This window comes from Micropterus salmoides, unplaced genomic scaffold (assembly GCF_014851395.1).
Source record: "Micropterus salmoides isolate LMB-PRFRI ecotype aquatic unplaced genomic scaffold, ASM1485139v1 Ms_hic_scaffold_1, whole genome shotgun sequence".
Taxonomy (NCBI): Eukaryota; Metazoa; Chordata; class Actinopteri; order Centrarchiformes; family Centrarchidae; genus Micropterus; species Micropterus salmoides.
Window position 1 is genome coordinate 33098006 of NW_024040040.1, and position 226661 is coordinate 33324666.

At 41.2% G+C, this 226661-nt stretch overlaps 4 protein-coding genes and 2 long non-coding RNA genes across 10 annotated transcripts; 3 read left to right on the forward strand and 3 right to left on the reverse strand.

Moving 5' to 3' along the window:
- The first annotated feature begins 98692 nt into the window (after positions 1-98692).
- On the forward strand, positions 98693-177506 carry adarb2 (adenosine deaminase RNA specific B2 (inactive)). Its single transcript, XM_038724210.1, has 9 exons — positions 98693-98776; positions 99697-100649; positions 134437-134551; positions 147024-147192; positions 151114-151265; positions 152958-153126; positions 162123-162304; positions 171792-171973; positions 174106-177506. Exons 1-9 carry the CDS (start codon positions 98701-98703, stop codon positions 174280-174282), a joined length of 2175 nt encoding a protein of 724 aa, XP_038580138.1. The 5' UTR covers positions 98693-98700; the 3' UTR covers positions 174283-177506.
- On the forward strand, positions 117754-121232 carry LOC119906824. Its single transcript, XR_005445042.1, has 2 exons — positions 117754-117839; positions 119843-121232. It is a non-coding gene; the product is annotated as an uncharacterized LOC119906824 (long non-coding RNA).
- LOC119906826 lies at positions 152882-159505 on the reverse strand. The gene is made up of 2 exons (XR_005445043.1): positions 158206-159505; positions 152882-153105 (listed from the first exon to the last, which is right to left on the reverse strand). It is a non-coding gene; the product is annotated as an uncharacterized LOC119906826 (long non-coding RNA).
- Positions 177507-179574: 2068 nt separating the features above from the next.
- LOC119906840 (WD repeat-containing protein 37-like) lies at positions 179575-201171 on the reverse strand. 4 transcript variants are annotated; one of them, XM_038724271.1, is made up of 15 exons: positions 200772-201171; positions 199166-199431; positions 196876-196972; positions 196649-196744; positions 195114-195178; positions 194700-194783; positions 191925-192063; positions 191544-191615; positions 191222-191266; positions 190981-191057; positions 190499-190733; positions 189551-189692; positions 182812-182946; positions 182121-182235; positions 179575-182028 (listed from the first exon to the last, which is right to left on the reverse strand). In XM_038724271.1, exons 2-15 carry the CDS (start codon positions 199316-199318, stop codon positions 181897-181899), a joined length of 1587 nt encoding a protein of 528 aa, XP_038580199.1. In that variant the 5' UTR covers positions 199319-199431; positions 200772-201171; the 3' UTR covers positions 179575-181896. The 4 variants fall into 4 exon arrangements, with proteins under 4 accessions (XP_038580199.1, XP_038580191.1, XP_038580212.1 ...); XM_038724263.1 differs by lacking the exon at positions 200772-201171 and adding an exon at positions 200172-200438; XM_038724284.1 differs by lacking the exon at positions 200772-201171 and adding an exon at positions 197668-197715 and having other exon boundaries at positions 199166-199300.
- On the forward strand, positions 200581-207678 carry idi1 (isopentenyl-diphosphate delta isomerase 1). Its single transcript, XM_038724291.1, has 7 exons — positions 200581-200709; positions 202859-203025; positions 205124-205296; positions 205393-205485; positions 205659-205789; positions 205897-206001; positions 206830-207678. Exons 2-7 carry the CDS (start codon positions 202862-202864, stop codon positions 207040-207042), a joined length of 879 nt encoding a protein of 292 aa, XP_038580219.1. The 5' UTR covers positions 200581-200709; positions 202859-202861; the 3' UTR covers positions 207043-207678.
- A 652-nt stretch (positions 207679-208330) lies between these two features.
- LOC119906831 (copine-3-like) lies at positions 208331-220803 on the reverse strand. Of its 2 annotated transcripts, XM_038724250.1 has the most exons (17): positions 220646-220803; positions 219963-220111; positions 219353-219532; positions 218782-218856; positions 218617-218688; positions 218428-218508; positions 217510-217599; positions 216529-216627; positions 214871-214957; positions 214712-214771; positions 214479-214612; positions 214227-214281; positions 214031-214082; positions 212952-213085; positions 211826-212062; positions 211391-211503; positions 210361-210498 (listed from the first exon to the last, which is right to left on the reverse strand). In XM_038724250.1, exons 2-16 carry the CDS (start codon positions 220092-220094, stop codon positions 211393-211395), a joined length of 1599 nt encoding a protein of 532 aa, XP_038580178.1. In that variant the 5' UTR covers positions 220095-220111; positions 220646-220803; the 3' UTR covers positions 210361-210498; positions 211391-211392. The 2 variants fall into 2 exon arrangements, with proteins under 2 accessions (XP_038580168.1, XP_038580178.1); XM_038724240.1 differs by lacking the exon at positions 211391-211503 and having other exon boundaries at positions 208331-210498.
- Positions 220804-226661: the final 5858 nt, after the last annotated feature.

The window sequence follows — 226661 nt, forward strand, 5'->3', positions numbered from 1 at the left end:
ACTCTGTAAGAAAACATCCTCACTGAGAGAGATATCTGCTTTAGCTGACCCTGAATTTATACTAGTTCCCCGTGGCACACTTAAGAGTTTGTACAGTCTCAGCCTGGTCTTGAATGGGCAGATAGTATAAACAAGGCTCAGCCTTGGCTCTCTCTGTGTGGGTAGTTTGTCATAGCTGTGACTTCAGGGCTATCTAAATAGCAGCAAGCGGGTGCGTTCATCATCACATTCATCCTTACCAGGGTGAGAGATGGATGCCCTACCAGTCCACCAGGTCATGAGTTATCACCCACCAGGGGCTGCTGGTTCATTCAAAGGTCAAAGGACTATTTGTCTTAAGGCAAGTATGCCTGTCTGTTTGAGCCCTCTGCTGTGCGCACACACACACACACACACACACTCATGCTCCCACTCATAGCCACAGTCATTTACCTGGGGACTCCAATTCCTGCATGTATTTATTATTTTACTTTATTTTTCATATTGCCATGTTATACCAAGTTCACACGCTAATCACACACAAGAGGAGCAGCAGCCTGTTGCACCAACTGTGTGTAAATTCAAACATAGCCCAAGTTGTGATTTATGCATTACTTACATAAAAGCAGTTGCCACACTGAGATAAAATTATGACATAAATAGTTGCACATGCCCCTGGGTAGGAGTAAATCATAAAATGTCACAGAATTATACTATGTACCCTATTAGAGTCCTAATGATATTTCAATATCAATCTAGCTTATTACGATGTACTACGATGCCAAGTGGTTAGTGGCTGCCAGAAAGCTAATGTTCATGGTAACCATGCCGATGGAACTATATTTGATCGTTGCTTGGCCGCTTGTGCTAGTTATGACTTTACGTCAAAACTAGTTAGGTTCTGACCCAAGCAATCGTGGTGCCACCAATTTTAGCAGCTGATTTAGTTACAAGCTAACTATTAATTACTAAGCCTCTAGTGTCGACTTGACACCCTAACTTAGGAGAGAACTTACACGTAGCTGGTTCAACCCAGTTCAAGTGAATAACGCCACAAACCAGCCTCGCTAAATTTTACCAAATTGTATATGAAGTCACTGGCCCACCAAAAAATAGTAACAGCGCCCTGTAAAATGTGCATTTTATATTTCTGTCAGAATTAAACTAGATATAACTTGCTAATTAATACAATTTTGAGTCTTAGATTTTACACTGATCAATACTAGTACTAATACTTCCGTGGACAGTCCCTGGTTTGAGTGGCCTGTCTCCGTCTGGAGCTGTCCCCATTTTGAACTGTGTGTTAATCATAGACTGTATAAGTTGTTTACAGACCTGAAATCAGATTTTACATGGCCAGAAAGACTGGACAGCAGAGCATCGTCCAGTCTCTTTACGACTACAGCTGTTTTTATCTGGATCAAACAGACATAACGTGCAAATAAACATGACTTTATGTCCGTGGTAATAGCAAAGGTAGGTCTTGGTGAATAATCACAATTGTGGCCAGATAATTGTTTGCAGTTTATAGAGTAACCAGGCATGACATTTACATTTGATTATTGGCAATAATTGAAGCCTGTTGTTGCCGATGGACTATGTGTTTGTTAGGCCTATCTCTAATATCCTTGTTTATATTTGGAAAACGGAATGTAGCCTATAATTAACATGATTTACTGCTGAGTTATATGTAAAATAAACATGATCTCTTTTGCAGTTATCGTTATGACTCTACATTATTTAACTTGCTGTGTACCAACCAGTCCAGTCCTTTTTTCCTGTTGAAATACCTTTAAATGGCCAATACAACCCAAGTATTCTACTTGCCAGAAAGTGATTGCAGCCTGTACTTATTGACTAAAAGGTTATTTGTGCCTCAAAATGACTTGATTTCATTCAGAAGAATTATATTTGACAGATTAGAAAACCGAAATTGTCCCCCTTTTTGAAATTTCATATATAATAACACATAATACATTTTTTACTGACATAATTACCACTAAACCAAAAATGTCCCCAGTTTTCACTGCACATATATGGTCACTTTAATTAATACCACTCTCTTATCTGTCCAACTTTGCGGCTACCACCAGCAGCCAGTTAGCTTAGCTTAGCATAAATAGTAAAATTAGGAGGAAACAGCTAGACAAGATTTCAGGAAGTTACTGCTCCTCAGAATATAACCTGGCACTTACTCCCCCATAAACAGATTAAACAGGCGAGATATACAGTAACATGGTAATTAGTGAGCTTTATGGGTGCTGGTGGGTGGATTTTGTAACTGGACATTGGACAGTTTCCGCCAGTTTCACGCCTTCTTGCTAGGCTTAGCCTACTGGCTGGCTTTAACTGTATATTTGCTGCACAGATATGAGAGTAGGGTCAATCTTTTCATCTAACTCTTATTTCCCAAAATGTTAAACTCATTCTAAATCTGCTGGATGTGCCATTAGCAACAATTAATCAAATCAATTCAGTGATTAAGCGCCCTTGTTCTTTGTTGTGCATTATCAATAATATATGCAGGTGTCAAGGTGTCATATGAACAATCCTGTATCAACAAAGAAATTAGTAGTATGTGTCATTTCAAACATATGAGATTACTATAATATTGGAATTTAAGGCAAAAATCCTTCACGTCTAGGGCACACCTAGAGCATAAGGACAGTAGCCTGCAACCTTCTTCATCAAAAGGCTGTTCAGCTCTGTTGTACATTATTGTTGTTGTTGTTGCGGTTGCACACTTACATTACAGAAGAGGAGGAAGCAGAAACAAGCAGATGTACTGTAAATCAGCTGAGGGATACATGACAGTCATCTTTTTCAGTACAAGTTAAATATTATCACACTGTCATCATTCACAGAGAGCTGCATTGATAATCATGGTTTCTGCACCACTTTTTAACTATCAGTAGCAAATTTGTTTTTATTCTTCTGTGAAAACATCAGAGTGCAGAGCTTTAATGTGTAACAAGGAGAACAATAGTGCGATTTTCATTCAAACACCGTTGTTACAAAGGGCTTTACAATTATAAGCTGAACGCAGTAATGAAAATATGAACTCCCAACAATAATGATCAAAACATGTACACATAAACAGATTAGCTTTTACCATCTCCCACAGACCTCCTGGCTGTGAGTTGGAGCAGTGTTATGTAATGAATCGGAGGGTGTATGGATTGGCTTTTTGTTCAAACTAGAGAATGCATTATCATTAGTCTGGGTACAGTAAAGAGCCAGCCAACCCTGAATCGTGAATAGATTCATTGTCTTTCATTTTCACTCATTAGACTCCTATAATGAAGACTGGTTTGCTCCTAGCAAGAATTTACCTTTTTAACAGGAGACACTTTACTCAGCCACTTACATCACCTGTTCAGATAAGATAAAATAACATGAAACTTTAATGATCCCTGGGGGAAATTGGAGTGCTGCAGCTGCAGCTTGTATAAATGGATATAGTGAAGAAAAATAGGATTATCATATGAATATCACAGAGTGTGGAGTATTAAATGAGCCCAGACCAGCAGTTTCAACATGAAAAGTTAAATAGGCATTGATAAATGAAGTTACAAAAAATTGTTAATTATTGCATTATCATGGTAAGACCATAAAACAGCAAGAATTGCAAAAAATTGGGTTTGGTATTAAAATGTCCCTATGTAGCATTCATAACGGGTGTGTAAACATAACAGTATAACATATTAGAGCTATATGAAATCACTTATGTTTGTTTTTAAAACGGTTTTAAACCTGTCTGCGAGTGATGTGTACATTTGTATAGTTCATGACTATACATAAATATCTTACAATGTGCTATTCATAAATTGATTTTGAAAATACACTTTACTTTAGGTCCCTTTTTCGGGATTATTAATGGTTAACAAATACGTTACATTAAAATTAAACATATTTGTAAGTGAGTATGCTTTGATGAATAGTTTTAATTTTTATAGAAGATCTATAAACAGTTTTAAGCAACAAAATTGATACAACAGTATATGACAAACATCAAACATTCTGGGGCACATAGTATGGTGTCATGCATTTGTCAGGATACATGCACTAATTAAGAAATCATCGCAGCTGGATTTTCAGTTTTTGTGCGTGAAAGTAGTCCCAGTAAATGAACTGAAATAATCGGACTTTTCTGTTGTCCGCTCCTCATCAAAACAGCTCCAGCTTCCAGGTTGAAGTCCTCCACACACCTGCTTGTTGTCCGTCGGCTTTCTTGCCAAGATGGTAATCTCATCCTTATTGGCTGCTCACTTGGCCAAACTCCAGCGATGCCCATTATCGTGCTCTAAGCAGGTGCTGAGACGTATCGCTCCTTGATCACAATGCAGATTTGCGCCGAGCACACGTCGAGCAATCCATTTTTCAATTTGGTCTCCTGCCTCAGATAAATTAACAGATGTCGATTGATTTTCCTTCCTGTGCAACTGTGAGCCTTGTTTACACCTGACAGCCAGGGCGTTATACCTGAGTGGCTGTTTGAGACGAACGCACGTTATAATTAGCGTTTTTTTAATAAGACTGACAATTGGCAGGAGACTTAGTAGGCAGTTACTGTGACATGTTTTACTTTTCTTACCTCTTTCTTAAGCTAATCAACAGATTGCTTTGTGAAAGACGAGGTGTTGCAGTTAGAAGGCAGAGCTGTAAGAGCTATCTCATAATTACTTACACAAATATGTATCTGCATACAAACACTCTTCCAAATTATATCCCAGTGATTTGGTATATATTATCAATTATATAACATTAGAATACAGACATTACTTTTCTTCCACTGGATGCCTTAATCACACTAACAACAGCACAGCAAAAACTTCATTGTCACTCATCACACCCTGGAGCCTCACTCTCAACTTGACATGATCACAGGGCCCCCCAGCGTTTTCACAGCCATCTATGTTCACCAGCTGGTTATTATTGCTAAAAATAAGCTTATAAAACTGGTGTAGCCTGGCACCATCACACCCTAATGACGGGAGTCAAGTGGCGCGCGGCAGATATGCCCTCACATGCGCGCTGTCACAAGCCATTTAATTGAACTTGAGAAAATGGGAGCCGGCGTTGTTTTGCTCTAACCCCCCCCACTCACACACACACACACACACACACACACACACTTTCTCACCACACACACACACACAGACCTTCTCTCCCCTTGGAAGTCGTTACACACTAATATGCCGTCTTTATTGCCATCATCTCAGTGATCATGATAGTTTTCACATAGTGATGATCTGATATTATCTCCTCTATGTTCCCTGTTCAGGTTACTCGAGCTATATTCACTGTTATGTGGCGAAGGAAAACACAGGTGTATTAATTGATGCTCATAGAAGGTTAACAAGTGGCACTGTTTTGATGTTAGCAACTGTCAAGCAAACTTTAACCTGAAAATTTGGTTTCAAACGGTAGGTGTTTCTCTATAACATTAAATATTTACTACTAATAAGCAACAAAGTGAGTACGTAAAGGGGCAAAAAGACCTTTAGTTATATAAGAGCTTTACTAACACTCAAAATCTCAGCTGAAGTGCTAAATGCTAAATCAAATTTGACTGACAGTGGCCCGGCAACTTAAGCAAACGACTGTCATCAGATTTTGATTCAAATGACACTTAACTCTGATTAATGCAATATGTGACATCACCTTTTTCCAAGTGAACACCACCCACTTTAAACCAGTGCAGAAATCTCTTATGTGAAATAACCAAAACTGTTCTTTTTTGTTAGGCAGAAAATACTGTGTTCACATAGGACCGCATTGCTCGTAGTAAAAAGTTGATTGAGAAAATAGGTTTTCAGGGCATATAAAGGATTTACACTTTAGTCTCTTGCTGTTTTGCAACAAAATTCATATTTGCCCAAGCCCAACAAGGACGTTGGCTTATGTACACCTTCACTAATAGTTAATAAGTTATGTGTATTTACAGCTTCATCTTACACATAGAAGAATTATCCTAGTCCTTCAGCCAGTGGTCAGTCCACCACAAAGGTGCACATACATTCATCACCCCCTCAGGAAGAACTGGACTGTAAAAACTTTGGTGATCAACTGAAGTCTCATCTAGCGACATCATCAAATTTTTATTTGTCCACAAAAAGTGCTAAACTTAGCTGTCTTTATATTTAGTGCTTATTAGCACAGAGACACTTGGGGAAAATAGTTAACATTAGACCAGTTTAACATCATCACGTTAGCGTGCTTGTGAGCATATGTGCTCGCCAATGTTAGCATTTAGTTTAAAACAACATTGTGCCTAGTTACCACCTGTCACCGAGCAACTAACTCTAACTCGGCTGTGGACTCTTAGTCTTGTTAAATTAGGGGGAATAAATGATTACTGGTATTGGATCATGTCTTCCCTGGGTCTGGGTTTTAGAATCACTCTTAAGGGTGGATAGGTTAGATTGTTGGGCCCCTAATTAGCATTGTAATTTTTGACCTTCCTCTACATGTTATTTTAAGGCATTGTAATAATTGTGCTATCATTTAAATAAGGTGCTCAGTATAGCATCTGTACGGACTTTTAAAGGAAGGTCCATGGAGGGAGAACGAACTTGAGGCTTTGTCAAAGCTGCACCTGCTAAACAACACTGCTTTAAGTTATAATAACACTGCAATCGTATAAGGAAACTCTCCTATTCTTCCTCCTCCAGAGGGATGTCGGAGGTTAGCGGCTGCTACAGAACAACAGCTCCAGACCTGGTAGCAATTCAGTGTCTTGTTCAAGGACACTTGCCAACACAGAGGGGAGCCTGGATTTCTGTACTCTCTACTACACTAGCCAGAAAGCCCACAAATGTCCCATAAAGCCAAGCCGTTGTCTTGATAATCCCTCCTACCTTTCAAGTGGTTAGCCATCCATGTCTGTGAGCATGTACCCTGCACCACCGCTGGGTACCTGGGTGTGCTGCCTCTGTGTCGAAGGCTCCTGCACAAAAAGAGTCCAGAGAGGGTCTACTGGGAAGCAGGAGGAAAGTGGAGTACATGGCAATGGCGAGGGGTGCTGGGGTTTGGATGATAGATAGAAAATGAGGGTGATTCCCCGGGAACCGTAGAAGACAGCAAGACAGAGGAGAGGAAATGAGCAAATAGCAGTTTGTGTGTGTGTCTACGAGTGTCTGACAGCCGGGACAGCTGCCAGGGCTGGTGTCCCCCAACTCCGAGGTCAGCGGCAGGTATCGCACTTGAGCAACCTGAGGGTAAATGTGGCAAACGCATGCAAACGATCTAGGGCAGGTGTGAGGGAAAGAGGGCTGGAGGGTGGATGACTGAGCAGAGGAAGGAAAGAGGGGTTAAGCACCAGGGTGACGAGCTCTCCCAGTTTTGAGAGCGACAGTTTGATGGATGAAGAGGAACTGAAGGGGAGGAAAAAGAGTCGGGCTACATTGCGTTGATTGAGCGCTGAAAGGCCAACGGATAGTTTTTGTTTGTGTGTTTACTTTTTAAGGCAGCCTGTATGTAGCTTGCTTTACTCTTTTCAGTGTCCATGAAGACAGCAGCCAAAAGGGAGAGGAAGAGTGTCTGCAGTCCATGTACTTCTCAAGGTCCATTGAGTGCAATTACACAGAACAATTGAGACAGCATGGTGCTAGCTGACTGTGCTAAACACTGCTCCTCTCTGACATAAGAGAAGGCAGAGTGGCTGAGCCAGATCAAGACACGAGGCCTCTACCAGCCTCTTTATACTTCTGTGTTGTCTCTCCCATACAAGTCGCCGTGGCGGCAAGGAAACGAGGAGGATGGCGGGATTATGTTTGGCTGATTTGAGGCCAATTGCTGGTTTTGCCGGTGCATCAGATGGAAGAGGAGGAGTGGATGTCAAAGAGATGTGAGTGTCAGTGATTATTAGAGGGTTGGGAGGGAGAAGACTGAAGCTTCTCCTTGCTGCGTCTCAGCTTGAACATGACAGACACAATCTCCCCCACAAGCGCGCTGCCTGGCTGGCGGTTGGGCTTCACAGCAGGTGTTCTGGGACTTTTTAGCGATGCCTGTGGTCCGCTTGCGAAAGTCTGCTGTGTTTGCTGTTGTGACAGTGTATCAAAATTAACACTCAGCCACAACTATAACTGCTGAACATGTTGAAAACAAAACGCTTTGCCCGTGTCTTGCTTTGTTACATGTTGTATTTCTGGGTGATATAGTGTGTTAGGGTGTCCAACGTGTGTAGGTTAAACATTTAAAAATAAACAAAATAAAGGAAGACTTTTCAGAAATATACAGTCTCAGAAAACTGTTTTGCTCGTTAAGCGCAGTCTCTTTTACTTTAGAGCAGTGGTTTCCAACATTTGTCACCTTATGACTCCTTAAAACAAGGTATTGTCTACAAGGGATCCCCATCACATGTTGCATAATTTAAATGAGCTGTGAGCTATTCCACCAGTCCTTCTGTCAAATTATTACATTTATTTAAAGTTTAGAGGCTCCAAGAGCTAAAACTATCCAGTATTTCAGAAATCAGAAGTCAGAAAACTTCAGTTGTGTCTTCACCTCGTGACCCCTCAGATTCATTATGTTACCCCTTCATGCGGATGGGACCCAATGGTTTAGAGTACATTCTAATATTGTCAGAAGAACAAAATCAAGATTAAGAACAGTTGCTAGTATTTCCAAGTTATTGTCATGTTGTCAGGTATCCATTCTTCTTAATGATGCTTTTACAACTGGAGTTGGGTTCATATGTTCTGGACCAAGAAAAAAGTGCATGTTCACATTGGGTTTTTACAAATAAACCAAGAGCTGTAAACAAGAAGACATACAGTACGCTGCTTATATAGATCGTCTGCTCGACAGTTTACGATCAGCAGAAGACTTTAACAATAGTTTAGCCTTCGAATTCATACTAAAATCACAAATCTCCTACCATAAAATCCTGTAGTTGGTCAGTTTTGCTTTCACAGCATAAACTGCTTTTTAGGCAGTCTTTGTCCAGGTTGTTTGATTGACAGTTTTCACAGCCTAAACATACCAAATGAGTACATGCACCAGTTTGTTTAAACCCAGCCTAATAGGTTAGATGTGGTATAAGATTAAGTGTCCTTATGCAGAGATTCAGCTATGTCTTTTGCCATGGTCACTATGTCAAATTAGTTGATAATGGTCTTATATTCATTACATTTGTTCTTTAACTGATGCTTCTTTCCAAAGCAACTTACAATTGCTATATATGTCAGAGGTTGCACGCCTCTGGAACTGGGGGTTAAGTGTCTTGCTCAGGGACACATTGGTTTCCTCACAGTGGATTTGAACCCGGGTCTCTCATATCAAAGGCATGTGTCTTATCCACTGCTCTATCACCACCCCTTTTTCCTGGCCAGGAAACATGTGATACCACATGTTGAGCTCTGATGAGTCAAACTTTGCAGTCTTTAACCACCTGCATAGCATGTGTAATCAGGCAGAAGGGGCCAGAGACAGACCTCCTGAATTAGGAATGTCAAATGTTTGTTCGAAGAATCACAGAACATTGTAAACATTATCAAACTAAGCAAGAGAAGAGGAGGTTTGACATGTCTTTCCATCAGGACCTCTGCAGGCATCCGGGACACAGAAGTTCATATTCATTTGTAACTGACTGTTGTATCGAAGCAATTATAGACATGATATTGTGTAGTCTGATCCTGGCTTCATGTAAAATATTATGCTTAATCCCTGCTCCAAGGATGCTGTTCTGTGGTTGATGCCAACCTCCCAAGTGAAACTTCCCCACAGGCCACCAATAAGGAATCACTGTCTTCATTATAAGTTAAAGCATACAGTCATGTCCCCATGTACAGACTTGACACTGCCTTGCCCTTCACCACCTGTCTAAGTGAGCTGTTATATCAGTAAACACCGTGCTGTTCATGTCAGGTATGTGCTCCACTTCCTAAAAAGAGGGTATGTCTGCTCTTTGTAACATCACAAAGCGGCATATGCTGTATTTTTAATTCAACAAGGGGGTTTTGGAAGATTTGTAGCATGCCATACGCTAGCAGCTCGAAGTGGTGTTCCCCTGACACTGACAGAGAAATCAAACGTAAAATGGAGCACCAGAGCAAGCAAGCAAGCGAGCGAGGGAGCGCCGATACAGAACAGATGTTCACAGGAATGTTGACTTTTTGTTTGGCCCTTATCTTTGACGCTGCCATCCTCCGGTAAAGTGAGTGACGGAAGAGGAGAGAATAAAGAGGAGGAGGAGAGTGAAAGGAAACATTGAGGAGGAACAGGAAAAGTGCCGCCGTTGGTAGAACTGTGGAAGAAGTGTTGGCAGGCGGGTTGTTCGATGGCAGGAAAGTGGGACAGCCACACAGCTGTGTTTTGGCGTCGAGGGACCCCCGAGATTGGTGTCACTGTATTTCATTGTCAGGGAGAAGAAAGGGAGAGAAACACTAGAGACGTTGTGATGTACAGAGAGAGAGAGTGGCAGGACTGGGGTGAGGCGGGAAGAAAATTAAGTAAAAAGAGAGACAGACCCTGGAGCAGCTGTTCCCATATTACCTGATGGTGTAGAAGAGAGGGATGAAAAAAGGACCTTGTGTGGGCAATCGGGGGCAGATAAACAAAGGCACCTCACTCTTCACACAGGTGAACCTGTTCCATTGGAGGGTGACATGGTGAGTGTGCCCTGTCATTTAGACTGGTTGGAAAACAGCATTTCCCATGATTCAGCTCCTACTGCGTGTAAAGCACTGCTGAAATCTACAAGATCAGCTTTGCTTGCTGCCTCACAATAAATAGCCCTTTTGAGTTATGTAACATTCGCTGTGGTCCATAAGAATTTACTATCAGCCATTATTTAATCCTTAAGGGTGATAAATAGGGTGATAAATTCCTGTGGCTGAAGTCACTGTGGGGTCAAGTTCTTTTCATGTTACCTATTTTATGTTTACTTTCCACACAGCTATCTGTCAAGGTGAAGTGTCTGAGTAATGCCGCTGGAGTCAGGTGGTAAGGATAGCAAGGGAGAGTGCAACAACTCAGGTCACCGCTTTCAACAAAACCGCCTCTCCTTGCAGCAATAGTAGGAAAATCTCCTCTTTGCTGTCTCTGTGAAATCATGTTCGTCCATTGGAAAGAAGACACCCGCAACAGATCAACGTCTTATCAACCAAACTGCCCACTAAAAGCAGCAGATAGAGCGAGTGAAAGCTGCACCATTGTGGCTGTGATTGCTTGCCGCAGCACTTGTGGCGGTAGCTGCAGAGGCTCTGAGAGACTCGGACAGAGTGAATGATGGCCTGATTCACACCACCAAGCCTCTCTGTGCGTGGATATATGGGACAGTTGAGGTGAAGACGGATAAACTAGACCCAGGAGGAAGAGAGAAAGCCTCTTCAGATCTCATCCTTGGATGTTTCATCTTACATTATCACCCTCGTTTAGGACCCTACAGTAGGATAGCCCGCAGAAAGCTCTCACAGCTGAGCCTGAGTGTGCTGCTTAAGTTCCTCAAAGATAAAAGTCCTTCTGTCATCGAATAAAAAACAAAAAGTAGGCAGAAACAGCTAAACAACAACAGATGAATATGGAACAACAGCCCACCCCTTCTTTTTTCCCTTTGGTTTGTAGCACACTGCTGGTAAACAGTGCGTGAACAAGCGAGCTGCAATTTTGAACGCAGCTTTATTTTCCACCATTTATTTAAGCCCAAAATGGGTCCTGATGGAGTCATCAGCCCCCACTTGCCGGCTAATGGTTTAATTATGTCCATCTGGAGGAGGCTGGGAAGGGGAACTCGCCTTACTCTCCAGTCATTCCTCTGGTAATTTGTCTTCCCCCGCGCCCACTGACTGGCGCGCTGATGCTGCCGAGAAGCGGCGAAGCATTCTGGTGGTGGATCAGCCTCCTGCCTCCCACCCAAAACGCCCACCCTTCCTCACTTCTAATACTTCCGCTACCTCTGTCGTGCAACGTGAAATGACACAAGCTGTTATGCTATGTGATCCCTGACCTTACTGAAGCCAAGCCAGATAGATCCTAAAAGCAAGTTAACACTCTGATCATATCTTATGTGAATGGAGTTAAAATCCTCTTTGACTTAGCCTTGGAGAGTCCACGTAAGGCTTAAATGTAATTATTGCTATCTGTTGCATAATAATCCCCAACAGTTCCATGTAAATGAACAAACATTTTGCTCCTATCTATGGCCAGCTAACGCAACACAACAATGATCCCAACTATTGCAGTTACAGAACACCTTTCAAATTTGCTGTTAGTGACAACACTATCAGATGGGACTCCTACTACCAGGAAAACAAATCCTGATTTCCAGCAATGGCAACGGTGGTTGATTGTGAACAGGGCTGTTCTGATAAAAGTGGGTGGGTAAACCCTACCTTATCTCAGCTACTCTATCATGGGCCCCCAAGGGATGGATGGCAGAAGGACCCATCTCAAAAAACAATCTTGAATTAAACACTATCTGTATAGTATTTGTTGTGGATCAGTGTTTACAGTATAATATCACAGAATAGTAGAACTACCTGATGTTTAATTAGCTTGTTGAAACTGCAACAACAAATGCAACATTTTGGGGAATATGATTAATTGCTTTCTTGTGCGTTAAGAGTTAGATTTGTAGCTACATCCAGGAAATGGTTAACTTAGCTTAGCATAAAGGCTGGAAGCAGGGGGAAACAGCTAGCCTGGCTAAGTAAGCACCGGTATTTGACACATTCTATCTCTTATGTTTAATGTATAAAATATGTAATGTTTCTGCACCATCAAATGGGCCTCCTTGTTTACGCCTGCTTGCCTCTCTGCAGAGGGTTTTCTTATTTTGCGTAGCACAATTGGGTGGTGGTCACTCCCTGTGGTCATACAGTGGTCAAGCAGAGCGCAAAACGAGGTGGTAGAATTTAGGGCTGCATTATTAATCAATCGCAATTGCCATGTCGTCATGTGCGATTACTTAACCACAAAACAGGTGCAATTTAATAAAACAGAAAAGGTGTGTGTGTGCACTGCTGTCCACTCATTATCCACGCTCACACTGGGCTCTCACATGTGCCTCTAAAAACAGATAGGCCTAGAAGCAACTTTTAAGACAACAACCTACCGTAACCCCCCTCCCTGACCCGCCGCTAATCGTTCAAAAGATAGTCGGACTCGCCACCGGTCGCGCTGTCTCTGTCACAGAGCGACCAGAGCACTGGAGAAAACTGGGTGAGGATAAGGAAGGTTTGGGTTTGGCTAGCTAGCCATTTAACTGTATCAGTGCCTTTTTTTGTTCAACTTTTGAGTAAATGGTGTGTATGACCTTTTACACTCCTGATTGTGAAGCATCAGAACAAGAACTGGGTATTTGATATAAGCAGCAATAGCCACATAGCCACATAATGCCAAAGTTGGCACCGTGATGAAAATCTCAAATCTAAATACATAGTATCCCTTTAAAATACTGTGACTATGCTATAGAATTCTGCTATTATGCCTTTTTCGTCTTACTGTGAACTTAATCACTGATCCTGAACTGCATTCCCTCATGTCTTTGTCATGTAGCCGTATGGATCAAGTGCTTTTAGATCACATTTCATGGCTGATTTGTACATAATGATGCTGTCTCGTCTAAGAAGTTTGTTGAGCTGAATGGCTTTGTTAGTTTGCGGGGCGAACATCATTACTTAGTCTGGGTATTGTTACGAGCACACTAAGCTGTATTCCCCTGCCAGGAAGATGACATTGAATTACTTGTTGAAGAATTGGGTCAATAATGAGCGCCAGTGCCAACAGTGCGCTTGTGTGTTGTGAGTCAGTCTGTCTGGATGTGTATTGGTTTAACTTATAAAATGTACAAGACAATTTGTCAGTCTTTGCATGCAGATATGTTATATATAAAAGATGAAAGTCACTGTTGCTGTTGTGCAACGCTGTGATGGTTCTAGTTTTGTCTTTCTTTCTCCGATTTTTTGCTGTCTCTTGGCTGCAGATTCTGGGTCAGAGAGTCTTGTTGAGATGGTTCATTTTAACCGCCAGGTATTATTGCTGCCATCATTTCAGCAATACATGCAGAAATGGCTCATTCCTTTTGCAAGGTGATTTAACATTTGAATAGAGGTCTGTTCTGCACAGATGACCTAGTTACCTTTTTACTCCTGAAAGCACACAGTTTGGAATCTGAAGGTCGCAGTGACGCATGGACATAATATGCAGTTAGGGCATAAAAGTAAAATGCTATGGTTATGGGCTGGTGTGTTTTATCAGCCCATTTGAATGAAAGAACATGAATGCTTTTACTTAACTGTCCTTATCGGTTATATTATAATATTTTTTACCTCACATCTTCTCTTCTGTTTGTTGACTCCAAGCAGGTAGCCAGTGCCACAGCCCAAAGCATTTTCCATCGTGTGTCGCCCATGTTCATAAATGTGAAGGATTTATCGTTAGCAGATAGGTTTTCGCTAATAGACGAGAGCAAGGACGTTGTTCCAGCTCGTCAGCTGTTCTCACCTTCACCGGTACCTCAAAGAGCGAGCCTTCTGTCTGACATCGCCGCCGATCAAAGGGGGAAAAAAACACTGTCAATCTGCAGTCTGAGCCTTTGAAAGTTCAACTCAGTTCCTTCCTTTCTCTGACAGAGGAAGATGACTTTGATTTCTGGTAAAGGGGTGCAAACATTTGGTGCAATGTCTCGACAAAAAAGTCTCACCAATTTAATAACATTGTCAAACACATTAAATGGGTGTGTAAAAGAATTAGGCCAATCATCATCGCTCATCCCTGGCCACAGCTACATGAAAGTCTATGTAAGCTGAAAAGGAATTTTCTTCACACCTTAACATTAATTTCCCTGCAGTTTTGCAGGTATAACAAGCAGTTGCTAACCCATTTAGTTACTTTGTGGTTTCACTGGAAAGCTTTAGGTGGTCTATACATTTTCAAAGGCAAAATATTAGTGACTTAAGTCAAACTATTTTTAACATTGGTATTGACCTTCAAAATCTTCAGTGTTCATTAAACCCATGATAGGGCTGTAGGTCAAAAAAGAAACTACAAAATGTCCACCAAACCCAGGTCTGGTGCTTTTCTCCTAGCCTCGCCCGGGGAGAAGGTTTTTGGGGAGAGATAAGGCACACACAGAGGAAGGCAGAGGCATGGGAGTAGGGAAAGAAGGAGGCGAGGGGGTGGGGGTAGAAGCAATGTGAGATGGCAGCCATGGGGGAACGGTATCGGCCTCAATTATGACGGGCAGTGGAGCGCTGCTCAGGAGCAGATGAGTTGAGAGCCGGCCCCGGCGGAAAAGTCAGACGCTGATAGCTGATAATCCCCGGGATGAACCAGGACAAACCGGTCACAGATGGAGCCGTCCCATGGTCAGGTGTGACGCCAACTGCTGGCAGAGCTGCATAGGAGGTGCAGCATGGAAATGCGGCAAATGAAGTTAAGTAGGGGAAGGTTTTTGTGGGATGAAGTTGAAGGTGAAGGGAAGTGGGTTATTGTGTGATATGGCTGTTGAGTTGAGCAGTGAGTAGGAAATCAGCCAACACCCACCATGCTGAAGTATACTTGACCAAGATAGTTCATCACTGTTAAGGATGAAAAGTAAACTGTTGGGGGATCAATGACATTCTGTTGAATTATTTAACTTTAACAGTTCTATGTTATTTCAAAGAAAATTGCATATTGGTAAAATGATCATGGATTATCAAATGCTCCCAAAAGTTGAAAAAGTACAACTTGCATATTGAGTGGGTAGTTATATTAATGCTAACTCCAAAGGGTACCTTTAAATCCGGCATATTGGATTGATGCATCCCTATTTAAAAGTTTGCTGTTTGTCATAGAATACTGTGACACCGAAAATGATGACTCAACAACCATCCATGTCCTCATTTGCATCATATGCCTCTTTTTATTTGCCAGGTGCAAATCTTTTGAGGTCATAGGATAATTTCTGTGAAATGAATGTCGTTGGAAATTCTCATTTTGTGCCCCAGTCACAACAGAAGGTAAACTGCATAAATCATTGCAGGGGAAAGCAAAACTTATTCAAACTTTGACCCGAGTTTTCATCACTGGTATTGTACTATGCTACCTACCACCTTCTGTCAGTGAAAATGAAGGATATCCAGGTCATCTCTAACCGTCTTCCACCCAGGAAATGCAGGGAGAGCGAAGAGGCAGCTCGTCTTGTTGAGGCCTGCTTGTGTCCATGGGCAGGAGACACTTCGGGATGGACTAACACAAAACTCCATGTTTCCATTAGCGGAAAACACATTTCTTTTTGGCCTTTCTATTACCTTTGAACAGAAATGGGACCCAGCATTATTGCACCAGCAGTGTACAAACATAATTTACGAAAGAAGCAACAAGCTTTAGTCAGAATAAATTCTGTGTCAGACCGCCTGCAGCAACAAAATAAAAGATGTGTTCATTGGTGTTTTTTTGCCAGACATGAATCACAAAGCTGTACTTCAGAGAAAAGTCAAGTACTAAACATCAATAGAAAATGTCGTTTGGGAGAGGTACTTGTGATAAAAACCGTTTCAACACCTCTTCAAACAGCTATATCCTTGATGAAGTGAAAAAGACTTGTTTTGAGTTGCTGAGGGATGTCCCAAACTATGAGGTGAATTTCTGGAGGCGATAAAGGCCAGAATATTCTTATGTCTCTGCCTATCAGTGAATTTATCCTCTCCTTAAAAGGTCTTTTAACTTACATTAGGGACTGTTTGAAAATTATAAGCGGGGAAAGGGGTCAAAAAAGTCAAAGAAGTATGTATTTTCCTTTTTGCTATAGGTAGGGTAGGGTAAGTTATTTGGGAAGGTGTCAGTTACACTGCAGACGGTGAGGCCACTACATTTTGAAATGGCTGATTTTGTCCCCATCACTTTTTGAAAGCATTTGTTAAAAATGTTCTGAAAAATAGCTTGCACCAAGAAATGTTCACTAACAAATGAAAATATTTTATTTGTTTATTTGCGCAATAAGAAAGCATGCAATGCAATTTAAACATAGAATAAACAAATGTGAGTTGTCCAAAAAAAAGTAGCTTAAGCAAAAAAAACAAGCTGCCGATTACTGCATTTTATTCTGTTATATTTTTATATTTTTAGTTATGAATTGTCACCTGCCAGCTGAATTTTTTGTTTCCCTTTATATAAATAAAGACATTTCCACCATAAATTGGAGCAGAAAATGTCTTCAGAATGCAGGAAATTAAGTGTTTAATGTTCAAAATCTTCTGGGGGAGGACCTCACCTCCCATTATATATTTCAGCATTCATATTTCTTCAAAATAGTGTTAAAAATCTTCTCATCTTGCCTTTATGCCCCCATTACCTTTCAACACAAAGTGACACCCTTGTTAAAAACGTGTCTCGTGGACGCCTTGGATCATATAGCTGCATTTTGCTGTGTGCAGAGTATAACAATCATGTAACAGATCTTTCTGGTTGCTAGTGGGACCGATATTACAGGTTTCATGTCATTTTTGTGTGCCTGAGCTCTGTTCACTTGTTCAGCCACAGTGGTAAAAACTGTCCATTTACTGTAGTAGCCCTTGGTTATGAAAGAGACAGCAGCTGGAATGATCAGTAAACAGGGCGCATCATTTTTTATGTTTACCATAATGTTGGCAATTGCCAATTCCACTTCCAATGTGCAGTTTTCACTGTGTAAAAATGATTGTTCCATTGACATTTAAAGCTTGAAATGAGGGTTGAGTTGAGTAAATATTAAAAACTCTTGGGAGGGTCTTGCTTTTTTAAAAGTCAAACATAAGGTTCAGCCTCCCCACCCCAATAATCCATACATTTCATTTCAGACACATTAACAATGACATCTACTGGAAATGTAAGCCATGAAAAATATTTGTCAGCTGAATAGTCAGGCATTTAGACAGACATTGAACATCCTTACTCAAACCTGCAATATTATTATAGTTAATATTTTATTTACCAAAAGACTACTTTTCTACTGAATAACATTTGATTGCAAGACAACTATACTGAGACAAAAGGGAGGCAAAAGTTTAACTGTCTCAATCAATCCTTGCTCTGTACCAGCTGCTGTAGCTCCTGTTTAGGATCTACTGTATTTCTTGTGTATCACTGAATACTACACTCCCTCTGCCTTCTCAGCATTAGAAGTAACAGCGCTGTGCAGCAAAATGTCAGTGGCATCTGAACTCCAGTGCATACGCACAGATCCAGCTGGGATTCTCCATTAGGGGACAAACCTGCATGACAACAAATTAAATCTGTCTGTTGCACTGATCTGCTACCTGGCATGCTTAAAGGCCGCTTATACAGCAGAGTCCAATGCAAACATTAGGTTTCTGGGGACTTCCTCTATGTGTGCTTGTGTGTGTGTGTGTGTGTATTATCATCATAGAGAGCCGAGGCGCCTCATCAGAACACAGATGCGCCCTGATTAAGGGCGAGCGCAGCAATGACAGAACTGCATTAGTGTGATGTATGTGTTGTTAGCCAGCAAGCAGCTAATTCCAAATTTAACACCTGATTCGCACAATGCAGTCACACCTGAGTGCAAGCCAAGATTTACTACCCTTGTCAGACCACTGATGGCTTTTATAAGTAATTTTTTGGAGTCCCCGATTCATTCTCTCTCTGCGTCGCTGAATGAATTATGATTCTGGGTCAGGATTCAGTTTAAAAGCAAAATTATAGTCATTTAGAAACTGGGTTGGCGTCAGATAGTCACTTCGCTGGAGGGGAAGCCCCCACTCATGAGGTTTCTTGAAAGGCAGAAACCACTGTTTTAAAAGACAAATTCATCTTCGTTTTGGCATATGCAGAATGAAGTGGACCTGATATGAAGCAAACTTTTGTACATGGTGCAGTCAGCCCAAAACAAGAATTGCATGTTACATTTGGCAGTAAACTACTTTTCATACAGTTTCATCACACAGCAGGGATAACATCTGATATTGTGCTAGCAGGCATCACAGAGCCTTCCCTGTTTAATGCTCATTTCCAGTGATTCATAATGACAGTGTGTGCAGTCCTCATGATGGAAAACAAGGGTGCTATTCATGTCAGGCACCGCAGGCTTTTGTCTGCCGACAGGTTGTGTGATTTTGAACAGGTGTATGTGCTGCCTTGTCCCATCTGGCCTTGGTATATTTCCCAGCCTGCCGTTTGTCCCATTTTATACCTCTGGGCATCAACAACCATGTGCTGGCATGTTGTTATGTGTGTGTGTGTGTGTGTGTGTGTGTGTGTGTGTGTGTGTGTGTGTGTGTGTCTGGTTGTTAGTGGTGTTGTTCCAGGTCAAGCTGGTCCTGTATAATCATGGTTGTGTCAGCAGCCCGCCCGCTCATCACTGCACAAGGATACCAGCCTCTGACATTGACCCCCTCCCTCCTCCTCAGCACACACACATTGACACTTACGCTTCCAGGGATGTTCCTGTATGTTGTGTGTTCTTTAATGGACCCAACTGCTTTGGAATTATAGCTGTGGCCACAAGTGTCTCTCAGATGAACAAAGGCTTATGGATGATGTTTACTGAAGTGCATATTCTCTCTTCATCCACCTTTGCATGTTGGGGGCCTCAACCAGAAGAATTGATTTCTGTCTCCTAGCATCAGTACCGTAGCCATATTTGTTATATCAGTCATTTATTAGTTTTCAGTTACCTTAGTTACAAATTTGAACAAATACAAATTATTTCCACATTTTTGTGTTTGAGAATTATCTACATCCAGATTGGATTTCAAAATGACATAGATGATGCTAATCTTTATTAAATTGAATGTGACAGTAATCAGTAAGCTACCAGCTATGTTAGGCTAACTGCAGAGTTTCAACACATTAAAGTCACATGTTGCCATTGAAAATGCATGAAACTCATTGGCAAGCTGGAAGTGAAATAATAGTTCAAGTAATTTAAAAAAACTACGGTATATAGATAAAAGTAATTGATAAGTGGTTGAAAAGGACCACATAGGTGGGGTCTATGAAGACGTACTGGAGCTCATCTAACAGGGATGTGGGGGTACATGAGACAAAAATGTTTTGGAACCGTTGGTGTACAGGGCTCCACTAAACCTCTCCTACAGCCACCGCTGCTGTGCATTTGAGCTAATGGGAAATGTTTCTTTGCTGCCATGTATGTGTGCTTGTTGGGGTGTGTCTGCGTGTCTGTGTGTGAGTGAGTCCCAATCGAGTCTGGTCTGATTGAGTATGCAGCTGCATGTCACTTGATTACTGCACACACACATAAATAGAACCCATATACACACTTCCCTAAAAGTTGTCATTTTTGTCTGTGCTTGTTTTTGTGAGTGAATTTGTTTTCCTGCGCTTTATGTGTGTAAAGTGATTGTGCCTGCGTGTGTCTGTGTGTGTGTGTCTGTGTGTGTGTGTGTGTGTGTGTGTCTGTGTGTGAGGATTTGCCTGAGGACAGCAGTCTTGCTCCATTAATTAGCACAGCAACCTGCTGACTTTCAAGTGGCAGTGGCAAAATTAACCCTGCATCTCTGAAAGACCCCAGAAAACGCTCTGTTATTCCAGTCTTGATTACCACTCTTACTATTGTTGTTGCGTGTACGTGGGCTCATATCTGCTTGCATATTATGTGTGTGAATATGTGTGTGTCTGTGGACTTGCACATTTGTGTGTGCGTGGTGTCATCAGATACTGTACCTCAGCTGGAGATCCCCCGCTGAGCGCCTGAAAACATCTGAAAAAAAACAACAAACCCAAATGGCTTTCCTTTCGTTAAGAATCCCATCAGATTGAAAAATGCAATTATAATAAAGTTGCAGCTAAATTGTAATTTTTTCCTCTCTCTTGAGAGAAGCAGTGTGTGTGTGTGTGTGTGGGGGGGGGGGGTATGACTGGGTGAGCAGTGTATATGAAATAAACAGATTTGTGGTGCATGCAGACACAGGAGACTGTTAAATACTTGCTACATTAACATTTCAAATTCTGTGGAGGATTGCCAGGGAGGGGAGTGCCAACAGTTTGCTACAGTATCTCACAGATCCTCCCCAAACTGACGACTGAAGTCGAAACATAAGGGTCAGCTCTCGAATCATAGGTTTTCACATCTGTCAGTGTTTTTTTTGAAGTGTCGCTCTCTGTTCTCTCCCTCTTCTCCCTCCCAGCATTTGGCTGCCTAAAAGTCTTTCGAGATGTCACCCTGCATTATGGCACCCTCCTACACCTCCCTCTGGTACAATTACTGACTGTCAGGATGTGTATTGACCTCGCAGTACACAGCTAGACCCTGCGGCTGGCTCCCGTACAACACACATACACACACACACACGCATACAGTACAGTGTGGGGGTGGGGGCTCCTGGCTCTCCCGCCTCCAGTGAGAGAGAGAGAGAGAGAATGCCGACGGCAGCAAAGGTAGAAATGCAATAGCTTCTGTCAGAAAGCTATGACTGGTTTTATTGTTTGTCCTCTAAGGTGAGTGCGCTCTGTGGGTGAACCAAGTGGTTTAATGCTGATTTTCAGCTGGGTTACTTGTGACTTATTGAAAAGATTTGCAGTTTAGAAAAGAATTCAAAGCCATACTTTTTAGTTTACAGAAAGTGCGAATAACTGTTTCTTCCTCTTACAAATAACTTGGAATTCAAAAGAAATAACTCCCACCTTGCAGGGTTATGCTGCTACAGCCTTACCTGGTCCAGTATGACCATAGCTAATGATGGTTAATGTTAGCAAACTTTCTTAAAATGGACATTGCTTAGTCAGTTGGCTGACTTTGTGACTCTTCTCTACTTGTGCTACTGTTATGCTATGTTAGAGAGTCTCACTTTTGGTAATAAAACCAGAGCTACATGGTAAGCTAATTTTTTCAGGGCTATATTTTATTATTATCTTGTTTTGTATAGCAGTACTGTGTATTTTCTGTTGAGGTTAAATGGCCTGTTGATGTCTCTGTCTGCTCAGCCACAGTGGCTGTCACTTGCTAATGCTATTTGCCCTGTCCTCCATTATTGCTGTAAAACGCACCACTTCCTGTGTGTGAGAAGATGTGTCTCGGGAAGGTACAACCTGAGCGACAGCATATTGAAAAGCTTTAAAACTGGCTTTGGTTTGAAGCACGGAAAGAATTGACATGCAGTAGCAAACGGATGTTTTGTCTTCATAGATAACAGATTATCACTTTAAGTGGGCTGATGGGAGGCTGTAAATACAAAAACACAAGAGTATGCATGTGTGTTTAGTGGTTCCATGAGAGGTGGTGTTTGGCCGCTGTCTGCTGTCATCAGCGTGGCTCCCTAGTGAGTGGCACTGACAGTTGAGCTGGCCTGGATGCTGTCACATGTCCTTGTCAGTCCACTCAGAGTTAGGGGACGCACCTCGCTATTGTCAGCTTCTATTATCTCTTCACACACAATGCGCAAACACACACACTGTCTCCCCTCTCCAGACCATGCACGATACAGCATGCGATTCACTTATGCACACAGAGAAATCTCAGACTCTGTCCTCTGGCTATATGCCAGTGGCGCTAGCTCTTCCTAGCTTTGCTTCACTCACAACAGTCGCATACGCATGCACACATACACACACACTTCCAGGGGGACCCTGTGACCTTCCCTGTCTGCCCCATCCTACCCCTGTCCATGTTAAGTGTCAGCTCTCCAATGCCATCCCGCCTTGAGCTGCCATTCCCTCAGGGCTGGATCAGAACTGCCGTACTGGGCCAGCAAGAAATCCTTGCCAACGCTCCCAGCATCGCCACCGTGCTTTTACCACCTTCCTCAAAAAGCAGTGGCAGTAGCATTCACGTGATATCGTCTTGATTTTCAAACACCAAGGAAGAAGAGGCCCTGGGAGAGAGGAGACTGTGCCTGGAACTGTGATTGAAACAACCAGGGGGTGTGCTCGCTTGTCGCCTGAACTCATTTCAAGACGTTTGGCATCCAGCGTTAGCAACACAGTTCAGACTCGCCTCTGGTGGAATATAAAATGTTGCCTTGTCTCACACAGACAGCAGCGTTGTCACATGCAGACTCAGGAGAAGTCAATAAGGCTGTCAAGTGTTTCACAGGTCCTGCCAGTCATCAGATTTGAGCATTGAGTTTTTGCAGCTTTAAATCCAAATGATTTTGGTGGGTTTGTTGTGGTCTAAGTTAGAGTTCAGTGTTTTCTCATTTTGAACTGTCACAACTTGTGAGCATGTGTTTATGATGTGTGGATGGGGTGTGCATTATCACGGTATGGGGATCTACAAAGCCTGGCATCCAATTTCCACACGCTTATACCTAACACACAAACACACACACAGACACACGTTTCTCTATTTCTGTCCACTTTTTCCAATTCAGTAACTTTTCTGGTATGTCTGTTTATTTGAGCAGTGATCCATAACTTTTGTATGAATGACTCACTCCATTTCAATGCCCAGTGGAAAATGTTTGTAGAGTTGTGATTGATTTGGTGATGGTATCTTCGTATACCACATGCTTAACAAAGTAATTTGTTATATTGTTATGGCTTGAGTGAAGACTTTTTGGGCACATGCTGAAGCGCCGTGCATGGGGCTATAGCAGGAGCACGTCACCATAAATAAAGAGTTTTGAGGGTGGTGTGAAAATCTAAACTCGGTCTTGCTTTCTCAGTATGTAAGCTAAGCAGCCCAACAGGGTTATGTGAGAATGAAATAACTGCCTGATCTTATTCTTTTTCTGATCATACTTGTGATACTAGGACGAACTAGCTCTAGTTTTAAAACACATCATCTTGAAACACAAAAATATCAGTCAGAGACAGCATTTTCAGCTATCTCATGGTGCTAGCTACCTAGCTACAACTGATAAAGACAGAAAAGACACTTGCCTTTTTAGCTTATAAATCGATGGCTACAAATGTGATGCCTGCTTTTGTCTACCACTGGCTGAAACCGTGCACCTGTTGTTAATTTTTTTTTAAGTTACCATTGTAAACTGTACATGTAATGTGGAAGAACAGAAAGCTATGACTCTATTCCTCTACCTGGGAAGTATTTTGAGGTGAAACATAATGGACATCATTCCAAAAAAGTCTAGTTGGAAACATTTCAAGTCAATCTCTCACATTTTCGCTTGAGGTGGACGGATGGAAATGTACGGAAATTAGGACGGAAATATATTTGTTGTGCGTAAATACTGTTGAAGCAATGTTTATCTGTAATACATCTGTCTATTACAACCTTCACAGGCATGTCCTTCCTGCCGTTGCAGCAGGTATAATTGACCTGATACAGCTCTGTTGCCTTTAGTTGGGGCGACAGAATATTGCACATTTCTGTGCGTCAAGAGGCAAAATTAAATATGGACAACATAAGCTGCAACAAAAGAATAATAACAACTTGTCTCTTAGCTATTAGATTCTAAAGTCCTTGTGACAGTGCAGGTTTGTTACACATTGGAAAAATAATCTATATCCTTTTAATTTAAAAAGACTCGCTCAGGCTACCGTGCTTCCCTGCAGATTTGACACTTGTTTGATTAGCTCTCAGTTGGCCATTTAACACATGTAAGTCTAAGCGAGTCCAATTAATCGTTATCATTCTAACGGTAAGATCAAGCAAAAATCACCAGAGATCTGTTTGCAGGAAACATCTAAACAAAGATTTGTGATTCTGGCTAATAATATCTTCATCTAGTAGTATCTTGTCAGTCATCAGCCATTGCTTCACTTAATCATCAGTGATTTAGCTGATAAAAGTGAGTTTGATGATTTGATAACAAATGATATCAGATGCAGGGAGAGAGAAACGCGTGTCGAAGAGAGATGTTAGGGGTGGAAAAAAATAAATACCCCTCAGAGCGACACCACAATAATTAGCATAGCGGGAGTGAGAGGCGCAGTGCGGGAGAGATAATCATAGCGCCTTAATGTCTGCTGAATGCTATTAATCAGCAGCATTACCCATAGTGCCCTGGCTTTTCTTCAGTTATCTCACGGTGCGGGGTGATGATGAGCCTTCCCTCTTGATCCAGAGCCATGTTTGCATGATGTGTGTATGTGTGTGTGTGTGTGTGTGTGTGTGTGTGGCCTTTATGGTTCTTATTTGACATTACGATTAACACATTTTATGTACTTTCTCCTCCATATCTGTAGTCTCTGTGTTCTCTCACACACATAAACACACATGTATGCCCCAGAGGTTCCAAGTATCTTAGAGTAGCAGACAGGCTAGATTACTTCCTACTCTGTGGCCTAGTGCTGCTGCACATGTTGATCTGCTCTCCCACAATGCATGTCTCTGGATGGGTTTAATGGGCCTTTGGTTGCCTGGAGGTTAGAGTAAGATGGGAGGTTTGTGACCTGAAGGGGATCTAAACTGAAACAATGAGAGTGGGGCTTTTATTGCATAACTACCCTCAATGTGCTTTGCTTACTTCATTTAGTGTTTTCCTACATTTAGTGCATTTCAGTGACCTCAGAGGACTCACGTGGACAGTTTCCATTTCATACAAATGTCAGTTTTTGAAAGAAAGAGGGAAAATGTAATAGGATGTGTTTCTTTGCAAAGAAAAAAAAAACTTGTCAACCCTCTTACTCAAAACACAACCTTTCTGCTAGCTGCACTGATTTCTGGTCTAAGGAGGCCACTGTCACAGGAAAATCTGACATCCTTTTCCATAATAGATTTCTCCTGCTGTCATTGTTTGTCTGTGCTAAAGAGTAGAAAGTAGAAAGATGCCCTTGTTCTTTGATTTCAAGTGACTGACACCAAAACTTGGCATCCACTGCTGATGTTTTATGATTACTTAAATATTTTGTGATAACAGACTCCATTGTGGCTATGTTGGAAGTATATTAACACAATGTCATTTTCTCTATGTTTAACTTAATATCCACAAAGGAGTATGCACCAAAAGAAGACTACTGCCACTGTAGAATGCAGGCCTTTGGGAAGGCACTTAATGGGATGAACAGGTTAAAGGATGTCAGGCTCTCCTTATTAAGATGGGATAGAGACTGATGGAAGCTGATTTTATTTAATGCCCATTGACGATACTGAGAGCCTTTCTGCCTCTGCTCCTGTAGATATGGCTTTCACTTCACCAGAAAGCCCCAAAAATAAGAAATAAACACAGCAAGGGTGTTAATGTGTTAATGCTCTTGTTCTATGTGTGTGTCCTCTTTATTACCATAGCGGCTGATAATAAACACCACAGGGTACACACAGACAAACAGTATTACTGCTCGATTTACTATCTAAGTTTGCCACACTCTTGTGATATGAAGGTAGTTCATACATCGCTACAGCACTGGCCATGCTATCGGTTTGGCTCTATTGATGGCGGTGTCAGTCAGACCACTGCTTTGGTCCAGACTGCAATATCTCAACAACTACATGATGGATTGGCACGGTTTCCAGACGATATATCCTAATGACGTTGGTGATCCCCTGTGCCCCCATGAGGTTCCCATTTTCAGGTTTGAATGAAATATTTTCACTATTGGCTGGATTGCTGTGAAGGAGCAGTTATTTAAAGTCCCTAGAGGATAAATTACTTTTATGACCGTCAGAAGGGAATTTTGATTTGCCCAATTCTACTGGTTTATGACTAAATACTTGCAAAACATGTTATTAATGTTGTTAATTTTTGTTTAATGTGAAAGGGCAAATGTTAGCATGCTAACACACTAAACTAAGAAAGTGAACCAGGTTAATGTTACTTTGCAAACTTTAGAAGTCATTATTCAATTTTGCGCATTACAATGCGATTAATTGCGATTTATCGCAAGAAAATCATGCGATTAATCGCGATTAAAATTTTTATCGTTGCCCAGCACTATTAAAAACACAAATGCCATCTTAGGTAGGAAGTAGCAATAAAATGCCATGAGTAACTGGTGCTTTTTTACTTATGTTGTCTTATCTTGTCACACTTAAGTAAATCAAGCTGCAGCCTACGGGGCTGGAAGATGAAGCCAACACAGAAGTGCCAAAAACTGCAGTTCCTCGAATGGCCACTTAAGGCTGGCTCCAAAAGCAAGTAAATTCCCATTGACCATATGTTAGGTCTTCAAGTTATGCATAATTAAGGGCATGACCACTTTGAGTGACAGGTCAGTGCTGTCACAGGTGGCAAGCAACCAAGCTTTATGCAGCCCACAACAGCTCCACCAATGCTCTACCTCTTTGGTCACCCACACTGAGCTTCATATTTGCTCTTCAGAAACCTATGAGTGACGTCATGGAGACTACGTCTATGTTTTACGTATCATTCAATGTTTTGTCCTTTTCATTACCTGCTTTTACCTCTCACTCTCTTCTTTCAAGGCTCTCCCCTTCCCCTCATCTCTCTTTCCTGCAGTTAGAGATTTCTGCAGTGCATCTAGGCCTTTCCACCTCTACACATCATTTATCACTATAAACATTTCTCATTGCTCCCAGCACAAATATGTTTATTATTGTCATTCACTCATAGGCCATTTATTTAATGTGTTTTCTCTCTCTCTCCTCTCACTCTCTGCGCCTCTGTTCATTGTGAGGAGTGAGTGTATTGTGAGGAAATCAAACACGTATTTAATGATAATGGACTGATGTGCGAGTGAATGGAGGAAGATTGGAACAGAACAGCGTGCTGGAAAATCAGATCCCAACATCTCCAAGGTACAAACATAATAGGAAGTCAAAAAGAATGCCTTCGCGCCTCAGCTGTTGTGAATTCTCCTTTTGTCAGTCAGGGCCCGGCCATCTCTGCCATTGTTCCGCTTTTTAGAGAAGGAATTGGATTTTTTTGTGTGTGTGGTTTCTCTCCGCATGTCGGCGGCTGACTTCCCTCACTCACCAATGGGCAGACTTAATTAGGACATTTCTGAGTGATTTATTCACAAAAGGACACTGGCTGTACCTCTGACCAATTCATTCTGAATTGAAGAGGACAATGCCTTCCGGAAATTGCTAATGGCATGTCGGGAAAAATAAGCAATCAAGCTGCTGGGCAGTTATTTATCAAAAAGAATTCAGGCTTTAGATGAACTACAACCTGTTGGTTTGCATCTTACTGGTTTTCCAATATACTTGGATCATTCTAATGAAGTCTAAGGTTTGTGGGAAAAGTACAAGTTACTGAACTGGCAACAGGGACAAAGAAAAGGTTGCTGAGATTTCAGACATGTCCTTTTCCTCTATGTGGTCCATATTACGCTGTATATAAACACTGTAAAAGGATTGCGTCAGTGTAGGTGTGTGCATACACTTGTACTCATTCCCTAAAATGACAAATTGCCCTTTACCTCAACACACTGCAAATACTGCTAACCAAGTTAATGCAAGGTAATATGGCATTTTGCCAACACACACATACACGCACAGCAATCCTCACAAAGGGAAAAGGTCAGCATTTTAATAGCTTTGCTCCCTGTGGTAATCGCCTTTTTGGTTAGCCGTGCAAACCAAATGAAAAGATGTCGGCCCACGTGTGGGGTTAACCTATGCTGCTCCATTTCAATAAGTGACGTGCCATTAGCCTTTTCCTCCACTGTGAGCTCTGTGAAATCGGGTAATCCACTGACTCACTTTGCTGCCCATCAGTGAGCACTGGGGGAGGAGACTTCCCCGTTAAACTCTCATTTCATCACCATTATCTCAACATGACTCTTTTTCACCATATGTCTGAAGAGTTTGCAGAATTTGGGGAGGATCAAGTTCATCTATGTTGTCAGCCCATTAAATTTTGCTTTTATCATTTTTATCACTGCTACAAATGCACCAAAATGATATGGTTAATTGATTGTAAGTCATTGTAAAACAGTTAACTTGTAGAAACAAAGAGTCATGTTCAGTAATCAAGTGCTCGGGTATAAGGGTTTAAAACTAATGAATCTGTAATTTAATGGATTACTTACTCGAAATTTTAGAGAATACACTTTTTGCCGAGAGTTAGATAAGAGAATCAGTGCCACTTGCAAATGTGAAGCCAACACATAGCTTAGCTTAGCTTAGCATAAAGATTGGAAACTGCAAAACTGCTACCCTGGCTCTGTCCATAAGTGAAGAAATCATCCTACCAGGATCTCTAAAGCTCAATATCTATATCTCATTTGTTTAATCCATACAAAATGTGGTGTGCAAAAACACATAGTTTTACTGGGAGTAATGTGTTGGTATATATATCTCTATCTTAATATCTTGGCTGAGAGCAGTGATTTGTCTGGAGACCTCATAATGACAACAAGACTGCAGGGAATCACTTTTCACTATTTCCAGCCAAGAAGGAGTACCAGCACATGACCCCCCTTAAGACCACAACTTGTCATTTTCACAATTTAGTTTTTGTACGGTATAGGCAAACTGTTTGCCGCTGCTTCTAGTATTTAGCTAACCTAAAGCCTAGTTCACTCTACACGATTTCAAGCCCAATTTGCCGGTCAGTGAGCTCGGCTAAATGCCTGAGGAGTTGGTCGACTCGACATCCACATCAAGCCAATGAGAGCAGGCAGAGCAGGTGGCTACCTTTTCACTGCAAAACACTTTTTACTCACCTCCTGCTCTCTCTGTAGCTCAGACAATCCCTGCTACCTGTGTGTGCTAATCCATTCTTTCACCCATTCTTTGTCTTTATAATTGCTATCATTATAAAAACAAACCACAGCTGTTTCTTGTATAGGTTCACGTCACTTCCCGTTTCACAATTATCGTGGGTTTTCTTGACAAAACGTGGTTTGGAGACCAGCCGTTGGGTGACACAGCCGTTGTCAGCTCGTGTAGTGTGTGACCCCCTGTCACCGATCAGTCATGTAGTGTGAACGCCACAACGAATTCAAGACTTCCGTCACAAGACAACAAGTTATGTAGCCTGAACAGCACGGCCATCGGCCGACGCTGAAAGTCGTGTAGTCTGCACGAGCCTTAAGCTAACGGGCTGCTTCTGCTAGCTTCAAATTTGGCGTACAGACACAAGTGTGGTATCAGTTCTGTCATCTAACTCTCAGCAAACGCAAGTAAGTGGATTTCCTAAAATGTAGTAGTATTCTTTTAACACTTCCTATGGTATGTTGGGGTCAATTTGTCACTTTAATCAGTAGGCTTTGTGACCAAAAGACTGACCGAAACCACAGCTCTCGCTGATGTCCTTTAACATTAAACATTAAAGTAATTTTTTGGGAGCTACAATGTAGGTAAAATTTAGACAAAATCTTGAATGAAGGTAAAGCCTGGAGGTGGTGTATTGACATGTCTTAACTTACAAGGCTCAAAAGTTGGCACGTGGACCACAGATACTCAGATGGTAATTGCAGTTTGCATTTCTTCATTCCTTCATTGAAGAGTCTGGGTCTTGCCAGACAAACAAGGCAAGATTAATTCCAGAAATCTGTATTCAAGTCTCAGGAAGTAAAAAAAAGCCTAACTAATAGGAGTAAATAGACTAAAACGAGTCCTCTGAATATAGGAAAGTGCTCTATTGCTCCCCTCCTGCTGCAGCTCAAACCCTCCTGATTGGTTTAAGAATGCACGCTTGCTCCCATAATCAGCATAAATCTATGTGGAGAATTTCAATGTCCACAAGTGTGCCCTTCAGGGAGCAGAGAGAAGTGTCAGAGAGCTCCATAGTCAATGTTGTTTCCACACTAGCCGCCGCGCGTCACGTCCTAATCCTTCCCCCTAGAACCCAGGCAGCGTTAAACTAGCTGGAATGAGTGCCATGCAGGGAGTAAATGGAGGGAGACGACCATCCACAATGGCCCTGGAAAGTGGCTGCTCTTGTAAACGGGAGGATTAGAGGGAAAGAAATCCTCCTCTCCTTGTGTAGGCGTGCCCACAGAGACAAAGCCCAGTGTTTACACTCTTTCTCTGTACTTTTAGTCCTCCAGCCCCGAGTCCACTGTGTGATCATCCGACTGCAATATGAATTAGGACTAGGACATGAACCATTCATTCCATCCCGTTCTATTGACTTTATGCAAGGAAATGATTGGACTGTGTAGATTGATATCTTCTACTTGGGATCACCCTGCACCTACGTTTTTACAAATGTCTGACCAGTTTTATAATATAACGTACAGCATGAAGGCCTGATAGAGCTGGCACCAACAAGATTCGTTCTCACACACCGTGCTGGGATCAGCTGCCCATGTTATGGATATAAAAGGCATGGTGTCTGTTCAAAATGTATTGGTATTTGTGTTTTATTATACCCCTTGTGGGATTAAAAAAGTATATCTATCTATATTATGTGTTTATAACAATATGATATCATAACAGAATTTGTCTGAGTGTGGCCATTCAAAACATGTGCTAGTGCCAATACAACATTTCTTTATCCAAAACAGTCACAGTTCAGACTGGTTAGTTACAGTATTACAAATGATTTTCCATGACATGAGCTTTGATAACAAGTCCAAATTATACTATAAATTAAATATGTAGTTATGTTGATATATCAGATCCCAGAGAAGCTCTTGAAATACGATCATTTGTACCTCGAACCTCCGAGGGGTCCCTCACTGTACAGTGCTGTGCTCAACATTTGTGCCACAGTGTATCTGGTTGGGCTTGGAACTATTTTGATGACATTAGCAGCACTAAGTCTACCCTGTTGTTCAAGTAGGGAGAGGGACCGCAATAACTTTCCATTTTTGGAATGTGTTGGTGGTTGAGAAACAACAGGAGGGTCAACACATTCAGTCACATTCGGTCTCATTCTCATCAGAGGAGGATGAGTCATAATCAGGGTCCTCCTCAACATTATCCTCTGTCTCAGACACATTGTCCTCTACGTCAGATTCACTGTCAAAGAATTGTGACAAAACCTCCTTGACAGAAAACCGTTGATTAGAGGTAATTTTCAATTGAGAGAGAGCATAAAGAGAGAGCACACAGAGCACCAAGACAAATGGTTTAGAAGGGTGTTGTGCAAGCTTTTATATGTTTGTTCCTCCCTTACGTTGTGTGAACTATCAGAGGTTCTCGCACCACTACATGTATGGTTATGGTAGGGTAGGTAAGGGCCCTATATTTTTTTTAAGGTGTTATATTGACCTCAATATGATCCAAAACAACAAAAACAAATGTGATTATAAAATTTCGTTTCTTACACATGAACTAAGCCCTACATACACTGTACCATTTCAGTGTATTAAATCCTCAGTTGGTTAAGACAGCTTTTTTCTTCTGTCCTGCACCCATGCTGACTCTTATTCCGACCTTTTCTTACATTTTTATTTTCATTGTTCCCAGAACAGTGTGCCACAACCTGCTTGATAGCCAGCACACATCAAGCAGGTTGTGGCTAATCACACAACTGGCGTCTTTCACTGCCATGTTAACGCTTTACAGTGAGCTCATGAAGTGGAGGCCCCTGAGGTCTCAAAGCCTTTCAGAGTACATGCAGGCAGCCGCGGACGCCATTAGCATTCCACACCTGACGCCCTGATAAATGGGAAAACGGCTCTCTCAGGTAACATGGACAGGCATGACTGGAGACAACAGAGCAGCCCACCGCTTCCACTACCCTCATTCCCTCCCTCCCTCCCCCTTTCTAGCCACTTCTTTCTGCTCTGCCCTGTTGCACCTTACCTTCCCCTTTCTCACTTCCTTTTCTGCCCCCATCTGTTGAACTCCTTTTCATGTCACTTTCCCCATTTTTGTCGGCTTGATTGTCCTCCTCTCCTCTAATATTTGCAAATGCAAATGATCCTGCACTACGATCCCATGCATGCTTGCTGCAAAAGTCCTTTTTTAAAAGGGTGGCATTTAGGTGAGATGGGGTAGCCATTCTGGGTTGTATGTCCCTATATTGGACACCTGATGATCTATTTAGAGATCCATACAGCTAATAAGGACCTCATTTTCAGGTCCTGTAGAGTCTGATGACACATAAATAACAGTGCATTTCATCATGCTAACATTTTGCATAAAAAGGTGTAGGCTGAGAGCCATGGGTGGCGATTGTGCCCTGGTGAGTGTGTCTGTGTGTGAATGTGTGTCAGACAGCAGACTGTGTTTGGTTGATGGAACCATTCAGTCTCGTAGACATGCCCCCCAGAAATACCGTCTGGTAATGCCTGCTCCGTTCCAAGGTGTCTGCGATGGGATGCCAGGCGCCCTCTCGCCTCCCTCTTTTTCACTTTCCATTTCCTGCACAACAAACAGCCATAAAGCCTCATTCTCAAAATTATACACACGCAGCAAACTGTTTTTCCAATCAAAACAAGCCTTGGTATTTTGAATGTGGCATCTAATCAGTGATGCTCCTCAAACACTGTCAAAGATTGCCTACCAAATGTTAAGAGAGTTACAAAGTATAGTGGAGCGAAACGTTGAACACATGTTCATTAATAACAAGTCTTTGGTGTAAATATGGAAGCTAATCAGACAAACCTCGCCTTATGAGGTAATCAGGAGAGGTGTGTGTGTGTGTGTGTGTGTGTGTGTGTGTGTGTGTGTGTGTGTGTGTGTGTGCGTGGATGGGTGTGCTTGTGTGTGTGATCGGGCTCCCAGGTAATTATAGCAGACAGCTGCCATGGCATCCTGGATCAGTCCCACGTCAACAAGCCACAAACACACACTTTGAGGTGCACACACACAGAATAGGTCCCACATCAACATGGCATCATTATTAGCGGGCTGATGCCCAGATTTGTGTCATTTTATTCAGCGTCTCAGACAAGCCCGGGCAAATTGTGTCTGCAATGCATCCAGAGTGGCTTGTATGTAAGATCAGATGCACCTGCTGTGGAGCAAAGCAGAAGGAGCTGTCGAGATAACAGGGAGACAATGATTTCAAAGCTTGCCGCGAAGGTGTGCAGGATGCAGAAGCTGTTAGACTAAACATCTCCTGCCTTGTGTACAATGAAGAAGATAGGGATGCCTGTTGGTCTCACCTGGCCAACAGAGGCTGGAAATGCGGGACGGGATGTGGTTCTTCATCTTTATCCCCTCTTCTTACCATACCTGATCTTTCCCTTGATGCAAACTGATCTGTCAGAACACTCCCCTGTCTTTCCTCCCTCCTGTCTGTCTGTCTGTCTGTCTGTCTGCCTGCCTCTCTCCTTTTAGTCTGTTCTGTGTTCGCCAGGCTTGGTGTGGTATCATGCCTGCATGCATCATGGACCCGCTAACAAATTACATAGAGTAGCCACTCCGCTTCCCCTCTCACTCAGCTGTCAAGTGGAGCCACTGAAGCATTCTCCCTCCACTCCGATCCATCCATCCCTCCATCTCCCCATCCAGTCTTCCCCTCCTTCGTCTACTCACCCTCATGCTCCCCATCCCCTGTTTCCTCTACCTGTACACGCATCAGGGCTGCAGAAGTGATCTCCCTCCCCTTCGTCATTCCCCTTCATTTATCCATCCGTCTATCCATTCCTCTCCCGTTACTTCATTTCTCCCTCTTCTCAGCTTTCCATCTTCCCACACAGACACACAATACCCAACAAGAAAGGATCTCTACATTTTTATTAAGACCCACTAGTCATTTACAGATGTTGTCCAGCTGAGTTTGCGTTAATTCCAGGTTTAAAAGAATATAGTTTGTCTTATCCTCATCAATTAGAAAATGTTAAGCACTGTTTCAACTGCTTGCTCCCAAAATCTACTAGATGTATGGTGTGATAATAAAGACATAAATTGTGTAAAAGAGTAGAAGCCGTTCGTTACAGTAGACAGAAGGCAAATTCTTATTCTGCCTTTATAATAACCTTTTCCATGCCCTGCTGGCAGCAGGAGATGAGTAAGCACCTTAGTCATCAAGCACTCACTCACTTGTGATATCTCTTTAACAAAACTCATGATTTATTTACACATGATTAGGCCATAAATGTCTTGAGGTCATAAAAGAAATGTAGTAAATGCAGGGGTATGTTTACTCAAAGTTTGCTGTGCCCTTTTGCATGATGTGCTATTTTTGGGAGAAACATGGGTAGTTTTCCTCATTTCAGTCGGTGATCATGTTGGTCAGAGTAATTACAAAGCACCAGGTGCATCCCGTACTACACTACACGCTTCAGACATAACTTAGTCCTTAATTTCAACTTGTCATTTCATTGCAGTGTAATACTGTTTTGCTGCTGTTCTCCACCCAGCTCACACAGCTTTGCACAGGTAAACCAACAACAGGGATGTGGCCTGAGATGTGATGTCATGTCACGCTGCATTGAGATTATACATTTCACTGCAGATTTGAAATGTTCAGTGAATGACCAAAATAGTGCGTGAAGTGGGTGTGAATGTCAGAAATAGTCTGACAGCGCCCCTCCAATTCCGATTCTGAAACGTGTGGAAGGATTTCTGATGAAATTTGCTGGCACCTTAAAGGGGTCAATATGCTTAAGACGAAATGCTTGTTAAGTTGTTATAAAATGTCAAAAACCCGTTTCCCCCTTGCATCTTTTCTGACATTGGAATGCGACAATCATGGCCACTTTACGCAGCGATTGGCCAGGTGTGTGCAGGTGAGAAAGTATTCCAGATTTGAACTTCTCCCTGAAGCTTTCAATTTTCAGTCTTCACACAACTACTTTTGTCATTTTTCGTCATTACAATGCATTATTATTATCATTGTCATTATCTCCATTTGATTGAACGATTATTGCGTCTCGCCCCTCTCTATGATTGTAGCCTTTCACCCTGCCTTTGAGTTTAGATAGCTAGCAAGCTAACAAAAGTGTCCATCAACTACCGCAAACATATTAATGACTTGAATGGACTGACTGAGTGAGACAAAAGTGGCCTGAAAACACTTTCTTCCTTGCTTTAATGTAAAAGGGAGAACAAAGGCTAATTTCAACTTTAGCTGCCATTATGACAGGGACAACACCCTGTGAATGAACACTTCCAAAAATGGCTTAAGGACATAGTTACATGCAACTCAAACCACTTCCAGAGGCAGTTTGGACAACTGGACAGCAATTAAATTCTAATGTTTCCTGGTTGCATTGGCTTTTTTTTATATGGGGTAGCTTTCTTGATGCACCACGTGCCTTGCCACTTTAAGTATATTCACTGATTAGCAATAACTCTAGGCCAATAATGAGCTCAGCAGCTGATGTTACATTTCATTACCTGTTTGGGGATTTGTTCTTCGATGGAGCGGACATGCGGGCAGTGAGGCTGAGGGGTGGATGTCTAACCTGACACTGAGACATCAGCGCAACAAACAGTGAGCTCTGCCAGTCTGTCTTCATGGCAGCAGAGGAGCGAGACACAGCTGTGATTAATAGGCTGACGGTGCAGCCCTAACCTCTGAAGGTCGCCAGGTTGTTTCCTGTTTGACTAGCCACATGAGCACACACACGCAGCACACTTATTCATAACCATATAGAAGAGCGCGCACACACAAGCACTCTTAACGCACCACTGCCTCAGCACCAATTCCACCGAGACAATATTCTGTGTATTTACTGGCCACTAAGGAGCTTTCAATAGCTGTGAGTCTCAGGTTTACTGGTGTGATGAAACGACTTGGCTTTCATTTGCATGTTCACGGCATCATAATACTACCCCTGCCAAATGACACGTGACCAAGTCAGGATTATAAATAACCCCCATGGTGTACTTGAAACTAAAGCTTGGACTGTATTTCATAGACAGGCGTTAATTGGTGCATTTCCACATCCTCCTCTGTTGAGATGAAGATGAGACAAAGGCCAGACTTTTTCCCATAAGTTGTGCCAGTGGATCTATCTGGCCTGAGTCATCATACTAATGCCCTCTTCAACCTTCCCTGGCCTTGGTGGCAGTCAAATAGACCCTATCCTGCCCCCCACACCCACCTTTGATATTGAAGGTGATCCTCACCCTTACCACCTCCTTAACAGAGCTGCCCTATTGATATGCATTGCTTTCCACTGGAGAGCAGGTCTACCTCTAGGTACTGGTGGGTGGAGTGGTGCGGGTCGTGACCCCCAAAGCCAGGAACCGAATGGGAAAGAAGCTTATAGTTTCGCTCTCAGAGATGTGTTTACTACATGAGCTGGAAGCTCAGATAATTGTACATGGTTTTAGTCAAGTCTAGTATTTGTTTTTGAGTATCTGGAGAATCTGTACCTCATTAGTTTTTTTGAAGCGGTATCCTCCATTGCCCCAACTGTCTTGAATTTCCATCCATCCATCCATCGTCAACCGCTTATCCTGTGTACAGGGTCGCGGGGGGCTGGAGCCAATCCCAGCTGGCATCGGGCGAAAGGCGGGGTACACCCTGGACAGGTCGCCAGTCCATCTCAGGGCCACACATAGACGAACAACCACTCACGCTCACACTCACACCTAAGGACAATTTAGGGTCACCAATTAACCTAGTCCGCATGTCTTTCGTCTTGGTGGGAGGAAGCCGGAGCACCCGGAGAGAACCCACACAGACACGGGTAGAACATGCAAACTCCACACAGAAAGGCCGGGGTTTGAACCCACAACCTTCTTGCTGTGCTAACACAGTGCTAACGACAGTGCTAACCACTGCACCACCGTGCTGCCCGTCTTGAATTTCCACAAAGGAAAAATTATTTTGACAGACTTCGGGCTGAACATACGGTTACATTGTAATTTTAAAATGTGACTTCTGAAATTGCACATAACCCTGTAGGTATGAGGAATGAAGAAGTGTGTTAACCAGTGAGTATTTAGAGGCAGGGCTCCCCCAACATAATAGCCTGGAGGGATCATACAGCAGTAGTAGTAGCAGTATCAGTAGCAAAGGAGAGAATCTTGCATATAGAATTGGAGGAACTGTTTCTTGTTTAATTAATTAATTAGTTGCACCATAATATTTGTTTCGTTTATAAAACCATTCAACTAGTCACCTAAGAAATATAACGCTATATTTTGCTTGTGTTTATAAAGTTCTGTATGCTAGGCATAAGCCAAAGTAAGAATTTTCTTTCTTTTTTAAATTTTTTTTGACATTTTGTTGAATTCCCAAGGGATGGGAGTCAATTTCACTATACATCACTGGACAAGGGACGGGACAGAAATCTTAGGTCCATTTTCATATAAATATGCAGTTAATAATAAAATAATATAAAAGCAATTTTCTGATTTATTTTATCTGGAATGGGATGGGACTGTCATTTGTCCGGCATAAGGGTATAGGTTTGGTCTCAACATTGGTATACCCCAACGGTAAGTAACTCACTCTCATTCCTGCGCTGAGGAGGGAGGGAGAGATGCTGACTGAGGCCACATCCACACTTCTGCATTTATGTTTTAAAACGGAGACCTTTTGCTACGTTTGCAAACGCTGCCAACCTCGTTTTTCGTTTTGAAACTCCGGAGGGCGTTTTAGTGAAGACAGGCAAAAATGGAGGACTTTAGAAACGATGACGCAGACGCTCATGCTTGGCTTTCTGATTGGGTCTTATAAGTCATGCAAAGCAGACACATGGTGCTACTGCCAGAGTTTTTGACATGGTATAAAAAAATAAAAGCTGGTCGGATTCTTTGTCTGCATTACTTTATTCTTTTGCCAAATTTTTTTTAACTAAGGAATAGACCATCTGCTTCATGTTTACACCGGCATGCTCATGCCTAGTGTACGTGAACAGCCACTTGCTGTGCATTTTGTCATTTTAATGTAGACGGAGATCAATTCTAAAACGCAGCTATTCGTTTTAATTCTCCATTTGTAGACTAAAACGGAGTAGTGTGGATTTGGCCTGAGATTAGTCTTAGCAGCATGCAAAGGAATACATTAGCTTACAATATTGTACACTATATATATATATATTTCTCACTTTCCCCCAATGGTCTGAATAATTCCTATAATTTCTGTCGCTAGTTGCTTTTTAGAAATAAAGTCTCTGAGGGTCTGATAAAGAAAGGCAGTGGACCAAACCACTATGAAGAGATACAAAAACCTACTGAACCCACAGGAGCAGTGTCAGCATGAGATGACTAACATGTTCAGCAACCAGCTCAATAGTAACCTTAATTTAATAATAACCAGTACAATTATGTCTATGTGTAATTAATATTATCTTATGATAGTAACTTTTAATACTAATAAATAATAATACGAATATTTGCCAACAAGTGACAGTGTGAGCTGTCTTAGCATGGTAGCTGTTTAGCATGGTAGCTAACTGTAAAAACTCTTTTCATTCAGTTCAAACAAGGTAAAACATGACTGAACTGAGGTGGTATTTAATCAAATTAATGCATAGAAAATAACCCTACAATAAATGTCAGTAACTTGTCAAAAATATTTTTATGTGAATAACACATTTTTGTTCTCTTGTTCTCTTGGAGATGGTATCATTTCAAATTTCACAAATCAAGAAATGTAGTGATTAAAATGTTACACAGTTACAAAGCTGGGAGGTGTAAAAATGAGAACTGTTGACAGTTATGTGACTCACGGGCAACTCAGTGAACTCCCAAAAGACCTGACTTCTCCAGCAACACACTCCTGCTGAGCGAACTAAATATGTACGGGTCTGACAGGCCCAGAATCTCTCAAATTGCCCAGTGTTCTCTGTTGTCCCAAGATGGCCGAGCCTATTCTGCACTGAGCTGCAGCTGCAGGTAGTAATTACTGATTAGGCTGTGGAAAGTGGGGACAAATGCACTGTATAATCAGAGAGCCCGTCGACAGTGGGAGCCCTTCACAATGGCTTGTAATTAACAAGATAATTGGTGAGAGATGGCAAAGATTTCTTGAGTTCTTCCTTATTTGCATGTCATTTTGCACAGAGTTCTTTATGACTTCTTTTTTCATCAGTGAAGGTTGAGTCGCTAATGATACTGTGTCCTATGGTGTGACTTGCTTGTGTTGTGGATTCAAACTGAGAGCGTGCAGCCGACGAGAGAAGTGAAGCAGCATGTGTGGCATGCACCTGTACACTCGCAAGATCCAATATTTGTTTCGTGGAGTAATTCAGAGTCATTTACTATACAAGTGGTATTTCCACCACTGCTCATCACATTTGTATGCCACACATGATATATGCAACAAGGCTTTTATCCTGTAAGAAAGCCCTAGAAGGCTGTTTGTACATCAGAGTTCCTTCTTTAGCCCCTGAGGACATCTCTCCTTATGTATTCATTAGTGTTATTCTTACAAAAACTCCAGTAATGAGTGCTCAGGCAGCTTCCTTTCGAATACTGTTCAGTACATCACACACTCAGATAGGAAGATGTTTATCACTCCTTTTCCAATTATATTTCTCCAGATTAAGGTGTCGCCGTGGCACTTGTTTCCTTGACAACGCCGTCATTATTTCACCCTTCTTCCAAGTACCCTTAATCTGAGCGGATATGAAAACTCTTCATGTGTATTTTTTTCCCCAGTTAGCCATAGTGCTGTCTGTCCAACCTCTTAAGCCCACATCATGTTGTTCTTTTTTGAGTGACTTAAATGAGAAGTGTGGCTGCTGCTGGTCTTTTTTTCTCGCTCCCTCTTCCTCTTTTTTCTGATTCTGTCCCCACACCCACTGTGAGTTTGAAGGGGCTCCCTGTTGAATTTCATATGTGGCATTGGCTCTTACTATGTCGGATTAAAAAGCGCAGAGATGACACAAACAAACAACGGGTTTATTAGATTTCGTCTCATCGAAACAGAAGAGAAAGAGAGCGGGGGGAAAAAGAATCTACCTCAGTAAACTGATGAAGCGTGAAGGGTGTTAATAATGTATAAGGTTTTCAAAATTCAATTTCGAAAATGTGCGCCGTTGGAAGAAAAAAAACAGAGCGACATAGAACAGAGTGTATATTTGACAGGTGACATGATTCTTTTTCGTGTAATTGATTTGCTTTGCCATTTGTTTCCCCCTTTTTTCATCTTTTGCGGAGCATATGAGGCAGCTAGTGTGATAGATGAACCTGGTGGAGTTCATTTTTCCCTCCACACTGTTGGGTAGCCTCCAGTGCAATGAACAGTGGTGTTTTCCTGTGCAGGTTATGGCAGAATAATAATGTTCCTCACTTACTGAACGTGTGTCTCCCACTATATGTGGATTTCCAGTCTGCATGGTATATTTAGATTTTTTTTCTAAAGACTGAAGAAGACCGCATGAACAGGAAAAATAGAAAGTCCCTTTTCTCCAGCAGGGATGACCTTTTAAATGACTTAAATGCTTTGTGATGTTTTGTATTATGACATTATGTATAATTACATGGTGTACTTTTTACTAATTAGGTCGATTTCAAAAATAATAATTACTCTCTGTTTTTCCTTTTTCACGTGTTTCTTGATGGTATCTCCATCAGGTAAGAATTATCTTTCCCTCAGTTTGGTGTGGTTGATGTGTGTCTGCTGTACCCGTTTCATTACGTGTTTCATTATGTCTGATACTTGACTCAGTCACTGACCTCTCACTAACAGGCCAAGGGACCTGTGTGCACAGTCTGAACCACAGGTCGGCTAAGTCATGCATCATACGCATCCTGGTGTGTTTGTCAGCTGCTAAGAATTATATTCCCGTAAGTGATACAGTGTGTGGGGGATGCATCACTGTCAGCAAGAAGTGATGCACATATATAATGCACAGTTAGCTTGTGCTTTCTGACTCAAGCATTATCCTCAAGGTTGGTCTTATTTAACGTTGAATCATCCGCTCAGTCACTGGTGCTTGTTATTACATACCTCCCCTCACTTTCTGGGGGGAAAGTTTATGTCTACTGTAGGAGCCACAGCTGCAGCGCACACCGCGAGCTCAGAATAGATCGAGCACTTTGACAATTAAGGCTGAAATAGCACAATGGCAATTGTTCACACCCATTGTAATTCTGTTTTGTCAAACCGCACGCCTGTAGGTGATAGCCCTGCTGTCTTTGAGTTCTCCCTTTCAGTCAGTGTTTTTTTCTTCCCTCTCTTCCTGTCCTCTGCTTTTTCCTCTAGAATACTCATTCAATTTTTACTGCTGTATGAGACTGTGAACAGCTTGCGGGGCGGGAGCACAGTAATTACCACGGTTATGTCAGGCGGAGCTGAGGAACGTAGCCTGGGGAGGAGAAAGGCCACTGTGCGGTGATGGCCCCCCGAAATTAATGGAGAATTGGAAATGAATCAATAGCTAATGAAAATGTGTGTTCACTCTATTACTGCTTTTATGACGGCTGTAGCCTCGGGCGGGGTGCTTTGTCACCCAACTACACAGAGAGTGGTGGCGCACATCTATGTCTCTCTTGCTTTCTCTCATCATATTCATCTCTCTTTCACTCGTTTCTCTGTGATGCTTTCTATTTCTCTGAACCTCTTCCTGCCTCCTCCTGCTTTCATTCTGTCTGTTTCGCTTTGGTCACAAATTAATTGAGCTATGAAAAAACACTTCATTTCATATTTTGAGGGAACAAATTATGTTTGGCTTGTATTGAGAAAAGCCATGTCTGCATCTCTACAGAATTATTTTTGTTCGGTATGGTAATTGGCTCTTTGCTAAGCCCTGCCTCCCTAGTTATTGTTTTTATGCCGTAACGCTGGCAGATAGAGCACTCAATTGTCTTAGTCCCTATTGAGACAATTGGTCCTTGATGTCACACAGGGTTGCCCTAACCCATTAATTTTGCCAGCTGTTGCTAACATATTTTAGTATAGCTAGCTAGCTAATTATCGTTAGCTCCAACTTGTTTTGAAATGAGAAACCATAAAAAAGTCTTAAATATTTGTTAAATACCAGTTGAAAATATAGAACTAACGGAGCAGCATTGTTTTTGTATTGCAGGTTCGTGCTAGTTAGCCATAGTGTACAGTGCAGCAGTGATCATCAACAGGCGGCCCGTGGGCCATATCCAGCCGGCCAAAGATTCCCATTCGGCCTGCAGAATGGCCACTGATGAAACCATTGCAATATTTATATATTTGCGGTATTACAAAATTCATAGGAAAAAAGCTATATTAAGTTACTGCTAATGCAAACTGAACATTGCCTACTGCTGCAGCTTCACATTAAAAGGATTAAACTGGCGGAAGACGAGTTGAAGGAGTCACAGGAAATCCAATGGGCCAGATTTACTAAAGGTTTGCGTGAGTAAAAATGTGTGCAAACTTGATATCACCAGCAAATGAACATGTAAGCTGATCTACTAGCGGTGTGCACGGAGAATGACGTCTTCCAAAAGTGCAAGATAGCACCTGTTGTTCATTTACTACTTTTGCCTTAATGAATATGCAATTTGGGGGGTTTCAGTTTTATTGTGCAAAGTAATGAGAGGGTAACATGCAAATACATTTATTTATTCATTTATTTACATTATTTGCAATGTGATCTAACAAGCCTAAAAGCAATTTCATCTGCATCTGGATTTAATACGTGTGAAAGGAAGGTGCAAACCGCAAAGATGACTGCCGTTATCGTTGCCAGAAGGAGACACAGGCATAATAAAAGGTAAAGGTAGAGAAATTAACAATATTAGATAATATTATTCAATATCCAATATATAAAAATAAAATTATTTTGTTTTATTACTTCGATAAACTATATGAATTGAATTGTTATTTTATATATTCCTTCAAGCTTTGGCAATACTGTTAACATTGATGCCAATAAAGCAAATTTCATTTCGACCTGACTTCTTTTCTCTGTGAGATGGAAGAATTTAGAAAGTTGTGTGGCGCTGCGGAGAGCCCCCAGCTGAAGTAGTGCATGGATCACACGTAAAATTCATCAAGCAAGAGGGAACGATCACCAACTGCCGGTCGTAATAGCGACACAACCCATTGTAGATATCGGAGACGGAATGGGTGTTGGGGTGTACAATGCCAGGGACAGGAGATCGCGGAGCAGCCGGGCATGGTGCGGACGGTCGGTAATCCCTCTGGCTGGATGAAGCACGATCTGCTGGCATTTCCTCGCATCTGGGTCATCTGTTTCTGCTGGGGTTTCCCTAAGCAGTTTTTCAGGTGTGCTAACACTACACTACACTAACATTACTCTGAACTCTGATATAGACCGGCTCCCACACAGTGGATGCCCTTGTCCTGAACGGGGCTTTTGCTAACGTACATAACATGTATCCTCACAAACTAATTAGCTTATGATATGTTTAGTTAACTTTATTAATTCCCAGGTAGGAAACTAGTTAGGTCACCGACATGTTTAATCATCACTTATTCATTTAGCTGACTCTTTTATCCAAAGCGACTTACAATTGCTATACATGTCAGAGGTCGCATACCTCAGAAGCAACTAGGGGTTAAGTGTCTTGCTCAGGTGGATGGGTGGATGAATGGTGGATGGGTCACAGTGGGGGATTGAACCCAGGTCTCTCACCAAAGGCATAGACCTATCTATTGCGCCATTGTCATCCCCACCCCACACTTACACTTTTGGTCTTGTGTTTTTGGTTCAGGAAAATGCTGAAAGTAAGGGAACCACCTTCCAGACTCTTCAGATACCAAGTTCATTTCAATTCAATTTTATTTATATAGCGCCAAATCACAACAACAGTTATCTCACAGCGTTTTTCATAAAAGAGCAGGTCTAGACTGTACTCTGTGATGTTATTTACAGAAGCCCAACAATTCCCACCAAGAGCAAGCAAGTATTGCTCTTATGAGAGCCTCATGACATGTGAAGAAATACAAAGCTTGACAGGTCTGCTGTGACTGGTTATGGTTGCCATCATGATAAATTCAGAATATACATTCATACATGAAACACTCCACCAATTTCTTGAAAAAAACATCAATGCGCCGACTTCATTGCACAATGAGACTGTCTAGTATGAAAAAGAGATACGTGGGCAGAGGAGGAAACCTTTTATGTCACTTATCCAGGTTGTACAGGGACACAGAGCTCAGTGCACATTAGTTGACAGCTCCCCCAGGATTCACAGATCATTTCTCTTCCCTGACATGGTACAAGCAGCACTGCCCCGGGGTGCCTGACAGAGCATGACAACGCCTCTGTTTGTGTACACGTTTGTGTGTGTTGCAAAGGGGCCAAACCTCAACCCATCAGCACCTCCTGCAGACTGCAAACCCTCAGGGCCCCCTGCCATTCAAGTTAGCAGCCTCACTTTGTTAACGCGCGGTATGATCCTGTAGATAAACCCAAACTACATTTTCACAAGGCTGCCGTCGAACACCATTGAATGTATCTCTGCTATCAACTCTGCCCTAAGACTTAATTTTATCTTATTATCCTGCAGCTGTGTAGATTGTAAGGTCAATATAATATCGCGTTGGCTCACTGGTCTTTGTTTAGCCAGGCAACTGAATGTGTTTTATTGTTCCTGGGAGGTGTGAGTTTTTTGAATCACCGGTAATTCATCACGTTGAAAGTCAGACTTGCAGAAAACTGTGTGTTATTCATTTAAATTAATTTAAAAGTAAGCAGTCTATTGACACATTGCTGGAAATCATTTTTTGTTTTCTCTGCAGTTCCATTCAGCTCACTATTGCGGTTGTCTGCTGAAAATCTCAGTTGCCTGCTGAAAAAATTTAGCCTTGTCTTGTAGAGAAACCTTTTGTCCAAATCTGATTTGAAGATCTTATTATGATTATGATGCATATTAGCATTACACATAAGCATTATTCCAGCATAGGAGAACAGGTTACACTGGTCTAAATGAGAATGTTGAGGCAACAGGGTATATACACAATGCACAGAAGGAAGTAGGTGGCGGGTCAGTGCACATTTTTGCCCCCAGGGGCCTCCTATCCAGCCATGCATCTACAATATGGAAACTTATAAAATATCACGGCGGTGGCCAAACTCAATGTGCCTGAATTGATAAAAAAAGTGAAAAGTGACAGTATAATCCAGAATAGAACCAAGGATAATTAGACCGGATACAAAATGCAGACCACCTAAACAGACCAAAATAGAGAGAGAACACGATTACTGGCAAGATGAGACCAGAAATAAACCTACATTTCACAATTCACACTGTTGGTCTTGTGTAAAAAAAGAAATCCCCTGTGATGATTAGGACTAGAGTATACATTGACATACACACCCACCTGCAGCTATTCAACAGGACCCTACATGACCCCAGTTGAATTAATATTTCGTCCAAATCACTGCCTCCGAACCCAAGTCGGATCTTGGTTATAAGGAACCAAGTGGACCTATGAAGACCCCTACTTTGAAGCATTGAAAGTGTACTTCAAAGTAAGCAACCCCCTTTGTACGTATCCATATCTCATTTGGATGTTTAATACTTGATGTGCATAGTTCAGTCTCAGCTGGCACATCTGTTCCATTAGAATGCTGGTTGGCCTGCTAGACCAGAGGAGTCAAGGCACCTCGGGGGTAAAGAGTCCCTCAAGTGATGAAATTAACCATTTCCTGATGTTCCTGAGAGAGGCAAATAAAGAGGGAAGAACTGGGGTTAGCTGTCTTATCATGCCACAGAAACCTGCAATCATCCTTGGAGGCAGATTAGTGAGCGGACCGGTGAGCCTGTGAAAACCCGTCAGTGGCGGAGCAGGTGGCCTCCCATACCAAGTACAGCACATTAATCCAGTCTGTTAACAAATAAGCAGCCTGGCTAATAGAGCACTGCCAGAGGCTTATGTTTCCACCATTACGGGGGAACTTGTTTAATTTGTCTCAGCTTTTGGACAGAGAGAGGGGATGGAAGGAAGGGGGGGGCAGATAAATGTAGGACAACAGGGACTGAGGGGAAAGAGAAGACGGAACAAGGGGAGCAAAGGAGAGTGAAGGAGAGCTGAAAGGACAAGAGTAGCTGAAAAAGTGCCCAGTTTGGTTAGCGAGAGCACGACTTAAACGGCGGGTTTGTGTAGTCAGCAGTATCACACACAGCCTGCTGTTCCCTATGAATGTTTGGCTGGCTTGCTGTCAATCAAAAATGGTGTTAAGTGAACTGCACCAAATGTGTTTCGAAAGAGCCCAAGAGACTTGTACTCCAAATATTACAAATGGTCCCTTGGTGTTTATATTTTGGAAGAAAGATGATCACTACAGACACACATAGATGCACACACAAATATTCTGAGATGATAACTTTATGCTTCTGGTTAGAATTAGGGACTGTATAAAAATGCTTAGGTTTTTTAAAAAAAGGAAAGACCTTCCCCAACATTTTTAATATTTTATGTGTACCATCCCCTTGTAATAGTAATGGAATAATCATTTTCACAATAGCCATCTATCCTATATCTATCCTATATTAGAAATTTGCAGATACATGGCAAACATTCTCTAACAAAATTATGATTATTTCAGTCATTCTCTATTTTAGAGATTTTTTAATAATAGGGTGCCCTTGAATTATAATCATTGACAACTTTATAGATATATATTCACTTTTTTTACTTTCTCCACCGATAAAGACGAAGTGAAGGAGGAAACGACTGAAGATAACATTTATGATCCTTGTGCATTCTGTGATCACTCCTAGTAGCTATTTGACAGTGGTTGGCAAAGTTAAGCCCTGAAAAGGTCAGAAGTTTTGACCTGTGCAAACAAGCCCATCTTTACCAACTGCTTACATTAATGTCATCATTTGCAATTACCCTTTTGTTTTAAGCAAAGGCTGGAAAATTAATTTGGGCTGAGTAAAAATGAAAATACAATCCCCTTCTTTCCGGAAAAAAACTGCTAAAAACTCCCTTCTTTAAAAGTACTAACTACATAACCCTCTCCCTTTTCTTGTCTCCCCTCTCCCTTAAAACTTGTATAAAGTCCCTTAGTGGAATGTACTGTCTCTGATCTATAAAGTTGCTTGGCTAATGTAAGTGGTCAGTGATTTATTTGTGGATGTTTCCTGTTCTGCACTGTTTCCATGAGGACAGCATTTTACCCCTTTGCTTTCCTTTAGTCCAGGGGCAGCCCTGCTCCCTAATGGGCCCACTGACATGAGTTCAACAGTAATGATCACCTTCAGGGATTTCCCCTTAGTTTATCTCAATGACGGATGCCCCCGAGGCCAAATCAATAACCAGCCCACCATTGCCACCCAGGTGACCATTTTCATCTGAAATTTCCTCTTTGATTTGGCTGAACGCCTCCAACCCGCCGCTCAGGGCTACTTTTCCTCTCATCTGGCTTGTCTGTCCTGCTCCAGCCTTTCTCTCCGATATAACGTGTGAGCAAACAGCAGTTTCCTTGAAGTTGTTCAGGCGTTATATTTGAAATATGTGAAGACACTAGCAGCTGTCTGAATGAGCAGCTAAATGTTGGAATGAATAGAAAACACTGCAGCAAATGCTCATATTACCATTCATGCCAAGGGGGTTGTTTTGGCTTTTGAGGGTACAATATTCCTCTCACTAATCAGCTCAGTAGTTATATTGTTTTAATTCATTTTACAGTTTCAGTTGAAACTAATTTGCTTAAACTACTGTTGTATTCTATTACAGTAAACCTCTTTAGCAAAGACTGAAACTGTAAATTAATTAAGGACTGCCTTATTTTACTGAATTGCTGAAAATCTATATCCATGCATTTTAAACTGCCGTGATTTTTCAAGTCTGATGTCAGACATGACAGTGACATGTTTTCAGTCCACAACGTATTTAATCAAACCGCAGTTTCGGGTTAAAAAGGAACAATGTGACAGCAATATTCCCATAATCCTTCCTTTGAATGTCTGTCAAAGCTATTTTAGCAATTAGTTGTGGGTTGGTCGTTAATTAGTGATTTTTTTTTTTCAGGGCTAAAGCAGGGCAGTTAGCAGGCCTCTTGTAAATCCCCTTGTCTCCATCAAGCCTTATTTCCTACTAATGAGGTTTATTAGATTACAACTCTACCACACACGTTTAACAAAAGATTAAATTGGCAGAACTCTGTGGTGAATATACACCCGTAATGAGTGAAAGTTAAGGAAATGTGAAGTGCTAAGCAGGAATAAGTCATTGGACATGCTGAACTAGGCCGGGAGGGCCAGAACGCTCAAAGAGGCGCGTAATGCTGTCGGATAGCTCCTAAATGAAAGTGACGTGACAGCGCTAATGAGACGGCTTCACATTACGTGTGACTCCTGCCTGAGGGACACATTACAGCTGACTTAATGAGAGGAGATATTGTACACATGCACTTTTGTAGTTGAGCGATGAGACCGCCGGCCTTGCTGCTGAGGTACAAGCCACCACAGCAAGGAGGTGGTTTGTTAAAGTGGCTGACAGGGTGAGCAACAGGGAGTGCATAGGCTAAATGCTTATTGCTGTGATTGAAGGTGAGAACAGGTCAGGTTTTTTTTTGTTCTGGTCTTCAAAATAGAAACCTAGTGTGTCAGTCTGGAGAGGAATTAAGGTTAACAATTTCTGTGATATCAGTGGTACCAAGACATTATAACTGCTTTCTTTAAGCACTAAAATAATTCATATGTGGTTGTAAAGGTCATGTACTATGTTTTGTGAATAATTACTCAGCAATGATATAGAACATGTACGCAATATTTCACACCCTCCACTGTGGCTGGGAATTTGTGTCTTTCATGGATCACTGTAGTTAAATTAGACAATAGGCTTGAATGCACAACAAACATCTAACTTTACTCAAACATCTTACAGCAGTACACCCTTAGTCTTTTCAGTCTAAATGGGCAATGACCAATATGAGTTTAAACCAGAGACTATAAAGAAGTGGACGTAGCCACTGTATCGTCGCCATATTGTTTTTTTAGTACCAGGCCGACCATATTTGGACAAGAGGGTGGACCTAGCAAGGATGGTTAGTAAGGTGCATCTGTAATTCACGTTAATTCTGAGATTAACTGAGATGCCAATTTTGGCCAGTGAGTAACAGGCTTAATACAAAATGTACTTAGTGGAAAAAATTAACAGCTAACTCCTTAGAGTGTCTATGAAGATTCTCAGTCATCAGGTCATAGTTATCCAATGAAGGTTAAAATCAAGGGCAACTGGACCGCACACCCAAACACAAGAAAAGCAATCTAGTGTATGCGGTCTAATGCAGTGAGGAATGCACAGATCTGTATATTGGGGAGACTAAACAACCACTACACAAACGCATGGCTCAACACAGAAGGGCCAACTCCTCAGGTCAAGACTCTGCAGTCTACTTACATCTGAAGGACAGAGGACACTCGTTTGAGGACCACCAGGTGCACATTTTAGACAGAGAAGATGGATGGTTTGAAAGAGGTGTCAAGGAAGCCATCTACACCAGGGTTGAGAAGCCGTCATTGAACAGGGGAGGGGGTCTACGCCACCACTTATCCCCCACTTACAATGCTGTCCTTTCATCACTTCCCAGGAAACTCAACAAACGTAACCTATTAGCCTCAGGTGAAGATACCAATGATGGTCGTTCAGTCTTGGCCACAGGTAGTCTTAACGACTGTAACGACTGTCGTCACAGCAACAAGGAACACTAACGAACCAGCGGCATCGATGACCCGGGCCAACGACCCCACTGAGGTTAAATAGCTGAGTTTCCCTGCCAGTCAGTCAGAACTGAAGAAGTCCTTTGGATGAGGGACGAAACGTCTTCCAGTATCTTCAACCAAGTCCAGTTGCCCTTGATTTTAACCTTCGTTGGATAACTCCTTAGAGTGTCTTTCAGTACAACCGAATACCGTACAAGACATTTTTAGGCGACCAAATGTTACCTTTCCTTTCATGAACTGAAAACGCACTGTGATAGCGTCAAGGCTCTTAGACGAAAACACAGACGGCACTCAAAAACAAGTTCACGTCTAGGTAAATGCAGCATCGTTAATATGATTCCCCTCTGTCCTGATTGTTAGGTTGCCATATAGGGACTTCTCAACTTAGCAACTTGAAATGACATAATTTACAAAATAAACATCATGCTGTATTGAAGTAGACTTGAAATTAGCGATTGAGACAAAAAACTCATTAGTATAGTGTTTGCTGAGGTAATAAAACAATTGAGAAGAAGTAGGGTCATTTTGCCAAACTTCTATACAATCTGACTTCTTTTCGCAACCAGTGGAGTCGCCCCCTGATGGCCTTTAGAAAGAATGTACGTTTAAGGCACTTGTACATTGGCTTCACTTTTCAGGCCCGGAGGCTGGAGCTCGGTTCCAACAGAAAAAGCACCCCACAATTGTGACACCATTGACAATAATGTACATGCTCACTACTACAGTACTGTAGATTTGCCCCTTTAATCTTGATGAACTGCATGTTGTCAAGTATGGGCACTTTTCTACCTTGAAAAAGTGACAAAACAGAAGTTAAAGGCATAATCTCTGGTCTACATATAAACAGTGGGTAGCCTTGCTGCAATCTGGTAACAGATTACAATTGATCAACATCACTTTTCATTCACAGACATAATGAGACAACAACTAAAGTCTGTGATGTCAGAACCCCCAGTTTGCTTACACTTTAACTGAAATTCAAACCCACTCACTTCTTACACTTCTCTAGCGATTCACCTCATATTAGAATTGATTGATTGTTTACATTTCCTCTCTTTATCTAACAATGATCTCTTTCCACTTCTGGCTTGGATGTGGACTGATCAGCTTTCAGCTGAGTTCATCTGTTAATTCAACTACTACAACTCAACTCCGAGGCAACTGCTTTCAGCTCTAAAACATCATCTGGCACCTTAACTTCTTTCAGTGTTTCAATTTAAACAATATTTCACAAGAAAACAGGCTAAAATGTAAAAAAAATTAAAATAAAAAAATAAAGTTATAAACTGTTACATTTTAACCAATTCCACTCTTCTACTCTTCCAATAAACCCAGTCTTTACAGAAAGTAATGATACATTTAGGAATGACACTGGGGAGAGAGTGTTAGCTCTAGTTGATGCAGCCATGTGCGATGTGTTGACAACCTGCTTGGTGTTTCTCTGGTCAGGCCTCAGTCATTGTCTGGGTGACTGATGGGTCTCCGGCATCTATTGACTGGAAAAGAAGAGGGGAGAAAAGAAAAGAGAGGGTCACTGGGAGGTGTGTTTGGGGGAGGGAGGGTATGATCGTTTGTCCAACTCTCTACAAGACACAAGTCACACCTCATTAGTAGGTAGTGGAAAAGAGAACGGCAGTTATGTCTCCGTGAAGGCACCGCCTCACACACAAACACACACATACACACACAGACATTGATACACACACTTCTACCCCAATTACCCCTATGCTGTCCCCTGAGCTGACGGTTGAGTTATGCTGACAGGCACCCCTCTAGAAAGTGGAGAAAGTCAAAAGGGAAAGAAGGAGAGCGGAAGGAGAAAAGTGATGGAAGGGTGAAAGCTGGGGGAGTTCAGAGAGGGGAGGAGAACAGAGGAGGGAGAGTAGACAGAGAGGGGAAAGGGGTACCACATCACGCGGCAAGAGGCAGAATGAAACATGTCTCCTTGTCATCTGCCACACACTGTAAATGGATGGCCCCCACAATCTTTCCATCAGCGACTTATCTCTGCTGCCCAAAAGTGGAAAAGAGGGCGAGCAAATAGAAGAGAAAGAATATAGAAAATGGTAGAAGAGTTTCTTCTGCTCCAAACTCACTGTAATTTGTTACGGTTTCTAAAGACAAATATGACAGGATGGAATTACTCTACCACTACTGAGGCAGTCATTTGCAAATGCCATGAAGTGCAGGTATAAATCTCCTACCCACATTCACTTAATCTGAGGCGTCTGGGCTCTTCAGCAGCAGCCGTCTTGTCAAGCATGTGTTTACAGTGAAAGGCCTCTCCAAAAAAAAAAATTGTATTGTACAGTGATGGAAGTGGCTGGTACACAGTGGTGACTGATGCTTTCTGTTGATGCCAAAAAACAGGTAAAAGCTTTGGAGGCCTCAAGATGATTTTGACAGATGTCCTGCAATCATGGCAAAGCCTGTTCACACGACAGTAGGCAGGCTTACAGCTCCAACTACAACTATTACAAGAAAAAAGTATGTTTGACATGCTTTTACTCAGTCCATGGCTGCCATCAGTACATCTGGCAAAATTCTAAAAACTCAGTGATCTCTAATTATATTTTGGAGAAAGTTTTAGAAAAGTTCATTCTTGATCTTGGAAATAAAACTTACTTCAAGGTCCCATTTGCTGCTGTTCCCTGGCTGTTGATCAGTTTACTTTTTTTCAGTTTTAATTTGTCCACTGCTATTTCAAAGGTCAAGAATAAACTGAAAGTTTTAAGCCAACATGGAAAAAAGGTATTAAAATCATAAAACATTTGAACGTCAAGTATTCTATAGAAAACCCCATCTGCTGACGAGGATCATGTGATATGATCAATAGCTGTAGAATAGCTACTAAATGGACCTTTGGGTAAAGAAATTTCTCAACTAATAACACAGCTTTGGAAGACAAACGTAACTTAACAGACTTGCATCTTTACCTGCAATTTGCTTATCAAGACTTGTGACTTGACCTGTACTTTGAAAGACATGAGACTTGACATTGACAAGAGATTGAACTTGAACATGCAAAAAATAGCTTAAAACAGTTTTGTTAAATGGGTAGAGAAATTTTCCCTCAGAAGTGAATACTTTTAGCTTTTGTAGTGTTTATGTATCAGTTAAATTAAGAAGGATGCATTTTTCTTTTTTCTCGCCTGTAGCAATTAGCAGCACTCCTGTTGAAATCATTAGCTGTCTGGGGTCACGTCTTAGTAAACATTTAACGTGCACTGTTGCTAGACAAAACACACTAGCGCAGGTGCTCGTATTTGAGGCATTAACAACAGCGATGAAAGATGATCACACAGCACACAGTATTATCAGCACATCAGACAGTGAGTGATGAGTACAGTCACTGCCTTAATTTATGCATTGCTACTCCGTCTTGTCACCGCTGTTCAGCTCGAAGGATTTTACTTCCACCGTGAGGAAGGCAGGATGGAGAGAGCGAGAGAAAAAAATAACAGAGGCATGTGTGGATTTTCTACTTCCTCTCTGACCAAATCCCACCATTTCAGGAGATTAACCTCGGCATGCGATAAATGTTCGACTTCTTCTTCCCTTCCAATTTCCTTGGAGCTAGAAACTCCAGAAGCCAGCGCGGCATGTAAGATAAAAAATGATCACCTAATTCACTCAAGCACAAAATACATTTCTGGAGAGAGGAGGAAAAGCGGGCAGAAGAGAGAGAAAGTGAGAGAGTGTGTCACCAGTGCACTACCTCACTCCACTGTTCAGAATTCTCCTCAATCAATTATTATTAAATGAAGCACTTATTCAAACGGACCTGTATATAGCAAATAGGTCTTGCCACTGTGATTGTCTGTAGAATTTCTTCTTTTTCTCTTATCCTGTGGGATTAATCGCATTGTTCAGTTTTTTCCGCTACCCATAGTGCAACTCACATGGCAGCTGTGCTCAAACGCTGTTGATTGCTGAAGGTGCCCTCTGCAGATTGCTGCTGCCACTAAGCCATTTAAATGGAGTTGTTAATAAAATGTAGCGATGATTGCCTTCCACTTCCCCCTCATCTCTGGTTTGGCAGATGGTTGTCACAGGACTAATGTAGGATTTGGGCTAACCATCAAACTGCACTTAAATGTTAAAGACAAATTGAAATTAAAATGTATTTTTGCTAAATGAGTATACTGTATACATATATTTTGTAGTTTGCTTTGAATGTAAGTACTTGTTTGGTAAAAATTATAATTACAGAAAAGAAGAAATTTCTTCTTTTTTGCCATAATTATTCATATGTTGCTCATCTACAGGGGTCATTTTTGGTTCAGTCTGACAATGTTGGTACTGGTCATTTGATTGGTAATATCTGTGTGGGCGGGCATCGATGGATTACTAAACAGGCCTAGTTTTTAAACAAACAACGGCACCAGAGAAGTTTGTTTTACTTGTAGATTGTCACTTAAAGAGATGACTACAAAGAGACACAAAACAATTACAAAGAGATGTAAAACTACTACAAAGAGACACATAATGACTACAAAGAGACACAAAACAACAACAAAGAGTTGCAAACCAACTACAAAGAAACACAAAACAGCTACAAAGAGACACAAAATCACTACAAAGACACACAAAAGAACTATAAAGAGACACAAAATGACTTCAAAGAGATGCAAAACAACTACAAAAAAGTCTTGTAAATGTTCATATCAACATTTGAAGGTGATAAGAGACATTCATTTCAAAGCCTCAAATCTCAGCTGACTATGGCCACTAATGTTTTCTAAAACTGTTAGCATTCCTATCTTACTCACTGACTTGTTGAGCATTTGAATCACTGCCACATGCCTTTTTGTGTATTTTGAACTGGTCTTTTAAATATTCTTGCTTAGCCTGAATGTGCCAGCGTTCTATCACTGCTGGCAGTCGGCCTCAGAGCTTCATCTAAAACCACGCTGGGGCAGTTTATTACATCGAGATGTCATCCAAGATGTTTTATCAGCCAAAAGTTGCCTCTAATGAACCATTTAATTCTGGATGTGTTTCTTCACCAGCTCTCGCCTTTCTTTTAGCGTTGATCATCACCTGACTCACTGGCAAAACAACTTGTATCACCTAAATGACCCCATAATAAACAGAAACCAAATTGTACAGTAACTGTAGTCATAACATCAAGTTCATGATTTTCACACAAAAGAAAGGGGCTTTCAGATGTTAATATGTAAATGGTATGGTTACCTGCAAATCACTTTATATGGAGGCGATGAGTGAAGCAATCACATTTTTCTTTCTGGCTTCCCTTGGCCAAAATACCTCCAACACAATTGAATAATGCATATGGACAAGTGTTGGACTAATTAATGTCCACCACCCTACCTCCACGATAAAATAGACTTCCTTTGACACAACGAGTTAATGAGCCCAGCGGTCTGTTATGAAGGAGGCGAGCAGTAGTGAGTGGGTGGATTATGATGGTGATTAGAACCAGTGGGTCAGGAGGACCCATTGCATTGTCATCAATACTGTCAGATAGGATATCATGCAAAAAGCAGTGATTTGTGTACACACAGTGCCAGTGGGCAGAGGTATTTGAATATTAACTGAGAGGTGGGAAATACATAAACACTCCATCTTGTTGGCAGAGCCTGTTTGTCTATCCCCGCAGAGTGTTGAGCGTATGCCATGGCTGTGTCGGTCTGCATCCTTGTGATAAAAGGAGGGAAAAATTACACAGGCTCTCTTTGGCCAGACACTAACATATTCATTAGTGAGGAATGACTGACTGGGCTGGCTGAAATGTCACCGGGCCTCCCTGGACTAATGACCTCCATGTCTATGTTAGATGGAGTCATACTATCCTGGAGATGTTGGCTCCCCCCTGACCAAATGACCAGTAGGTATCAAGTGCTGGTACCGGATTGGCTAATCAGCATGAACTGAAAATTTCAACTATCAGAGAAGTTGCATGTTAGCAGCTCTGTGAGACTATACTCAGCCATGACGGTGCTTTGAGCTAAATGTTAATGTCAGCATGCTCAGTCTATTAGTATGCGGACATTAGATAATTAGTGCTAAACAAAAGTATGCCATTGGTGTATAAACCATAGCAAACCATCCAATCATTGTGTGAAACCTCATGGTGGCGCTAGAGGAAAATTCAGGGGATCACCAGAGTCATTAGGATTCATTGTCCAGCAAAGACTGTTGTTTTTGTGCCAATCAATCATGTAGATGAGAGATTTGAGATTTGGATTAACTGACACCCATGTCCCTAAAGCCTACAGCCTTGCTGCTAGCTTGGATAAAAATGCCAAACATCAGTTGAATAGAAGATACCTTTATTGTCCTATTGTACATGTTGTGAAATTCATTCTCTGCATTTAACCCATCCCTCAAGGGAGCAGTGGGCAGCCACTGTGCAGCACCCGGGGACCAACTCCAGATGTATATATCAGTGTCTAGTCAGTGGCACTGACTGGAGTACCCAACATGTTTTTGATGGTGGGGGAAACCGGAGCACCCGGAGGAAACCCACACAAACACGGGGAGAACATGCAAACTCCACACAGAAAGGCGGGACAACCGGGGTTTGAACCCACGACCTTCTTTGTGTGCTATCCAATGGACCACCGTGCTGTTCGAGCTTCTAAAGCATGAGCATTGAGCATTTGCTGCACTTAATCAAATAATCAAAGAAAAAGATTTCGCTAGATGAATTGATGATGAAAATTATCATTATTTGCAGCCTTATCTAAATAACATTGAGGAATCTGCTGCCTATGTTCTGACAATTTATTGGGTGGGAGATATCAGAGCCCTACAAAAGATTCCCACATGTCCCATTTGTAATTACCTCATGAAAGTTGACTTGAATGTTTTCCCAGGTAGCAGCTGGTATTTATAGGAAATAACAATATTCAACATAAATTACACTCCTGGAATGCATTTGTCTGTTTGTTAACTGCATAAAAATGTATATTATAATATGATATAATTTGAGCTTTGATGTTTAATGCAAAGTAGCGTATTTTGAGTGTGAGTTCTGCTGTCTTAGGTTGTGTTCCAGGAGCCTGACTGTGCCATGGAAACAGCTTTTGCAAATAGTCCAGGTTATTAAGTGTCAGGAGTCGTGATGAATAACTCTAATGATCAAGTGTGTGTTCTGGGTCACAGCAGTTAAAAGCGGTCACGGTGGAACAGAATGCAACATGGCAACAACTTGTCCTTGCCGACATTACTGTAGCGATGTAAAAGCCACACAGGCCTTACGTGTTAATATACCTGACAAAATGCTCCCTCGCTGATGGAACGCTAAAAGCCCTTCTGAGCAAAGCCAGGTTTTTTTCTCCTGCACAGGTGACTGCCGGCTGCCGCTGTCGGCTCCAATCACGTTGCCTTCTGTACCACGCTGTTCCTCAAACGCTCAAACCAGGCGAGGCTTTTCTCTCGCCACCTCCCTCCTCCCCTGTTGTTTTATTCATAGGGCTCAGGGTTCATTTGCCAAGTCCTCTGTTGTAGATTTAAGAAGACAAACAGCGCTGCAAATCCACCAGAACAGTGTTAGACTAAATGACATTTTGCTCTGCCGCCTGGCTAATCGTAAAGAAAACAGTGGCGGATCAGCGCTTAAACCTCGTGTCTTCCGGCAGATATCATGCTCAGTATCACGGAGGGATCCTTTGAAGTGTTTGTTGTGTTCCAGAGGGCCCCCGGAGGAAATTCTTCTCTTTTTCACACAGACATACACACGCATACAAAATCATACACACATGTATGCATGCTTTTACACACAAGCACACAGAGTTGATGATAGAGAAGGCATTAAACAACATGCTCCTGTTTGTATTACGGGTCGCATATTGGTGAGGATCCCACTGCTATGCTCATGTCTCAGCAGCAGGATAACCTGAGAGAGACAATAAAAGCATATTAGGCACGCACTAACATATACTGTTTTATACATGCATGCGCACAGCAGTAAAAGTATATTTGACAGGTTAATGCACACACATGCACACGGATAAACTCATATTCTGTGTAGACTACCGGACACCACACAACACATACACACATATGTTGAGTAGCTTCAGGCAAGAGGCTATAAAAACATATTAGAAAGGAAGAAGCCTGCCAGGAAGAAAGCTAACAATGGGGGAGAAGAGAGAACTGTGGGATGGCCCGCTTATCTTTGGGTGAGACTCAACTCAACAGATTTGGAACAAGGTGTCGCTCCAAGAAGCGATTTTAAAAATTGTTTTTAGTCATGGTCGGCCAATTACTTCTTATTTCTTGAGTCACATCTGAATGACTGCCAAGCGCCTACTCTTAGTTGCATATTTAGCCTTAAAGACTGTCTGAAAATATCCTGTGAAAGCCTACCTGTGCCAACATTGTATGAGTGCTGGCAGGCACTGGCAGCCACACTTTATGCTGCCATACTCTTAAATAAATGGATAATAAGATCGACAATAGGCGCTAAGTTAAATGGTTTTATTACTTTCTCAGCAATGCATTGAATTATTTGTGCGTTTACTGCACAACAATTAACATGTCGTGACACCTAAGTCCCACTAATGACTGGGTATGTGGATTTGGTTGGGTTTATTCACCAAACTGGCAACTATCTCTTCGTAAGAGAGCGCAGTGGCCGTCTCAGCCCTGTCTCATTCTGTCAGCCTCTGACTCACTGACAGAAACAACTTTCTTTCCCCTGTTGTTTGTCTGTGGGCGCTCCAAACTTAGCAGCATCACGACGGTCACGCATGAAGTGTCCAATAAAGAGAAACGACGCCGGGCAGGTTGGCACTCCTGTCAGTAGCCAGCTGTTTGCTAGACTGGCTGTGTCTGTGTATTTTCATTCGTGTTCATCTCAGGGTTGTTTTGACAGCGACATCGAGCCCTTGCATGTCTGTTTATGTCTCCATCCATCCATCCATCCATCCAAGCAGTCATCTATCTATCCATCCACCTATCCATCACTATTATTTAATGAGATGGCATCGCACATCAAGGTTCATTGGCTGTGTGCAGACAAACCCAGATTTAATTAGGCCCCACCACTGAATTGCTTGCCCTCGCTGGCAAATGCACTTCACAAAATAATGACACATTTACATTTAACCATGTAACCTATTTCTAATTAGTCAGTTGGGTTGTTTTTTTTTTATGATGGCAGAAAGTTCAGCAAAATGACAAACAGATGTATTGCCAATTATCATGCATTCTGAACAGCTCATTATTCCTTCATTTGTTTTCACCGTCATCTATCTGGTTTTTGGCTCTCCAATTTGTACAAGTGAGCTTGTGTAACTGAGCTGAGAGTCGGGGGCTGGCAGGACCTGAATGCTCCTCCTTGTGTCTTGTCTGGCTCAGCAGTTGCACCTCCAGCCAGTTGAAATCAATGGGGGCAGTGGGCAACTGTGGCTCTGTGTGGAGCAGATGGCAGAAGAATGGCCCTTCCTCCTACTGTGGCACGCTCAGCAACATACAAATGGGTCAGCTCTCATCACTAGTCACATAATATCATGAAGCCATGGCTCTTGTATAGTGGGGTTGTGCAACAAGGGAAACGGGGTCTCTTCAAACATATTTTCCTCAGATCTTGAGTTGGATAACTAATCAGTTGATAAATACTTGAAATACAAACATTGGCAGCTTGTGTCCAGTCCACTTGTGTCAAGGGGAGTGTCATAGCCAAACAATACCAATAAACATAACCCACAACTACTCGAAAGAATTACTAACTACAGTGTGGCAGCCAATAAAGTTCTTCTGTTAAAGGAATAATTTGACATTTTGAGACTTTCTTGCCAAAAGTGAAATGAGAAGATATAACAGTCTCATGTCTGTGCGTGTGGTAGAAAGCTAGAGCTAGGAGGCGATTTACTTAGCTTAACATTAAGACTGGAAACAAGGTACAAGTTTATTTATCATTATACAACAAGGATGTATAACAAAGTTTGTAGTCCATTCATGCACATACACACAGAGTTTAACAAATCATTTATTAACATATGGTAACATATAAAATTAAAGCTGCAAGCAGTGTTGGACGGACACTCGCACTGTGACGCACGAGTATCAGCGCAGTGGCAGGTGGTCGGGAAATGTGGTTTTGAATTATCACGTGTTTTGGACGCCTCACAAAGGAGTGAAACACCACTTCCTGTATCCCCTATGTGGAACACCCAGTAATAATACTTATGCCCCTTCCTGTGTTATGGCGAAAAATAAAACTTCCTCGTCACACTACGCACACGCCGTAAAACAAAAACACACAAGCTTCACAACATAGCATCATCAACTTTTTAAGGGTCTTCTGAGACTGGATGGAGGTGGATGTGGCTAACCTGCTAGGAGTAGTACATCAAAGCATAAAACTTGATACATGGAACATGGATGTGTTCAGGGCGGGACTGTTATCCAAGGTGTCAAATTTGGGGCCAATTGCATGTACTGTGAAGTTTTAACAACTTTCTGTTTCAATGCAGATCATCAATCTTGGAAGCCACAGACACACCCCAATGACGAAAACTCACAGAAAAGCACAGCTTTTAATGCCTTTAGATTGCACAGCGAAAATTTGAAGTCCGTTCCGTTGGATTTATTCTCTAGAAGCCCGGAGGCTGCTTTTATAGGACAGCTAGTGAGCCATTTTGCCACACCCATGTATGACAACCATATGACACGTACATTTTTCGTTAGAATTTTGAGGTTTTGTGGGTTTTCAAGCATTTAGGCCACCAAATATGCGCTTCAATTGCAGAAAAAAGAAAGAAGAAAAAAATAATTCCTTCAGTTTCAATAGGGTCCTCGCAAGTTTTGTGCTCTGGCCCCAATAAATAAAATAAAACAATATACACAGTTATTTATATAAATATATAGATACATGTAGGCTATACACCCAGAACATTCCACAGTTAGTAAAAAAGCTAGCCTGGCTCAGTCAGTTCAAATAAACCATGTAGCAGAATCTCTCAATAATTAACATGTTAATGTTACTGTTTCCTCCTTGCTTTTAGTCTTTATGCTAAGTTAATTGCCTCCTAGCTTTAGCTACATACTAAGGGAAACAGCTAGTCTGTCAAATGAGATATAAGGTGTTAATTACTGATGAGATGGGTTTTTTCTTGCACCTTATTGCCACTTAGCTTGAGCTAGAAGAATAAAGTGAATAAGAATAAAATGTCAAACTATTCCTTTAAAGGAAACTTTTGAGAAACATGGAACTGCAACCGTGTCAACAGATGTTGCACATGCATTGAACAGAGCCACATTTGTATGAAAAGCTGATTGTGGAACAGATCCAACAGAAGAATCCTAGGCTAGACAGTCAAAATACTATATTCCAATTTTTTGTTACAGCTGTTTAAAAAAGACTGCCACAGTGGAGCAGACATGCCATAAAAGGGATTTCCATCCATACAGTAAGGTTAAGCATCAGTTTAGACATTCAGTGAGTTAGTTATTATTCCCTTGTATCCCTTGTTCAGGTTTTTTTTTAGGCCCGTATAAATTCAGACATTTTTATTGTATACATGTATTTTTTTCCCACCACTGACCTTTCTGTGGACTGCATTGTAAATCCACATCAATATTTACATGTAATGAAGTAGAAGAGTGTTTCATACGTCTGCTGATGATTTATGGCTTTTTCACCATGGCTGGGTCTTAATTGCTTGACATGAGTGTTAGTGTCAGCTTCACTGTGGTGGATGGATGGTTGCCAGTACGACTCACGACTTTGCTGCTATTTAGCCTTGTGTGTTTTGCTCTGTTTGGATGTATATTGTTTATTCCTTCACTCCTCCTCCTCCTCCTCCTCCTCCTCCAAACTGACTCGCAGTTTCTCTGCCTTCAATCATCTCACTGTCCTTGTGTTTCTGTGTCTCTGGGTTTTTTTTCCTGGTTTTCTCCCAGTGCCTTACCTTTCTCATCGCATCTCTGCATTTCTCTTACTTTCCTCACATCCCTTTTTCCCCCCCTCGTCTGTGCAGTCAATTGTCTGCCAGAGCAACATGTGGCAGGTGGTGAGAGGAAAAAAGCAAGAGTGAGGAGGGAAAAAAGAACACTGACAAAAGCTCCTTCCCCCGAGCTTGCTTGTAGCTGCAAAAAAAAATACATCAATTACCTCCATGATTGAATGATGTAAGCACAACTCTGAGGATGTTGGCTCTGTTGAGATGAATGGCGCAGCTCGGCTCGACATAGATTTCTGTGTCGACTTGTGTTTGTTTTGCACATACAGCCTCACCATCAGTAATTATAGCACCATGTTGGTGTCTGGCTTTGCCTGCCAATCAAATCATGAGAGAGTTATGCACTACAACACTGCAACATCTGTGTAGTAATGGTCCATGTATCTGATTCTGAGTACTGACTCCAGAAGCTCCAGTTTCACCACCAGAGATAAGCTGGCAACTATGTCAGCGGAATGAGGACAAAAGTATTCAATGCTGTGTCTCCATTACCCTTCTTGACAATGTGCAGTTATTATTGAAGGTCAGCACTGATATTTTGTAAATGGAAGCTACAAAAAATTATACATTCTTCTGATATGAATATCTTCAGTATGATTTTGATGCTGAAAATCCCAAAAATACAAAAAGAGTTGTGATGCACATTTGGTATGTCCCATCCATTCTTCAATATTTTCAGTGGAAAACCCTCTGAAAAAGGATTTAGACCATGACCACCTGAAACTCCTCTAAAATCCAGGACACTGATGCCACTATGGGTAATATATTACTGCTACATATATGAGAAAAACTTTCTGTGATAATAAACATCTCGTAAAAAATATAAAGTCAAGTTACTATATTTGCACGTCAGAGGTTGAAGATCATGGTTCAACCGCATGGAATAGTGAACTGTAAATGTTTTAGTTTTCCTGTGTAGTGAATGCAATGAGAGTGTATTGTGCCGTTTGGAGGGTGTAAGAGGAGGTAAAACCAAGTTATCGGCCTGTGTTTCATGCTGTATCACTTTTGGCACCACACACTGTCACCAAACATACAGAATCCAAAACCACTTTAGTACAGAATCCACATCTGGCCAGAGCTGCATGATCTGTGTGACAGACAAGAGAGAAGCCAGCCAGTAAGGCTGTTCAGCTTTACAACACATTACTGTTTCTGTGTTAGTGTGTGTGTCCTTTGCCAAGAAACCTGCGTAATCTCGCAGTGTCTTGTGGCATGCTCTTGCTTTCTCTCACTTTGTCTCTTCTTTTTATCTGCCTGTCAGTCCCTCCCTTCTTCATTCCCATTTCCCTCTAATCTCGATTTGCATATCTGTAGGTACACATCCTTAGATCGTCTCCCAAGTCTGGTATCTTTTCATCCATTTGTCTGTTTGCTCGTGTTGCTTGAATGCCGTACTTGGTGAGGTTGAATGATAAATAGCTCTCTTTGCCAAGAGACTAGAAGGCTTGGCAGAAAAATCATCTGCAGATATAGAATAGTTCAGGTTGGGTTAACATTGTGGAATGCAGGTCCCCGATAAGGCCACTGTCTGTTTAAAGTGGAACTAGGCAAGACTTATGGCCATGCTAGCAGAATGGCTCTATGGATGGCAACACCACTTTGGTCCAGACTAAAATGTCTCAACATTTACTCGATGGATTGGATTGGCACAAAATTTGAATCAAGGTTCCCAGATGAAGTATCATAATGACTTGGTGATCACCTGATTTTCCCTCTGGTGCCACCATGAGGTTCACGTTTGTGGTTTTGAGTGAAATGTTGACATTGAGTTGTGCATAACATCAATGGCAAAATATTGTTGACATGGCCTGGCACTCGAAGATCTAGTTATGACATTTGACAAGTACAGTAATGTTTATGAGACAAATTGGTCAAATTACCTCAATCTTCACCCAATTTTGAGCTCAAAATGTCTGCACAAGATAAATCTAACCATTTCAAAGTCGACTGCATTGTTTGCCAGAGACATATGGGCCTACCTTTAGCCAGAGAATGACATTTTGCTGTTCTCTGGCGTTATCAGTGTGCTAAACGTCGATAAGGAAAACATGCATTAGAATGCCGACACACAAGGTAATGATAACCTATGCCAATCCTAATAGACTGTCAGAAATCTTGATTGAAATCTCTCGGTTTTGCTCGCTCTAAAAAGCCAATCAGCATGCCTGCGTTTGCCTAACGTCTTTCCTCCCTTTTCCTCGATCCTGATGCTTGCTTTTCAGGGTATGAATATTTGTTTTGGAATGTGTATGTGGCAGGTGTGCAACAATGAGCTGTTTACCATAACGGCTGAGGGGTGGGATGGAGGTTATGCAGCTTCCATGGATTTTGTCTTGGTGATAGGGTCCTGTGGATCAAGTCATATTGATACCTTTTATTATAATTAAGTGGATCATAAAGGATCCTAAACATAATTATTAAGCATATTGATCACTAAGATCAGTACTGTATGTGCAAACCTCTATATGTTAAATGTTGTTATTAGCCAAGTAAATATACAGCAATAGGACATTAAAGCTATTTATAACATACATAATTACTTTAAAGGGACAGTCGAGAAATATGCCTATTATACCTTTCTTGTCAAGAGTTAAATGAGAAGAATAATACAACTTTCATGCCTGTACAGTGTGAATATGAAGCTACAGACAGCTTTAATTAGCTAGGTTAGCTTAGAAACCACGTGCTTGGCTCTGTCCGAAAGTAAAAAATCCCCCTACCAGCACCTCTAAAGCTCATTAACATGTTATATCTCGTTTGTTTAAAACATTTAAACAATATACAACATGTTAATTATCTAGCTTGGGAGGTGCTGGTAGGCAGACCTTTTAACTGTACACAGAGCCAGGCTAGTTGTCTCTCCCTGCTTTCAGTCTTTATGCTAAGCTACGGTAAATGGCTCCTAGCTCTAGGTTTATACTAAACAGAGATGTATCAATATAATGCTCAGCAAGAAAGTAAAATGTCAAACAATTGCTATTACAAATAAGTGTAATGGTGAGACGCAGATTCTACTGGGCAATATTTTATGTCATTAGCAGTGCCAACAATACCATTGGCATAAGATAAAGGTTGTATTCATATCAACCATGGTTTCATTTGTTTACACAAATGAAACCATGTTAACTGAGCAGTGATTAATTAGACATGAATATAATCACTTTTGAAAAGGCTTCATGTATGAATGTAATTTCCTGATGGTTATATTTAGACATTTATCTATTCTTGTCATGGGCTTATAACCTGTTTTATAATCTATCACAATACTGTCTCATAAAGCATAATTTTTCCATGCTGCCATTCACATCAACTTCTTTTGTTTCTCTCCTGTCTCGCTTTCTTTGCTGTTGTTGACTCGGTAAAGCAGGTAAGACAGTTATTAGCTCCCTCCTTTCAGCCTGTGTGCTTTTTCACAGTATACGGTGTACAATGCCTGTGTGGGGGTGAAAGTGCACGTGCATTTTCCTGTGTGTGTGTGCATGTGCATGTATGTGTGCATGGGTGAGCATGTGTGCGGCGTGTGTCAGAGATGGGTTTAGCTGAGATGAGTAAAGCTGGGTCACATGCTGTCTCTGGTGCACCTGATATTGCTCCAGCTGTGGTGGGCTTACAAGGGGCACTGCTGAATGTGAAAGAATTATGACACACACGCAGTGAAACACACATCCAATAACAGTGGCGCTCTCACAGCTAGTGAGAGTTTGACAGACTCCTTACTGTTACTGGACATACATATCTCACAAAAGTGAGTAATGAAAGAAATGACACTTTGCTACAATGTTAAGTAGTGAGTGTACAGCTTGTATAACAGTGTAAATTTGCTGTCCCCTTAAAAATAACGCACAGCCATAAATGTCTAAACCGCTGGCAATAAAAGTGAGTACACCCCAGAGTGAAAATGTCCAAATTGGGCCCAATTAGTAATTTAGTAATAAGTAATTTTCCCTCCCAGGTGTCATGTGACTCGTTAGTTACAAGGTCTCAGGTGTGGATGGGGAGCAGCTGTGTTAAATTTGGTGTTATCGCTCTCATACTGGTCACTGGCAGTTCAAAATGGCACATCATGGCAAAGAACTCTCTAAAGATCTAAAAAAAAAAGAATTGTTACTTTACATAAAGATGGCCTAGGCACAAGAAAACAGTTTGCTGAAGACAAACCGATTAAGGACATGGATTACTGGAACCATATCCTGTGGTCTGATGAAATTGAAATTTGACAGCTCTACCAAGCAGGAATGAGCAGTTCTCATGCTCTTTTTCCTTTCTCTCCTTTTTATGTGAAAAAGGCTATTGTTGCCCATTTCAGTGGAAAGCAGTTTTAATCATGTATTTCTTCACCTGATTTATCTCATTTCATTAACATTATATCAGCCAATACAGTATCTACTATAAAACCAGTGAATGTTGTGACTGGGCTCTATGTTTTTCAGTCTGTTGCTTACTATCTGCTAGCATTAGCTGTCAGGTTTATTGACCAACAGACTTATCTCTGATTGAATTTAGATGATGTCTGATATCTTCAGCTTTACTTGTCTGCAGTGGCAGTTTGTCATGTTTACCATAAGTGAAAAACTACAAAGCAGTTATCCATGGCTTAAAGTTCTCCAGCGCTGTGCCGGAATTACAGCGGGGCGTTCTTGTATTCGACAATATATGAATATGTCTATGGAAAATATTCTTGCAGTTTTTTTTATGGCACTTCCCTGCGATGTGGACACTCATTGGCTTCTGTAGGCTGTGAACAGGGCATGGAAGTTTCTATTGGGTCATTTAAGGTGTCACTCAACAGGTCGACGTGTAGACACTTTTTTTGTTTACATGCTAACTGTAGTTAGGCTAGGGCAGTCTGCTTGTATTTATTGATATAATAATGAATTTTTGACTAAATATTTTAGTGGATTGGATCGTCTGGACCTTTGCCAACGTAACAAGGCCATTTTGTCATTTTTTAATCCACCTGTGGACTACAGCTTCACAGATAAGTGGTGTCAATTTTGATAATAGGCGGTGCTTGAACTGGGCCTCCTATACCAGTAAGTTACTTCTACATTTTAATCTTTGGCGTCCCGGGACTTTTCTTGCTTACCAGTGGGCTCTATGTGGCGCTCATCCGTTCTCATCTGTCATCAAATCTTTGTCAGCAGACACAGAGCAGGTAGAAGCTCAGGTGCTTGAAAGTTGCTGCAACAGTAACTTTTCATGAACCGAATATCACAGCCTGGATGGGGGGGGAACAACTTTTAAAATGTTGAACTTGTTGTTTTGTATGAATGATTATTGACGAATTAGTACTTAGCATTAACTAATTACAGACAAAGCACCATTTAATTTAGATAATTTTTCTTACACAAGGATTAAAAAAATTAAAAGCCACAGAAATGAAACTGCTGTCCAACTGGAATTAATATTACACTAGTGGTAAGCTTTATAGTACTATATACTATTATCTGAAATTGTAATGAAACAATTTAGCCCTAGTCCGGGCCAATACACACTCCCCTTGTGAATGGGGAGTACCAGTAGGGCTGGGCAATAAAACTATAATGATAATTACCACGATATAATTTTCCTCAGTAATAATATGACAAATGTTTATGTTAATTCATTTGAATCAAATCAGCAATTCATTTTCCTATAAAGATATTTTTTGTTGAGGAAAAGGGACAGAATTTTTTTTTTACTTCAATCATAAGTTTTGAATGTTTTACCTCAGATTTGTTAAGTGATCCACTGTTTGGCATCAAATGTTTGTTCTGACCATAAAGACAAGTTTAAAACACAATCAACCATCTGGAATAATAATTTGACATTTATCATGAGAATAATCGATATTGAATGATATGAAATGTTTTATCGTGATAACATTTTTGGCCATATTGCCCAGCGCTAAGTACCAGCACCTATATTTTCCACTTCAAGCACTGATTATAGGCGGTGGCAGAAAATGTTACTAGATTGCAGGAAATAAATTGTTTAATGCTCAAAATCTTCTGGGGGAGGACCACCCAAGCCCCATCCCCATCATATATTTCTAAATTAAACATTTCATCAAAGCAGTGTACAATTATCTTCTCGTCTTGTTCTTGTGTTTCCACATGTTTTGTGAGGTAGGTGTCACATCCCTGATGTGAGTCCCTATGTGCCCATCATTTTTCAACACAAAGTTACGCTCTTGCCCCCTACTCTCCATCTTTGTCGTAAACCCTGAACACATTTCAGGCACAGAAAATTTCTTGCTTTAAGCCCTGAGTGATCACCAAATATGATTTCACTGTTCAATGTTTTGTATTAGAATAATAAAAAGGTGAATTTTGATATCCCAGTAATGCAGTTATCACTAAACTATATTAAAACTGATGCAGTTTTCTAGATTCAGATGAACTTTGAAGTGAAAAAACATCAGTGACACAGTTAAATCCTGGTGAAAGGGGAATGCTTTCTCATCCTGTTTTTCATCAATATGATTGTATAACTTCATAAAAAATTCTTTAATTAAAAACAGAAAATGTATGTCTAATATCATATATCTAAAATCAATCAGCCCACCAAGTTTTCCCAGTCACAACATCTACTCATTTTAAGAGCATGAGAACTGCTCTGTGAATATGCCACATTGAGTCTCCTTTTTTCACATTCCTGCTTGGTAGAGCTGTCAAATTTCAATTTAAAAACTGGTGATGTGCATTGTGACATTATTTCCCACCATAATAGAAAAGGCAACCTGAGGTTACAATCAAATTCCAAATGCAGGCAAAGAGTTTTCAACGAGTGGCTGTTATTTCCTAAATGGTAAGGAGAGGGGAAAAAGGGTCTCTTTGTTATTATTTCTCCCCCTTTGTTTCGGCAACGTCGTCTGAAGGTTGCACATTGGGAAGGACCTTCATTAAGATTTTTGTGCCTGGGGCCCTGTTTGCAAGCTGTAGTACATCATGAACGAGCGAGAGCCAGATACAGATCATTGGCTACCTGGGTTAAGTCATGTGATTAGGAGAAAATATTAACATTTTCACCACGGCGACCCTTCTGACTTAGCAATCAAATACGTTGTTTGTTTTGTTGTTTTTCAAGACAGATGGAGGCGGGTAAACTCATTCACTACCTGCCATGGCATTGCCACTTTTAATGTTTTCGGCAAAAATGACCTTTAATTTGAGAAATGTGAAGAGGTTGAATTGTAGCTTTTCAGTGACATGAATGTGTGAGTGTGTTGTTTGTATAAAAGGCACACATTGTGCAGGGTGAGGGCGTCTACCATGGAAAATAACACTGCACGCAGATTTATTGATTGAAACAACTTCTTGGTGAAATATTTGTACTTGCTGTGATCGGAACTTGACCACAGCCAAATAACAAATTTAGCCTCACTTCGTGACAGCCTCATTGCCATGTAGAAATACTGTTGTTGTTGATGTGTCCAGGACAGACAGGTAGGTTAATATAGCCAATGATTGACAACTGGATCACAGTATTGATTGAATCCAGAGGCTCTTTGTTCAGCAGTACTGGCCTCTCTCCCTCCTTCCTCCTTCTCCCTCGCTCGTTTTTCTGTTTGTTTGGTTTAGTTTTCAAATTCAGGCTGGTTATTACACAGAGAGGAGAGAAGGTTATTGCCTGGTGCAAGGGGGCATTGACTTATAGTGGCCACCTCCGGAGCAGCTCATCTGTCTGTCTCAGCTTCTTGCATCGTCAGTCGTCTGTTAGCAGGCTGGCCTCACTGCACGTGCGTGGAGGTGGGCTTGTTTAATGCAGATCCAACTGTGGGAAAATGTCAGCTGATCAGAATAAGCACAATATGAACAAGAAGAGTGAGTGCATTCATACGTTTGATGTCTAATAAATCTTTCTCTGAACAGGCTTTTTTTTTCATTGTAAATGCTCTTTTGTCTTCTTTCACTTGCTTTGACAAACAGTCAATGCAGTGAGAAATATCCATTGTAGATTTTAACAATGCTATTAGATTCAATAAGCAAGGGCCAAGTGGGGGAATTAGCCTATAATTCATCACCAAACTGCCTTTTTGGGTATGAATGTAATTTACTCCAGTGTGATTTATTTCTTTTTTTACTATATTGTCTAAAGCCTCTGCAAATACAGACATAATGGGATGAGAGGTTGGGGGAAAAAATAGAAAGGGAGTATATATGAAGGGAGGGGGCTGGCATGAGCCTAGAAGAGACTGCTATTAGCTGTTAATTCTGAAACAAATTATGCAATTAGCTCTGGCATCAGGATGTAGGCCATGAGAGAGGACAGCGTAACCTTCATTTGATCTGTTCTGCTGCGAGCCGGGTGAGAGAGAGAGAGAGAGAGAGACCCATTTAATATAAGAATTTCTTTTGCCCAAGCAAAACGCTAACAGTATCCATAAGTGCCACTTTAGCTTCCCTTTGAGTGCTTTCTTTTTCCTATTTATGGAGGGATTTTCATAATGTCTGAGTGTGTTTTTTTTTCTTTTTGAGAAATACTCGTGTCCTTAAAACAAAGAGGTAATTTGTCTGTGCATATGAGATAATATTGTCTGGGGAGCCATGCGATTTGCTGCCCCTGCTTGACTGTGAAACAGAGGGAAGGTGTTGATTTCAAGGTGTGTGTGTGTGTGTGTGTGTGTGTGTGTGTGTGTGTGTGTGTGTGTGTGTGTGTGTGTGGCACCATCAATAAAGGTCTCAAACAGCGGCGGAACCAATCGTAGCTCTGCCTAAATGTTGGCCTGGTTCTCGCTGAGGATTGGTCGTTAGGCTAACACAATCAAATTTGTCCAGAGTGAGGAAGTCATTAATTCTAAGTGGACCATTCATTTAATGTTGTTAGGAAGCAGAGAGGCAAGAGTCCCTCGACATTAGCAACGTGTGTAACTCAGGTGAAGCTTCGCCACAACAAACAACCACTAGTTAACAATTCACATTAACAAGGTTAGAAAGTGTAAAACATGTGAAAACACTTATAACCAAGTATTTGTCCTAAAGAGAACAGGTTGATGCAGTTCTTACAACCTGCACATGTTCTGTTTCAATTGATACTTTCATCAGTGATGTTCATTTTATAAACCCACCCACCCCAGACAGACAGACAGACAGATTTGTTCCTAATTTGTTTTACACCAAAATCTGTAATCCAAAACACCATAACGACGGCGCATAAGCTTTAGTTGCAATGAGGGAGAGAGAGAGAGACTGCTTTCACACCTGTAGTTCAGTTCCTTTAGTTCTGGTCCTGTTTGTCTTCACACTCACATATCTCAACGAACTGAGCTGTAAACACAAATTCACATAGACTAACAGGCAACTCATTCACTAGATGCTTGTGGTGGTCATCCTGCATCATCAGCAACACAAGGGCCCACAAGGTAAAACTGACTGACAGTATGTCACGCTGCACTTTACTGTATATTATGTGTTTGTTTGTTTGTTGTTGTCACATAATGTTTGTGGAAGAATAAACTGATTATGAGCATTAATAGTCACACTGGACCTCGTGTATCATAGTGACCAACAGAGAGAAATGGGGAAAAAAGACATTTCAGTGTGTGGTTGCCATGTTTCACTCATTTCACTCGGGATACATTCATGAGATACCGCTAACATAGGATGCAAGCTCAACACAAACTTTTTAAACACCTTTTTTTACTTTATAATACCCTGAAACATTTACATGTGACCATAGTTACCAGATTCCTTTAATATACAGATCCCTTTCTTCACAGTTTACAACTAGCACATGGCTTTATTAGTAGTTTAGCTTAAGCATGAAATCACTTTTCTGCTATCACAAAATGCTGTGGTTGGCTGCTATTCCAACAATCAAGCAGACATCTACTAAGGCATCTCACCATTGTAGTTAAGCAAAGACTAACCAAGTAATCCTCGTGCCTTAACCTAACCAAACTGCAACCGTTGGACAACGTTAACCACATGTTAGAAAGCCTTTGGGTAGGTTTAGGAAAAGATCAGGGTTTGGGTTAAAATAGTTAGTCATCATTAACTGTCAGGGTCACACACATGGCCGTAACCGGCTATGAGGTTACCGAGGTCTGGACCTCCGTAATTAGATATGGGCTATAGCCTACAGCGCATCACACCAATTCAGCTGCTATAATTGTGACAAAACAGTGCAAACAGCCGCTGACGTCAAATTATTAGTCTGTCATATCAACCAGAGAATCTTCTGAATTCAACACTAATCTGCTGTATTTCATGTTGTCATTTAGTAACAGTTCCCATTATGTAGTCTGCATCTGCAGTATAGTCCTGTGATGACAGTTGTAGTCCACACATAGGTGTCATTTACACTGGGGATGCTGGGGACATGTCCCCACCACTTTTTAAAAGGGCTGATTTTGTCCCCACCATTTTTGAAAGCATTTGCTAAAAGTTTTCTGCAAATTAGCTTGCAACAAGAAATATTAAATGACAAATAAAAACTTTTACGAGAAAGGTTTACTTGAACATTCAATGAATGAATAAAATGCAATGTATATATAGAAGAAACAGATCTGCCTCGTAGTAAAAAGTAACTTAGGCCAAAAAACAAGCTGCTGATTACTGCATTATACTCAATAATATTTTTATATTCTGAATTGTCACCTGCCACATGAATTTTGTTTCCCTTCATATAAATAAAGACATTTCCACCATAAATTGTTGCAGAAAATGTCTCTAGAATGCAGGAAATTAAGAGTTTAATGCTCAAAATCTTCAGAGGCTTGAGGCTACATTTCAGATACCTCTAGCCTAATGCATGTTGTGAAGATTAGTATAACAAAATTTCCCTGTTTACTCTACCTGATCATAGCTTGTGTGTCTGTATCTCTTACTTACTAGACCACGCCTGTAGTTCCTGTGTTTTTTTTAACCAAACGCTTTGTCTTTATTGCGTGCACGCTCGCGCGCGCACACACACACACGCACACACACAGAGAAGAAGAAGAGAGCAAAATTGCATGTATGTATTTCATTATAGATCATTAGTTTGTGTGACTGCATCGTATAACTTTGGTTGTGTTTAGCTGTAAATTTGGAATGAATTACGATAAATAACCTCTATTAAAAATAAAATTGGACCTCAACAATTTCTAAACTCTGGTTACAGCCCTGGTCACACAGAACTGAACCCCAATCGAACGAATGATAAGCAAAAAATTTCTGGAAAATGGTGCTTTTACTTTAGTGCAGTCCCACCCGGACCCAATTTTCAGCCAGAATGAAATCTCCCCAAATGGTTGGTACTCCACGGAACACAACTTGACGCTGTGGCTGATTGGACTATGATATTAAGATGCAGATCTTGAAAATGTGTATAATTTAATACATTTTACTGGCCGGCCACCTCAGACAGGCATACAATTTGGCCGACGCTTAATTTTTTTCTGATGATCAGAACATAACCAATCTGCTTCTTTCTGAGATTTCAACCAGATGCATGAAAATTGTCGCCATCTTTTTGTTTTCTTTCTTAAACATTAGTGTAGTACCAATTTATAGCGTCTGGGTCTGTTTCTAAAAGCTTAGGGTGACACAGTTTTTGGATAATGATTTGGGATGTTATCAGTGCAGAGCAGGAAAAGTAAACAGCCGCGCTATCTCCAAAAGGTTAGCCATATGTTAAATCAGTGGCAGGGGACGGGAGGGAGAACAGCTGCTTCCCCCACTGCTATCTGACAACTCACACACACACACACACACACACACACACACACACACACACACACAGGATATACTCACATGCCTGCACATGCACACTCAATGCTCACTGCTGCTGGAATCATATTGATTATTCTGTGTGCATATGCGTTAAAGAAAATGAAACATGTCCCGAAAAAAACAGAACACTTTCAGTTGTACTTTCCAGCTTTCTAGACAGACAGACAGACAGACAGGCACATCGCCGTGGTTTCAGCATTCATAAATGGCAGGCACACATGTGGGCAAGACATCTGGAAAGCTGAGCAGACCAGTGATCAAAATCAAGCCAATGCGTAAACAAAACAAGGCGGTTAGGCAGTATTTGCTGGCCAGCTGTCAGGATAAAACTTGTGTAAATTAGTCTTTTTTTAACAGTTACAATTATTTGTTTATTTCTTTGTAAGACAGCGAAACACATATTAACAATGCAGTAAACTGATCGCACATTTAATGACCATTTTTGTACTTGCACAAGGCATTTTGTGCAGTGATGATATAATTATCACACAAACTTTGCACAAAATAAATGACATGCATAATTACTGTGATGCTGCATTTGTGTATAGTCAAACTGTTATCATGAAATTGTATGTCATGTCCAACGTTTTCACAGATGATTATCTAATTGGCATACAATTTCACACAGTAGAAAGCTCAAAGACTCCTATTATCCACCACTGCTTAATTAAAGTCGCTTTTTGCACTCATGAAATCCTGTCACAAAACCCTTTTCACAATTCCTACACGCAGTCCTCACACACATAATTGTATTATGGACTGCATTACAGTGTCCCGCTTTAATTCACAGCCTACGGCTTACAATTGTGAAACAAAGACTCGAGCGTGTGTGGGATCTACTGGTTCCTCAGACTCGCTTCGTGACAGCGCAGACTCAGTGATTATTCCCTCGATAGACTGAAACTCATCTGATCACCGCATATATCAAACATCAGGAAAGATAAAGAGTTTTACATTGTAAATCTGGAGGTAATTTCTCAGTATTCACCGTCTTCAGAGGACAAATACATACAGTACTTTTGTACTGATTCACATTTTCCAGGGAAGTCGTGCTAAATCAATGTCAAATACTGAATCTCAAATTTAAATGTGCTTTCTATATGAATGCATAAAAGTGGTTGAATGGGTAGGCACATTCAGGGTAACTTTAAATACCTTTGACTGGTTAAAACAACTGACACAGAACAAATTTTAGTCTTTCGTGCTTAGGTAGGAAATTTGAAACCAGTGTGAGAATGGCGGACTCCACCACTTACAATGTTATTTCTAAAATAAATACCATTTGATTTTATAAAAATCTTAAGGAATGTAATTTTAAGGTGGTAGCGACTGAGTATGCACCTAGAGCAAAGCCTCATTATAGGAGAATAAGAGGGAAATTATACTAGAGATATAATATCTCCTGTAACTGCAGCATAGGACTGATATATATGGTACTGTATATAATGACTGTTTTTAAAAATAAAACAACTTTTTTCATATTTACATCACTGGTGATATACATTGATAGTTACTTTTAGGCAGTTTTTGATGGTGACAAAAACAAACAAAAGACTAGGTCCCTCCTGAAAACTCCACCTCCTTGCCAATTATCGGATCCTGTCTACAGCAGTCCAGCGATGTAACAGCTTTGCCTCTGTGTGCCTGCTTCATCACCACTGCCGACACCATCCACTGCAAAACACGCATCTGGCACCTCCACATTCACCACTTAGCTAAATTACATTACTTCTAGCCTAGCGCCTCTAACAAGGTGCTCTGTGTATTCCGCTAGCTGGGAAAATAGGAAGAGAACATGGCAAGAGACAAAGAAGTGGAGTATCTAACATGGTGTTAACAATTGCTCAGTGAGTTCCTCTGCTTCCCATTACACACACTTTGCACCTTTTAACCTTGTTAGCGGGCCACAGCAGCGCACCGCCCCGGAATGCTTGTTCCGTAATTAAGGGTGGCTCAGGTGCTAGATTTATGGAGATTTTCAGGCCTGTGATTAAAATTGAAATTTAATTCTGGTAATCTGGCGAAGGTGAGGGAAGAGGAATATTGAATGTGAAAGGGGAGGGAAGAACAGTTTGGGTGGTTGGCTAGCCACATATCAGTGGGAGATACTTCACACAGGCTGTTCAAACATGGACTTAAAACAGGCTTATCTCCCAAAAGGTTAATGAGGAGCGGCTGGCTGCGCCTGTTACAAACGCACAACAGAGGTCTCATCTTCTACTGCACGGCGGCGTGTCAGTCACAGAAATACACACACACTCACACACACTGGCTGGATAAGCTGCAGGCATCACAAGCCCACAGCCTCACTGATAGAATTCTCGTTTCCAATAACATCCTCAGACGACTTAATTACTTTTCCTTTTGATGCGACTCACAAGAATAAGCGGACTATAGATGGAATCTCTCTTTTCTCCGTCTGTGTCTCTCTCTGTGTGTTTCCCTCTCCTCGGTGATAGCTGATAATTTAGTTGTGGCATTTTCAGATGGCTGGACATGACTCTGAAGTCCATTTCCCCGAGTTGTCATACAGCTTGTGGAGTGCACGGTGCAGACTCGACTGCAACATGTGTGCAGATTTGCTCAAGCTGTGCAGAGTTCAAATAACATGTAAAGGCAGCTTTGTTGTCCAATATGTGGCAGTGGCGTGTGGTAAGAGTGAGAAGTCAGGAGGAAACACTTCTGGGCTTTGGGACCTCCATGGACAGCGTCAAAGACAAACAAATGAGAGAAAACAAAAACAAGACAAAAAAAATGCTATGTATGGAGTCACACACTCTTTTGGCATGGTGCCCTTTGCCTTTTCTTCTCTTCCTTTCTTTATCCAACTCCTGACCAAACTGAAAGTGTGCCATTACAAGATGGAGAAACATTCTATTTTACCTCGAGGTGCCCCATTTACCATTTTGAACTAACCCTTTTATTCCCTCAGTGCATATGCGTCTCATTCTATTGTTGCCCCTGAAATGAATAGAGGCTCTGACATTCATTCCAGGGCATTAAATCATGCGTATCCTGGACGAGCACATACTGTAGATTTATGTTGATGCCACAGAGGTGCATTGTAACTGCAGCACACTGTGTGAGGCCCAGTATGTTGATGTCCACCTTGTTTTTCACCTGCAGGGAAGCAAACGGTTCCTCCGGTCTTGTCAGCACATAGTGGTGTTTAGGCCTGGCCTGGGGGGGGGGTATATATGTATGTATGTATGTATGTATATGTATATACACATATATATACACATATATGTGTATATGTGTTTTTTTATCTTACATCAACAGAACATACTAGTTGCATTTATTTGTGCACTCATGCATGTGCTTGCATTGAGAGCATCCTATTTTTCCTATCTTAAAGGAAAATAAGCTTATTCGTCGTTAGAGGGAGAGATTTATACCAATTTTATGTTGTTTCATTAAATTTGAATTCAATTCAATTAGCACAGTGTAAAGACTGCAAAAAGGGGGATAACGGGATAACTAGCCTGGCTCTGTCCTAGTTAAAAAAAAACAACTTCTGTCTGTAGCCTTATATTTAGCGGACAGACATGTGAGTGGTAGCAATCTTCGCATTTCACCATCAGCAAGTGAATAAACGTATTTCTGAAAATATCAAAGTATATGAGTAGAAAAATGTTTGAAAACGGACAATGTGAAGCAGTGCAACCTCTAGATTTTCTGTACAGTAACTCTCTGTTGACCCTGCACCCCAAGTGACAATGCACATTGTGATGAAGACTATTTGCGTGCATGTGAGTGTGTTTCCAGGACTTTGTTTTGCAGCAGCTGCATCAGCAGCAATGGTAGCGCTGGCAGCATGGCGTCTCTCTGGCCGGGGTTGTGTCAGCTACAGAGATGAATGGCCCTCTGCTCTCGGCCCACTAAGTAATCCAGCCAATGATGAATCGCTGCTCTCACTGACACCCAAATTGGAATCATTGGGTCCTGGAGCCAAAACTGGGGGGGGCGGAACAGAGGGCCTCTGGTGGTGGCGTCTAGTCATCTGTTACTGTGTCGCTTTCCGAGGCCGCACAAGTTACCCCCCACCCCCCTCTGCTCAAGGCCTCTAATAAATAGAAAAACAAAGGGCCTTTCAGGAATGTGTCACATTGATATCCCTCCCCATCGAAATGGTGCTACGATGATAATCCACATTTGGAGTTATTAGAACGATAGCTGCAGCCAAGGCCCCTCATAGAAGAAGAAAGTTGGTAATGATAGAAAAGCTGTAGCACAATCATCAGAATTTAGCTTTTTCCCAAACCTTGAGATGATTTTAAGGTCTTCCTTTAACATGTAAAAGTCTCTAACAAGCTTTGTTATGCTTTCTCATCATCCCAAATGCTTCTCACACTGTATTTCATTCACTGGATCCAGCCGTCAGTTAGCCCACATTCTGCTAGCTGTGGCCTGAGTCTGTTGGCGGCGCATGTAAAACAAATCCCCCAACACAAGGAATGACTTAATGAACTTAATGAGGTTTTCTAATTACAGAGGGAAGTTAGCCCATGTCAAATGGGCCTTTTCTGCCTTCCTTGACATGGATTAACAGCCGGACTATTAAATCCAGCCCTGCATTACAACAGAGAAGAGACAGAAACACAATCAGTCATATCTGCTGTAATTCTGGCCTACATTCAGATGTACATTGCTTCATTTGAAGTGAATGAAGCTTGTATTTTTTAGAACAGACTGAACGAGCCTTAGGCACGATCCGAACCTCCACTTGAAACTTTCTCATGGATGGCGAATGGGGAATAAAAACAGGAACAGAAATGTTTTAGTGTCTGAACCATGAAGGCCATAACCTTCATATTAATGGGTTTGATAAAATAGACTTATTTCATGAGTTTGGACTACTTTCTGCCATTTACATGTCTTCTTTTTTTCCTTTGTGTTTTACTCATTGGTGCTCTTTTCTCATTCTATTTCTGTCTCTTTCCCCAGTCTCTCTAAGTCCTCCATGGCAGGGTGGATGATTTACTTTGTCATCATTAACACATCAAAAGAGCCAAGTGTGTATTTCAAAGTCATCTGATAACTGATACTCTTTAATGGCGCACTGGAACAGTAATTAATTTCAAAAACATCCCATTTATTTGTTCTGGAAGTGAATGCTCCCACCAAAGCGGCATAAATCCTGTCTGTTTCTGCAGCTCAAATTAATTTACGTGTTGCGTCTCCTCGCATCCTTTGAGAATTTAATTATCTCAGCAAACAGGCTCTGGGTGTGTTGAATATACATTCTATCAGCAGAGTTGTTCTGAAGCAACAACAGTACAGAGACATGTTGCACCATTCTGACACTTCTCTGTCGTTCCAGCCAGTCTCGAGTCTCTTGCCACGAACATGAGGACAAAACTTTAGAAAGAAAACAGGAGATGAAGTACAGATGGGATCATTGAGTGTTGAATGAGCCAGTGCAATGGCAGCCTCTTAAGGCCACCAAGTGGGCCCCTCTATTCCTTAGCTAGAGTCTCCTCTTCACTTTCCTGTTAGCACACTTGATCCGAGTCAATCCGGAAGCCTAAGTGCTCTGGATTGCAGAGAGTAGCTTTTTATCAAATGGGGGCAGACGCACGAAGATGACAGTCACTCTGTCATAACTGACAGATGGATACAGAGCTGAGTTCACATCAGGATGGATGGCCGAGGTGGATTGAGGACATTTCCCACAACAGTCAGTCACGTTCAGAAAGCAGAACACTGCCGTCGCATCTTTGCTGATGTGAAGCTTTTGAGTGATTTGTATTCATGTAAATCATCAGGTTAGGACATGATGAGTTGCTGAAGGGTATGTCATTAGCATGGCATGGACCTCAACAACAATACTGAGCCTTGTTTGAGATGACAGGCGAGTGCACTCGCTTTTCTGGCTGCCTCACTCTCAAACACACACACATACACATTATATGGACACAATTACATATTTACATTTCCAGTGGTATTTTCATTTTATAACTAGCTGTCCAATTAAGCCATCACATTGTTCCAAATAAATCGATTAGATTAACTTAAATTCAAATGACTTTGAAAAAGAAATTGTGGCGAATGTTATTTTTTTTGTATTAAGTTGAGGAAGGTTACAGAAGCTACATTGGATGTTTAAAGCATTTATTACTTTTAGTGATACACTAACTTTTCCACCTCAGCCAAGTGTAAAAACTTTGTTGCAATATTTCAAATATTTTGCAAAATTTCTGTGTTTTGTTTCCACTCTGTTTTTTTTTAATGCACACATTAAAGACAGGCTCTCAGGTTTGCAAGCTTTAATTTGATTTCTGTTCACATGCATTTTTAATATTATTTTCTAGCTGCTTGTGTATTTTTAGACTTGCATGCTCAAAGTTTGGGGTTAACATTGTTAGTTTTCTAGATTTGTAGCAAATGAGTTAAGCTTGGGAAGAATCATCTGAATTGACTGAATAAAATATGAAAGATACACAGTGAGAAACAGATTTCCCACATAAATTTTTAACTCCAAATCAAACTGGGTCCTTCTTTTGGCTGGAAGTCATCCACTTTTAAGTTGAGTAAGCAAGACATTGTGCTTTTATTGCATATTGATTTCACCAATTTCGTGGGTGGAAAAGATGTTTCTGTAAATGAATACCTTTCCTTTATTTTGTTTTTGTAAGGGCAATTCAAATATTAAATCAGGTTTGAGTGATTTACGGGAGTTGAAATATGACAATAAAAGAGTTACAGCGCTCTGTCATCTTTGTTTTGACAGACGATCCTGGCACAGAACACACACGCACATGCAAACAGCCAGACAAACAGATACGCACACTCACGCACACAAAGTCAGCATGATTCGTTGGGGATTTTCTCACAAATCGGCCCCCTAAAGGGAAAGAGGCCGGCATAAATCAGCTGGTGTCAGGACTACAGACACCCACGGCTCCTTATCACCACATGCAGGCGGACACACTCACAGATTGATAGGTAGATAGTCGGTCTGACAGGCAGGGCGACAGGCAGCCAGGTAGAGAGGCTTACAGAAGCATGCACGCAGGGCGAAGGCAGACAGAGGGAGGCAAAGGCAAAAACCTGACAGGAAGAGGCAATAACACGGGGCAAAGGCAGTCATTACAAGGGCACTGGTCACTTGCTACTGAGTTAATGATCCTCATTAATGAAATTGTTATTAACTCTTTCCATTTATTTCTCAGATTCAGCACAACCAAAGTACAGCCTACAGCCAGTTCATGAAATCTTTTACATTTGCTATTTAACATAGCCACATAGCACACAGTTTGTGTGCTATGTGGTTTGTTCCTGGTACAAAAAGAGAGTTGGCCACAATGAGACAACGCTCTGAGGGAGGTCTGTGGCTGAAACATGTAAGCAATGATATTTTAATAAAATGCAACACTCTGCAGGTATTGTTTTCTTTTAATGGTGGGCCACCTTTGTTCTACTTTTGAACTGATTGTATTTGATTGTTTTGTATTTTTGAGGTCCAGCAAGCACTCGGAACGAACCCTTGCTGCCCTTTTTTTAATACTGGCCACAAGTATGACAAGTGATCCCTGGGAATCCTCACAGGTTGATGACCCATGTAAAGCAGCGTAACAAACGTGAAACTCATGTAATATTTGCAAGTACTGCAGCAGTGCAAACTTCCCCAAATCCAATAAAAGCTTGACAGAGCTGCTAACGTTAGCCTGAACTCTGATAGCATCCAATAAGTGGAACCCTGTACAGGGCATGTGCTAGACGTGACGACAGTTTAGTCCATTTGTTACACTTTTGCTTTCATGTTATTGGTTTTGGAAATGATAAAAAAAAAAAAAACTCTTTAAATACAGAATATTGCTGTTACTACAGCCCCAGGCAAAGCGTGTGGAGAAATGCAGAGCCCGATAGGCCTGCTGTGCCTTGTTACGGTTGCTAAACTATTGCCAATTGCTGCAGAAGTTCTGTTACCTTGGGTGCAGACAACATTTGAGAAGCAGAGTCATGTGCAAAAAACGTAAACAAAAACAAAAGGCCTCATAAGATTTACAGTACTGGCTGAAAGGATGTAGCGCTCTTTCCCCTCTGATCTGTATCGCTGTATAGATCTAAACAGACAAAAGCTTGTATTACTGTCAGAGAGCATTGAGGACACACTGTATCGTGCACAGCTATGCCAAACTCCATTTGTTTCCACCCATCAGAGTCTACTAGAGCAATACTAAGCTGGTGTTCCATTTCATAGGCTTGTCTGTTTTGGGTCATGCACTAGAAGCAAAATGCTTTGCCTACACAGACAGCAGATAACATCTCTGATCCCATTATTTACTCTGTGGAAGACTTAAACATTCCCTGTGGTGTTTTCTTTTTTTCTGGGGGGATGGTTAAAGTTAGAAAAGTTAAAAATTAGTTTTCACCTGGTTACTCTAGGGAAGGTCTCACGACGCTCTTCTTGTAGTTCACAAATAGGCACAACATTGAGATAACTAAATATGTGGTATCACCCCAGAAATTGCAGCTATCCATCTGAGATCAGAGAAAATTAAGCAGTGGTGTGATTCACAGTAGACATTTCAGGGAGGAAACAGAAGGACACACACACACACAAAAACACCTCTGCTGAAAATAAGAATAATATTGTGATACTTTTTTGAGGCTTTGGCATTGCGTCACAGGTCTCCTAGCAACCATGGCTAGTGTCATGGAGGTCTGCTGTTGATTCGGCTGTGCGCAAATAATGAGTAACAACCAGACGAGTAAAATATAGGTACATAAGGATGTTGATTCAGTGAGGGTGTAGTGTAGGTCAATTGAGGAACACTGAAAGTATATGTCAAAAGATTGATGGTGTTGAACGTGTCCAGATTTAGACTCATTACAGCCTAAATTACATGGCAAAAAATTTTACTGAACTGATCTTAAGCTGTAGCTTCTACCACCAAAACACTCTTGTAGAAGTAGTTAGAATGGCAATGAATGTTAACAAGTACTCACAGCTAATGTAAGCTGAAATACCACTCACTTTTGCTGATTGTTTACATTTATTCATTTAACTGACGCTTTTATCCAAACCTGTAACACACAACTTTGACATATTATCACCTTATAAAGTTGATATAAGATGATAAGTGGCTAGCTGTTTGGGTGTCCCTCTGGAGGGAAATATCCTGTTCTTTAGGTGCTAGATGCTCTACTAGCTAGTAGCTAACTCTTTAGCTATCTGTATTTTGGGGCTGGGCATGCAGCAGTCGGTTTTGTAGCTAAAAAACAGCTGTCTGCTGCTGCTGGAAACAAACGCTGATGAGAGTGGTGACACTAAATCATAACATTAAAGTGTCTGGCCAGAAAACCAAAACAATGCGCTGTAAGACACTAAACAATGCGGCTTTAATGAAGCAGGCTAGTTTAGAAAAGCAGTGAAAGTTACTCCTAGTGGATTCTGAACTTCCTCTAGGTTCTATCTGAGCCTTGATTGTCAGCAATCAAGGCTCTAGAGATGGTTAGCTGGCTAACTATTTTGTGCATTCAGAATGCCGTGGACCCCCATTATGGCCACCACTCAGAGAAGACCTTCACACTCCCCTTTATTAAGATAATGTATTTTTATATTTGTGCGTAACGCTTATTTATTATTTAGTGTAACAGTGGTTACCATCAAACATATTTTGGCTTGGTGAAACATTGAAAGATACAAACATTTCTATCCTTCATGCTCTTTCTCTCACATGCCTACAATGAGAAACACTGTGGGCAAGAAATCTCTACACACACACAAACCCAAGCACATCACATTTCACTGCATCTTCCCACATTGCTTCCATCCAGCATTTAGGGAAGTATTGTCGAGGCCCTTCCCAAAATAGATCAGCCTGCTTTAGCTTCAAAAAGACGAAGCACAAATGAGCAGAAACACCAGTCTCCTCACTGAGAGTCAGGTGTGCTGCGCACTTCAAAGTCAAAAGGAGCCGTGAATGCGGCACAAATGAAGCCTCCGGTGTGCCGATTCAAACTTCCACATCTCTATAATGACCTCACTCTCCTACACGATTACTCATCATTCATTCAGCCACTGCTGTGGTGGGAAGGTAGTGCTGGCTTGTGGCTCACAGAAGATGTTAGGGGGGCGGGAGGTTTGCGTGAATGAAAACGATTTGGAGTAGTTTGGATAAGACTTTATGATGCCCCCTCAGAATAATAGTCAGTTTTACTTCTATGTGACGTGTGCCTCGCTATGTTGGGCTTCATTAGCTCATTTTTATCTTTAGCTTAAATATGGTGTGATTGCTGCTTAAGACTTCTGTTTATGGCTTACTTCACTTTGATGCTACCTACTATTACACTGTGAATTTCACTCCTAATGCTTTATGTCAGCCTGAAAGGGTGATAAACTCTATTTATTCAGCTGAATTTGGATGTGTTTACCCTCCACTCCACCCAGTTTCCCACAAAAAAGTTCAATTGCCTCGTTAAAAATGGATACTTATAATACACACAGTATAAAAAATCTCCCACCCTCATCCCCAAAATCTATGAAAATGCAACACATTTTTGAGTGGAGGGGCAAATGGGACAAGTGCTCTTTCCCCCTTTTTGTTTTCTAGACTAAATGAAGATAGTGGAAGTTACAGTTGCGTGGACAGAGGAAGTATAGCTGCAGCCACGGAGAAGGAGAGATCAGACACGCGCTGCGCAGACAGATGCGATGCACCCCACTGATTAAATGAATAAAATAAAATAAATGTTATGTAACGGATCATGAGTACACCATTACATACAACACAGTCATCGGGACCCACAACTCCCCTGTCCCGAATTTCACCTGTTCATCTGGTCATCCTAACACAGGGCTAACGTTTTTCCCACGAGTAGCTACATGTGCCACTTACTAAATGAAAAGATTTAGGAGCACTGTGAAAACCAGTGGAGAACTATGATAGAGGAAGACGCTTGTGCATGAGCTTTACAATATTGTCAAAGCACAGATTTATTGAAAATTTGACACATTGAAAACAGCCTTTGAAACATGGACACAGCTTTTTAAAACAATAGTCACTCGTGACAGAAAACCCTGCTGTGACTGGCGCATTGCGGCTTGTGAAATGTGCGTTTTTTGAACTGGGGAAGGATACACGATACACTAGCACTACCCACACAACCCACTCCACACTTGATGTAAATAAGATAACTGAACAATATTTGTAACAATTAGTAAAACATGTATAAATAGAACAAAGCTGTTGCTGTAAGAAGGAGGCGGCTAAAAGGAGCACATATTGACACAATGGCATCTGTCCACTGCAGATGCACTATCCACAACCTGGAGGAGTATAAATTAGTGTATTAGTATAATTCTATAACAATAAATAAAAATAAAAATTTTATTTATAGTATACCTTTAGTATAATATTAATATATTAATTACATTATGTTACAATATTCATTAGGCTATGATTTCATTTAATAGTATAAAGCTCACCACTTGTGTAATGTTACCTTCAGTTGGACAATACAGCAATTTCACTTTTGTGGTTTGTTTCCATTCTATTAACACTTGTGCAAGAAAAAGGGCTTGTATTGTGGTTTGTCTGTAATTTGTTAATGTTAACTTGTCAATAATAAAACCATTCATGCATAACAACGGCTGTGATTGGTCGGTTCATGAAAAGTGACAATGACAATCGCTTTTATGAAAAGTTGAACATGTTTAAACAAAAGGCACCGATAAAGCCAAATGGCCAGCTAGCCAGACCTTGCTTATCTTATCCCCATTATGTCTGTCTTACTGCTTCAGCTACCGACCACGCATCAGTCTTGCTGTTTTTCTATAACAAGCTTCTCAAGTAACACACAGAGCAACCAGCACATTGGAATTACTCCCGGCACTCCCATTGGCCAATCCGACCATGTTTTGAATGCAGCAGGGTGGGGGTTCACGCGTAGTCTTTACTCGCACATTGTGCTCGTAAATAATTTTTCCGGTTCACACGTCTCTTAATCTCTTAGACTTTTTGATCTAATGAATAAACAAAATAAACTCACTACATGTCAAGAAATAAAATATTATTTCACCAATTTTTCCTATCAAACAGAATAACCTAGATACCTCTCCTGCCCCTGCCCGAACCATGTCTCCATCATCCCTGGAGTCAGAGTTCTGGTTGCAGCCACTGTAAAACTGGTCTCCATCGACAGGGGTGCCGCACAAAAATCTAGTCCCTGTACATTCTTCACCCTAGTCCTACGCCCCTGTCTGTCAGTCTCTGAGGCTGTGTTCAGTTCACTTGGAGGCTGCTGAGCCCAGATGTGTTGCCTGCTCACCCAGCTCTAGTTCTGCCCATTCCAGACTCAGTCAGCTAATAGGACCGCATATTTAGCTGCATGGCTAACTAGCTAATGGCAGTTAGCAGCACTTATGACCCATGATCTTAGACATTATACCTTTAAAGCTTTAAAAAAAAAAAAAACATTGTGATAGAGAAGACATGGGCTTCATCACATGGGGCCAGACAACATTAAAGATTCTGGTTCATGATGACACAACACATATCTTCATTTCAGTAGCACAAAATCACAAAATAACAAATACAGCAAAAACCTTTTACAGTGTCTGAGTGCCCACATTCTACAACTCCATTATTCAGCACACATCTCAGAAATTGGTGACTTCTCTTTTTTCTCTCTCTTTCTCTTCAGTTCTGCTTGACTGTACATTTGTTTCATGCTCAGATTTTTTTAAACCAGCTGTGCATTAAACCAACTGTACAGTGATGTGCTCCTGAATGCAACACCCAAGTGGAAGTCAGTGTGAAGAGGCAACGTGTTTCTGCACAATTATTCAGTGAGTCAAAACAGTGGCCATTGTGTGTGCAGTATTTGTATAAATATATGAAATATCTGCTTTATTATTTCCTGAATTTTGATTTGAGAACATTAATACTGTGAATGATCCAAGTAACTTCTTTCCAGTTCAGGGAACATACTGTCTCTTCATAAAAACTGTCTATCTTCATAAAAACCCTCAATTTCAGACTTCACAAATTCAGACCATCAAATTACATTTTTCTGCTCTACCCTCTTATGTAGTTTGCAGCTTTTTCTACATGAATTCAGAAAATATTTTTAAGTTACTTGGGACTAGATTGGACTAAAACAAGCCCTAAGAAAAATGCAGACACTTTTTCCTTTTCAATTTAAGGAAATGTAAAACTGATATTTCTAAGATACTGAATGCCCTGGAACTTTCCAAGTCCCTTTGCAGCCAGTGTTACCACAGCGGCATCCTCCTCTGCAACATTAATGTCATTCTCAAGTAGCCAGGGAAAGTGCTTGTCATTGGATAAAAGTATTTTTCTCTCCCTGAAAAATAGATTGCTGTGCAAGCACAAGCCATTTACATTTCACTTTTCCAGTCCCCCTTCCTGTATTCTTTTTTCTGTTTTTATTGTATTTTGGATAAAAATATATCGTCAAAAGTATGCATCATCCAGTGTGTTTACCCAAAGCAAGGCTTACAGCTCTATCGAAGCTATATGGCCAATAGGACACTGTTGGTATAAATATGGACATTAAGACCATCGCTGTCAACTAACAAGCTACCAGACTGATGCTTAATTTCTTAGTCTGAATGCATCAACATCAAAACGTTCTTTAATTGACTTAGAATCACACTAAATATAGAGCATAGAATGGGAAAGGGGATATTATGAGCTGTCAGATTGCATTCATCACAGTCTTCCTTTTTCACTCTGGGATTGTATGGAAAATTGAAGCTGAGAAACCTGTGGGGAAACTGAGGTTGAGCTCCAGATATTGCCCACAACCATTCATGTCAGTGTGTGAAACGTTATGGCACATAAAACTGACCATTTGCTGAACCCCTCCCCTGAACAGCGATTGTCCAACCATAGCTTAGCAACCGCAGCAAGGCATGGCAGGGCTGTCAAGCTTTGGATTGCATTTGCATTTAAAGAGTTCAGACGGTGGTATGTCTGTTTTTTTTATTCATTTCTCTTTTTGTCATTAGCCTTTCCAAAACCAACCTGATAAAAATCTGAAGTTGGTCCACTGGCCCACTGCTCCCTTGAGGGATGGGTTAAAGTGCAGAGAATGAATTTCGCAACATGTATGTGACAATAAAAGTATCTTCTAGTCAGTTAGCTCAGTTAGTTGTGCGGCTAGCTGTCCTATTAAGTGACTATACCCGGACTGGGAGCTGGGAGGGCAGTGTTTACACCTGTGGCGCAGGGGCTTTGGACTGCTAGGAGGAGGTCAGGCATGGGGCGATGGGGACCTAGCAGGGAATCCTGGGGGGCCGGGCAACACCAGAATGGGCACCAGAACCTGCAGCCAGGCAAGCGGGCAACGGAGTTGGGCAGCATGGCTAACTAAGCTATCTGGTTCAGACTTCTAATTCAATCTTTTGAATATTCTTATTTTGTAATACATGCGTGCTTCTGTGAGTTTTCTGGAGACTCAAAAATGAAAATCTCTCCACCTCTCCTTGGGTAATGAGGGTTAAGGGGCTGTTTTACAGTGAAATGGTCAGACTCCTTTTACATTTTATATTTCCCTTTCTTTTTCTGCCTTTCCCCCCCTTCTCCCCTTCATTCCAACAGTCAGATGGCTCGAGTGAGTCCCAAGCGACCAACCAGCCGGGCAGCCTGAAACTTATGACTAGCCATGTTCTTCAAACATCATGCCGCAACCAAAGCATGGCAGGATGACAGATAGTCCCTTCAATGTATAGTGACAAACAAATTAGTGCAAAGATGCTTCTCACTGCATACCAGATGTGTTGGGCTCTGTGGTATGGAACAGCCGATGAAAAACTGTCCACGTCCCATCTGTGCTTTTGCCGTGACCATCGGTGCAGCAATTTGTGCTGAACAAAGTAGTGCAAACAGCCAGCCTGATTATATGTGTCATAATGTAAGGCATAAAACACTTCTGGGAAGATCACACGGAAGCCGGTGGGGTTATTTGATGACAGGAGAGGGAGGAAATGAGCAGAAAAGGACAGGATATAAGTAAAATAATGAGTGGATAAGAGGGCGAGGTGACTGGCTTATACAAGTGAAAGAACAAAAATTGGGGGAAATAAATGTGGCGAATAAAAATTTCTTTCAGCCCTCCAAACATATAAATTGTGGTTCATATTAAGTTGCACCAAAAAAAATCACACTCCTTTCAGCTATTTTTCTCCCTCACACCTTCCCTCTCCTCAGAGTGTTGCTTTCCATTTCTAACCGCCGTCCAGGCTTGAGCTGGTGACTGCAGGGCTGTGACACGAATGGGCCAATTTGTATCTAACCTCACACCTACCTATTGACTCCCACACACTCTGAGATTGGAGACTACACACGGGGTCACATCACCATCTGAGTGCCATGTCAGCACGGTTGTGCACTTACTGCCGAGACAGGCAATAAGCAACACAATGTATTCTCTATTCTGAGTGCACTGGCAGGACAGGATTTCAGCTCTAAGCACACAAACATGATGAAAGTTGAGAGAACGTGGGAACAGTAGGATTTGATATTCATGCTTTGCATCGGCGCAGATGACAGAGAGAGGGATAAATGTGGAAGGGAGATGAGTACTAACACACTGAGAGGCAGAGACATTCCTGACCTGCTTAGTGTCATTACACCGCAGACTTATCTCGCTCGCTCTGCCTTGTAAATACACTCGAGTGCTTGTTATCAAACGAGCGTGGTGACAAACCTCATCCAGGTTTGAGTCCTCAGCTTCCTCTGCATGCTTGTAAATGAGTCATTCTCATGGATGACAGGCTACATTAATATTCCGTTAAGAAAGGAAGCGAGTGCGCATTAAATCCAACATTTATCAGCTAGCGATCGTGATCTGTGTAGTAGAACTTTGAAAAAGTTATGCCTGTTTGCTTTTAATTGCCAAAAGGTATTCTGGGGAAGGATGGCAACAGCATATGGGATTCATTTTGCTTATTTCTATTCCTTCTCCATCTCCAGGCCGCACTGACATTTCAACTAGGGTTTAAGTAAATTTTTAGGATGACATATTCCTTTTGTGTTTCTTTGCCTTCACTCTTTTCATAAAGGCCTCTTCAGCACTTTAAGGTACCATTGTTGAGATGCTGCTATTTTAGCGCTAAAAGCTTTTGCAGTCAAACACAAAGCCGTCTAAAGGCAACATACTTTCTATTCAAAACGCATGATGCCTAAAAAAAACATACTTTTATACAGTTCAAGCATGAGATATGACATTAAAAAGCTTTTATCATGACAGTATTCTCAAGTTTTATCCCTGCATTGAAAGTAAGCGCGGCTCCCAGAGGTGAGTGCTTGAGGAGATGTGAGCAGTGTTAGGCGCCGGTGTGGTCATAAGCCCTGCTGTAGCCTTGCACTGTCTGCTGGGCCTCTGTGACAATCCACAGCCGTCACACACACTGAGCAGGTTCCTCAATGACACTCAACCATGGCAAGTCACCTCTCAGAGGTATGAGAGTGTACTCTGTGTCTCGCTGTCAAAATGGAATAGCAAAAGAAAAAAAAAGTAAGAGAGAAAGTGGCACAATATGATTAAGCAATTCACTGTCCACTGGAGTTTTTCTGCTTATACACTCCAGAGTTGAATACACTGTTGTATTCTGTGACTACCTCAGTTTCACTGAGTAAAGTAGCACTCGCTGCCAGCACTGCCTATGAATTCAAAAAGGCTCTGCTGAATCTTATCTTTGATTGTATTATAGAGTGTAGGACAGCAGGGCCAAGCTGTAGTATTTGCAGCATTAAACAGTAATGGAATACAGCAAGCAATACAGCATAATGAAAAACCATGTGAAGTGGAAAAAAAGATTGAAATATTTGACTTAAAGTAGCAAAATTAATAGAGAGTAACACCTGTTGACCGTGCTGAGAGCAATCAAATGAATGAAACAATTTTTGAACCAAAATACTGCACATTATACTGTACGATATGTTGTTTCAATATACAGTGTTTTTGGGAGTGCCCAATGATATACAGTACCGTACACTTTATGGGACCATTATTATTCTGTCAGATCATGGTAGGAGGTAGTTCAACTTAAAAAAATGTTTTTGCTTCTGACTTCATTGCCATCTACATTTATTATTTAATTAATTATGGAATTATCTAAAACACAGCAGCTTCATAAAGCTGGTGCTATAACGGTGACTGCATTAAAGCAAGCCATATACCATCAGAGGTATTTTGTAAGTCTTACTAGTAAATCTAAAAGTGCACTTTCAGGGGACACAAAACCATCAATTTAACACCTGAGTATGTTCAAGGTAATTTCTTTATCATTATACAACACAAGGCTGTACAACAAAACTCAAACGTGTAGTCCTTTCATGCTACAAACATAGATCATAACAGATAATTAACTTTATATTACATTAACATATAAAATAAACAAAATAAAACAATATAGGTCTATACAGTTATTTATATACATATATACATGTACACCCAGTAAATAATTTTGCACAGAGTTCGTCTCCTCTCATCTTGGCAGAGTCTTGCGCTCTGTCGGCTCGGAACATGGTCCACCCGTTGAGTGCTTCATCCGGGATGCTGATTGAGCAGGTTTTTGTAAACATGTGGGCACAACAGTCTCTGATTTCCCATTGCTTGGCCAACCTGAGCCCCATTTCATCCAGACTGGACATTACCCAGGAGCAGCCTTAAGTCCAAGTGGGCCAGTCCTTCTTTTTTTTTTTATTTGAGGTTTGTTTGTTCATAATTCTTTTTTGTATCTTATCTGTTGTAATTGTTGAAAGTTTAATAAGGAATTATTTGCAATCAAATCGGATAAGAGGAAATGTGAGATTCTTAAACAAACCGATGTGAGAATTTCAGAGAAGTTTAATCAGTCTCGTTCTCAAAGGGTGTCACATACAGTTTGTAACAAGATTAAATGAAAAGCAATAGCTACCAACCTCAGTCCCTAGATGAGAGCAGGAAATTACACAAGTAAACAGAAAGTGAGACATTTGCCTAAAGGCATCAACATGAACACCACATGTCATATATATACATACATATGATGTGAATGATGTGTTTTCCCAGTCCAAACTACAATATATCGTATTTCCATGAGTATTACCGCATTTATATAAAATACTATAAAAGATTGACGGTTCGATCCCCGGCTTCCACCAGCCCGCATGTGAAAGTGTCCATGGGCAAGATGCTCCAAATTGCTCCCAAAGGCTGATGGCTGATCAGTGGAGTGAATGTGACATGTAGTGTAAAGCACTTTGAGTGGTCAGAAGACTAGAAAGGCACATTACCAAAGCTCATATAACTCTGCACAACATATCATCCCTTCAAAAAGACAGCATCAGCAATAATACACCCAATGTCTACAATGAAGCCTCTGTCCTTGGCATTCATGGCCAGGGGAGCAAATGTAAAGCAGATGGTCTGCCTACTTTTTCCTCACTGCTGCTAATCAGGTGCTAAATAGCCATCAGTCTGTGCTAATGCATCCCCGTTCCTCTTTTTTACTCCCTCTGTCCTCTGTTAAAGGATAATTCTAGTTATTTCAAAGCTTACATAACTTCAGTATGTCTGGATCAACACACAGTACAATAGAAACTTGATTAAAACACATCCTTCCACCCTAACCTGGTGTTACCAGAGCCTGAACAAAAACTCATATCCTGTTAGTAATTAACACAGAGCGGTTGATGTGAACAGCGTTCCCCACCTGACTGTTTATTTTTACACAGAAGTCAATATGTATCGAGCCCAACATCAGAGAACCAGGGAAAACACACATCTATCTGTGTTTGAATATGCAGATAATCTTGTGTTAATGGGTCTCGTGGCAGTGTTAGTTTTTTATGGTCTTATTGTCGGATGGTTCGTAAATGGACCTGAATGCACATTAGCCATTTTTACAGGAATGCATTTTTGAAAATGTACTAATTATTTGCATCTGCATTTATTGATATTCTGCTTGCTAATTAATTATTTGATGATCCAAGTTATGAAGAGAATGATATGAAGGGGGTGTCCCATTTTCTTTTTCTAGGCAAAGTGGTAAATATATCTCAAACCAAATGACAGTTTAAAAAGGGAAATTACAGACCATGAAAACAAAAATCTTTCTGATGAATGAAAGTTGTTTCCTTTGTATATCAGTTAATGCAGATACAACAAGTTGGTCGGAAATAAACAACATAATAAACTAAATTGTTTCTATTAGTCCCGGTATAAAACTGTTGCGGTTGTGGTTTCAAAATAGTCTGACCACCTCATGCGTTCAGTCACTAACTGATTTGTAATACAGGGGCATTTCTGTCAAGTAAAAGTCTTACACAAAGGCTGCCTCCTTTGAATCCCTCCTTGCTTCTCAAATCCTCAGAACATTGGAAAGTCCTTTATGACGGCAGAACTGGATGAATGAGCTAGCAGCTTTGCTGTGAGCAGTAGCCTAGAAAGTGCCTACCAATAGCCTGCTTGCAAGGTGTTAGGAAACATCTGTAAATTGGGGATACAGAAAATAACCTGTGTTACACATACAGTACTCATTACTTAGAAACATATAATGCATAGTGACTTGGGAAGTGGTGGTACCATGAATTATATCAGGGGCCTTGGCCCCTTTGGTGGCGCAGCTGTATTCTATACCAGGATAATAGCCCTTCCCCTCTTGACACATAGACATGTCAATTGTACTGCAGCTTCGATAGTGAACAGTCATGTCATGGCAACATAAAATTATAGCATGCATGGAGTTTTTATGTAAGCCCTGGAGTGATGTGTTCACAAGTATACAGATAAAAGTTGGAGAGGACACTTAACACAGTGTCTATTTATACATTGCTTTTTGCTCAGAGATCAGATGCGAGAAGTGACAGGAATCGGGTTTTAAGTGCTGTGGAGAAACAATGGAGCCTCTCATTTAGTGGCTCAGTGGCTTTCAATCTCAGGCTTGCAGGAAGACATTGAGAGAAAGATAGAGACAGGAGAGAGAGAGTCAATGATTTCCCCCAGCGCCCGTTTCAATACCGTCTCCTGTCGCTCATCTGACCCATTCGTTATGCTGAGCCATGGGGAAATCTGATTGGGCTCATTACCGTCTCCTCACAACTGATACAGGAAGTGCAAGGAGAGAGAGAGAGAGGGAGAGAAAGCCTGTTCTCCAGCTCATTGTGAATGGACACCATCACTAGTATTGTCACTATCAGGGGTGTATGGCCATCTGCCAAGGCTCTCCCTATCTAACCTGGCTCTCCCTTTCCTTTGTGCTGTGGAAACAAATGAGCGTCGTCTCCTCTCACTCTGTCCCGCTGCAGTCGGGGATGAACGTAGCTAGCTGAGACTATTGGCATGCATTGTGTCATCCGTTCGGCTGGCTGGTGAATAAGAAGGGATGAATGGCAGATACTGTTAAGGGTATGTAAGGTAACAATCCACATCAGCGGTGGTGATTGGCTGTACATTTCATGAACTTTGCTCCAGGCAGGATTTTTCCTCTCAGCTTAGAGGCTTTAACAGAAAAGATTGTAGATTCACCTTTCTGGCCCAAATGAAATTCTGATATCATGTAAAGGGAGGATATAACTGTACACGGGGGGTGACAAATATGGCCTCACCACAGACTGTTTAACCTCTTTCTCACCAACAATAAGTAGCACACACAGAAGAAATTTAAGTCGGAGGGATGTGCATTTACCGACAACATGTCACATGATTTTGAATGTGATCGAGCTTTCAGGCGGTCTAACAATATGGCCGCCATATGGCCCTCAACAGCACTGCAGTAGCTCTGTTAACAGCTGACCGTGTTTATAACACGCAATACTGTATCAGTAATCCAACCCCTTATCTTGATGTACATAAAACGTAATTAAAATTCAAACATTCTGGCCTCTTTAGTATCATACCATTTAAAGGATTAGATAACCAGTTTATATGGGTGTAACCTACAGAGACTTGTGGTTAGTGCACAGTAGATAAGGTATACAAAATTTCAACATTCCAGTAATAAATGAATAATGAATGTTTGCTTGAAAGTTTTGCTTGTACCAAATTTCATAATTATGTCAGGTAAACTTCCTTATTAAACTTAAGTCTTTACATCTCCACAGGTTCGGGACTGCTGATGTGCACTACTCTGTTTTGTTCCATTTTGTACTAACAAAACAACAAAACCAATTGTATTATTGTCCTGTAATATAATCATACTGCGTGAGCTCTCTGCAGTGTGTTTTAATGTACAAGGCTGAAAATAAGCTGCATCTCTCTGGGAAAATCAACCACACTACAAACTGTAAACCACTAACAAAAAGTGCCTCGGACGTTATACACAGCTCACTCATAAATCAGGGTGAAGGGTGTTTTTGCCAGCGCTTCATAAAGCTATCAAAAAACAATCAGAGGTGGCATTTCAAGGATGACCTCTAAACTGCACTGCTTACCACTGCGCAGTTGATTCAGCATCAGAGTTATTGAAAACATGATGATATTTTCCCCTCAATAGCTACTTCCTGAGACATTTGAAATGAACCGTGGTCCATTGAAAGTGAGAAGAATTGTTTTTGAGGGCTACTTTGAAATTATTCATACCTGAAGAGCTCCATACAGAAAAGCTCTATTCTGGCTGTGAACTTTGTGATCTAAATAAAAATCCTCTGAATACAGAATAAAAGGGTCTATTGAGGCTTTTATGCAGCCCAGTGATGTGGCCGACGCAGCAGCAAGCATTGAGGATTGTGCCTTGACTTAGTTTTCCTAATTTACAAGGATGGAAAGAGTACTAGAATATTTTACTCATGCAAGAGTGAAATTACTTGTGGAGGAATTGACTCCGATAAAAGTGTAAAGTAGGTCAGTTAAAATGTTCTCTGAGTAAATGTTACTATGCTAAATTTTTGAAGTGTGGGGGGGTATGGTGACTATTAAACTATTAAATTAAAGATTTACCTTTTGAATTGTTGAATTAACTATTAACTAATTGTTGAATTAACTAATTAACTATTCAATAACTATAATGTCTTCCGGACATATCCGAATGACTACGGTGATAAATTAATATTACCCTTGATGATACATTAACTTTTCACCCAGCGCCATCAGCAGGTCAAAAATTCAGTTTGTCCAGTACTTTGGTTTATCTGCAAAACTACTTATCATTCTCATCAGCATCCACCGTATTTTTGTTTACCGGTCATTTCTAGCACGCTAACGTGCTAAGCTAAAATTGTGAACACATGCTGTGCCTAAACCTCCCACATCTACAAGTCACGGAACACGTCGAGGAATTTCTCAACCCAAGAGAGAGAAGGCAAAACAGTTGCGATGAGCTAGTCTTTTTGTCGAGATGTTGGTTGACACACTACACAGGATAAAGTCATCAATTGTCGTAATTTTTATTCTAGACACCCTAAGTCTGTCGGGTCAGGCTATTAGCGGACTGATATCACGTAGTCTGAACCTGGCGTAAGACAGCAATAAAGGAGATAGAGATAAATATCAAACTGCTTGCTTCTGCTTGCGCCCTCTAAACCTGTAGATCGATCAATCAGATTAACTTTATTGTCCCATACACAATCATACAATATAGATTTAGAAATGGATTTGAGTGTGACTTTCCAGCATCAGCTTGTTATCTAAGGAGAAAACATTTGCTTATGCTGTTGCAGCTTCTGGTTTTAAAGTCCATGACATAGTGTAAACACTGAGTTCATCTGTTTAAGCTTTGGCATCTCACTGCCCAGTGGGCCCTTTGACTTGGCCCCTCAGCTAAACAGGAACAACATTTTAGGCCACCGTGTGAAAGCACAGGCTCCTGTGTATTAATTGTCTGTAATTTCATGCTTGATGTGAACATTTGTCTTTCATGCTACAAAGGAACTGGACACATTTTGTGTACAAATGCAAGAATGAGCTAAGAAATGCTATACCAGCCAACTGCCCCTTAAAACCCCCTCATTTTGCCACTTTTGTAAACATACCAGACAGCCATGTTTTTTTACTGTAAAAAGGGCTTTGGGGGCTTTAAAAACAATATAGACTGATTTGAAAATGGTCTGGATAATGACCCTGTTGGCCGAGGGAGTCATTTAGGGCCAAATTGCTGCTTGTGTTGGGCTTTAGTCCATAATTAGGTCAGAATGCAAATGCTTGTATTGTGATTTTGGTCCGTGAGGACTAGCACAGCTCCAGCTTCAGTGTTTAGAGTGTATCCATGTGTGTCAGAGTGACTCATTGAGCCCCTCTAGTGCTGTTGAGCTGCGAGGAGAGAGAGAGCACCGGGGGCCGAGCTCATTCACAACCTTGCGCTCTTATCAAAACATGTTTATTGCACTCTAATGTGGCACCCCGTTTATGCAGCTTTTAACTCTCTGAAATTGTTGCTGCTGCAGGCCTGTGTGTTGCTCCAGGACTGTGGTGGGAGAAGGCAGGGAGCCTGGAAGGGTGTCTTTACCCCAGGCTCACCCTCTAACCTTCCACACTACTACATAAACTAATTCTACCTCATTTTCTTCCTCTTAGTTTTTCCTACTTCATCACCTCCCCCTTCTTCTGTCCACCTCCTGTTCCTCCCTCTTGTTGCATGTCCCCCTTTCCTTTCTCTTTTATTGATCATTAGTTGATGTTAGGAGAGGGAGGGGGTGTAATTAAGGAGCCAGACTGGTCTGTCAATTCTGTTCAGAGCTGCATGGAGTGCACCAGACTAAGCAATGGCCCTAATAGGGCTTCATACTGTAAACAACACGCACACCTGGACAGCCGCAGGCCCAAGGGAGAAACAGGAGAGCCACTGTTGAAAAGTTAGCACTGATAAAGAAAGGAACTTTATTACCAAAGATGTAGTGTGTGTACGTGTATGGAATATTTTTGTGACATGAATTTTCCATGCCACATTCAAATCAAATCAAAACAAAGTGAGGTGTACTTCTATGAGATGGAGATGCATTGTCTATGCCAAAATGAACAACAATCAACTGTTTCATCACAGCGAGGGGGTGGAACCATGGGCGGAGTTTAGGTTTGCTGTTAGTTGCCATCAGCTAAATAAAAGCGAAATATTTCATACATAAAAAGTGAAATACATACAAGGCCTTGTGCAACATTCCTTCTTATACAGCGTGTAGGAATCATTTGAGAGAATGTGTGGCATTCAATATTAAGCCAAATAAAATAAATAACAAGACATAGCTATGTAAACTTAACATTGTCTTCACCAAGTCACTATCATGGCTTGCCAATTTACTGAGAGTGTTTTTCAATTTTACTGTCATATTTCGTCACAGCTACTAACAGCCCATGTGGTAGTTGCTAGAACAAATCTCTCACTCCGCACTCTCTTTATAGGTCTTCATACAACATCACCTAACCTACTGTCGGCTATAACATTCTCTTGTCTAATAACTCTGTGACTGTCACATGACCGCTTTGCTTTAGAAATTTTAAAAAGTTTTTAAGCATCTAACTTAATGTTAAATCATTCCCTCTAAACTTCTGTCACAGCACACAGTGTTGCTCTGATGACACGTCATTGACAGCTGTTATATAATACCACTACCGACTTCCACTTTTTACTTTTTGGCAACATTTCTGTGAATCAAACTTTCCCACAAATTGAGCGGAACAGGTAGCCTAATATGGCAATTTCAGGGGCGCTGATTGTGTGAATGATCAAATCATGCTCAATGTTTGGTGAATCTAAGAATACGAAATGTTCTTGCATGAGGCCCAGTGTGAATTATTTGTTAGATTTTTTTTATTGAGTGTGTGTGCCTGTGTGTTTATAGGTTTGTGTTTTTTTTTTCCTTGGGGGCATGTATGCATCGTGGTCCACGCACGGGTGACAGAGAAACAGCCTTGTGTGCGTACTCCCGCTCACTTATGCTTCGTCTCTGTCCCCGTGTTAGGCCGACGCTGATCTGCGGCTTTAATCGATATAACTATCAAAACATCTCCGCCGCTGCCCTCTTGTTGACTCTGCGTGTCTCTTGTCTCTCCTCCAGAGAAAGTCAGTATGCTGTCAGCATTGATCGCTCCTTTCAAGTACATAAGCCCTGGGACCAGCAGCACAGAGGACGAGGACAGTTTAAGTAAGCTGCTGCCTCTTTTCTTTTTCTCTGTCAGCACGCTACGCTAATTCCCTCAGTGGCAGGCCTAATATGGAAATGATCTCTCTGTCACCCACATAATTAATTATTTGGGAAATGGGCTATTTGATTACGCACGGGTGTCAGCTTGTGTGTTAAAATCTGTATTATCTTATAAAAGTGAGCTATTGAATATTAAATTTGAGAGTTTGTCACAAATAAGTCATTAGATAGGTACATGCACGCCTCCATACACTATCTTCTAGAGCTACAATCTGCTCCAGCCCACCAGTGAATGTCAGCACTTGATCCCAGCCTCCCACTCCACCATTAACATTCTTGTGGCAAGATCTGAACACCCTATTTCTGTTCATTTCCCATCAGAAATGCAATACACCACAACTTGCCCGTAACTAGGTTTGAAGAGCATGTCACAGCTGTTCAGACATTGCTCTCACACAGGATAGAAGTGTGAAATAAAGCGGGCTACGGAAAATCCATCCTTTCTTGGAATGTCTGCCACTCTGGATGTGATCCCCACCCCCATTACAAATAGGATTGATGCTTTGCATTGGCCACAGGGACCAATGTTTCCCACTTACGACACAGATTCAGAACCAATTTGGAGGCAGATTACAGGATGATTTGGCAGATAACATCGCCATTTTTAGGGGATTTGTATTTGGATTTTAAAACACTTAAATATGATAGAGCCCTGCGGTATGAAGTGGGCTCGGCTCAGGCAGATGATTGTAGATTTGTTCATTACCATTTCATTGTGTATCAAGTGGCTCAATCTGCCTTGGGAGATTTTCCTTGATTCATTTTGCGAGTGTCACACAGTAATTCTTTTTGCTCTTGTGTTGGAAGTATTTTTTATCACTTTGAATTACAGTGTTTCCTTTTTGCTGTTATTATTGCAGGCACTAGCAGTGCAGAGGTGAAGGAAAACCGTAACATTGGCAACTTAGAGGATCGCTCCATAGGATCTCCAGAGTGCCAGTCGCTTTTCTGCTCCGACTCCGCAAGAAGTGGGAGCTCTGGTCTGAAGAGGAAACGGCCACTGGAGGAAGACAACAATGGGCACTTGTGTCAACTCCGCTTGATCTATAAGAAACTGTCCTGGTCTGAGGCACCAAAGAATGCTTTGGTGCAGCTCAATGAACTTCGACCGGGCCTGCAGTACCGCATGGTGTCACAGACAGGCCCGGTCCATGCTCCTGTCTTCTCCATCGCTGTGGAGGTGAATGGGCTGACCTTTGAGGGCACAGGCCCCACAAAGAAAAAAGCTAAGATGAGGGCGGCTGAGCTGGCCCTCAAGTCCTTCATTCAGTTCCCCAACGCTCCTCAGGCACACCTAGCCATGGGAAACATCTCGAACCCTTCATCTGACTTCACCTCAGATCAGGCAGACTTCCCAGACACACTCTTCAAGGAATTTGAGTCTTCACAGTGCTCCGATGGCCTCTCGCTCTGCAACTCAGCAGCAGAGAGCGAGCTACTATCGAGTGAGCTACTAAGACATGGACGGTTGCTTCGCCATACCTTAGACCTGATGGTACAGGCTCAGCAGAGGCTGGGTGGTATTGTTCCAGAGCCAGAGGCCCCTAAGAGCCCTGTGGCGTTGCTCAATGAGCTCCGACCGGGCCTGCGTTATGCCTGCCTTTCGGAGCGAGCTGAAGGCCGACGGCTGCGTAGATTTGTGATGGCTGTGCGTGTGGACGGGCGGATATTTGAGGGCTGTGCTCGCAGCAAAAAGCAGGCCAAGAACCAGGCGGCCCAGTGTGCTCTTCAGGCCCTCTTCAACATCAGGACAGCCCCTGAGGGGAGGACAGGCCTCAAAGCCAGCAGGAAGAGCTGTCCTCATTTACCCCAGGTGAGTACAGGCACATCCCTAGTGCCTGTCTTTTGGTAAGCTTCTTTGGCAGCTACTCCACTTCCTACAGGGGCCTGTAATGACCAAAACAGCAGGCATGCAGCGAAAAGCCAAACACCTTCCAACAAGTAATTAAGAAGGAAAAGAGATAGGAGCTAAAAAGAGTGGGGACAGAAGGGAAAATCATGGCAGTGCTGATAAAGATATGTGTAAGCAAGCTGGCATTTACTTTGTGTCAAAAAACAGTGCATATAGTGAACATACACATGATACATTGCCCGGGTCTTGAGTAAACAATGTCTGTTTGTTGGTCTATTTAAATAGAAAAGCATGTAAATGAAGCTAATTATTGTCCTTGTGCCTCTGACACAAGAAATCTGCATCACAGCCCAAATTAGTTTTTTTTTTCAGAGTCTTATGTGTTTGTAGAGCTGTAATTGGGAGAGTTTTGTAATTTTGCAAGATCTCCTGTTTCCTCATGTGTGGCATCACAGTGTCTACAAACATTAATTCAATCTGTGGCCCAAAGGAGATAGAAAAGCAAAGAGCAAATCGACAAACAAATCACCGAGCCCAATCCCATGCTCATTTACCCAAATATGTAAATAGCAATCAGAGCAAGGAAACTAGTTTTTGAGAAACTTCGGGAAATTGGAGAGCCTAAAGACATAGTGGCTGGATTGGCTGGCACTTGTTGACAGCCATTTAAAACTTAATTTCAGCAGAAGAATTTCATCCAAAGTAAAACTGCCCTGAGTAGATAGTCACACTGATTTCAGTTGTTTACTATTGTTTGCGTAGAGAAAAACCTTATATCCCAGCTGTCCAGGTCACTGGCATGTTGGCAGCTGCAAGTGAAACTTTAAATTTCCCCTCTACTTTCCTAATACTACACAAAAGAATGTGCAAAGCGCCACACTCTTGAAGTCTTAAATCTAAAAATTAAGCCGCACACATCCAAAGCGTCCTTTCCCTAAAGTATTTCCTTGAAGCCTTCTGTCGACAGACACGCTACCATATTGTGCTTCTGCGCGTCCTGTAGAGTGTTTGTCGTATTAACATTCTTTTCCAGCCTTGAAGAAATAAACTGGCGAGAGTGTCCTTCCCCAGAGCACGACATCAACCCAGCAAACGTGCACATGTTTGCCTGGGAGAAACTTTTTCTTTTTCTCCCTGCTGCCACGGTGTCTAAAAGGATTTTAAGAGGATTTGCCGCACCCGTTTAGTTCCAGAAAGCACTTGCTTGTGGAATTTCTTGAAAGTCAGCCGTGCTGTCTGCCAGGCAGAGAGAGAGGCATTTTATTTTCATTGGTAAAGAACAAAAGCGCACATACAATATGTATGAACGTATGTGTGGATAAACATATGTTACCAGGCATGTGTTTGTGAGTATGATGTGTTACATGTCTGAACTGTTGCATACTGGTATTGAAAAACCTTACAGCTCACATACACTCTCTCAATGTTTGCATGTGTGTCAATCTTCTTGCCAAGCATTGATTGCATGGGCAGCGTTTGACTACACTGCAGCTGTGACGCGTAATGTGGGGGTGGTTGCCAGCTGTAGCCTGGGGGTAATGCAAATGTTATGGTGGTATGCCAAGTTATGTGTGCCACCTCGGCCCGTTCTATTTTCCCAGAATTCCCTCTGGCTGTACCTGCTGCAGGATAAAGCTTTTTTGGAAAGATGTTAACAGTCCTGCAGTATGTAGCAGAAACCTCTCTCCTGACCATAAAATGATATGGTTCTATGTGACATTTGATGAAAAATTTGTAATTCATGTGACACTCTTCTTTGACAAGCTATTAATATTTTGTATTGGTATATTTTTAGCTTCATGTTTTAGTTTCAAGTCATTCTGTAACCTCGTTCTGCGGTTCCAGCAGTCCAGCTGTGAAGGTTCCACCTCCTTACCGTGTTGCCTCAATGCTTTGTAAATCGAGTTAAAGGAAATGACAGTGCTCAGTCTGTGGTTTTAAAAGAACTTCTTGATTAATCATTTTAACAGACACCTTATGAATGACAGGCGGCACGGTTGTCCGGTGTGTGGCACTGTGGCCTCACAGCAAGATGGTTGCGGGTTCAAACCCCGGTTGAACTGGCCTTTCTGTGTGGAGTTTGCATGTTCTCCCCGTGTCTGCGTGGGTTCTCTCCACGTGCTCCGGCTTCCTCCCACCGTCAAAAGACATGTGAACTAGGTTAATTGGTGACCTTAAATTGTCCTTAGGTGTGAGTGTGAATGGTTGTTTGTCAATGTGTGGCCCTGTGATGGACTGGCAACCTGTCCAGGGTGTACCCCGCCTTTCACCCAATGTCAGCTGGGATTGGCTCCAGCCCCCACGACCCTGTACGCAGGATAAGCGGTTGACAAAGGATGGATGGAAACTTGATGAAAATCTGATTTGCACCATTAGCTCCAAGATTATTCATTTGCTAATTTGGTTTACACAGCTTGTGTTTTGTTAGCAAGAATGATAGTTATTATTAATATCTCAAAGTTACTGTGACTATTTCAAAGATGACAGCAAATAAGGCAAAAATATAGTAATCTGGGATCATTTTAGTTACCAGCTAATGTTGCCAAACGTTTGTGATCTGATGCTAACTCATGTGCCATGGCTGCACTGTTTCTTGCCCCCATCAGACTTCCTTTTAGCAATATCACCATGCTCCCATATCTCAGCAAATTAGCTGTTATCACTGATGATAGGAATGAAGGCTAAAAGATATTAAAATGACACCCAAGTTGTAATGAACCAAATGTATCCTTTACGATTAAACAGTATCTACACAGTAGGCCATGTGACCATTATGACATATGAGTTATGGAAAGTTCCACCAAAACATATCAGGTGGTTTCATCTGAATAACTGTTCAACAGGCCTAAATAGATCACATTATCCACAATGCATGGCCTTAAGTATTTAATCCTAGTGGTCATATCATACACATACATTCTTATATCATCGTTGTTTTGTAAATAAACCAAATACAAGCCTAGTGTTCAAGATGCACTACAGTGGAAAATAGTCTTGACCCAACTTATTCTGCATGTACCCATGTGGATACCCTCTATTTACACAGGATTATTCATCCTGGCAAAGGAGGCAATGGGTCATCTTAATCATTCCCTATGGTGATGGGGAGCTTTCATACACAACCTCTGGATTGATTGGTTTACTTTAATAAAGACCACAGAGTATATCACTAGCCTATTGTCTAACCCCGGGTCAGAGCTAAAGCATAGGGTTAGTACAAAACTGCTTCTTCCTTCTTGCAAAAATAAGTGAGGACGTATAGAAAAAGAAAAGGATTCAACACTTGACTATATTGATGGGGGCAATGAAAGAAGGGGTAGGCAAAACTGCATATTAGGATATGGCATTAACTGAACAGAGTGCAACATAAGTACCAGGAGTACCAGGGGTCCATCAAACTTGAGCTGAGCTGAACTGGAAGGCTGGTAGCTGTGGAGTCCATCCCCCCGATGAAATATTTAAAGTCACGGGAACTGCATGGTGCTGACGGTCTTCACATACATACTAAGGAATAATACAGCAAGAGTGATAAGACGAGCATACAAGTGCACATCCCCACATGCAGGAGACTCTTTCTTGCAGTGATATAGCCAATACTCTCTTCCACCCCGCCTACGCTCATATCTATGGGAATTGACTTAAACAGTCATACCACAAATTACGCATTGGGCCACAGTCTGCTTGACATTAAGAGCTATTTGTCTTCCAGCAAGGACTTTAATTTTTTATTGCTTCATTTAACCTTTATTTATCCAGGGAAATCAAATGAGAATGCATTCTGCAGAGATATCATACCTTACATTGACTTTACTCTACTTATTCATTGCTGAGAGATGTCCAGTGCAACTATAGTTATATATATTTAGCAGCTCCCTTAGTGCTATTGAGACAGCACATATTCAGTAGTTATTCAGAGAAGGGAGGTATTATTAGCTGATCAGGGGATTCAGTTCAAGCCAGTTCTCTAAAGGACTATATAGAAATGATTGGGATGGGTAGGGTTGCTGAATATTATATTTTACCAGGAGCATTATTTAGATTTTCTCTCAACCTTTCCCCTTACTTCAACTGCATTACACACAACAGAAACTGTAAAACATTGCCTGGATTATGTTCACAGACATCATTTTTACGACTGAATGAAGTGCTACGTTATGTAACACACGGAAGTCGAAGGAAGATGGCCACAGTGGATGGAGGGTGTACAAAGTACAGGTCTTTGATATTGGAGACCAGGATTCTGTCTCAGTCCTGTGGTGTCTGTGGTTAGGTTTAAGCAAACAACTTTGTTTAAGGTTAGTGCCTACACATAGTAAAATAACAGTTTTAAATGGTATTGTTGCTATGAGAGGATAGGAGAGTATTGCAAGATAGGATTCTTTGGCCAAAAGCAAATTAAATGTTGGAGAACATTTTATACTTACATACAGTAACTGTTCATTAACACAGTTTCCTCATTATGTTGATAGAATACAGGCAGTGTTGCCTCTAAAAGGGATTTGCTGTTGCAAATTAGTAGTGTATAGTCATTTCTAGAAGACACAGATGCCACCCTGCATATGGAAAAATGGACCTCTATGGCGCACATGACAAATGTTTAACAGAGAAATAGGATATGGGGTATGAAAATGGAAAAATGAAAGTTAGACTATTCTCCCTTCACAAAAAATAAAATATAAAATACTTTATCTCCTTTATTGACCCCATCTCCCCTAATAACTTTTGGACAGTCCCTAACCTCAAGGTTACATTTGCCTCTAATCATAACTTTTAGTCTTTATTATCAATCATTTAGTAGGAAGCAGTTCTTTAATCCAACCCACTCTAGTTACCAGGAAATGTGGCCTATTAAAGACTGCACAGTGAGGTGAGAAAGTGCTGGAGTAATCCTTGACACCCATTTCACCAAGTGGAATTATTACCCCACTGTTCAGGCTTTGATTGGCCACTTAATCTCCCGTTGTCGTCACAATGCACTGCGGTGTTGCCAAGTCAACTGAGCTGGAGACTTGTGTGCAGCAGTGGGAAGGCACAGAGTCAGCAGGTCCATGTGGAAGGACAGTACGTAGGTCAGTGGTCAGTACGCTGCGCTCTGCCACCTTGGATTAAGGTCCATTTGAATAGGGAAATGTGCTTGGCAGAGCAGAATGAAAATTAGGGTTAGTGAAGGAGGGCTTGAGGAGACAAGGCATGAAAAAGCTTCAGATGCAAAAGCCAACATCTTTGTGTTTTAGTTATTATAAACATAAAAAATACAACATAATAATTACATTTTTCATCATATAAACTGAGATCAAATGCGACTGTGTATTGTCCTTTAGCTTATTGTGGTTGAAAATGATTAGATTTAGTTATCTCTAAATGTGAACCATCAGAGATAAAGAAGGATACAGACTGGTCAAGTGGAGTAATTTCCCTGCCTCCGCCGCAGAAAATTGAATATGATTTCAGACACGTGAAGGTGACCCCTGTCAGCCGCTGAGCCTCTCACAGATTGTTTTCTTTGTCTAATCTCTCCCACTTCTAATCTGTCTCAATATAAACAGCTGTGACAGGCTGATCATTAATTAATATTGCCACAACAAATTAGCGACAGCGATCGCCCAGCCTAGCACCCTGTCTTAGATAGAAATCCACCAAGTCGGGGGGGGGGGGTAGAGTGAGAGAGAGAAGGTGTGAACAACACATTAGAGAGGAGTTGATTAACAGCTTCCGAGACCTTGCAGATAGTGTTACAGCCTCCGCATGTGGACAGTGACAGCAACAAATACACACATAGTGACAGCTACCACAGCAGACTGTACTCACAAGATCAACTGTGATTACCACCATAAGTGGTGCAGTGCAAATAGCCCGATAAAACATCTTCATTCAATGTCTGCTGATTCAGTCAAAATGTAGTTTCTCCAGGCAGGTTGAAAAAAAAAGGACAATGCCCTGTCATCAAATGTGACACAGTTAATGTTTTCTTAGGTTTATTATAATTGATTGCATTACAGTACCCAGATTTAGTAATTATTAAAAAAATACTAGTATTTATTTTTCTGACAAAAAATCAGTAGGATATCAGAAGCTCCTAAAATGCATAAAGAGTTGAATAATGTGCAAAAGGTGACAAAATGTAAAAAAATTTGACAAAAAGTGAACTTAAAAATATTAGGGATGGGCAAAATGATCCAAATATTTGTAATAAACTGGAATAATCTTATCAAGAACACCAGTAGGTTTTGTATCTTCAATTTAATCCTGACCCCTGTAAACAAGAAGCAAGAAGGGAATTCCCTATGTGCATCCATCTCATTATAATTTGTCACTTAGCGCACAATAATAATTTGAGCAAAAAGCCAATGTTTGCCTCTGGACTGTCAGTCTGCCCTTTAAGCAGCCACTTACCTCATCATGTGGTGTTTAAAGAAAGAGCATCATGGGAGAGTGGAGATTTGTGTGTGAAATTACCAAACAATAACGTTTCCCCATCTGAATGGGAGCTACGCCGTACATGGAAAGGTTAGAATCATCCTCAACTGTCTAATATGTATGCAAAATATGACCTATGAGGCTGCAGGCTGTACCACGTCAGTATGCAGCTTTGAGGGAAAATCCCTTAGCAGAGAGGAATTGAAATGGGCTTGGTCAGGTCAAGTCACCCTGCATATACAGTAAAACCAGAGATGGGGACTCAAGGTTGAGACTCGGACTCGAGTCAGACTTAAGTCGCACACAAAGTGACTTCAGACTCGACTCGGATTCGAGGTGCGGGACTCGTGAACAATGTTAATTTTTAGGAAGTGTCTGATGAGCTTGCTCCTCTCCCTCCATTACGATAACCTGCCTACGGAACAGGTAGTATCAGCTGCACGCGTTCGCGGCCACACGTGCAAGAGGACAACAAACACCGGCAGCTGCTGTGCCATTCATCATAAACTTTGGCTTAAAACTTCATACAACTGGAACCAAACAAAGACGCACTGAACGCAAATAGATTAGTAACCTGAGGTTAATAAACATGTTTAGCTCAGCATTGGCCATCTAACGTTAGCTTGCTTCTTGCTTCAACTACGACCTACAGGAGGTTAAGTCTGACTGTTGTGAAAAGATGAATGAGTGTTTATTTACTTGCCAAACTGGTGGTGGTCGATTAACGTAATTATTTACGCCCTACTGGCTGCCATCATGTTAATTATTACCGTTGGCTGAAAACAGGTCACAGGTTCATTGTCAATCATGTAAGGTTACAGTTTTATTTAGTTAACATTACACTGGTTTGAGAGTCTGGTGGTGTGTTGACTTTCAGGAGTTTAAGCTGTTATTGATTGTATTGCACATTACATGGGTGTGCTCTGTGAAAAACAGTTTACAGTTTATTGTTTTGAGAGTCTGGGGCATGTGTTGACTTACAGTAGTTAATGAGCTGTCATTAATTGCATTGCACATTTCATGGTTGTGCTCTGTAAGTAAAAAACAGGTTACAGTTACAGAATTGCTTATAGCTGTTTTATAAGCAGCCTGGATTGAACACAGCTGGTGATACAACATTCCTTCTAATCACATGAGACTTGAGACTTGACTTGGACTCTAGCTCAAACACTTGTGAGCATCTCTGAGTAAAACACCCCTGTAATCTATTTCAAAGAAGTGTGGCGCTCCTGTCTGCACATCTGCTCACCCTACTGTATCCTGAGTCGCTGTTACAAAGTCTTCATTGTTTGTGACAGTCCTCTAGTACTCCCTTTCCTTCTTTCTCCCTCCTCCTTTCCCCTCCACAGGCCCTAGCTGTGAGCCAGAGCATGGCTCTAATCATTTCTGAAGGACCTCTCACACTTCATTAAAAGCATAATCAAGTTCATTACAATTTCATAGGCGTTCAGGTACCAAATGGCTTCCGATAAATCATGACTATTGGTCCTGTGTGGCTGGCATGTGTAGGTTTATCTCTGGCTCTCAGGCATGAGACGGGGGGGGGGGTCTGGATGTCTGGCCTTTAAATGACCTTCCAGCCTGGAGCAGTGGGCCGTTCTGTCATACACGCTGAATGAAGATGTGCACATGCCCAAATCCACACGCATCGCAGCTGGGAGATCATACTGTTCATGAGGCCAACACAATAAGCAGATCAACAGATGTGGCACCAAAGGATTGTTTTAAAATGTAACACACATGCTGCAACCAGCACAACACCCCATGATTACTTATTGTTTTTATGTTTAGAAGAAACATATCATATTGAAATAGAAATAAAGGAGAAAAGAAGGACTGTGTTAACAGTTTCCATTAGCAGTCTCAAATTGATCAATTCCACACTAAATATGCAATAAACTGCATGATATCAATCATGTTAGCATTAGCTGACACTTGGCAGTCTGGCTCAGAGGACTGAACATCTCTTAGAGGACTTTTCCACCACAGGAACTCTCCCACCTGTGCGTTTATCTTGTCCTCCATTAATTACATCCACAGAAAGATCACAGTAATAAGTAGTAAGACCACTGGAGTTTTTTAACAGGCCTTTAGTTGCTAGTTCTTCCATAGTTGCTGGAACTATTTGGTTAAAAGGGGCTTTTAGTTACTTAATAAACATAGTTGAAATGAGCATTAGGCTTTCAGTGGACTCCATGATAGAGCATTGACCTGGGACAGAAGCAGTTTTTTTCTATATTACCTTGTTGTACGTAATCCCATATCTGTGTATAAATATATATATAATGTGTGTGTGTGTGTGTGTGTGTGTGTGTGTGTGTTGATAGAGTGGGCAGACAGAGGAGGAGAAAGGGAAAGGAGAAAATATGTATCTGCAGAGAAGCAATGCGCTATCATTTATTTATACATACGTTAAACCATTATCATGTTTGCAGTTACACTTACAGAATTTTTTCATTATTACATCTGCTTGCCTTCTAAACATAAATTAGTTAGCCATCACAATTAGTCTACAAATATGGTGTTGATGTTTAAAGGCTTTCTGAATTTATAACAGACATCTTATCTGCTAATTGTTGATTTGGGTTTTCACGAAATGATAATCAGCCATGAGACAGCATTATATCATCAAAACAAAATGTCCCGAATGTCAGTCCTGTACAGCTACACAAACAGAAACAGACACACATCCCTTGACAGTGATTGTCCCTCTCCACCTACTCACATGGTTGGCTGATCACTTGGACCCACTGGGCCTTCTAAACCTCTGTAGATGTTTTCCCAGAGGGTCTCCTCCCCTCGCTTCCATAGCTGACGCAACATGGCTTGTGCTGTTGATATGCTCTGCTTGGCTGTGGGATGGGATAGGCGCTGTGGTGAGTTTTTTACGGCTATGGCTACGACTACTAATACCACTCTTGAGCCTGGACTGTAATAGGAAGCTACAGCCAGGAGACAATTATCTTAGCTTAGCATAAAGACCAAAGTCCAAAGGGAACAAAATCTGCCTATATATTAGGGCTGAAACGATTAAATCGATTACTAAAATGCATCGACACAAATTCTTTCATCGCTTTGTTAAATCCATATAACTATACAGCATATTGTTTCGCACAGACATTTATTACTGTCGCACATCACGCTTACGCTGTGTGAACACGACGTGATTATGATGGCGCTGTTTGCAAAGTGGAGGAAGAGAGAGAAAATAGCGAGGGGACAAAGAAGAAAGTGTCCAAAGTATGGGATTATTTCATGCTAAAGAAAACAACAACTCTGTAATGTTACCGTCCGTCCACCGTCGCCTTGGCAACAGCATGACGGCATCTGACCAGAAAGAAGCCCGTGTTCTGCCAGCGGACCACAGACAAGGTAACAGCAACTTTAGCATTTAACTGAAATCATGATTGATTGTTGAGTTGAAGGCTAGCCAAAATAATCTGCAGACCTTTGCTGTCCTTTTTGGACCGTGAGTTGTAACCTCACAGTCATGAGTTAACTGGGTGTCGGGGAGCTGCACCTTTACTCACCTCTGTAGCTCAGACAGTTCCTGCTACCTGCGTGTGCTAATCCATCCTTTCTTTGACTTTATAAGACAGGTGACCCCCGTCACCGATAAGTCACGTAGTCACAACGACTTAAAGACTCCCGTCACAAGACAGCAAGTTGTGTAGTGTGAATGACACGGCCATCGGCCAACGCTGAAAGTCGTGCAGTCTGCACAAACCTTTAGTATAACTTGTATAGCACTCCGGTGATGTTTGTGTTTGTAAAGCAGATGTCTGGTTGTTGGTCTGTTGATGTTGTTAGTGTTTGCTGTATGACAAACTATGAATTTCCGAAAGGATCAATAAATATCTATCACCTGTTAACGTGCACAGCTGATCCCGTTGCTGGGAGGCGCTGCCGCCGCCAAGCAAAAGTACTTCTTAAACGACGCATCAATGAATCGTTTAAATAATCTATAGAAGCTTTGAATACTTAAATCATCGTTAGCTGCAGCCCAACCATTTTTATGGGGGTATATGTGCTGGTCTATTTCTTGGCCAGAAGCAGTAACTTCCCGGAGTCTCCGCTGGTTGCCTGACAACAGTCTGACCCATAACCCCCAGGAAGACAGTGCCTTGTTGTTTTCACACTTTCACAGTTTTTTTTGTACATACTTTAGATTTTGTAGTTTGGAAGCTGTTTCCAGTTTGTAGGCCATGCTAAGATAGCTAGCTGATGATTATAGCCTCATATTTTAACGTACATACATGAGTATTTCTCAAAATGTGGAAGACATTTATGGTTGCAGTTTTAACTGATAGATCTTTGCATCATTCTGCTGCTACTTGTCTGCACTGTATCCACATTGCTGCATGCCTGCATACTGAACACCATGAAAATGTCTTAAACAAGCATAATTAGTAGAATACTGGGAATAACTGTAACGACAATCATACATTTTTCTCTTGCCTAAATTACCCCAAAGATGGACAAAAAAGAAAAAAGCAAAACATCTGTTACCTCTGTCCTGCTCTGTGGGATTGTACCGTGCCTCCCTTGGGGGAGACCAAATGGGAGAGGCTGGGATAAGGTGTATGTATGAGAGTGTGTATGTATGAGAGAGAGAGAGTGTGTGTGTGTGTGTGTGTGTGTGTGTGTGTGTGTGTGTGTGTGTGTGCGGGCGTAGGTGTGTGGACGAGGATGGGGGAAGGATGAGAGGCAGGCTGTGGGGGGAGCCAGGGAGGTGAGGATGGATGGAGTGTGGTGGGGGGAAAGAGAGGAAAACCTCAGCGGAACAAAAGACCTTCAGGATTAATTAGGCGTCAGATTGGCTGCAGGGCACCGAGGGGGGAGAGAGAGGGGGGTGAGAGATATAGAAGGGGAGACAGAGAGAGTTTAGCATTCTGGGAAGACCTCATGTCCTCAGCCCTCATATTTCAGCCTGCCTGCCCATGAGTATACAACAGCCAGCTAGTTAAGGCCTGCGCTGTGCCTGGAACCACTGTCCACTGGTTTATGGATGGAGCCCCCTTTACATCTTCATGTATTTTTATGTTATGCCACTGGGCAATAAGAGGAAACACAGAGGTCATATATGTAATGCATAATGTTTACATGATGGTTTCTTACCCCCCATGTTAGGGTTCTCCGCACATATTTTGTAAATGTGGACAGGCATACATGCACGTGTGTGTGTGTGTGTTAAATTGCAGGGAAATATGTGCAATATTTCACAGTATTCAAGCAGCATTTCTCTGTGCCCGAGTTCCCTCTTTGCAATAGCTGAGCCCTGCTAAATTAGAGGAGTATGAATGCACAAAATAAATGCAGCTGAACTCTTAGTGAACTTCTTCCTTTCGCTATCAGCTGATTTTTATTTTATTTTTTTTTTGGTAACAATTGCTTCCAGAACAGCTGAATTGCTGATTCGGGTCACAGGCGTCACCTCTAAATTTAAGAGGCGGACCCGAAGCTGCCTGTTAATACCGTCTCCGTTGTCATTGTCACAGAGGGATGTTTCTGGGGGCGACCTTTGATGGCACTTCTTCCCCTCCGATACAGGAAGTGCTGAACTCTGCATACAGATGACAGGCAGGGTTGCCATGAGTCATAATATCTTTGCCCGATGCCGTCTCGTCACAAAGCACTTAGCAGATCAAATAAAAGCCATTCTGGAGGCTAGTACAAATCATGCCCTTAGAACATTTGTATCAGTCATTCACACTATCACAGAGGTGGCTCGTACGTACAGCTTCAAGATATCTCAGCGGCGTGAACTTTAGAACAAAGTCTTCTGGGTAGATGGGCTGATTAGCCATTCGATTGGCTTCACAGAGAGCGGTGATAAAGCTTTGACAGATTGTGTTATATGGAAAAAAAATCCACAGCTCACAGCATGAATAGTTATCATATGCTTAAGTCAGTGGCTGAAAGGAAAAGTTTTCAGTATCAGTGACTTTTAAGCTTTTAGACTAAGAAAAGTTTGACCCATCTTGCTGCACTTATCCATCGCATTTAGTAAAAAGATGATGAATTACTAATAGCATAGTTTATAACTTTAACTGCCACTGCACACATTCTCGCTTTTAATACATTTCTACCATTGCTTTAGCACCTGGTTGTACGTCAGCATGTACATAAGAAATCCATTCCCACTGCCTTGTTTCCTGTGTCGGGATCTTAGCTGAATTTAGAAAAGGCCTGTATTGCACTCTCCTGTGCAGGATGATGAACTAGCACGGTTCCTGCTGATGAAGAAATGAAACGCCACAGTCGCAGACAGATACATACAGTATAGGTTGACAAGGGAGAGTTTCATGCACCGAAGGCATGAACAAAAGTCGACTTAGCTTAAAACATGCCAGTGGTGTGTGACCTAACATCCCTCTGTGTGAGGATGTTATCACCCACTGGAACATGTTTACATGCAATTTAGAGCTAAACACAACATGACAGTGAAGGTGAAAACCATAAGCAAAATAAACAAGAAAAAATGCATGTAGGGGGAGGTAATTAAAAAGAAAGAAATAACATGAGGGATTAATCAGGTGTTATTGTCGCTGTCCCGTGAAAACCATGTATCTCCAAATTTGGTTATTTTTTTTTTTATAATACTGAAGTTTTCCTTTATGGGGTTTCCTATTTCTTAAAGTTGTTACCCTCATAATTCCAGCTCTGGGTGGTTTGGCCACACCCATGGTTACCAGTGGTGACGGAAAGTGCCGTAAAACTACATCAAACAACCCCTGAGCATCTGCTTTGTCAGAAAAACAACAAAAGAGCAACTGGTGGATCTGTTTACAATGAAGACAAAAAATCACGTTAGATGTAATCGGAATAAATCAGTCAGACATCTGAAAGAGTATACACAATCTGATTACAGGCTGTGCATGGCGCAAGTACTGTAGCTTTTCACAGTAGAGCGCAGTAAAAGGAGTTAGTTAGCTTGCTAATACCTTACAGTGTTTCCCATACATAGGCAAATATACAAAATCGTTCTTGATTGCAGTGCTGCGCAGCGCATATTCGCTCGGCACATCCTCTCACTCGGTCGCTCTCTGTCTCTCTCTCTCTCTCACAAACACGGACAACAGACCAGTCTGTGAATTGAATGGTTGGTATCATAAACACTGCTGCGCAAATCTGTCCAACACAACACTGTCAATGTCGGAGACCCATCTTCAAAACAGTTATTAGCAAGCATGTAAGGAGCCTAGCTAATAAGGATAGCTATGTTAACTTTGGAAAACAGCTGTCGAAGTTACCATGCTGTATAACTGATAGTCAACAGATGCGTTCGAGATAACTGGCTGACTTGCCGACTTGATAGATAGGGGAATAAAAACAGCGCCGTCAAGTGAGACACAATCTACTTCCGGCAGACTGCGTGAGCTTACTCAGGCCTTGCTCCCACGAGGTCTAGTGACATTTTGCAGTGCAGGTATTGCGCCGAATTCTGCATGCCTGCCTTGAATTGCATACACTTGCGGGAGGTAACGCTCTGTTATACTGAAAAAAGAGGTGGATACAAATTTTGGTAGGTAGCCTACAATATCTGTTTTGCCGAATTATGCAGTTCACTTCTTAAGGTCCTTTTAGGACACTTGAACGCAGTTAACACCACATGTTTTTGCTGAATCTCAAGAAATTGTACTTTTACTAAGTGTAATAATATATTAACGATTCTTAAAGTCCATGAAATATATACTGGTCATTTATCACTATTGATGAACCCCACAAAGGATAGTATAGCATTTAAAAGCAGAACTTTAATGCATTTTCATACAATTCTCGGCAGGCATGCAAAATTCAGCATAACACCTGTGACAGTCTTTAGGGCGGCTGTGGCTCAGGAGGTAGCGCAGGTTGCCCGTTGCTCAGAAGGTCAGCGGTTCAATCCCCAGCTCCTCCAGGCTGCATGTCAAAGTATCCTTGGGTAAGATACTGAACCCTGAATTGCCCCTAGTAGCTGTTCCGCCAGTGTATGAATGTATGTGTATGTTAGTTTCTGTTTGAGCACTTAGGCTCTGTGTATGAATTTGTAGTGTAAAAGCGCTTTGAGTGATCGAAAAGACTAGAAAGGCACTATAAAAATACGGAGCATTTACATTCACAGTCAACTGCCCCCTCCCCACAGCCACAGTTATGCTGTCAATCTGTGGGAAACACTGCCATACTTAGAACTTGCATTTCCTGTGTCCAAGAGCCACCTTGTGTTTTTTTTTAAGTGAAACTGCGGCAGTGGAAATGTTGAGTATTGATTAGATTTTCAAATTTTTATTAATTCACTGAATTGCAATGCCAGGTGGCATTAGCTCAGTCCACGGGGACTTGACTTAGGAACTAAAGGGTTGCCAGTTCAAGTCCAGAACAGACCATTGTCAAGTCCAGAACAGACCAGACCATTGCCCCTGAACCCTTAACTGCTCCCCCGGTGCTGCACAATGGCTGCCTACTGCTCCTAATTATAGGCAAAATGCACACAACAAATTCTGCATGCATTGTACTGTGTATAAATTGTATGTGGCCAATAAAGTAGATTATCATCTCTCTCCCTTTGTGTGTGTGTGTGCGTGGAGGGGAGATCTTCGCGTTGTTGAATTTTTCCCATTGACCATCAAAGTGTACTTTAGCTTGAAATGACCATCCCTAATATTGATATACTCTCTGATACAATGAGATAAAAATTACAAAACTCATGCATCGTTTTCTATGAATCTCTTGTGAGTTGGTAGACAAATTCTGTCTTTACAATACATAAATATTTAAATACATGTACAGTTATGTGTAGAGGGTTAGAATCTGCGGCATCGTTTTACCTGCTGTTTTGTTTTTTCTAATTGCTGTGTCAAATGTCAGCGCTGAGCATTGTGACATTGTGTGCTGTATTGCCTCATTTCCGAGTCTTCTCAATCTCCCACGCTTTCACCCATAATGAAGTGGTACTCATACAGGTAAGCATGAGCACACGCACACTTACCTATGCAGTACAAACCGACTGTGGTGACATCCATGGCCATTGTATGTATGCACCACCAAAGGAGAAAAGCTTTTCTCCTTTTGTCAATTTCTTGCTTTCTCTTTCTTTCTCTTTTCCACAACAACCGTATTGTCAAGCACCTTCTCCTCTGAACCACTTTTTAGAAAAACAGTTGAAGGTTTGGCTTGTTTAGATGTGGCAGCTACTTCACACAAACAGCCAGGCACTCAAGCATATCATAGCAGTGTTTTCTCTCAGTGGTGTTATTAAAGCTTAACCCAACCAGTGGTTAAGGAAGATGCAGCCACAGATTGCGGAGGTGGAGAGAGACGATGATCTTTGTCTCTGCTTTGTATTTCTTTTTCTGACCACTCTTCACCTTACTAACATAGCAACAGCATGGTACCATGCAGGGAAGGACAAAAAACATGAAATGGGAAGAAAGAACAGCTAGTTAAATCTCCGGTACAACGCTCAGTAGCTTGACACGCATTAATTAAAAAAACTGTCTGACACATCAGACAGCACCGAGCATTGGTGTGTAATTTTCAAAAAGGACTTAAAAGTACAACATGCGCTTAAAAGTACAACATGCACGCACATACATACACAATAGGTATAGACCTCCAGTGTTCTTTCACTTTTTTTCTACTTTGTTCAATATTGACTCTCCTTTCAGTCTATTGTCATGCCTCTCCTGCTCTCTCTGCTGGCCTACAGCAGGAGCTTATGAAGTATGTGTGTGCACTTGAAAGGTTTGCCAGAAAGGAAAGAAAAGGTGACAAAAGAGAGCATGTGCATTTGTTACAGTCTATCTGCCGTTCTGCTTACTCTGCAAACGCCACGTGATGGATTTTTACTAAATGTTAAAAGAGCAAAGGCCACAGACTGATTTCTCTGGCACGCTCAAAAGGCTTTCTCACACATTTGCATTCATTTCATCCGCAGGCTGTGAAGTGCATATTATATTATGTTGCACAAGCTGTGTGTGTGTGTGTGTGTGTGCGCGCGCTAAGGTTGGCGGTGAAAGGGATCATGTACTGTTTAAGCCTCTTCTGTTAGGGGATGTTTGTTAGAAGCCACATTTATCAGTGCAGAAAGGAGCAGTACTATTTTCTGCAAAGGGCAGGTATAAACTTATAGCAACTGTCTGCAGGATAAACATATGTGAATTGTTCAGAGAAAACCTGACATCTCCAAAATGGCAACAGGAACAGCTTTGTTTGGAGTTTGACACCCATGCATTCAGTTTTTCCAGGGGGATTTGAAAAGTTGTCATAACCCACTTAAGGTGAACATTCTAACCCCACAAAGGAGTACATCACATTTCAGTTGCAGCTGAAACATTGTAATCAGTGAATATTTATGTTATGGGGTCTCACCTGACATTAATCATTTAACCTCACACTGGCCCACAACAATACATAAGCCTGCATGAAGGGATCTGAACAAATGTGAATACTTTTTGGAATATGAACAGATAAACACAAACAAATAATTAGGGATGGGGATCGAGACCCGGTTCCAAAATTTCTCAAAACCCGAAAATCATTAAGGTTTGAGCTTATCGATACTGCTATCGAGACTTGCGGGTCCTATGATGTAACGTTATGTCTCGAGCGTTAATTCGGTTTTATTTTGCAACGCAATGGATAAGAAAATCATCAGGCTGCAGTCTCTGCCTGCTCTCTGTCGGCTCCTAAACACACACACACACACCGGTAGCAGAGCAAGAGGCTGCGCCGTCGCAGTGGAATAACGTTACGGTGAGGGTTAAGTTAGCTCCAAACTACTGTAACGTTAGTTGATGACAGCTACGCTCGTTACTGTAAGTACGTGCAATAAAACCTTCGCAAGTAAAAAGACAATACTTAATCATCTCTGTCCTCAGTATCTCATCCTGTATGTTTTATACAAGCACAGCTAATGCTAGCTTGGAATTAGCCAAATGTTAAAAACAAGCTAAATAGAAAGCTGTCTGTCTGAAGAACAGACTAGTCTGTAGTCTTAAAAACTCAACTGCTGGCTGAGACAAACCAGCCGCTTCTCCTTCTACCTGGTAACGTTACCTGCAGCCAGCGAGAGAGGAAGAGGGACTGATACAGACTGATGTTGTTCTTTCTAAACGTCACTCAATACTTGTGAAGTTACTGAGTTACTTTGCTGCTGTAAACATTAATGTTGCTGCTCTAGAAACAACATTTAGCTGTAATTAAAATATTAAATTAAAAACAACCAGGCAGTTAATATGTACACTTCAATATATGTTTATTTATTGCAAGTGATCTGTCATCTCAATATATAACGTTCTCGCACATTGAAAATTTTCCTCATACCGTGCAGGCCTACCTGCATGTTGGGTCTGGTCTTACCAAATAACCTTCACTAAATAATAGTAAAGTATCGATAGTGGTATCGATAAAGAATCAGATCGTTAAGCAGTCTCAATAAGGGTATCAATATCAATAAAAATTACCGATCCCCATCCCTACAAATAATGAACTAATATGAACAACATTCACATTTTGCATCCCAGTAATATTATTATAATGGATATAATTAATTATTATAAATATTCACAATTAAAATTGAAACATTTCATTACATATTCCAATTTTCTATTACTGATTTTTAAATATACAAAACTGAACTGATAAGCCTTACATGGATCCGATTTTTGTCTACACCCCAGGTATGAGTCAGTGTACACTCAGGGTGGCTCGGGATTGGATACTAGCAGCTTTGCTGGTGCAAAAAACAATTTGTGAAAAAAATTTCATGCAAGCAAGGAAGTCCATGTACGATGACAAAGCATATAGTGCATGGTATGTGATTTTTTTATAGTCATAATGACCCAGAATCAGCTAATGCTAACAAGTGTGTAACATTTAACTTTCTTTAGAAGGTGTTTTAACCAAAGATAATCCCAAAGTCCCCTGTCATTCATGACAAATGTCTGTTGTAGTATATTTTCCTACTCAGCTATACTAGAAATATGAGGCAGGATTGGCTGAAACCAAAATTTATAAACAGAATCTGAATAAATCTGAATAAGAATGGATACAATCTGAAATTATATCAAATCCTGCCTCCAAAACACAAACAGTCACACAGCAAAGGGCCATTAGCTTGAAACAAATTTAGCTACCTCTCCTGACCGCCTCCATTATTTTATTACCAATCTCCCTCATGTCATTGAGGCGCCCCAAACCAACACAACATTGACATTTCCCCATGATCCCTTGTTGACTGTTAGGAATTCAAAAAGACCCAGAGCTATGAATCAAATGTCAGCCATGGTGCTGTGGTGGAACCGTATCAATATCTGATGATGTATGGCTGGCTGTAGGGCCTTTTGGCCACAGCAGTACCCACAGACATGACACAGAGTCTGGTCCGCACTTAGTCACCAGCAGGTGGAAGGCCGGTGAATAAATGACTCCTTCAGAAGCAAATGGACTCACCACACTGCAAAAAAATCCATCGAAAAAGTCAAATAGCCTTGTACTCTAAAAACTACTACTTTTGGTGAGACACAACCAAAAGGTCAGCCAGGAGATTTAAGATCCTGTACATACTTATTTCCACTGGTATTTAACCATTACATCTGAGGTTGTTTTGGTTAATTGTGTAATCTTGTGCTTATTAATGTTTTTACATTTTTGTAACATTTGATCTGTGCGTGTATTTGTGTACAGAAGTGAGTTTGTTTTATTTCTGCATTGGTATTAGCAGCATATTGTACCCTTGACAGTACATTATGTTACAGGCATTGCTTGACAAGGAGACAGAAAAGCATCTGAAAGCGCCAGTGTTTCCCCTCGTCTGCGTCTCTAATCTCCACGCTGAGAGGAAAGCGGTGCTTGGCAGCAGACGTTCTCAGGCACTGTTCAAAGGGTGGCGCCGGGGTTTGAAGTCTTGCTGATTGCCAGGGTCGGGCCCGCCAAAAGAGCCACAGCGGTATCTTCAAGAGCAGCAGAGATGGAGGCGCGGCCGCCGTGTCTGGGCGGAGGCCGACACAATCACCCACCCTTTGGGGGGAGCCATCGCAGTGCTTCAGAGGAGCCATTTGAATGGCTCGCCTCTTTCAAGACATGAAAGGTGAAGCTAGATCATGTTGTCCTCGCTGCAGCTTCTCCACATGTCGAAACGGCAAACACCGTTTTGTTGTTATTATTTCTGTGGCTCTGCACTGACCTGCATAAAATATTACATATGCCAGACAGAAATTCTCTGTTGGGAGATTGAGAATAGAGTAGGACTGATAAATCTGTGAGCGCACACATCATGCCAATATGTTACTTTTATTAAAAACTCAGTTTCCCACACCTCCGTTATGAAAGTCCGTCTCTGACCACAGCTAGTGAATATTATTTTGTTATGATTATTATTTTATATCACATATATGACTTTAAAAGTCCTGCTAGTGTGGTGTGGGTGTACTGTGTTTACTGAGAGTATAAACCCTGGAGAAAACCCTTTATCAGCCTGCGTTAAGGAGCTGCTACCCGAGCCCAGCTTTCAGTGGAGACTTCAGTTTTCCACATTTAAAAATGCTGATTCATAAAATATGACAAAAACAAAACAAAAGCAAACACACTAGACCAGTCCTGGGTATAATACAAGTATAAAACAATGCAAGGTCAAAGCATATTTAAACAAAAATGTTGCTGGCAACTTTGATATTTAAAAAAAAAAAAAAATTAAAGAAGGAATGATTTGGATTTGGCCCCGTATTTATTTCCTCTAATGAATATGTTGGGAAAAGATGTATGTAACAGTAAGCCTGTGTTAAAGCTTGTGTTATGTGTATGTATTTGTATCTCTAAAGCACTGACCAGTACACTTGTTCAAGCCCAGCAACTATAGCCCAGATGTAATAGTCCATTAACTAGGCTTCTTCTTTACTTGTTCTTGTTTGTCTCTTTGTTTGTTTGTTTTTTTAATATACAGTATTTCTGTTAATAAGTAGGCTACTACTGTAAAATTTATGGCAAAACTACTTTATTTCACTGGAAGTTTAATAATATAATGTGCCTCTGACATTTTCTTATGTTTTTATAAGCAGAAATTATTGTTAGTATCTGAATATGTGTTCAGACACTGAAGGTGGCAGATTTCAGATGTGGCCTTCAGTAGAAAATCATTGTTGACCCCGGCATTAGACCCTGTTTTTTCTTTTTGTTAAACATTTGAGCACACAAATCAAAGATATTGAAAATCCTTAAATCACAAAATTCACTTCTGGCAGCTGTAATCCAACAATATCAGAATCTTTCAACTCTCACATTGTTCCAGTCCCAATAGACAGGTATAGTTGCCATATATATGCTTGGTTTACAATAAATCATGGAAAGTAGTCAACCCAGCAGTCACTTACACAGGAAATTCTCCAGTATTCATAAATGTTAATTAATAGCAGTTGATAAAAACTTATTGGAAAACTTGTCCCTTCAAAGTGGCTAGTACATCTTTTAGGCAGCTGTTCAATATCACGACAAGTCTTAAATTGTTACTGATGTGCAAAAATTTTATACTACAATATGTGATATTTGTATATATAAAATGTCTCTCCTGAATGATACAGCAGACCACAGAGGTGATATCTCTCTCTCTCTCTCTCTCTCTCTCTCTCTCTCTCTCTCTCTCTCTCTCTCTCTCTCTCTCTCTGCTGAATCATGTGCAGATTAATGGGAGTTGTGTGAATAGCCCTCAGGGCCTTTGGAGTGGCCTCCTCCTCCTCCTCCCCTTAGTCAACTACGTACTGTAGGTGATAGACTCTTGTTAAATCCTCATCGCTGACCCTCTCATTTCCTCCTCTGTCTCCAGCCTCTTTTCCTCTTCAAGTGCCTGCCTGCTTGTCTCATCTCTCTCTTACTCTCTCTCCTCCCGTCGCTCCATCTCTCTCGAGGGTAGGTCATGTTATCTTTTCGCTGGAGTCCCTCTGCTGGCCTTCGGTGCATAATGTATAAAGCCGCTGGTGTGTGTTTTACACTGTGCCTGACATTATTAAGTCGTTTCAGGCATATCGCTGCTTTTATCTCCACCATGGAGGTTAATCAGAGAGGATTTATATCAAAACGACTTAGACGCGCTCCATCTGTTGTAACCCTGAACCTTTTTTCCCCCCTTTCGCTCTCTGTCGTTTCCTCTGTCCTGTGCATATTTTCAGGAACAGGATTTTGGTCAATCCAGTCATTTTAAACTGGGAACTGTCTAGTAAAGCAGAAATTACATAAAATAATCTTTCAAATGGCAATTCCTTGGGAATGTTTGATGCAGCATCACACAAATGTACTTTTAAAAAAAAACAACAGTTGACAGTTTTATGTATAGTTAAGTACAGTAATTTACATCAATTTCAAAAAATATAGTAAGGCTCTGTATACAATGGACAACGTCAGCTACAATTCCCATGATGCAGTGGGAGTTACAGTTACTAACTGGGAAAACATGTTTCTGTAGTTTTATGTGGTGTATGTGGTAAATAACTGTCGAAATTTACAGAAATACAAGTGTACGAACCCAGGAGAAATGCATCATTTCATTTCTAATTTCTCAGTGATGTTAATGACAGTAATTATCTCTTAATGTAATCCAATCAAAGAATCACAGTTGTGAATTGGATGTGAAACTTGGTGAAATATCAGACGGAATTGTATCATAAAACACACTTTTATCACCTCTATTTTAGGGTGGATAGTCGAAGATTCAATGCTTCAATGGGCAGGGCCTGATTCCACTGATTTTACATAGAACAACCAGTTTTCTCCCAATAAGTTAATATACAGCCTATGACAATATACATTTCAATGTTTAATACTGTAAATAAGCATGTAAAAAGAAAAAAAATTGCTTGAAATTGTTCAATAAAAGTGCGTGAATAAATCCAAAATTGTAATCCTAACCCTGGGTCGTCAGTACACATGTGTAGGCGTCGTGTGTATGTGTGCAGTGGCAGTGGAGGAACACTTGCTGAAGAGAACAAGCCCCAGCTTCACTGGTGTAGTGCCGAATTGTCCGCACCTCGCGGGACTTTCGGATAATTTATCACCGTTGATGAACCACACAAAGAATATTTTATCGTTTTTAAATAGCCGGCTACTTTAAATAGACCCACAAGGAATCACGAAATGCGTGCAGTTGTCGGTAGCTCAGCATGCACGCAAAACTCTGCACAAGACCGGTGAATGACAGGCGAGAGAGAGAGAGAGAGAGAGAGAAAAGAGTCACCAAAAAGCCTCATTTTAACTGGAAATTTACAGTGTAAGTTGAATGAATAGAGACTGCAGCTCTGCAGCTTCTCAAAATTAAAGTGGAGCTACCATGTGTTTGTATTCAGTAACTAAAAGTTCCTCTTTGACCCACAAGTTAAGCTCCATTTATCCTTCAGTGTTACAAGGTTATGCCAACGTGTGCCTCTTTAAAGATTTAACTAACGTCAGGGCTATAGCAGTTACAGAAATACAATGTGGGGACTGTAAGAGCTGTAACTGGTCAGCGTGGGCTGCATGTGTTTTCTCCTACAGGTTTCTGGTGCCAGTAGAGATTCAGGACGACATGAAGCAAGTTGAAAATAAGCTCTCTAATCATCTCCTCAGTAACGCACATCTAACAAAGACATCTCCTCTACAAATCTTCTGCTCACCGTAAATACAGTGACCGCATGGATTAGCCTCATATTGAGTATACTGAAACAAGTCGGGCCTTCCCACCATCACTCTGTATCACAGCGTAAATGAGAGAGTATAAAAATGTATTATATAAAGAATTTAATTAAAGCACATATATAGACAATAGATATGTTTCGTGTGGAGATTTCATCTGGTGAAATCTGATGTAGAACTATAAAACAAAACCTATGCTCTTGGTATCTAGAAGCGGGACTGCTACCCCTTGCATCAAGTATGAATCCAGCTTTATTATAATATTTCAATAAGTCAAATATGTCAGTAAATTGATAATTTGATATGAGTTGGTTGGTATTCAGACCAAAACAGACCATTAACAGTAAAAATCAGTCAAAGAGAGTAAAATAGATGTGACTTTTCTAGAGATTTTATTTTCACTTGATTGTTGCTTATTTATTCATAAATTAATTTAATTTTAATTTAGTGTCTATATGTTGTGAGCCTACTGGTCTTTACTTTCAGCAAACACAACTTTTCTTGAGAGAAACAATATTTTTGTTAAAACACTTTACAGTTTTGTTGTAGTACTATATTCTTTACAAAAGGCAGTTGATGAATCAGAAAGTGCTGATTAAAGCTCTGGGGAACTGTAGTAATAACTTTTTCCTTTTGACTAAAACCCTTTATTTCCTCTCTGACGTTACCTGTGGATATGTCTGTCTGACACTACAAATTAACATTTGCCTCTGGCTAATTCCTGTTTTTAAAACCTGTAGCAGAATCAGTGATGGCTCAGTGGAATAAACACTGTTTAAGATGCTCTCGTCTTTTTGAGACAGAGAACTTGGATGAGCCACATAGAAAAACCATACGGAGGGGGCTGGTGAAGGTTATTTGGGGACCTGGCAAGCACGGTTTCCAGGTTACAACACACTAAACATGGGCCGGGCTGTGATAGCATCGATGTAGTCATAACTGGCTGTGCTTGTTTGATCAGATGAAGAGAATTTAGATTGATAATGAGTTTTAGAGTCAGTCGCGCTTAACATCTGCGGTTGGTGGTTATGATTCAGTGGCCTCAGTTAGTTTTGGCTTGAATGTTGGGGTTTCATTTCCCAAATTAATGTTTGGATTTAGGCTTAAGAGTATTAGTGGCTTTGAGCAGATGTAGCCAATCAGGGACATATGAAGTTTGCTGTGAGCAAAGTTTGGGTTACACCATTTCATTTTAGTTTTATGTTCTCCATAAACACACAGTGTGTTCTCATTTTCTGCACAGATTTTCATTGTTGTGACAGTGTCGTTTGTCATAAAATGTCAAATTGTTTTCTGAGATACTGTGCAGATACTGAGCGACACCCTGATTGAGCACTACAGCTGTAGGCTACTATACTTGTCATTTCAACATGATTTCAGATCATACCGTTGTACACAGACACTTGAAATTGTCTGCATCTCCTCTGACGGCATTTACAGTACTTTATAGTTACTTTTGTGTTTTAGCATGGCTAAAAACCATTGTATATTTCAAGCTGTCTGTGGCCTCTGTCACGTTTCTTGCTTTACAGTTAGGATGGTTCCTTACAGAAGAACTGGGCCATAAGGATTGATTGTGGCCCCAAGTCTAGAGTAGGAAAGAAATAATGATCTACTTCTATGTTTAGCATCATCACTAGGCAGTAGCGTCCTTGGGTTTTTGGATGAGGCTATCATTCTTGTGGTAGCTCATCCTTGACTCTGATCCTTACCACATGCACCAGGCTTATCGTGTTGGTTTCCACCTTTTCAAGGCCTAATGAGGAATCTCTGCTTGAACTCTGCTTTGCTGTTGGAAACCTGTGGTGCAGCATCCCATCTCCCCCTCCTCTGCCACACCGGGGGAAAGAAGGTGGGGCGAGCTGTGGCAAAGACAGATCAATTGCACAATCTCTGTCACTTGCTGTCTCTCTTGTGCTCCTTCATCTGCCTTTGTTCTCACTCGCTAACATCAAGCATGTGGTTTGAAAGGGAAAAACCTGTTCTCATGATGACGACGGCCGCATGGTGCAGCCCGCCAGTCTGATCTGACTGACAAGGCCCCGCTGTTCAGGCAAAAAGTTTGACACACAAACACACACACTGAGAGAAATCTGTTCCACGGGCTGCAGGGCCATCTGGCCATCACACAAGAAAAAGGTTGGATGTAGTTAGAGGCGAGGTACTGGAGTGTTTCACAGCACTCTCCAAATTTGTACACAGTTCAACTTCTCTGGGTTGCACTTTGTTGTCATCACATGACACAATGGCGTCTTTTACTGTCAATAGAAGACGAGACAACAGAGCAACCAATGAAAGAAAATCGGAGTACCAGCACTGACATATCTTGTTTTTTTTCCTCTTGTAAAATGCAGATCTGGAGGACAGAGAGAAGGAGCAAAAGATTTAGTAGTGAGAGTGATGCTATGTGTCATATGGAGAACAAACAAGGGGGAAATCTGTCTCGCCGCAAGGAGTCTGGCTTTTTGAGAGTCTAAAAAGCCCCCAGAGGCAATGCTTCCTCTAAATGAATAGATATCCATTTTCAAAAGCCTCATGCTTGGCGACAGGCGAGGGACGGGGAGAGGGAAGGGTGGGGTGGCGGGGTGTGTGCGTGGGGGTGGGGTATCTCGGCAGAGGGCAGACACTATTAAAACTCGGCAGAATGAATTGTTAAATACCTCTATAAAGAAATATAAGACATGGCCCCGTTTTTATGCTGCCTGGGCCGCTCTGCAGGCGGGTGATAAGGTGCTGAGGATGGTGGGTTGAAGCATGTGTGTTTTCCTGAGGGTGGGGTAAAATCAAGCCCCCATCCATCCCCTGCTGCTCTGAACACGAGCAGAGATGTTCATGAAGTAGTGACACACATGGACACACACGATCAACATGGCTGCCTCTGTTTTACACTCCACTTTTCACCAAATGAACTGAGGTGCAATGTGTGGAAGCATATGGAGAATGTTATAGAAGGCCTTAAAATGTAATCACTACCGAATTTCCTTTGGAGCTTCCGTGCCAAACAATAAATTATACAATTGAGCATGTTTTCTTCCTCGCACACACTTAGTGTAGTAGTGTCACTCCTACCAGCATGCACAGACTTCTAGGTCAGGCAGCAGTGGAGAAATTTTCCCTGTTGACATTTTGTGTTTCTGGCACAATATTGACTTCAGAGGGAAGGCTGCAGGAGGATTGTTGGTGACATTCCACATTACCTTGGTGATAGATGCTGAACTGTTTACATGCACAAACATTTGGGGAGCAGGGGATGGATGGATGGATGGATGGATATTAAGAGCAAAATAATACATTCAAGCTCCTTATCATCTGTTCTATGGGTTTCTCAAAAATATTTGTACCACACCCAAAGCTCTTTACTCTAGTCATATGTTTGTTTTTGTTGTATTTGAAAGAATTTCCCTGCAGAGCTTTATAACATATTTTTGGTCGTTTATTTTGGTTTTACAGCCCTCAACTTTACCTTTTTGAATGATAATATTGCTTTGCATTTGCTAGCTATTTGTTTTGATATCAACATCAAGGTGATAAAACATCAGTATTGTGTTTACAGCTTGTTGTAAACTATGTACTACGATGTACAATGTACTATGCCAGTTAGTTTCTCTAACCGGAAAAATTTTACTGTGAAGGTGCTTTCAAATGCAATGCAAAGCAAATCTTTTGCCTTACTATGTTCATGCAAATGTATCAGTTGAAATGTTTTTGAGGTCCATATTTGTTCCCCATGAGTACAAACTGTAGATAGGCTATTAGCTGTAGCTAGCTAGCAACGTATGAAGTGATAATGTGCTAATGCACCGGAAGCTCATTGTTAAAAACCGAAAGAGGAATCATTTGGGCACTAAAGCAGTTAGCAATAACAGCTAGCTAGCTAACAACTATCCATAAACCAAAACAAACACATGGACAGATCACATTTATGAAATAAGACCTAATAAGACAAACAGCTCGGTGAGTCTTCTGTATTAGCATATTTGTTTAAATCACAGGCTTCACTTTTTCCTGTCACTTTAATGAGACAAAAATACAAATTTCAGTGTAACATTATCTGCCATTATCATCGAGGACAGATCATGTGAGTAGCTGTTCAAAGAGCGCTTACTGATGTAGCTACATTTGGGAGGAGCAGCGATTGCACATGTCTTAGAGACCAATACATTTTTTTTTCATGTCTTCAGTCCTTCTTGGTTGCTTTTTCACTGAAGTTACACCTGAGATGCATGAAATGATTAAGTGTTAAAGGGGGTCAAATGTCAGTGGATCAGTTTTAATGTTGTTCTGTACTTCACAGCTCTTCTTCATTAAGGCTGAGTGGTGTATTGCTACAGTAAATCTCATCCATTGCAGCTATAGCAGTTACTAAAAAACTGCTGCTTGTTTTCTCCACCCTGAGTAGGCCCAGAGGAATGTCTAAGTAAATTGGTCAGAACTAATGCAGAAAAGACACCAGGTGGGGTGAGGAACAGCCACTACAGCAGTTTCTGTTCGGAGCAGTTTCTACCTGAGATGAATCCCAAGTGGAGCTTACATCAGTTAGCTGAAACAGCTTTTCAAAACCAGATTCCCAAATGTAGCTGTATGGAGAAGCGTTAACCTTGATGCTCATCCAGGGGGATGCCAGCCAGCCACACGCCGGCCCTCTTCTCGCTATGTGGCAGGTCACACTGATGTTCTGTCTGACTGAGGAGCAAGATCCTTGGCCCCGTTTTTCTGCCACATTAGACCCACACTGAACGCGGTACTCCCCCACTGAGGAAAGAGAGTGTTTGTGACTTTGTGCGCGTATGGTAAGAAAAATCATAGGGGGAAATGTGAGAAATGCAGGTACAGGCAGATGTATGTGTTTAGATATTAGCTGATGTACACTGATAAAGTGGAAGGGTTAATTTGTTACAAAGGTAATCACAGCTGTACATCAGTCTATTTTTCCTTTTGTGTAAGGTGATGTAGATCATGTTGTTTCACCACTTCGGCTCACAGGATGAGAAAATTATAGGCTCTGACTCACTGTTGGCTTCTTAGTCCTGGCACATCACTGTCCATCAGAAACCAGCATGAGAGAGGTAGAGAAACCTGACAACGCAGGAGGAGGAGAAGGAAAAGGTAGGGTGGTTAAAGGGAGAAGATTGGAAGGAGAAAAGAGGAAGAATGAAAGGCGAGACCAGAATCTGAAGAGTCAGTCTTAAAAAGATGGGAAGAGAAGAAGAGGAAACGTGACTTGACAGAGAGAGGTGAAGGGGGAAGAGAGGAGAGAGAACAAAGGGAGAGGAGGAGAAAGGAAGCAGGAGGGAGGCAAAAAGCTGGGCCGTGTGCCAGGGTCTATTCCACCTTTGCTCTCCAGGCCTTTCTGAGCTGCCACCCTCTCTCACCTCTGTAATGTCATCAATGAAAGGGCCTTTAGGAGGGATGGAGGACTTGACTCAGGGTTCAGACTGTGACCGACACCAGCTGACGCTGCCAAGCCAAGCAGGATTCTGTTAGAATTAATTGGATGTCACTTTCAGGTACAAGAAACAAGGCAGGTTTTTTTTCCACATTTTTGTAACTCGTGCTCTACAGAATCAGAAAACTCTGCAACATTTGGGCTGATGTAATCTACTGAAAAATTGCAAAACAATGCTTTTTCACCGTCCTGGAATGCTGATTATAATGAGGTTGCCTACAGCATTTTTACTTCAGGGGCACACATTTTTTAGTCAATATGATTAAAGAAAGATAATTCATTGATTTTGGCACCCACTTTGTTGATAGTGGGCTCCACTGCCCCTGCATTAATAGCAGGCTATTATGACTGAAATTCACAATTATTTTCATTATTTATCAATTTGTTAATTATTTTTCAGACAAATAAATGAATATTGTAAAACTTCAATTAATATTCGAGTCCCAAATAGACTACCCCGTTACTGGCCTGGTGTGGGAACACATTTTGACAAATAAACGCAGGTCTCCATTAAACGCCTGGTCTGGTTTTTAAGTTCTTTGGATGGAAACAACAATCATTCATTCATATAGATTTACCGGTGACAAGAGATGAAACAAAAAAAGGTCAGACTCACGTTACCTTTGAAGCACTCGCTAAGTCCGAATGTGTCCATTCCTTGATTATTAATATTCCTTTAGTCTGTAAGGGTCCACAGATCAAACGTCTTCAGATGACGATGACGTCTTCAGATGTCTTGCTTTGTGTCATCAACTGTCCAACCAAAACATTATACTATTTAAAATGATATAAAACAGAAAAGCAAAAACCTGAACATTTGAGAAGCTGAATTTAATGAACAACTGAAATGATGAATCCATAATCAAAATTGTTGCTGATTATTGAAATACTGTTCTATGTAGGAAGAAAGACTAAATTGCTAATGTTAGCTTAATTAGCTAGCTAGATCAAATCTGATCACAAGAGTTTTCGCTAAGCAACGACACTGTTCCTGTAAAGTTGGTTAGGCCTCTATTCATTATTACATTTATTAAAAAGCAGAACAGTAGGGCTTTATTATGTTACATTCAGTAGGAAGTTAGAAACAATCCACAGCCAACATTTTTCTGGATTTATTTTAGGTTTTGGAAAGAGAATAAATCGTACTTCTCCTTTCAACCTCTCTAGGTAGCGACTGTAATTATTGCAAGTGCCCCAGGAACAGTGTTTGACCATATCTCAGAAAAATACAGTCCAAAAAAGCTAGAAAACAACTCCTTTTGCATTAGAGTAAATGGAGCGCAGCCATGAAAGTGTCGGACCCCAGTTAGAGCAAGTCCTATACTGCGCTGTGATTGGCCAGCTGCGTATTCGGGCCGTGGCTTAGCAAAGGGTCAATTCCATTGTGAACATATGCTAGTTTACAAAAAGGGCCATTGTAAAGAGGGAATCTACTGTAAGTCCAAAAGCAAAATTGTCCCTGCTTTGAATAACTGTTGTGTGATAAACTACAGAAAAAATACAACACTGAAATATTTCAGATTAGATATTTAAAATAAATAGAATATTTAACATAAATTAACATCTTAGTTTTCTTGGCCTCACTGGATCTCCTGAAAATGTGGAGATATACATCTGTTTGATTTTTATTCATTTTGCCCTGTCACTGGCACATGAGCTGCACTGAGTTAGATCTCAACAAACATCCTCTTAGACGGGACTGATTATTCAAGCACAAAGCAAACAACATGACATGAAAAGTTGAAAAGGACTACTTTTCTCTTCTTGTTTTCCTTCCTGCCAGTTGTTAAAGAGAACTACATTCATCTCAGAAGTGACCTGTCATGTAACTGTTACAGAACTTGATAAGGCATCATTGCAACTCATGAAACAAAGTGCTAAAAGTTATTCACTGTTGACTTTTCACAACACCTCAACAGTCCTGTTCTGTTCCATTCCCCCGAAAAAGCTTCAGGCTGACACCAGTGTCAGAGCAACAATATGTGCATGTGCGCACACATACCACCCACCAAACCACAAGCTGTGAGCACCTCAACCGCCAGTTCCAACTGTGAGTATTTCACAGCCCTGACGAGGGCTATAATGTGCAATATGCTCACTAGTTCAGTCACTCTCTCCCTCTCTGTCTGTCTTTTTTCATCCTTAATCTCTCTCACGCTATGCGTCCGTCGCTGTGGCATCTGTTGGTGTCCTTTTAGCTACTGGGGGCCCAATCTGTCCAAAAGGCCCGCTCTGCTGCCACTCTGTTGCCATCTCCCAGTGATCCATTTATGCTCTGCAGTTGGCGTGAAGGCCGCTCGGAGACTAAGCCTTTAATTACCACTAGAGTAAAGAGCATTAAAGGTTCGGAGAGCCTTTGCAAAATCTGTTGAACAGTGTGGATTTAGTGGATGTCTGGTGAGAAGTGTTGGTTTGGCTGGAGAGATGGATAGTGAAAATGGGATAGATGAACAGGAGGACAGAGTTCAGCTAATACTTTTTATCCTCAATAAATAAACAGCCAGCCTTTTTACATTGTGAAAGATCCTGTCAAATTGGTGGGAAATCTTTTGGGTTGCTTCACAGCAGAGATGTTGTTTACAGCACACAGCTGGAACGCCGTACTGTTCTTTCAGTATAAAGGAAGCTAACGCTTTCATAGAGTCTGCAACTGGCAGATGGAGGAGGAAATGAAAAACGGACTGTAAAAATATTACATGTTCATCCACTTCAGTAAAGAAAGAGAGACAACAATCAGTGTGATTGAGCTGGGACAAGTGTCAACATCCTCTTTGATTATGGAAAAATGTTGGCATAAAAAAAACGAGACTACCTATTACATGAATGAGAAACCATTCCCCTGACAATAGTTATATTGATGTTTATGTCAAAAACTCCAATGAAAAATACATTTGCACGGGTTTGACACTTTTCTAAAGTGGCAGTTACACTACAAGGTCAAATAATGCCAGTTGAAAATTGGCAGCAGTAGACAATCAGTTTCTCCATAGTGTAACCTAATCATAATGATAGTGTTTGTCTATCCTGGAAGGGGGTCCCCTCTTCTGTTGCTTGTCTCGAAGATTTTTTCTTGGTAAAGAGTAACTTAAAGCTAGAGTGTAGGACCTTAAATATAACGTCTGTTACATTCAAGTCCTAGCCAAACAAATTCACACAATGCTGATTAAGCCTCTAGCTGGCAGGTAAATCTCGTAATATTCACCAACGCCGTATGCCAGAGTTTTTAAATCTGGTGTTTGTGATGACGTTCCCATGCTGGCACACCACCAGGCGCGGATTGGCCATCAGGACATTCGGGAACATTCCCGGACGGTCCATTTCAGCCCGAACTGGCCAGTGGTCAAGAGTTTTTATTTTTCTGTTTTTTCTGTTTTACTTTATGATCCATCAGCTGGTGCTGAACTGTCTGTGTGTCTATCAGACTGGGCCAAACTAATACTTTCAATATTGGGGGGGTGATAAGAGCGACCCCTCCCAACTTGGACCTTTGCTGAAATCCAATTGGCTCAACAGCGCCAATCAAAGGAATTTACTTTCCATCTGGGACATGTTCAATCTCAAAACATTTTGTAGGGGCTGGACTCAGCCCAGGGTTGTGTGACAATTGAAACAGAGATGGTATGTCGAAAAGAAAGAAAGAGGAAAGAATTAAGTAGAAAAAAATGCTGACACAAGAGGCAGCTAAATGCGTCAAATTAGCCGACTTCTCCATTGATGGAAAGGTACTGTGGCAGGAGCAGGTGAGGCAGGACCCAGCACAGTCTCAGGTGCACGATAAGTAATGCATTTATTATATACCTAAACGATTTATATATTCATTAACAGGCATATAGGCTATAATATTGTAAACAACAGTTTGCAATGTGTCATCACACAAAGACAACAGTGTTCTATAAGCAAGGAATCTCTTTGTATGTATGTAGGGTCAGTGGAGGTGATGCAGAGAGACAGGGTGATGATGATTATATTTAAGTAATTTAGCACTCTGGTGTCTCCTCTTTTTGAGGGTCTCATGTGCCCACACGGATCTCCCTTTCCCTGCCTCTTGCGTGTTTGTACACCTCTCACACTCAAACCATGCCAGAGCAGGCGCTCTCCGTTTGTCCATTTTTTAAAGTAGATGTTTTTAACAACAAAAGACACAGACCTGTGAGTTGTGATCAAGTTTCTGCTATTACTTAGCAGCAAGGCAAAAATTACAGATCGCTGGCGCTGTAATCTTTGATTAGACTGACAGGACAGCTGATTCGGTGGTTGCCTAGCAACATTATTTGTAAATTTGTTATTTGTCTCTATTTTTGTGTCTATAGTAGCATTTTCGCGACACCCGTTGCAAAGTGGAGGCACTCACAAGAGAGAATAAAAAAAGAATGGTCTATATGAAGCATCAGAGGTCGAGTCCTTCTGACGTTTTGTCTGTAGTATGGGTCGAAACCCTCACTGCCTCTTTAATGCACACCACTTTTGAAACTGGCTTTCGGTTGAACATTTTGGATCTCAAGCCGAGATAACCTCTTCAGTACCCCTTTAAGTCTGTTCTACAAACAAGATAACCTTTGACTGTCAATGGACTAAAGTGCAAATAATTAACATCATAGCATCATTTATCTATAAAGATATACATTATATATATATATATATACACTTACATAAAATATCCTGATATTTGGTCAACTTAACCTTTTAGTGATGAAAAATTTAACACTAAATCCACTGGATGTGTCCCCTAAAGACCCTTTAGCATACACTAAGTTGAGTTATAGAAGGATACTGGTGGTTTTGTGCCGGGCAAATTTCAGGGGTGTACTTTCCCTGTACGTAAGTGAAAAGTGTTTCCCAAGGGCGGACTGTGTGCAGACTGAAATCAGATTCATAGAAGAATACAGGAATTCCTCACCTCTAATAGTTCTTCAGTAAACTTGGCTATACAATGTGTATAAAAATTACAAAAAGCATTGTTTTGTCATAACATGGCGTGTAATAACTGAAACAAACTGTTCTATTGGCCATGCTATGATTACTCAATGTGTTGAATGGTAGTGTTGGAAACATCATTATATATATATATAAAAATGCACAGAGAATGTTTGACTGTTTTCTGATGTAGCAAAAAAAAGTATTTCCCAAAAACTCACTGTATTACCTGAACAGATTAGGGAAGGGGAATATTAGACAGCAAAATGAAACCTGTGAAGTCAGTCTCCATAGATTGTATCTAGTAGAAATTAAGGGAGCAATTGTGTTTTTCAGGACTTTGCCGATTCAATATTCCACTTGGTGAGGGAGAAGTACCGGTCGCTGGTGGGCAGCTGCAGTCCTGCGCACGCTCGACACAAATCCCTGGCAGGCATCGTAATGACCCAAGGTATGGCAAATTTCATTGGCTTTCATATATGACTTTGAATTATTGAAGTGGTGCAATATAGAGAGTGAGTGGGAGAGGTAAAGAGAGCGAGAGAGGACGAGAAATGCGAAGGGAAAGGAAATGATAAACTGGAGTGGGAAGAGAGAGAGATTCCACTCCATGCTGTACCTTGCACTCGTGCAGGAGAGTATACCTTCCTGATGAATTATTGACTGTTCCGAGTCTCTGAGGAGAATGAGACATGGTAGCGAGTGTCAGTCATCTCCACTGCATGCTGGACTTGCTGTGCTTGGACAGCTTTGACAGGAGTTCCAGATGCCATAGTGGAATTCTTAACTAGATCATCTTAAAACTTAATCTGAAACCCAACTCGGTGACACACACTGTTCCTGTGACACACAGGGACAGCAAGGAGGAGGCAGCCTGACACTGCTGTTCACCTGCAGCATGAAACAATGAGTTATTACTCCACATTTATCTTTCATGCTTTATTTATCATTCATGTGTGGAGTTCGATGCACATTACATCAGGGCCTCCCACACATACACAAGTGCTCACAAAAACACACACAGACCCAGTATGAACACAATCACTCACATTCCACATTGCATCCTCTTTATTTAATTAGGTTGAGCAAAGTTATGGTTTTCTTTGTCTTTTTTAAATAAACGTGTCATCATACAGTCCCCACATTCAGGTGATTTTATGTAAGCAGCCTATTTCACTTCTCGTGTTGCTATTTTAAGCAACTGACAAAAAACAGTAATAAAAGAATCACATTTTCGGACCACCCTTTCAGTTGGTTCAGTCAAACCTGTCGTTGACCGTTTGCCACAACATGCTGTCAATCCCAGGGTTGGGGAGTAACGGATTACATGTAACGGCGTTACATGATCGGGATACAAAATAAAGTAATTGTATTCCGTTATAGTACTGAAAATAAAGATGTAATCAGATTACAGGTACATTTTGTAAAAAGGGGGATTACACATAGGGATTACTTTAAGCACAAAGTTTCCATTAAACAGAAAGCGGAGTGCTATTTACGTGTTTCCCGTAAAAACACACTAGTGAGGAGCTGAGTTGCCCGCTCATCCGGCGCCGCTCCCCTCAATCATTCCCAGCCGGATCCCCCCCGCCACTGGCCTGAAAACCTCCAGTGCTTGAGTTTAGGTTTAACCTAAACACACACTCCGGTGCTCTAAGCTCCCAGTACAGGCAGAGTGAGCTAATTTGACCAGTAGCTGCAGGCTAAGTGAGCTAATTAGATAATGGCAGCTAGTTAGCAGCAGTTCGCTGACTTGCTACAGCAACAAGTAAAGCTATCTGTCCATCAGGAAACTCATCACAGAGTTGAGGCAGAGCAGCCGGGAAACATCAGAGAGAAACCCATAAAATATTTTCCATCAAATCCAGATCCAGTTCAGTAAAATCTGTGAATATAGGTGTGAAGTTATCAGTGGTGCCCGGTCCCATAAAAACTATTTTTCAGCAGTAAAAAAAAATTAAAAAACTTTCCATTGGACACTAAATGAATGGAGGCCCCCCAGTGCAGGATGATTCATCAAGATTTTAAAATTGTTTTCCAGGAAATGACGCACTCTAAAATGTCTTTAATAATACCTACAAAACAACATTTTTTGTCATTGATGGGCCAGTTCCTGCCATATGACTTATAGACCTAGTGCAAGGCATCATATAAAAACATATAGGCCTAAAAACATAAATTTTGACTTCATGTGAATGGGACATTTTATAATTGTATGTTTCTCTAAAAATCCACTGTGACAGTGCATCTTGTCTTTATTTGCATATTTGGTAACAAAATAATCCAAAAGTAAGTAAAAGTAATCAGGTTACATTACTTTTATTTTCTGGTACTTGGATTACATTACTGATTACATTTTTTAACAAGTAATTAGTAATTGTACTGGATTCCCTTTTTAAAGTAACCCTCCCAACCCTGGTCAATCCACACAGAAGTCTGACAAAGATGAGAAACATGCCATTTACCTAACAGCAATCATGAATTGAAAATTGAACATAATTAAACATAATCTAGCCTATGTTGAATGAACCTGCTTGGCCCCACTAACTCAAGTCAAACTGTAAATAAGCTAAATGTGGGATTGTTATGTCGCCGAAATGCCAAACCGATGCGATCGGATAGGATTTGGCTGTGGAGATGTTTGCAAAGGAGTAAAATCGTCTCTTTAAGGTGTAACATGCTTATTTTGCATTAGCTCTGTTGATTTTATTATTTTGGCATTTTGTAATCTCACCTTTTGTAAAGTTTACCATTAACATTGGACAGTTTAGCCAGCGGACATATATAAAAATACAAAATAACATTGACAAAAAGGCAGTCTATTGTAAAGGTACAGACAGAAGGGAAACAACAGGGAAGTGAAGGGACAAGGGTCAAGAAGAGAGAGACGCAAACAGCTGTTTCTACATGCCTCCATCTGCTTCTCTGCTATTTCTCTCCCATAGATTTGGAATGAATTGATTCTCAAAAATATGGAACAAAAGCTCATTCCCGTATCAGTCCAATACTGAACATGTCTCCTAGTTTCCAATTATGGGATGATTATGAATTTTTTAGGATGTTGGTAACCTTTAGTGTTGAGTGTGTGGGTGCAGGTAAGTAGAGGGGTGGATCACACTGTTGAGCCTTCTCAGTGTCTTGGGTCCAATACAACGAAACCCCAGTTATTAAGGGCCTACCTGATGACCCTGTAGACGTGCCTGCACATAAACATACAGATTTATCTTGAAATCGTTTTTCTTTCTTAGTAGGCTCAGTAGATTTATGACAGCAAAGTCTGATACCCACTGCAGGGCCTAAAACATCACTTAACACAATACTGGGTTTCCAAAGAATGCTCACCCAACTTAAAAATAATCACCGTAACCCCTAGAAATGGAACCAGAACTGACAGATTAGACAGCAATAGTAGATAGAAAGACATACAGTGGAAGTAATGTTACAAATCACAGGGCCTTCACTTTTTGTGGCGGGATATAACAAAAAAAATGACCATACACACACAAATGCACAAAGGTCTACACATGTGGAGTGCTGACACACAAATCCATACACACACATAGGAGTGTTATCTCCCTGTGTGGCTGCAGGCGGTGGGGGTGCAGGGGTCAGTGAGGAGGGATTGGTATCTCTGCTGTCTTTGGAGTGCTGCAGCTCATCAGTTTAGTCTTCAGTGAAACCGCCGCTCATCCTGACCTAATCCAATATCCCTCTCCTCTCCTCTGCCTCCCAGTAATTGCTTCTGTTTGTTTATTAATAGCACACGTTATCTTCAGAGATCCAGACGTAGGGCTGCCAAGTATTCACAGTGAGGCGGCAGCAGCAGCAGCGGCGGCGTGGTGGCCAGTGTCCGTACAGTCAGACACCAAACTTGACAGGAATACTGGGGAGTCCTGTTCCCCCGTCCCCCTCCCATCTCACGCCACCCCCTGTTTCTCTGTGTGCCCCATGCCTCTGCTTTTGCCTCAAGAATATTAATCAACGTTCAGCTTTGAACCGTATACAGACAGCAAACCCCCACCCTTGCTGGAGTCCCGCCGAAACAGTTGAGCCGCAACCTGAGTGAGATTAGCCTCGCCACCAGGCTGAGAGTTGTGAGACGACCGCCAAAGTAAACCACCAGCCCACATTGTCAAATAGTGTGGAAAATCTCATTTGAATCGATCTGAGATAACATTGGGTGCCTGGAGATGGTAAACAGTGTTCAGATGTGCTCAGAGACATGAAAAATCAGGAACGTCCACGTGGAAAACGTTAAAAAAGACCCCCCTTCCTCCTCCTTTTTTTTTTTTTTTTTTTTTACTTGTTGTTTGGGTGGGATGAGAGAATCTTCTTCTGAGGCTCTTTTTATTCGGCGGGATGAGAGACTCCGAGTGGGGAAAAATACCACAGGGACTCAAAGAAAGAGATAAGAGCAAAGGGTTTCAAACAAGTTGATTACAAATGACGGTTAAGCTATGGTTCTTAGTCTGCATATCCGTTTTCAAATAGGGATTTTTCTCTACCCTTTATCTGGTTTTCCGGCTGCTGCAAATTTTAACGTTCAATAATCACATCCGGCAACAAAACAGCTTGCAAAAATTAGCAGAGATGTGCCCAGGGTGTGTTGCAGCAGAGAGAGAGATTTGAGAGCTTCAGCAGCATTTCACAAAGACACCCTCATGTGTTCAGAGTGGTTGCCTGTTAAAGCTAATAAAGATTCAACAGGGTGCGTTCTCTACTCTTGCCAAGTTGTTGTTTTTTTTCTGTGAAATTGCTGAGCATTTTTAGAGCATGTCATTCAAATGACACATGTCGGATGACATTCTGTGCATTCATCCAACATCTTGTGATGAAAGATAGGATTTATGGAGCTCAACCTAAATGGCATATAAATGAGTTTACTAAAAGTTGACCTTGAGAGCTCATTCTGCTTTAGAAGAAAATGTTTTAATGTCTGCTTTATGGGGCCCAGAGATAATCACTGGCTTATTGGGGAAAATGTTCCCCGTTTTAAAAACCATATTATAAAGAATAAAGGGATTCAGATAATAGCTTTGCCGTGCCTTGTGTCAAAATGGATCAAAGTTCATGGTAATGTCATTTATTTGGATTTTTCTGTTTGACTCCTGGTTCCTAATAATGATTGCCAATAATGTATTCTTAGCAATCTGCCCTCACGTTTCTCTTGAAATATGTAATTGCTGACAGACCTCTTCCCTATAGAAATCAACTTGTTTCAAGAATATTTTCGAAATAAATGTGAAAATCTTGAAAGAAGAGTGTGTATAGTTCTATATAAAACAAACAGTTTTCTCTCCTCTGAAGGATAAGAGGAATGTATAAATAAATAACTATAACAGTAACTAATGAAATCACTTCGATGGGGTGCGCTTTTTCTTTTGGGTACTTCACATCTATTCTGAGTGACTGACAGCACAGTAACATCATATTTATTTGATTGCAACGCATAACAGTTTCATTCAGTTGAGCTTTAGTACAGTATGTGGAAAAAAAATGAAAGGGCATTCCATTATTTTTAGACACAAAGTTCAGTTAACTCATCTATTAAGCCTGCAAAAACTGTTTTCCTTCTGTAGCTCTTCGGGGAACTTTCCAATGTTTGAAAAATGCCCGTGCCAAGATAACCCTGATGATGATGTTATCTTGGCTAGTGCCTCATATTTAAGCAGCTTGCGAGAAATATTTAACAGAAGGCCAGCGTAACAAACTAGAGGTGTAAAAGATGTTGGGTTTTACGAAACCCAGTCTCATAATGCGACTCTGTAGCATCTTTCATTCGGCCACTTGAATGAAAGATGCCACAGAGTCGCATTATGACAGAGTTTTTGCAGCTGGACACTTATTAGAGACTAAAAAGTCTGGATATCTCAGCTCCACCCCTACCACATATGGAGCATAGCCATTGCTTCTAATGTTTTTTTGTCCCTTGTTGACACTAATGACCTTGCTGCACCAAACTCTGTTTTCCCAGAAGAGGCCAGCTCCTTCAGTCAGAGGCCTGGCCTCTGAAATCAAAATATGAATTCATGTGAGGCTGTGTGGTCTAATAGCCTAAAAGACTGGCTCACAGTCTGCTGCAGCGCTGTGTAATGTAGTGTGATGCAGTCTGGGTGTGAGAGGCCATTTTGCCAACATGCAGATAGAGCAAGTGGAGAACCAGTGTTGTGGGGTGGAAGTAATGGAACATTAGGCAGGAACACAGGGGTGAAACATACATATGCTGTTGCTGTTTGATAAACATGACGACTTAAACTCTTATGTACTTAAAAAAACTGGTTCAGCAAAAATATTTTCAGATTTTACATTCAGCTTAAGAGTTATTCTGGTTGTAATGCCCCGCTTTGTTAAAGGAGACACTAGGTTCTGTTTTTGTGACTCAGTGGCACAATCAATGGCACAGTTGGAAGCAGAGGGCTATTTAGAAAGAATACTTCAGTCACAGGTGCTGACATCAGTCATGAACAATAAAATTACCTCACCTCTTTATTTTGAAATCAGTAGGTCCAGATTCAACTACGATAAACTGGCCAACTTAGCCTCATAAAAGGCTGGCAATATCTTGAATGTGATTATTTTGGTTGAAAATGACTTGAATGTGAGTGCAATTTGCTCACACTGGTCGGCAACGCCTTCAAAATTCCCATTAGCTTCGCCCCCTGAGGTGCAGCCAAGTTCAGCAACATCAAAATACTGTGTTAAATAAATACCTATGTTCACCTGACAAAAACGTCTCTGTTCCATGTGCTGTCACAAAGTGTGTTTACCTCCTGAGTTGCCATAGTGAGGCATTGTGTGCTTTGTCTTCCTGTTAAAGGCCGCTGACAGTATTGTGCACTGAACAGTACAGTGCAGTTACCATAGTGAGTAGTTCCAGGTCTCAGTCTGTGATATACATGCTTTTTGACAATGCTGTTATCCTGGGGTGTGACATCTTTGAATCACCAGTAACAGATGTATTTGTGTGTGAAGAGTGCCTCAGGCCTTTGACTCTACTCTACCTTGTTCCTTTTGACCCTCTCTTTTTGTATTTCTGTGATGCAGCTGATTATTCCTGGTTTAAAAACAGCACACTGCCTGTGGGCCTCTCTATCTCTTCTGTGTGTCTCTCTCTCTCTAACTCTCTCTCTCTCTAGCTCTCTCTTTCATTCATCTCTCATCCTCTCCCCTTTCCTGCAAACTGAAGGCAGCCTCTCTGCCAATTTCATGGCAGGGTAGTGAGCAGCGCAGCAGAAATTATCCACTGCAAAATTGATCTAAACAATCGCAAAGTGGAACGGCAAGGAAAAGCAGGAGAATGAAATTGGGAGAGTCTGTTACCTTTTTGAACTTGCTTTATCACCGAGAAGGGGTGCATTGCTTACAGGGTATGGCAATACTACAGCTCATGATATAGAGATTGAATGGTTCTGTACAGTCATAAATCTTCTGTTTTCTGTGCAGTAGTACAATAGGTTCAACCTGCTCTGTTTTAGACCTTCATTTATTATTCCCCATTAGTGATATTTACAACAAAATGTGTTGAAAGATGCTTGAAAGTTGTGTTATTATGCTCATTTTCAGATTCATAATTTAATGTAAGGGGTTGTACCAGAACAGGTTTACATGGTTTCATTTTTGTCACACTGCACATAGCTGCAGTATCTCTTTTAACCTTTTGTGCTGAAGGCTTTGTTTTAGCAACAGAGTGAAGCATCTCATTTGGTTGGGAGTTGCACATGTGCAGTACATAGTTAAGGACTACTAGCCAATCAGAAGCAGAGTAGGGCGGGTCCTGACAAGCCGCTAACCAAGGCTTCAGTTCAGCTGTACATGTTCCCAAACTTAGCAACCTAGACTGGAGCAAAATTTTCAGAGTGGTAAGTAATAAATAAATTTGTAAGAAATGCATCTTTCACACGTAAAGTTTTAACTGTGCACTGTCTCTACATCACAGTAACAATTTTATGTCCATTTACTGCCTTGGAGGGTAGCTAACATTTGGAAAGGTGGGTGGACGTCTTGTCACTGTGTGTGCTGCAGCTCAGTGTGTTTCCCCATCAGTGATTTGAGGGCTTGCCTGTCTAGCCGCTAGACGGGCATTATGACACGTGTTGCATAGTGACACAAATAGGTTACGGAAGTAAAGGCTGGACACAGTCGAGCTGTTTTCTGGCAGTTCTGGGGCAGTGTTTCCTGTGGGAGATGGTAACTCCCTTTCAGGAGGACTTTGGGCATTTTCACTTTACAAACTTACATGCACAAAAAAGATAATTACACAATAAAGGAAAGGGAAAGAGCATGAAGATACCTCTTTAATAGTTTGATCTAAGTTTTATAGACAGCATATACATAATTATTTTAATGTCCTGTTTACACCCTGGCAAAGATGTAATGCTAGTAAAACATGTAAGTGAACAGATGTATAATGATTCACTAGAGAAGCATTGAACAGGGACCATTATTATTAAAGATACAGAATTAGAGAGTCTCTTTGCAAAATGTCTTAACCATTGAAACCAGTCTTACATAAAGCATTTAAAGCTGCTATTATGAATGTACCCATGTCTGCTTGTATGTGAAAGGTGTTGCTGTTAGTGATGAGAGCTAAAGGAGATACAATATTGACGACTTGAATTGAAGCTTTCTGCTGTAGTTTCAGGGCAAAAGTTGAACTTGTTTTACCCTATCTTAGACTTTCCTTTCTTCTTCTCTATGCTCTTTTTTCCTAAACTGCCCCCACACACACTATACACACATCTCTCCCTTAACTTTTTTCTCCCTTGCCCTCCTTCCCATTCCTCATCAGTGGAGGTGTCAAGACTCTACCGCCGCAGTGCCATCTGGGCCGAGGCTGATAAAAGCTCATGCGCCGGGCCGGCGACGCCTGCAGGTCTGCCAGAAGCCAGTGAGGCCTGACTTTCAGAGGCGATGGGAGAGATTTGTGGCACCCAAGGAAGGAACTGCATGCCGTTAATGTGCTGATCCAGCCTCTCTCCCCTTTGCACCACCAGTCAGTCAGTCAGGCCCTGCACTGGCCTGAATCCTCACTGAGAAAAGTGTCTTTTTCTCAACGGAAAACCAACACGAGACTGGAAGACTTTGTGATCTGTGATCTCTCTCATAGCATTTGGTTCATGTCTCACATTGAAAACGCTGCTTGGGTGAGATGGGTTAGAAGCTTCTATCATGCTGTCCTAGACAGATTGGGATGGAGCGAATGTCGTCCGGAAGGGTAAAGACCATTCACCCATACATTTGCCTGACACCACAGCAACGCTCATTCAAAAAATCTCGTCTGGCAACAGCAAATCCCTTCCTCATTCTCTATACCCAACCTCAAGGTCAGTAAGTTAGTCAGTGATGGTCATATAGGAGAATGAGGAACTCCTATTTACTTTAATAACATCCCAGGACCTCAGTTTTAGGTGCAGCTGTCTCATGGATATAAAACAGTAGCAAAAGTGGTAGGATGGTAAGGCTGTGAAGTATACTGACATTTGCTCAGCTGTGCTATGCCTAAAAGGCCACAGACAGACCTTCATGCCCATTTGAGGGTACTGATTTCTAAAGGTCCATGGTAAGGAAGACTCAGGTGGAAGAAGCATCATGCTGATACCCTCCTTCAATGTGTTTTCTAGGCCTTCATGATTTGTTCACTTCATTTGTTGTAGTGGATCCCTGTATCTGTATCCCAGTATGACACCCAAAGAGGACATAATAGGTTTCCTTCCCAGAGAATAAACTATCAGTATCTAGTCCTCCAGGTGTGTTTGTAAAATGTTCATATGTTCAGGCATATGCGTCTTGGTAGCTCACCTGCTAGAGAGCATACTATGTATTAGGTCTGTACTGCGAAAGGCCAGGTTCAATTCCAGCCCTGGGGTCTCATTTATAAACGGTGCGTACGTACAAAACAGGGCTGGAAACGTGAGTACGCCACTTCCCAAGCAAAGGTTGTGATCTATAAAAAATAAACTTGACGGGAAAATGTGCGTCCCGTAAGTAAACTCTGAACCATGCCTACGCACATAAAGAGGAGAAATGAGAAACAGCGACTCACGTGGCAGAAGGATGAGACTGTTTGAAATGAATAGGCCTACTATTGTGTAAAATATATCGAAATATTACCTCTGAGTAGTATAGACTTAAAGCCTTTCTAAATAATCATACACTTGATTTTCCCTGAAGTGCACAATAAAAAAACATAATTTAAGATCATCTGCGGCGCACAAAAAGAACCATGACTGAGGATAATAAACACAAACGGAGATATCTGTTTCTGCAAAAGAACACCTCAAATATGTTGGACAGTTTAATCAGGAATCATATTAACTAATAGGCCTACTTGCATGCATTGAAATTTATTCTCATAAATAAGGTGAACAGGAGGATAAATTATATTTAAATTGATGCTGTTTTCAATGCGTCAGTCGAGCAAATACGAGAGCATAGTTTCATGTATTGTTATCACATGTTTGTTTCCTTACCGAGCCAAATGCTGTGCGTAAGCGTGTGGATGTGATGCGCTGCTTGTAAAACACATTATGGAAAAATAACACTATTTTATTGTCATATACAAAAAGTCATAGGCTATTTCTTTCAACTCATCACCAGCCTTATTAAGTGAGTGGAGTGTTTGTGTGTCCGAAATACATGTTTAAACACAGGTGGAATGCATTTGGTTTACTCTCCTTTCAAACGAGGGATTCCAAATTAGTACCTGGGTCATCCTGTCTTGCGCGTGTGTGTCCCCCTCCGGTCAGTGATGTCACTACAAGAACGTCAGTGTCACACTGAGTTGAATCTCGTTTTGTAGCTTCTCTGTCAGAATTTGCCTCCTTTTCTTCCTGCAGTCAGGACGTATTAATGTTAATGAGGGGCGTTTCACTGACCATTTATAGGCAACTATGGGCGTTTGAAGGGTCGGACATGGCGCTCCTTCATATGCGCCACATTTCAAGTTAATTGTGATTTATAAAGGGAACTTGCTTACAAGCATGCGTACGCACGGTTTTATAAGTCTGAATATTTTTTGGCGTACGCCATTTTTGGCTTTTGGGCACACGTACCTTTTTAGTGAGGATTCTACGCACAGTTTAATAAATGAGACCCCTGGTCCTTTGGTTCATGTTGTCCTCTCTCTATCCCTATCCCCTGCATTTTCTGTCTTTCTCCAGATATCACTTTTACAATAAAACAGAAATGCAAAAAATAATGTTGTGAGGAAGGACAAAGACTACTCAGATGGTTATAGAGCCTTGGATGTGACCACATACTGTATGTCAATGATTGGGTCATTGGAGCACCATTAAATGGTAACTTGGGTATTTTGGGGTATGTTTTTGCGTGTATGTGAGTGAGACAATTTTTCTTTAAAGTGGTCAAGTACTGAGTGAGCACGAAACAGGGCTGCAAGGTAATCCTTGCGGGCAAACTAAAGTGCTTGTTTTTGCCACTGACAGGCTCGGATTGTTATGATAAGTGTCTTGCAACATTATGAAAAGGATCCCTACTGATATAGACCTTTTTAAAGAGGATGACAGTTTAACCAGTGGCTTTGACAAGAGCAGTATAGCAACTGCTTCTGGTTAAACAAAAAGGGTCTTACTCTACTCAAAGTCACACAGAGAGCATCCGTTCAATGTGGGTTTGAGAGTAAATATGGAGAAAAGTATCCTTCCTTTTCTGTTTTTAGACTCAGCTACCTCCAGTGTGCGGTTGAATGTGAAGAGGTGGTGCCAGTCCAGTTTATAGGTGGAGGGTCTCCTCCCTCACACCTTGGATCCAACTAATCCTGGCTGGTGTGGTGTGATAGCAGCTTCTGAGGAGACTCTCACTCATGCTCACTCAGAGAACTGTGGTTATGGAAATAACCAGAATGACCTTTTTACCCTGTTCTCCTCTTATGTTTTCTTTTTCGTTTCATTGTGTGAGCAAAGGGAACTCTTCCAACCTTGTTAGATCAAGAAGTGACCAATTTCAGTCTGAGGTGTATTTTGCCATCCATCCATTACTTTTTATTGTTGCATTTTATTGGCTTTCGAAATGTTTTACTGCCAACAAAATTGTTCTTTGTATCTTATCAGTTCCTGTATTTTATTTTATGATACTTTCCTCTAAACATACTGGCCTTGGCATGACAATGTTTTATACAGTAGTGCCAGGACATTTTTGGCACAATTATGCCAAATGTGTATTCACTACTTCCTTAGGCCAAGTTGGCAAAGTGTAAAACTGTTAAACTGCACAGGTGCGTACAGTGTGGTGACCTTATTGGTGGAAAATGTATTCTGTATCCCAGATTCCAGTCTTTATTGTGGCCATTTTTTCAAAAAAGAAATGTTCGAACATCCAACAATCAGCATCACAATTTACTGATGATACTAATGTTTCTGTCCCTCTGGACCTCTTGACAAAGGTTCAGAAGGACTGAAATGTTCGTATGATCAATAAATGATGATGCTGAGCAAGAGCAGTGTGCAGGATCTTCTTTTCTCAAGCCTTTTTTCTGGAAAAGGCCTTGTGGCAACTGTAGTAAAAAAAAAAAAAAGAACATTCTCTTGACACTTCTGCCCCACACAAATTAGTTGAATTCTGACATACGATTTATTTATGTTCTCTTCCAAACCTAGTCTTTCTTGATTATACATAAATATCTTGCAAACAGGGAAATAGTTGCATGTATTGTCCGAGCACCCTGCCTTTTCACCTTTGCTCACCTTACTGTTTCCTGTTTATAATTTCAGCAATCAAAGGAATTCAAGTCTGTTTTCTTCCTTTGTGAATGTGTGTGTGTGTTCTTGGACTCCCTCATACAGAAAGTTGAGGAGGGACATGTATTAGGTATTAAACACTGGAGGTTACTATTAAACTCAATCAATGTAGTCAATGGAAGGCATGACAAGCACAATAACATATTTCTGTGTTTAATTGTTCAACAGGTCTGGACCTGAGGCACGCCCAGGTGGTGGTGTTATCCACAGGCACTAAGTGTATCAACGGAGAGTATCTGAGTGACCAGGGACAAGTGGTCAATGACTGTCACGCTGAAGTCACGGCCCGCAGAGCTCTGCTACGCTTCCTCTACTCTCAACTTGAACTCTTCTTGAGGTAATAGAGCTGTCTTCTGCTGTATATTTAAGACACACAGACATTCTTTGAGTGCTGCACTTGAAACCCCTGTGGTATTTACATTCTTAATCCCCTGAAATAGCCAGATAATGCTCGCTAGCAACTAACTAGTCGATTGGTAGTCTGGAAGGCGGGCTTACTATTGAAAAATCAATTGCCTTCATCATGCTTCCTTGCTGACTTGGCGGAAACGACTACTCTGCTTTTAGCCAAAAATACAACATGGAGGGTGGTTTCTTTTTAACCCTGACTCGGAAAACAATTACAGCATTATGCTGATTGGATTAAAATCCTCTAATGTTGATCTTTACATAGCAAGAGAATTATTCTTTATGCAAATTCAAATAACCAATTCAAAACCAAAGTAGTGCTGCAACTAATTTTTATCATTGATTTGTCAGATGATTATTATCATTGGCATTAATCGAATAAGTATAGTATAGTCCATAAAATGTCAGAAAACAGTGAAAAATTCCCATCACAGTTTCCTAAAGATTCAACCATCCAATCAATCTAACAAGTATTTACATAGAAAGTTCATTTCAGCTCTAAACCAAAGTTGATATTGATATGTATGCAGCTATAGAGCTTCTACAGGTCAAATCAGGATCATGTCGGTTACGATGAATTTAACCAGTTGTGGAAGAAGTATTCACATCCTTTACTTAAGTAAAAGTAGCAATACAACAGTGCAAAAATACTTCCACATGAGTTTTACAAGTCATACAAGTGCAAAAATATTATCAGCAAAATATACTTATAGCAAGACTATGTAACTTTTGAAAGACGTATTAACACATTATTCCTCTTAAAGATTATAAGTTAAAATCATTAGTAATAAATCATCCCCTCGGTTCAATGAACTCAGTGGTTTTGCAGCTTGCTGCAGTTGTCCAAATAAAATTAAATAGCTTTTTGACCTGCTCTGTAAATCACTTGTGGAAGATTTTAATATTATTTAAGTAAAAATAATAGTATTTTTTTTTTCGGTTTCATGATGGCACAGCCAATCAAATCTTGCGTAAAGCAATAACATCAGCGTTCTATCATAGGTGGGGCAGATGGTCCCACTGAGCCAGACAGCAGCCTGCTACTAGAAAACAGAAAAGCCACAGACAACCCTAACAACAACCCACATCAGCTTTCTTGCGAGAGTCTCCTTTTTATCTAACTTACAAACATTAACACAAGTCTTGTGCTGCACCATGGGCTGTTGAACGAGCCACCAAACACACATTTACTGGGGAAAAGTGCGCTGCTAACATCAGTTTGCAGGCTAAATACCTATTGTGGCTAAAGTGACCAGATGTCCCAAAAAATTTTAGGTAGTCCTGAATTACAAGCAGTTGTCCCGAATCCTGTCCTGTTTGTAGTGAAAATTCAAATAAACCTGAGTTTTGATTATTTATAGCCATATAATACATTAAATACTGATTCTTTTGGTGTTGCCCACAAATGGGCACTGTTCCGGCTCTCCATTGGCTACAGCAGAAACTGTAGGCTATCTGGACATTTTGTCTTTAGCGTTGTTATAGCCATGACGCTAAAGACACCTCTTATTGTTTTCTTATGTAGATGAAGATAGTGAAGTTGCAGTCGCGAGGACAGGGGAAGTGTAGCAGAGAAAGGTGTGATAGGCACCTCACTGATAAAATGAATAAAATTAAATAAATTGTGTATAATGGAACATGATTTTCACAATGTTGCATACAGCAAAGTCATTGTGTTTTCTCTAATGACAGCTTCCTGAACAAGAGTTATTAATTTTAGCTATCCTGTCCCAAATTTTACCTATTCTCATCTGGTCACCCTAAATGTGGCTGCTCAGCAGCAGCACATTCTGCCCATCACATATAGGTAACAAGTTTGTTCCCTGCGGTGTAGTACTGGCACTCTGGCAGCCTCCCAGCTGCCGTCAGTCAAACACAGACAGGGACACACCCCTCCAGCCGTCTGAGATGAGCAAGAGTATTTTCCCCAAAGACCTTTTTTCTTATTTTAATTTTAAAAAACTCTCTCTTAATTATACATTGAAAATAAACACAATGAAATTAGTTTTGACTAAAATAGGATCACTAAATTGGATTTCAGGCACTTTAAAGTGGCTAAATGTAAGCTAATAATAATTATCTAAAATAAGCTAGATATTGCAATGTTACTGACATTATTGAGTCAATTAAATTTCCAAATGAGTCTATTACTGCTACTTGTGATACTGTTACACTGTTTTTAGCATTAACCATTGTTGACACAGTGGCTATACGCATAAATGTACACTATTATTATATAATTGAATTATTAATACTGACGATGTTTGCAGCATTTTTGCTAATATACACAGTACCTCAAAATTGTATTAAAGCATAGTACTTTAATAAATGTACTCACTTACATACCACAAGTGAATATATATTTAGCTTATATCAATAAGTAAGACTGCTGCCAACATGCTGCGCAGGGTTTATGGACTTTAGTTTCCAAATTGCCGGCAACCATTTTAACATGCATTACATTAAATTATGCATTACAGTAAGCGTAATAGCATTACATATCTTGTTTAATGTGACCTCCCGCTGCAGTGCCAAAGAATGCTCTCTCCTCTATAATAAGCTCCATGGAAACAGCACTGCTTTGTTCATCAGAGACTTTTCAATAATCAACAAGCCATATGTGCACTGCTCTCTTCAGCTAACTAAGCATACTATCACACACTCAACTGGTTCATGTTAGGGTCTCAATGGCCTATTTGTTTTTAGCACTTTTTTAAGTGTAGCTACTTTGTGTGCCTTTGCAACCTGTACATCATGCTCTAGTGCAAACAAACTCTCACGAAGATTTTTACCAGTATGAAGAGACAGTCTTGGTGAGTTTTGACTCCTACCTCCAGTGCATAAGCATATATTATGTTTTTGAACTCCCTGAGGAACTCGAACGCTAGGCTGTTTCATCAGATTAGTGGCTAGAAGTCTAGATCGTTGAATGTCATATTTGCATACAGAGCAGTGACTTTTTGTCTTAGAACAATGCTGGATGGCAGCTACAGAGACTTTGAAGCTGAGCTAATGGGGAAGATAACTCAAAATGCAATGACCAAACAAAATGCCAGAACTGCCATATTTACACTAAGTAAAAGGACAGACTCTATATAAAGAGTGCAATCGTGCTTTGCATTGTGATAAATATACTATGTGTGCATTTATATATATTTGTAGATATTTAAATTTTATTATGTGTCACCTTTTACACCATATTGCAAGTATTCAGCTCGTTGTTAATGGATTAGAAAACTTCTGATTTAGCTGTCCGACAAACTACGATTATCACTAATCCATCTGGCAGACTTTTTTATTCTTCTTCAGCATCTTTTCTAATGAATCATATCTACTGTGTTTTCTTGTTACAGTATAACATTATGCACAGGTAGCAGTTGCTAGCATTAAAGGTGTGTCAGACAGAAAGCGTGTTATTCACGTGAATTTGACTGCTGGACCTTTGTGTAGTCTGAGTTTACTGATACCAAGCAACCAATTTGCTGACTGTACAGACTTTGATGTGTTAACCTTAACATTAGCTACTTAGTAGATAATACTGAAAAGAAAAAACATAGTACTTAATTATGACACTTTCATGACTCAAACGCAAAGCATGTATAGACCATTCTCTCTGTTTCCCCTGAGACATTTCGTGAGGAGTCTGTCGCAAGGAGTCTGTCTGACAGCAGGAGAATGGACTGTGGTTAGAGAGGGCCAGTGTCTATCTCTCTCCATCTCTGCCTCACTTCATCATTGGAAACGAAAAGTGGAAATGTGTTTCTTATGCTTTGATGAATGGTGCCACCCTTCTCATCAGTCTCCCTCGTACTTGTTTTCTTTTTTGCTTTTCTTTTTTTTGCTACTAAAGTAAAAGGCCAGAGGACTGGGAGGAGTCGATATTTGTGCGGCGTAAGGAGTGCGGCTACAGGTTGAGAGACGACGTCCATTTCCACATGTACATCAGCACCTCGCCGTGTGGGGACGGGAGGCTTAACTCACCCTATGAAATCACCACTGACCGTAAGACACCAAGGCTTTATTTCCCTGTTTCTTTTTACATAAGTTGAAAAAAAGACTTGTTATTTAAATTGTGGTATTTTGAATATATATCATGCATTTCTATTTAATGTAATCACTTTAATTTTCTCTATCATATCATTCTGTCAGTCATTCTCTTAGGTTTATAGAGAGATGATTTTCTCAGGCAGATATTCTGAAAGCCACTACGCTGCTTTTTCTTTCTTCAGACACTGTCAAGAAGCCGGCAACCTTTTCATGTCACATATCGTCTTTGGCCTCTTTCAGCCACGCTGTGCTGACTAGATGAAATTTTATTGCTTACCCGCTGGAAATAAATTGTATATTCATTTAGACGGTTTGCCCAGCATTTTTCTGGTGGCCTACGAGTTCAGAAATGTAATCTGGACTGCACTTTCCATCAGTAGAATGTATATATTTCCCCCCTCCTTTCATCACTGACAATAAAGCTGCTATCCAGCTCTATGAATATACTACAGCACAGAACATGGTGAGGTATTCGTGAAACCAGTAAGGATGGACAGAGAGAGAGGGAGAAAATATGATGCTGTCATTGGGGAAGCCTTTGAACTAGACGCTTTTGGTCATTAAACCTTTTAAATGTTCTGCTGTGTGCTCTCAGAGATTAGAAAATTACTTAGTACCTTTTTCCTGACTGTTCTTAAACATTTCTGAGCTGCAAGTCAGGGCTTAATTTTTAGCTGCTGTCACATCAGCCGAAGCAACAGCCATGGAGGAAGTGAGGGAAAGGAAGAGAGAAGGAAGTGGAGCTTAAGCCTAAAGAAATGAGAGGTTATTAAAATAAAAACAGTTATTATATATGTACACTTGGCCACCCTATTAGGGAGGTATCCATACTGAAATTTTACTGAACAGCATAATTTATTCTGTGACACTATATATATGTTTCCTTCTTCCTGAAAATGTGGGGATTCTGTTTGTTTTTCTGATACTATGCAGATGGTTTCCAAACACCGCATTAGCGCTTATAGAGGTCATGCAGCCCTGTACACCCACATGAAACCACATGAAAGTGGTTTAAACGGATCAAGGGCCTGGGCTCTCGCTAACGGGGTTAAAAAGATGAGGGTTGTACTGTTTGTTGAACATCAGACAATGAATAGAAAGTGTCCTAAGTGCATCGATGGTGCATCAAAACAGCTAAATCCCGGGGAATTGTTCCTTCACCTTCCTTCCAATACACAGACTGCTCTGTACATCCAGCAGTCTAATCAAATACTTACTTCATTAACAGTTAGGTAGTCAACGCTCCAAAGATAAAATATTTGATTCCCTAAAAGAAGCTGTTAACCTCATTTAAACTTATGCTTTAAAAGGAATTGCAATATTTGTCCTCCGCTGGAATCTGTACCTGTCATGTTATTAAAATATATAATAGTAATGTTTTATTGCTGATCAGATTACCATAATACGGGATAAACTTTTAACCTTAGTCTATGCAGCTGGTTACACATGAACACCGACAATTAATAGCTAAGAACACCCCAAATTATACAGAGAATCTAACACTTAAAAGTTAATGTGTAAATGTAATGGATGATTTGTTATAATACATTAAAATCAATATTGGACAAATGTTGACTGTTTCCAGCTTAGTTTAGCTGATGTCTTTTTTGACCTGGTTTATTTTGTATGTATGTGTTGTGTTGGCAGTACACAGCAGCCGACACCTCATGAGAAAGCACCGCAGCCACCTGCGAACCAAAATCGAGTCCGGAGAGGGGACAGTGCCGGTGCGATGCCGGGGGCCTGTCCAGACGTGGGATGGCATCTTACAGGGAGAGCAGCTTATCACCATGTCCTGCACAGACAAGATCACCAGGTCAGTCCTGTCAGATCATACCTTTTGGTACTTTATGGGGTTAAGGTTGTTGTTTTTTGGCACTCTTTCTGTCCAAAATCTTTCCCCTTTTATCCTGCCTCATTTTATAGGTTGATTTTGCAATCTGTCAAGTGGGTCAAAACTAAATTGGATAAACGCACCTCTCTGTGCAAACTGACGTATAATGCGGTTGCTGTGGCTCAGGAGGTAGAACAGGTCCACTGATCATAGAGTTGGCAGTTCAGTCCCCACCTCCTCCTGTCCACATGCCAATGTTTCCTTCCCTGAACCCCAAATTACTCCCAATGGTTGGTCATCTTGCTGCCATCGGTGTGTCCATGAATGAGTGGCAAAAACCTATTTTGACTTAGCAGTGCAGTTATTTGTGTATGGGTTGTGTTAATTATATTGCAAAGGTGGACACAGGACACCCTAACACACTGTAAACTCCTAATGCAATCAACACATTCTTTCACCCAGGAGGTCTCTGTAAGAAAACAATGGTAAACGGATTGATTGAAGGGTTAACTTTATTAGGAGATCAGCTGCCTTATGAGAAGGAGTGATCTGTGTTTAATTAAGCATTTTCAAATGAGCCGGAAAGCTTTGGTTGATATTTACCTTAGTGCATCTGTGTGTATAGGTGCATGTTTGTGTTGTCGGAAGCCAAGCTGTATGTAAAATCATTTGTAGTCCGTGTGGTGACTATTGATTTCCCATGTGTGACTTGAACGGCTAATCCCATTCTAATGAATAAGCGTTTTAATGACGTCACTGTTTTAATCTCCAGATCTGTAGCGCTGACTCTCCTCTAGCTGACATATTAGTCACACAATCCTTTACTCACTGTGGGCTATTTATTTATACTTTACAGGTAAATGCCGAAATGTAAGGTAAAGGTTTATTTTCGTTGAACCAAAAGTGTAGGCTTGCCAGTACAGCCAAGCAGTTTGGTTTGGAAATACTTTCAATTGTTCCAGTGCAGTGTCACTTATTTACCATTTATTTATTAGCCAATTTACTACTGGTAACACTCGTATTTAACACTGAAGACAAAAATACAATGGAGCCAGTGTATGTTCTTATGTCCGCATGTTGGCAAGGCTGCGCAGGACAGACGGCAACGCTAAAACAGGACAGCTTTACTCTTCCGCCTCCGTTTTCACACTGACTTCATGTGTGAGGAGTGAAGGCATCGGTGTATACACACTGGAGCATCTTTACAGGCAGAGGGAAACAGCCACACACACCCACACAAATATGCATAATGATATTCACTGACTGTATATTTAATCATCTTGTGTGACTATAAGTTACACAGCAATATTTTACTAAGATTTGCTAGCATTAGCCACCATATGCTACTGTTCACGCCAGAGTAAGGACGTACCAACAAAAAACAATTTGTAGCTTAGGAATTCAACTTTTACTTTGTATGAGAAATAATGTGCTATTTCTTCTTTTCAAAAGGTACATAGTTTCACTTTAAAACACACATAATTCACTGATTTATACAAACTTTAAAACTTTTAACTGTTTAACAAATATTTTTGTTTTGGAAAAAGCAAATTAAAAGCAAGTACTATAACCACAACTGTACACTAACAATGTAATGTCTATTTAGAACAATAGAGCAACAGTCCCCCTTTCAAACTACTTCTGTAGTTTATTTTTGCTTATAGGTATAAGTGCTTATAGGTTTTAGGCTATAACTCAGTGGAGAATGTTCTGTAGGCTACATCACGAGCCAGATGTTCCTTGATGTACTTTAAACCGTTACTCATTACTAATAACTTTTTTAAAGCTGGGTCTCCAACACATAGGCGGAAATCACCGGGGGGGGGGTCAGGGGGTCATGTCCCCCCCTTAAAAACCATCAAATAATATAATGATAAATACTTAAAACAATTGTGTAAATAGTAAAACAATACAAATACAAACACTTAACTGATTATTTTGTCTTTAATACAGATGATGCTGAGTCATTAATAAATTAATCATGACAAAAAGTTATGATAACCCCAATTTTTTTTCTATGAGCCCTCTATGTTATTATAACATTACCTAGCTTATAGCTTGTTTAACAGCTTTTTGGATTGTAACTCTTCTTCTACAGCTAGAGATGCGCAGATAGATCAGCTGGGGACTGAAATAGGCCGTTTATTTTCGACTCCGACCAGTGACCGGGGCCGAACAGTGTCAAATATCCAATTTTCTGCCAGTTACATTGAACGCTACAAACACTATGCACCGTGTTTCACGTGTGTGCACAGACAGTAACCTCATGTCACAGCCACACACACACACAGGCCAAAACATGTCTTAGGTGTGTGGAAGTTATTCGCGAGAGTGAAGAAGATGCAACGCTCACTGTTTACATCTGCAGAGAAACACACAGAAAGAGACACGGTGGATATTGTAGAGCAGGGAGCAGGTAAAGCAACAGTGAACACAGCTGTTGGTGACGATGCCATTCATACCACTGTGGTCTCTATCTGTAATTAACAACAAGCCTCCTCCACACGCGGCTCATCTGCTGCTGTGAAAACGGAATCGCGGGTGAAAAACCAAACGCAAGTTCTTTTAAATAAAACTGCTGACAAATAAAGTCAGAGCAGACAGAGAGAGAAAGAGAGAGAGACGACAGGTGTGGGTGAGTTCTTGTGTGTCTGACGGGAAAAGCAAGGTGAGCAGATTACTGTAGTTTGTGATTAGATTAAACACATAAATAAATTAAATGGTGTGCAATTTATTTTCAGCTCCTTCCAGTGAAAATGCTAATGTTATTTTATGATCAATGTTTCAGTATGACCATACTATTAAGACCAGTGAGAATAGCTAACTGGTGCTGATGGGGATCCAAATAAATATAGATTTTTCCAATAAATAGTTACAAAAATGTTTGTGTATGCTGTCAGTTATAGATATAGATTCCAATTTTAAAGAAATGAAATCGGAATTGGCCAAAAAAAATCAGTAACTGGAATCAGCCAGGAAAAAAGTAATCTGTGCATCTCTTACTACAGCGATAATCCTGTGTGTGAACCACTATTAGGCTAATACCGTAGATCTACTATTGTGTTTGGTTTTGCACATTATGATGTTAGGAGAGAACCTATGAACTTAAGTCATATTTAAACAACTATTGCTTTGTGTTGTTGACCAGAAAAATAGTAGTAAGACTTCTCTCTGTTTACACGTATCCTATAGGCCTACAAGTATAATTTTGGCTATTATTTGTTTCCCTTTCAAAAATTGCTCTTGAGAAATTTCATCTCACAGTAGGGGGTACTGTGAGATGAAATTTACACCCATGCTCCGACATTGCCAGCGTTGTGTTGGACAGATTTGTGCTGCAGTGTTTATGAGAGAAAGAGACAAGCGAGAGGATTTGCTGTACGGAGTAGGTGCCAAATGTTCTCAGGTGGTCAGATCTGCTCGGGGGCCTGCACCTGTTGATAACGTGACATAACGTGATGACGTAGCAGATTGTGATTGGCAATCTTACGGATATAGTTTTAACAGGTCATCAGATCAACTATGGAGACCCCAGAGCCGTTAAATAATCTTATTTAAGTTAAATAATCAGGCATGTGATTGGCAAAGGGCAAAAAGGCAGGAAAATATACTGAGACCACCCAACACCCCGATTAAACTGGCGGCGGCTCTAACATGGAAGGTAAAGCAGGATCCATGACAATATCTTATTTAATGGATGTGTTGCAGTGGGAATCAAAGACAAGGGTCTAATCCACTGCACCATCGCAACCTCTCTATAATAATTATTATTTTGTATTCATTTTTACCAAACTTCAACAGCTAGATGTGCAACATGAAACATGAAATAACTGAGTCTATAACTAAATAATGTAACTACTAACTTTCAAATTAGTTCAGTTGAAGTTAATAGATGATTTTTAATGAATAAGAGACAGCAGCAAAGGTTGTTGCCTGTTTTAAGACCTGGTGGTCTGACTGCTAAAGAAACACTTATATTCTTCAGGAAACTCGCACAGCTGATCAGTCTCTATCTGTTGGAAACTGTAGGAAAAAGTTTGACATTTCAACTCTGGCAGCGGGCGGGCGTGTGCGTGAGACGTGAGCGACCGCGACAGTTTAACGGGATCGCGCCAGTCACACAGAAGCCGTTGTCATGGTTACCTCGCGGAGCGATTGTTTGCCTGTCTGTTGATGAGGAGCGCGGAGCGACCCGTGTGAAAAGGCCTTATATAGCCTAAACCCTGTCACAACCATTCACAAGAAATTAATTAATAACGTGCCAAAACCTTTAACATAAGGACGACTTAAAAAGCAACCATCCAAAGCAAAGTGTATAGGCTACATGAGTGATCAAGACTTAGACAACAAAGTCACCATTAACCACCAGTAAACATTAGACATAACAAGCAATAATCAAAACATTCCCAATTTATCTGATCCTTATTGTCAACTCAGTGTTGGGCAAGTTACTCAGAAATAATATTACCTACTAGTTACTTAGCATAGGCTATAGACCTACTCCTTAAAAAAGTAATATTAGCGACTCTACTTAGGCCCACTACTGGGTGATAGACTATTATAACGCCTCTCTCTCCCGATGAGTCCAAGCATCACTGGCAGCAGCGGCCGGAGTTTCTCTCTGAGTTTCACGTTGCTGTGTTGCTTTAGCTGATGCTTAAATTAGCCTAAGTAGAAATGTAGAACTGTTCGGTTGAAAACTTTTTGCTGGTCGCACAAAGTTTACAACGGACGACAATGTTCTTTGCATCTTAGACTGTGACACAGTAATGGCAATAACGTTACTTACAGCTGTTGAAAATACCTCTCTCTCCCTGTTCTCCAGTTGTCCTTTAGCTTCTTGGCTAACAGCTGACTTTAACAACATAAGGTCCGGTGCCGCTGAGCTGCAGCGCGGTCGCGCATTCACGTCAGGGATGGTGCGTTCAGTAGCGCAGCGTTACTTGGATTAGTAACTGTAATAATACAACTGTTTTGGAAATAATAGTAATCCGTTACATTACTCTTTACCGGGAAAAGTACTTTTGCAGTAGGCCTATTACTGCCCAACACGTTACGTACCACTGATGCGCGAGAGCGCCTGTGGTATACATTGCGCAGGTGTGGAATTGGCAGCTGAGCGTAAACGAACATCCTTGATACTTAGGCTGCGATCCGATCCACAGTGTGTAACAGTACTCCCTGCTCCCTTCTCAGGAAATGTTGGTTAAGGGAACTTCCCTCGATAAAATTCTTCCATTCGGAACACCCTGCAACATCATCAAAGCACACGTCAGTTCCGCCGTGTGTTACCCTGGTAATGTAAACACCTCGGATATCCGCTACTGAAATTAAATATTGAATATATGTTAAAACAAACTGATACAATTACAAAACTTATATTTCCATAACTTCTTCTATTTATATTCTATTAAAATATATGTAACTTGTGAATGAATGTGATTGGATTAATTTACAAGATACGCAGCGTCATTCTTAAAAAGATTCATATGAGCATTGTTGTTATTAGGTAACCTAACCTCTGAAATAATCATATAAATAACGATAACATTAGTTACAATGACAATAATTACAGATACAAACTCTGTGGTCTGCTCTATTGTTAGCTCCTATGAGGCGCAAAGGCTTATGGGTAATCTTTCTTGTCAACTTCCTGCGAACTGATGAACCGTTGTTCCCTTCTTCCCTACACAGTTCACAGTGCCCTTTGCAGTGAACATGTTGTGCTCCCTGCGGTTTGGATCTCACTTAAAATGGCCGAATACCCTGTGCAGTGCACTTAGCAGGGAACTACAGGGCGATCGGAACGCACCCTTAGAAAGGAAGAAAACTTTACACACGTCACCCTAGATCCTTTCCATTTAACTTGGCCAGGTCCTGTGACGTTACCAGCAGGCGCAGGCCCCCGAGCAGATATAACCACCCGAGCACATCTGGTACCTCCAACGGTGCTCATCTGCAATCAAAAAAGATTTTAAATAGGCCTAGTAAAATAAAATAAAAAAAATCAGTATGTGGCAGCCCGCCACAAATAAATGAACATATTGTTACTGCTGCAGTGGTCTGAGTAACTGGGACCAGGCTCTGTGGGCGTGACTGGCACCGCTAACCTCGCGGGCACTTGTGGAGCTTCTCAACCCCGAAAACGTTTGAGCACATTTTCGATTCGCCATCGACTTTGGTAAAACTGCCAATATTCAAATTCTACATAATTGATTTCTCGCCTCAAAACCGCTCAAACGTGTATTTAGCAATTAAATAGCGTACAAAACTTGTAAAAACGAAAGTCGTTCTGCTGTTCGCCTCTTTCTCCGTTACTTTCCGCTTCTCTCGTGAAAGCTTCTTCTTCGTGGGTTATCTTAAAGTCAAGCAGTCATGGCAGACAGTGGAAGCGATACTGCACCCAGCACTTCCTGTAGTGCATTGCAGTTAGAAGTAAACAACCAGAAATGTTCCTAATATGAAGATTGCTACCTCTCCTTTAAACAGCATCTATGTAATGATGCGTTGACAATGAAATTTCACGTCGGCGAATTTTTATAGCCGACGTGGTCGATTACGTCGACTAATTGTTGCAGCCCTAGTACAAGTACATAATAAAATTATTCAACAACAGTAATTCTTTACTTCCGTCCTTGATGTCCTATTTTCTAACATATCTGAAATCCATTTTTAATATAGTCTCTGCCTCTGCGAGGACGGTGCCACAACAGGAACTGAACCCATGAATTTAGCTTAGTAAGCATCGCACTGTGCCAACTGAGCCATACAAGACTACAGCTGAGCCACTGTTGTGTATGTGAATGGATTGGCAAAAAACACACACATTGGGAGAGAGAGAGAAGAAGAGAGTGATAGAGAGAGAGAGGTTAACCCGTCTCCTGTGGAGCCGCTGTTAATTTGACCAATTTGATTCAGTTGGCCAGGGCTGGAGATGGTGTGATTAAATCTACCCAGGTCACCAACGGGGGTGAAAGCAATTACTTTACAAAAAAATAGAGTGACGGGGGAGGGAGAAGGGACACCCTGCTTTTCTTCCTTCCTACCATCTTCTTCCCTCTATCCCACCAGGCCAGCCAGCAGACGCACTCTCTTTGCTCCACAGCCTCCTCTTTCTGTTTTTTTTATATTGCTGTAAATGATGGGTGGCCGTCGTTAAAGTGAGTGGGTCACCAAGGGCCAGTTTATCAAGGTCAGGGTGGAGGGTGGAACTGAGAGGAGCTTAGGACCGCAGACTCAACACAGCCACACACACACACACACACCGCTGCAGTCTTAAAGTGATCCCCTGGATGCTCTTCTTGTCCTCTGTCACACTCATTTTGCAACCTCCCATTACTTTTTTTATTTCCCCATCTCCTTCAGTTCTGCACTTTATTACAGTTAGTTCAGCTTTGACCAACGGGGATTTTAGGATCTTTGCTCTTATCATAAACATTTTTGATAATGGGCAATGTCACACCCTATCATTCCTTCACCTGATGATCATCTTTTTGTTTTCTTTAGCCAGACCCAACGAAGCGCCTTTGCTAATATTTGATTGGAAGTCGACAGCTGGATTTAATTGAGAGGCCTAAATGGCTTTCAGATAACGATGATGTTCTCAATTCCACTGCAGTTTTATGCAGATGAACACATTACTTTAATGGTCGGCGTTTACCGGGGGACGGAAGAAAGGATAGATGTAGAGAGACAGAAAGAGAGAGAGAGAGAGGAGGTCCCCCCGCCCCTCTCCTCTTTAAATTCACACACCCAGGCCAGATGGCTGTCTTTTCTTGCATGAGATTAGAAGATGTTTCTGATTCACGGTGTCGCTTTCTGGGTAAATTAATATTTCAGGCTAAACTATTTCTGTTTTGGTGGAGCACTGAGGTTGTGCGTGAGTGTGTGTGCTTTTTGAATAAAGCTCCTCCTCTCTGTTTGAGAGGGAAGGACAGATCTTGGTGACAGACTGCAGGTAAGGCGTAGGCAGGCAGCCGCTGCTTCGTGAGCGCATTTAGTCATTCCCGGAAAGCCACTGATGATAATTGACTACTCAAAGAAGCCATAATGAGTGATTATTAAGTAAAAAAAAACAAAAAAAACAAGCAGCCGCTGTAATTGCAACCATGATAAAGAGACATTGATTAACAAAAAGAACAATGATCTAAAAATTTGTAGCATAATGTTGAGCTTTTGATTAGTCCTGTGCACCGGTGAGTACACAGCTCAGGCACACAGCAGGCCTTATCTCTCTCTGTATGAAGGGCAGGAATGATAATAAACAAGGTAATTATCATTTTTCCATCCATAAATTAGCATCTGCTGGTTAAATAGTGGGGATTTCGACAGTACGTGGCACATGACCAGCTGGCTACAGTATCAGGCGTCAGTGTGGCTGGCAGGATTAGCCCTGCAGTGATTTTGTGTCACTTGTGGATCTCCCTAAACAAATCCTAAGGTGATCGCCCCTAGCAGTGAGCGATCGACGGAAACGTGTGCAGTGCATTAACCTCAATGGCACTGATGAATGCACACATGGTAATGTGTTGTTCCATGTAATGAATGCTGATGTACTGACCTTTGGCAGTGTTGTTGTTGTTGTTGTTGGTTGTGATGATGGCTTGTGTCTCTAAACCAGGGAAAGTGGGAGACGAGGACGTTGGTGTCAGATTATGTGTACGTGTGTGTGGCTGTGTGTGTTGTCCGTCCAGTGGCTGTTATTCATCACGTCCCACATCGAGATAATGATCAAATTGTCTCTACCTGTCATTGAAGCTCTCACATCTGTCTCTCTCTCTTTTTCTCCCTTCCTCTCTCTGCCTATCTCTATCCTTTCTCCTCCTTCCCCCCGATTCTATATCTCTTCCCACCTGTCTCCCTCCCCCCAGCTGTTGCCTTTTCTCCTCCTTTCCACTCGGCCTTTTTCTGCCTTTACTTTTTATTCCTGAGTTCCACTGACCTGAGCTCGACTCTCTTTTATCTCCTCGTCCTGTCAGATGGAACATCCTGGGCCTGCAGGGGGCGTTGCTGAGCCACTTTGTGGAGCCAGTGTACCTGCACAGCGTGACCGTCGGCAGCCTGCGCCACACGGGCCATCTGGGCAGAGTTCTGAACCAGCGGCTAGAGCGCCTGGGCCCACTGCCCGCCATGCACAGACGCAACCAGCCCCTGCTCAGCGGTATGACTTAGACACAGACAGTCAGACATGTCTCAGTGTGATTTAGATGAATTACATTTAGAAACACATCGACATTGGGAAGCCCTCATACCAGAAAGGGGTACATTCATTCACGAGTCCTTTTTATATAGCTGGTGCTGAAAGCTTCGTGACATATAATGAGAAACCTTTTTCTCTTTTTTGGTTACAATCTCCGTTTCCTCAAAGATCTGACCTGTCAAGATGGTGAAATGGTGCAAGTTAGTGCATCAAAGTTTACGGAAATTGAAAAGTGTCCAAAAGACCTACACATATCTACACATCTACTGATCACAGTGATTCCACTAAACAGATATACTGTTTAATATCATAAAATCAATCAATCATATGATCATTTGATCCATTGTTTGATCCATTGTTATTATATAAACAATGGTTATATGTAAGTCTTCTCAATTTCATATGAAGCTATATCTGTACAGTGGCTGAGATGTGCTGAACAAACTGCATATCCAAAGTACTGGAGGTTAGTCTAATCATCTGACTGACAAACGTAAGATAAATAATGTAATGTTACTGTATATCTAGCTTCATAATAGCCTAATGTTAGATGGCCGTGTACATATATATGAAAATATCAAGGTATTACACAGCATTGATCATTTGTGACAATCACAGAGTTAATCATAGCAAGCTTGCGTGCAACGTGTTCACTTCTCAAATGGGCAAGAACTTTCCTACTCAACGTGAAGGTAATAATAGTTGGCCCGTTTCATTGTCAGCATCCATTGTTGGTCACTTCCATTGTTATGTTGTGCCTTTTGAATTTGTTTTTTCCTCAATGCGTTTGTGTTTTCGTTTTTGCAAAGCAAAACCACCATAGTTCTGTGCTTTATGTTACATAGAAACAAGGAAGTGTTATTTAAATCTTTGAAAGTATGGTGGAAATACACCAGGAATAGACTGAGGCCTATCGGTAATTAAAAACACTGTTTAAATTCAGTAAACCAGGAATTTGCAGCTTAATTGACTGACCTGCTGGGATATTTTTTTAAGTTCTTTTTTTCTCCAGCTAAATGGCAAACTGTGCTTTCTATCTTCTACTTCTCTCACACGCTGCATTTAAACAGTTTATGCGCTTAATAAAAGTATCTCTGTATACAGTATCTATTTCCAGAGGTTCCTTTTAATAAATTTATGTCAGCTCCAGACCAAATTAATCGCAACAGATCACACATGTAACACCCACTCACACACCCACACACGCTTAACAAACTCATGTACCCCTGCGTCTCTACAGTTACATTGTGCCAGCCAGACAAGCAACAGCTAAGAAGTTGTCTGGCACGTCTGCCTCCGGGGCTCCACTGAGGCCTGAGGCTTTCGTTTGTAGTGAAGATGAATGCTGGAAGAGGATCTGAATGACACCCAACTTGTAGAAACTGCATCAACCATCACTTCAGATCTAGGCCAGCCAGAGTGGCTGAGCCAGAGAGACACACAGTGATGTAGGGCACATTTTGTTGCTAGGGATTATTGATAAGAACAAAGACGGCTACAATTACACACTAAGAACCACTTTTTAAAAAAAAAAAAATCCTCTCAAATGCAGACAATGGATAAACCTAAATCTGATACATTCTCCATGTCTTAAGGCCCATTTATACTCCTGCGTAGCCATGCATTTATACTTGTGCGTAGGTCTGTCCGTCATTCTGCAATTACACCCCCAAACATTTCGCTCGGGTTGCCACAGTCAGATATATTGATTCACTGTGTTACAGCCGCCGTTTTGGCCACTAGTAATGTTACTTTAAAGCGCGGGGTACTTCCGGTCAGCTCGGAGGCATTGCGAGGCTACCCAGCTGACCAATCACAGAGCCTACGGTCCGCGTCGACTTGACGTGTAGTTACATTTTTGAGGAGGTGCACGTAAGGCGACGGCGTAGCCCCAAAGCCTACACCGTCGATTTGACGCAGAAGTATAAATTGCACTTTACTCGTGCTTGTAGCAGGCTTCAAGTATACTTTTTGAAGGGCATTGGAGCTCTTTGCGTTGCAGGGCTCTGCTCCAGGTAATTGGGTGCCATGAGGATGAATATTTTGTGAGGCCTTTCCTGTATCAAGATTGATAATTGTACTGAATTGTCCTCTGGTGATGAATTGATCATTGAATCCTCCTAGGACGCCTCAGCAGGCATTTGTCATGATTTGTTCAATGGCTTTTTGAATGGAGTAATCTGACATGTCTGTAATGTAGTTTTTGGTTTTAGATTTTACAAGCTGCATGTTAATATTTAGAGAATTGATCCATGTGTTCATTATTCATACTCACTTATAATATTAGGTTATTCATTCTAACTATGATACACCTCACATAAGTACATAGTTGGTTTAATGACAATATAGGTTTTTCCCCACCTCAAGAATGATGCTGCAGAATGTCTTTGTGTTGACGAACGATGTAGACATGCCCTTTACCTTTAGACAGCATCTTTACTCAAAACAGAGATGGCCTCCTATGTCCCCTGCAAATGCTCTGCCCTCCCCTCTGACACGCTTCACAATGATGTGTGTTCTCTGTGTGTCCATGCGGGGGGAGGAAGATGGACAGACAGTGGAGATGGCCCTACACCAAATCGATATAATCACAGCCCTTATCAGGCACTCATTCAATCTGAAGGGAGCTTGGATAGAGAGAGAGAGAGAGAGAGAGAGAGAGAGAGAGAGAGAGACAGGCTGAGGGGAAGAGAGGGAGACAGCAAGGCAGGAAGGGAAGAAAGGAAAAAGAGAGCTTTGGTTGCATTCAGATGGCTGCGTGCGTACCCCACCCACCAACCTCCGCTCATCTCCTCCTCCATTCTTTCATTGGCTATTGTGTGTCCAGGGTTATTTAAAAGCAACACCCCCAGAGGAAATTCCTGGGGATCTCTCTTAGGGCCCGTTCTTATCGCACACAGCCAAAGCAGCTCCACCTGAACCCAGAGGGCCAAACACATTGATGGACTGACTTGTCCTTCACTCTCGTCCTGCTTTTTCACTCCCACCGCAGCGTGAACAGAAAGTGTGGTAGGGCTCTGTCGTTCTGGGATAAGAAGAATCAATACAACAGTAGATAAAATAAAAATATAATAATTTAACAATACTAATGGTTGTTATGGTTCACCACTTTTGGAGTTTTGCTGTTTTAAAATTTTATTTTATTTTCTATTTAACCTTTATTTAATCAGGCAAGTTAGTTATTAAAAATAAATTCCTATTTACAACTATGGCCGCGCTAGAAGAAGGGCGTGACACGTGGTAATAAAGGGGTATGAAAACAAGATAAACAGGGACAATCAGATTAATGAGACAACATATAAACAAAACAGAAACAAACTAGACCAGCAATGGGAAACAGAGCTGCAAAGGCAACACATCATCAAATAGAACAATAGTGGAAGCAGTATGGAACACAATTTAAAAAGTTATGAATGAATTAGAAAGATACAGGCCATAAGGAGTTTTAAAATTAAACACATAGCACAATTTGTTAAAAGGATTAGGTTGTAAAACAACTGCAGACATCTGAAAAAAAAATATCTATAAGAGATTTCCTGAAAGCAGATCTAGAGATGAAAGTGTCTAGTTTAAAAATCTTTTTGTCGGGCATTCCAGTCCATTGCTGCAGCATGTTGGAATGAGGAGCGGCCAAAGGCCTGGTTTGCCTTAGGAACTTTTAACAGTATATGGCAAGAGGAGCATGTGTTAAAGGAGGAGGACGATGTGTGTAATAAGCTTACAAGGTAAGGAGGGGCCTGCCCAAGGAGGGTTTTGTAGAATAAGCCAGTGTATTATATAATGTTGTGTGTAGTAGGGTGCCAATTATCAGAAGAATATACCATGCAGTGGTGGGTCTTATATAGGGCACTTATGGCAAATCTGACTGCAGAATGGTATAGAATGTCAAGCATTTCGAGAGCACTATTTAGAGGCTAATCTGTAAATGGTGTCACCATAATCTAGTAAAGGCAACACTGTTGCCTGGACAACTGTAAATCTAATGGCAGGAATGAAGGAGGAGTTGTGTCTATGCAGAAATCCCAGTTTAGATTTGACCTTTCCTTGCAATTATGTGGCGTAGCGTATAATGTTGATTGAGTACACATGCTTGTTTTACCGCGACACCCTGCTTTGTTCACATTTTCACAATTCATATTGAGACAGTAATTTTGTTCTGTGGTGTGAAATGCATATGCATGAGTTTAACATCAGAAGAGACTGCATTTGAGAGAGTTCATAGATTAACTTGAACATTGGTGGGTAAGTTACTTGATAAATCAAATACTCATGACATAATATAACTGATTGAAATTGTCAGACTGTCAAAGTAACGTACCACAAGGGACTACCTTTCAAATTGAACATATCTGGATGAGAGGGTGGAGCTGGGGAGGGATACGCATTGCTCCACCTGACAGGTCGCTGTGGTTGCAACTTGTCAGTCACAAGGTACCTACGCCCTAAAGCATACCCTGCTTTATTTTCCTCTTAATGGGACCATCCCTTACAAAATGAACAACGTGCTGTATTGAAGACTTGAAACTAGTGATTGAGACCATAACCCCATTAGCAAAGTGTTTGCTGAGATAATAAATCAAGTGAGAAGTACGGTCATTTTCTCACAGACTTCTATAAAACAGAAATGTTGTTTTGCAACCAGTGGAGTCGCCCCTGCTGGCCATTCAGACCCGGAGGTACCCACTTGGAGGTTGCTTTAAAATTTTTAATAAAGTGTTATGGTGTAATATTTATACACATCTCAAATTCAGCATGTATCAAGATTTCCAATCTAGTCTTATAAGGACTCACATAAAAAGGACAGGCAACCAGAACATGCATTTTGAAGAGAGCAAGCAATCAGTGAAAAGATGTTGGATGTTTTTGAGGTTGATTGTTTAAAGGGGACCTATTATGCTGCATTTCCAGCCCTATATTGTAGTTCTGTGACTCCTGTATGGTGGCTTTGCATGATTCAAAGTTCAAAAAAGTATTTTCTATCTTATACTGGCTCTTCATGCTGGCCCTCATTTCAGCATCTGTCTGAAACAAGCTGTTTATGCTTCTGTTTATTTGAGACCCCCCACTCCAGAGCCCATTGTCTTCTGATTGGCCATTGTCTAATGTGTTTACTAGGTTGCTGCAGGGATAGGTCTGCATGTTCCTTTGTGGGCGAGGCCAGCTGGGGGATGTCTGAGGTTTTGGCTCACAGGGATTTCTTTTTAATACTTTTAACTCATCATTTGAAACTTTGGTCATCTTTAATATGATCATCTGACACAGAAATGCTAGAAAATATGAAAAAGCATAATAGATCCCCTTTAAAGTATTGATTGGCCTATGTCAGAGAGCTGCACACTTGAAAGAAGCTCCAAATGTATATTGTTTGTGTAACTCAAGCAGTTGGGGGTAAAGTGTTGTTGAATGTGAATAGAGATCACTCACCAAGTGTTTCAAGGATTCCAAACAGCAACCTTTCAGTCATATCCCCCTTTCTCATTACAACATTACCTAGACATTGAAGAAGTTCGTCTTTTCACATAGGCCTACCTGTTGCTTCACTACTCCTCCTCTGCTGCTCCACCCCCCAGAGGAACACTTTGATGCAATGTATACACATACACAAACAAGCTATCCTGTATTGTGGCTCTACAGCAGCCTCAGATATTAAGCCGCGGGTATGTGTACTGTAGAGTTCTGAATCCCATAACCAAAGGCTCTAATTCTGCCTCTTTCATGTCTGCAAAACACTTCCCAGCAGAGAAATTGATCAAGTCTTCAATGAGGGAAAAATCAAATTGCCTATTACAGAAACAGAGGAGTCAAATCCATTGAAGGGATGAAATGAGCCATGAATGGAGCGAGAGAAAGGAAAAAGGCAGGATGGATAGGAGGGTCTTTTGTTCAAAGAGGTGCGTCTCCACAAGAGAGAAGAGATGGGTAATAAGAGACTTGGAGGATTGTTACTGTGGCAGGCCATTCATTCCAGCTCCAAGGAGCTACAGAAAAGAGGAGCTGCGATTGGTGAATGGAAGAGTGAAGACAGGAAAATGAGTGTGGCAAGGAGGGAGATGATCTGCAGGCATGTATTGTGGTATTGTACATCAGGTATTGTACTATAACAAGCTTTCTGTCAGACGGTGAGATCAGAGGCAACTGTTGTTCACCCATCGTCCAGAATCTGTCTGAAGGTACCTTTAACATTGCTTGATATAATAAATACTGGGTTGGAAGTCGAGTGATTCCTTTCTGAAGACAGTTTGAAAGATTTAGTGTGGCTATAATGTCCTCGCAGCACTTATTTTGCGAGCTTAGATTCTACATGTGAAGTATGTCTCTTGTGACACATTTTGCACCCAAAATGTCCTCCTTTGTAGTATTGTCAGTAAGTTAGTTAAAAAGGACACCTGTGACAAAACACAATGCAACATATTATACTGCAATTCATAGTAAACATTTTACATGTCAACTTCGATAATGTTCAGAGGAACAGGTTACATTATGTTTCGGTCTATTTCTATTTAGTGAGCTTAAGGCATGTTTTGTTATCTTTGGACAGAGCTTAGCTAGCTGTTTGTTTCGGTGCGCACCTTATATTATTATAAGCGCAGCACTCCTGCACATGCGCATACTTCTCTATACTCAGCGCCTTGAACTCCTATGTCAGTCACATCTGGGTTAATATGTATTTTCTCAAAAACACACATAGGTGTCACAACAAGCATCAAACATATGCCTATGCTGTATGTAACATCTCCTTTCCTTCAGCTGTTACATGATTAACATGTGGGCTTTAGCTTCTCTCAATAGCATGCATTTGTTTTATATCTTTTGTTTGTTAATTTGTTAAATGTTAATTTTTTCACAACACTACACCCAAGTCACAAGTTCAGACATTATGGTGGCCATGACAGGCTGCCACTACGCGAGTAGACGTTATGGCCAGATGTACATAAAGATTTACCTGTGTCAAGCACTATCCATGTGAAGAGGTTCCCCTTTTTCTTGCTACGCAGTGACTTAGGCTGTCTCTCCAGTGACGTGACCCTGGTCAGGATTGAGCTTCTCTGGCATTCCCAACTGAGGTGTTTGGGTTGAGCGCTCTTTGTAAAGTGTGCAGTCAACATCCACCATGTTGCAGTTTCGCTTTCCATTCAACTTTGGATGTCGGGGTGAGGATGTGACATGTCCAAATCCTCAGCTCGCTGCAAACCTCCTGAATGGTTCACAAGCAAATTGTGGGCCATTGTCAGTGGTCACTCTGTCTATACTGTGCAAACTGGGCTTTGCAGCATGTGATGATCTGGCTGGTGGTCGATTTCCCAGTAGTCCGAGTAATGGTCTACAAGGATGAGAAGGTCTTTTGCAGCAGATGAACAGATACCCATGTTCACCATCATATATTCTTTATGCTGGGCTCATGCGTGATCATTGCAATCGGAGAAGTTCACCCCAAAGTCTGTTATCGCCGCCTTCATATTTGGCCAGAAAAGTGCATCCCTGGCTCGTCTTTAACATGCCTCCTTGCCGGCATGACTAATGGGCATGCGTGTGAGCAGTTGAGCTCTTGGCCTTCAGAATAATGACGCACTGCCCCTCTATACAGCACTCCGTTTTGAACATTGCTCTTATCTGTAAAGGGCCAGTATTCCAACACTGCCAATGGGATATCCTCCTTGAAATCAGGCCACCCACCAAGGATTTCAGTGCTTGAAGTACACCGTCCATTTTAGAGTGCTGCATAATATGGCAGAATCTGAAGGCTTCAACATCCAGGTGCTGTGCTTGGTCCAGCTTTGAGTCTGGGTGCTATCCATGATACACACAACATGTTACATGCTTGGGATGTCATGGTGTAGTCCTGCCTAAATTGTAACTGGCACACATTTTGGACCCTGGCATGTACACAACGTTGAGATTGCAACAGGACCTGGAGACGTTTTGGGGCACTCAGGAGTGGTTTTTTGAAGATAGTGATTAATGGTTTGTTGTCCTTTCCTGCAGTGACTGCTTCACTGCCATTTAAGTATCTATGGCAGGTGAAAACTATACTCAAGCACTCTTTCTCTATTTGGGTGTAGTTGTGGTCAGTCTGTGTCAGTGCTCTCGAGGCAAAAGCCATGGGCTGCCCCCGCTGCAGCAAGCAGCACCCCAGTCCAGTCCCGTGGCTCTGGATTATAGCAGGCATTGTGATGTCGTAATATTTGAGAGCGTGTCTGCTACAGACCATCTGCTTAATGCCACGCACTGCATCATCATGTTTGGTCAACTAATCCCATTCAGTGTCCTTATCCAGGAGCCTATGGAGTGGCTTACATGTCTCAGAGTGCTTTCGCAGAAATTTTGCAAGGTATGTTAAGAACCGGATGAAGCATTGCACAGCTTTCACATCCATGGGTGTTGGCATGTCCAACACAGCTCAAGTTTTCTCTAGGTCGATTTTCAGTCCTCCAGAGGACAGTATGACCATGAGCTTGAACTGCAGCCTGCATTCGCATTATGAGAGTGCGCAAGTAGTTGCTGTGTTGTCGGTCAGGCCCAATAGTAGTATGTTCTGGTAGATTTTAGACGCAACGGAGACCATGAACAGGAGTTTGAGCCACCTCATTCGGCCCCACATTGTCCAGAAAGTCATCAGATGTCTACTGACGTGGTAGAGCTTACACTTTAGAAAGGCATCACGAGCATCCACTGACGTCCAAATTTGACTCCTGGCCAGCTTATACAGCACGTCTTCCAGCATCAGCATTATGGTAGTGTTCTCGATGCAGACACCTAATGCTCTACATGGACCCTAATGTGACTGCTACTCACCTCCACTTCTACCTTTGTCTCTCTTTCCTTGACCGTACACTTTGTGTTTGCTAGCAAGGCTAATTATTTCAAAGAGAGGAGGTCGAGAGGGCGGGACAGAGAGACAATCAAAACAGTCTAGTGTAGGGGAGGATTCATCTTTGTGACTGGAGGTAATATTTACAGCATACACACCATAGCTGGCATCACTCAAACACTGTTAACCGGAGGAACTCAAGAGCAGACAAGCACTCACACAAAGGCAGCAACACGTTGCTTATATGCTCAATAGCCCTCCCGTTCCCCCCTCCCTCCCTCCCTCCCTCCCTCACCCTCTGAGGTATATAGAGCTTCATATAAACATCCATGCGGTTTCAGGCCCAGGTTGACTTAGCTTTTTACAGTGCTGCAAAACTTTATGTCTGCCATTAGCCTCAGGGAGAGAGTAAGTAAAGAGTGAAGGAAGGTTAAACAAAACAACAAAGTGGAGGTTTGCAGAGGAAAATTGAAAATTTCCACACAGTCTGGGATTTACTCACAAGTTCATTATAGTTTGATATACTTTTATGAAATGTTTTTTTTTACACAGTGAAAATAATTTCAATCACCTATGTGGGAAAACCACCAGAATTAGGTTAAACCCACCTAAGGTCCTTCTCTGTTGTCCTCCCTTTAGGGCTGAGCAATGCCGAGTATCAGCAGCCTGGGAAGGCCTCGTGTGTGAGTGTTAACTGGACGCTGGGTGATGCACAGTTGGAGGTGGTCAACACAGCCACCGGACGGAGACGGGACTCAGGGACACCCTCGCGTCTCTGCAAGCACACCCTGTTCACCCGCTGGAACAGACTGTACCGCAAGGTGAGGGCAAACATCCACAGGGAAGGTAAAGCCAGGGCACAATGGGCTCAGTTAAATTTATTAATGGGGAGAGAGAATCAATGAGAGAAACGCTTATGGTCAGTGGCTGAATTGTATTTGTAGGATGTGAAATAAAGGTACAGTGTTAGGTGACTTGGATGAGCATTAAACTCTACTGCATTAGAAAATATCTGGTTCTCTGATGAAAACGTTAAAGTTATTAGACTGAATGCAAGAAAAGCTCACAAGCTTAATTTAGCTAAGAAACATGCAATCATTAGTTTAAAATTCTGTTGTGTGCATGAACTAAAGCAATATTTTGCTTTGTGGAAATATTCAGCAATTTGAATTAGTTCACTTTCAGACTCGGGGTCAGGTTTGGATGAATTTAGCAACTGTGATGTGGTGTTTTGTTCCCACTTGCAACAAGGGAGAATTCTGAATTTGCTACAGCTCTGATTTATGGCTTTGACTGACTTCCTCTCCATTGGAATGGTGACTGAGGCTCATGGGTATTGCAGTATTTAGAGCCATCTGTCATACTAAACTCATAAGATTTCTCAGAAACAAGTTTTTTTGTTTGTTTTGGGGGTAAATTCTTGCCTAGGACATGAGGGTGAGAAAGATGAAAAAATAGTCCCAGGCTGTCGGCAAACCAGGGATGTTGTGGCTCATTGTCAGTGTCTTAACCCCTAAACTATGGAGGCGCCCCAGAGATGAAGTTGAGATAATTAAAACTGATGGCCATAACACAGTGTGAAATTATCTAGGTGACTCCTGCGTTTCTGTGTTGAGGAACATTTGGGATACCATTACAGAAATGGGAATTTCCAGTGGTAAAAACACTGAACCAGTGGCTCCTCTCACTCTGTAGGGCTTATCTCACTAGACATTCTGGATGTTGATTTATTGTAGAAAAGGCACAGGTGTAACATTAATGATACTAGCATGCACAACTACATGGAATACAGCCATTATTAGTATTGATAATACACACACGCACACTGTGCTGTGCTTGTTATTACATGTGGAGGTATCTGTGGAAAAACTCCCACTGATTTAAATGTTAATTAAAAATCACCCTGCACATTGTATTTTTAACTTGCTGGGAAAATATTCCTATGTACTATTTAATTAATATGGGTCTAAACAATAGTCACATTTTCATATGAATAAAAGTCTGCTTCACCACTCTGCTCTACTTGCACTCCATGTAAATGCTCCTGTTGTCAAAAACACTGCAATCCTTCGCCATCACAAATCACATGCGAGCAGTAATAGAGAAACATTAACTACAGAGATGCATGCCAACATCCACTCAGTCATAAAGCACAGACACATGTATTAAAATCTGTGTCACAGAGCAGTCTGGCTGCAGGTGAACACTCTGTGGAGGATATGTGGAATGTCCTTTCTGCTGTAGATAAATTTGTCGGCCCGGCAACATCTGCTGTCTATGCGGCTTATCAAAAACTGGCAGCTCGGATCTTTAACGTCAGCACACAGAGCCGCTGCACTTTCATTTCCATTCTGAAACTTTATGTAACAGACACTGCCTGCATCGCCAAATGGCGGCCGTTAAAGCATAATGACTATGAAACCATAATTATTTGGAGGAGTACTCGAGGAGGCCCCCAGCCTAAGTGCTCCCTGCGCGCCGTATAGAAGGGCCACGCAAGAGCAGTCGCACTAATCTCCAAAAGAAACTTTTACTCTCTCCCTCTCTCTCACCCACTTGTCTCTCCGCCGATCTTCATTGTTTCCCCTCGCGACAATAGGAATGCGCAAAAAGCACAGAGAATGTTCAATTGCTTGTGAAATTTAAATGGGGAGATTACACAGCTGTTGAAGCCCCCCACAAACCCACCTCCTCCCAACCCCACCCAAATGCATTTGTGCCGGCTCATTCGTTTTGTTTGGTCGCTCTTCTTCTTCTCTCTCTCTCTCCCCCCTCACGACACCTTTAGCCTCTCTGCCCTGGCTTTATTCCTCTCTCTTTGTTTTCCCTTCCTATCTTCATGTCTGTCTCCGTGTCGCTTTTATCTGACTCCAGATTGCTCTCTCTCTCTCTCTCTCTCTCTTTCCTCTCCCCTTTCTCTCCCCTTTCTCTCTTGCTCACTCGCCCTCTTCAGTTGGGGATCCGCGTGTCCGGCTCAGTGGACCGCCAGCTCATGTACTGCGAGGCCAAGATGGCGGCACATCCTTACCAGACAGTGAAACAGCAGTGGCTCAGATCTCTGCAGGAAACGGGCCTCGGTACCTGGGTCAAGAAACCGCCCGAGCAGGAACAGTTCCTGTTGTCGGTCTGAGGAAGAGTGTGTGTGTGTGTGTGTGTGTGTGTGTGATAGGGAGTGTGTGTGTTTGTTTAACCTTTATTTTTTTAGGATAAGATGATCCCATGCTCTTTAACAACACTCTGCTTCACACCTTCATACCTGAAGTCTCCCAGTGCAACCTCTAAACTCAAGGCACATCCGCGTGTACGTGTGTCATTCTGGATGTACCGCCCATCCACCCAATAGACAAACGACAAGAGGAAGGTCAACTGGACAGGCTGAAAAGAAAACGGACATAAAAAGGTGGACCCTTTCTTTGACTTGCCCTTCTTTAAACACACAAACACACACACATTTAAGCAAACACACACCTAAATACCCCCTTCTTCTGCTGTCAAGGAAGGTTGGGGTAACCTTGAGCAGAATGAAAGGCAGCCGCTATCTTGTCATCAGCTATTTCCGGGCCCCAAGGCTCCCGCTGAGGAGCAGAGCCACGGGGGAGAGAGCGAGAGAGAGAGAGAGCGAGAGAGAGAGTGGTCCACGTCCAATTACCGGCCCTGTCAGGGTGACGGGTGATAGAGGAAGAGGAAGGGAAGCAATGGGAAGAGAGTGAGAGAATAAAGAGAAGGACAGACCATAGCTTCAAACCAGCCCACCTCACCTTCCTTCTCTCATTTCTATCTTTGTCCTCCTTCTCTGACTCACCCTTTAACTCCTGTCATTTTCTTCTCCTTTTGTCTCCATCTCTCCTTCCTTTCCCTCTTTCCATTTTCTTCCTTCCTCCGCCTTTTTACCTCGCCTCTTCTTTGTCACTCTCTCCTCTTTGCTTGCATCTGCCCCCCACTCCCTCCCCGCCTTTCAAGCACTGCGGAGGTTAACACGACACAACGACAGGTTAATACACCCTCTTTTTTTTCCTCCCTTCCTCACCTCACTGGGTAGAGCGAAGGAGAAGAATCGAGGTTAGGTACATAAACGCAGCCATTACAGATCGCCTAAGTACAAGTGGAGGTGATGATGGAGGAAAGGGGAGTGGTTACCCGTTTTTCCCCTCTCTTTCATACTACAATTATTTCCATTGTTTTTTGACCCGGATGACCTCAGTTTTCAGCCCGGTGTGCCCAGTTTCCGTACATTGAAGCTTGTCACCAACAAGAGTGATTTTCAGTCGTGACTCATTAGCGAGGCCTCGTTGACCTGATAGACGCTTTATTCCTGTGGTCATGACCGCCCTGAACAGATCAACAGTCAAAGTGGCGAATAGTTTTCCAAGCCCACACCCCCTCACTGTCAGCACTGTGGTCAACTTGAGGGATTTTTATTTTTAATCCCCATTTTTCGACAGACTCAAACACACAACCTTTATGTACGAATTAAAGATGAAAAATCAGCAAGGTAAATATGGACATCTCAAACACTACCATGTAGATTTGTACCTCACAGTTTTTTATGTCTTTGCATATTTCATGATGTAAACATATGATTTTTTTTATGCAGCTAAGTGTTGATATTCATTATGATCATGACTGTGTTGTTCCGTCATTGCTGTATTTTCCTCAAGAATTTTAGATGAGGCATCCAAACCGCTACCAGCACGGCTCAGTCAGCAGTAAAATCTAAGTAGTGAGAGTGACATCTAGTGGTGTTTTTCTGTTGTTGTTTTCCCATCCCGCTCCTACTGAGCCCCTCTTCTGGCAGCATAATGTGTCTCCAGTGAGGATACAGTATCAAATCAAATCGCTGACCGTGTGGCTGACTGAACTGTAGAGTATGACCTTCAGCGGTGATCAGTGTGAAAATGTTCTGATACGCAGGCAGATTTACACAAGAGACAACTTGACCCTCATTGGACCTGCATCTGGCCTCACATTCACTAGGCAAATTCTTACTAATGTAAATGTAATCTTTTGGATTTTTTTAAGATTTGTAAACCTTGAAAACTTGGTTTCAAATCTTAACTATTTCTTTATAGCATTAAATACGCATGACTTAATAAGCAAAAGTTAATTCTTATTATCATTCTTAGTGATTAGTTATCAAGAGTCTAACACCCAAAATTTCAGTTCTGATTCAAACCCTGGGACACTGCCATTTTCTAAATGAAGCCCCACTACTTTGAAACCAGTGAGAAGAGTACAGAGAAAAACTAAAATATAGAAAACTCTCCAAAATAACCAAAACTGTTACCTAACTTAGGCAGGAAATATTTTGTTCCTGTAAGACGTCATTACTCATGGTAAGAAGCTGATTAAAAACTCAAATGATAAAATAATATTTTTGCCGGTAGCAAACTGTTTGTCTTTCAAAGCTGACAGTACTTAAAAGTTTCATTGGAGTTTTTATGTCCTGTGATGGTCTGCGTGCCATTTTAAAGGATTTTCCCTCGTGGCAAGAGTAAAATTCTGGCAACATGTGTACATATTGGTACAGTATATTATGTGCTAGTGACATAGCTGGATTAACCTTTTACAGGGCACCTATTAACCACCCCCACATCCCGCCACCTATACATGAGCAGCTTTATTATGCACCCAGAGACCGACTAGTACTTACATGTTGGAATCATTTCTGGCCCCAGATTGTGTGTCAGTTAGTTTTTGGTAATCTTACTAAACACAACACTATTTTGACAATGTCCCATGCAGACACAGTATAATACATGTGCAGTTCATCCATTTACAAAAACCAAGTGACTAAGCTGAGAGTTCGGGGCCTAGTTGGTAATCCAGCCTTGGCCAGTGGCAGCTTTAAAAAAAACAAACAAAAAAAACAACTGTGGCTCTCAGGATCTCAGATTCTTTGTTTACACCTTAACCAAATGGAAATCCTGAATCTGTTTTCCCATAGCGGCAATAATCACATTTTGTGTAGATCGCGTCAGTGTGTATCAGAACAGGGAGTGTTTGTCTTTCATCTACATGTGGGGCAGCTGTTTACTGTATCAGCCTACACTACATACAACACAGGTAACAACATTCCTCCTTGCCTCACACCGTGTTTCACAATTAGCCATGACAAAAGATTTGCAGATTTATTTTGAGAGATAATAAATATAAGGCATGTCTGAATGGCAATATTGTATCTAAGACTGTACATATGTAAAAGAAAAATGTACAAAAAAGATGTTGACAGAGATGTGAGCAAGATCCTAAAATGTCTAATGATGTAAATTAAAGTATATAAAGAAATGCTGCTAAGGTCTGTAAATTGCACTTCAGTAACAAATAAGTGAATGTTTGTACTGTATATGTGAATAAAACCACAAAATCTTGTAATTTTACCTCGTTTTGATAGTTTTTGAATCTTCAGATTTTGACGTCAATTAGTAATGAACATTAAATGTATAATATGTCATCTGTATCCTACCAAATACACAAAAATCAAACAATGAGCACTGATATTGGGCCATTTCCACTTTGTCGGCTTCATGATCACCTTTCTTTCACTGCTGGCCCTCAGGAGCATCCAGACATATATTAAAGAGGCCTCCCTCGTCCTGTCTCTCCCGGGGGAAATCCATGGGGAAATGGTTATCTCTGTTAGGCTCGGTGGCAGGTGTCATACAGACCAGCCGCCAAATTAGCCTGGAGGCAGAATGAAGCGAGGAAGAAGAGAAGAGGTGCGTGCATCGGGGTATGCCTCCTCAGCAGCATCCACTCATCCCCCTAAGGCTATAGAGTCGACTGTGCTCTACAATAAACATCATAATTGACAATTTGTTCCAGTGGCTGGTCACGGCCAGACAGCTATAATCTAATGGACAAGGACTGAGAGGTAAAACTCCACAGAATATTCTGTCTCCCAGTGTCATGTGATTTCTCAGTGATATCTAAGAGCCGTAACACACTTTTTCAAAACATAGACGTAGCCCAACAACAGTACTTGTCTTTGGTCCATCAAGACATTTTGAAAATGATGTAAAAATGCCCCAACTGTCCTCAGGGTGCAAAAGACTGTTAACATTGCAGAAGTGGTGGAAAATACATTTACTTAAGGACTGTACTTGTAACCTGCCACGTAGAATGTTTGTCTCCCCCTCTGACAATATGAGTGTAATTACACAACCCTGTTGACACCTGCTTCTGATGTGCAGGCTTTGCCATACTGAGTTTCTGCTGTTGCCACAGTTGCTCCCCCCTTCAGCTCCGGCAAACCAATCATTGCTGGTAAAATATATCACTACTGGTTTGCCAGCAAGGGAATGTCGCCACACCATACTTAAAAACTCCAGTATACTGTAAAGAGAGATTTATATGGCGGGGAGAGGTATAATCAGCATTGTGTGAACTCGTTTTGGCAAGGGCTTGAACGTAACGGACATTTATTTAAATTTAAAAGTCCTGCACTCCAGCTGTAAGTACAAATATGATATAATGGTCCTTTATTTGAGTGTTTCCAGTTTGTCCTTTAAATGTCTACTTCACTACATTTAAGAGGGAAATATAATTTTCACTCCACTGCACTATTTGACAACTAGTTATTAGTTAAATCCAGACTAAAATTTTTACATTCAAAACATAAGAGGTGCTTGTGAAAAATGGTTCCTTTTGGCAAAAAAGCAGAGTGTAGTTGGGATTCCTTGTCATGTTGCAGTTGCCTGAGTTGTTAGAAGTTTACTTCGAGACTCTGTTTATAGTAACTTCAAAGGCCAGTGGATCTGAGGTTAGATATTGACAATCGACACATCAGATCCAAACCCAGAAAATAAATGTCTTCCAGGAAAAAGCTTCATGTCACAGCAGAAGTATAGATGAATATAATAAAGTGAATGACTTGTCAGTCCATTTAACTGCTATCAGGGTCCTGGTATTGTGCATGACTTCCTGTGACACTTGAATAGAACAATGCCATTGTTAATGTTATTAATAACACCTGTGCATTTCCCACTATGTGAAGACAAAATGATAAAACCTGCCCTCCTTAATTTAACCCACTTCAATGTGGATTGCGTCACCAAATGTTAGAGAGCATACCGTATGTGTAAGAAATAACACTTTACATACCTACCATATGTAACAGTGTGGCTGTCACATGGCTTCCTTTAAGCTGGAGGACTACTTGGCAACAAACCTTTACACAAACTAAAAATATTAAGTGTCATAGCAGCGATGGTAAAATTAATTAAGTCCCTGTTTGCACTCAACAAATATTCATACACTTTATGGTTCACCTCTCATTAACACTATATGTCATTATATCCCAAGCTACTGGATTTATATCCAGATGAATAAAGTGTGATGTTCAAAATGATACATATCTTACTGAACTGAATAAAAGCATGAGAGGGGTATGTGTTAAATAAGGTGGAACAGAGACACGCAAGACTGGAAAAGGAAATCACACATTTTTATTGGAAAGTGTCAGCGAGCACGTACCCGTCACAATAAAGTATGCAAAGTAGATCACATAACGAAGTTTGAAGTGAATATGATTTGCAACAATGAAGTGAAGCCTGTCCACTTTTTTTACCCCTCCAATCTGGCACGCAATAATTTAATGTATCAATCCAAAATCATATTTCCTCCGAGTTAGAATTCATATGTGGGGCGCAAATCGGACTTGCCTTTCTACCTGCAGATCAAAGTGACATTGATATCAGTGGGCGTGAGATTGAGTTCCCTGAGTGAAACAGGAATAAAAATCCTATCTGCACTGTGCAGTGGAACACAATTAGTTATTTAACAAGCATTTGGAAAAGTGCACTGATGCTCAGATGGATACGGCTAATGCACCATTTTAAATGCAATGGTAAGGCATTTCAATAGGTTTTTTATATTTTTAGGCTCACGCTACTTCTAAATCCATCTCGACTCTATTGTTGGCGGAAAGAGCAGTAAAGTGTGTATTCTGAGGCCAATGTTTGGGTAAGTAATGCATACCTATGTACACTGAGCTACATCTACACCAGTCACACAAGTAAAATCATTTTATGGGATTTACAGCACTGAAATAAGTTAAAACATCTGAAGATGAGAAAAACTACAGCCTGACTTCATGTTCAGGATATTGCACAAGTGTAACAAATAGAGTGTCCTGGATTCAGGTCAAGCCCAATTCTAGTTATAATTCTCAAACTGAGATTCAGTGTGTACTTCAAGCCATGTTCACTGATTTCCGAGACAGAAATCGGCTTCGCAGGAAGCATAGAGGAGCTGGGTTATTGCTTCTGTATTTGGATAAAGATTGCCTTTCAGAGACTGAAAAGCGCCATCTACAACAAAAAGGTGCAAGAGGTCATACAGTACAAGGCTAAGGTTCAATGCAAAGTGTAAACACTATAACTTCGTATTGACAGGCTGTTACTGAAGCACAGAAATGACCAGTAACCAACAAGTTCACTTAGGGACGACACAGTACAGCAACACAGGGTTCTGAGTTAGCAACAGGGTGAAGAGGATGGGTCTGAATTTCACTGACACCAAGAAAATATGGGTGCATATTATGGCCAAAAGTAGTGACACCTAAACCTGCAACATATAGGAAATACTAGATTATGATAATGTGGACACGTTGCATTGTTAACAACAGAAGTGCTGTCATTTTCCCATTATTGCTATTCTCTTGATAGAGAGGCAGAACAGAGCAATACTTTTTAAAATGAAAAGCCTTCTGTAAACATGGAACAAGGCAGAGTTACAGTATCATAAGTTTGACATGTTGACAACAAAATGTGGAACTGTGGACGCTGGCCGTGAACCGAAAGCATCAAAATGTAATGTAATAGGCAAAGACGCAAACCTGCAGCAGATCCTGTTTGAAACATTTGAAAGACAACTGAATGACCCAGCAGCCTGCATGCTGCACAGGTAATCTGGCAGGCCTCAATATGATATGTTTTGTTCCATGATGAGAAATATTATATCTCTATAAGTAGACTAAAAGAATAAAAAACATTTCACAGAACCACATTATCGCCGCAAGACACTTAATCTGTAAGACACTTAATCCATGAACAAGCAACAACCTGCAACACAGGTCACTTATTTAGGCCACAACATTATATATACATAACCTATTTATATCCTATACTACAAACTCTCCTGGCCTTCTATTTGTTCTCTCACACCTTTACAAGTAACATTCGCACACCGGGTTTATCGACATGCAAGAGCAACCGTTCGGCAGTAACTAAACAACAGTGATGTGAAGAGCAGCCTATGACTGAGGAGTCACACATATTACTTTAAAACTTTAAAAACAGAAAAGGCTGGGAATGACACGATCAGCCTAGCCACGTCACAATTCACAATGCATGCTAACTGAAAGGGTGAAACACAGGAGATCAGCTCTGTGGCCTCGTACACACTATACACTTTAAAAATGTTGGAGCCATGTCGGCTCACTTAACAGCAGAAGATGTTTCAAGGTTTCTGCTGTGGGTGTACACAACAAATGACAGAGTTACATACATCTGGGGAATATGCTCTTGCTAATTAATGTTAATAGCTGCAGCACGAATTGTAATAATGAACAATGTTTTTCACACATTCCAGCAGCTGGAAATCAGTGAAATACATGACAACTAAAATGCTTCACAGGTTGAACACTTCAAACATTTTAGCATGTGCGAGGACACAGATTGCAGTGTTTATGTGTACCGTCTCCTACGTTACTGTGTGTTTCTGCTGTGTGTGCATGTCAGTGGCGTCACTTCTCCTGCAGCAGGGCCGGGATGTTGATGTTCCAGCCGATGGCCTGTCGGTCGAAGCCGCAGGTGAACAGGTTGCACGACTGGTTCTCTTCATTCCACGCCGTACAACACACCATTCGCCTGTGACCCTGCGCACACACACACACACACAAAATTCCTGTTTGATGCTGATTAACTTGAGAAAAACACGTCTTCCTGTCCACTTTGTTTACGTCCTTACCATTCTGTTGCTGCGTGGAAGTCTGGCCAGCCTCACTCCACTCATATCAAACAGTCGGACTTGTCGATTGTCGTGTGGCAGAGCGATGATCTTCTGGTTGGCAGAGACGCTTATCCTGAAAGATCAGATCGAGTTCATTTGCTAATGAAGGGTAAACTCTCTGAAGATCTCCAGTACACATGCAGTCTTGACTTTTATTCTACAGCATGTCACATTTTGGTTGATTTGATAACAGAAGTTACTTTCTAGTTTGCAGTCCATATGCAGGAGTTCTGGGCAATTTGCTGCTAAATAGGAGAAGGGCCTTTTACATTTCTGCACCTGGGGGACCACTGTCTCATGATTCATCCATGATTGTGACATGTGATGCTGTTCAATCATCACACTCTAATGAAACACAGCAATATAACATATTCATGCATACTCATGTGGAATCCAATTAATTTATACCGTTAACAAACACTGAAGTGTGTATCAATTTTGCAACCAATCAATCTGCATCATATACAGGTTTTTCACTGATGGATTGCACTGATCAACTGATACATTATGTATAACAACAATATTGCCTCAGTGTCATTCAAATTTGTTCTTAAGTTTCTGCAATGAAAATCTTTGTCTACAGAGAATTAAAACAGCTTGTAGCGATAAATGCACCCACAAGGCCTGGCTGTCATCCAGTTACACCAACCTGTTTACAGCGGAGTCAGTGCGGATGGTTGCTATAGGCGACCTCATGTTCTTCAAATCCCACACCTTGACGGTGCGGTCGTCACTCCCTGAAACCACATTGTCACCCACCGTGAACACTGCTGACGTCACCGTGCTGCAAAAGATGGACACAAAAAGACACCAGTTGGGTTACAAAGACATGTTATATTGGATCACTTTTCAGAGATTCACACTGTACTCTACAATCCTATTCAAGTGCAGTGAAAAGAGTTGACAGAAGTACAGTTCCAGCTTTAACAATTCAGGGAAAGGACAAACATTGCGGGAGTTGATGCTTATTTATAGCCAGTCTAGTCATCCTCTCCCACAGACGCTTTAATTACTCATACACCTGAAACATGATACACCACAGATACACATGTGTCACAGTGATGGTGTCAAGATACGTTATGAGCACTGACACCACTTGAACCTCAAGGGGGTGTGTCATATTTCAGAAAGTTAACATAGTGTCGCTCCTGGTTTACCAGGTGATTCTCAATTTTAAAACATTACAAGGTGACACCCTTCCACTATTTTCCCACTCAGGATCACACTCACACGCTGAATTCCTGTCACACAGGTGTAGCTGTCGCAAAACGACTTGATCGGTTAAAGAATGACCTAAAAAGCCTCAACACCATTGAATGCATTGGAGCTGTCAAGACGCCGCGAAAGACAGCTTACTTATACTTTTACAGTGAGTGTAACTGGCACTTTAAGCTTACTATTTAAACTCCATCCATTACTTTTAGCTAACTATTTCAAGATTTCAAGTCTTTTCACATGCTACCTAGTTTTCACACATTCTCATTTGCTGCACATGGTGTTGATGTGTTACAACTGACTCAGGTTGATGACATAGATAGGACCTTTAAGATATGAACGGATCCACATATGATGAGTGTAAATGCTTTATGGTATAACACCCTACAAGAGGTCTTAACAGTAAATTATATCCCATGTACTGCTTCCCACAGTAAGACTCACATATTTCTGGCGCTTTTGCTGCCTGTTAATTCTTAATGACTCACTAAACTTAATTTTGCTGACCTCCAGTAGTTAAAGTTCTTACCATTGCAGTAGTCAGTATGACCCTGACATCAATGCAGCTGTAGTTACAGTTGCAAAAGAGCACAACTCTGATCACATTTTTGATGCTAGCTATGGTCAAAGTTGCAGACCAAAAGAAGTCACAAGATGTTAGTCTTGCACTCTTTAAAAGGACAAATTGTGCCACAAACACAGTATATGTTGCTACATTATATCTTCAGCTCTGTTGGGCATATAAAGGCAGAAATGTTCTTTATATGCATACAGAGTCACCCTTTTCTGCACTGCTCCACATTATAGCACTAAGGTCAGGCTTAGCCATTCATTTAATAGACCTTTAATATTTCCAATCTATAGCTGTACGTCAGTCGCTCCTGTGAGGCTTTTTTTCCCCTTTTTCCCTCCCTTTTCTTCCTGTTCATTCATGGAGGTAAGTTTGTTGGCACTGGTTAGTGTCCCTTCACGCACACAAGCACTGTCTACATCTAGTTTTTCCTTCTAAAATTGGCTTCTCTCTTAATTCAAATTGACATGGCATTAAGGGCTAATTAGGGGACTAGACTTAGTCCTGTTAGGGAGGCCGAGGCTCAAGGAAACTGCTGTATCGTTACAGGCACCTTCTGACATTGCAGGGTACTGCCCACATGGGAATACAAGAGGTAGAGAGAGAGATGGAGAGAAGAAAAGATATGAGGTGTGCTAGGTAAGCGGTGCGTGGGGAGCGTAATCAGACAGGGTAATTGATTAAAAGGTTGATTAAGGTTAAAGGGTTTTTAGAATGGGTGGCGAGGAGGGTATTCAGTGTTACTTAATGGCATCTCTGCAGTGTGTCTCAGCCAAGGTCAAGACTCCTTGCGACTGGAGGCGTGGGGAGTTAGGAAGGAAGTGAGAGACATAGAGAGGGAATCATGGGACCTCTGCAGTTGCAGAAGTTATGTTGAGCTGCGTGTCTCCCTAATCATAAAGACTAAAGGTTCCATTGCCTCATAAAGGTGACATACAAGAGGGGTTTTTTTCTTTCTAGAATTGTGGCATGATTTCAGGATTTCAAGTGTCTTAATGTCACATTTCCTAACTGGTTGTTGTTACTTCTTTACCTATGAGCACATCCGTCATTCATAAATCTGCTGGGTAAACTGGAGTATTTATTTTCTTTGATTCTTATCCTCTTTCCTAACAAATGATTTTAATGATATCTGCCTGTCCTTCTCAGCTTTGAGGAGACCATTCATTCTGACCAAATGCCCAACTCTGTTTGCAGAAATGCCGCACTAGACTTGCAAGGAATCTCTAGCATGCTTCACTGTTGCCTGCAGACACTCATTCTTGTACCACTCTACAGCCCTTCGGCGAACAACCTGCCTTCTGCTGCAGCCGAATATCAGTCCAGGGCACTCGCTGCCATTTTTCCTGCGCCCCAGTTTCCATGTCACAGGTATGGCTTTTTGACCACAAGTCTTCCATGAAGGCCACTTCTGACCAGACTTCTCCGGGCAGTAGATGGGTGTACCAGGGTCCCACTGTTTTCTGCCAGTTCTGACTGATGAACATCTTCCAATTGCAAAGTGGAAGTAAGCATGATGCAGTAAGTTTTTTGGCCAACCACAGCGTCTATGGTACTCAGTGTTGCCCAATTCTCTCTGCTTCTTCTAAAGAGCTTGGACAGCACATTTGGAAAACCCTATCTGCCTTAAAAATGGCTGCCTGAGTGAGACCTTACTGATGCAGTATAACTACCTTGTGTCTTGTTGCTGTGCTTAGTGTTATCTATCTATCCATATATATAATATAATATATATATATATATGTGTGTGTTCACGTTCACGTACAGACAACTAAGAGGTTTTAGAGCACTTTGTTATTTTGCTGTGCTGCAGCAAAACTTGCTGAGAACCTTTTAAGTGCTGGTGTATTCCTCCAGAGACAGGAAATCTGCATACAGACGCCCACAACAGACACACACACGTATAAATAACTATAAAACCGCAATCAAATGTCTCCAAAAGGAGGAGGAGGAGCAGGAGAGACTAACGTGACCGCATTCTGTTTGTAGAGCAAGTCCACTGTCACTTCTTGTTTGCTCTCGGACATTCTGTTAGCTCACGTGCAGTTGTCATTACTCTGCAATTATGGCGGCGTGGTGGGGTAGAGGGTGTATGATGTACTTTTAGCTGCAGCGGTTCGCTGTCAGGAAGCGTTAGCTGTAATTGCCAGTTAAGACGGTGGAAACGAGAGGCTGTCTTCCCTCCAGCTCTCAACCCCTTCTGCCTATTAAACCATTCAGACTCTCCTCTCCTCCGCTGTTTCCACAGGAGGGATGTGGTGATTATGCCATTTATGCCACGTCATTACGCCATATTGGAGATTCTGGAAAATTAGCCAGAGAAATGGCAGGGAGATACCAAGCTGCAATTGTTGTAATATCTGGTTAAAACAAAAATTGCTCACAATTTGGAAAGTGAAAAAAGCAAACTAACTTTTAAGATGAGTTGAACAAACAAATACACAAACACACAGTCAACAATATTCTGTTGTAACTTTTCTTCTTGTCCTCATCTCCATCTCCCTCACATACTTGTGCTCAAACAAGCAGTCAATTAACGGACTAATAATAATTAAATTAACTGATATGTCGATAAATTATTCAGCAACTATTTTGATTTTTGATTTTTACATTTGTTTTACTTAATAATCTTCATAACAATAACAATTGTTTAGGGGCATTATGGAGTTTCCAGCGGCCACTAGCAGTGCGGTTTTAAGATTGCAACCAGGCGTGTGCTTGTACGCGTGCTCGCTTGAACTCATGAGCGAGCATAATCCAAAAACCCAACCACTTTCATACAGAAATCCTGCAATACGCAGAAACACTAGCATGCAAACTGTGGCTTTTCACACAGACATGTTCAGGCTCTGTTACTTCAACGTTCCCGTCTCAGAGGCAGGTCTACACCGGCTCCGTAAGGTTACTTCATTCAGCGCAGCGAGCCGCATATCGGCACAATCCTCCCGGAAAAAAGGCTGAGTGACACCAGCTATGGACAGGCAGGGAGACAGCTTCACACAACATGCTGGAAACTCAGGTAAACCCCAGGTAAACTCCCACTGCAACGTTACAGTATTAGTTTTATCAGCTGCAGGTTGAACTAATCCATGCTCATTACATGATCACGGTACATTTGCTGCATTTAGCCGACATGCTACATCGTTAGCTCGCCTGCTGCTTTCAGTAACTATCATTACTATCTGTGAATCTGTCACCGGAGGCTCAGCAATGTCAGCACAGCTACATGTACTGGATGATAACGAAACGGGTAGTGAGCTGGACTGAATATTATAGCGAGATTACACTTTATAATAATAAAACCGCGGTAAGTAAATTTACTGTAGTGTCAGTGGACGGCTCTTCCTCTGTGTTATTGTGACCGTTTTGTTGCAGTGTTTTATATTATGTGGGTCATGTTAGTAACAGCGACTGAGAGGTGGAGAAGCTGTGTACCTGAGTATCGGTAAAAGGCAATAAATCTAAATTGAACGTTATGAAGCAAACAGCAGCAGGTCCCAGCTAATGTAGCGTTAGCTGGCTGCTCCTGGCTGCATCACTGTAGGATAGTAAACAAATTGTTCCACATTTGCTTTTTACCGTTACATCATTTCTTGCAGGCTTTGACACTTTGACATCATACCAGTGGTACACAGGTTAGTAATAAGGGTCGCATTGGTTGGTGAATTAATGTGGAAAGCATTTACCAGACAACATTAGCAACTGCTCGGCATTAGCCGGCGAGCTAACGTGACTTTCTCTGTGTTTCTCCAGCTTTACTAATGATCAATTTGTTCTTACTCGACATCATCTGAACCTGTTTGGTGTGATGGGCTTCAACACATTTTGCTGTGGGCCGGTTGTTTAATGGTGTTAGTGGGCTGCATGTCGTTAGCTGCCGTGTTGTCGCTGTAGTGTGAGAGAGGCTCGGCACAGAGCTGAATCTGACCCAGAGGCCTCACATTAAAAGCAGAATAGTGACAGATGCAAGCAACGGAGAAAACAGGCGTGTGCTTCATTTCTAAGTGAGTTTGAGCCCAATGACAATTTGATTTATTAAAATCAAAAACTTACATATAGCCCCTTTAACTTTGTTGAAGTTGGGAAATACGCATTTGAAAATGTCAGTACTTTGTGCATTTTCCCTGATGATTAAACCATTTGTTCCATTATAATCGAATCGCAAATCGCAATATGACTTTTTATCCAAATCGTGCAGCCCTAATGCATTGTAATATTCCCACATACAAGCATCATTTACATATGGGCTTGCCTGTATCCTTTCCAAGCATTCAATCACAAGTGACGAGTACAAGCCAAACACAGCACAAAATGTCTAAATAATGAAACTCCAGCTGCAAAAATTAGCTGATTAATCATTTAGTCGATTATTTCATAACCGATTAATCCAACATCATTTTTATTTTTAAGCAAACAATACCAAACATTTAATGGTTGCAAGTTCTCAAATGTGAGAATTTTCCTCGCCTTACATTATAAATAACTGAATGTTTGTCATCTGAGGCTGTATTATAATGGGATTGGCATTTTCTACCTTTTTAATGTTTTGTAGACCAACTGATTGATTATTCAAAATAATAATCAGCAGATGAATTAGTTGCAGCCCTAGATGTAAAAGCTCTTAATGAACAATCAGCCAGCTCAAGTTTGGCTACACATTACCTCCTCACTCAAACAAAGTGTCCAGTGGCAGCACTACACCTACTGAAATATACTGCAGCTAAACAGTAAACAGAAAAACTTTTTCAGTCTTTATCCAAACAGTTTTGATCTGTTTTAAGGCAAGACAGCATACGATTGCTGCTTTTAATGCAACACAGAAGGAGAAGTAGTTGTCAGACGTTTCCGATCGATGGCCATTTGGGAAGGAAAGAAAAATGGAGGGAAGGGAAGGAAGAAGGAAGACTGCTGTTAACTGTGAAACACTGGTGCTTAATCTCATTATACCAATTGTCTATGGGGGAGAATTAGAGTGGGATCTGCAGGAATTAGACATGTTGGGGTTGTACATAATGAGCTCTATGTAATCCCCCCACTTGCAATCAAAGGCAGCCAGAGAGTACCAGCCAGCACACACATGTAGACATGCACATAAACACATACACACACTCTTCTTGCGCCTTTTAAAGAGTGCTGCCATTGAAAGCCACAGACGAGCCTGACAGTCATCGTTTTGAAATGAGCGGCTGCAATTGAGTGTTAACAGCGCGCGAAGTGCCAAATTACACAGAGTGGGGGATTAACGGCAGAAACGGACAGATAAATGAACAGGAGAGTGAGGGAGAGCGAGGGAGAGAGAGGCAGGAAGAAAAAGACAGGGGAGAAAGAGACGCAAACTGTCGAAGTGAAGAGAAGTGCTCAGTAATGAATGAGAGGCAAGTGAAGGATTTGGCTTAGAGCAAAAGAGTCTGTGAATTGATGTGGCACTGTAAAAGGAAAAATGGGAAAAAAGCACAAAGTGCTGAAAGGATTCACAGACCACATAGATGTTACAGCACCACCCTGTGGGAGAAATAAAGCAACTAGCCATCAACTCAAACTGTTGTTGCTTTTAAGCATCAATTAATGTCTGAACCAGGGTCGAGCGGTGTGTGTGACTTACTCAGTGTGTCCCTGGAAGACGTTGACAGAGTGGATGGACGGGTCTCTGAAGTCCCACAGTCGGAAGGTGGTGTCTCTGGATGAAGTGACCACCAGACGCTGGGTAGGGTGGGTACAGCAGTGGGTCAGCTCCTGGTCATGTCCTGCATACACAGACAGCCAAGAGGAGTCCACTTAATTTTGTACAATCAAATAAATTTAATTATTAATTATTAACATAAATGATGTTTCACAGATTTGTCTATACCTTCTTAAAGGAATAATTTGTTTTCTTGATTCCAACGTACGTTAAACCATGTAGTGTCTGTCATTTTTAGATTTTTTTATTGAGCATTAGAGGAGCGGGTAGCTTTAGGCTGTATCTTCATTTTTAGCATTCAGCCATGACAGTGGACATGGACTACATTCATTTCATAGTGTATTCACACTAAGTATAGGAAACAGGGGTTTCTTCCTGTTCAGTTAGGGAACGAAAACAACAATAGCCAATCACATAAAATGAACAACCACGCCATTTTGTCTACCATTTGCGCTTAGTTATATGTTAACTTTTCACTGAATGCTACAAAGACTTTTTATGTGTTTTCAGGAACTTCAAACCATTGTACACATCAAATGATTTAAATGAGATGAAGCACTGGCCTAACATGCTGTGTGTTTCTGTTAATTTGGGAGTGACCAGTAATTTAGGATCGAGTACTAGAAAATATCTAATAGAAATACACAATAGTATGAAATGGCAAAATATATACCTGCTGAGCAAAATGACAGAGGAAGATCATGACAGAACAAATAATTAATGAAAAATATGAACAATACATAAATAAATAAAAAATAACATCCAAATGTATACATACCAGAAGATAACGAACATGTATACCAGAAGATGAAGGTAACAGACACCATATTGTGCTATACTATAATATAATGTCTCAGGCAGTTTACATACCAGTGAGTGTGTGAACCAGTTCAGACGTCTCCACCTCATACAGGTTGGCAGCACGATCCCAGGAAGCTGTCACCACTTGTCGGCCTCCCACCAACCAATCAGCTGCGATCACTACACCCTGGTGGCTCTTCAGGGTTCCTGTAGGGACCCGGACGGTGGGGACCTCGCCAGGGCCTTCACCATCCACCTCACCTTCTTCTCGGTCTGATGAGTCCTGGTCGTCATCACATAGAGCCTATGAGTGTACAAAGAAGGACACACAACAGTTCAGTCAATGCAAACAGATGCTGGCAGTGATACAGGATAACCGCTACTTAATTTTCCAAGTAAAAGTAAAATGACCTATTTGTAAATGTACTTAATATTCACTGACTATATAAATTTAATAAATCATCTGACAGGAATACACCTCTGAGAACTCCACAACATCCCAGGATATTCCAGTAGAAACTCTGGGAAGAGAACAGTACACAGCTACTCACACTGACATCTGGTGGTGGCTGGGGGACAGGAAGCTGCACCATGTAGCGCCAGATGTGTGCTGTCTGGTCTCCAGAGGCTGTGGAAACACGTCAACAAACACACGCAGGACGTTCAGATCTACAAGAAAATTCACTACAGGCAGGGAGAAGATGCTGAAATAGTCATGAAGGGTTTTGAACATATCACAAATATTAAATGTAGCTAAATTGAACTAAATAAAACACACATTTCAATACATACCAGTGAGGGCCATCTGCTCTGTTGGGTGGAACTTGATGGAGTTAACTGTGGGCGAACAAACAATAATGAGACATCAAATATTCCTATTATCTAACAAGTGAGCAACTGTTGACAGACCGGCCAGTGTTTAATAATGACATGTTCTGCCGTGAAAGAACCTGCTGCATAAATTGTCATTATATTTCATTTCATAATTTAAAACTATTTAGTAGTTTGAATTACAAAAATACAATTTAACCTAAGTTTTAATCCTAATATACAAAGTATGACTAATCTCATCCTGATCTTGGATATGTCTGCATTGTTTCTAAGGAATTATTACCTGATCCTGCATGGCCAGCATACCTCAGCAGACATTTGCCAGTCTCTATGCTCCACAGCAGAGCGGAGTGATCTGTCAGGGGAGAGCAGGGGTGGACAGCATGAAGCCATTCACGTTTTACATAGTGATAAAGTAATTATTTAATATTGTAATGCACTGAATTTACATAGTGGGCTCTCTGGTTAGATTTAGTGAGACATTTATGGAACACTGTACAACACAATATAAGGAACACAAACTGACGATGACACGATGATGTAGCACCTTTAGTTTTTATTAGTTATTCTTATTGAAAACCACTATGTGACATGCAGGCTGTGTATAGAAAAATACCACAGTGATTGACTTATTTGAACAGTAAAGCAAAGTGGCTTGGTGTACCTGCAGAGGCGGTGCCCAGGACCACTGGCTGAGTTCGGGTGATGCTGAGGTCCCAGATGCCGTCCCGGTGGCCCACATACTCTTTGAGCAGCTGGCACAAAGCCCGGGACCCTGTGGTGGCTTTAAAACTGGACACAATCTGAGCAGGGAAGAAAGAGAAGTGGGCATGATGGAGAAAAACGACAAAGGGATGAACTGCTCTACCAAAGAAGTAAAATTAAAGAAAGTACAGGTGCACCAAGAAGGTTTTTAGAACTCATGGGAATGCTGATAACTTGACAAAATAAACTCATACATATACCAGCATATCTAAGACTTAACTTGCTAATGCCTTGCTACATGGCCTACTGTGGAACAGTTACAACAACACATGTATCACTTGGGTTTATAATTTGGGTATTATAACTGAATGTCAGCTACATCACCATACCATATACGAAAAGAGATCATCACACAGTTTTTTGTTGGTCTCTGACAAACTCAGATAAACGGAAAAGGCACAGTTGGTGAGGCATCTTTCTTTGGGCTTAACTCTTAACTTCCTGGTCTCGCAAAGCTGGCTATTCCACCTGTGTCATTATATTGTATATGTTTAACCTCACTGTGAATCAATCTTACGCTCGATGAAGCCAGATAACCCAAAGAGAGCAAGGCTAAGTTGTGATAACAGGCCCCTAGAACGGTAGCAAAAATCAAAGTGTGTGCGCGTATATCTTGTTATTAGAGGATGTTTCTGCAACTGCCAAAAGGTTTCAAATTGCATCAAACTGTGTGCCACTGTAGTATTAATATCAAGACTGCTCATATGCCAATTACAAAGTATTGGTGTAAGGAAGATAGATGATCACTGTGTTGAATCTTGTGGTGCACCTATAAAAATGATTAGTGGTCTGGCTAGACATGGCCTTCAGGCTTCCAGATGAACAAATTACAAGCTGAATTGTAGTTTCACTTGTCACAGAGTGGTTACAACCTGTACTGTGCATGCTGCTGCAAGCAGACGGCTGACCACAGCAATAAATTTGGATCATTGGTAGTCATTAGATGCAGCAGCAAAGCATCTGGTTCACTCGTGTCAGACTGTGTTAATGTATGCTCACATTCTGTCTGGTGTGCTTACATTCACATTAGAGTACAATACAATCTTATTTGTTTTATGTCACTGAAACACATTGAGCAACAGGAAAAATAGCCCATTCCAGTCAAGTTAAACTGAGGATATGGTTAGTGCAGATCATTAGCGTCAGAACCGTCAGTCTTTCTTAGCCAGCTGATAGGTTAACTGTATATTATATAGCAGCTAGTTCTGTCAGGAGGTTAATCTAAGAAGTCCTCCCTTGATCCTGGTATCCTCTTTTCTAACTTTCAAATAAGAAGAGGATTGTATCCCACTCTTCATCAAGCTCAGACTTTGGCTGCATTCAGATTATTTCTTTGCTTTAAGAAAGGCAATGCAAGGGAACACAAGACATGTTTGAACGCCATATCACACTTAAAGCTGTGGTAGGCAACGTTGGGGAAACCGGCAAGAGAAAGTAAAAGTATCCAACAGAAAAAAAACCCCTCCAAAGCCACTTCACCAAAACACATGTTCATGCGCAGCGAGTGCATGGGCAGAGTGCGCTCAAGTAGGCAGATAGGCAGTAAAGAGAATTTCAACAAATATGGCCAAAAATGCTTCTGAAATAAATTGCCTACCCTAGCTTTAAGTTTGACAGTTCGATATTTTGGGAAATGACTAGTAACTTTCTTGCCAAGAGTTTAATTAGAAGATCAATCAAAAATTAACACGCTACATCTCGTTTGTTTAATCCATACCGAAAAAAGTAATTTTGTTATTTAACGGAGGTTATATGCTGGACTATTTCTTTACAGCTGCTGGTAGGAAGATTTTTCTTTTTACCTTTATCTGAGCCAGATTTCCAGTCTTTGTGTTAAGCTAAGCTCAGTGACAGCTGGCATTAGCTTCCTATTTAACAAACACTTTTTCCTGAACGCTGCTCAAATTATGTCTAAAGTTGAGCATTCTGACTCCTAATAAACTTGCCTTGTGATGTGGGAAAAACAGTTTGGCATTTATAATTCCACATCAGTTTTGGTGTTTGGACAACTGACATTGACATATCATTCTGAGTAGGGTTGCAATGGTATAAGATTTTCACGGTGCGATAACAGTCTCAGAAAATATCAGTTTTACAATATTACAAAATTATTGTCTCTTACAGACGCTTTACTATAATTTCACAAAATCTTATATTTATGTATGTCCTCACAAAACTTAAAAGCCCCCCCCTCCCCATTTTTTAAATGGAAGTATATGTAAAAAGTCTCCCTTATAATAAATTAAAAGATGGGCATAAAGGTGAGATTCTCTATCCGGTGGCATTTAAAAAAAAAAAACTGTATATGAGCAAATGTACATGGTATGATTACTGTCAATCTTCATACCATGGTATACCGCTGCAACCCTAGTTCTGAGACAGCTGATGGAAAGGGACTCAAGTGGTTGCCAAAGTAATTAAGGTTATATTCTATTGGTCAACGATTTAATTCAATAAATAAGTTAACCAATATGACACTTCCAAAAATACAGGGTAAATATGTTTTTGGGTTTACAAATGCAGCCGTTCACCCAAATTACTCCTGATTACTTTTGACAAGGGTGCAGAGCAGAGAAGAGATGAGGAGTCAAGGTCAGACTGTAGTTAAAAACAGACTCAGCCCACAGCTGTCCCCCACAATGCTTAGTGACAAACAGAGCATTCAGGAAGTTACCCATGAATCTCCTCCCCACAACTCCCATGTGGCCACACTGAAGTTGCGAGGTCCCCCTATTTTGCCGTGGAATGTGTACAAGCACTAAATCGGCAAAGATTAAAAAGGAAAAAGTCAATGGAGAGGTCACTTTGGGATAAATGCTTAAACTCAAGTTCCTTAACCCCTGCAAACGTTTTATATAAATGCATGAGCACTTCAAAAACAAAATAATTTAACAGAAATTCATTTGTTTACCCACTCTTTACATATCAGGACCTTAGAGGAAGAGAAAGGGCTGCCTTCCCCTCACTCAGCAACAAAGGGGCTGATATTCCATTTCCATTACGAGCCTGAATCCCAGCTCAACCAATTACACACATGACAAATCTTGAGAGTTCTATAAAATAGGCTAACATAGCTGGAGCCAGGTACCTTGCTGGTAGAGGCTTTGTAGGTCGTTTTCAGCTTCTGTGACAGTTGACTGGTGCTGTGGCTGGCTGTGGGATGGAGAGGCAAAGAACAGTGTGTGAAAATTCACCCCTGAGTAACAAACTCATTGGTTGGCTTCACTGCTGGACTAATGGCCTAATAAAGTGGTCATGGTTTTGAATTGCACGCACCTTACAATACAAAGCCCTGTGTGTTTCTAGTTATTAGTCGTCAGTACTCTCTGCATGGCTCCTAATGAATCTACGCAGTGGAACCGACACCATGTGCTCAGCAGGGATAGAGTTGTGTAATTCGAGTCCAGAGGGTTGTTTCATAAAACAAGATTCCCAGATAATCCTGGCTTATTTTCAGGAAATTCTGTTTCATAAAGGAGGTGTAAATAAGTCTGACCTAAGTAATTATGGAAACGTATCCCTCCAGAACCTGACCAGGACCAGGCTGGTTTTCAGGATTCGTTTCATGTCAGTCTTACCATCAATGTGCCTGACTGAAACACAGTGTTTATTTGTGTTTAACAGTGTTCGCTTCTTTACTGCTGCACTATGAACAGTAGTCAGTTTGCAGTACATGTCAAATACACGTGCAAAAACCTCTCTATGCTTTGTTAATTGCAGTGGTTTTGTCTGATTTAGTTTCATTCTTTTCCTCTCCATATTATATGTTAATTACGTGCAGCTCTGATTTTCTGATGGTAAACTTAGACAAAACGTAAATTATTGTACTTGGTCCTTTTTTTCTTTTATCACCTAGATAACACTGTAACATTGTGATTCCTATAGTATCCAAAAGGAGAATGGGAGGCAGAGCCTTCAGCTATCAAGCTCCTCTCCTGTGGAATCAGGTCCCAGATTGGGTTAATTTAAATTTAATATTTAGTACACTTTCTTCTTTGATAAAGCTTATAGTTCAGGCTGGCTCAGGTGACCCCTGAACATCACTTAGTTATGCTGCTATAGGCCTAGACTGCCAGGAGACTTCCCATGACGCACTGAGCTCCTCTCTCTTCCTCTCCTTCTCAATCTGTATGCATTTCTATTCCATTAATTCATGTTACTAAATCGACTTCTCTCTCCCATAGTTTGGTGCTTTCTCGTCTCTCTCCTCTTTCTTTCTGTCACTTTCTGCAGATGTTTCTACCTCTGGAGCTGTGGGGTCTGGATCTGTGGTTGCAAGCCACCTATTGACCCATGTTCCTGCTTGACACCCGCAGCGACAATTATTAATTTTAGTCCTATTTTTATTATTATTGCTATTGTTATTAAGTTTGTCCTTGCCATTCTCGCCAAGTGCTTACTTGTGGTAGGAATTGTTGGGTGTCTGTGAATTACATATTACATATTACATATAGTACAGTCTAGACCAGCTCTATCTGTAGTGCAACGAGATAACTTGTATTGTGAATCGGTGATATATAAATCATATTGAACTGAACTGTCTTACAGGCAGACTTTTCCAGCCAACATGGAATGAGATGTATAATTTAGCCACACTGACCTACTGTGTAGGAAATACTTTACCTTTTGTTTTCAGAGCTCCCTTGGTGGGGTCTCCCCCCTCAATAGTCTGTCCATCTCCGGTTAGACGCTCATTCAGAGAGTCAATTTCTCGGCGTACTGCAATGTTAGCACAGTGATAGGGGCATCAGTAAGCAAACACTGCCTGTACTCTGAAATCATCTGGTTAGTCAAGTCAACACCTGGAGATCAATACAGTAAGGTGTGGTATGTTTCTATCAATTACTCACATTCAAGGTTTTCAATGTAGAGATTCTCAAACTCTCGCTCAATCTGGCCAAAAAGGTCAAGAAGATTGTTCCGTAAGGAGAGTGGCAGCTTGGAGTCCTGGACAGACAGACAAGAAAAGAACAATTCTTTAGTAAGCTGACATATAGGCATTAAAATCAGGAATAATGCTGGTGTAGGGAGCAGGAGTCACCACGTTTATTCCCTACAGATCCTTTACCAGTGTGGTATTCTCTGTAGTTATAATGTGATACAGGAAATCTGACTATCAAGACCATTTTAAAATTTGTTCACAAAAGAAAGAGAAAAAAATTGTTCACAAAGGAATACGTTCAAATATTAAAATGCTGTTGGGCGCCTCACTGGTTAGAGAGCATGCCAAGTGGCAATGCTGAGCACTTATCGCAGCGGCCTGGGTTTGAGTTTGACCAGAGACCCTTTGCTGCATGTCAACACCCCGGCCTCTCTCCCTGCCTTTCCTGTCTCTCTATATTGTCCAAATATAAAGCAAAATGCCTAAACTATATTACTTGTCATAATATATGACAAGTAAGTCATATATTATAACAATTCACAGAGAGGTTTGGGTGACTAATAAAATACACACTACTAATCAAAAGCAACACACATATCTCATGTCAAACACAGCCTGTATGTTTTCCGTATTTAATCAGCCACCAAGTGCGTTAGAGTTAAAACTCGACTACATTTTGGGACACATAACTACAACCTACAAACAACTAACTACACAACAGCCAGGGTCCAACCAGTAAAACTCATTTCAACTGACTTACCTCCATGATGAACTCCTAGATGTACCCAGTTATCAAGTGACCACCAGTCTACACCAGACAAGCATGCAAACAGACATAAAAGCTGCCGTGAAAACAATGGATTCAAAGGGCTGCATTTGACAGCTTGCATTGGGCGCTGCTGTGAAAGACGAGGAACCCAAATATTCAACTGTCACCTATACTTCTTGCACGCATTTAAAACCAACAGTTGGTCACAGTGACGTTAACTGCATGACCATTCTGTCAGCGCCACATGTCAACACACTTTGTAAATTAGCAAACAACAGGCAGCCCTTATGAATTCAAAGCTGCTTAGTTGTGGCACTAAAACCTACAGCATACTCTGGCAAATAATGACAGCATTGAAAGTGTGAAAGAAAATGCGTTCTGTGTGTTATATGTGGGTTTTATAAAGCTCTGTGTGTGTGTGGAACCTGTGCTGTGGGGGGTAGGTACATAAACAGAGCCAGCATGTCTTGGCAGTAGACAAAAAGACCTGGTGAAAAGACTAATCAGGCCCGGACAAGCGGCCCATATTAAAACTTGATGAGACAACAGGCCAGTGCAAGCTGAGCTCTAGTTTTAGTGGCTGATAATTCAAGGATATTGTCAAGTAGAGAAAGTAAATGCTAAACGACGTCTATGGCCAAAACTAGGGCTAGGCACAGACAGAGTTTTCGCTTTCATTTTACCAGTTTGTTCTCCCATGATAATACAATCTAAAACACTTGACAGTCACTCACTAACCCTTTGTTCAGTTTATCTGAGAGACGACTCTCAATGTGGTCACTCTACAGACAGCTGCCAAAAGTTCTCAACCCGGATGTTCTTGATCAAACAGAAACTGCTTTTATTATGTAAGCAGTGAAGAAGCTTGACAGAAGCTGTTTGCCTCAGGAAATGCCAGCTCATGTCAAGGCTTAAGGTCTTCCTTTCTGGAAGAAATAAATCAATTGTAGCTCCAACCTGTTTGGAGCTGGTTAATCACTAACTTGATGGCACCAGTGGGCTTGAAAAGTCACAGTAGATTACTTTGTTTTAACAAAAATAAATCAGTAACCAACCAGCACATTCACACTAAGCAGATCATAAAAGTCTAGAGAATGTAAAATACAAATGGCATAAGCACTTTAACTAAAGCAAGTTTATTTCAAAGTAAGATCCTGCAGCGACCTAAAAAAAAAAAAAACGCCAACATTTTCCCCATGGGAGAAAACACATTTTAGTATGGAGTTGTGGGTGTTGCAACACCAGGAGGAAAATAAAAGCAATGTTGCTCATCCAGCTGGTACAGTACTCTCATGACAAAAAAACATCCTCACAATACAATCAACAGAATGACCAATTAGCAAATAATAACTTCCTGGTCTATGTTTTTTGTGCAAATCCACAAGAAGCTATAAAGGTCATACTTACAAAATATGTAGTTACATGCCTTATAAGAGGCATATTAACAAAATGTTTGCCTTCAGTTGTCAGAGTGTGAGTGTGATCTCACCTGTCCCTCCAGCATGTCTCCTCTTTGGATGCCAGGTGGCCTCTCCTCTGTGCTGTTGGTGCGCCGGATAGACAAACTGTGAGCCTTGCGCTTCTGCTTGGGGTGACGGGCAGCCGAAGCAGAGCTGCCACTGCTTCCGCCCTCCACAGGCATCCCTCCTACCTCGTGGGTGGCACTGCCCCCTGCCTCTTACCTGAGAAGCAGGTACACAAAGGCCAGACTTGCTAGTTGGTTGGTGGTTGGAATAGGCTGTTATCAGCACCTGCCTGCAGGTAAAAAAAGAAAGAAATGAAGCTCAGGTTCACAGCCATTGCAGGGAATGCTCAACATTTGTACAAACATGAACATTATTCCAAACTCCATTGAGTCAGCAATTTATTGTTGCTTTGCATATCAGCAAAAAATTACATTAGTACTTTGTAGACATGATTTAACATATGTTTGTTTAAAAATTGGTAAATGCATATATCCACCACCGAGCACTTCACAAATGTTTTAGACGTAATTCACTTAATTGACTACCACAATAACAGGTTAAAACTTGAAATCGAGTTCCTTTGTAACTTAAACTGTGTGTCACCTCAATTTACTATTGGCAGCAACGAAGCCTGGCAGATATGAAGACGTATGCTACAATGAACCTGTGTTTGCCAACATGCATTAACGTTACGACATTAAATTCACGGTATGTTTATACAATTCAGCGTCATTATCGTTAAATGCTAAGAGGACGACATATTTTGGACGTATGCAGCTTCATGCTATCGTTGAGATGGCGTAGCGCCATTGTTAACGTTATGGACAGCTGAACAACTTATAACAAAATTTAGCCTGCGTCATACAGTTACAAGCACAATACTAAAACTGGAACTATGCGCCAGACCACACAGTGAATGTATTTATAAATATGCCCAATAACTGCCCATAGCAAATTAACATAGTATGTTAAATTATGCTTGTAAAATGCATATTCGATATGATTCTGACATATAACAAGGACACTCACCGCTGTCACTGCCTCACTGAATTCATACTTAGCTAGCATGGACGTCTAGAAACGAAATTAGCAACTCGCTAACGCAGGCTAGCTGCCACATAATCACCCCCGTTGCGGCAACTAACGTTAACGTTTATACATCACACAGCAGCTAAGCGACAGCACGGATGGACCTTCCTTACTCAATATGAAATTATATTAACCTGTCAATTTGTAATTTTAAACATGTTGACGACGTATGAATTTGACAGTGGAGGTTAATGACGCGTTACAGTTTGATAAATATCAGAATTTTAATACAAAACGTTGACACATCACGTCTTTTATTGGCGCACCGACTTCCGTATGCCGTAGTTTGTGTTTGCACTGTGTGAGCCAATGGGCTGTCACACCAAAGCTAAGGCATCCAATGAAAACCCGCGACGTCAGAAGCAGGGAGTGAAGGCTAGCTTGTTCGAGCAGTGTGCAGCTCTAACATATCGTCGTAAACAAACGCGAAATACGTTTAAAGACGTGGTTTGTCGACCTGACACAGGAAAGTTGTTTTGTAAGTAACTGAAGGTATTATCGGTGTCTCTGTACGATGTATATGTAGCAGACAATGCATACTTATTTCCAGTTGTCAGAGGCCTGGGTGGTGCGGGATGTGCAATGCAGTGGTCTGATGGCGTGTTAGCGATCAGTGTTCAGAGGAAAACATGAAGTGGACTCAACTGGGACAGGACAGTAAGAGCCTGCCATTTTCCACTGTATGCTTTCATGTTAAAGCGTCAGTGGTAGCTAATATAATATATATATATAATATACAACAGTAAAATACCCACAGGAGCCACTTTACTCCGTTGTGTACTTGCCTTTGATATTTAAAGTACACTTTGCTGATAACACATAACATTACATACCATAGACTGTACAATTTCACTGCAGGACTGTGTGGTAGTGCTACTTTTAGAATGTGAGGACTGTGAACACTTCTTCCATCACCTGATATTACCTAATGAGGATGTGCTCTTCTCGTTTTTAAATCATTGTAAATAGAATAACTTTGAGTTTTTGAGTGTTGGTGGGACAGAACAAATTATTGTAATATTTAATTTGATTAGATTTTATTTGGATATATTTTAGCTCACTGGCTAATCTTCCAAGTGTCCATTAAAACATTTAGCATAAATAATTCAAAACAATAAGTGATAGATCAATAATGAAAAATAATATTTGCAGTAAAAACGTAAGGGAATAATGAGTTAAAAACAAGCTCAAAGCTCAAATTCTATGGCCATTCAGGTTAATGTTGACACCTCACTGGAGACATGCCATGTGCCAGCCTGCCTCAAAGCCTCCACCATCATCCCCAAAAAACCAAGGACCACAGAACTAAATGACTACAGGACCCGTCACCCTGACCTCTGTGGTTATGAAGTTTTGTGTTGTCCGACCTCAAATCCATCACAGACACACTCCTGGACCCCCTGCATTTCGCATACAGAGCCAACAGATCTGTAGACGAGGTAGTTAACATGGCCCTTCACTTCATCCTCCAGCACCTGGACTTGACTGGAACCTACGCCAGGATCCTGTTAGTGGATTTCAGCTCTGCTTTCAATACCATCATCCCGGTCCTGCTGCAGGACAAGCTCTCTCAGTTGAGCGTGCCTGACTCCACCTGCAGGTGGATCACAGACTTCCTGACTCCAGGGTCATCAGCACCGGATCCCATCAAGGCTGCGTTCTTTCCCCTCTGTTCTTCTCCCTGTACACCAACAGCTGCATCTCCAGTCACCAGTCTGTCAAGCTCCTGAAGTTTGTGGATGACACCACCCTCATTGGGTTCATCTCAGGTGGGGATGAGTCCGCCTACAAATGGGAGATTGACCATCTGGTGACCTGGTGCAGCCAGAACAGTCTGGAGCTCAACGCTCAGAAGACAGTGGAGATGGTCGTAGATTTCCCCCATTATCCTACGTGACTCTCCATTCGCCACTGCGGACTCCTTCCGCTTCCTGCACCATCATCTCCCAGGACCTCAAGTGGGAGCTGAACATCACCTCCCTCACCAAGAAGGCCCAGCAGAGGATGTACTTCCTGCAGCAGCTAAAGAAGTTCAGCCTGCCTAAGACAATGATGGTGCACTTCTACACCTTCATCATTGAGTCCATCTTCACCTCCTCCATCACCATCTGGTACGCTGCTGCCACTGCCAGGGACAAAGGCAGGCTGCATTCTTCTATATTTTTTTTATATCTTGTCAATTTATATATTTATATAAATACAATATCCTCTCCCACTGCAATACGTCTGCACAGCACAAACCCCGAGTAATGAACATGTAAATATCTGCCACATTGTCTTTCTCTGCACAAAGTTGTATTAGTTGTATTATTCTCTGTTGTTTTATTCTTTTATAACTTGCCTTTGTTTATTCTGTATTTATATATGTCTTCATTTATTTATGTCAACTGTATGTTTGTCCGACGTGTAGCTCCTTATCTCCAAAGCAAATTCCTCATATATGTAAAAACAAAAAAACAAAAAAAAAAACTACTTGGCAATAAAGCTCTTTCTGATTCTGATATTCACTTCAGTCCCCAGGTATTATCAGCAGCGTATCTTCCGATCCTGACTGGTGGGAAATCCTCTCCGCTTTTTAACAACACCCACACCTTCAGTCCTTATGATTGGTTTTCTGTTTTGGTCAGGCCATGGTGCAGGGTTGGTGGGCGGTGCTCCGGATGGTGTCCTCCCAGGGAACGGCTGCGCTGAAATCAAATGTACCTCGCACCGGAAGAGCTGCAGCGCCTTGGCACAGACCTGTCCTATCCTGTTCTGTCCCATCTACGACTGCCTGCTGTAGAGCTATATTCAGGTAAGCCATGGCCCTGTAGGTTTCTGAAACCAGCTGAAGTCACGGTTTGAGGTTAAAGACAGCAAAGCCAGAGATAAGCCTCTTGACCCTAAGCTGAGTAATTTTGTCTGTGCTATTGATAGCTGAACTCTCCTGCAGCCTGCCTCTTTTGGTCTGGATGAACACCGTTGTCTTATAATGAAAGACAAACAAATTGCCAAATTCTACTTTTTAAAAGTCTTGCATTTGATCTGAATAGCTGCAGCCCAACATCATTTTGAAAGTCCATCGTTTATGTCCTTTATTAATCAATCATCAAAATTTTAGACCAATTTCAAAACTGCCTTTTATTGCAAAGATTCTAGAAAGAATTGTGTCCAAACAGCTGCTCACTGTGCTGGAAAATAACAAATTATTTGAAAAGTTTCAGTCTGGTTTTAGGAAGTACCACAGCACTGAGACTGCCCTGCTTAAAGTCACCAATGACCTTTTAATGTCTGCTGATGAAGGCATGTGCTCAGTCCTGGTACTCCTGGACCTTAGTGCTGCTTTTGACACCATTGATCACAACATCATGTTAGACAGACTGAGGCACTGGGTGGGGATCTCTGGTACTGCCCTAGAATGGTTTTCATCCTACCTGTCAAATAGGAAGTTTTGCGTGTCTGTAAACAACTATGTCTCTTCGTTCTGTCCAGTTAAATATGGTGGGCCTCAGGGGTCCGTCTTAGGACCCATTTTGTTTTCCTTGTATCTGCTTCCCCTTGGACATATTATCCATAAACATGGTATTTCTTTTCATATTTTTGCTGATGACACAAATGTACTTGCCCGTCAGATCCACAGACCCTGGAATGCTGAGTTCACTTAACAACTGCCTTTGTGAAGTAAAAAAATGGATGTCAAATAATTTCCTCCAGCTGAACTCTGACAAAACAGAAATCCTGGTCATCGGGTCCCAGCAGATGGTAAATCAAATACTGCCATCTGCTGGTTCCCTAGTAAATCATTAAGCCTGTGGCAAAGAACCTTGGTGTTTGGTTTGATAGTAATTTAAATTTCGAGCAGCACACCACAAAGCTTGTTCAATCATGTTTTTATCAACTTAGAAATATAGCAAATATTCGATCTATGTTAACTTTTAAGGACACCGAGACCATTTTACACGCCTTCATCTCATCACGCCTGGATTATTGCAACAGCCTTTTCACTTGTTTAACCCAAAAATCTACTGATCGACTCCAGACTGTCCAGAACTCAGCTGCCAGGCTTTTAACCAGAACAAAGAAATATGACCACATTACCCCTGTGTTAGCTTCACTACACTGGCTCCCAGTATGTTTTAGAACTGACTTTAAAATTTTATTGATAACTTTTAAAGCTCTTCATGGCCTCTCGCCTTGTTATATTCCTGACCTTTTAGTCCCATACATACCAGCATGTACCTTGAGATCCTCGGGCAGAGGTCTGTTGTCTGTTCCAGAGTCTCGACTGAAAACTAAAGGGGACAGAGCGTTTGCTGTCAGGGCCCCGAGGCTCTGGAACAGCCTGCCCGAGGAAATCAGGTCGGCTGAGTCAGTCTTCAAACATACTTTTATAGGAGAGCCTTTCTCAATCTTATTTGGCTTTATTTTATCCCTTTTATTTTATTCTATTTTACTTATTTTATATTTATCTTAAACGTGTATTTTAGTCTTTTAAATTTTTTCTTGCTTTTATCTTGTATTGTTTTTGTATTATTGTTTTTTGTTATTGTCTTTACACTTGTTAAAGTACTTTGTAACTTGCTTTTGAAAAGTGCTCTACAAATAAAGATTATTATTATTAAGCAAGAAAGACAGATTATTCAATCATTTAAAAAGTTGCAGACCTTATTCACACAGAAATATGTTCAGAGGAGTCTCAACACATGAAATATATTCTACCTCTTTTTGAGTATGCAAGTTTGTACTTGAGCGTGAAAGTTCAATCTTGAACGTGGGGAAAGAAATAAACCCACAGTCCGCTTTAGCTTTTTTTTTTTGTCAAATACTCCCTACTGTGTTCAGAATGCCATAATGCGCATTACGCATTAAACTATCAACTGTTGTCTGCCTGCTCCTCCTCCTGTGCGTTGCAGTGAGGCGCGATACCTACAGTCTGCGGACAGAATGCCTGAGATAACCACAGACCACCTGGACCAGAAGCAGGTGCAGCTGCTGTCCGAGATGTGCATCCTCATCGACGAGAACGACCGCAAGATTGGAGCGGACACCAAGAAAAACTGCCACCTCAACTCCAACATCGACAAAGGTACCTGTCGGCCATGTTAAACTGCACCCACATGTCTCGCCTGTAGTACATATTTTTTATTATTTCAGATTATAGTTAATTTGTTTGTTTTTCCAGGTTTATTACACAGAGCTTTCAGCGTCTTCATTTTCAACAGCGAAGAGAAGCTGCTCTTACAGCAGAGGTCTGACGCCAAAATCACTTTTCCAGGTTAGTGACGAATCCTTAAATCTCCCAGCTTAACCACTATCCATCATACTCATGCGATCCATTGGGTTAGCAGTAGCGTAATAAGAGAACTGAGCACTATTAGTAGGCACTGGAAATGCGTTTAACTGTGCGTGTGTGTGCGTGTGTGTGTGTGTGTGTGTGTGTGTGTGCAGGCTGTTTCACAAACACATGCTGCAGTCATCCTTTACACACAGACAGTGAGCTGGAGGAGAAGGATGCAATAGGAGTAAGGAGAGCTGCTCAGAGGAGACTTGAAGCTGAACTGGGGATCCCCATGGAACAGGTTGTGTGTGTGTTGAAGACCTGGTTTCTGCATTTAATGGAGGAGGATAATTGAGGATCATGGAGAATCTTTCGTCTGATCTCCCCTGCCTTCCTGTTGCTCCTCAGGTGACACCAGATGAAATGACGTACCTGACAAGGATCCACTACCGGGCCCAGTCCGACGGGGTGTGGGGAGAACATGAGATTGACTACATCCTCTTCATGCAAAAGGTAGCGATGCAATGTTTGCTGGACTGTTCCACCACTACATTCAAGCCACAGAGATGAGCATCTGTTTTATAATAATAAACACCCAGTCATTGTAAAAAAACAAACCGTTTTAAACTGTTTCTCAAGGTGCAACTTTATGCCAGAAATGTCATCTCCTGTCATGTTTTGTACAACATAAGATAATAATATAAACATGTTATTTTGGTTCTCATCATACAAATTAAGCATGCCACGTATGGCATTTTGTTCTACCATCTTCATTTGGATTTGGAAGAGCAGCAGCTTGGGAAATAGGTTAGAAATCCAGTTTATTGAGCATTCAGATGGTTCTAGGAAATAATTTCAGAAAGGTAAGAAAGGGACAACTTGACAGTACCCAAACAGTCAAGTTGTGGGATGTAAATCCAAAACAATTAAAGTTAGAGTTAAAAGATGCTAAAATGCTCCGTAGAGCTGAGAGGAACTGCAGAGTCGGTTGATAATTCACTGGGTTCATCATTAAGACTGACAACTTTAACATACTAATATTTATGTAACTTCACTGAGGAGATATCTGGATTGTATTTATCCAGTGTGACTGCATTAGTTCAGTTCAGTGTGCTTTATTGGCATGAATTTAAACAATGTTGCCAAAGCAGTTTGCAACAAAATCAAAAAGTTTTGAATATGACATAACAAGATTAATCCAGTCAAGACCATTCAAATTAGCAGTTATGAATTACAAAAACAAATACTGGCAATACCAAGTATTTGTTATTTTTGACAATATGCATTATGTCTGTTGGGCTTACATTATGTACAATGATGTTTTGTTATGTGTCTCCGAAGGACGTGGAGTTGAGTCCAGACCCCAATGAGATCAAAAGCCACTGTTACGTGAGCAAGGAGGAGCTGAAGGAGATGTTAGAGAAGGCCAAGCGCAAGGAACTGGAGATCACACCCTGGTTCAGCCTCATCGCAGAGACCTTCCTCTTCAAGTGGTGGAACAACCTGCACAGCCTCAAGCAGTTCATAGATCACACCAAGATCCACCGCATGTAACCACAACCAGGGACAGGCTCAGCCTCCAATCATTTCAAACCTTTGGTTGTTCTAGAATTTGCTTGACATACCATGCCAGCTGAGCCGTTTGAGACCCCCAGACCCACTGATGTCGGAAAAATCACTGGCCACTCTTGTCGTGGTAGTAGTAAGTGTAGGACTTCAATCAAAAGTGTAGGACTTCAACCAAAAGTTGAAGCAGAGAATGTTCATGTTTGCTTGATGTTAAGAGGTGATGTGGCTGCAGTAAGTTTGTAGCTCTGAGAGGCATTCATTTAACGCAAGCAAGAAGAGCTGGTAGGCAGACTCTTAGTGAGTATTTAGAAAACATATACGTCAGGGAGTCAATTCTGATAAACTGCACACTGGATTTACAGACGGAACAGAAGGAAAGACATTTATCCTTTTTATTTGATCAGGTATAAACATGCATTATCACTGACAACCCCGTAAAGAGAACAGCCTATTTTTTTAAAAACACTTTAAGTGCCTGAGTGCAGGTCCTTAGTTTGAGATGAATAAGCACTTATGTGACATCACATCACAACAACCACTGTCACTCTGTATGCTGACGATGTCAGTGAACAAGCTGTATCTTTGTACCCTTTTACACAATAAAGTGTTTGATTATGGTCATTGGTGGTACTTTGCTGTATTTTGGCAACAAAAAACCTGGATATCATTAATGTTACAATATGTTCAGTCTCTATAAAACATTTGCACTGAAGAAGAAAACTTTTATAACGAGTAATGTGGACATGATAGGAAAATAGCTAAAGGCATTCATGGTGGTGGAAATGTTTGAGTTGCAGCTTTTTAATATAGAAAAAGCATTTAATCTATATTTATAGTACCATAAATAATATCTTGTTTTGTGATATCAATTTATCACCTCATTTAATAATAATGTAGTCGCACTGAAGGTACAATGGTGCTTTTCAGATGGTATTCCAGTAGGTGGCAGCAAAAGCCAGCATTTCACCTTTGAATAAGTACGAGACAAATACCTAAAGCTAAAAGCTCACTGCACACATTTGTTCACTAAAATAACAAAACTGTTACAAATTAAACTTATACCCATCAGGCCAAAGCATTTAACAGCTTTCTACAATTTCTCATTATCCAGCAATTCTTTTTCACCACCGTGCAGTGTCACAACACCCATCCTTTATTCATGTGCTGCAGTTCTCCCAAATGACCACATAGAAGTGTTCTACAGTTCAACTTTTGATACACACTGTTACAGAATGACCATAAACTGTACAAAGGGGTTAAATAAGAGTTTAAGTTCAGTTTGTATTAATTAGAGGCACTTTATTAGTAAGCTTGATACAATGTCTGCACATTACCCATTTCCGTTAGAGCACTGAAACTGGTACACATTGGTATACATCAGATACATGTTTTATAGACTTCATTATACGACCATATAAGAACAATTGAAAATCAAAACAGACACACTTGCAGTAAACATGCATAGATTTTAATAAATGCTACTGTATCTAGTTTTTATACTGTCAGACTAAATCAAAAGTCAATAGCCAGATCACTGGAAAAACACTTCTTTGTCTGTGTCCCTGTCCAGGGAACTATGGTGTCTGCTACTCTACTTTATATGTGGAAGGCAAAGTAATCAAAAGTAACTGGCAAGATGGTAGACCACAGTAAATTTACAAACATACAATATGTCATGAGACTCAGACAATACAACAAAACCTACAGTGAGACTACTTTCTAGTTATCACAATATTTCAGATTCATACTTTAAGGTACATATAGCTCTGGATTACAAGGGTTTACTACCCACACAGAGTTTGGCATTTCATTTGGTAAAATAACTAAACCTTGGTCTTTGTAGTACATTATTATAGGTGAGTGCACAGGAAAGTATGTGAAACATTAATGTAAATATAGAGTTTCAAAACAGCTTCAACTAGAGCTACTTGGCCATATGTACGTTATGGTACTAGTAGTGGTGCAGCTATTTTTCTGTAGATGTAAACATAATATTATTTTATAGAGAGAGGGACAGGAAAGTCATGGGAGAGAGAGAGGAGACAAGCAGCAAAAGGCTATGGACTCCCTGATACATGGAACATGCTGTACCAGGTGAGCTACCCCGTGTAAATGCATTTTCATAACTATTGTAATGTTTGATGCAGGAACCATCAAACAGGCAAAAAAAAAGTAACACTTATTACGATACATTACAAAAAAGTTAGTAAGTCAGTTTCAAATGTAAGATGTCATGTTTTAGTGAGTACCACAGAAACAATGAATGCTTTTAAATCTTTGCACTGTTTGTCTTATCTGTTATATTTAGAGCCCGACCGATTTATCGGTATGCAGATATTATTCGCTGATATGAGCTAATTGCAGATAAAATCGTTATCTGTGTTTCTAACAGCCGATTTATGACTTTAAAAAAAACAAACAAACAAAAAAAGAGTCAGATCCTTCACTCACGTTAAGAGTGTTGCACAGTTTGCCCACCAGAGGGCCCTCTGCAACTCCCGTGTTAACAACAGGTCTACCAGGGACCACTCGTCTGTAGTTACAGTCGTTGCATCAGATATGATTCAACCAGAGGGGACATGTAAATAAATGTGAGCTCAACTAGTATCTACCACGGCTTCCTGACAGACAAAGTTATCTGCCTCCTCTTTCAAATGTGAAACCTCAACACTGCGAGTCCTCATAGACAGTCATGTAGCATTAGATGCATTCAGCAGTATAGTTTACTCTGGGTGACTGTGTCATCAATGGAGGTAGAAAAATTCTCGTAGCTTTGTATAGAATGAAAAGAGAGCTGGTAAAGGGATAAACTAGATGTGATTATGCTACATTAAAAATAGTCATTGTGGCAGATTGAAGGTAATAACTAGCCTACTGCCTGACAAAAAATATTGGCTATGTTAGGGATAAGCTTTGTATGCGTTTCGGCTGATATATCAGCATATCGGATTTTAAAATCCTAAAATATCAAGATTGGTCTTAAAAATCCCATATCGGTCGGGCTCTAGTAAAAAAAAAAAAAAAACTAAATTAATTATTTCAATAATGCCCATCACTCTTTCAAAATGATAGCTAACTAGGTCTATTTTTACACTTAACAGAAGACGCAGGTTGGTTGATGAAGCTGATTGCTTACGATGTATTGTGGTTGGGGCAGCTGTCTTTGGCTAAACTGCATGCAGTGAATAAAAGGCTCAAGTTAGGAAAGTGTAGGAAGGACATTTGTCTAATTGCATAATGAGATGAAGCTGGGATCTGCTTTGTCGCTGCAGGAGATGAAACTGGTCTGTGTCTGGTTTCTTCCCTGTAGCATCAGATGGTCCCTGAAGGGTTTGGTGCAGGACTGGGGTTGGGTGGACTCAGCTTCATGGTATTAAAAAAGTCCACCAGCTGACCTGGTACTTCTGCCAACACACTCTTTGCGAGTGCTTCCCGAGGAGCCTGAATAGCAAAAAGGAGTTAAAATAGTAGTACAAAACCGTAAGAGAAAAAGAAATCTATAATTATCTAATGATTTGTTATGTGATCATTATCACCACTGGGGGGGAGGGCATGAATAAGAAGTAGAAAGTCATGGAGATGAAGAGAGTTATAAAGGAAAATTCCACCCTTTTATATTTCCACACACTTTGCTTTTCACTTTATTTCAGGAGCTTGGTGAGCAATATTGTTTCCTCATTTCCACTTTGTTTTGTTTAGCTGCAAACCAACTCGCCTTGGAAATAATGCAAGCCGTCAGGCAGATTGAGGTTTACTATAGTGTAGTACAGACGAATAAATGAACCTTCACAGTTTTCATAAATTTGGCTGCTAAGCTTGCTGCTGGCTCATTGTGGCATGCAACATTTGTTGTGTGAGGAGTCCAGAAAGGCCTTAAATCCAGTGACTCACATTAGAACTTGAGATTTCCTGCTGCTTCAGTGAAAATATACAAAAATGTGCTGTTATTGTACAGCAAAAAACTTGACATTCTGTTGTCTACATTTGGCTAGGTGGCAATTAGGATTTGTGAAAATACACCAAGAACTGAAAATCTTACCACCAACTGCTGATCCAGAGCAGAATTTTCCCTTTAATGTAAACAAGAATGTGTTTCTGAGATCAGTCACCAGTGCTTCAGATCCTCAGACAGAAAGTACAACACAGTTCATTGTACTCTCTCTCCCTCTCTCTCTCTCTCACTTAGCACTGATGACGACTCTTTAGCAAAACATAGTATGAAAAGTTGAAAGGAAAACATGCGATGATTCAAGCAGTAATTCAGTGAGATGATTATTCATAAAGACCAATCAAAGGCAAGGATTGGCGTGGGGTTTATAAATATTTGGGGTACCCCTATGAAGGATTGGGATCGTGGGGAGGCTTCAGTTTGAATAAACTGAAGAAGGAGGCCACTTGCTGAGGTAACTCGGCCAATACGCTTTGGGCAAGAGCCTGGCTGGGCGCCTGCAAAGAGATAGATACACAAGGCACACAAGTAAGCTAATTGAGATGTGGGTTGAGGGGCTGGGAATCTCTGGGTTTGGGTACGTATACTGGCATTGGATGGGGACACCACTATACTATGTTTGGATTTGAATTTAGAAGCCTGTTAAACCAAAAATGAAGCAGTGAAATGCTGAGAGAGCTTGAAATGCATGCAGGTTTTACAGCAATTAGTTGGTTTATTGAGTAAAATCAGCTGAAGTCACAGCAAACCCCTATCCCATTTCTTGTACAAAGCAATGAGTAATATAAATAGGTGTTGAATGTTTTCAGTCAGACTTACATTTTGGAACTGCCTGAATGGCACAAACTGGACTATGTCTCGCAGGGCAGCCTCGCCAGTCTGAGAGCGCAGACTTCCATCGTCTCCATCCAGGAACTCCATGGCACTGAAGTCTGCACCTCCTACTCCAACAATGATGATAGACATGGGCAGGCGAGAGGCGTTGACGATGGCACTGCGCGTCTCATCCATGTCTGTGATCACCCCGTCAGTGATGATGAGGAGAACAAAGTATTGCTTCAGGAAGACAGCGACAACAAGAGGTGGTAGATGAGTGAAATGGCTGAACTGTTTGCACAAATGCTTCTTACATTGAAGTCTCACACGGTCAAGGTGTACTTGAGTGATATCAGCTAAAGCAAAATGTCTCAAATCAAATCCCAATGTGTTACGTTTACCTACTTCAAATGATTTAAGCTTCATTTATGACTGGCTGCTGTCACTGAGCACTAGCGCAATGAGCAGCATGAAATGCAAAAGGTGAGTCACTCAACAAGTTTCAATTTGTTAAAGTGACTATTAATAATCATTATTAAAATGAACAGTGGTATTACTTGCCACTTTTAAGAAGTTAATTTTACCTAAAATCAAGGGTTCACAGAGTTCCACATATATGCAGCTATTGTCAAGCATACAACTCAAAGCAGAACCTCTCCTGGGCATACAAATCTGATAACTATGAGCCTGCCATCTGATGATAGCTTGAACAGGCCATCTCTGTGGTATTATCCTATAAGTGCTGTTGCTCTGGATGAAGCTATTATTAAATAATCCTGTTACCAATTGTGAAAATGATGCATCAAGAATTAGGAAATGAGTAGTGGTAGGCTTTCTTTCCCATCCCACCCAATGTGGCAAAACCAAATTTCTCCAGCAACTACAACTTGTGGAACAGGCAGGGGCAGTGCAAGGGGAATAGTGACTAATGTCTGTTGTAGCCAAACTACTTTTTTAAATACAGATGATCTGGAAGGAGTGCAAACCATCTTCCACTGTAATTCATCGATGTTTGGAGAACTGCTTGATCCGTTAAATATGGAGAGTCTCTGTGCATGCCGTGAAGTCAGCCTGGCTGTCGAAGGCTATAGTCATATTGCTGGTGATGGCTGAACAGATAAATACTCACTGATGCAGTGGTCTGCTGAAGGGCTTGCTTTGCAAAGCAGGCTACATGGTTGATGATAGGGGAGAAGTTGGTGGGACCGTAGAGTTTGACCTGTGGCAGGCACTTCCTGTAGGCCTCCACCACACCTTCAATGCCTACACACACACACACACACACACACACAGGATCACACATGTATCAACACACTGCAAACAGAGTGCTACTGTATTAAACTGCACAATATCATCTGCTTCAACCTATAAATATATATATAAATGTAATACATCTGTATAAATGTATCTAAGGTAGCGTTAGACTGATAAATCGGTCGGCTGATTAATCAGGCCGATATCTGATACCTGCACTCACGAGGCCGATTTATCATCCTAAATGACAGCAGACCTAATCCAAAACCATTACTGGCTAGCATTAAATATATATTGTTATACTGTAGAGAATCATGCAGCTGACTAGGGCTGTAGCTAACGATGATTTTAGTACTGAAAGCTTCTACAGATTATTTCATCAATGCATCGTTTAAGAAGTACTTTTGCTTGGCAGAGGCGGGATCAGCTGTGTAAGTTGATAGATGATAGATATTTACTAGTCCTTTCGGAAATTCATAGTGTGTCATACAGCAAACATCAGAGCAACAACATCCACAGACCAATAACCAGACAACTTCAACTTGACATAATCCTATACTTTGGACGGCCTCTTTTTCGTCCCTCGCTATTTTCTCTCATCCTCCTATTTAGTAATCGAATTAATCGATTTAATCAACAAATTGTTTCAGCCCTACAGCTGAATGACATCACTTCCAACAAACTGTACCCCACTCTCCCTTAAACACCAGTCACGTTCTGAAATCAGCATTACATAAAGTATTTTGCTCTTTCATTACTTAATAAAAGATCCATCAAAAAACACATGCTACAGGCTAAGATAACCATGTAGTATTTAGATTAGATTAGACTTTGTATGGAATAATGGAATTATACATGACTTTTCTTTGTTTTCATATCAGCATTATATTTTGGCATCAACCATTTAAAAACCGGTCAACCACTAACTATAGGTTCACTGATTTGGAACCATACCTGCACAAAATGGATTTGATGGGTTGAAATTGAGAGGAAACTCGTGGGAAACCTGTTAAGTAAAACACAATATCATCAGATATCATTTCCTAAGAGAAATCACCATGTGGCTTTTCTATCTGATTCAAAGTGCATTCAAACAGCAGTCCAATCCTTTGCATGCATTTGCAGTTTTACATTTAAATGCACATCTTACCTGCCATGTCGGAGGTATTTGTGCTCCAAAGCCAAAGGAGGGAAACATCTTGTCACTACACAGGAGGGACAAACAATACTAGCACATAAGTGTCATTTAAATGCAAACTATTCCAGCTATTACATTGTCACTGATATTTTCAAAGTTTGTTGGGGTTATGTTCATCCATGCTTCTGTCACTATTAGGGAAATTTGATGATGTGAATATGAAGTTTTCAATGTACTACACAGTTTTTTATGTATCATACATACGTGTCATAGTCCTGGATGACATTGCCTACGGACCAGATAGCAGAGAGGTATTCGTTAACGCCCTGAGGACTAATGTAATGCAGAGACTGAGGAGACTTGGGATCCCCGTTGGAGCCTGTGAAGTCTATAGCCACCTGCCAAAACGTTCAATAAACATAACAGATGCAGATATCATTAGCCTTATTAGTGAATTAATAATATAAATAAGCTTTAATAGAGAAGCCACAACTTACAGTGAAGTTGATTTGACAGCCTCCCATGATATAATCCAGGAAGGTATACTCCCTCACCACCTAAAAGAGGACACATAATCTCAAATCCATGCTGCTGCAGAAGTCCAAGGATTAATATCACACGTTCAACAAGCAAAAAATAAAAATACAGTACTGCACCTGGCATAGCTTCACACTCACAACACCAGAGTTCTTGTAGCCTTTCTTCTTCTGTTTCTTTTTACTGTTGATACATTCAAACTCAGCCTGAGGACAGAACAAAACAGCATGGGTGTCTCTGTGTCACTGCCACAAGACCATAAACATTAAAGTAATGTGTTGGAAAGTCACATTTTGCTTGGAAGTAGTCAGTTTTCTTAGATGGACTGATTCACAATGATTAGTAGGTTCTGACTAGGGCTGGTCAATAAAACAATAATAATCGCAATATAATTTTCCTCAATAACAATATAACAAATGTTCAATAAATATAATTCATTTGAATCACAAATTAATTAATGCTTAATTTTTCTATTAAGATATTTTTTTGTTGAGGATAAGGGAATGGAAAAAGATTTTACTTAAATTTACTCATATTTGTTGAAAGAAAAAAAAAAAGATTTTATCATAATTATTGTGAAAGTTCTACTCCACTTGAAACACTTGATGATCCACTATTTGGCCTGTTTTTGTTCTGACCGTAAAGAATAATTTAAAACCATTAAAACAGTGTTTGAAACAAAGCTGCAAAGATTAATTATTAGTTGTCAATAGAGCTGCACCATTTGGAGAAAAAGTCATATTGCGATTATTGTGGACAATATTGCGATTCAATTATAATGGAACAAATGGTACTATGAGTCTACTTGCTTAATTATCAAGGAATGCGTGACATATTGACATTCTGAAATGTGTATTTCTCAACTTGAACAGAGTTAAACGATAAACAATATTTATAACAACAACAAGTAAAACAGATGTAAAACAGAACAAGGGGAGCGTGTTGCTCTCAGGAGGAGGAGGCTAGAAGCAGCAAATATTGGCACACTGGCATCGACTCAGTGTACATCTGTCTGATGCAGAGTCTCTATCCACATCCTGGAGGAGGAACTGTAAATGAGCGCATTGTATAAAGAGTATAATGTTTAGTTAATAGTTTACTGTTAGTATAACAATATAATATATTAAATACTACATTCATTAGAATTTCATATAATAGTATACTTTTTACCACTTGTTGAGTATTAAAACCAGTTACAGCCGTTTCATTTTTGTTGGTTGTTTTTTTTTTTTAAATGTAATAATTGTGCAAGCAAAAGCCTCTACATTGGTCTCTAATTTGTTAATGCTAAGTACTAACTTGTCAATAATCATATTGTTCAACATTTAATGATTTGCTGTAGCACGTTAAACTTTTTTTAATGTCCCGCCCCATCCAGGCTGTGATTGGTCAATTGACGAAAAGTGAGTGACATGCACATCGGCTTTATGAAAAGTTGAACATGCTGAACAACAAAAGGCACTGATATAGCTAAATGCTATGCTAGCCAAACCTTCCTTATCTTGTCCCTGTTTTTTTCTGTCTTACTGCTTCAGCTGTTGCTGACATCGCTCTGTCTGTCATTAGCGGCGGGGCAGGGAGGGGGGATTACGGTAGGTTGTTATCTTAAAAGTTAAAAAAAACAATTTTTTAAAATAATTTTCTGACATTTTATAGACCAAACAACTAAGCAATTAATCGAGAAAATAATTGACAATGAAAACAATCGGTAATTGCAGCCCTACTTTGAAATTTTAGCCGTTCCATCCAAACAATCCACCCACACACACAATCATACCGGAGATGTTCGAGATGCTTCTTTGAGGCGTGTCATTGTGGTCTCAAAGGTTCCAATAAGATCGTGAGAGCCATCGTTGTCATAGTCATAACACTCGACCTGAAGCAGGCAAAACATATAATGATGTGGCAAGCAGGAAAAGTGTTCAATCTTTCACAAAGAGAAACAAAACTACAAAGCAAGTTCACCCAAACTTCAGAAAATAATGACCTCACTGTGAAGTGAAAGGAATAGTCACTATGTAATGTTTTCACAGCGAGATCTATGCATTATCCAAAGTTACTGGGAAACCTCTAAAGTCCATTCGCCTCCACTGTATTGGGCTGTAGGCACATTCTAAAAATCAGTGAGAAAAGCTTTTCTGAATTTGAGTGAACCGACGCTTTCAGTTTATTTTTTAAAAACTTGGGAGGCACAGAAAACAGAAGAAACAAAAACATGCAAAAGTGAGATTCAGAACACAAGTTTTTGTAATACTGATGTGCTAGACAGAAGTTGGCAGTACAATGACTCAAAGAAGAGTATGTGAAGTTTCAGACAAATGTTCTGACAGGATCGAGTTGGATGAAGGAAACTTGAGGCGGTGTCTTGGCCTCCAATCTACCCCATTCTCACACTTCACCAGTTAAGTGATGGTAAGATGAAAAAAGACAAACACTGTAACACACTGGGTAACTCACTTGTACTGTCAGGTTGGAAACTGCTTCCTTCTTGAAATGTTGGCTTCAGAAGTTAAAAAAATATACATCATCAAGCTAGTACTAAATCAACTCCAATCAGTTAATAGGTTTTGAGATATCTGAGACAGCCAACATAATTTCCTCTGAAAACTATTTAAACCTTCAAGAGAGGTTGTCATGACCATGAAAATACAGTGTCTCTGATATTTAACCAAAACAATTGCAGGTGTTTAAATAAAGACATTCCAGAGGTGCAAGTAGGTAAAAGGTTTTAAAAAATAAAAAAAGGTATCAGAGGTACTTTTATAGGTTTATCCAGGTCTCCTCCACAGAGAGACTGCAGGGGGATTCGAAAGGGTTTCCATGTTGGATTCAGGTTGTTCTTCACCACCTGAGGACAGAATTAATGAAAATTATAAAATTTATATGGAACTCATGCAGCTTCTTAAATTAAACTAAAATCACATTTAGTCAGTTCTTTTTGTAGTCACAAATAATAAGATGTTTAAACATGTGAGAATACCAAATTAAATGCACATGGTCAGCACTTAAGCCCCGCTACAAGATGCCTTCACGTATGCAGTTTAGTCAGTCTGTTGTGCTGCCCCCGTACAAAGCTACAGATCAGGAATTATCAACAGGTCTTTTCTAATTGACAGTATGCCAGTAATTCAGTGCCTTACGTCTTACAGTAAGAATTATAGTCAATGTGCCACAGTTTCTGTTTAAATTTTTATACATTTATATATACATATACAATTATACAGTATATATTATCTGCAGTTACATCACTAATGCAAGTTGTCCAAATAAACTAAAAGATAATGAAAGAAAAGTGAACTGTTTATTTGAATCATGGATCTTTATAAATACGCTGTTTTAATAGTAGCATATAGTCACATAGGGGGAATAAATCCATCCTTTATAGAAATCTTAAATGTTGATGCATCGATAATAGTTTTACGATCACATTGTAGCCCTCTGAATCACAATCCAATTGTGAGGTGCATAGAGATTCCCACCACTATGCTAAGGCTTTGTTGCAACACAGCTAGGGCCATCAGAGATTCCTCTTTTGAAACAGACAAAACCAAAAAGGAAGTGTAAGGTAACTAACTGTTCATCTCCTAACAGTTTCATTACCGTCTGTGAAAAGGGACCAGAAAAGAAATGAAAGGTTAATATTAGATTAATACGTTTTCCATTTGCATGTGTTTACCTCTGTCCTGTGAGCCAGCTGCCACCCAGTTTCTGTCTGCTTGTAGAATTCCAGGTAAGGGTCGGACTTCCCGAAGAAATCCTGTAAATGAATAAAAGGAATGAAGCAGACCAAGAAGTAAAATGCATGCATCTTAAATACCTAAAAATGAACAGCAGCATTTAAGATGTCAAAAAGAACCACTCATACCTTGTTATCTAGTTTTCTTGCTTCAGCCTCAAAGTTCACCACCCTGTTATCTTTTATTTCTTCTGCACTGATCTACAGCAGAATGAACAATGAACAACAAAGGAAAAATAAACACAGCCAAACAACATTGCAACATTTCTCTCTAGCTCTCTCTCTGCCACTCACTGTGATGGTCCCTTTTCCAGCAGGGGTCTTGTTCTTCAAGACGAGTGGTCGGGTCAGTTTTTTACTAGACACAACCTGGAAGCAAGTAAAAAGGAGAATAAAAAGGAGAAGTAGCCGAGCGAAATGAGAAGAAGGAATGAGCTCATCCTGAGTGCAGCAGAGCAGCCACGGGGCAAATAATGTCCAAAAGCATCAGAGAAGATGAACATCAGATTAGATGGACAGAGTCTACACAGCTACTGCTTTATCAGGGATGTTAAGTCTTGATCTCTTAACATGGTAAAACAGCAGTATGTTATTACACAGCAGCATGTGTCCTATCACGGTCTGTCTGACTACACTGTGATGTCTGTTTCTTAGGAATCTTCATACTGCCGGGAAGTGTGAACCAAACATTTTTAAACGTTGTTCAATGAAATTAAAAGTAAGGAACTGAAACCTTCAGCACACCACAAAGTCAAACACTCACAAAGGGAGTGACTTATTATTGGCTTTAGGAGCTAAAGAGCGGCTTTGTGTGAACATGTATGGTGGAGTCATGTCCTCCCAGAAGAAGAGAGAAAAGCCATACCTGGCCCAGGGTGCACTCCAGTTGCCCCAGGAAATCGTCGTCACTCAGGTCAATAGTTTTGTTGTCGATGTCATAAACCCCAAACTTCAGTTTCTGCACTATTTCAAAATAGTAGTCGACAACAAACTTTTTTGCAAACTTTGGGCTGAGACAATTCTGGACTTTCTCTGTGCGCCCCACCTGTTAGGAAAGGTTGGATTGCTTTATTTTTGCTACATGCACACATTTCAAGAGATTCACTAGTCGGAGAATTAAAATTGCCGTAAAAGGTAGAACAAGTAGTAGTGGCTTTACACAACAATAACCGTTCCACCTCAGGGTTAAGGACTGGCACTGCTTTTCTACTGCAACAGTGACAGAACTGCCACACCCAGATTACTTTAAATATCCAGCATAATATGATCACAAAGGAGTGGAGGTTTCATAGAAGTGTATTTACATGCATTTCAAAATAACATTTATTTTGTGTACTGACTGGTTTCAGTGTGTGTGACATTCAGACAAAATTAAATCAAAAATATTTTAGCAGCTTTACAACCGTTCTCCACTGTCAACTATACACAGGTACGATCTCTGATTAAATTAATCCAGCCGCAGTCATCTTACTGACCTCATACCACTGGGAATCAGAGCTGCTCATTAGAAGGACACACAGAGGGTCAGACTTTGAGCCGATGTCTCGGTCCAGGAGATTCTCACAGGACACAGTAAGCTCCACCTTGGTTACACACTGAGCAGCCATGTCTGACCTGCAACATGCTGGAGAAACAGCACAGCACAGACAGGAACATTGCTGTGTGAACAAAACTTAAATGTACAAACCGGACGTAACGTTAACTTTCAACGTTATTTCTGCGAATAAAAACGTGTAAAAAAACATATTTAAAAAATATATTTTAAAAGAAGCAGATAAAGCTTTTGTTTAAGGTTTTTTACTTTACCTTCAGTGACATTACCTTTAACTTACATATAGCTAGCTTCATGTAACTTCACTGCATAAAACCGCGGTGCCTCCCACAGACATGCAGTTATTGTGTCATGGAAACCGTGACACAATAACAAGCACTAATGAAAACTAATCTGGCCAGTAGGGAGGATAAAATCTGACGGGTTAACGTTAATTTACAGTAATTTAAGGGAAAGTAAAACAGCTAACGCAAGCAAGCTAAATGGGCTAACGTTAGTAAATGATTAAGTTGGAAACGTTACGTTAAATGTGATAATAATCGTTAGATTGTTTAACGTTACTTAACTTCCGGACATAATTAGGTTCTAATGAAAATCAAAATTTACCGTTGAACGTTTGAGACACGAAGAAAATATTTTCCTGGGTGACGCTGGTGTTCACTTATGTTACTACGCGGTAGAGTGGTATCCTTCCGAAAGTAAATGTTTCGCAGATGTTGGCTGAGGTTCCTGCCTTCAACACGCAAAAATTACGCCCACCAAGAACTAGACCTTCTTCTTCTTCTTCTTCTTTAATGGCGGATTGCAAACAACTTTTAAGTGCATACCGCCACCTACTGTACTGGAGTGTGTAACATCATTTCACTCAGCTATCAACCTCAAGAAGGTGCTCTCATATTCTGTTCACCAACCCAGTGTCTTTAAGAAATTTAAATAATGCCTTCCTGGTGATTCTTATACCCTTTTCTTCTCCTTCTGTTCCCAGTACCCCCATCAGATTCCATTCTTGCCCTGCTTCCTGAACCCTATCTTGAAAGAACTAGACCTCTTGTTCTTCTTTCTTTTTCTTTTCCATGCAACCATGAGTTTTACAGGTGCATACCGCCACCTACTGTACCGGAGTATGTGGCACTTACAGGGACTACACATCCATCCTTCCATCCATCGTCAACTGCTTGTCCTGTGTACAGGGTCGCCGGAGCCTATCCCAGCTGACATCGGGCGGGACAGGTCGCCTGGACAGGTCGCCAATCCTACTTCACATCATCAAAATAAAATAAAACCAAACCCCATAATATATCCGTGTACTTTTTTTATATTATTGCACAATAGCTTTCTGTGTGTCCTTTACCCCATCTCCTGTTGTTTCTAATAAACCTTCATGGTCCCATTTGCTTCCTGCCTGACTTATCTGTTGATTTAGCCTAATCCTCTCATCCATGTTTCCTTCATGTAATAACATCGGACATTTTCTATGGATTTACATTCCAAACATTCATCCGATTGACGTTTGCTTATTAAAAACAATATTTCATTTAATCCTGTATGACCAAACCTTAGTCTGGTTAAAACGCTTTTCTCTCTTCTGTTCCTTCTAATCACACCCTGAGCATTGATAGATTTCTGCACACTGTAGTATTTCCTTCTACTATTCTTCATGTCATTTCTTTTTTGATTATTGCCTTAACTTCTCATTTTCCTTGTTGATTTTGAGCTATTTTGTCTGCTCCATCATTCCCTTTTATACCTACATGTGCAGGTACCCAGCAGAATCTCACATCTATCCCAAGCTTCTGTAATCTAAATAAACTTTGATGGATTTTTAACATTAAATCTTCTCTATTACATGTAATTTTTCTAATACTATAAAGGGCTGCTACAGAAACTACACAACACTCCACTCTGTCTGGTCGTACTTCCTCTTCCCACTGTAACCCTACAATAATCGCCATCATCTCTGCTGTGTACACTGACGCCTGATCAGGATATCTCTTCCCAATGCTTACATTCATTGTTGGTCTGTTCCTACCTTGTCCTTTTCATCTTTAGACTTGTTTGTATAAATAACTAAATAATGTAATATTTGCTTCTTGTACTGACTTGCCATATGTCCTTTCCCACTCTCTTCCCATCCTGTCTTTACTGCCATTATATTTAAGTCTATCTCAGTTTTTGGAAACAACCAAGTAGGGATATTACTAATAGGTGTAGGGGAGTTACACCAGGTATTCTGTAATTTATATTTCTTTGATTCAGCCTTTGTTATACAGCCAAAGCCATTACCTTTAAAAGAAGTATACTCCCAACACTCCTGAATCACACTCTTTGAAGGGTTTTCATAACCAAATCCATGTAAATGACTCCAGTGTGTAAGCATGAGTTTATTGCTTTTCAGGTCTAAGGGCATTTCTCCTAACTCAACTTGGATTGCCTTAGTTGGTGTTGATCTCATTATACCAGCACAATTTCTCAATGCTTTCTTAATAACTCTTATCTATTTTTATTAAATGTGTTTTAGCTGTTGCTCCATATACATAGTATCAATTATCTATTGTTGACCTCAGTAAGTACACAGGGCCCACATGTGAGGAGGGCCCACAGAGATCAGAAAACTAGAATACAATACTAAATTGAATAGGATGTGGGGAGGGGCCCATTGAGAATGCCTATGCAGGGGGTCCAGAATTTTGTGCTACGCTCCTGTTTGCATTAACCTTGATTATCTAATGGTGTGTTGCAGTTTCTCATTGTGACTACTCAATGGCAGTTATCAACCATGATTTAAAGGGGGTCAGGGGGTGGGGGAAGACTCTGGACAGACCTGGTAAGCCCAAACGGGTAGTGCAAGTGAACTGGGAACGTCCCGGTTCCGGAGGAGGCCCCTGTCCGTGAGATCTTCAACTTAAACCTCCAGTGGAGCTTTTCTGGCATCCCTGTGGAGGTTGGGGACATTGAACAGGAGTGGGCAATGTTCAAAACCTCTATTGCTGAAGCTGCAGCGGAAAGCTGTGGTCTCAAGGTCTTAGGTGCCTCAAGGGGCGGTAACCCTCGAACACCGTGGTGGACACCGGTGGTCAGGGAAGCCGTCTGACTGAAGAAGGAGGCCTTCCGAGATTTGTTGTCTCGGAGGACTCCGGAAGCGGTTGCAAGGTACCGACGGGCCCAAAGGACTGCAGCCTCTGCTGTGGCAGATGGAAAGCAGCGGGTGTGGGAGAAGTTTGGAGAAGACATGGAGAAGGACTTTCGGTCAGCACCAAAGTGTTTCTGGAGAACTGTCCGCCATCTCAGGAGGGGGAAGCGGGGAACCGTCCAAGCTGTGTACAGTAAGGATGGGACCCTGCTGACCTCAACTGGGGAGGTAATTGGGCGGTGGAAGGAACACTTTGAGGAACTCCTAAATCTGACTGACACGCCCTCTTTAGTAGGGGTTGAGCTCGAGGCTGATGGGGGATTCTCGTCAATTTCCCTGGTGGAAGTCACTGAGGTAGTCAAACAACTCCACAGTGGCAAAGCCCCAGGGATTGATGAGATCCGCCCAGAAATGCTAAAAGCTTTGGGTGTGGAGGGGCTGTCTTGGATGACACGTCTCTTTAACATTGCGTGGAAGTTGGGTACAGTGCCCAAGGAGTGGCAGACTGGGGTGGTGGTTCCCCTGTTCAAAAAGGGGGACCAGAGAGTGTGAGCCAATTACAGGGGTATCACACTTCTCAGCCTCCCCGGTAAAGTCTACTCCAGGGTGCTGGAACGGAGGGTTCGGCCGATTGTCGAACCTCAGATTAAAGAGGAACAATGCGGTTTTCGTCCCGGTCGTGGAACAACTGACCAGCTCTTTACTCTCACAAGGATCCTGGAGTGGGCTTGGGAGTATGCCTATCCAGTCTACATGTGCTTTGTAGATCTGGAGAAGGCGAATGACCGGGTCCCCCGGGAGATACTGTGGGAGGTGCTGCGGGAGTATGGGGTGAGGGGGGCCCTTCTCAGGGCTATCCAATCCCTGTACATCCAAAGTGAGAGCTGTGTCCGAGTACTCAGCAGTAAGTCGGACTCTTTCCAGGTGAGGGTTGGCCTTCACCAGGGCTGCGCTTTGTCACCTATCCTGTTTGTGATATTCATGGACAGGATATTGAGGCGTAGCGGTTCGGGGGGCTTGGGATCTCGTCACTGCTTTTTGCGGATGATGTGGTCCTGATGGCATCATCGGTCCGTGACCTTCAGCTCTCACTGGATCGGTTCGCAGCCGAGTGCGAAGCGGTTGGGAGGAAGAGTAGCACCTCTAAATCTGTGGCCATGGTTCTCAGCAGGAAACCGGTGGAGTGCCAACTCCAGGTAGGGAATGAGTCCTTACCCCAAGTGAAGGAGTTCAAGTACCTTGGGGTCTTGTTCACGAGTGAGGGGAGACTGGAGCAGGAGATTGGCCGGAGAATCGGAGCAGCGGGGGCGGTAATGCACTCGCTTTACTGCACCGTTGTGGCGAAAAGAGAGCTGAGCCGTAAGGCAAAGCTCTCGATCTACCGGTCGACTTTCGCTCCTACCCTCACCTATGGTCATGAAGGCTGGGTGGTGACCGAAAGAACGAGATCGCGGGTACAAGCAGCCAAAAAGGGTTTCCTCAGGCGGGTGGCTGGTGTCTCCCTTAGAGATAGGGTGAGAAGCCTGGCCATCCGCGAGGAGCTCAGAGTAGAGCCGCTGCTCCTTTGCGTTGAAAGGAGCCAGTTGAGGTGGTTTGGGCATTTGGTAAGGATGCCTCCTGGACGCCTCCCTAGGGAGGTGTTCCAGGCACGTCCAGCTGGGAGGAGGCCTCGGGGAAGACCCAGGACTAGGTGGAGAGATTATATCTCCACACTGGCCTGGGAACGCCTCGGGATCTCCCAGTCAGAGCTGGTTAATGTGGCTCAGGAAAGAGAAGTTTGGGGTTCCCTGCTGGAGCTCTTCCCCCCGCGACCCGATCCCGGATAAGCGGATGAAGATGGATGGATGGAATTTGAAAGGAATACAATATAATATACAGAACTATGTTTTCAGTGGTGAATAAAGACCTAATAACCTGGGTTCAATTCCCCTCTGTGACACACTAATGTGTCCCTGAGCAAGACACTTGACACCTGGTTGCTCCCGAGGCGTGCAACCTCTGACATACAGTGGGTACGGAAAGTATTCAGACCCCTTTAAATTTTTCACTCTTTGTTTCATTGCAGCCATTTTCCAAAAATCAAAAAAGTTCATTTTATTTCTCAGTAATGTACACTCAGCACCCCATCTTGACAGAAAAAAAACAGAAATGTAGAAGTTTTTGCAAATTTATTAAAAAAGAAAAACTGAAATATCACATGGTCATAAGTATTCAGACCCTTTGCTCAGTATTTAGTAGAAGCACCCTTTTGATCTAATACAGCCATGAGTCGTTTTGGGAAAGATGCAACAAGTTTTTCACATCTGGATTTGGGTATCCTCTGCCATTCCTCCTTGCAGATCCTCTCCAGTTCTGTCAGGTTGGATGGTAAACATTGGTGGACAGCCATTTTCAGGTCTCTCCAGAGATGCTCAATTGGGTTTAAGTCAGGGCTCTGGCTGGGCCATTCAAGAACAGCCACGGAGTTGTTGTGAAGCCACTCCTTCGTTATTTTAGCGGTGTGCTTAGGGTCATTGTCTTGTTGGAAGGTAAACCTTCGGCCCAGTCTGAGGTCCAGAGCACTCTGGAAAAGGTTTTCGTCCAGGATATCCCTGTACTTGGCCGCATTCATCTTTCCCTCGATTGCAACCAGTCGTCATGTCCCTGCAGCTGAAAAACACCCCCACAGCATGATGCTGCCACCACCATGCTTCACTGTTGAGACTGTATTGGACAGGTGATGAGCAGTGCCTGGTTTTCTCCACACATACCGCTTAGAATTAAGGCCAAAAAGTTCTATCTTGGTCTCATCAGACCAGAGGATCTTATTTATCACCATCTTGAAGTCCTTCAGGTGTTTTTTAGCAAACTCCATGCGGGCTTTCATGTGTCTTGCACTGAGGAGAGGCTTCCGTCAGGCCACTCTGCCATAAAGCCCCGACTGGTGGATTGCTGCAGTGATGGTTGACTTACTACAACTTTCTCCCATCTCCCGACTGCATCTCTGGAGCTCAGCCACAGTGATCTTTGGGTTCTACTTTACCTCTCTCACCAAGGCTCTTCTCCCCCGATAGCTCAGTTTGGCCGGACGGCCAGCTCTAGAAAGGGTTCTGGTCGTCCCAAACGTCTTCCATTTGAGGATTATGGAGGCCACTGTGCTCTTAGGAACCTTAAGTGCAGCAGAATTTTTTTTTGTAACCTTGGCCAGATCGGTGCCTTGCCACAATTCTGTCTCTGAGCTCTTCAGGCAGTTCCTTTGACCTCATGATTCTCATTTGCTCTGACATGCACTGTGAGCTGTAAGGTCTTATATAGACAGGTGTGTGGCTTTCCTAATCAAGTCCAATCAGTATAATCAAACACAGCTGGACTCAAATGAAGGTGTAGAACCATCTCAAGGATGATCAGAAGAAATAGACAGCACCTGAGTTAAATATGAGTGTCACGGCAAAGGGTCTGAATACTTATGACCATGTGATATTTCAGTTTTTCTTTTTTAATAAATTTGCAAAA

Bases quoted from the DNA above. Each gene is read 5' to 3' on its own strand.
- adarb2 (XM_038724210.1), top strand. From the start codon at position 98,701: ATGCTGTCAGCATTGATCGCTCCTTTCAAGTACATAAGCCCTGGGACC. The intron at 134,552-147,023 runs GTATGGCAAATT...ATTGTTCAACAG, and splicing joins AGGCATCGTAATGACCCAAG to GTCTGGACCTGAGGCACGCC. The intron at 147,193-151,113 runs GTAATAGAGCTG...TTGCTACTAAAG, and splicing joins CAACTTGAACTCTTCTTGAG to TAAAAGGCCAGAGGACTGGG.
- LOC119906840 (XM_038724271.1), bottom strand. From the start codon at position 199,318: ATGCCTGTGGAGGGCGGAAGCAGTGGCAGCTCTGCTTCGGCTGCCCGT. The intron at 194,784-195,113 runs GTACCTGGCTCC...TTGCCGATTTAG, and splicing joins ACAAAGCCTCTACCAGCAAG to TGCTTGTACACATTCCACGG. The intron at 191,058-191,221 runs GTATGTATTGAA...GTGTTTCCACAG, and splicing joins AGAGCAGATGGCCCTCACTG to CCTCTGGAGACCAGACAGCA.
- idi1 (XM_038724291.1), top strand. From the start codon at position 202,862: ATGGTGCAGGGTTGGTGGGCGGTGCTCCGGATGGTGTCCTCCCAGGGA. The intron at 205,297-205,392 runs GTACCTGTCGGC...TTGTTTTTCCAG, and splicing joins CAACTCCAACATCGACAAAG to GTTTATTACACAGAGCTTTC. The intron at 205,486-205,658 runs GTTAGTGACGAA...GTGTGTGTGCAG, and splicing joins CGCCAAAATCACTTTTCCAG to GCTGTTTCACAAACACATGC.
- LOC119906831 (XM_038724240.1), bottom strand. From the start codon at position 220,094: ATGGCTGCTCAGTGTGTAACCAAGGTGGAGCTTACTGTGTCCTGTGAG. The intron at 219,533-219,962 runs GTCAGTAAGATG...CTTTCCTAACAG, and splicing joins CTGATTCCCAGTGGTATGAG to GTGGGGCGCACAGAGAAAGT. The intron at 210,499-211,825 runs GTAAGTCTGACT...TTTGCTATTCAG, and splicing joins CATTCAGGCAGTTCCAAAAT to GCTCCTCGGGAAGCACTCGC.